General features: G+C 33.3%; 22 protein-coding genes, 1 long non-coding RNA gene, 1 other non-coding gene and 4 pseudogenes across 47 annotated transcripts; 14 read left to right on the forward strand and 14 right to left on the reverse strand.

Annotated features, from left to right (window-relative positions):
• Positions 1-2,101: 2,101 nt before the first annotated feature.
• Positions 2,102-5,007, forward strand: LOC142525672 (putative pre-mRNA-splicing factor ATP-dependent RNA helicase DEAH5). Its single transcript, XM_075630029.1, has one exon. The coding sequence runs from the start codon at positions 2,131-2,133 to the stop codon at positions 4,417-4,419; it is 2,289 nt and encodes a 762-aa protein (XP_075486144.1). The 5' UTR covers positions 2,102-2,130; the 3' UTR covers positions 4,420-5,007.
• An 8,612-nt stretch (positions 5,008-13,619) lies between these two features.
• LOC142523626 (putative pre-mRNA-splicing factor ATP-dependent RNA helicase DEAH5) lies at positions 13,620-15,973 on the forward strand. The gene has a single exon (XM_075627328.1). The coding sequence runs from the start codon at positions 13,709-13,711 to the stop codon at positions 15,383-15,385; it is 1,677 nt and encodes a 558-aa protein (XP_075483443.1). The 5' UTR covers positions 13,620-13,708; the 3' UTR covers positions 15,386-15,973.
• A 9,498-nt stretch (positions 15,974-25,471) lies between these two features.
• Positions 25,472-28,377, forward strand: LOC142525645 (putative pre-mRNA-splicing factor ATP-dependent RNA helicase DEAH5). The gene has a single exon (XM_075629987.1). It carries the CDS (start codon positions 25,501-25,503, stop codon positions 27,787-27,789), a length of 2,289 nt encoding a protein of 762 aa, XP_075486102.1. The 5' UTR covers positions 25,472-25,500; the 3' UTR covers positions 27,790-28,377.
• Positions 28,378-37,223: 8,846 nt separating this feature from the next.
• On the forward strand, positions 37,224-39,971 carry LOC142523612 (putative pre-mRNA-splicing factor ATP-dependent RNA helicase DEAH5; annotated as a pseudogene).
• A 5,698-nt stretch (positions 39,972-45,669) lies between these two features.
• LOC142524905 (uncharacterized) lies at positions 45,670-47,281 on the forward strand (annotated as a pseudogene).
• Positions 47,282-49,684: 2,403 nt separating this feature from the next.
• LOC142525519 (uncharacterized) lies at positions 49,685-51,415 on the forward strand. Its single transcript, XR_012815085.1, has 2 exons — positions 49,685-50,211; positions 50,962-51,415. It is a non-coding gene; the product is annotated as an uncharacterized LOC142525519 (long non-coding RNA).
• A 3,978-nt stretch (positions 51,416-55,393) lies between these two features.
• LOC142524716 (F-box protein 7-like) lies at positions 55,394-60,160 on the forward strand. Of its 2 annotated transcripts, none has more exons than XM_075628798.1 (11): positions 55,394-55,578; positions 55,924-56,010; positions 56,175-56,287; positions 57,015-57,131; positions 57,223-57,319; positions 57,880-57,953; positions 58,489-58,542; positions 58,640-58,741; positions 58,821-58,879; positions 59,023-59,233; positions 59,830-60,160. In XM_075628798.1, exons 1-11 carry the CDS (start codon positions 55,569-55,571, stop codon positions 59,887-59,889), a joined length of 984 nt encoding a protein of 327 aa, XP_075484913.1. In that variant the 5' UTR covers positions 55,394-55,568; the 3' UTR covers positions 59,890-60,160. The 2 variants fall into 2 exon arrangements, with proteins under 2 accessions (XP_075484913.1, XP_075484914.1); XM_075628799.1 differs by having other exon boundaries at positions 59,083-59,233.
• A 9,092-nt stretch (positions 60,161-69,252) lies between these two features.
• LOC142525154 (IAA-amino acid hydrolase ILR1-like 6) lies at positions 69,253-72,773 on the forward strand (annotated as a pseudogene).
• A 4,370-nt stretch (positions 72,774-77,143) lies between these two features.
• On the reverse strand, positions 77,144-77,276 carry LOC142525729 (small nucleolar RNA Z247). Its single transcript, XR_012815180.1, has one exon. It is a non-coding gene; the product is annotated as a small nucleolar RNA Z247 (small nucleolar RNA).
• A 16,698-nt stretch (positions 77,277-93,974) lies between these two features.
• On the reverse strand, positions 93,975-98,915 carry LOC142525345 (uncharacterized). The gene is given in 5 exon segments (XM_075629619.1): positions 93,975-95,121; positions 95,546-95,769; positions 96,325-96,539; positions 96,846-97,071; positions 97,073-98,915. Coding segments are annotated over 5 exon segments (2,958 nt in total). The 5' UTR covers positions 98,570-98,915; the 3' UTR covers positions 93,975-94,325.
• Positions 98,916-101,645: 2,730 nt separating this feature from the next.
• On the reverse strand, positions 101,646-103,912 carry LOC142524062 (uncharacterized). Of its 3 annotated transcripts, none has more exons than XM_075627796.1 (6): positions 103,669-103,912; positions 103,302-103,385; positions 102,985-103,172; positions 102,725-102,823; positions 102,451-102,602; positions 101,646-102,122 (listed from the first exon to the last, which is right to left on the reverse strand). In XM_075627796.1, exons 3-6 carry the CDS (start codon positions 103,150-103,152, stop codon positions 101,735-101,737), a joined length of 807 nt encoding a protein of 268 aa, XP_075483911.1. In that variant the 5' UTR covers positions 103,153-103,172; positions 103,302-103,385; positions 103,669-103,912; the 3' UTR covers positions 101,646-101,734. The 3 variants fall into 3 exon arrangements, with proteins under 3 accessions (XP_075483911.1, XP_075483912.1, XP_075483913.1); XM_075627797.1 differs by having other exon boundaries at positions 103,302-103,365; positions 103,645-103,912; XM_075627798.1 differs by lacking the exon at positions 103,302-103,385.
• Positions 103,913-106,466: 2,554 nt separating this feature from the next.
• Positions 106,467-109,687, forward strand: LOC142524060 (aspartic proteinase Asp1-like). The gene is given in 10 exon segments (XM_075627794.1): positions 106,467-106,809; positions 107,642-107,678; positions 107,680-107,760; positions 107,877-108,103; positions 108,309-108,536; positions 108,613-108,751; positions 108,824-109,018; positions 109,102-109,174; positions 109,277-109,364; positions 109,454-109,687. Coding segments are annotated over 10 exon segments (1,350 nt in total). The 5' UTR covers positions 106,467-106,639; the 3' UTR covers positions 109,566-109,687.
• Positions 109,688-109,836: 149 nt separating this feature from the next.
• On the reverse strand, positions 109,837-123,969 carry LOC142524057 (kinesin-like protein KIN-7C, mitochondrial). The gene is made up of 23 exons (XM_075627790.1): positions 123,686-123,969; positions 123,422-123,519; positions 123,023-123,112; positions 122,653-122,705; positions 122,228-122,293; positions 122,056-122,109; positions 121,382-121,441; positions 120,164-120,242; positions 119,824-119,891; positions 118,427-118,483; positions 118,087-118,191; positions 117,489-117,593; positions 117,259-117,366; positions 117,015-117,161; positions 116,173-116,355; positions 115,862-116,032; positions 114,952-115,185; positions 114,307-114,447; positions 113,809-113,985; positions 113,670-113,717; positions 113,311-113,598; positions 110,837-111,574; positions 109,837-110,746 (listed from the first exon to the last, which is right to left on the reverse strand). Exons 1-22 carry the CDS (start codon positions 123,889-123,891, stop codon positions 110,885-110,887), a joined length of 3,228 nt encoding a protein of 1,075 aa, XP_075483905.1. The 5' UTR covers positions 123,892-123,969; the 3' UTR covers positions 109,837-110,746; positions 110,837-110,884.
• An 841-nt stretch (positions 123,970-124,810) lies between these two features.
• On the forward strand, positions 124,811-128,975 carry LOC142524061 (replication factor C subunit 3). The gene is made up of 9 exons (XM_075627795.1): positions 124,811-125,230; positions 125,960-126,176; positions 126,382-126,461; positions 126,546-126,705; positions 126,866-126,947; positions 128,014-128,143; positions 128,221-128,284; positions 128,357-128,425; positions 128,659-128,975. Exons 1-9 carry the CDS (start codon positions 125,047-125,049, stop codon positions 128,759-128,761), a joined length of 1,089 nt encoding a protein of 362 aa, XP_075483910.1. The 5' UTR covers positions 124,811-125,046; the 3' UTR covers positions 128,762-128,975.
• A 128-nt stretch (positions 128,976-129,103) lies between these two features.
• LOC142524055 (protein CELLULOSE SYNTHASE INTERACTIVE 3) lies at positions 129,104-137,295 on the reverse strand. Of its 5 annotated transcripts, XR_012814818.1 has the most exons (9): positions 137,269-137,295; positions 136,986-137,059; positions 136,433-136,538; positions 133,287-136,338; positions 130,626-133,173; positions 130,020-130,477; positions 129,825-129,941; positions 129,420-129,678; positions 129,104-129,272 (listed from the first exon to the last, which is right to left on the reverse strand). XR_012814818.1 is itself a non-coding variant. In XM_075627786.1 (8 exons), the coding sequence occupies exons 3-8, from the start codon at positions 136,495-136,497 to the stop codon at positions 129,517-129,519; spliced, it is 6,402 nt and encodes a 2,133-aa protein (XP_075483901.1). In that variant the 5' UTR covers positions 136,498-136,538; positions 136,986-137,059; positions 137,269-137,295; the 3' UTR covers positions 129,104-129,516. The 5 variants fall into 5 exon arrangements, 4 of the variants coding, with proteins under 4 accessions (XP_075483901.1, XP_075483902.1, XP_075483903.1 ...); XM_075627786.1 differs by having other exon boundaries at positions 129,104-129,678; XM_075627787.1 differs by lacking the exon at positions 137,269-137,295 and having other exon boundaries at positions 129,104-129,678; positions 136,986-137,101.
• Positions 137,296-139,930: 2,635 nt separating this feature from the next.
• On the forward strand, positions 139,931-145,944 carry LOC142524058 (beta-galactosidase 16-like). The gene is made up of 19 exons (XM_075627792.1): positions 139,931-140,326; positions 140,525-140,620; positions 140,774-140,886; positions 141,295-141,364; positions 141,540-141,632; positions 141,887-142,030; positions 142,123-142,217; positions 142,331-142,439; positions 142,511-142,595; positions 142,704-142,825; positions 143,163-143,327; positions 143,470-143,651; positions 143,818-143,906; positions 144,008-144,117; positions 144,247-144,351; positions 144,436-144,540; positions 144,651-144,796; positions 145,160-145,318; positions 145,595-145,944. The coding sequence occupies exons 1-18, from the start codon at positions 140,162-140,164 to the stop codon at positions 145,272-145,274; spliced, it is 2,109 nt and encodes a 702-aa protein (XP_075483907.1). The 5' UTR covers positions 139,931-140,161; the 3' UTR covers positions 145,275-145,318; positions 145,595-145,944.
• A 1,688-nt stretch (positions 145,945-147,632) lies between these two features.
• On the forward strand, positions 147,633-150,325 carry LOC142523990 (SWI/SNF complex subunit SWI3C-like; annotated as a pseudogene).
• Positions 150,326-151,625: 1,300 nt separating this feature from the next.
• LOC142524059 (metal transporter Nramp7.2-like) lies at positions 151,626-157,321 on the reverse strand. The gene is made up of 13 exons (XM_075627793.1): positions 157,074-157,321; positions 156,714-156,792; positions 156,565-156,605; positions 156,374-156,452; positions 156,181-156,285; positions 155,583-155,692; positions 154,226-154,407; positions 154,072-154,141; positions 152,972-153,145; positions 152,779-152,883; positions 152,429-152,560; positions 152,216-152,311; positions 151,626-152,120 (listed from the first exon to the last, which is right to left on the reverse strand). The coding sequence occupies exons 1-13, from the start codon at positions 157,218-157,220 to the stop codon at positions 151,782-151,784; spliced, it is 1,659 nt and encodes a 552-aa protein (XP_075483908.1). The 5' UTR covers positions 157,221-157,321; the 3' UTR covers positions 151,626-151,781.
• Positions 157,322-175,243: 17,922 nt separating this feature from the next.
• On the forward strand, positions 175,244-177,712 carry LOC142524566 (amino acid permease 3-like). Its single transcript, XM_075628608.1, has 6 exons — positions 175,244-175,667; positions 175,780-176,013; positions 176,104-176,197; positions 176,291-176,505; positions 176,611-176,750; positions 176,879-177,712. Exons 1-6 carry the CDS (start codon positions 175,547-175,549, stop codon positions 177,530-177,532), a joined length of 1,458 nt encoding a protein of 485 aa, XP_075484723.1. The 5' UTR covers positions 175,244-175,546; the 3' UTR covers positions 177,533-177,712.
• Positions 177,713-179,492: 1,780 nt separating this feature from the next.
• Positions 179,493-181,543, reverse strand: LOC142525303 (MADS-box protein defh21-like). Its single transcript, XM_075629553.1, has 7 exons — positions 181,331-181,543; positions 180,646-180,736; positions 180,357-180,521; positions 180,224-180,265; positions 180,079-180,120; positions 179,734-179,961; positions 179,493-179,626 (listed from the first exon to the last, which is right to left on the reverse strand). Exons 1-7 carry the CDS (start codon positions 181,516-181,518, stop codon positions 179,606-179,608), a joined length of 777 nt encoding a protein of 258 aa, XP_075485668.1. The 5' UTR covers positions 181,519-181,543; the 3' UTR covers positions 179,493-179,605.
• A 4,732-nt stretch (positions 181,544-186,275) lies between these two features.
• Positions 186,276-200,400, reverse strand: LOC142524324 (ubinuclein-1-like). The gene is made up of 18 exons (XM_075628265.1): positions 200,034-200,400; positions 199,419-199,517; positions 199,222-199,298; positions 198,679-199,103; positions 198,470-198,579; positions 198,249-198,335; positions 194,091-194,216; positions 193,744-193,878; positions 193,605-193,652; positions 192,957-193,058; positions 191,391-192,246; positions 190,890-191,143; positions 190,777-190,810; positions 189,497-189,584; positions 189,262-189,411; positions 187,539-188,660; positions 187,068-187,193; positions 186,276-186,904 (listed from the first exon to the last, which is right to left on the reverse strand). The coding sequence occupies exons 1-11, from the start codon at positions 200,379-200,381 to the stop codon at positions 191,821-191,823; spliced, it is 1,983 nt and encodes a 660-aa protein (XP_075484380.1). The 5' UTR covers positions 200,382-200,400; the 3' UTR covers positions 186,276-186,904; positions 187,068-187,193; positions 187,539-188,660; positions 189,262-189,411; positions 189,497-189,584; positions 190,777-190,810; positions 190,890-191,143; positions 191,391-191,820.
• A 2,576-nt stretch (positions 200,401-202,976) lies between these two features.
• LOC142524643 (glutathione S-transferase TCHQD-like) lies at positions 202,977-205,744 on the reverse strand. Of its 4 annotated transcripts, XM_075628693.1 has the most exons (4): positions 205,393-205,743; positions 204,216-204,269; positions 203,937-204,011; positions 202,977-203,837 (listed from the first exon to the last, which is right to left on the reverse strand). In XM_075628693.1, the coding sequence occupies exons 3-4, from the start codon at positions 204,008-204,010 to the stop codon at positions 203,243-203,245; spliced, it is 669 nt and encodes a 222-aa protein (XP_075484808.1). In that variant the 5' UTR covers position 204,011; positions 204,216-204,269; positions 205,393-205,743; the 3' UTR covers positions 202,977-203,242. The 4 variants fall into 4 exon arrangements, with proteins under 4 accessions (XP_075484808.1, XP_075484809.1, XP_075484807.1 ...); XM_075628694.1 differs by lacking the exon at positions 204,216-204,269 and having other exon boundaries at positions 205,393-205,744; XM_075628692.1 differs by having other exon boundaries at positions 203,937-204,235.
• A 930-nt stretch (positions 205,745-206,674) lies between these two features.
• Positions 206,675-207,633, forward strand: LOC142524206 (NAD(P)H-quinone oxidoreductase subunit M, chloroplastic). The gene is made up of 2 exons (XM_075628048.1): positions 206,675-207,201; positions 207,374-207,633. The coding sequence occupies exons 1-2, from the start codon at positions 206,761-206,763 to the stop codon at positions 207,548-207,550; spliced, it is 618 nt and encodes a 205-aa protein (XP_075484163.1). The 5' UTR covers positions 206,675-206,760; the 3' UTR covers positions 207,551-207,633.
• LOC142524205 (uncharacterized) lies at positions 207,606-212,574 on the reverse strand. 6 transcript variants are annotated; one of them, XM_075628046.1, is made up of 5 exons: positions 212,457-212,574; positions 211,083-211,965; positions 210,707-210,935; positions 208,937-209,019; positions 207,606-207,893 (listed from the first exon to the last, which is right to left on the reverse strand). In XM_075628046.1, exons 2-5 carry the CDS (start codon positions 211,884-211,886, stop codon positions 207,783-207,785), a joined length of 1,227 nt encoding a protein of 408 aa, XP_075484161.1. In that variant the 5' UTR covers positions 211,887-211,965; positions 212,457-212,574; the 3' UTR covers positions 207,606-207,782. The 6 variants fall into 6 exon arrangements, with proteins under 6 accessions (XP_075484161.1, XP_075484162.1, XP_075484156.1 ...); XM_075628047.1 differs by having other exon boundaries at positions 207,606-207,881; positions 212,345-212,574; XM_075628041.1 differs by having other exon boundaries at positions 212,345-212,574.
• Positions 212,575-214,891: 2,317 nt separating this feature from the next.
• LOC142525176 (uncharacterized) lies at positions 214,892-222,290 on the reverse strand. 3 transcript variants are annotated; one of them, XM_075629357.1, is made up of 5 exons: positions 222,182-222,290; positions 216,762-219,053; positions 216,525-216,684; positions 216,168-216,250; positions 214,892-215,164 (listed from the first exon to the last, which is right to left on the reverse strand). In XM_075629357.1, the coding sequence occupies exons 2-5, from the start codon at positions 218,988-218,990 to the stop codon at positions 215,090-215,092; spliced, it is 2,547 nt and encodes an 848-aa protein (XP_075485472.1). In that variant the 5' UTR covers positions 218,991-219,053; positions 222,182-222,290; the 3' UTR covers positions 214,892-215,089. The 3 variants fall into 3 exon arrangements, with proteins under 3 accessions (XP_075485472.1, XP_075485473.1, XP_075485474.1); XM_075629358.1 differs by lacking the exon at positions 222,182-222,290 and adding an exon at positions 220,567-220,585; XM_075629359.1 differs by lacking the exon at positions 222,182-222,290 and adding an exon at positions 220,349-220,372 and having other exon boundaries at positions 216,762-219,043.
• A 4,717-nt stretch (positions 222,291-227,007) lies between these two features.
• LOC142525581 (putative calcium-binding protein CML44) lies at positions 227,008-227,607 on the reverse strand. Its single transcript, XM_075629893.1, has one exon. The coding sequence runs from the start codon at positions 227,506-227,508 to the stop codon at positions 227,011-227,013; it is 498 nt and encodes a 165-aa protein (XP_075486008.1). The 5' UTR covers positions 227,509-227,607; the 3' UTR covers positions 227,008-227,010.
• A 1,574-nt stretch (positions 227,608-229,181) lies between these two features.
• Positions 229,182-235,737, reverse strand: LOC142525317 (UDP-sugar pyrophosphorylase-like). 3 transcript variants are annotated; one of them, XM_075629576.1, is made up of 18 exons: positions 235,614-235,737; positions 235,391-235,495; positions 234,497-234,613; positions 234,006-234,146; positions 233,620-233,719; positions 233,081-233,208; positions 232,930-233,001; positions 232,739-232,803; positions 232,514-232,574; positions 232,305-232,422; positions 231,928-232,052; positions 231,615-231,691; positions 231,310-231,415; positions 231,166-231,225; positions 230,723-230,803; positions 230,161-230,403; positions 229,500-229,668; positions 229,182-229,410 (listed from the first exon to the last, which is right to left on the reverse strand). In XM_075629576.1, exons 1-17 carry the CDS (start codon positions 235,728-235,730, stop codon positions 229,534-229,536), a joined length of 1,851 nt encoding a protein of 616 aa, XP_075485691.1. In that variant the 5' UTR covers positions 235,731-235,737; the 3' UTR covers positions 229,182-229,410; positions 229,500-229,533. The 3 variants fall into 3 exon arrangements, with proteins under 3 accessions (XP_075485691.1, XP_075485692.1, XP_075485690.1); XM_075629577.1 differs by having other exon boundaries at positions 229,186-229,668; positions 233,635-233,719; XM_075629575.1 differs by having other exon boundaries at positions 229,187-229,668.
• A 6,267-nt stretch (positions 235,738-242,004) lies between these two features.
• On the reverse strand, positions 242,005-253,804 carry LOC142524684 (peroxisomal ATPase PEX1-like). 5 transcript variants are annotated; one of them, XM_075628736.1, is made up of 5 exons: positions 244,580-244,762; positions 244,303-244,497; positions 243,541-243,617; positions 243,153-243,271; positions 242,005-242,661 (listed from the first exon to the last, which is right to left on the reverse strand). In XM_075628736.1, exons 1-4 carry the CDS (start codon positions 244,760-244,762, stop codon positions 243,205-243,207), a joined length of 522 nt encoding a protein of 173 aa, XP_075484851.1. In that variant the 3' UTR covers positions 242,005-242,661; positions 243,153-243,204. The 5 variants fall into 5 exon arrangements, with proteins under 5 accessions (XP_075484851.1, XP_075484853.1, XP_075484854.1 ...); XM_075628738.1 differs by having other exon boundaries at positions 242,007-242,661; positions 244,321-244,497; XM_075628739.1 differs by lacking the exons at positions 244,303-244,497; positions 244,580-244,762 and adding exons at positions 253,493-253,589; positions 253,677-253,804 and having other exon boundaries at positions 242,008-242,656.
• Positions 253,805-274,412: the final 20,608 nt, after the last annotated feature.

The raw sequence follows: 274,412 nt of genomic DNA on the forward strand, positions 1-274,412 counted from the left end.
TGCCAATTGCATCAACTATCCAATTACTATCATTCCAAGGTAATAAAAAATATCAATACCAACCCAAGTTTTAGAGCACACTAAAAAAAAGAGACGATCACTACTTTATTTCTTTATGTTACATGTACATAATAACAATCATAATTGAAGATGAGACGACAAGAATAACATTATTTGGAAAAGTTGCAGCATCTTTTTTGGATGTTCTGTTGAAGGTTCATTCAAATTCATGACTACGTATAAAATAAAACAAACAAATGATTCTATATCTACATAAATAGAATATTTAGATTTCAATCTAACAACTAAAAATCTGGCAATGTAGAATTTTACCAAAATAACCTATATAAATATTTTGCTAAATCAAGCCAAGCTCCAAGTCCACACATTCTTGTTCAAGTTGGATAATTCAGTGGTTTGTGACAGAAGCTTTGAGATACAGTGACAATGATCCGACAACAAATGTCAATAATCAAAAAAAACGGAGATATCAGAAATTAACAAGCAAAATAAACAAAGCAAGTGTACCATTAAAGATAGAAAAATCAAATAAATTAAGCATCAACAGAAACATGAAGATCCACGAAGAGGAAGTTGAAATAGAGATTGAGATGACGAACCAATTGCCGACTACAAAAAAAAGAGCTAAGAAGCATAAAACCAATGGGTACAAAAGATTTCAGGAGGTCTTCAAATCAAACACAAGAAAATGTGATGATTTCATTGTAAGCAAATAATTAATTATTTATCTATTAAAAGTTATTCTTATTTCAAAAATATTTCAACATATTTAAATAAGGTTACTCATATACCAAATTATCTATATTTGTCTACGTGCAACGCACGTGCATGTATCTAGTGATGCGATCCTGGTGAAATTATGAGTCTAGGGTCGCATCATCTAGTTAGACATAAATATCCAAATTAGCATACCAAATCAAAAATCGAAAATTTAGTGGACCAAAAACAAAACAGAGTCAGGTCCAGTAGCTCAATGTGAGACCGGGTCACGGATCCTAATAAGTGAGACGGGTCAACCCTACCCATATTCACAATAAAAAGGAATAGTCTTAGCATAAAAAAATAATATTTTTTCATGGATGAGCCAAATAAGAGATCCGTATCACAAATATGACCCGTGAGCCGTCTCACATAAGTTTTTGCCCAAACAAAAAATAGACAAGTTAATGAAAGGAAAAATATATTTTCCTTAAATTGAATATAGCGAATACGGGAAGAGGTGAAAAAAAATATATTGTTCAAGGTTGTTACATTTACATTAAACACCGATTGATAATTAATTAATTTAATATTAATATTATTTATTAATTAATATTAATATCCATAGTCATTTCAATCATTATCCACGCCGATTTCGATCAATCAAACAAATACATATAGAATTTTTCAAGGTGTAATTAATAATAATAATTATTATGAATAATTAATCTAATTAAAACGTTATTAGGGATAATAACTAAATAATTCAACTAATTAACTTTTATCTTACATCAATCAAATTATTAAATTTAAATTACAATATCACTCTTAATAAACAATATTATTAATATTTTTTTAATTATTAAAAATACAAAATAATAATTTATTATATTATCTTAAATTTAATCCATCAAACCAAACAAACTATTATTTATCAATCAAATTAACATTATATCAACTATAATTTATTTATTTATTTTATGATTAATAGTATTATTTATCTTTAACATTATATTAACTATAATTTATTTATTTATTTATGATTAATATTATTATTTATCTTTATATGATAATCTTATCCTTTTAACATTAAAAGATATCTAAAAATAAATGTAAGACGTAACCGATCCAAAAATTTAACCATCTTTGAAAGGAGTAATAATAGATTTTATTTCATCTTTTAATGATATTGGATTTGATAAGATTGTTATAAAATCTCAATAAATCCAATAAAAGAAGAAATAAAATCTATTATTTTATAAGATTGTTTGATAAGATTGTTTGATATCCAATATATTACTCCTTTGAATATATATTTTATATATATATATATATATATATGTGAGAAAGGAAATATCTGACCAAAATTTCAACATATCAAAATTCTAAATTGAAACAAGTTTTTCGACGATGCCGATGAGTTCGCTTGTGAGGACATGGAAGAACTCGGAGGGGTCTTTGGGTCGATCGGCAGCTCTTCAATCTGCTCTCGCGAAAGAGAGGAGAGAATTCAGGGAACAACATCAAAGAAAGATGTTGGATTCCATTCCAAAGGATCTGAACAGGCAATGGGAAGATCCGATGCCCGAAACGGGTGACAGACTTCTTGCTCAGGAACTGAAGGGAGTCGGGTTGTCCGCATATGACATGCCGGAGTGGAGGAAGGATGACTATGGTAAAGCTCCGACTTTTGGGAAAAGATCCAAGCTCTCTCTTCAGGAGCAGAGGCAGAGTTTGCCAATCTACAATTTGAAAAGTGAATTGGTTCAGGCTGTCCATGATAATCAGGTTTTGGTTGTGATTGGCGAGACAGGATCTGGGAAGTCCACGCAGGTACCGCAGTATCTAGCCGACGCGGGGTATACTACCAACGGGAGAATATGTTGTACTCAACCTCGTAGGATGGCTGCAATCTCGGTAGCCAAGCGAGTCGCCGAGGAGTTTGGTTGCCGCATAGGGGAAGAAGTTGGATACGCTATTCGTTTCGAAGATTGCACAGGTCCGGAGACCTTAATCAAATACATGACTGATGGTATGCTTCTGAGGGAGATTCTGAATGATGCAGATTTGTCTCAGTACTCAGTGATTATTCTTGATGAAGCTCACGAGAGGACGATTCACACGGATGTCCTTTTTGGATTATTGAAGCAACTTCTGAGACGGAGAACGGACCTTCGCCTGATCGTCACCTCTGCAACTTTGGATGCAGACAAGTTCTCGGGATATTTCTTCGATTGTAACATCTTCACTATCCCTGGAAGAAATTTTCCGGTAGAAATTCTTTACACCAAGCAGCAAGAAAGTGACTACCTGGAGGCATCCTTGATAACAGTGATGCAAATTCACTTGAGTGAACCTGAAGGTGATATACTTCTGTTTTTGACTGGCCAAGAAGAGATTGATCATGCCTGTCAGTGTCTCTATGAAAGGATGAAGAGTTTAGGAAAAAAAGTTCCCGAGCTGATTATTTTGCCAGTATATGGCGTCCTACCTAGCGAAATGCAGTCCAGGATATTTGAACCCACTCCTCCAGGTAAGAGAAAGGTGGTCGTCGCCACCAATATAGCTGAAGCATCTTTGACTGTTGATGGCATAGTTTATGTCATTGATCCTGGCTTTGCAAAGCAAAATGTCTACAATCCTCAACAGGGGCTTGATTCACTGGTGATAACTCCGATATCACAAGCATCCGCGAAGCAAAGAGCAGGGAGAGCGGGACGGACTGGACCAGGAAAGTGCTATCGGCTCTACACACAGAGTGCATTCCACAGTGAGATGTCCCCCGTTTCGATTCCGGAGATCCAGAGGATTAACCTCGGGATGACTACTCTTACAATGAAGGCCATGGGCATTAATGATCTGCTATCCTTTGATTTCATGGACCCCCCATCACCTCAGGCCCTCATTTATGCCTTGAAACAGCTATATAGATTGGGTGCTCTGGAAGAAGAGGGACTGCTTACAAAGTTGGGAAGGAGAATGGCCGAGTTTCCTCTGGATCCTCCTCTTTCCAAGATGCTTCTTGCCAGCGTGGATCTTGGTTGCAGTGATGAAGTTCTGACCATTATTTCGATGATTCAGACGGGGAACATCTTCTACCGTCCTATGGAAAAACAATCCCAGGCAGACCAGAAAAGGGCCAAATTTTTCCAGCCTGAAGGAGATCATCTGACGTTACTCGCGGTGTATGAGGCCTGGAAAGAAAAGAATTTTTCTGGTCCCTGGTGCTTTGAAAATTTTGTTCAGTCTCGATCACTGAGGAGAGCACAGGACGTGAGAAAACAGCTTCTGTCCATCATGGATAAGCTCAAACTGGATGTTGTTAGTGCTGGAAAGAACTTCACAAAGATCCGGAAAGCCATAGCTGCAGGTTTCTTCTTCCATGCTGCTCGGAAAGATCCACAGGAAGGTTACCGGACATTGGTCGACAACCAGCCGGTTTACCTTCATCCGAGCAGCGCTGTTTTTCAAAGGCAGCCCGACTGGGTCATATATCATGAGATGGTGATGACCACAAAGGTGTACATCCACGATGTTACTGCAATAAGTCCAGAGTGGCTGGTGGAACTAGCACCAAAAATGTTCAAGGTGCCAAATTCTATGAAAATGAGCAAGCGGAAGAGACAAGAGCGAATCGAACCACTCTACGACAGACACCATGAACCTAACTCTTGGCGTTTAAGCAAAAGGCGTGCTTAGTTGTTCAAGTATGTTACCTTTTCTTTTTCCTTGTATCAAGCATGGAAGTACTGTTTCATCATTGTAGTTCCAGTGTCAACAATTAAAGGAGGATAGTCAAAGGAAAATTAAAAGCTATCGAGTCAAGATACGGCAGTTGGTTGGTTGAGAGGAGGATGGAATTTAGTCCAAGGCTTTCTGGTGATCAAGAGCGATGAGAGGGGATTCCCTCTTATCTGATCGAGATATATAATATCAAGCTGACTTAAATCAGGGGGACGAAGCATTGAAATATCAACAACTACATCTCCTCACAACGGAGACCAGGGAGTGTTCTTTTGGAAGTCATAAGAAAAGAACAAGTGTGTGTTGTAGGGGTTTTTGGCAGTGACATCTTGCTATAATATTCTTTGTACTCCGTGTCTATCAATTCTAATGAGATCGCCTCCCGTGGACGTAGATCATTTTGATCGAACCACGTAAACCTTGTGTTCTTTACATTTCTGTTTTTAAGTTCATATCGCTGTTGATTCTTGATTCTCTTTTGTGACTGCAAACAAGAAATTCATATTTTGTGGTTCTTGTGGACATCATCTTGATCATTGGGTATCTTGTAATTTCTTAGTTATCATCATATCGCCTGTTATGTTTGAGTATTGCTAACCCGGTGAAGTCTAAAACTAGATGCTTTGTACAATTACGAGTTTTTTTGGATGAATTAATTCGAAGGGGTTTTCCATCACTTGAGTATTTCAGGTTAAAGCTTTAGTTTTCAGAAATAAATCTTTCAGTGAGGTTCTGATTCTTGCTGGGCTTTATTTTCTTTTATGAATGGATATGTTATAGATTTTTGGCCTATTATGTTTGGCGGAACATGAATAAAAGCTTCTGTAAATTTCTTGATTGTGTTTGTATATAGCTAATAATGAATGATATTTAAAGCTTCTTTTTTCTCCTCAAGTGTTGTATATTTTTGTCTTTAATTAATTAATTTTCCTTTTGATTTGAAAAGGTAGTTGCCTTATTACTCCAAAAAAATATTGAGAAATACTAAAGTTCCACTGATACAGAAACCAGATGAGTTTGTCATGTGATTTTACTTGCAAAATTTCCTCAGACAACTTTCTTTCCTTCATTACAAATCAAACGCTTTAACTCATTTTTTCTACTATTTTCTTAGACATCAAAGGTAGCTAAAGTAAAAAAAACATTGTTTTATGAAATAAGAGACTCGTTTTATTGATACCAGTTCATGAATTTGAATTACATTAGCAAAGGTCAATTCATTCAAATACTTCTGTAAGCATATTAGCTCGTTAATCTTCGGACCTTACAAAGGGAAACTGAATCACTCCTTCAAGCTTTTGTTTAATCAAGCATCTGTCTATCTTAATGTGCTTCGTTCGGTCATGCTGAATAGAGGATTATGAGATATTTCAATGGCGGCCTTGTGGTCCAAAATAAATTCGCAAAACCAATCTCTGAGACCGGTCTTCTGAGCCATATAAGTCCACAAAGTCCCTCAGCCATTCCTGGAAACTCAGCTTCAGCACTTATTGACAGTGCTACTATTTTCTGTGTCTTACTTCTCCATGTCACTAAGTTACCCCCAACAAAGGTAAAGCATCCCGCTGTGGATTTTCTATCAGATAAATTGCATTGTATATCCTTCAATATCTAAATGTATGACTAAAATGTCAGACCAAAAAAGTTATTTTATTTTTGCATGGAAGCAAATACGAGTAAAGCGAGCCAGAAAAAAATATCAGAGTTGTGTAGTATAGCATTATGGCCATTGGTATGTGCATTGTTGCTGCCATATTCCAATTGTGGTATCTGAGGCGCTACTTCCAGAGGAAGAAAAACTTATTTAGAGACAACATAATTATTAATTAGTCATTTTCCTCCTTGTAGAGTGTACTCTCAATCACTTGACAATTTTGAAGAACATCTTTTTGGTCTACGAGATTTACTTGTGCATCTCAAATGGTAAAAAAAATGTAGATTTAAAAATAATTTATCGAGAACAAAGAATTGGTATTTTCACTAGCAAAACATGTTTGATGGTTTCGGTAACATAGTATATTTGAAATAAGATTTGATGTTTAAATAATTTGGTTTTGTTGTTCCAGTACGCACACAATTTAATTTATAACCATAAGCTCCTAAGTGCAACCAAACTTGAACTATTTATGAACTAAATACAGCGGCTATCTTTTTTTTTTTTTTTTTTTTGTTGTTGAAGAAGTTCGACTCCAAGGCAAAGCGACAATCCCTACTACGACAGATGCTTTGTTTATGAGATTTTCAAATTTAGAAAACAATTTAAACTAGCTTCAGTAAAACTGAATGAATACAACTCAAACAAAATGAATAAATCATGTGCAAAAATCCAACAACAGTGCCGGGTTCTTCAACTTTTTTTTTATTTGCTATTTTTTCGTTCTATTTATGGTTCGACATGATCAAAGTGTTCACATTTTAAAACCAAATATATGATGTACTTACTAAGATATCAATTTAACATTTCAGGTGTCACATCAGCATTTTCGGTGTTACGTCAATAATCTATATCTATATCCAATACTATTATTATATCTACATAAATATACAGATTGAATTGTGATTTTACTCTATTGTTCTCGTTAATTGTCCTCATTAAATTGTACCCAGGCGACACTTTCTCGTGGACCAATTACACTTTGTCTCCTCTGTATCTCTACTTTTCTCTTCGTTTGTGAGCACATGAAGCACAATCTTTTGTTGCCTCGACGGATTATCAAACAACATGGCACAATATTATACATGACCACATAATAATATCAGGAAACAAAAAAAATTGAAATTCACTCATACAAAATCAATATGTTTCGTTGTGATTATGAAATTAATAATCATTATATAACGAAATACACACACTATTAAAATGGGTCGGTTACCTTCATGATTTGTGAGTTATTCTTGTCTTCCAGAGAAAAAGCCTGCATCATTTTGGTCAATGGTTTGAAGGTTGTTCTTGTAATATATGTATGTATAGGAAGAGTAATTTGCATTAATTTATATGTGGAAGAATTAAATAGCCATAATGAAGGGGAGATGATATAGGATTTCTTGGAGATTTTATTACTTGTATGGAATGTCAGCATTGAGATTTTGAGACTGAAAAACTTTTGTTTGGCTTAATAATTAATCTTTTTTTGTTTTTGCAATTCAATAGTATGCATATCAATGTTGAGTGTATATATAAATTAGAAATTTGCTGTCTTGGAGGAGTTATACAGGCACCAGCATGATTTTGGATATTTATTCTAGAAGATATGCACGTGTGTTGCACGTGTAGAATATACAAGGATTATATGAAGAGAACAATTTTCATCATATTCTCACTGTCTTTATTTTTCAACAATTAATCCAATCAACGATATCTCGATAAAGTTCAGATTTTATTTTCGCCGAGTTCTTGAAAAATAATATAATTTAGTTGTTTTAAGATTGATATACATATAATTATATTTTTTTAATATTTTGTCTCAATATAATAATTTTTATTAATGTGATCCATAATCGGAATCATATTCTTACTATCACGTTGACACCTATTTTAAACTCACAACCTTAAAATTGTAAAAATAATATAGTCAGACTATGATTATTCAAAGTAATAAGACAAAAAACAAATATATCAATTAAATTTTTTACAACAACAATAATTTTTAAATTTCTCGTGGCATATTTTGAAATTATAAAATTCTATACGTAAATCACATTCTCGAAAAATTAGTACACATATTCATCGATGAAAATTTGACATGACATAAAGCATGAAGATAATTGTAATCACGATTTCGATAGCCATAGCACTGATTTGGAGAACATAAGTACGATCATTTAAAATTATCTTATATTACAATTTTTTCTCTCATAAACGTTGAACCACTGTTAAAAAATTAATAATTGAATCTTCATTTAATTATCTTACATATAAATTAATTTATATATGAAGCACAAAAAAGAGAAAAAAAATTAAAATTTTGATTTAGCAAAAAAATTTCTATGTGAAAAATATTTTTGGTGCAACATAGTTATTTTTTGTTTTCGTTATAAAAACCAGATATGGCATAGTTCAAAATGCATCAGCAAGTCACTGACTTTGATATATAGGTGTTAACCTTTAATGTGACTAGAAAAAACCATAAATCCAAACGGAAAAAGTTGAAAACAAATTGAACCAAAATGATACGAAAATCATTGTTTTATTCGCATATAAATATTTAAAAAGAAGTTTATATTGTTCGGGGTAGGGATATATTTGTCAAAACTAAACCAAAAAAATAAAATTTAATTAGATAATAAATAATTTCATTTTATTTTTGTAATATTATATATTTTATATGAAAATAATTAGCCTTTACATTTCTTTTTTGTTTTTGAGAATTATTAGCCTTTATATTTCTAAGTTTTACTATAACTAATATATATATATCGCAAAACGATATAAAAACATAATTCCACCATCAGAGTAATAAAAAATTATTATTTCTCAACATATGCTCATTTCTTTAACTTTGAAAAAAATTAAACAGACATATATAAGTTTACTTTTCCCTCAAGTTTAGTATTCATACTCACGTATTTTACCATCAAATTAATATTTCTTACTTTTCTTTTGCAAAACGGGGTACAATGATTCATGGATTGATTTTCTCAAATGTCAAAGAATATTTCGGCAAGTTACTGGAAACCAAGTATACGATATACAACCCTCTTATCAAATGCATAGACTCCAGATATTCAAATGTCAACCTCAAATTTGAGATGAATTTACGGAAGAGTACCATGGTTGCAGAGCTACGTCGGATGCTAAAGATGCCACACCTAACATTTAAATTCAAGGAATACGACGAACTCGCCAATATCGTGAATGCAAAAGAAATTCTGCGTAAGTTCCCTTATCACAAATAAATAAATTTTCTAGTTGAAAATAGATGTCATATTCATCTGCATAACAACAATGAAATGTGTACAGATGTGATCGATATATTAAATAAAGTCATGCCATTAAGCAATTTCACCGGACCAGATAAAACAGAAAGTCAAAGGAGACAAATTATGCTTCTCAACATGAGGTAAATTTAAATAAAAAAATGACACATATAAACATGCATATCTTAAAATTTGTAACATATAAATTATTTTGTTTAGAATGGAAACTATTTATGTCACTGTGTGGGACGACTTGGCAATACACGAAGGACAATTGATGAAGCACATTGAGTATGAACATCATATTGTTGCATTTTCCAATCTGACCATGCAAATATTTTTTAGTATGTTATAAAACAAATATTCTTTCTTCATTCCCTAAATGTTTTTTTCAGCAAAAATGACTAATGTGTGGTGTAAATCGAAATAATGAAATAGATTCACAACAGTTACAAACTACGCCGACAACTGCAATGATTCTTAACCCACTATGTGACACCGCCAAAGCAATACAAACATGGTACATATTTATGAATTTCTAACTCTTTGTATTTGCGAGTTATACATTTCATTGCATAAAACTGTACGAAACTTACTTATTTGTTCACAAAAATTATTCTACTATGAAAACTTTCTTTTTAAATATATAAAATAATATTAGAAACTACATAAAAATATGGACATTTTGTTTATTATAATATATGAATGCTTAAAGACTATTATTTATACTAAATTTGTAGGTTGGATGCAGACCAAAAATAAGATAAGTTAAATGAAATTTGGGTTACGAAGGTACTCACAGACGCCAATCAAGTGACATTAGATGATGCAAAAAAAAAAAAAAACGAGCTATGTTGACGGAGGTACTGCATTTACTATTTATGAATCTTAATGGTTTTAATTACTAAAATGATACAAAACAAAAACCAGATAATTTGCTCATGCTAAATATTAAAATTTTTAACAACAAACATTCAAAGTAAATCAAGATTCGAAATGCTTCTTATTTTTACATAGAACAACTACTATTTGATACGGAGCAACATAAAGTAAATCGAAAACAAAGCTGCTCCATGGTATGAAACATGTGATCATTGTTTCCAAGCTGCTACAAAAACAAACAACAAAGCAAGTTGTGCCAATTGCATCAACTATCCAATTACTATCATTCCAAGGTAATAAAAAAATATCAATACCAACCCAAGTTTTAGAGCACACTAAAAAAAAAGAGACGATCACTACTTTATTTCTTTATGTTACATGTACATAATAACAATCATAATTGAAGATGAGACGACAAGAATAACATTATTTGGAAAAGTTGCAGCATCTTTTTTTGGATGTTCTGTTGAAGGTTTCATTCAAATTCATGACTAGGTATAAAATAAAACAAACAAATGATTTTATATCTACATAAATAGAATATTTAGATTTTCAATCTAACAATAAAAATCTGCAATGTAGAATTTACCAAATAACCTATATAAATATTTGCTAAATCAACCAAGCTCCAAGCTCCACACATTCTTGTTCAAGTTGGATAATTCAGTGGTTTGTGACAGAAGCTATTGAGATACATGACAATGATCCAACAACAAATGTCAATATCAAAAAACGGAGATATCAGAAAATTAACAAGCAAAATAAACAAAGCAATGTACCATTAAAGATAGAAAAATCAAATAAATTAAGCATCAACAGAAACATGAAGATCCACGAAGAGGAAGTTGAAATAGAGATTTGAGATGACGAACCAATTGCTGACTACAAAAAAAGAGCTAAGAAGATAAAACCAATGGGTACAAAAAGATTTCAGGAGGTCTTCAAATCAAACACAAGAAAATGTGATGATTTCATTTGTAAGCAAATAATTAATTATTTATCTATTAAAAGTTATTCTTATTTCAAAAATAATTTCAACATATTTAAATAAGGTTATCATATACAAATTATCTATATTTGTCTACGTGCAACGCACGTGCATTTATCTAGTGATGCGATCCTGGTGAAATGAGTGAGCAGGGTCGGGTGCTCCACCGGATCTGCTATCAAAATGATGAAGGAAATAAGAGCAATGTAGATATCTGAACCAGAAGCTTCTTCCCCGGGCGGAGAGGATTTCCCGCAGTCAAGAAGGTAACCACGTGAATGGGCGCCGGAGGGGTGTCCGGCGTGGCCACTCTGATGCTTAAGTCAGTGAATGATTCAAGCCAAGAACCAATGTAACCAAGTGATGGTTGTGATATTGGTGTGAATGAATGAATGTAAATGGAAAAATAGAACCTGATATTTATAGTAGGAGAAATAATGATGACCTCGTTCTCCGTGCTATCTACTAATTATAGTAGGACGGCTGAGCACACACTATATTCTGTCATGTCAAATCATATACTAGTCACATCATGTCTGTCTGATTCCGTCAACCACTTGGATCGATGTCAGAGATGAGACAGTCGCCCACATCCTATTCTGCTAGTTATACTCGAGTGCGGTGCTCATATCGAGATGGCCCAGGTAGAAAGTTCCCGGGAGTTTGAACGAGAGCCCGGGCGTCCGGTGGCCCGGGGAGGAGACGTCCCAGGCATTCACCCGCCGGCTCCTGATGAACCCTTCCTGCCGACATGACATAATATAGGGTGTGCTCAGCCGTCCTACTATAATTAGTAGGTAGCACGGAGAACGAGGTCATCATTACTTCTCCTACAAAAAATACTGGGTTCTATCTTTACATTTACATTCATTCATTCACACCAATATCACAACCATCACTTGGTTACATTGGTTCTTGGCTTGAATCATTCACTGACTTAAGCATCGGAGTGGCCACGCCGGACACCTCTCCGGCGCCCATTCACGTGGTTACCTTCTTGAGTGCAGGAAATCCTCTCCGCCCGGGGAAGAAGCTTCTGGTTCAGATAACTACATTGATCTTCTTTCCTTCAACATTTTGATAGCAGATCTGGTGGAGCACCCGATCCTGCTCACTCATTTCACCAGGATCGCATCATCTAGTTAGACATAAATATCCAAATTAGCATACCAAAATCAAAATCGAAAATTTAGTGGACCAAAACAAACAGAGTCAGTCAGTCTCATGTGAGACCGTGTCACGGATCCTAATAAGTGAGACGGGTCAACCCTACCCATATTCACAATAAAAAGTAATAGTCTTAGCATAAAAAATAATATTTTTTCATGGATGAGCCAAATAAGAGATCCGTATCACAAATATGACCCGTGAGACCGTCTCACATAAGTTTTTGCCAAACAAAAAATAGACAAGTTAATGAAAGGAAAAATATATTTTCCTTAAATTGAATATAGCGAATACGGGAAGAGGTGAAAAAAAATATATTGTTCAAGGTTGTTACATTTACATTAAACACCGATTGATAATTAATTAATTTAATATTAATATTATTTATTAATTAATATTAATATCCATAGTCATTTCAATCATTATCCACGCCGATTTCGATCAATCAAACAAATACATATAGAATTTTTCAAGGTGTAATTAATAATAATAATTATTATGAATAATTAATCTAATTAAAACGTTATTAGGGATAATAACTAAATAATTCAACTAATTAACTTTTATCTTACATCAATCAAATTATTAAATTTAAATTACAATATCACTCTTAATAAACAATATTATTAATATTTTTTTAATTATTAAAAATACAAAATAATAATTTATTATATTATCTTAAATTTAATCCATCAAACCAAACAAACTATTATTTATCAATCAAATTTAACATTATATCAACTATAATTTATTTATTTATTTTATGATTAATAGTATTATTTATCTTTAACATTATATTAACTATAATTTATTTATTTATTTTATGATTAATATTATTATTTATCTTTATATGATAATCTTATCCTTTTAACATTAAAAGATATCTAAAAATAAATGTAAGACGTAACCGATCCAAAAATTCAACCATCTTTGAAAGGAGTAATAATAGATTTTATTTCATCTTTTAATGATATTGGATTTGATAAGATTGTTATAAAATCTCAATAAATCCAATAAAAGATGAAATAAAATCTATTATTTTATAAGATTGTTTGATAAGATTGTTTGATATCCAATATATTACTCCTTTGAATATATATTTTATATATATATATATATATATATAAAATATATATATATATATATATTTTATATATTCAACCTCGTAGGATGGCTGCAATCTCGGTAGCCAAGCGAGTCGCCGAGGAGTTTGGTTGCCGCATAGGGGAAGAAGTTGGATACGCTATTCGTTTCGAAGATTGCACAGGTCCGGAGACCTTAATCAAATACATGACTGATGGTATGCTTCTGAGGGAGATTCTGAATGATGCAGATTTGTCTCAATACTCAGTGATTATTCTTGATGAAGCTCACGAGAGGACGATTCACACGGATGTCCTTTTTGGATTATTGAAGCAACTTCTGAGACGGAGAACGGACCTTCGCCTGATCGTCACCTCTGCAACTTTGGATGCAGACAAGTTCTCGGGATATTTCTTCGATTGTAACATCTTCACTATCCCTGGAAGAAATTTTCCGGTAGAAATTCTTTACACCAAGCAGCAAGAAAGTGACTACCTGGAGGCATCCTTGATAACAGTGATGCAAATTCACTTGAGTGAACCTGAAGGTGATATACTTCTGTTTTTGACTGGCCAAGAAGAGATTGATCATGCCTGTCAGTGTCTCTATGAAAGGATGAAGAGTTTAGGAAAAAAAGTTCCCGAGCTGATTATTTTGCCAGTATATGGCGTCCTACCTAGCGAAATGCAGTCCAGGATATTTGAACCCACTCCTCCAGGTAAGAGAAAGGTGGTCGTCGCCACCAATATAGCTGAAGCATCTTTGACTGTTGATGGCATAGTTTATGTCATTGATCCTGGCTTTGCAAAGCAAAATGTCTACAATCCTCAACAGGGGCTTGATTCACTGGTGATAACTCCGATATCACAAGCATCCGCGAAGCAAAGAGCAGGGAGAGCGGGACGGACTGGACCAGGAAAGTGCTATCGGCTCTACACACAGAGTGCATTCCACAGTGAGATGTCCCCCGTTTCGATTCCGGAGATCCAGAGGATTAACCTCGGGATGACTACTCTTACAATGAAGGCCATGGGCATTAATGATCTGCTATCCTTTGATTTCATGGACCCCCCATCACCTCAGGCCCTCATTTATGCCTTGAAACAGCTATATAGATTGGGTGCTCTGGAAGAAGAGGGACTGCTTACAAAGTTGGGAAGGAGAATGGCCGAGTTTCCTCTGGATCCTCCTCTTTCCAAGATGCTTCTTGCCAGCGTGGATCTTGGTTGCAGTGATGAAGTTCTGACCATTATTTCGATGATTCAGACGGGGAACATCTTCTACCGTCCTATGGAAAAACAATCCCAGGCAGACCAGAAAAGGGCCAAATTTTTCCAGCCTGAAGGAGATCATCTGACGTTACTCGCGGTGTATGAGGCCTGGAAAGAAAAGAATTTTTCTGGTCCCTGGTGCTTTGAAAATTTTGTTCAGTCTCGATCACTGAGGAGAGCACAGGACGTGAGAAAACAGCTTCTGTCCATCATGGATAAGCTCAAACTGGATGTTGTTAGTGCTGGAAAGAACTTCACAAAGATCCGGAAAGCCATAGCTGCAGGTTTCTTCTTCCATGCTGCTCGGAAAGATCCACAGGAAGGTTACCGGACATTGGTCGACAACCAGCCGGTTTACCTTCATCCGAGCAGCGCTGTTTTTCAAAGGCAGCCCGACTGGGTCATATATCATGAGATGGTGATGACCACAAAGGTGTACATCCACGATGTTACTGCAATAAGTCCAGAGTGGCTGGTGGAACTAGCACCAAAAATGTTCAAGGTGCCAAATTCTATGAAAATGAGCAAGCGGAAGAGACAAGAGCGAATCGAACCACTCTACGACAGACACCATGAACCTAACTCTTGGCGTTTAAGCAAAAGGCGTGCTTAGTTGTTCAAGTATGTTACCTTTTCTTTTTCCTTGTATCAAGCATGGAAGTACTGTTTCATCATTGTAGTTCCAGTGTCAACAATTAAAGGAGGATAGTCAAAGGAAAATTAAAAGCTATCGAGTCAAGATACGGCAGTTGGTTGGTTGAGAGGAGGATGGAATTTAGTCCAAGGCTTTCTGGTGATCAAGAGCGATGAGAGGGGATTCCCTCTTATCTGATCGAGATATATAATATCAAGCTGACTTAAATCAGGGGGACGAAGCATTGAAATATCAACAACTACATCTCCTCACAACGGAGACCAGGGAGTGTTCTTTTGGAAGTCATAAGAAAAGAACAAGTGTGTGTTGTAGGGGTTTTTGGCAGTGACATCTTGCTATAATATTCTTTGTACTCCGTGTCTATCAATTCTAATGAGATCGCCTCCCGTGGACGTAGATCATTTTGATCGAACCACGTAAACCTTGTGTTCTTTACATTTCTGTTTTTAAGTTCATATCGCTGTTGATTCTTGATTCTCTTTTGTGACTGCAAACAAGAAATTCATATTTTGTGGTTCTTGTGGACATCATCTTGATCATTGGGTATCTTGTAATTTCTTAGTTATCATCATATCGCCTGTTATGTTTGAGTATTGCTAACCCGGTGAAGTCTAAAACTAGATGCTTTGTACAATTACGAGTTTTTTTTGGATGAATTAATTCGAAGGGGTTTTCCATCACTTGAGTATTTCAGGTTAAAGCTTTAGTTTTCAGAAATAAATCTTTCAGTGAGGTTCTGATTCTTGCTGGGCTTTATTTTCTTTTATGAATGGATATGTTTATAGATTTTTGGCCTATTATGTTTGGCGGAACATGAATAAAAGCTTCTGTAAATTTCTTGATTGTGTTTGTATATAGCTAATAATGAATGATATTTAAAGCTTCTTTTTTCTCTTCAAGTGTTGTATATTTTTGTCTTTAATTAATTAATTTTCCTTTTGATTTGAAAAGGTAGTTGCCTTATTACTCCAAAAAAATATTGAGAAATACTAAAGTTCCACTGATACAGAAACCAGATGAGTTTGTCATGTGATTTTACTTGCAAAATTTCCTCAGACAACTTTCTTTCCTTCATTACAAATCAAACGCTTTAACTCATTTTTTCTACTATTTTCTTAGACATCAAAGGTAGCTAAAGTAAAAAAAACATTGTTTTATGAAATAAGAGACTCGTTTTATTGATACCAGTTCATGAATTTGAATTACATTAACAAAGGTCAATTCATTCAAATTTCACAACCCATGTATTTTGAATAGAAGCATAATATGAAATCACAAGAAAGTGTTAAAAGTTTTTTTTTTCCTCCTATCGACTTTTCCTTTTTTACTTCATTCAATGGAATATATCTATAGAAATATATATTGATTGTTATATTTTCTAGGAGAATTCATACAAACAGGTAGTTAGTTAACAACTGCCAAAAAAACTATTTTTAGACAATTCAAACATAAAATTGTTCCTACAATGTCATTAGAAAAACATGTATAAAAGATGTACTAATGGTAGAATATTTTTCAAGCCGATTGCTTCTAGTTCTGCAGCTAGTAAGTTTAAATTGGTAAAAAAAATAAAAATACACACTCATGTATTCTCTTATACCCCATTTGTCAAGTGAGCAATGCAAGATTTTGCTAGAGACAGCGCGCTTTCGTAAGCATATTAGCTCGTTGATCTTCGGACCTTACAAAGGGAAACTGAATCACTCCTTCAAGCTTTTGTTTAATCAAGCATCTGTCTATCTTAATGTGCTTCGTTCGGTCATGCTGAATAGAGGATTATGAGATATTTCAATGGCGGCCTTGTGGTCCAAAAATAAATTCGCAAAACCAATCTCTGAGACCGGTCTTCTGAGCCATATAAGTCCACAAAGTCCCTCAGCCATTCCTGGAAACTCAGCTTCAGCACTTATTGACAGTGCTACTATTTTCTGTGTCTTACTTCTCCATGTCACTAAGTTACCCCCAACAAAGGTAAAGCATCCCGCTGTGGATTTTCTATCAGATAAATTGCATTGTATATCCTTCAATATCTAAATGTCCATTCTTAGAGAACAATGGGAGAGTCTAGTTAGGAATGGTGGGCGTGGAACGTGGAAATTCATCGAACTCCGAAGTGCAGAAACTTAAAACAATCAATCACATATCAATCAAATATCTCACAATTGGTTCTTGGAGCAAACGTAAAAAGACTTAAATTTCCAGCACTTATCGAGGCAAGTTAATTCATTTTTCTTCTGTTGATATTCGACTATCTCTCTGTCGCTTTATATTTTTGCAATTATTTTTCTTTTGTATGTCCTTTTTCTTGCAAGTCTTTTCTTTTCTAACCCTCTTAAATTCCCTCTCATAATGAAGGTATTTACTAACTTTCTAGTCAATCCATTTCTTCTCTGGTTTGGTATTTTTGTTCATGGATGCGATGTATTTTGTCCGGAATAGTATAATGACGAGGATGCTGCTTATTTAATGATCAACGCTTAGGGGAATGATGGAATGAACATATGGTCTACATGAAAGAAATACTATGATTTGTTTTTGTGTTATGTTAGACAAAAAAAGTTATTTTATTTTTGCATGGAAGCACATACGAGTAAAGCGAGCCAGAAAAAGAATATCAGAGTTGCGTGGTATAGCATTGTGGCCATTGGTATGTGCATTGTTGCTGCCATATTCCAATTGTGGTATCTGAGGCGCTACTTCCAGAGGAAGAAAAACTTATTTAGAGACAACATAATTATTAATTAGTCATTTTCCTCCTTGTAGAGTGTACTCTCAATCACTTGACAATTTTGAAGAACATCTTTTTGGTCTACGAGATTTACTTGTGCATCTCAAATGGTAAAAAAAAATGTAGATTTAAAAATAATTTATCGAGAACAAAGAATTGGTATTTTCACTAGCAAAACATGTTTGATGGTTTCGGTAACATAGTATATTTGAAATAAGATTTGATGTTTAAATAATTTGGTTTTGTTGATCCAGTACGCACACAATTTAATTTATAACCATAAGCTCCTAAGTGCAACCAAACTTGAACTATTTATGAACTAAATACAGCGGCTATCTTTTTTTTTTTTTTTTTGTTGTTGAAGAAGTTCGACTCCAAGGCAAAGCGACAATCCCTACTACGACAGATGCTTTGTTTATGAGATTTTCAAATTTAGAAAACAATTTAAACTAGCTTCAGTAAAACTGAATGAATACAACTCAAACAAAATGAATAAATCATGTGCAAAAATCCAACAACAGTGCCGGGTTCTTCAACTTTTTTTTTATTTGCTATTTTTTCGTTCTATTTATGGTTCGACATGATCAAAGTGTTCACATTTTAAAACCAAATATATGATGTACTTACTAAGATATCAATTTAACATTTCAGGTGTCACATCAGCATTTTCGGTGTTACGTCAATAATCTATATCTATATCCAATACTATTATTATATCTACATAAATATACAGATTGAATTGTGATTTTACTCTATTGTTCTCGTTAATTGTCCTCATTAAATTGTACCCAGGCGACACTTTCTCGTGGACCAATTACACTTTGTCTCCTCTGTATCTCTACTTTTCTCTTCGTTTGTGGGCACATGAAGCACAATCTTTTGTTGCCTCGACGGATTATCAAACAACATGGCACAATATTATACATGACCACATAATAATATCAGGAAACAAAAAAAAATTGAAATTCACTCATACAAAAATCAATATGTTTCGTTGTGATTATGAAATTAATAATCATTATATAACGAAATACACACACTATTAAAATGGGTCGGTTACCTTCATGATTTGTGAGTTATTCTTGTCTTCCAGAGAAAAAGCCTGCATCATTTTGGTCAATGGTTTGAAGGTTGTTCTTGTAATATATGTATGTATAGGAAGAGTAATTTGCATTAATTTATATGTGGAAGAATTAAATAGCCATAATGAAGGGGAGATGATATAGGATTTCTTGGAGATTTTATTACTTGTATGGAATGTCAGCATTGAGATTTTGAGACTGAAAAACTTTTGTTTGGCTTAATAATTAATCTTTTTTTGTTTTTGCAATTCAATAGTATGCATATCAATGTCGAGTGTATATATAAATTAGAAATTTGCTGTCTTGGAGGAGTTATACAGGCACCAGCATGATTTTGGATATTTATACTAGAAGATATGCACGTGTGTTGCACGTGTAGAATATACAAGGATTATATGAAGAGAACAATTTTCATCATATTCTCACTGTCTTTATTTTTCAACAATTAATCCAATCTACGATATCTCGATAAAGTTCAGATTTTATTTTCGCCGAGTTCTTGAAAAATAATATAATTTAGTTGTTTTAAGATTGATATACATATAATTATATTTTTTTAATATTTTGTCTCAATATAATAATTTTTATTAATGTGATCCATAAATCGGAATCATATTCTTACTATCACGTTGACACCTATTTTAAACTCACAACCTTAAAATTGTAAAAATAATATAGTCAGACTATGATTATTCAAAGTAATAAGACAAAAAACAAATATATCAATTAAATTTTTTTACAACAACCATAATTTTTAAATTTCTCGTGGCATATTTTGAAATTATAAAATTCTATACGTAAATCACATTCTCGAAATATTAGTACACATATTCATCGATGAAAATTTGACATGACATAAAGCATGAAGATAATTGTAATCACGATTTCGATAGCCATAGCACTGCTTTGGAGAACATAAGTACGATCATTTAAAATTATCTTATATTACAATTTTTTCTCTCATAAACGTTGAACCACTGTTAAAAAATTAATAATTGAATCTTCATTTAATTATCTTACATATAAATTAATTTATATATGAAGCACAAAAAAGAGAAAAAAAATTAAAATTTTGATTTAGCAAAAAAATTTCTATGTGAAAAATATTTTTGGTGCAACATAGTTATTTTTTGTTTTCGTTATAAAAACCAGATATGGCATAGTTCAAAATGCATCAGCAAGTCACTGACTTTGATATATAGGTGTTAACCTTTAATGTGACTAGAAAAAACCATAAATCCAAACGGAAAAAGTTGAAAACAAATTGACCAAAATGATACGAAAATCATTGTTTTATTCGCATATAAATATTTAAAAAGAAGTTTATATTGTTCGGGGTAGGGATATATTTGTCAAAACTAAACCAAAAAAATAAAATTTAATTAGATAATAAATAATTTCATTTTATTTTTGTAATATTATATATTTTATATGAAAATAATTAGCCTTTACATTTCTTTTTTGTTTTTGAGAATTATTAGCCTTTATATTTCTAAGTTTTACTATAACTAATATATATATATATATCGCAAAACGATATAAAAACATAATTCCACCATCAGAGTAATAAAAAATTATTATTTCTCAACATATGCTCATTTCTTTAACTTTGAAAAAAATTAAACAGACATATATAAGTTTACTTTTCCCTCAAGTTTAGTATTCATACTCACGTATTTTACCATCAAATTAATATTTCTTACTTTTCTTTTGCAAAACGGGGTACAATGATTCATGGATTGATTTTCTCAAATGTCAAAGAATATTTCGGCAAGTTACTGGAAACCAAGTATACGATATACAACCCTCTTATCAAATGCATAGACTCCAGATATTCAAATGTCAACCTCAAATTTGAGATGAATTTACGGAAGAGTACCATGGTTGCAGAGCTACGTCGGATGCTAAAGATGTCACACCTAACATTTAAATTCAAGGAATACGACGAACTCGCCAATATCGTGAATGCAAAAGAAATTCTGCGTAAGTTCCCTTATCACAAATAAATAAATTTTCTAGTTGAAAATAGATGTCATATTCATCTGCATAACAACAATGAAATGTGTACAGATGTGATCGATATATTAAATAAAGTCATGCCATTAAGCAATTTCACCGGACCAGATAAAACAGAAAGTCAAAGGAGACAAATTATGCTTCTCAACATGAGGTAAATTTAAATAAAAAAAATGACACATATAAACATGCATATCTTAAAATTTGTAACATATAAATTATTTTGTTTAGAATGGAAACTATTTATGTCACTGTGTGGGACGACTTGGCAATACACGAAGGACAATTGATGAAGCACATTGAGTATGAACATCATATTGTTGCATTTTCCAATCTGACCATGCAAATATTTTTTAGTATGTTATAAAACAAATATTCTTTCTTCATTCCCTAAATGTTTTTTTCAGCAAAAATGACTAATGTGTGGTGTAAATCGAAATAATGAAATAGATTCACAACAGTTACAAACTACGCCGACAACTGCAATGATTCTTAACCCACTATGTGACACCGCCAAAGCAATACAAACATGGTACATATTTATGAATTTCTAACTCTTTGTATTTGCGAGTTATACATTTCATTGCATAAAACTGTACGAAACTTACTTATTTGTTCACAAAAATTATTCTACTATGAAAACTTTCTTTTTAAATATATAAAATAATATTAGAAACTACATAAAAATATGGACATTTTGTTTATTATAATATATGAATGCTTAAAGACTATTATTTATACTAAATTTGTAGGTTGGATGCAGACCAAAAATAAGATAAGTTAAATGAAATTTGGGTTACGAAGGTACTCACAGACGCCAATCAAGTGACATTAGATGATGCAAAAAAAAAAAAAAAACGAGCTATGTTGACGGAGGTACTGCATTTACTATTTATGAATCTTAATGGTTTTAATTACTAAAATGATACAAAACAAAAACCAGATAATTTGCCCACGCTAAATATTAAAATTTTTAATAACAAACATTCAAAGTAAATAAAGATTCGAAATGCTTCTTATTTTTACATAGAACAACTGCTATTTGATATGGAGCAACATAAAGTAAATCGAAAACAAAGCTGCTCCATGGTATGAAACATGTGATCATTGTTTCCAAGCTGCTACAAAAACAAACAACAAAGCAAGTTGTGCCAATTGCATCAACTATCCAATTACTATCATTCCAAGGTAATAAAAAAATATCAATACCAACCCAAGTTTTAGAGCACACTAAAAAAAAATAGACGATCACTACTTTATTTCTTTATGTTACATGTACATAATAACAATCATAATTGAAGATGATACGACAAGAATAACATTATTTGAAAAAGTTGCAGCATCTTTTTTTGGATGTTCTGTTGAAGGTTTCATTCAAATTCATGACTAGGTATAAAATAAAACAAACAAATGATTTTATATCTACATAAATAGAATATTTAGATTTTCAATCTAACAATAAAAATCTGCAATGTAGAATTTACCAAATAACCTATATAAATATTTGCTAAATCAACCAAGCTCCAAGCTCCACACATTCTTGTTCAAGTTGGATAATTCAGTGGTTTGTGACAGAAGCTATTGAGATACATGACAATGATCCAACAACAAATGTCAATATCAAAAAACGGAGATATCAGAAAATTAACAAGCAAAATAAACAAAGCAATGTACCATTAAAGATAGAAAAATCAAATAAATTAAGCATCAACAGAAACATGAAGATCCACGAAGAGGAAGTTGAAATAGAGATTTGAGATGACGAACCAATTGCCGACTACAAAAAAAGAGCTAAGAAGATAAAAACCAATGGGTACAAAAAGATTTCAGGAGGTCTTCAAATCAAACACAAGAAAATGTGATGATTTCATTTGTAAGCAAATAATTAATTATTTATCTATTAAAAGTTATTCTTATTTCAAAAATAATTTCAACATATTTAAATAAGGTTATCATATACAAATTATCTATATTTGTCTACGTGCAACGCACGTGCATTTATCTAGTGATGCGATCCTGGTGAAATGAGTGAGCAGGGTCGGGTGCTCCACCGGATCTGCTATCAAAATGATGAAGGAAATAAGAGCAATGTAGATATCTGAACCAGAAGCTTCTTCCCCGGGCGGAGAGGATTTCCCGCAGTCAAGAAGGTAACCACGTGAATGGGCGCCGGAGGGGTGTCCGGCGTGGCCACTCTGATGCTTAAGTCAGTGAATGATTCAAGCCAAGAACCAATGTAACCAAGTGATGGTTGTGATATTGGTGTGAATGAATGAATGTAAATGGAAAAATAGAACCTGATATTTATAGTAGGAGAAGTAATGATGACCTCGTTCTCCGTGCTACCTACTAATTATAGTAGGACGGCTGAGCACACACTATATTCTGTCATGTCAAATCATATACTAGTCACATCATGTCTGTCTGATTCCGTCAACCACTTGGATCGATGTCAGAGATGAGACAGTCGCCCACATCCTATTCTGCTAGTTATACTCGAGTGCGGTGCTCATATCGAGATGGCCCAGGTAGAAAGTTCCCGGGAGTTTGAACGAGAGCCCGGGCGTCCGGTGGCCCGGGGAGGAGACGTCCCAGGCATTCACCCGCCGGCTCCTGATGAACCCTTCCTGCCGACATGACATAATATAGGGTGTGCTCAGCCGTCCTACTATAATTAGTAGGTAGCACGGAGAACGAGGTCATCATTACTTCTCCTACAAAAAATACTGGGTTCTATCTTTACATTTACATTCATTCATTCACACCAATATCACAACCATCACTTGGTTACATTGGTTCTTGGCTTGAATCATTCACTGACTTAAGCATCGGAGTGGCCACGCCGGACACCTCTCCGGCGCCCATTCACGTGGTTACCTTCTTGAGTGCAGGAAATCCTCTCCGCCCGGGGAAGAAGCTTCTGGTTCAGATAACTACATTGATCTTCTTTCCTTCAACATTTTGATAGCAGATCTGGTGGAGCACCCGATCCTGCTCACTCATTTCACCAGGATCGCATCATCTAGTTAGACATAAATATCCAAATTAGCATACCAAAATCAAAATCGAAAATTTAGTGGACCAAAACAAACAGAGTCAGTCAGTCTCATGTGAGACCGTGTCACGGATCCTAATAAGTGAGACGGGTCAACCCTACCCATATTCACAATAAAAAGTAATAGTCTTAGCATAAAAAATAATATTTTTTCATGGATGAGCCAAATAAGAGATCCGTATCACAAATATGACCCGTGAGACCGTCTCACATAAGTTTTTGCCAAACAAAAAATAGACAAGTTCATGAAAGGAAAAATATATTTTCCTTAAATTGAATATAGCGAATACGGGAAGAGGTGAAAAAAAATATATTGTTCAAGGTTGTTACATTTACATTAAACACCGATTGATAATTAATTAATTTAATATTAATATTATTTATTAATTAATATTAATATCCATAGTCATTTCAATCATTATCCACGCCGATTTCGATCAATCAAACAAATACATATAGAATTTTTCAAGGTGTAATTAATAATAATAATTATTATGAATAATTAATCTAATTAAAACGTTATTAGGGATAATAACTAAATAATTCAACTAATTAACTTTTATCTTACATCAATCAAATTATTAAATTTAAATTACAATATCACTCTTAATAAACAATATTATTAATATTTTTTTAATTATTAAAAATACAAAATAATAATTTATTATATTATCTTAAATTTAATCCATCAAACCAAACAAACTATTATTTATCAATCAAATTTAACATTATATCAACTATAATTTATTTATTTATTTTATGATTAATAGTATTATTTATCTTTAACATTATATTAACTATAATTTATTTATTTATTTTATGATTAATATTATTATTTATCTTTATATGATAATCTTATCCTTTTAACATTAAAAGATATCTAAAAATAAATGTAAGACGTAACCGATCCAAAAATTCAACCATCTTTGAAAGGAGTAATAATAGATTTTATTTCATCTTTTAATGATATTGGATTTGATAAGATTGTTATAAAATCTCAATAAATCCAATAAAAGAAGAAATAAAATCTATTATTTTATAAGATTGTTTGATAAGATTGTTTGATATCCAATATATTACTCCTTTGAATATATATTTTATATATATATATATATATATATATGTGAGAAAGGAAATATCTGACCAAAATTTCAACATATCAAAATTCTAAATTGAAACAAGTTTTTCGACGATGCCGATGAGTTCGCTTGTGAGGACATGGAAGAACTCGGAGGGGTCTTTGGGTCGATCGGCAGCTCTTCAATCTGCTCTCGCGAAAGAGAGGAGAGAATTCAGGGAACAACATCAAAGAAAGATGTTGGATTCCATTCCAAAGGATCTGAACAGGCAATGGGAAGATCCGATGCCCGAAACGGGTGACAGACTTCTTGCTCAGGAACTGAAGGGAGTCGGGTTGTCCGCATATGACATGCCGGAGTGGAGGAAGGATGACTATGGTAAAGCTCCGACTTTTGGGAAAAGATCCAAGCTCTCTCTTCAGGAGCAGAGGCAGAGTTTGCCAATCTACAATTTGAAAAGTGAATTGGTTCAGGCTGTCCATGATAATCAGGTTTTGGTTGTGATTGGCGAGACAGGATCTGGGAAGTCCACGCAGGTACCGCAGTATCTAGCCGACGCGGGGTATACTACCAACGGGAGAATATGTTGTACTCAACCTCGTAGGATGGCTGCAATCTCGGTAGCCAAGCGAGTCGCCGAGGAGTTTGGTTGCCGCATAGGGGAAGAAGTTGGATACGCTATTCGTTTCGAAGATTGCACAGGTCCGGAGACCTTAATCAAATACATGACTGATGGTATGCTTCTGAGGGAGATTCTGAATGATGCAGATTTGTCTCAATACTCAGTGATTATTCTTGATGAAGCTCACGAGAGGACGATTCACACGGATGTCCTTTTTGGATTATTGAAGCAACTTCTGAGACGGAGAACCGACCTTCGCCTGATCGTCACCTCTGCAACTTTGGATGCAGACAAGTTCTCGGGATATTTCTTCGATTGTAACATCTTCACTATCCCTGGAAGAAATTTTCCGGTAGAAATTCTTTACACCAAGCAGCAAGAAAGTGACTACCTGGAGGCATCCTTGATAACAGTGATGCAAATTCACTTGAGTGAACCTGAAGGTGATATACTTCTGTTTTTGACTGGCCAAGAAGAGATTGATCATGCCTGTCAGTGTCTCTATGAAAGGATGAAGAGTTTAGGAAAAAAAGTTCCCGAGCTGATTATTTTGCCAGTATATGGCGTCCTACCTAGCGAAATGCAGTCCAGGATATTTGAACCCACTCCTCCAGGTAAGAGAAAGGTGGTCGTCGCCACCAATATAGCTGAAGCATCTTTGACTGTTGATGGCATAGTTTATGTCATTGATCCTGGCTTTGCAAAGCAAAATGTCTACAATCCTCAACAGGGGCTTGATTCACTGGTGATAACTCCGATATCACAAGCATCCGCGAAGCAAAGAGCAGGGAGAGCGGGACGGACTGGACCAGGAAAGTGCTATCGGCTCTACACACAGAGTGCATTCCACAGTGAGATGTCCCCCGTTTCGATTCCGGAGATCCAGAGGATTAACCTCGGGATGACTACTCTTACAATGAAGGCCATGGGCATTAATGATCTGCTATCCTTTGATTTCATGGACCCCCCATCACCTCAGGCCCTCATTTATGCCTTGAAACAGCTATATAGATTGGGTGCTCTGGAAGAAGAGGGACTGCTTACAAAGTTGGGAAGGAGAATGGCCGAGTTTCCTCTGGATCCTCCTCTTTCCAAGATGCTTCTTGCCAGCGTGGATCTTGGTTGCAGTGATGAAGTTCTGACCATTATTTCGATGATTCAGACGGGGAACATCTTCTACCGTCCTATGGAAAAACAATCCCAGGCAGACCAGAAAAGGGCCAAATTTTTCCAGCCTGAAGGAGATCATCTGACGTTACTCGCGGTGTATGAGGCCTGGAAAGAAAAGAATTTTTCTGGTCCCTGGTGCTTTGAAAATTTTGTTCAGTCTCGATCACTGAGGAGAGCACAGGACGTGAGAAAACAGCTTCTGTCCATCATGGATAAGCTCAAACTGGATGTTGTTAGTGCTGGAAAGAACTTCACAAAGATCCGGAAAGCCATAGCTGCAGGTTTCTTCTTCCATGCTGCTCGGAAAGATCCACAGGAAGGTTACCGGACATTGGTCGACAACCAGCCGGTTTACCTTCATCCGAGCAGCGCTGTTTTTCAAAGGCAGCCCGACTGGGTCATATATCATGAGATGGTGATGACCACAAAGGTGTACATCCACGATGTTACTGCAATAAGTCCAGAGTGGCTGGTGGAACTAGCACCAAAAATGTTCAAGGTGCCAAATTCTATGAAAATGAGCAAGCGGAAGAGACAAGAGCGAATCGAACCACTCTACGACAGACACCATGAACCTAACTCTTGGCGTTTAAGCAAAAGGCGTGCTTAGTTGTTCAAGTATGTTACCTTTTCTTTTTCCTTGTATCAAGCATGGAAGTACTGTTTCATCATTGTAGTTCCAGTGTCAACAATTAAAGGAGGATAGTCAAAGGAAAATTAAAAGCTATCGAGTCAAGATACGGCAGTTGGTTGGTTGAGAGGAGGATGGAATTTAGTCCAAGGCTTTCTGGTGATCAAGAGCGATGAGAGGGGATTCCCTCTTATCTGATCGAGATATATAATATCAAGCTGACTTAAATCAGGGGGACGAAGCATTGAAATATCAACAACTACATCTCCTCACAACGGAGACCAGGGAGTGTTCTTTTGGAAGTCATAAGAAAAGAACAAGTGTGTGTTGTAGGGGTTTTTGGCAGTGACATCTTGCTATAATATTCTTTGTACTCCGTGTCTATCAATTCTAATGAGATCGCCTCCCGTGGACGTAGATCATTTTGATCGAACCACGTAAACCTTGTGTTCTTTACATTTCTGTTTTTAAGTTCATATCGCTGTTGATTCTTGATTCTCTTTTGTGACTGCAAACAAGAAATTCATATTTTGTGGTTCTTGTGGACATCATCTTGATCATTGGGTATCTTGTAATTTCTTAGTTATCATCATATCGCCTGTTATGTTTGAGTATTGCTAACCCGGTGAAGTCTAAAACTAGATGCTTTGTACAATTACGAGTTTTTTTTGGATGAATTAATTCGAAGGGGTTTTCCATCACTTGAGTATTTCAGGTTAAAGCTTTAGTTTTCAGAAATAAATCTTTCAGTGAGGTTCTGATTCTTGCTGGGCTTTATTTTCTTTTATGAATGGATATGTTTATAGATTTTTGGCCTATTATGTTTGGCGGAACATGAATAAAAGCTTCTGTAAATTTCTTGATTGTGTTTGTATATAGCTAATAATGAATGATATTTAAAGCTTCTTTTTTCTCTTCAAGTGTTGTATATTTTTGTCTTTAATTAATTAATTTTCCTTTTGATTTGAAAAGGTAGTTGCCTTATTACTCCAAAAAAATATTGAGAAATACTAAAGTTCCACTGATACAGAAACCAGATGAGTTTGTCATGTGATTTTACTTGCAAAATTTCCTCAGACAACTTTCTTTCCTTCATTACAAATCAAACGCTTTAACTCATTTTTTCTATTATTTTCTTAGACATCAAAGGTAGCTAAAGTAAAAAAAACATTGTTTTATGAAATAAGAGACTCGTTTTATTGATACCAGTTCATGAATTTGAATTACATTAGCAAAGGTCAATTCATTCAAATTTCACAACCCATGTATTTTGAATAGAAGCATAATATGAAATCACAAGAAAGTGTTAAAGTTTTTTTTTTCCTCCTATCGACTTTTCCTTTTTTACTTCATTCAATGGAATATATCTATAGAAATATATATTGATTGTTATATTTTCTAGGAGAATTCATACAAACAGGTAGTTAGTTAACAACTGCCAAAAAAACTATTTTTAGACAATTCAAACATAAAATTGTTCCTACAATGTCATTAGAAAAACATGTATAAAAGATGTACTAATGGTAGAATATTTTTCAAGTCGATTGCTTCTAGTTCTGCAGCTAGTAAGTTTAAATTGGTAAAAAAAATAAAAATACACACTCATGTGTTCTCTTATACCCCATTTGTCAAGTGAGCAATGCAAGATTTTGCTAGAGACAGCGCGCTTTCGTAAGCATATTAGCTCGTTGATCTTCGGACCTTACAAAGGGAAACTGAATCACTCCTTCAAGCTTTTGTTTAATCAAGCATCTGTCTATCTTAATGTGCTTCGTTCGGTCATGCTGAATAGAGGATTATGAGATATTTCAATGGCGGCCTTGTGGTCCAAAAATAAATTCGCGAAACCAATCTCTGAGACCGGTCTTCTGAGCCATATAAGTCCACAAAGTCCCTCAGCCATTCCTGGAAACTCAGCTTCAGCACTTATTGACAGTGCTACTATTTTCTGTGTCTTACTTCTCCATGTCACTAAGTTACCCCCAACAAAGGTAAAGCATCCCGCTGTGGATTTTCTATCAGATAAATTGCATTGTATACCCTTCAATATCTAAATGTCCATTCTTAGAGAACAATGGGAGAGTCTAGTTAGGAATGGTGGGCGTGGAACGTGGAAATTCATCGAACTCCGAAGTGCAGAAACTTAAAACAATCAATCACATATCAATCAAATATCTCACAATTGGTTCTTGGAGCAAACGTAAAAAGACTTAAATTTCCTTATCCAGCCACAAGAATGGCATATTATCGCGTATGGTGCAATACGTCGGCGAATGCAAGCAGAAACGGAAAGACGAAAAAAGTATTCAAACGGAACGATAAAGAAAAACAAGAAAGACCGATATTCATTGTTTTCGAGGAAAAAGTCCACCACTCTGACCTATAGTGAAAAATTTACTCGATCTTCTCCGCTAAGAAAAGGGGGAAAAAAAAGACTTTTCGAAGACAATCAATATTCATTGTTTTCGAGGAAAGTCCATACAAGAAAATTGGATGTTCATCTACCACTCCGACTCACTCGACCTATCGTAAAAAATGTAGTCGTTTTTCTCCGCATCTTCACCTTTGTATCCAAGTCCTCCTCCATTTGTATGGGCCCGCACAGGAGGGGGAGAGTACAATTGATGATCAGACATACCAAAACGATCCCTGAAGGCTTGCATGTTTTCGTAATTCACCTCTATTTTCATCTCTGTCGATGAATCTTTTGGCCTTCTTTCGTCCTTTTCTACATGATTCTTTTCGTTTCTTTGTTTTTTCTTGTTGTCATATTTCTCTGCAGCAGGTTCGAGCTTTCGGATTTTTTCTGCCATCTCTCTTTTTGCGCCTTTTTTAAATCTTGTAATTTTTTTTGAAAGTTTTAATGGGTTATATAAGAAAATTGCATTGACCGTTGAAAGTAACTGCCGTATTACTCAATAATAATAATAATAATAATAATAAATAACGACTCTTCTAAATTCGAAGATTCAAGTTTAAATCTTTTCCAAGCATATGAAAAAACTGCTTTGGGTTTTTTCAGATAAGTAATCCCGAGTGGGAGAGGTAACCTTGGTGGAGTGGAGTGGTAGCTTAAAATGAATCTCAAACAGGAACTAGTTGGAAGAAAAATTGAAGGAGATAGTCAGCTCGAATTATATACTTCTCTAAATAATGTTGGATTGTTTTTAGGAACAAGTAAACCATCTATTCCTGCTTTGAAGCAGCAAATCAGGGAAGGTATTTGCCAAGTGCCTGGAAAGTCAGATCTGCAATCCCTAAATTTCGTTTCAAACCGAGAAATGCTAGTTTCACATGATAGAAATAATAGTACTATTAGTGATGTTAGCAGTCTAGCATGTGTTAAACATCTAATTGGGATCTGAACATGACTATGGATGTGTGGGAGGGTTCTGTTGCTGATCAATCATATGTGCGCAAGGCTGCTGGTATTGATGGATTTACCAAGTCCAATGTTGGGCATGGTGTGAAAGCTTCTTTGAACACAACACTTGTAGTTGGTGTCAATTTGAAGAGGGGTATTCATGTTTTGGATGAACATAGCTCTAACTCTTCTAATACATCTGTACAGCATAGCCAGCTGTACAAACCTGAAGATATCCTTAATCTTAGGATTTCTATGCCTTGTAGAGAGTTGTATTTGTGTGGTGAGCATTCTTCGTTATCAAATAATATGGGCTCTGAAAGTGTTGATTCGAGGCTTAACATCGGAGGGTCGCAGCCGCCAGATATGAATTTGACGCTTACTAATGTTGGAAAATTAGTAATAGCCAGCAGTAATATGGTTTTATCAAAACTTGCTTCTGTGAAGAAATAATGTTTTGAAAACCACGGCACTGGGTCTGTTATTCCCCAGAAATCAGTGAAATCTGAACTGGTACAGGAGGGTAATAAGGAAAGCTTCAAGTCTAAAGGTTCTATGCTATCACAATCTGTTGCAAATAATGGAATGGTTAAGCAGCATCATGATATCTCAGTTTCTTCTTCCGCTTCATCAATTCCTTGGACACCTCAGAATCCATGCCCTTCAAATCTTTTAGCTTGTTTAGAGTTACCCATAGTTGGAGGTTTGCTAAATCAGTCTGAACACTGTTTACCGTCTGAAGAAGTACTTAGCCACAGGTATATAACGGATGAACAGAGTGACAGCCTGGTTTCTAAATCTGCGAGTCAGAATGACAAACGATTAAAGTTGTGCAAGATAGAGGAGTCGAGTGTTCTTGATGATGGCAGCTACCGGCTGGCTTCGGTTATTGAGAATTCTAATGAGTTGTGCGGAAACAATGAGCTAGCTGAAGATAGCGAGGAAAAGATGAATGTATCAACTAAAATGCGAGTTGATGAATGTATGACTAAAATGTCAGACCAAAAAAGTTATTTTATTTTTGCATGGAAGCAAATACGAGTAAAGCGAGCCAGAAAAAGAATATCAGAGTTGTGTAGTATAGCATTATGGCCATTGGTATGTGCATTGTTGCTGCCATATTCCAATTGTGGTATCTGAGGCGCTACTTCCAGAGGAAGAAAAACTTATTTAGAGACAACATAATTATTAATTAGTCATTTTCCTCCTTGTAGAGTGTACTCTCAATCACTTGACAATTTTGAAGAACATCTTTTTGGTCTACGAGATTTACTTGTGCATCTCAAATGGTAAAAAAAAATGTAGATTTAAAAATAATTTATCGAGAACAAAGAATTGGTATTTTCACTAGCAAAACATGTTTGATGGTTTCGGTAACATAGTATATTTGAAATAAGATTTGATGTTTAAATAATTTGGTTTTGTTGTTCCAGTACGCACACAATTTAATTTATAACCATAAGCTCCTAAGTGCAACCAAACTTGAACTATTTATGAACTAAATACAGCGGCTATCTTTTTTTTTTTTTTTTTTTTTTTTTAAGAAGAAGTTCGACTCCAAGGCAAAGCGACAATCCCTACTACGACAGATGCGTGTCTATGAGATTTTCAAATTTAGAAAACAATTTAAACTAGCTTCAGTAAAACTGAATGAATACAACTCAAACAAAATGAATAAATCATGTGCAAAAATCCAACAACAGTGCCGGGTTCTTCAACTTTTTTTTTATTTGCTATTTTTTCGTTCTATTTATGGTTCGACATGATCAAAGTGTTCACATTTTAAAACCAAATATATGATGTACTTACTAAGATATCAATTTAACATTTCAGGTGTCACATCAGCATTTTCGGTGTTACGTCAATAATCTATATCTATATCCAATGCTATTATTATATCTACATAAATATACAGATTGAATTTTGATTTTACTCTATTATCCTCGTTAATTGTCCTCATTAAATTGTACCCAGGCGACACTTTCTCGTGGACCAATTACACTTTGTCTCCTCTGTATCTCTACTTTTCTCTTCGTTTGTGGGCACATGAAGCACAATCTTTTGTTGCCTCGACGGATTATCAAACAACATGGCACAATATTATACATGACCACATAATAATATCAGGAAACAAAAAAAAAATTGAAATTCACTCATACAAAAATCAATATGTTTCGTTGTGATTATGAAATTAATAATCATTATATAACGAAATACACACACTATTAAAATGGGTCGGTTACCTTCATGATTTGTGAGTTATTCTTGTCTTCCAGAGAAAAAGCCTGCATCATTTTGGTCAATGGTTTGAAGGTTGTTCTTGTAATATATGTATGTATAGGAAGAGTAATTTGCATTAATTTATATGTGGAAGAATTAAATAGCCATAATGAAGGGGAGATGATATAGGATTTCTTGGAGATTTTATTACTTGTATGGAATGTCAGCATTGAGATTTTGAGACTGAAAAACTTTTGTTTGGCTTAATAATTAATCTTTTTTTGTTTTTGCAATTCAATAGTATGCATATCAATGTCGAGTGTATATATAAATTAGAAATTTGTTGTCTTGGAGGAGTTATACAGGCACCAGCATGATTTTGGATATTTATACTAGAAGATATGCACGTGTGTTGCACGTGTAGAATATACAAGGATTATATGAAGAGAACAATTTTCACCATATTCTCAATGTCTTTATTTTTCAACAATTAATCCAATCTACGATATCTCGATAAAGTTCAGATTTTATTTTCGCCGAGTTCTTGAAAAATAATATAATTTAGTTGTTTTAAGATTGATATACATATAATTATATATTTTTTTAATATTTTGTCTAAATATAATAATTTTTATTAATGTGATCCATAAATCGGAACCATATTCTTAATATCACGCTGACACCTATTTTAAACTCACAACCTTAAAATTGTAAAAATAATATAGTCAGACTATGATTATTCAAAGTAATACGACAAAAAACAAATATATCAATTAATTTTTTTTACAACAACCATAATTTTTAAATTTCTCGTGGCATATTTTGAAATTATAAAATTCTATATGTAAATCACATTCTCGAAAAATTAGCTACACATATTTATCGATGAAAATTTGACATGACATAAAGCATGAAGATAATTGTAATCACGATTTCGATAGCCATAGCACTGATTTGGAGAACATAAGTACGATCATTTAAAATTATCTTATATTACAATTTTTTCTCTCATAAGCGTTGAACCACTGTTAAAAAATTAATAATTGAATCTTCATTTAATTATCTTACATATAAATTAATTTATATATGAAGCACAAAAAAGAGAAAAAAAAATTAAAATTTTGATTTAGCAAAAAAATTTCTATGTGAAAAATATTTTTGGTGCAACATAGTTATTTTTTGTTTTCGTTATAAAAACCAAATATGACATAGTTCAAAATACATCAGCAACTCACTGACTTTGATATATAGGTGTCAACCTTTAATGTGACTAGAAAAAACAAAAAATGCAAACTGAAAAAGTTAAAAACAAATTGAACCAAAATGATATAAAAATCATTATTTTATTCGCATATAAATATTAAAAATAAAGTTTATATTGATCAGATAGGGATATATTTGTCAAAACTAAACCCAAAAAAAAAAATTTAATTAGATAATAAATAATTTCATTTTATTTTGTAATATTATATATTTTATATGAAAATAATTTGTCTTTATATTTTTTTTTTGTTTTTGAGAATTATTAGCCTTTGTATTTCTAAGTTTTACTATAACTAATATATATATATGTATATATATATCGTAAAACGATATAAAAACATAATTCCACCATCAGAGTAATAAAAAATTATTATTTCTCAACATATGCTCATTTCTTTAACTTTGAAAAAAATTAAATATACATATATAAGTTTACTTTCACCTTAAGTTTAGTATTCATCCTCACGTATTTTACCATCAAATTAATATTTCTTACTTTTCTTTTGCAAAACAGGGTACAATGATTCATTGATTGATTTTCTCAAATGTCAATGAATATTTCCGCAAGTTACTGTAAACCAAGTATACGATATACAACCTTCTTATCAAATGCAGAGACTCCAGATATTCAAATGTCAACCTCAAATTTGAGATGAATTTACGGAAGAGTACCATAGTTGCAGAGCTACGTCGGATGCTAAAGATGCCATATCTAACATTTAAATTCAAGGAATACGACGAACTCACCAATATCGTGAATGCAAAAAAAATTCTGCGTAAGTTCCCTTATCACAAATAAATAAATTTTTCAGTTGAAAATAGATGTCATATTCATCTGCATAACAACAATGAAATGTGTACAGATGTGATCGGTATAATAAATAAAGTCATGCCATTAAGCAATTTCACCGGACCAGATAAAACAGAAAGTCAAAGGAGACAAATTATGCTTCTCAACATGAGGTAAATTTAAATTAAAAAAAATGCCACATATAAACATGCTTATCTTAAAATTTGTAACATATAAATTATTTTGTTTAGAATGGAAACTATTTCTGTCACTATGTGAGACGGCTTGGCAATACACGAAGGACAATTGTTGAAGCACATTGAGTCTGAACATCATATTGTTGCATTTTCCAATCTGACCATGCAAATATTTTTTAGTATGTTATAAAACAAATATTCTTTCTTCATTCCCTAAATGTTTTTTTCAGCAAAAATGACTAATGTGTGGTGTAAATCGAAACAATGAAACAGATTCACAACAGTTACAAACTACGCCGACAACTGCAATGATTCTTAACCCACCGATTGATAATTAATTTATTTAATATTAATATTATTTATAAATTAATATTAATATCCATAGTCATCTCAATCACTATCCACGCCGATTTCGATCAATCAAACAAATACATATAGAATTTCAAGGTGTAATTAATAATAATAATTATTATGAATAATTAATCTAATTAAAACGTTATTAGGGATAATAACTAAATAATTCAACTAATTAACTTTTATCTTACCTCAATCAAATTATTAAATTTAAATTACAATATCACTCTTAATAAACAATATTATTAATATTTTTTTAATTATTAAAAATACAAAATAATAATTTATTATATATATTATCTCAAATTTAATCAATCAAACCAAACAAATTATTATTTATCAATCAAATTTAACATTATATATATATAAATATATATAATCCCCATGTTTTGTACTTATCTCATAAATGTTAAATAAATATTGTTTTCTTTTAATGTATTCTAAAATAAATTTTCATGATCTAACCAGGAAAGAGTTATCCCTGGATCATGTGATATTAACTATGCCTGATTGAGACTTCCTAATTCCTATCTATCTATATAATTTATTTATTTATTTTATGATTAATAGTATTATTTATCTTTAACATTATATTAACTATAATTTATTTATTTATTTATTTTATGATTAATAGTATTATATATCTTTATATGATAATCTTATCCTTTTAACATTAAAAGATACCTAAAAATAAATATAAGGCTTAACCGATCCAAAAATTCAACCATCTTTGAAAGGAGTAACAATAGATTTTATTTCATCTTGTAATGATATTGGATTTGATAAGATATATATATTGTTGATAATATATATTATATATCAAAGTTTGATATATATATATATATATATATATGGTTTGATATGTTGTACATCTATCTGCACATCTATATGAGCACCGAAATCCAATAAAAGATGAAATAAAATCTATTATTTTATAAGATTGTTTGATATCCAATATATATATATATATATATAATTTATTATTTTATAAGATTGTTTGATATCCAATATATTTATATATAAAATCTTATTTCATCTTTTATTGGATTATATATTAAACAATCAAATAAAATCTCAGCAAATCCGAAAAAAAATCTATTAATATATATTAAATAAGGAAATAAAATCTCAGCAAATCCCATAAAACATGAAATAAAATCTATTATTACTCCTTTGAATATATGTATTATATATATATGTGTGAAAGGAAATATCCTACCAAAATTTCAACATATCAAAATTCTAAATTGAAACAAGTTTTTCGACGATGCCGATGAGTTCGCTTGTGAGGACATGGAAGAATTCGGAGGGGTCTTTGGGTCGGTCGGCAGCTCTTCAATCTGCTCTCGCGAAAGAGAGGAGAGAATTCAGGGAACAACATCAAAGAAAGATGTTGGATTCCATTCCAAAGGATCTGAACAGGCAATGGGAAGATCCGATGCCCGAAACGGGTGACAGACTTCTTGCTCAGGAACTGAAGGGAGTCGGGTTGTCCGCATATGACATGCCGGAGTGGAGGAAGGATGACTATGGTAAAGCTCCGACTTTTGGGAAAAGATCCAAGCTCTCTCTTCAGGAGCAGAGGCAGAGTTTGCCAATCTACAATTTGAAAAGTGAATTGGTTCAGGCTGTCCATGATAATCAGGTTTTGGTTGTGATTGGCGAGACAGGATCTGGGAAGTCCACGCAGGTACCGCAGTATCTAGCCGACGCGGGGTATACTACCAACGGGAGAATATGTTGTACTCAACCTCGTAGGATGGCTGCAATCTCGGTAGCCAAGCGAGTCGCCGAGGAGTTTGGTTGCCGCATAGGGGAAGAAGTTGGATACGCTATTCGTTTCGAAGATTGCACAGGTCCGGAGACCTTAATCAAATACATGACTGATGGTATGCTTCTGAGGGAGATTCTGAATGATGCAGATTTGTCTCAATACTCAGTGATTATTCTTGATGAAGCTCACGAGAGGACGATTCACACGGATGTCCTTTTTGGATTATTGAAGCAACTTCTGAGACGGAGAACGGACCTTCGCCTGATCGTCACCTCTGCAACTTTGGATGCAGACAAGTTCTCGGGATATTTCTTCGATTGTAACATCTTCACTATCCCTGGAAGAAATTTTCCGGTAGAAATTCTTTACACCAAGCAGCAAGAAAGTGACTACCTGGAGGCATCCTTGATAACAGTGATGCAAATTCACTTGAGTGAACCTGAAGGTGATATACTTCTGTTTTTGACTGGCCAAGAAGAGATTGATCATGCCTGTCAGTGTCTCTATGAAAGGATGAAGAGTTTAGGAAAAAAAGTTCCCGAGCTGATTATTTTGCCAGTATATGGCGTCCTACCTAGCGAAATGCAGTCCAGGATATTTGAACCCACTCCTCCAGGTAAGAGAAAGGTGGTCGTCGCCACCAATATAGCTGAAGCATCTTTGACTGTTGATGGCATAGTTTATGTCATTGATCCTGGCTTTGCAAAGCAAAATGTCTACAATCCTCAACAGGGGCTTGATTCACTGGTGATAACTCCGATATCACAAGCATCCGCGAAGCAAAGAGCAGGGAGAGCGGGACGGACTGGACCAGGAAAGTGCTATCGGCTCTACACACAGAGTGCATTCCACAGTGAGATGTCCCCCGTTTCGATTCCGGAGATCCAGAGGATTAACCTCGGGATGACTACTCTTACAATGAAGGCCATGGGCATTAATGATCTGCTATCCTTTGATTTCATGGACCCCCCATCACCTCAGGCCCTCATTTATGCCTTGAAACAGCTATAGATTGGGTGCTCTGGAAGAAGAGGGACTGCTTACAAAGTTGGGAAGGAGAATGGCCGAGTTTCCTCTGGATCCTCCTCTTTCCAAGATGCTTCTTGCCAGCGTGGATCTTGGTTGCAGTGATGAAGTTCTGACCATTATTTCGATGATTCAGACGGGGAACATCTTCTACCGTCCTATGGAAAAACAATCCCAGGCAGACCAGAAAAGGGCCAAATTTTTCCAGCCTGAAGGAGATCATCTGACGTTACTCGCGGTGTATGAGGCCTGGAAAGAAAAGAATTTTTCTGGTCCCTGGTGCTTTGAAAATTTTGTTCAGTCTCGATCACTGAGGAGAGCACAGGACGTGAGAAAACAGCTTCTGTCCATCATGGATAAGCTCAAACTGGATGTTGTTAGTGCTGGAAAGAACTTCACAAAGATCCGGAAAGCCATAGCTGCAGGTTTCTTCTTCCATGCTGCTCGGAAAGATCCACAGGAAGGTTACCGGACATTGGTCGACAACCAGCCGGTTTACCTTCATCCGAGCAGCGCTGTTTTTCAAAGGCAGCCCGACTGGGTCATATATCATGAGATGGTGATGACCACAAAGGTGTACATCCACGATGTTACTGCAATAAGTCCAGAGTGGCTGGTGGAACTAGCACCAAAAATGTTCAAGGTGCCAAATTCTATGAAAATGAGCAAGCGGAAGAGACAAGAGCGAATCGAACCACTCTACGACAGACACCATGAACCTAACTCTTGGCGTTTAAGCAAAAGGCGTGCTTAGTTGTTCAAGTATGTTACCTTTTCTTTTTCCTTGTATCAAGCATGGAAGTACTGTTTCATCATTGTAGTTCCAGTGTCAACAATTAAAGGAGGATAGTCAAAGGAAAATTAAAAGCTATCGAGTCAAGATACGGCAGTTGGTTGGTTGAGAGGAGGATGGAATTTAGTCCAAGGCTTTCTGGTGATCAAGAGCGATGAGAGGGGATTCCCTCTTATCTGATCGAGATATATAATATCAAGCTGACTTAAATCAGGGGGACGAAGCATTGAAATATCAACAACTACATCTCCTCACAACGGAGACCAGGGAGTGTTCTTTTGGAAGTCATAAGAAAAGAACAAGTGTGTGTTGTAGGGGTTTTTGGCAGTGACATCTTGCTATAATATTCTTTGTACTCCGTGTCTATCAATTCTAATGAGATCGCCTCCCGCGTAGATCATTTTGATCGAACCACGTAAACCTTGTGTTCTTTACATTTCTGTTTTTAAGTTCATATCGCTGTTGATTCTTGATTCTCTTTTGTGACTGCAAACAAGAAATTCATATTTTGTGGTTCTTGTGGACATCATCTTGATCATTGGGTATCTTGTAATTTCTTAGTTATCATCATATCGCCTGTTATGTTTGAGTATTGCTAACCCGGTGAAGTCTAAAACTAGATGCTTTGTACAATTACGAGTTTTTTTTGGATGAATTAATTCGAAGGGGTTTTCCATCACTTGAGTATTTCAGGTTAAAGCTTTAGTTTTCAGAAATAAATCTTTCAGTGAGGTTCTGATTCTTGCTGGGCTTTATTTTCTTTTATGAATGGATATGTTTATAGATTTTTGGCCTATTATGTTTGGCGAAACATGAATAAAAGCTTCTGTAAATTTCTTGATTGTGTTTGTATATAGCTAATAATGAATGATATTTAAAGCTTCTTTTTTCTCTTCAAGTGTTGTATATTTTTGTCTTTAATTAATTAATTTTCCTTTTGATTTGAAAAAGTAGTTGCCTTGTTACTCCAAAAAAATATTGAGAAATACTAAGGCCGTCTTCAACCCAAAAATCTATTTTGGTGCAGTTTTTGCACCAAAATAGTGTAGTTTCTGCACCAAATATAACTTTCATCTCCAACCCATTTACTTTAAATCTTACACTAAAAAGTATATTTATAGAATATTTTTTTTGTTTACTATTTATTTATAAATTTAACTGTAAGGGCCCGTGGTCTTAATTAATATTTAGTTACCAAACAACAAGGATTAAATGGTGTAAACAACGAAAACGAGTTTAAAACGTTCATTAGGGCCTACAGAAATTTCGGCATGACCTCCCCGTAAGGAGGACATCCCAAAAATTTGAAAACACAACAACAACAACAACAACATACGCTCGAAAATAACAACATGTTCACAATCAACCAAACAAACATCATACAGCTGCACTGGCCAGGACTAGACACAACATAACACAAATAAGATCCAAAACAACATAAAAACATAACCATACAGCTACACAGGGCATCTCCCTGGCAATTGTATCAAACAAGCATAATATATATAAATATCTGGGAACTCTGATACAAACCGACTGACTAGTGGGTACCACTCGCTGACGCTCCACCAGACGCGTCAAAACCCCTGAAATGACCTGCTATGACATCAAAAACAACCAAATGTGAGGCCCAATAGCATAAGTAAGCCCAGCTCATTTCACTTTTTATTTAATAAAATCCAACCCATTTGATAGAAAATCAGATTGCACAAATCCAGAAACTCTTCCCCAACCTTGCCCGTCGTTCTCTTCTTCTGCAGCAAGTGTGCATCGTTCCCATCGGCCAGAAATTTAGTGCAGCAGTTTATCAACTTTCTTCCTCCTTTCTATTAGAGTATTTCTTGCCATGAATTGGAAGGTATCGAGTTCGATCGACCCTGTTTCCAGCAATTGTGCATGAGCTTCGATTCCGATTTAGGTAAGCTTTTGGCTTCGAATTTTGGTTGTTCTTGGTGTATTAGTTTATAAAAGTGAAGAATTGAGCTTTTCCCCTAATTTCCAGCTAGGTTTCCGGCGTGAACAGTATTTCCGGCGACTTGTTCCGGCGAGCCACCTTTGCGAAATTACCGTTGTGCATTCTAGCCTCGAGTATCGAGGTATTAAGCTTGAATTCCAGATTTTGAAAGGTTATATAGGCTGCCCGGGTTTCGATTTTTTAACCGCTCCGATTTAATTTGTTTTAATCGATTAGAATGCAATATATTGAAGTATGTAGTGAGTTTGCATTGTAGGTTTTATCGTTGGACGAGTTTATCAGAAAGCCCTTAAGAAATTATTGTGGTATTGTAAGCTACAGTTGAGGTACGCTCAAACCTATATCATTATGACTCGTATATTGGCGTGTAAGAATATTCGGTGAATGTTGTTTGCTATTATGTGCTTTGAATGTTTAATCTGATGCATTCATGCATTAATTGTATTGGCATAACATATTGAGCCTTGACTCCTTTGACGGCTATTTATGTTGATTCTGTTGAGATATATTGAGTCATCAGAGAAACGAGTGGGTTAGGATTAGCCACATTCCCAGATGACAGCTAGGGACGAGCGACTTAGCTACTCGCATTCCCGTTGCTACGTGCATAGACGAGCGGCGATTTGATGCTGCATTCCTGGCACGGTGGCCACTGTTACTGTTGATGATACTATTCGTTTGGACTCCATTTGGTATCCATTATTCCGTTGTCACCATTCATGCATCACATAGCATTGCATTTACTTGATATTATTACATGTCTTTTATATACGTCGTGATTTTACTGGTTTGTCGTACTGGGGTCCGACCCCTGTTTTCTTTTGATGTTGTGGTTGTTTTTGATGCCATAGCAGGTCATTCCAGGGGTTTTGACGCGTCTGGTAGAGCGTCAGCGAGTGATACCCAGTAGTCAGTCGGTTTGTATCAGAGTTCCCAGATATTTATATATATTATGCTTGTTTGATACATTTGCCAGGAAGATGCCCTGTGTAGCTGTATGGTTATGTTTTTATGTTGTTTTGGATCTTATTTGTGTTATGTTGTGTCTAGTCCTGGCCAACGCGGCTGTAGGATGTTTGTTTGGTTGATTGTGAACCTGTTGTTATTTTCGAGCGTATATTGTTGTTGTTGTTGTGTTTTGAAATTTTTGGGATGTCCTCCTTACGGGGAGGTCATGCCGAAATTTCTGTAGGCCCTAATGAACGTTTTAAACTTGTTTTCGCTGTTTACACCATTTAATCCTTGTTGTTTGGTAACTAAATATTAATTAAGAGCACGGGCCCTTACATTAACAATATAATTATAATTAATGTTAATATTAATATTATAATTATAATTTTATTTTTATTAATAGTTAAATTTATTTATTTGATTCTTATATATATTAACTCTAATATTGATAATACGAATTAATACAAATGCTTCATTATTAAAATTGACATAAAATAGTTAAATTTATTTATTTGTTGTAGGTTTTTATGATATTTTATCAATTATATATTTACGAGAGTTAAAAATGTCAAAAATAAAATAAAAAACTAGAAATATTATTGATGATTTAGTTTGTTTATCTTTTATTATATTTGCATTTAAATTATCTGAATTTGAATTCGTATTTTTATTTTAATTGTATACTTAATGTTTAAATATTATTCAATAAATTTGTGCGTTAGATGTTTAATTATAAAATTATTGTAAAATATATTTATAAATTTATAGAATTAAATATTTTAATTTTTAATTATTATAATAATACAATAAATATTATCTAATTATTAAAATAATATAATAAATATTATACTATTATTTAAATATATCTAATTATTAAATTAATATAATAATATAATATTATTATATAAATAATATTTATAATTAAACAAAACAAAAAAAAATGCTCTGCGCCAATTCCCTCTGCGCCAAATTTGGCGCAGAGGAGATGGAGTTGCGCTATTTTGCAAAATAGCGCAGCTCCATTGGAGATAAACCCTGCGCCAAAATAGTGTTTTTATTCTATTTTGACGCAGAGTTGGAGATGGCCTAAAATTCCACTGATACAGAAACCAGATGAGTTTGTCATGTGATTTTATTTGCAAAATTTCCTCAAACAACTTTCTTTCCTTCATTACAAATCAAATGCTTTAACTCATTTTTTCTACTATTTTCTTAGACATCAAAGATAGCTAAAGTAAAAAAAAACATTGTTTTATGAAATAAGAGACTCGTTTTATTGATACCAGTTCATGAATTTGAATTACATTAGCAAAGGTCAATTCATTCAATTACTTTTGTAAGCATATTAGCTCGTTGATCTTCGGACCTTACAAAGGGAAACTGAATCACTCCTTCAAGCTTTTTTTTAATCAAGCATCTGTCTATCTTAATGTGCTTCGTTCGGTCATGCTGAATAGGATTATGAGATATTTCAATGGCGGCCTTATGTCCAAAAACAAATTCGCAAAACCAATCTCTGAGACCAGTATTCTGAGCCATATAAGTCCACAAAGTCCTCAGCCACTCCTGCAAACTCAGCTTCAGCACTTGACAATGCTACTATTTTATGTTTCTTACTTCTCCACGTCACTAAGTTACCCCCAACAAAGGTAAAGCATCCCGATGTGGATTTTCTATCAGATAAATTGCATCGTATATCCTTCAATATCTAAATGTTCATTCTTAGAGAACATGATTCCCCTTCCGGGGGGTGATTTGAGGTTGTGAATAACTGCATGCATATTGTCTTTAGTCGGATGATGTATGAATTGACTTACTAAACCAAGTGCATAAGAAATGTCTAGGCGGGTGTGAGAAACCTCTCTTTGTTGGTTGGTTCTTGATCAGGAAATTCTCCCAGCTTTTGATTTTGTGCCATTAAGGTGTCAATTGGCTTGCAATATAGCATTCCCAGTTCAGAACTGATACTCACGGCAAATTTAGGGTCCGATCCACGCAAGCGTCACTAATCCAGACACGGGCTTCAAAATTACCCTGGGCCTGAAATCACAAATAAGACCGTTAGGAGGGGGCCAGGAGGGTGTCCTGGCGTAGCCCTCCGACGCTCAAGTCAGAGACTGAGGATATATGGGGAGCAGCTAAGGGCGCTGCTGAAAACAATATAGTGAATTTTTTATATCATACGCTCAAACCTGGTATTTATAGGAGGATACATGGGCTTGTTATGGGCCATTCACCTGCGGGCCTTAGATATGGGCCGTGAGTTTGGGCCGGATCTTGATGGGTTCATCCCTGGGGTATTAAGAACAATTACTTGACTTTGAAGTTTCCAATACAATTCTATCAATTAAGGCACGCTTTCTTCGTTTCGATCGAACCATTAGTTTGGGTTTACGATGTAAGTTGATGAAAAAATTTGTTAAATATGAAACTGTAATGACCAATTTAGGGATTTGATCTTCCAAAATTTTAAACAGATGGACAATGGGAGAGTCTAGTTAGGAATGGTGGGCGTGGAACGTGGAAATTCATCGAATCCCGAAGTGCAGAAACTTAAAACAATCAATCACATATCAATCAAATATCTCACAATTGGTTCTTGGAGCAAACGTAAAAAGACTTAAATTTTCTTATCCAGCCACAAGAACGGCATATTATTGCGTATGGTGCAATACGTCGGCGAATGCAAGCAGAAACGGAAAGACCGAACAAGAGACTTATTCATAAAAATAATAAAGATGTTATTGCTTCAATAGATTACACATATCATAATGCATTTAATTTCATTGTGCGTATTACAATTTGTGTGAATTAATTATTATTGCCTTTTTATTAAGTCAACCATGCTTAAATCTTGTGTGTAACATAATAAAGTCGAGCATTAAAATTTTGACCAAGTGATTAATTATTGTCTCCATAATTGTTCGACTCATTGGGCCTAATTTCAACTAAAAGAATTGACCCATTAAAGGATTTATATTACAATATTATTCAAACCTATGAAATAATTAATTTACTTGTCAACAACAAAGAACCACAAAATCCATATGCGACAGATGGGTTCCCGTATTTCTTTCTAATTTGGGAAAAAAATGATTTTTGACTTTTTAAAGGGGCGAATTTCAAAATATTGTAAATAATTCAAAACATAATATTTCACCATCCTCCTCAAATTTTGAAAATCTGTCCAAAATAATCTCACAAAATAGCCAGAGAATCTCGTGGAGCAATTTAAATATACAACACCACTCGGACTATAGCACTGATACATAGTTCAAGAAAATCAGCAGCAACCTTTTTAGTCTCAAAGTTTAGAGCAGAAAACAAAAAATGGCAAGGTCGGATTCATTTCTACGGCAGCTAAGTAGCAAAGAAGGATACTGGAAGTCGAGTTCCAAGAGATGGGTCGGGGCGGGGTACGGGGGTGGCTTGAAGCAAATGGAAGGGCAGAACAATGTGTGTGAAAATGGGATGTTTATTTTGAAGAAAAGAGTGATGGTTTTAGTGGATCAATCTTCGTATTCCAAGCAAGCAATGACTGTGGGCTCTTACTCATGTTGCCAACAAGGGAGATATACTCACTCTTCTCCAAGTTGTTCCTTCTTCTTCGACTCCTAATTCTCTTGCTCTCTCACTTGGTTCACTCTGTAAAGCGTCTAAGCCCGAGGTTAGTTTACAAACTTATGATCTTTGTGCAATTAACTAAAATGTGCGGTGGTATGTCTGCTTGATTCAGATATAGAAATGTGGTTTGTAGATTACTGTCGGATTTAAAAGATTTGAGCTTTATCATTAATTCATTATCACGGAATCGATATTGAATCAGGTTTTTATGTTTGTTTCCTATGTTGCAAGTTTCCAGAGAGCTTTTAAAATGAGATGCATTCTAATTTCTATGTATTTTGGGGGGTGGGTGGGGGTTTTTGTAGATTTTGCAGTATTTGTTTTCTTCTTTTATTGGGTGGTTTTTAGCATTTTCTTGTTCTTATTAAGGGAGATCTGCAGCTGTTATGTACCCTGGAACTGCTTTTTTTGATATTTTAATGTTTTTGGCTCTATATTTTTTATTTGCACCTATCTTTCCAGTCAAAAAGATCAGAAGAAAGTTATCGTTAACGTTACAAGTAATTTGTTTTCTATTTTTTGTTAAACACAACATGGAGGTGGGTTTTTAATAATTTTCACTTTGTTTTGTGGGATTTGATCATGTAATAAGGTCGAAGTAGAAGTACTTGTAATCGAAGGACCAAAGATGGCTACTGTGAAGAGCCAGGTGAAGAAGCTTGAAGTGTCTGTTCTGGTATTAGGTCAGAAGAGGCTCCCCCAATTACTCCACTGGTTAGCTCATTATCCATTTATCATAGCTACTTCAATTTATTGTAATCCCCAACTTTAGGATATTCTAGCTTATCGAAACAAAGTCTCACCAACCGTAATCTATGGATAAAAGACTTTAGTATATTACACAAATATATGGATTCTTAGTCGAAGTATGCTTGTGGTATTGGGCAGCCTTTGTTTGAAAAGCGAGACAGAGGAATTTGTGGAACAATGCATCAATAAAATGGAGTGCTTGACAATTGGAGTTCGAAAGCAGAGCAAAGGAGTGAGTGGGTATCTTATCAGCACCAGATGGCACAAGAACTTCTGGCTCTTGGCTTAGATATTAATGATTTCAACAAGCTTATTTGACCATAGCTTCTAAATAAATGGGATCAATCCCGAGGGAACCAAGATAACCCTAATATTTCAACAAGGGCGTGTATGGTATGGTGTAGATTTGTTGGTTTTTATTTTCATTTGTTTTTTTTTTTTTAACAGGAGTTTTCCTATTTTTTTCTTAGCTCGACCCAATACCAATAATTTTGAAATAGACTAGAATTTAACTCAAATTTGGTCCTGCAAATATAATAATTGCTTCTCTAAAAAAAAATCAAAATTATATTTTTTTATGACATGAGACTTGCAATCGCTATTTTTTTATACGCACTGAGGTGCTAGAAATCACCTCTTCTGTTTAATTGGGTGTTGGGAATCACCTAAAAATTAATATAATCATAAAATTTGTCTTACTTTTTAAAAACGTTACCACGTTTTTGGATTTGCACTTGTTGAGAAATTACACCGAAACGATAACGATCGTGATGAAAAAAATATGCGGAATAAAATCAATAAGCAAGAACACAAGGATTTACGTGGTTCACCCAAGATAGGCTACGTCTACGGAGCTACTGCAAATATATATTATAGGGAGAAAATATTACAAGTGTATACGACACTCAATCTCTCACAATCTCAAACCCTGAGTATAATCGAAAAAATATTTTCTTTAACTCACACAAGAATAACACTCAAATTTTTTATTATCACTTGAGTTGCTCTCTTGAGTTTTGGATGCTTAGAAAGCTTGTGGGATTGGATGTCTAGCAAATGAGCAAATAAGCTCTATATTTAGCAAACTTTTCAAATGTGAAAGTCAGATGTAGATTCAAACTTTGCTGTCACCATTTGGACGGTAGTGCGGACATTCGCATTGGACAACAATGTGAACATAGGCACAATTTTCTTGCCTACAATTTTGGATCAAAAAACACATGTCCAAATCTTAATATCACTGTCCATAAGTGAGACGAAAATTAGTGTATATGCATCCAACCTAACGCGATGATGTATTTCGAAAGGGGCTCATAAAAAATATGGAAATAAATGTCACCCTATTTTAGTGAAACGGATTTCGAATTTTAATGACTTTTTTTTAAAAGAAATTATATGAAATATCAAACACATTAAGTGGTTTAGTGACATAAACCTCTAGTACACTTTCGGGACAAAGTTCAAGTAAAAAAACTCCACATTCAATAAATAAAAAGAAAAATACATGTGAAATGACGGTTTCACGTCTTTTCTCTATTGATTAATTAAATATATTTCATTTATTTTTCAAAGAGATTATTTACTTGATTTCAATCAATTTTATTTTCACTAATTTAATTTTTGGAGTAATCAATTAATATCTACAATGAAAAGGACAATTAAGGTCTATTGTGAGACGGTCTCATGGATCTTTATATGTGAAACGGGTCCTAGCGATATTCACAATAAAAAGTAATATTCTTAGTATAAAAAGTAATATTTTTTTATGGATGACCCAAATAAGATATCTGTCTCACAAATACGACACGTAAGATCGTTTCACATAAGTTTTTTTCTTACATTCAATTATATAATTATTTAATTTTGTGTATTATTATTACAAGAGAACCGGATGGCGAATATCCCACTAGTATTAACAGTAGAATATTTGGAATTTCCAAAATAATCTCTTTTTTTAGGTAGGTGGACTCTTCAAAATAAAAAGGCCTTGGCATTTTTCGTTCCTTTTAACATCTTCCACACTCTTACGCAAATTATAAACTCCTACCAATACAAATTTCTACGCAAACACTTTTGCTCCTAATCATGAAAATGACTAATTCCTAATGCATCAAATTAAATAATTGGTAAACTCCAAAAGAGAGAGGTCGATTTTATGCAGTCAATGACATGGGCATGGTCCAACCTGTCAAAGTGGATGGCTATTTAAACACCAACTAAATAGTGTACATCTATATAAATTGGTGGGCCTTTCAATTACTCGGAAACCCTTCAATTTTGTCCCTCCCTTTACCTGAGTATTGTTACCGGATATTGCTCATATTCACTCAACATATTATATGTACGTTCATTTAACAACGATATATGAATGAATGATTATGATTCATCACTCATTACATGATAGATTCATCATTCATCTCACGTATCATGTGCTGAGTGGATAACAGTATTATCTTTATGAGTACCATCTACTAAGCTACTTACTTAAGAAATTGTTGTTTTTTTAAGCAATACCATAGGCTTAAAAGTTAATGTTTCTTGCGACGCTTTTCTTGAAATTACAATAGATTTTTTCCCTTACTGACTCATAAAGAATGTGATCGCGTGCGTAGAGTATAGAGATTGTAAGTTTCATCTTCATATATTTATATAATTATATTATATAAATAATTTTCATTTTCATTATTTTAGAAGGATGATCATCTATTTGATTGCGATCTTGGATATAGACGTGGAATGAAGACATGCACATGATATGAAATAATATATAAGCAATGTTATCTCTCATTCACATTGCGTATGGTATTTTTTCTCTTTGTTACTTAATTTCTTTTAGAGACACCCTATTTTCCCACTCACCTAGCTAGACATCTACACACCCTTTTCAAGCCCATTATTCTTGCCTCACAGCCAGTATCATATCGCACACACAGTGCCATCAAACTTTCTTTTGGTGCTCTCTCATTTCTATCTAACTAGTTTCTTGTCGACATCCCTTTTCGCAAAAAAATAAAAAACACGCACAAAAAGTGTAAAAATGATCGAGTACTATAGAGATGACAGGATCAAATGCTGCAATGTTCATCCCAAAATGCTGGTTGTAGGAGTATGTGCCCTGTGCTTGAATGAAAGGCTCTTAATTCTAGCTTCAAAACAAGCCCATCTTCACCAAATTAACAGAAAAGGTTCTTCAAGTGTGGCACCCAAACAGCCCTCCAAAGCCTTACCAAAGATTCTTGCTCTCACAAATTTGCTTCATCGTTTGGACATTAAACATCAGAAAACTGAGGTTTTTTGCACTTCATCTACCAGTCAAGAAGGTAAGATTTTCCTTTCATTATTATTATTATTTTGCTTCTTTAGAACCAGGGATCAAGCAAAAGATTAATCAAGAGGAAAATGAGAAAAGGATTTGAACAAAGATTTGAAAGATGTCAGTGTCTCATAATCAGATCTTATCTTTTTAAACTACTACATCATATATACACAATGTCATGGTCAAATTCTTTCGGGTGATGTATGACGATTACAGGAATGATTTTAAAGTATTTAATCAATAAAAAGTGACAAATAGTTTGTATTAGAAATAATTAATGTAATATAATGTAAACTGACCAACTTTTGTGGTGGAATTTATTAATAACTAAAGAACCTTCACTAGATATTGTAGAGAATATTGGTACGAGAAATGAACGAGATCCAAAGGGACCCTATTGTTCTACTGTTATTAAAATTTCTCGGTTTCTATTATTCGTTAACCACGATTCAAATAATATATGTATTCTAAAAATAATACAGAGCTAGAAAAACAATTCACAGAATTGACCTCAACTAATCTAAAAGTAAGCTGTGCATGTGTAACAGCTTATTATCATATATAATACAATACACACATGATGATCATAAATACTTAGGAACTTATTAATGATGTAACGCCGATATAGATTTTTTTATCATCGTCGATATAGATTTATGGGAAACTCGTTTCGCAGACCTCTTTTTCTCATTAAAATTTACCATATTAAGTAGTACACTGTGAGATTTGCATGCCTTAACTTTGGTCGTGGCAGACTCCTTCATATCAATCAAGTTTGAAGGAAATGGTGTCGCTTCGTGGACAATGGCAAAAACTCTAAAGCGCCCTTCAATACACACAAGGCCAAGGATATCAAGAGTGTGGTAGAGCATGTGAAAATACGTACGACGCTGAGGTGGCGAAGACGGATTGGTCATCTCTTTCAAGTCCTCAGATGGAAGAGGTCTAGCAAAGGTAATATGTGCCATGTTGGCACAAAGCTGGAAGGAGCAAAGGTTAAATATGGGTGGATAAGGACTCTCTCAAAGAGGACTTGAAAAATAAATAAAATAATAAATAAATAAATAAAGGGATTTGTATAGAACACGACACTTGAGCTTTTCATTCACTGCTCCATTTATACTTCTCTGCGAGAGGTTGTCTTGATATGAATTGGAAGTGATTATAGAATCTACGATATGATTGAAATGGTATAGTCACATTTTCATCTATATCATGATAATTTGAGGGTTTTTTTTGGAGCGTGACAAATTGGTTGTATATTTGAATCTTTATTTTAAAAAAAAAAAAAAGACATAACAAACTCTATGTACATTTCTAAAACAAGAGGGAAAGATTGTCCAAGTCCATATACGCAACTCTCAAAGATTTTATCTCACCAATGTGAGACAATTAACGGTTATTATAGATTATACATATTGATCTATATCTATGTTATGTGTACTATTCTGTTCGAATTTAAAACTATAACAATCCACTAAGTAAATTATATTTGGTTGATTCATATCAAGTTATCGATTCGACGCATTTCGACTCGGCCACACGATTTCTGCCATATCTTGTCTAGTCCTCAAGAAAAGTGTTCTTAATTAGATTTTCAACAAAAATAAGTTAAAATATGATCATGAACGTGCTCTTGTCCTCACAAAATTTTTTGGGTTTTTTCCCAAAATTTTTTAAATAATGAAATTTTCCCTTTTTACCCACGAGTGCAAATGGTGAAGCATGTGCAGAGAACTTGGCTGCCTTTTTTTTAAATTAATTATACCATATCGAATAGTCTAATATATTTAACAAAGATAGTAGGGCAGTGTGTCCCTTTTGTTAGGTCTAACATATCCATTGGACAATCAATGCTTTAGCGTTAAGAAAAGAGCTTTTCAGCAAATTCATTAAAATGACAACTCAAGTCAACTTAATCTCGTTGATCCATCCTAAATTCTATTCTTCCTCTAGCTTTGATCGAGCGTTGTATGCAATTAATGCATACCCTTTTAATTTAAAACCAAAATATCTCCAAACAATTTAATATCCTTACGTAAGACTGAGCCTTTGATGTTTTATAAAAAATTATATCTGATGGTAACAGTACAACTCAAAACTTTTAAATCGTACAACTGCCCAAATATCATATTTCGATTACTCTAACCAATATAGACAATTATTCCACTTTACAATCTCCATATCAATAATTGCACTCTTTGCAATCAACAGGACTTTAACTCGTGATCTTGACTCTGATATCAATTGTAGGATCGAGCGTTTACCAATTTAACCAAAAATTATAGATGTTGATAGTGATACAACTCAAATCTACGTTTCGATTGCTCTAATCAACAAATATAATTATTGCACCCAATACCTTCTAATATTATATATTTATTTTCATCATTGTCATTAATAATAATAATGATGATAATAATAATAATAATAACAACAATAATAAAAAAGAAACTTAGTGAAGAGTGGCCTTCATTTATTTTCTCATCCACCAAAAAATAAAGAAAATATGGGGTCGATACCAAAGGTAACCATCTTTATTTTGATTTCAACTCACACTAGTAAATAAGGAGCCACTTTTGTCATTTGAAGTCAAAGAACTCTTTATTACGCACATTGTTTTGTCCCGTTACGTTACTCGGTCAACATTGCCTAAAAGTACATATATTATTATACAATAATAATACTAATAAAGACCACACCGATAGGCCACTGTTACAAGATTAGGGTTTCGTTCATTTCAGTATCAATCTGTTTCTAATTCGCTCCTTTTCGCCCCCACACGCTTTGATTCTGCACCATTTATGTATAGCTCTTTTTCGAACCAGTATATGCTACATTGAGAGTTCTATTTTCTATTTGTAAGCAAGAAATGATTGACCGATCATCTCATTATAAAATAAAAAAATATTGATGGATCACGTATTTTTTGTTTTCAAATAAAATAATTAGTTGATAATCTTATTAAAAAAAAAATCAAGAGTAGATTTTTCCAATATAACAGTCTTACCACTATTTTTGAATTTGGGATTACTTCAAGCTACAAAGGAAACAAATAGCTAGTCGTTGGATTAATAATTATTAGAGAAATATCCGCATGCATCAAGACACCCTGTGGATACCAGCTAGCTACATGATCATTTATGATACAGGTTTTAAAATTACTACAAAGAAGGTAAAATTTCAAGAGCAGATCTCTTGTGAGACAGTCTCACGCATCTTTATCTGTGAGACTGGTCAACTCTACCGATATTCGCAATAAAAATAATACTCTTAGCATAAAAAGTAATATTTTTTCATGGATGACCTAAATAAGATATATGTCTCACAAAATACGACCCGTGAGATCGTCTCACACAAATTTTTTCCAAATTTTAATTGTGTGAATCTCATTTTAATTGAATATATATAGATAACACGATTAACTTCCGCTGAGAGGCACATGTTGCCCTTCCGGAGGCTAATTGCTTACATTCATTCATCACGAGGATATTTTTGGAAAATTCAAATGATTAGAGAGCTCGAACAAATATTTGGAAGAATAGAGAGTGAGAAAAAAAATTTAATCTAAGATTGAAGAGTTATTGTCAAATTGCCCTATATATAATTGGCCGATTTCCCAATAAAATTAAGGGGTTTTGCATTATTTCAATTCATTTCTTGATTACGTTTCCGTCCTTCAACTATGAGTATATAGTAGCCCAAATGAAGTTTTGGCTTGAATTTAAATTTAATAAATTATAAAGTAGCTCAATCTTAATGATTTATTGGTGAAAATTCTAAAACACATAAAACTCCTTAAAAAAATATTAATAGGCTAATATATCTTTTTTTTTTATATTAAAAATCAAATATATTGCACCTCTATGTTATAAAAACTCGGGCATATTTACCTATTCTGATAGAAAGTTTTATGTATGATTTTTAAAAACACGAATTTTAACGTGCTGTTAATTTTACATAAAGTGTTTTTTTGCTTTTGATTTTTTATAGAAGGTATTGATACAACTAACGTCAATCTGATAGCTCTTTCTTTTCTTTCTTTCTTTTTCTTCAAAAATCAAAAGCAACCCAATCTAGCTGGTCTTTTATCTTTTTCTAAAATCCAAAACGCCTAGTCTCTGATCGAAAGTTCAATCATTCATTCATCACTTTCTTTTTTGACCATCTTTTGATGACTAAACTATGTTTAGATAAGTATTTTTAAAATATTTTTAATGTTTTAAAAACTTAGAGTATGTGTTTGAATTGTAAAAAGTTTATGAATGTATTTTTTTTTTAAATGTTCTCCAATTATAGATTTTAAATAATAACTGAGATATTTTTTTGATGTTTTTTGGAATAGGCAAAAACTTGTGAGACATATATCTTATTTGGATCATCCATGTAAAGTACTATTTTTTATGCTAAGAGTATTACTTTTTATTGTGAATATCGGTAGGATTTATCCATCTCACAGATAAAGATTCGTGAGACCGTCTCACAAGAGACCTTACTCTTTAGAATAATATTGGAAAACAGCATATGAATATGAAATTGATCGTGATAAAATGGAAGATGATATTTACCAGTCCATGTCTAGTATTATTTTATCCTTTTTGACTTGATTGTTTTTGCATCATGTTTAATATATTATCCATCATAATACTTATTACATATCCTTAACACATGATTAATTTTCTTACAATTAATTTTTTCACTTGAAAATTTATGATGTGCATCTAGTTCGGAAATCTTGGTTTTGTCCAACTGTTAAGACTATTTTCTTTATCTAATTATTAATGTATGAACGAGTGCTTACCGCTTTACCAAAAGCTATAGCTAGTGGTAATGATGTAACTCAAAACAAGGACAATTATTACACTCAACAATTAATGACTACCATAATATAAATATATATTATATAGTTTTATATCTCTTACTATATTACAAAAAATCTAACTGTTACAGTAACTATCTTTAATAAGCTGGTATGTTCATTTCTTTATTAGAAAACAATCTTTATTTTTAATTAATTTATAATTTATTTCATAAATACTGTAACCTACATAAAATAAAAAAATTAGTTACAATTGATAAATAAAATATTTTTAACTAATTAGTGTCCGATATGTGATATGTATAATTTTATAAAATTACTTAAAAATGATAATTTGAACATATTTATATAAGATATGTATAACAAAATGGCTCAATAATCGAGAGGCAGAGTAGGGTTCGGCCCGTCAAGTGTGTGGCTGAGGTTTTAATACAATGACAGAGAGATCGTTGAATCTTCCTTTCCTCCATGTACATCCAAACTAGGAAAAACGAATTTCCAGCAGTGTCGGCGGAGGAGGAACACAATCGCTTCACAGAGTTATGACTTCAGGTATGAGGATTTCAATCTTCTTACCTAATTCATGCTACAAAGATCTTATATTTGTTTATCTGGGAATCTAGGTTTTATCTACGAGCGTCCAATTCTCTATTTTGTGGTCTGAATTCAGTGGGTTTCAGCTTAGAATTTGGGGTTAATCACTAAAGTTTCTTCTTTTCAGTGTAAACTTATCTGTGATTTTCAACAGTTTTCCAACTTGCATTGCTTTTATGTCGGGTGTTTATTTGATTCATCTCCTGTGATCTTTGGTAATTGTCTTGTTGTTTAGGGTGGACCATATTGGTGTTTATGCATTATTTGTTGGAAATTTCTGAAGAAGCTGTTTGTTTTTACTAGATACTGCGGCAAACCTTGCAGCTGAGCTTGAATCAGCTTCTCGGTTGAGGGCTGCTCGATTCTTCGTAACGCAAAGGCCGTGGCTTGGTAATTATAAGTTTATAACTAATCATATTTCCGGTCACTTATTTTAGATATATTAAATTTATTGAACCAATTTCAGCGGGTTGTCTACATTTTTACGCAGGACCTTTTTTACATTAAAATTGCGGAGTTAGAATGTTGTTTTTTGCATTCTTTGTGATTTCTAGATCTTTATGGGATTAATGTCAGACCTGTTGCTCCTGTTGGGAGCGTCAGTGGCAAACCATATGTTGATCCAGCACTTATACACATGCGCTTACCCGATGAGTTGCTTTTGGAGGTATGACTCTTCTGCGAAGTAAGCATATATTTTAGGCTGACAGTGTCATGATTTTTGTTCCTGCATTCGTGTTTTATTTCTGCTTACACGATAACTTCTAAAAAAAAAAAAAGAGGTACTTGGTTGTATTAGTGGGCCACCGTTTGAGTCGTGATGATTAGGCCACTGTTTTGAATTATATCCAATAATATTATGAACTTGTTCTCGAAACTAAAACTGAACATTGTGAGATAAGATTTGGCTGGATAATGCAATGTTAATTTACAGAGGCACCTTTAGGTTTATGATTCCTTTCCAGAAAGACAATGAACCGACAGAGTTACCGGGTCAATAATTCTTCTCCTTTCTTCCTCATAATGTTTCATTAATGAAATTTTGATAAATTCCAATTAAGGCTAGTCTCGGTTAGTAAAACTTAAGATACTGCATAATGTAAGCCTTGTCATATAGTGCGGTTCTAAACCCTCGATTCTACAACTCCGTGTTTTTAGGTGAAAATATATAGGATTGTGGGCTACCATGTATGGTCATGGATTGCGGTCTGGTTAGGATTGTATGTGTTCTCCAAGTCCTGTTCGTTTCTATAATTAGTTTCCAAAACTGAGATTCTTTTCTTCAAAGAAAGATAGTTCCAGTTGACTCTCGTGGTCAATCATATAATCTATTTACGGTATTACTTTAAAGTTGTGTACCCACAGAGTTCATAAATGCGGTGTATTAATTGCAGATCTTTTCAAGAATGACTCCATATACCCTAGGGAGGGCAACTTGTGTTTGTCGAAAATGGAGATATACAATACGTATCCCTGTGTTTTGGCGCAATGCTTGTTTAAAAGCTTGGCAGGTAGATGCTGACACACTGTTATTTCTGTTAATCTTTTCCTCGTAATTATATATTCCAGTTTTCATTCTGAGTTCTGCTCTTCTGTGACTAGGTCAATGGACTAACAGAAAATTATAAGATTCTTCATTCTAAGTATGATGGTTCATGGAAGAAAATGTGGCTCCTAAGGCCAAGACTTCGAACTGATGGTAAGATTTGTTAATTGTATCCTATTTTACCATCATATTCCGTTAAACATATCCCTTTGCACTCCTGATAAGTAGTTACAGAAGTGGCTCCTAAGGCCAAGACTTTGAACTGATGGTAAGATTTATTAAGTGTATCCTATTTTACCAACGTATTTCGTGAAACATTTCCCTTTGGACTCTGGATAAGTAGTTACAGAAGTATTGCAAATAGTTGATTTAAACTACTGGTAATTGGATTCTATGGTTTGATTTACTTTCCTCTGTTCGTGGTAAGCTCATATGGTACGTTTTGGAGATGGATAGAATATTGAAATATGTTGGTTACTGTTTTAATTGAGGGTATCTTGAAGATGAGAACTATTCAACTTTAACATAGTTTTTTAGCAGCGAAAATGTTTGGCTTCTATGGTTTGCTGCTAGCATTTCAGACATATAAAAATTTTAGTTTGCAGAGGTTTTACTTCTTTTTTTTATTAATATTTTGGGCTTGTACAGATGGAATTATGTATTTAAATGTCAGCCGATTTTTCTAATTCATGCACGAATGCTTGAATTTGTAGGTCTTTATGTCAGTCGGAATACCTATATTCGTGCTGGAATTGCAGAGTGGAAGATCAGTAATCCAGTTCATATTGTATGCTTTATTTATTTTCAGTTGTGATAGTCTCTGATAGATTTTTGGCGCAAGTTTCATAAAAGATGTGCCTCGAGATTCCTGGTTGATAATGTGTACTTTAATGAGAAAATAGATTGTGTTAGCTAACAGCTAGATGGAATTCATTAGATTTTATCCCTTCCTCATATTCGTTTTGTCTTGTCGATGCTTATGAATAATCCATTATGTATTCTTGCCTCATTATTGAAATAACTCCAGCAAATTTAATTCTGATTTGTCATATTTATGATGGCATTTGTAGTAATATTTTAATCTTTGGAAGCACATTGTGCTATTTGTTGCAAAGTCTTGAATGTTTTTTATCAGCTCATGATTAAGAAGAACTACCTAAAACAATTGAAGAAAAGGATTATACAGCAAAAGAAAAGATTTTATTTCATGTGTTATTATCCAAGAAAGTAAACAAAGTCTATGGGTTTACGTTCCTATTATTACTATATCTCCCTGGATGTAAGATAATTATGTAACCAGTCCCTTCTTTTTTGCATTTCAGGTGTGCTATTTTCGTTACTTGAGATTCTATCCTTCTGGAAGGTTTCTCTATAAGGTCAGAATTGTTAACTGGGTTTTGGATGCAGTCCAATTTAGGAATTGTGTTACAGCATCTGATTCTGATACCTATTCTCTTCTTGGCAATTTGATAGAATTCATCACAAAAAGTAAAAGATGTGGTGAAATGCATGAATTTTCGGGCCACAAAAGCTGATTGTGTTTTTAGCGGGCAGTACACGCTTACTGAAGACAAGGTCAGGTTTTTCTATTTTCTATCCAAAGCTGTTTAACTTTTGTGAGGTACATTATTTTAAATAATACAACAATTTGCAGGTTGAAGCTGCTCTTTTGTATCCTGGCTTGCGACCAACTGTGCTAAGAATCCGGTTGAGGTATCTATAGAGTTCACTGCATTTGGAACATTAAAAGAAGATCCTTTAACTGGGATAATTTTCTCTATTTATTAGTGAATAGCAAGATTCCGTATCTTTCTAAATATTTTGACGATACTCTACCTTTGTGCAATGTCATCTAGGTTAAGGGGTACAACAGTAGGTGCTAACAATAGATTGGATCTCCTTTCACTTGTTACCAGTGGCGTGAACGATGCGGAGGCCAGCGGGCCGGATGAGGAGATTCTTGGAGTAGTTGAAGGATGGGAAGAAGATGAAACACATAATCCTGACGTTCCAGCCATTTCACATAGAAGGGGTTTAACTCCTTTTGTCTTTGTACCGTTCGATGAAGTAAGTATTTCTTTCCTCCATTCATCTCTCAACAACACTTGATTTTGTATTTTTGGATTGTGATGGTTTGGTTAATCTATGAGATGCATTGTATTTAAATATAAAGATCTGAACTCCTGAGGTTTCTTGGATTGATCTCCATACATATGTTTTTGTGTGTTCTTGGACCCAAGGAGATTGGTTCAGGCTGAAGGTGCAAGTTAACCAAATTAAGTTGGATATTTTGTAATTTGAGGTTAAGTTAGAATTTGTTTTAGCTGGTTTGAAAGCTAAGAATTGAACTATTTCCCTCGAATTGAATTTTAATACAAAGACAATTAGTGATGTTCGATCTAAATTATTGAGTAATATCGAGCAAATATTGCAATTTTTTTTTATATTGAGCAAATGCTCAAAATATTGTTCGACCTCTAGTTTGTTTAAGCTCCTGTTGGCACAGAAGCTATTAAACAAAATAAATTTTACTCAACTTGGGTTTGTAATGTATTCGAATATGATCGAGATGGTTACATTTGATAGTGTGAAATATAAATCAAATAACATTCGTGCCGACTTGAGTGGGTTTAATTCGTATAACTGTGACCTGCATACTGTAGGTTGGAACATCAGTATTGAATCTGCCTGTGGACAAGATGGATTATTTTGTACCTGGTTGATCGAAGCACCACGTTCGAGACCTCCTCCTAACATATACATACATGTACGTGCATATATGTATGTATATCTGTAAATAGGAAACTTTATTTTGTAATACGTTTGCATTACATCCTGGTTGCTTGTGTCCTGAAATATGCTGAACTTATTGGTGCTGCTATTGCTGTGTCCCAGCTTCACATGTAAAATTTAAACGTAATATGTACATATTGATGTGTCTGTGTGTATGGAAGGTTATGATTCGAATATCTCTATTTACATGATCTTTTAATAGCTATATGACCACACAAAACAGTTTGACAGTATGTCTTTAAACTTTTCATTATACAGATCTTGAATATGAGTCACATGGGCGTATGACTATGATGTTTCAAAAGAATATAAATAAGATATCGGAGAACTATGATTTACAGGCTCCAATTTTGTGTTACAAATTCAACTATTACAGCCTGCAAGGTTTCTTTCTTCTTCTGTTTCGTGGGGGGTGCACTATAGCCTGCAAGTTTTCTTTTATATTATAATTTAGACAGTTTTTGCATTATAATTTTAATGTTTAATATAAACTTCATATATATGACAAAAGTGAGGTAAATTTTCAGTTCTATACGTGTGACTATAAAAATGCAATCTTTGCATTACATCATACATTACAATTTATCAATTTCAATGTTGTGCGTTACTTTCCACGATCAAATTTCATCCTTAAGAGTCGTAATATTATATAAATATTCAAAGAATAGGTTTTTTGTGAGATAATCTCACGAATTTTTAAATTAATATTTTTCATAGATGATCTAAATAAAAAAAATATGTCTGACAGTCTCATGAATTTTTAAATTAATATTTTTCATAGATGATCAAAATCACGAATCTTTAAATTAATATTTTTCATAGATAATGAAATATATGTCTGATAAAATTGATCATGAGATCTTGCCATATTTGGAGTAAAAGGATTTTCTATAACAAATCGATAAAATCCATATAGATAAAAGATTATAAAAATGAAAAAAAACTTGCATTTTATAACACGTGTAGAGGTTCTGCAAACAAACAGCAGCAGCTTCCACATAGAAAGGTGGTGACTCCTCAGGTGGAAGATAGATAGGTACATCACGATTCACATGTTAGACTTGGTATCTTCCTTGTACACTAGGGCTTTCCAAGATGGGTTTCGGGGAAGAAATGTATCCTGCACAGTCGAATTCAAATTTCAGATTTAAAATTATCTTGTCAATTAAATGTTACTAGTCAATTGTACTCAGCTCTATCTAATATCGAATATCAGTAGGTTTTTTGTGAAATAGTCTCACGGATTTTTATTTATGAAACAAGTCAATCATGCTCATATTTACAATAATAAGTAATAATTTTGACGTAGAAAGTAATATTTTTCACGGATGACCTAAATAAGAGATTTATCACACAAAATTGTCTTATGATATCGTATCCCAAAATTTTTTGTGATAGAATATAAGATTATGTGTTCATTTATTATTGGTAAACGACAGTGTTGGAACAAGAGCACTTATTGGAAATTGTTGATTTTCTTGGTTTTTTTTTTTTAATACTTTTGTTTGTTTTTTATTTTCTCAAAAGTTTGAGTATTGAACGACCGATGGATTCTGATATTTACAGCTAAATTTCGGTCACATATTGTAGTTTACTTGACCATGACATATCGCAAAATCATACATTGAGCAAAATATTAAATTTATGAGGCTGAATTATTTGTAAAAATAATATTAAATATAGTTTTTATAAAGATGATCCCATTTTATTTTATTTACCTGTCACAAGACTCACAACCAATCAAAATTCCACGCCGACTCTCTTCCATTCACAAGCTTAGTTCGAGGAAAATGCTTAATAATTACTTAATAATAAAACGTGTTTTTTGCCAAAATATCTATAGTCGTGTATCATAATATTCTCTTTATCTTGATTTCTGACATTACGTAGCTGTTTTAAATTTTAGAAGTTAGCTTTAATTTAATGTATAATTTGATTACTTTAGTTGTGCACTTCAATATTGTGTTCGAGGCACTATGCAATCAGTTCTTATATGGTAAAAATGCAGTTGTATTTGCGTTGGTTTGGATCTAAGGTACGACAGAACCGTTAGATTTTCGGTGTTGGTAGATCGATGGATTAAGTCGTGATGACAACGTGCTCATCCCATGTAGATAAAAAAAATGAGAGTTTAAAATTGTTAAAAATGTTTTACAACAGCCTAACTTAGGTTAATCATTTTCGTACGATATAAACATATATAAATTATTTGTTAAAAGAGCTTATTGTGCGGTCATGTTTGCAGAAGCTTTGTTTCGGGACGTGTGTATAGTCACTGATTAATTATTTATTTTTGTGCTCGTAAATATTTACACTGCTCATCAAACTTTCAATAAAAAAAAAGGATATCCAAGAGTTGGGTGATCGATCTATTGACACTTTGGTTTCAAATCACTTGATACGTTAATTAGGCTGACATTCTCATCTAAATATTTTTATTTATATTGTTAGATAAATTATAATATATGTATACACACACAAATAGAACATTAATATTACAAAATATAAAGATGAGGTCTATTGTGAGACGATATCACGAATTTTTATCTGTAACACGGGTCAACCCTACCGATATTCACAATAAAAAGTAATAGTCTTAGCATAAAAATTAATACTTTTTCATGAATGACCCAAATAAAAGATATGTCTCACAAAATACGACCCGTGAGATCGTCTCAGACAAATTGTTACCAAATATAAAATATGAAATCGAAATGATCATTAGTACTCAATTATGCTAAAAAAATAAGACAGAAAGCAACTGATGCGGAACTTTATTTTTTTGTAAACCAATGGATGAGTATCTGGATTCTGGACCAGTGTTCCAAATCACGTGCACGAAAAGGAAAAAAAAAAAAGAAAAAAGAAGAAGAAGAAAGTAGTAAATATACCTATTCAAGGCAGACAGAGACGCCAAGCACCCCATGTGCGTAAGCTGATAAGCATAGAATGAGTTGTCTACATCAATACATTTTCATATACGACCATTCACAATAATATGGATATTTTACGGCACGGTCATTAATCAAATATCTTGTTATTCAAATATCTCGTATTTCATAATTAAACATCTCACAATAAAATATGTATGAGTCTCACTTTACATTTAACTCTCTGTATTTCTTCTAAAGTATTTATGAAATTATCAGATTAAGCCCTAATTATCTATGAAAGTATCTCGTTCTTCATGATCCTCAATCGATATTGCATGATTCATGTCCTCAACAATCATGTATAGATAATTTATTTGAATTTATCCATGCAGAAATATCGCTCTGAACCTCTTATAGTTTCTCAACGATCTTGGAGCACCTCAAATCTTTTATCAACATATTTTCTTGTATTTTATTTTTTTTTTTGAATTTCATTCTTTTCGAATCTGGGAGAAGTAAAACTCTTCGCAAAAATGGTTCGTATATGCACATATCATAAGTTAAGTATCGTCCTTTGATATATATAGTGTACCGTTGACAAAAAAATTAATCTCTAGTACGTTTTTTTTCAAGATGTTAAAAACCTGTGATTTGTTTAAGCACACTGATATCATCAACGACTCCACAAAAATGCATATCATATCCATAAGTTGGCCGACGTGACCGCCTCAAGCACATTTGTTGGGTAGCCATGATCGCCTCATGTGTACTGATCTCTCCACGCGACCTGACAATTTTTCCAAGCCAGATCTATGCAATCAAGGCTTCTTATTATGCAGAAAAATCGTGTTTTTGGTCATGCATTTGAAGGAAACGAACGATGTCAATTGCACTGAGTTTTCGTAAGTATCGCACGTCCATATATTTGCATCATGCGTTGACAAGAGTTGGTGAAGCATTCGAGTGCAATAATGTCATCCATCCGCAGGTACTCGTCCAATTGGTCGGCGAGACCTCCATAAGACAATTGACGGATAAAGGTATGCATTTCTGTTGAGGCAATAAGCCTTTTCTTATCGTTGTATCTTTCCTCCATTTAAAATGTTCATCGAAATGATTTTTCAAATTAATGACTATATGGAAAACAACTATTTCTCGTTTGAATCATAGTTGGAACATATATATTTGATATAATGATATATATATATATATATATTATTTTAACGTCAACGTTCAAACTAAAAATTATCACAACGTTCAGAGAATTCACAATTCATCATAATCTGCAAATATTTATGCCGGCTATATATTAATATTAAATAATAATTTTTTTTTAAAAAAAAAAGGTTGCACAAGTGGTGGAGACATGGAGTGCTGTAATGTGAGGTTCACGGTACAGTAGGTCATCTATTTTTTTTATTTAAAAAAAAAATAATCATCATGTTACAATTTTGTAAATGGATACAATTTGAACACACCTCCCAATGCTCTAAAACGATGCATATTGACGTGACAACGCAACATCTACCAGTCGTGGGGTTTACTCGACCCTATCCTTGCTGGCAGTGTCCACAAGGATCGATCCAACGGCTTTTGCCGACATATATTAGGCATGCTTTAACTTGGGTTCTTGTTTTTTTTTAAAAAAAAAAACAAAAACAAAATTTTGTAGAAGAAATTTTGTGAACACGAGTTCTAGTTCAAACCTTAAAATTTCGACATCGGATGTATTATAAACCATTACATGCTTTAATATTTTCAATAAATTTAGGGGAAAAATATTCATAGCATATCATCAAAATTTCCACTCCCTCAATTCAGTAAAACTGACCTCTCATAGATTCTTTATATATAACTACATGATGTTACTTTTCAAAAAACAAAGGAAAAAATTGTAATATTTGTCCCAATCGTCACCTCTTCGCGTAAGATTTTGGTTGTTATATCGTAAAGTTTGGTCTCAGTTATCTTTCAATTTTCAATAATTTTAATCTATTTTTTTCCGGAATGCTAATGGTGTTACTACAGGTGTGAGTCCACATTGACAAGTAAAATTTGACGACATAGATGTTCATAATCACAAATATTCAAATATATATAATAACAAGATTATAGTTTTTTTTAAAAAATGCACATGTTTATTTGTGCAAATACCACGTTAAAACATACTTAGAAATTAATCTATCTTTCCCGTTTTGGTCATCTGATAACAAGTCTTAATCTTAATTAATTGTGTAATATTTTGGTATTATCAGGCTATTTAAAGTCAAAACAAATAAATTTTGAGTAGCAAAGTGAACCGACTTACAATTTTGGATAGCCGCATTTATAACTTGCCGTCTAGGATGAAAATTGAAAATGATGGTGATTTATTTATTTTCATGTCAATATTATTATTTTTATTATTATTATTATTATTATTATTATTATTATTATTTTTATTATTTTTATTATTATTTTATAAAATTAGGAATTAAATATTTTCTGAAAGGGATATAGCCTATAGGTCACTGAAACGACGTCGCTCGCGCATACTTTTCAGAATTAAGCCCGACAAATTTGACGAGCCAATGCAGCGTGGAATTGAATTTCTCTGAGAATGACAGTCTCCCAAGTTGAAAATTTTAAAATCAATTTTCAAATATTTTATTGAATTTTGTTTAATCCAACTATAGTTTCACACTAAATTAATATAAATGTCAAATATTAATACGTTACGATAAGACGTTGAAATATATTTGTATTTATCAGTGTTAGAAAATTCACATGCATTTAGTTGTCGAAGAATAATATTGATCACATGTCAATATATACATAATAAAATATACCTTTTAGGTGACCGATACCTTAGATTCAGCCTTTCACTTGTTGGTAATTGGGTGAACTCGTCGGTAAGGCCAATGCTGTTCAGTTGCCGATATCGAGTAATTCGGGAGATCTTCCTCGATCGGTTAATATGGGTGAAACCAAGACCGTAAATTTATATATTGGACGTAGATGCAGGGTTTAACGATGGGAAGTAAAGATATTCAGTTGGGGCTATAATTCGCGATCATTCCGGCAGTATTATTGGTGCTATGGCTGCTCAGCTTGGTTCTGTATTGTGGTAAATTTATGACAATATTGAAAGGTTTGTGGTTGTTCAAGGAACGTAGCGGTCCAAACATTGAAGAAACCAGATGAGTTATTTAATTTGGGATTGAAGATACTCTTGTTGTAAGGATTAATAATCTGTAATTATACAATAGTTTTGATTCATAGATTCATTCAGTCTGAATGCTACATAGAAGAATATAAACCAGATGATGGAACGAAAAGATACTTACATCGAGTACATTGATACCCCTATAAGAGCCCGGGTCATGGATGACCCGGGATGCTAAATGGATAGCCCAAATCTGGGTCAATCTGCAAGAAAGATTCTTCAGAAGCCGGGTAGGGAAACGTCCGGGACATTCTCAGGTCGGGCTCTCATGTAAGTGCCCGAGAACTTTCACCCGGTCTACCTCGAAAATTGCAACACACTCGAGTGTATGGATATGTCAATCTTATCTGTCAGAACAACATGTCTTTGGCATGTCGTATGTCATCAGGGAGTATGGACAGCCGACTTGACATATTTAGTAGGTAGGCACTGAAACAATGTACCTACCACATTTTCTCCTATAAATGACAGATATATTTCTCATTTAATGATTCTGAAATCTTTGAACTCTCAAGCACACATATATTCTCACATTTATAGCTTGTATTCTTTGTCTTCAACCTGTTGACTTTAGCATCGGAGTGGCCACGCTGGACACTCATCCGGTGCCCATTCACGAATTCCTTTCATTGTTTGCAGGTCACGATCGAAGTCATCTAATTTGCTCATTTTCCTGAACAATATTATCGATTTGATATAGTGGTGCGTTCGATCCGACTCATCCATTTCATCATAATCACATCATACATCATCAGTGGGAACTTAGCTTTTTGGAATTAGTTTTTACGTGGATTGACCGTGCACAAAATAATAGTCCTTCAAACATATGATACATCTTGGATGTGACAATTATATAATATTTTTTTATTGACAGGCAAAATATTAATGAACTCATGAAAATAGAATGGATATAGTGAGGTTCAAAATGATCATGGATGTATTCACACATTCTATTAATATTTTACAAATTCAAAATTTGATTTGTAATTAAGATATAATATTAAGAGATCGACCGATGAGTAATATGTACATACTATATAAATTTTGAGACCCTATACTAACTACTAGTCTTGGTCGATAATATGACACCAAGTTGTTTTTTTTTAAAAAAAAAAACATAATTGCTATAAAATCATAATTTCTTAAAAAAAATCGTGACAAAGTACAAATTCAAAAATTATTATCGAATAAAAAACCAACTCAAGCATTCATATAAAAAGGTTATTACATAGATAATTATATTTTATATTAAAATTGAATGAAGGTGGATGCATTCACGTGCTAAGATTTCACTAAAGCACTCAATACATACGTACAATAATAAAAAGAATGGATACCATATCCCGAAAATACTCGACACGATTAAAACATTAAAATCAATTTAATAAATACAAACAATACTGTATAAAAAGAATATCCAAAAAAAACTTTTACGGTTTAATCTTTTCATTGATCTCACTAGTCCAAAAAAAAAATTTATTAATATCTGATGTGATTGAGTGAAAATAGATGTGAGATGCGCGGACAATTTCATCGAGTCGGGTTGTGAAAATGATAAGGAATGAGAGCCTAGTGAGATGTATCCAAACCAGAGGCTTCTTCTTCCTAGTAAAACCAATAGTGACTTGTAAACACGAAGATAACAACGTGAATGGGTACCGGAGAGATATCCGGCGTGGCCATTCCGATGCTAAAATCAGCAGATGGGTGAGGAAAGAGCTATGTAGCAAAGAGAAAAATATGTAGAAATGGTGTGGGAAAGATATATAAGTGAATGGATGTTTAAAGTTTGAGCAAATCTGGTATTTATAGTAAGCAAGTCAATGATGACCTTGTTTCAGTGTCCACTTACTAATAATGACAATATAGTTGCCCATGTCCTACTTTCTGACAACTTCTCTGACACGTCAAATTTATGTGATCCTGACAGTAAAGATTACTTAAATAAAGTATTTCATACTTGTGCACTCGAGTTAGTGCTACTATCGAGGTAGCTCGGATAGAAAGCCATCACAGGGAGCTTGTCTGGAAGTTCGAGCTCCTAGTAGCTAGGGGTATTTGCCCGGTTGCTAGTAGCTCGGAGAGATGATGTCTCGGGTATATATTTGCCCGTCTGTCAAATTGGCTCAAAACTTATCATAACATGATCTATGACCCAAGATTATCTGATACCCATGACACTGGCCTTCCCGAGGGTATCAATATCAATCACTTAAAGATTACATTTGGATCCATGTTTGGAAATGATTGAGAATTTGAAAGTTGAAAAAAAAATCTTATGATATTGTCTCATAAGTCAATGTTGTGAGATGTACCTCATATTCGATTCGACTCATGAAAATATATTACTTTTTATTCTAAAAATATTACTTACACTTCAAATATGAATCGGGTCGACCGTCTCATAGATATAAATCCGTGAGACCACATATTCTTGAAGATAAAATTTGAAATGATATCATACTAAAATAGATTTGAAATCTGTTACAATTTTTGGAAAAAAAAAACAAAAAAAACCAGTGGTGATTTAAAATATATTGTTAAGTTTTTTTTTTACCTAAACAAGAAAAAAATTATATTTTTATTATAGATTTGAAATCTTTAATTTTAAACCCTTGAATCCAAATACAACTAAAAATATAAATTGATAGAGTTAACTTTTCATTTACCAACATCTACAAATTTGCCAAGTAAAGCCTATTTGGCTGAAATTATAATCATTTGACAGGTTTGATAAATATGTTTTAAAAGAATTTGAAAAACTATTTTAAAAATTGGATCATACTTATAGTCTAAGAAACATTTATTACATAAATAAATAAATATGATCAATTGATTACATAATTTTCAATAAAAAAAATAATGATTTTTAGACGTGAGAGTTTTTCTCCATACTATTTAAATGACGTAATCTTTTTCTTTCACGCTTCGCTATAACAAACTTTCGATTGTACGTCGCATGGTCGTCTTATTCTATCACTTGATATCAAGTCAGTATCACCACTAACATGATCTCTATAAATGCCAGCCACAAAAGCAATTTATATAATCAGCCAATCGCCGATGATTTATCGTGCATTTGACTCTAAAATTTTAAGTTCGTGGGTAAATTTTTTTGGGACCAAATAATGATATTATTTTTCGATTAAAAATAAATAAAGAGACAGGTAGACTGTAAATGATGTAACTGCCAGCAGCCCCACAATCAATTTATGAACATATTCCTACACGTGACGTTTTTGAATTCAACAGTCTCTCTTTTGAACCCACGTGTTCCATTCATTTTCGACCCTTTCTTTCTACATATTCTTCCTCCATTAAAACAGCTTCAGAAATCAAAGCATCACCATATTCGAGATAATTGATGATGAAAATTCTTCACAAGAACTCTCCCTTTATCTTCCTCCCCATTTTTCTCGTCTTCTTGAATTTCATGATCACGAGAACCTCCACAAATCCCCCTGATCATCGAGCTTTTTCCTACTTCAAATCCACACTCGAGAATTTGAAACAAGCCCGCTTTCAAATCCGACAACAAGTCCTCTTCATCGGAGCAGAGTTCTTCGTTCCCAGATTTCGACTCCGGATGCAGCGTCTGGACTGCTGCTTGTTCTGAAGAAATCCTGAGGATTTCCAAGCAACCAGAAAACGTGGAATGGATCAAATCCGTGCGGAGGGAGATTCACGAGAACCCGGAGCTGGCTTTCGAAGAGCACGAAACGGGTCGGGTCATTCGCCGGGAGCTAGACGGGCTTGACATAAGTTACCGTTTCCCGTTAGCTCAAACCGGGATCAGGGCCATGGTTGGTACCGGAAACCCGCCTTTCGTGGGTCTCAGGGCAGATATGGATGCGTTACCCATTCAGGTTTCACAATTTCCTTCTTTTATCCCTCCACTACTCTATATTTATTATTTAATAATTATGACTCAAATTCTTTTTAATTACATTTAGTTTACTAATAAAATCAATATTTCTTTGCCTAGTGCTTAAACGTGATTGGAAATTACAGATTTACTTTAATCACAAAAATTTTTGTGATACCGTACACAACTCAATTTTATAAGAAGTATTTTTTATTTAAATTATTATTTTTTATATAAAATATTATTTACTCGTCTTGTAAATAAATATTTGTGATATATCTCTAAATATGACTGCAATTATTTAATTTATGGTGCTTAAACTTACCCGTACTGTTTGTACATTACACGAAGTTGGTGTGGCATCGTACTTAACTACGTACATTTCATTTTCTCTGAATATATAATATAATTAACTAATCTCGACAATTAAATATCGAACTATTCATTGTTTCGTTTTTAAAAAATTTTTAGTTTTTTCCGAGTGCGAAGACCGTCGGTTGAAGTAATAGTTTTTTAGGAGCCAGATTTCATTAATGTCCGCAGAACTGTGTTCTAATATCATGTTACATGCGAGGTTTGCGTCTCACAAAATTCACCCGTTTTTAACCGTATGGAAGAATTTGGATCAAATAAATATTGGGTGGGTTGTGTGTTCACAGGAAGCTATTGAATGGGAGCACAAAAGCAAAAACGAGGGGAAGATGCATGCTTGTGGGCACGACGCTCATGTCGCGATGCTGCTTGGCGCGGCTAAGATCTTAAAGGAACGAGAAAAACACTTGAAGGTTCGCCATCACTTCATTATTATATATGCATATTCGTTCAGATAATACGTTTGTTGAGCCTTGGATAGCAGCATTACACTAATACCATGTATTTCCAAGAATGCATCAAATTTGGGGTTAGTTCGACTTATAAAAAATACACATATAGGCCCTTTACAGCCACCAGGTTTTTGAAAATCATTTGGGGATCATTAACTGATTAAATTTGAAAAAGATAAATTGGGTTACTGTATTTTTTTGAGGTTTCCAAGCTGGCGATTTTCATGGACCCCATGGATTCAATTATGAGCTTCGTAGGAGCCACCTCTGATACACGATCTTGATTTGTCAAGCCGGCCAAAAATATTGTGAAGTGGATAGAGATGAATACACGATGCATTAATAAATCTTTCATTTTCTGGCTGAAAAATCTCACGTGGAAACGATGCATGAATCAATATTCATTCTCTGGCTGAAAAATATCACATAAATTGACCCTGTCTTTCGAATCTCCTCCACCCACACGGCACACCCTACCACGTGACCTGATTTTAACCTATGAAAGGTCGTCATCCGTGGTGGAAATGAATGCTTCGATGGGGAAAAGAATAGGCCATAGGTGTAAATTTGATGTGCTAAATATCCTAGAAGGTAGAAATAATAGATTATAACCTCAGTGAAATTTTAAAGCATGAGAGGGGATGAAACAGGAAGCTCGTTAGTCGTTAGATACGACTCAAGCAATTGGATCAAGAGCATACGTGTGATAAAAAATGAGCTACAAACTACATGCAACACATTGTTTCCTAATATCAAACTAATATGTAACTTTTCTTGTAATAGGGGACTGTGATACTGATCTTTCAGCCAGCAGAGGAAGCCGGGAATGGGGCAAAAAGAATGATCGAAGCGGGTGCTATTGAAGGTGTTGAGGCTATATTTGCAATGCACGTATCTCATCTACTCCCGACAGGGGTACTCGGGTCAAGATTAGGTCCTTTACTTGCGGGTTGTGGCTTCTTCAAGGCTGTTGTTACTATTGAACCCGGCTTATCCTGGAATGCACAAAGCTCGGTAAACCCAATCTTGGCTGCTTCCGCTGCGGTGAACAGTTTACAGATCATTGTATCACGAGAGTCCAGCCCATTGGACTCGCAGGTTTGTGCCTAACTAGCTTAAGCTCAACAAGATCATTTTTTCGACATCAAGAACAGTATCTTATCGACTTAGGTTTTTTTCCTTTCCCAGGTCATCTCGGTAACTTACTTCAAAAGCGGAGATGATCTTGGTGTAATGCCAGATAGAGTTGAATTCGGTGGCACCTTAAGGGCTTTCTCCAAAGCAAGTTTTGACCACCTTCTCCAAAGGATAGAACAGGTTACTATTCATTTTACCATTTAAATAATTATACCCCAACGCAAGTCCTATACGGCTATACATGATGAACCAACAAGTTTTAACTCTGCAATTTTGAATATCTCCTAACAGGTGATTGTATCCCAAGTTCAAGTTTTCAGATGCTCAGCAGCCGTGGACTTCTTCAAGAACACGGACACAATTTACCCGCCTATGGTGAACGATAACTGTACTTATCGACACTTTGAGAAAGTGGCCGTTGATTTAGTGGGGCCCACAAACTTCGAGGTCATCCAACCTTTGATGGGATCTGAAGACTTTGCATTCTACTCTGAGGTGATCCCTGCAACCTTCTACTTCATTGGAATAGGTAACAAAACCTTAGGCAACGTTCACGCGGCCCACTCCCCACATTTCACGATTGACGAAGACGCCCTTCCGATTGGCGCAGCCACTCATGCTGCCATTGCCGAGAGATTTTTACATGATAACCCGTTGGATATTTATAATTAAGCTGTTCAGTTAGGAAAAGTTAGATGTTCAAATGGTTAGTTAAATCCATCCCACTTCTTAAAAGAAGCATGGTAGGAAAAGCATTAGCTTGCTCTGAAATTGTATGAGAATAGAAGGGTATACGTTAGAGATTTGATTTATTCATTCGTTTCTTTTACATGTAATTCATATTAGACAGAGCAAGTGGTCATTTTCGAGATATAGATTACATTTCTCTCAGAATATTGACTTATTCTCATTTATTAGTCGACTTTCGACGCCGTTGATGAAAAATAAGCTATTCAACTAATCATAATTCCTGATACCCCTGAGCGGAGATGGGTCCGGCCCACTCTCGGTAGCCCAGAAAATTAGGGGCCTAGCATTCAGAAAGTCCTGCGAGGTTATCTTCATGATACAGCCTCGACAAGAGGTCCTCTCAAACGTGCGAAGTTGGTAGTAGAGCATGCTGGAAGGTCATCTCGGTCGACCTCCCAGACGCCCGTAATTGTGACACAAAAATTGGTGGCCGACCTCCCATGCCGACCTCACAACATGTCCTGAGCCGACCTCCCAGATGATGGTATCTCGCCGATAAGAAAGGTTTTGGCCGAACTCCCGAGCCGACCTCCACAGGATCCAGATTGTAGACGGGCTCCGGCCCGGGGGAGGGCCTACCTAGATGTTAATGGATAGCCCACATAAATTCAGCCCAAAAAGGTAAAGTCCATGAAGGTTTAATCTAATTCCATTCGAGATTCTGAGAATCTAGACCTATCAAATCATGACTTTATTATTCTCCTATAAATATCAGGTATCATTCATTATTTATAAGAGATTTGAAATAATGACTTGTATTCTCATTGAATAATGGTGAAGAATATATACATGTACAAGAGATTGGGTTGTGGACCAAATCTCAATCAAATCAATTAAATATTCTAACTATTACTAATTACCTAATCTATGAGATATGATAATAGTATAGGCATATACAAATCATAAATAGAAGATACACGAGATAATTAAACATAAGTAATAAAATAATTCCTCTAATATGCTCCCTCAAGATGGAGCTCGGGCAGAGAGTCCAATCTTTACCTTTAAAAGTTGAAAGTGAGTGCGGGGAAGAGGCTTGGTCAGAACATCGGCTAGTTGATCTTCTGAGGACACATGAGAGACACGTAAAACTCCACTTTGTACTTGGTCTCGGGTAAAGTGATAATCTATTGCAACATGCTTCATTCGAGAGTGGAAGACAGGATTGGAGCAAAGATGGGTTGCACCAACATTGTCACAGTAGATAACTGGAGCAACAGGAAGACAGATGCCAAGCTCAGTTAGAAGAGAACAAATCCATCGTAGCTCAGCAGCTGTAGAGGCAACTGAACGATATTCGGTTTCAGTGGAGGAGCGGGCAACTGTACGTTGTTTCTTGGAGGACCACGATATGGGATTGCGACCAAGATAAACAATGTAAGCACTGGTGGAGGTATAGTCATCCTTATTACCGGCCCAGTCAGCATCGGAGAAGGCATGAAGAGAGAGAGAGATGTGTCACGATGCAAAGCAATACCAAGATCAGTTGTACCAGAAAGATAGCAAAGTAAGCGTTTGACTGCTGTCCAATGATCAGTAGTTGGTCGGTGCATGAACTGAGACAACTTATTGACAGCATACGCAATATCAAGGCGAGTGAGGCATAAGTATTGGAGACTGCCAACAATTGTTCTATATTCAGAAGGATCTGATAAAGCGGTGCCGGAAAGAGCTGTAAGTGTTGGCTCAGTGGCAATGGGAGTGGTGATGGATTTGGCTCCTATCATATTTGCGCGAGTGAGAAGGTCGATGATATATTTTCGCTGAGAGAGAAGTAAACCAGTGGAAGTAGAGACAACTTCAACACCAAGAAAGTAAGTTAAAGCACCAAGATCTTTGATGTAGAATCTTTTGCCGAGAAGATCAATAAACTGTTGAACTATAGTAGCATTGCATCCTGTAATAATTATGTCATCAACATACACAAGTAGATAGAGTAGAATGCCGTTGGTGTTGAAGACAAATAGTGATGTGTCCGCATGAGAGTTTGTAAACCCAGAGGCTAGAAGAAAGTGTCGTAGCTCATTGTACCGGGCCCGAGGTGCTTGTTTGAGACCATAGATAGCCTTGCGTAACTTGCATACATGTGTGGGATTGTCACGATCAATAAAGCCTGGTGGTTGTGACATGAAAACATCTTCAGAGAGATTACCCTGAAGGAAGGCGTTGTTGACATCAAGTTGAAGAAGAGACCACCCTTGACTAACAGCAAGACTAAGGACCAAGCGAACAGTGGTTGGTTTAATAACTGGACTAAATGTGTCATAATAATCAACACCAGGACTGTTGATGAAACCCTTTAGCAACAAGTCGTGCTTTGTACCTGTCAACCGAGCCATTAGGTAAACGTTTAATTCTGAAAATCCATTTGCAACCGACAATGTTTTGCGTTGATGCAGGGGGAACAAGTTCCCATGTTCCATTCCGCACAAGAGCATCATACTCCTCAGACATAGCATGACGCCATTTATGATCTTTAAGGGCTTGGGTTAATGTGTGCGGCTCAAGTTGATAGTTTGAGGGGAAAGTGGCGATAATATTAAGTTTTTGGAAGGGTTTATGGATTTGATTTTTAGCACGAGTGGTCATGGTATGGGTGTTGGTGATTGGGCTTGGAGTAGGAAAGTCGAGTGGCAATGGTAAGGAAGTAGATGAGAGATTAGTTGGGTCAGTGTGTGTGGAATTTTCGTGGCAATCAGGTGGTGTGGCTTGGTCTGTCAAAATGTGGCTCAGCATAGTGTCGGAGGATGTGAGATGGTCGACTAGAGGTTGGGTGTGGGATGTATCCGAGCTTGGTGGCAAAGCTATGGAGGACGTATTGAGTGGCGCAACCGTATTGGGAAGAAGTGATGCTGACGGAAACCAATTTGTGAGTGTTTGTACATTTGTACGACTAAGATGACTTTGGATGGATTTGAATGGAAAAACAGATTCCACAAATTTGACATGACGAGATGTGTAGATTTTGGAGGTGGAAGGATCAAGACAAAGATACGAACTTTGGGTGAGAGAGTACCCAACAAACACACAAGGGATGGAGCGAGATTCAAGTTTATGATGAGAATAGGGACGAAGCCATGGATAGCATAAGCATTCAAATATACGTAGTTTCGTGTAGTTTGGGGGATAACGAAAAATGGATTGATAAGGAGAGAAAAGGGAGAGTTTGGGTGTAGGCATGCGATTAATGAGATACACAGCGGTGGAAAAGGCGTAGTTCCAATATATGAGGGGAAGGGAGGCGTGAGTAAGTAGAGAAAGGCCAGTTTCAACTATATGTCGATGTCGGCGTTCAAAAAAACCGTTGTGTTCAGGTGTATGTGGGGGGGAGTGAGATGAGAAATTCCATGAATGGATAAGAATTGATTTAATGCTTGATATTCTCCACCATTGTCAGAGTAGAGAGTGACAATGGAGTGTTTGAAATTATTTTGTACTAGTGCTTTGAAACGAATAAAGGCATCACATACATGAGATTTCTTCTTTAAGGGATAATACCAAACATAACGTGTAAAATGGTCAACAAAAATAACATAATACTTAAAGTCATCCACAGAATAAACGGGGGAGGTCCAAACATCTGAAAATATGATTTGTAAAGGGTGAGAAGAAGTAAGTGTAGATGTAGAAAAAAGAAGCTTATGACTTTTATTACTTAAACATGCATTACAATGAGATTTTTGTGACATAGAGTGAGGTAAGGAAAATTCTGACATAATATGTTGTAGAATGGATGATGATGGATGACCTAATCTAGAGTGCCATGCAGAGGAAGTGGTCTTGACGCTGGAAAAGGCAACAAGTGGAGAAGATAGCGTTGGAGAGGAGGTTGGCCACTCATAGACGCCATCTTTAGTGTTTCCCATCAATAGGATTGCCCCTGTGCTTAGATCCTTAACATGAAAAACAGAGGGTAAGAACTCAATAGAAACATTATTGGTATTGCAAAATTGATAGATAGAAATAAGGTTCTTTTTCATGTTTGGCACACATAGAATATTATGTAAATTAAAAGTGCGAGCATGAGTAGGAAGAGTGGTGGAACCAGTGTGGGTAATGTTAAGACCCGAGCAGTCACCGATCATAACGTCGTCAGACCCTACATAAGGAGTGTGAATTGAAAGATTATTCAAATCTGTGGTGACATGGTGCGACACCCCACTATCAAGTAGCCATGTGGGGGGGTGTCGGTGGTCTCGAGAGATGCAAAATGTGCACGTGGTTGCCATGGAGAAGCATGACGTGGAGCCGGTGGTTGTGGTGACAATGGAGCAAAAGGAGATTGAGTGTTGACAAGTCGATAAAGGGAGCAACGTTTGGCAGTGTGTCCTTGAGCACCACATCCTTGGCAATATCCAAGATATGGACGTGGTGAATGACGGTCGTTACGCGGAGCATTTGACTGTTGTCCTTGATTATGAAGAGCGGGTGTGGAAGGACGCCAAGGTCGATTGTTGCGTTGATTGGCAGGGTTTGCGGTAGCCGGAAAGAATGATGGCAGTGTGTTGGATTGTTGGAGAGACGCCTCCTTGTTGATAAGTTTTTCATGGATTTCATCAAAGGAGATAAGCGTGTCACGGGCATTAACCGCATCGACAATACCTTTGTATTCTTCACCAAGGCCATCAAGGATTTTATCAATGAGATCTTCTTCATCAACGGGTTTACCAAAGAGAGCAAGTTCATCAGCCATGTTCTTAATAAATTGCATATAGTCAGAGATCGTTTTGGAACCTTTGACACAATTCTTTAATTGGTCCTTAATCTGTTTGATGTGACCACGACTTGGTTTCGCATAAGTATTAGCCAAGGTGGCCCACGCCTCCTGAGCGGTGTTGCAGCGGGCAAGAAGAGGTTGAATGGGTAGAGAGACTGCACCAAGGAGTGCACTGAAAAGAAGACGATCCTGGCGTTTCCATGATGTGTATGTTGGATTTGGAGCCGACTGACCACTCACGGTGATAGTTGGTGTAGGACTGGGATGAGAACCATCTAGAAAGCCAAAAAGATCATATCCTTCTAAAAGGCTTTTGATTTGGAGGCTCCACGTGATGTAGCTGCTGGTGGTCAATTTTGTGATGTTTGTAATATTGATGGTAACAAGAGGGATATTTGGGTCTTGGGTATTTTGAATAGTGGTATTGGAGGTTGCAGAGGTTTCATCAGAAGCCATTATAGTTAAGCAAAGAAGAGAATATTACGTGAAGGGAAAAGGAAAATGGAAGAGAAAATTGGCCAGAAACGTGATGCTCTGATACCATAAAGAGATTTGAAATAATGACTCTTATTCTCATTGAATACTGGTGAAGAATATATACACGTACAAGAGATTGGGTTGTGGACCAAATCTCATTCAAATCAATTAAATATTCTAACTATGGCTAATTACCTAATCTATGAGATATGATAATAGTATAGGCATATACAAATCATAAATAGAAGATACACGAGATAATTAAACATAAGTAATAAAATAATTCCTCTAATAATTTATTCATTCATATACTCACTCACTGTACACACAGTATTCTCTTTGTTTTCTATTCTCTGACTTGAGCATCGGAGAGGCTATAGTACGCTAGAACAACCTTTTGGCCCCCTTCTAACGTTCTTGTTTGTGCTTCCAGTTTTCGAAGGTTCGATCCGAGCTCTACAAGTGAAGATACGACCTCCCAGCTACCATCCCGGGGTTCAGCAGCATCAATTCCAATCAATACTGTATGTTCTAAACTTTGATGAAAAGAAGGAAAATTAATAATTATTGGATTTTAAAGCTGTCTCCACTTAAAAAATGCCAATACGTCATGAAAATGAAGGAATGAATGCAGTAGAATAGAAGTCCACGCAATCCGAGGAGCCCATCAAACTTACTCTAAAAATTAGAAATTTGGACGATCACATGACAAGGAAATGGAGGAAACAATAATGTGGCAGCATCAAAGATCACATCTTTATAGCTATAATTGAAGGATTATGATGGATAAGATCGTATTGTCTCTGTTGCCTTTGTCTTCCTTCTCATCTCTTCCCATGTGGTTAGGAAGACCACCGCATCCAATGGTCGAAGAGGTGACTCAATCCTCTTATTAACTTCGCCGTCCCCATGAAAAAGAACTCCGGAAACACTTATACCCATTGGACGAAATTTAAAACTAGCAATTCAGGATAAAAGGTTTTGATCTATCTGAGAATCATCACTGTCTCAGAAGACAGATGACAGGAGAAGGGAAAAGACAAACTGATTGAGAAAAAAACATTGCAGAAAATTGATACAAAAAACACATCAAGGCAGCGAGAATTACTTCATTGTAAAATTGCACGATGCACAATTTTTAGTTCACTAACGTGATAACGCACATGATATCAATTATATTATAAAAATTAAAAAATTGATTTTTTAAAAAATAATTTGAATCATTTTGTTATTTATCTGGGCTTAAATTTCCTATCATATTAGACGATTTATAAGAACTTATATAACTTACTTTTAAAATTGTTTCTCAAATTAAAATTCAAGCGGTCGATTTTATATTATATAATAAATTGTAATGAATATAATATATAGAACAAAATGAACTGAAATAATTTTTTTTAAAAAATTATATATTCAAACATTAGGTATAAAACATAATAACCTAAAAAACAACCAAATTATGGATTTTATCAATGTATAAATCATAATCTACAAAAGCGAAGTATACTAAAGACAAATAATTATCAATTTAAAATCACTGTGATTAACTCATAAAAACAATATTAAAATAAATGAAATAGTAATATTGATAGTAAAATATAACTCATAATATTTAATTTACCATCCCAAAATTTTTTTTAAAAAATTTTATTTTTACAATTCTATATCATGGATAATAAATTTTATATATCAATCTTTCGTAGACTAACATTGATGACTATTAATTTCTTGTTAAATAATTTTTAAAATAATAAATAAATCAACATATGTAAAGAAATGCACATTCAAATAAGATCATATGCTAAAAATCAAATAAACTCGTATAATAATTATTAAATATAGATTTTAAACTTTTGATATGATTTTTACCATTAAAATTTGAAATATAACAAAAGAAATAAACTTTCATATATCTTTTTGTGATACTATAATTTATTATTTAATTAGAAATTGCACTAAAAATATAATTACAAAATTACAATAAAGTCATTGGAAGAGAGAAAATTAAAAAGATAAAATATTTAAATATAGTATAAAGATGATTTATTTTATAAAATTAATATAGGAGTTACATTTTATTCTTGAATTGTGTATAGAAGGTTGATTTTGTCATTGCACAATTGGAAAACAATGTCTTTTATCTACATTTTTATAGGTACTAGCAAGAAGCACGTGCGATGCACGTAAATATTAATTATTTAATAAAAATTAAAATTCAATTTTTTTAAAATAATTTGAATCATTTTTTTAATTTATATTGATTTAGTATTTTGTCATATTAGATGAATAAATTAATTAAGAACTTATATACCTTACTTTCAAAATTATTTCTCAAATTAAAATTCAAGTCGTTAATTTTATGTTATATAAAAATTATAATGAGCATAGTATATAGAACGATTTGAAATGAAACAAATTTTGAAAATATTTATATCTAAGTATTACGTATCCAAATTATGGATTTTATAAATGCATAAATCTTAATTTATATAAGCGAAGCACACTAAGGAAAAATAATTATCAATTTAAAATATTTGTGATTAACTCATCAAAATATTATGAAATGAAATAATAATACCGATAATAAAATATAACATATAATATTCAATTTAAATATTATTTAACTTCCCACATAACTTTTTTACCTTTTGTACTATTGCATATATAATTATTTTTTTCTTATATCTTCTTGTGATGCTATAATTTATTACTTAATTAGAAACTACACTAAAATATAATTACAAAATTGCATTAAAATCATAAAATAACATGTAGAAAGAAAATTAAAATGATAAATATTTAAAGTTAGTGTAAAGATGGATTATTTGAGAAAATTAATATAGGAATTACATTTTATTCTTAAAGTGATATAAATTATTACAATCAATGTATATTGTAGTGATAATTCATTATCATTTGTTAGACTATTAATTATTTAATTATATATTATGTGGAATAATTAGGCTACTAACTAATTATATATTAAGTGGAATAAATAAAAAATTTTGATATTTCATTTTTACACTTACAACAATTAGAAATTTACAAATATATCTTTATTGAATCTTTGGATTTGTATTGATAAGGAGGTCATTTTTATCTTTTGACAATTGAAAAACATGGCTAATATCTACACTTTTGTAGATATATAGATAAAAAAAATATATTTTCATTATCAAACATATATTCATTTTTAATGAATAGATTTCTCATAAATTGTGTAGAAAATTTCATACAATTAATCTAACAACACACAATTTAAGGGGATAGTAGAAAATTTACAATGAAAAACTTTGTTATTAGTTTTACACTTTTATAAATATAATAGTTAAATATATATTATTTTGATATTTTTAATGATTTTTTAAAATTAAAAATATATTATTTTAATATTTTTTCTGATAATTATGTAGCAAGAAAATGTTATTTCTCTAATATATTTTTATTATCAAATATCTATTCAATTTTTATGTAACATTATTTTCAAAGTTTCTTATGTTACAATTTTTTATTAAAAAATAAAAACACTATTATGATCCTCATGTATTTAATGATTGTGTAGAAAATTTTCATGCAATTAATCTAACAACACACAATTTATGGGGATAGTAGAAAATTTACAATAAAAAACTTTGTTATTCTTTTTATGCTTTTATAAATATAATAGTTAAATATATATTCTTTTAATATTTCTAATGAAAAATATATTTTTTTATTAAAAAATCTATTCTTTTAATATTTTTTGTAAGAGATATGTACGAAGAAAATATTATTTTTTAATGTATTTTTTATTATCAAATATCTATTCAATTTTTATGTAATATTATTTTCAAAATTTCTTATTTTACAATTTTCTATTAAAAAATAAAACACTATGATCCTCATGTGTTTAATGAGTTCAAAAAAATAAATGCATCAATTAAATAAATAATCAATACATTACAAATTCAATATCCCAAATTTATCCCTAAATTTTATATAGATTTTCCATCAATGCCCATGCAATTAATACAAACAATGTATAATTTTTTAGCAATGTAGTAAAATCACAATGTAAAAACTTGGCTCATCATTTATACTTTTATAGGTTTATAGATTTATAGGTATATAGATGAAGATAAATATAGATTTTGTAGGTATATAGATACATTACAATTAGGCTCTAAAGTCAATTAATTATTAGTAATGATGAGGCATTTACGTCCTATTATTTTTATCTTTATATTACAATAATAATAAGTTTTATTTTGTTCAAGTTTGCAAAAGTCAATTAATTATTAGTAATGATGAGGCATTTATGTCCTATTATTTTTATCTTTATATTACAACAATAATAAGTTTTAATTTGTTAAAGTTTGCATGAAGGGTATTTCTGTCAATGCACAATCGGAAAACAATGTCAATTATACACACTTTTATAGGCATGAAGGGTATTTTTGTCAATGCACAATCGGAAAACAATGTTAATTATACACACTTTTATAGGTACTAGGTAAAGACACGTGCGACGCACGTGAAAATACATTTGTATTATCAATAATTGTTGTTAAAGAAATGAGATCAGAAGAGATTAATTTACAAAAAATTATATATTAATGATTTCATGCTATATTAGTCGATAGAAAATGAGTAATGCTACATGTGCAACCAAATTTGTACAATAATTCTTACAATTCAAAAAAACAATACAGAAATTTCATTTATCAAAATCTCTTGATAAATTAAATATAAAATCTCATTAGATAATAATAAAATCTCACGATATAATTGTTGTAAATATCGCAGTACGATATATTGGTTGTACCTTTAGCAAGATCCGTAGGAAATTCAATGTAATATAATTTTTACTACATGTATTATAAAATGAGTGCAAAAATATTTATTTAAAAATTTTATGTGTTATAAATCTAAGGATATTCTTGAATGGAAGGATTTCAAATCCATTGATTTCAATACATTCAAATGTATTTTTGTTATTCAGAGAAGTAACATCATAAACTTCAAATCCACTCATTTCATGTTTATATAGTAGTATTTCATGTTAATTATGATATTTTTCAAGTCCACCCAATAATAATGTTATTTGAAATTTATTCTACTTTATATAAATAATAATATGTAAATAAGTCATGTGTAGATTCAAGATTTTATATATTGTTTCATTGTTAACAATAAAATTATAATTCTAATCAATAAATTTGAAATCAATTTATCCAAGCGCAATCTAAATAAATTAATAATTGTTGAAAAACATATTAGTAATAAATATTATAATTTTGTATAAATTAGACATTGGAGAAAATATAATATAAAATTGATATCACAATAGTTATTAAAATTAAATTTGAGAGAAGAAAAAATATAATACATAACGTTGATCCACTTATTTTACCACGTGTTATTGATTTATGAAAAATAAAAATATAATATAGATAATATATTCTAAACCTTAAATTAAATTATTGCGTCAAATGTTTTCTTCTTTTATATTTTCAATTTATATTGCTTTCACGAATTTTTTTTTGTCATCAGTTTTTTCTTCTCTGTGAAAAAACAATATTCTCGTCCATCTTCATTAGCAAATCTTATGAGAAGAAATGTATATTCTTCTCTATTTGATGCATCTACAAATCTCCACACAAATTAAGTGTTTTGTAGAAAAAAAAAAGTTTGTTTCATCAAGCAAATAAAACCAAAGAATTTTGTTATTTCAGTATTCTACAAAATATTTATTTTTTGTAAAAAATATTTTAACTTAATCTACAAGAAAATAAAATCAATGAATTTTGGTTATTCTATCTTCTAGACAACTGACAAAATATGATTTAATTAATATTTTATTATATTTATCAAAAAGTGTTCAACTCTTAATGATATAACATATTTATGCAATATGTTAGGTAAATACAAAAATTCAAAATTATGATAACATATTTTTTTTATATTCCATACTATATTATTGGAAGTATTAAATTTGTATATATTAATTTTTTTCTGAGAAACTTCTTGCATATATAACTCATTCAAAAGATTATAGATTTACAAAATAAAACAAATTATATTCAATTTAATATTTTGTGAAAAATATATGTTCACTTCATCTACAAGCAAATAAAAACAAATAAATTTGACCTTTCTTATTATCAATCATAACCCATAAGGAGAAATATTGAGCAATAATGAATAATTTTTGTAAAGATTTATTAATAATAATTTTAAAAATTTACCTTCAAATATATGTCATTTCAGATTACATAAATCTATAATTGATTTACTTATATCCATCATTTATAAAACACATCTTCGTCAATTGCAAGATCATCAAATAAGTAATTGTTATAGTTTCTGATCTTTACAAAGACGAAAAATAGTTAAAATTAGTAAAACTGTATGTATTCAGTCATATATTGTTAAATTTTAATAATAAACTAAGGCTTTGAAAAATATTAGTTGGATTTTTTATAAAGAAAGATAGATAGAATAAATACTCACGAAATATTTATAAGGTCATCTTTCTTCTATATCTTATAATGCTTTGTACCATTTTTGTAAAATGTAATTAACCGTCGAACCTTCTTCGTAACACCAACCCACATGATTTAATTATTTGGATTCATTATTTTAATTCGTCGTTTTAAATTAATTATTCTCAATTAATGCAAAATAGAGGATATTTAATATCATGTCTTTACACAAATTATGTTTTTGTGGAAAAAATTCGCAATTATTTACAACCAAATAAAACAAAAGAATTTTGGTATTTCAATATTGTACAAACTAATTTTATTGGGAAAAATTTATTTTCGCTTCATCTATAAACAAATAAAACCCATGATTTTTTGTATTTCAATATTCTCAAATTAATATTTTGCGGAAAAAAATATGTTCAATTCATCTACAAGAAAATAAAAACCAAAGAATTTTGGAGTTTCAATCTTCTTGGCAACTTGATCCTTGGCCCTTGCCTAGCATAGGTAGATTGATAATCTTGACATCATCATAATAATTGATTTTACAAAAACTTCCTCACCAAATTAAAGATAAACTTCTTGCATTTATAAAAGCATTCATAAGATTATAAATCTACAAAATAAAATAAAGCACATTCAAACAAATATTTTTGTGAAAAACATTTGTTCACTTCATCTACAAGTAAATAAAAACCAAATAACTTTGACTTTGTCTATGGAGAAGTGGTGAATATTGCTAATGAATAATTTTTATAAAAATTTATTTATCGTAATTTTAAAAATTTACATTCAAAGATATATCTTTTAATGTTACAAAAACTATAACTGATTTGTCAATATATATCTCTTATAAAAATAATCATTCGTTAATTGCAAGAATCTCTCATAAAATAATTGTTATAGTTTCTAGCCTTTAAAAAGAGGAAAATATAGTTAAAATTAATACAAATATATTATTCAATCTTATATCGTTAAATTTTCATAATAAACCAAGGATTTGAACAATTGAACAATATTAGTTGACTTTCTTTTTTATAAAGAAATATAGATAAAATAAATATCAATGAAATATTTATTAGGATTATCTATATTTATATTTGATAATTCTTGTATCATTTTGTAAATGTAATTAAATATCGAACCTTCTTCATGACACCAACCTTGTTAAAACAAAAACAAAATTAGTTTAATTATTTGGTTTCATTAGTTTAATTCTTCATTTTAAAATAATTAATCTTAATGAACTTAAAATAAAAGATATTTAACATCATATCGTTATACAAATTAAGTTTTTGTGGAAAAAATATTTTCACTTTATTTACAAGAAAATAAAACAAAAGAATTTTGTTATTTTAATCTTCTACAAATTAACTTTTTTGTGAAAAAATCTACAAATTAAGTTTTTTGTAAAAAAATTCTTTTTCACTTCATCTATAAGCAAATAAAACCAATATATTTTGGTATTTCAATCTTTTCAAATTAATATTTTTTGTGAAAAAGGTTTGTTCAATTCATCTACAAGAAAATAAAAATCAAAGAATTTTAAAGTTTCAACTTTTTTGGCAACTTGATCATTATCTAACATAAATATAGTTTGACAATTTTATCCTTATCATAATAGCTGATTTGACAAAAACATCCTCACTAAATTTTTCATGTATATACAAACTAAGGACAAAGTTGACAATACACAATAGAAAAACTTTGACCTTGATTCACACTTTTATAATAACTAGTTAAAGACACGTGCGACGCACGTGAAAATACATTTCTATTATCAATAATTATTGTTAAAGAAATGAGATCAGAAGAGATTAATTTACAAAAAATTATATATTAATGATTTCATGCTATATTAGTCGATAGACAATGAGTAATGCTACATGTGCAACCAAATTTGTACAATAATTCTTACAATTCAAAAAAATCAATACAGAAATTTCATTTATTAAAATATCATTATAAATTAAATATAAAATCTCATTAGATAATAACAAAATCTCACGATATAATTTTTGTAAATATCACAGTACGATATATTGGTTGTACCTTTAGCATTATCCGTAGGAAATTCAATGTAATATAATTTGTACTACATGTATTATAAAATGAGTGCAAAAGATATTTGTTTAAAAATTTTATGTGTTATAAATATAAGGTTATTCTTGAATGAAAAGATTTCAAATCCATTGATTTCAATACATTCAAATGTATTTTTGTTATTCAGAGAAGTAACATCATAAACTTCAAATCCACTCATTTCATGTTTATATAGTAGTATTTCATGTTAATTATGATATTTTTCAAGTCCACCCAATAATAATGTTATTTGAAATTTATTCTACTTTATATAAATAATAATATGTAAATAAGTCACGTGTAGATTCAAGATTTTATATATTGTTTCATTGTTAACAATAAAATTATAATTATAATCCATAAATTTGAAATCAATTTATCCAAGCACAATCTAAATAAATTAATAATTGTTGAAAAACATAGTAGTAATAAATATTATAATTTTGAATAAATTAGACATTGGAGAAAATATAATATAAAATTGATATCACAATAGTTATTAAAATTAAATTTGAGAGAAGAAAAAGTATAATACATAATGTTGCCCACTTATTTTACCACGTATTATTGATTTATGAAAAATAAAAATATAATATAGATAATATATTCTAAACCTTAAATTAATTATTGCGTCAAATGTTTTCTTCTTTTATATTTTCAATTTATATTGCTTTTATGATTTTTTTTTTTGTCATCAGTTTTTCTACTCTGTGAAAAAACAATATTCTCGCCATCTTCATTAGCAAATCTTATGAGAAGAAATGTATATTCTTCTCTATTAGATGCCTCTGCAAATCTCCACACAAATTAAGTTTTTTGTAGGAAAAAAAAAGTTTGTTTCATCAAGCAAATAAAACCAAAGAATTTTGTTATTTCAGTATTCTACAAATTATATTTATTTTTTGTAAATATTTTAACTTAATATACAAGCAAATAAAATCAATGAATTTTGGTTATTCTATCTTCTAGACAACTGACAAAATATGATTTAATTAATAGTTTATTATATTTATCAAAAGGTGTTCAACTCTTAATGATATAACATATTTATGCAATATGTTATTTAAATACAAAAATTCAAAATTACGATAACATTTTTTTTATTTCATACTATATTATTGGAAGTATTAAATTTGTATATATTAATTTTTTTTCTGATAAACTTCTTGCATATATAACTCATTCGAAAAATTATAGATTTACAAAATAAAACAAATCATATTCAATTTAATATTTTGTGAAAAATATATGTTCACTTCATCTACAAGCAAATAAAAACAAATAAGTTTGATCTTTCTAATTATCAATCATAACAGAGAAATATTGAGTAATAATGAATAATTTTTGTAAATATTTATTCATTATAATTTTAAAAATTTACCTTCAAAGATAAGTCATTTCAGATTACATAAATCTATAATTGATTTACTTATATCAATCCTTTATAAAACACATCTTCGTCAATTGCAAGATCATCAAATAAGTAATTGTTATAGTTTCTGATCTTTACAAAGACGGAAAATAGTTAAAATTAGTAAAATGGTATGTATTCAGTCATATATTGTTAAATTTTAATAATAAACTAAGGCTTTGAAAAATATTAGTTGGATTTTTTTATAAAGAAAAATAGATAGAAGAATAAATACTCACGAAATATTTATAAGGTCATCTATCTTCTATATCCAATAATGCTTTGTATCATTTTTGTAAAATGTAATTAACCGTCGAATCTTCTTCATAACACCAACCCACATGATTTAATTATTTGGCTTCATTATTTTAATTCGTCGTTTTAAATTAATTATTCTCAATTAATGCAAAATAGAGGATATTTAATATCATGTCTTTACACAAATTATGGTTTTTGTGGAAAAAATTCGCAATATTTACAACCAAATAAAACAAAAGAATTTTGGTATTTCAATATTGTACAAACTAATTTTATTGGGAAAAAATTATTTTCGCTTCATCTATAAACAAATAAAACCCATGATTTTTTGCATTTCAATATTCTCAAATTAATATTTTGCGGAAAAAAATATGTTCAATTCATCTACAAGAAAATAAAAACCAAAGAATTTTGGAGTTTCAATCTTCTTGGCAACTTGATCCTTGGCCCTTGCCTTGCATAGGTAGATTGATAATCTTGACATCATCATAATAATTGATTTTACAAAAACTTCCTCACCAAATTAAAGATAAATTTCTTGCGCATATAAAATCATTCAAAAGAATATAAATCTACAAAATAAAATAAATCACATTCAAACAAATATTTTTGTAAAAAACATTTGTTCACTTCATCTACAAGTAAATAAAAACCAAATAACGTTGACTTTGTCTATGGAGAAGTAGTGTGTATTGCTAATGAATAAATTTTATAAAATTTATTTATCATAATTTTAAAAATTTACATTCAAATATATTTATTTTAATGTTACAAAAACTATAACTGATTTGTCAATATATATCTCTTATAAAAATAATCATTCGTTAATTGCAAGAATCTCTCATAAAATAATTGTTATAGTTTATAGCCTTTAAAAAGAGGAAAATATAGTTAAAATTAATACAAATATATTATTCAATCTTATATCGTTAAATTTTCATAATGAATCAATGCTTTGAACAATATTAGTTGACTTTCTTTTTGATAAAGAAATATAGATAAAATAAATATCAATGAAATATTTATTAGGATTATCTATATTTATATCTGATAATTCTTGTATCATTTTGTAAATGTAATTAAATATCGAACCTTCTGCATGACATCAACCTTGTTAAAACAAAAACAAAATTAGTTTAATTGTTTGGCTTCAATAGTTTAATTCTTCATTTTAAAATAATTAATCTTAAAGAAACGTAAAATAAAAGATATTTAACATCATATCGTTATACAAATTAAGTTTTTGTGGCAAAAATATTTTCACTTTATTTACAAGAAAATAAAACAAACGAATTTTGTTATTTTAATCTTCTACAAATTAACTTTTTTGTGAAAAAATCTACAAATTAAGTTTTTTGTGAAAAAATTATTTTTCACTTCATCTATAAGAAAATAAAACTAATATATTTTGGTATTTCAATCTTTTCAAATTAATATTTTTTGTGAAAAAAGTTTGTTCAATTCATCTACAAGAAAATAAAAATCAAAGAATTTTAAAGTTTCAGCTTTTTTGGCAATTTGATCATTATTTAACATAAATGTAGTTTGACAATTTTGTACCTTTCATAATAACTGATTTGACAAAAAAATCCTCAATTCCTCACTAAATTTTTCCTGTATGTACAAACTAAGGACAAAGTTGACATTACACAATAGAAAAACTTTGACCTTGATTCACACTTTTATAATAATAATAATAATAATAATAATAATAATAAATAATAATAATAATAATTGTATAGATTTGATAATAATAATAATAATAATAAATAATAATAATAATAATAATAATAATAAATGTAGTTTGTCAATTTTGTCCTTATCATAATAACTGATTTGACAAAAATATCCTCACTAAATTTTTCCTGTATATACAAACTAAGGACAACGTTGACATTACACAATAGAAAAACTTTGACATTGATTCACACTTTTACAATATGTATAGACTAGTTAAAGACACGTGCGACGCACGTGAAAATACATTTCTATTATCAATAATTGTTGTTAAATAAATGAGATCAGAAGAGATTAATTTACAAAAAATTATATATTAATGATTTCATGCTATATTAGTCGATAGACAATGAGTCATGCTACATGTGCAACCAAATTTGTACAATAATTCTTACAATTCAAAAAAATCAATATAGAAATTTCATTTATTAAAATCTCATTATAAATTAAATATAAAATTTCATTAGATAATAACAAAATCTAACGATATAATTTTTGTAAATATCGCAGTACGATATATTGATTGTACCTTTAGCATTATCCGTAGGAAATTCAATGTAATATAATTTGTACTACATGTATTATAAAATGAGTGCAAAAGATATTTGTTTAAAAATTTTATGTGTTATAAATCTAAGGTTATTCTTGAATGGAAGGATTTCAAATTCATAGATTTCAATACATTCAAATGTATTTTTGTTATTTTAGAGAAGTAACATCATAAACTTCAAATCCACTCATTTCATGTTTATATAGTAGTATTTCATGTTAATTATGATATTTTTCAAGTCCACCCAATAATAATGTTATTTGAAATTTAATTTACTTTATATAAATAATAATATGTAAATAAGTAATGTGTGGATTCAAGATTTGATATATTGTTTTATTGTTAACAATAAAATTATAATTATAATCCATAAATTTGAAATCAATTTATCCAAATGCAATCTAAATAAATTAATAATTGTTGAAAAACATAGTAGTAATAAATATTATAATTTTGAATAAATTAGACATTGGAGAAAATATAATATAAAATTGATATCACAATAGTTATTAAAATTAAATTTGAGAGAAAAAAAATATATAATACATAACGTTGCCCACTTATTTTACCACGTATTATTGATTTATGAAAAATAAAAATATAATATAGATAATATATTCTAAACCTTAAATTAATTATTGCGTCAAATGTTTTCTTCTTTTATATTTTCAATTTATATTGCTTTTACTATTTTTTTTTGTCACCAGTTTTTCTACTCTGTGAAAAAAAATATTCTCGTCATCTTCATTAGCAAATCTTATGAGAAGAAATGTATATTCTTCTCTATTTGATACCTCTACAAATTTTCACACAAATTAAGTGTTTTGTAGGAAAAAAAAGTTTGTTTCATCAAGCAAATAAAACAAAAAAATTTTGTTATTTTAGTATTCTACAAATTATATTTATTTTTTGTAAATATTTTAACTTAATATACAAGCAAATAAAATCAATGAATTTCGGTTATTCTATCTTCTAGACAATTGACAAAATATGATTTAATTAATATTTTATTATATTTATCAAAAAGTGTTCAACTCTTATTGATATAACATATTTATGCAATATGTTATTTAAATACAAAAATTCAAAATTACGATAACATTTTTTTTATATTTCATACTATATTATTGGAAGTATTAAATTTGTATATATTAATTTTTTTTCTGAGAAACTTCTTGTATATATAACTCATTCGAAAGATTATAGATTTACAAAATAAAACAAATCATATTCGATTTAATATTTTGTGAAAAATATATGTTCACTTCATCTACAAGCAAATAAAAACAAATAAATTTGATCTTTCTGGTTATCAATCATAACTCATAAGGAGAAATATTGGGCAATAATGAATAATTTTTGTAAAGATTTATTCATAATAATTTAAAAAATTACCTTCAAAGATATGTCATTTCAGATTACATAAATCTATAATTGATTTACTTATATCCATCATTTATAAAACACATCTTCGTCAATTGCAAGATCATCAAATAAGTAATTGTTATAGTTTCTGATCTTTACAAATACAGAAAATAGTTAAAATTAGTAAAACTGTATGTATTCAGTATATTGTTAAATTTTAATAATAAACTAAGGCTTTGAAAAATATAAGTTGGATTTTTTTATAAAGAAAAATAAATAGAATAAATACTCACGAAATATTTATAAGGTCATCTTTCTTCTATATCCAATAATGCTTTGTATCATTTTTGTAAAATGTAATTAACCGTCGAACCTTCCTCATAACACCAACCCACATTATTTAATCATTTGGTTTCATTATTTTAATTTGTCGTTTTAAATTAATTATTCTCAATCAATGCAAAATAGAGGATATTTAATATCATGTCTTTACACAAATTATGGTTTTTGTGGAAAAAATTCGCAATATTTACAACCAAATAAAACAAAAGAATTTTGGTATTTCAATATTGTACAAACTAATTTTATTGGGAAAAATTTATTTTCGCTTCATCTATAAACAAATAAAACCCATGATTTTTTGTATTTCAATATTCTCAAATTAATATTTTGCGGAAAAAAATATGTTCAATTCATCTACAAGAAAATATAAACCAAAGAATTTTGGAGTTTCAATCTTCTTGGCAACTTGATCCTTGCCTAGCATACCTAGATTGATAATCTTGACATCATCATAATAATTGATTTTACAAAAACTTCCTCACCAAATTAAAGATAAATTTCTTGCATATATAAAATCATTCAAAAGAATATAAATCTACAAAATAAAATAAATCACATTCAAACAAATATTTTTGTAAAAAACATTTGTTCACTTCATCTACAAGTAATAAAAACCAAATAACTTTGACTTTGTCTATGGAGAAGTAGTGTGTATTGCTAATGAATAAATTTTATAAAAATTTATTTATCATAATTTTAAAAATTTACATTCAAAGATATATATTTTAATGTTACAAAAACTATAACTGATTTGTCAATATATATCTCTTATAAAAATAATCATTCGTTAATTGCAAGAATCTCTCATAAAATAATTGTTATAGTTTATAGCCTTTAAAAAGAGGAAAATATAGTTAAAATTAATACAAATATATTATTCAATCTTATATCGTTAAATTTTCATAATGAACCAATGCTTTGAACAATATTAGTTGACTTTCTTTTTGATAAAGAAATATAGATAAAATAAATATTAATGAAATATTTATTAGGATTATCTATATTTATATCTGATAATTCTTGTATCATTTCGTAAATGTAATTAAATATCGAACCTTCTGCATGACACCAACCTTGTTAAAACAAAAACAAAATTAGTTTAATTATTTGGCTTCAATAGTTTAATTCTTCTTTTTAAAATAATTAATCTTAATGAACGTAAAATAAAAGATATTTAACATCATATCGTTATACAAATTAAGTTTTCGTGGAAAAAATATTTTCACTTTATTTACAAGAAAATAAAACAAACGAATTTTGTTATTTTAATCTTCTACAAATTAACTTTTTTGTGAAAAAATCTACAAATTAAGTATTTTGTGAAAAAATTCTTTTTCACTTCATCTATAAGCAAATAAAACCAATATATTTTGGTATTTCAATCTTTTCAAATTAATATTTTTTGTGAAAAAAGTTTGTTCAATTCATCTACAAGAAAAAAAATCAAAGAATTTTAAAGTTTCAGCTTTTTTGGCAATTTGATCATTATCTAACATAAATGTAGTTTGACAATTTTGACCCTATCATAATAACTGATTTGACAAAAACATCCTCAATTCCTCACTAAATTTTTCCTGTATGTACAAACTAAGGACAAAGTTGACATTACACAATAGAAAAACTTTGACCTTGATTCACACTTTTATAATATAAAATAATAATAATAATAATAATAATTGTATAGATTTGATCATTATCTAACATAAATGTAGTTTGACAATTTTGTCCTTATCATAATAACTGATTTGACAAAAACATCCTCACTAAATTTTTCCTGTATGTACAAACTAAGGATAAAGTTGACATTACACAATAGAAAAACTTTGACCTTGATTCACACTTTTATAATATGTATAGATAATATGTATAGATATATAGATTTGTTAAAGTTTGCCTGAAGGGTATTTTTGTCATTGCACAATTGGAAAACAATGTCTTTTATCTACATTTTATAGGTATATAGATATATAGATTTTACTTATTAAATCAAAATCAGCTCCCTACATTCCCGAAAAATAAACAAATTACATCGTTTATGAACGAATAAATGAATATATGTGCAAAACTAAACGTGTGAGTTGAATGGGGTGTACAGCAACTTATGGAACTCTGATTTGTTAGCCTTCGTAGTAGTATTTGGAAATGAACTCTCTCTTGACAAGTTCTTCGCAACCTTTGAAAATCTAACTTCGTAACCAACAAATAACCATATGTCACTGTCACGTCCCGGAGTAACTTATGTTGTCTCATTTTTAAGCTACAAAATTCTTACATCTTAGCCATTCTCACAGCTGCATGTTTTCACGCTAGCTTTTCCCGTGATGCTGTAACCTAATATGTTCATGCAATTTCAAAGCTTCCGAAGTGAAGCTCTCCAAAGCCTGAAAAATCGGAACTAGGCCACTTTGTAAACTACTAGAAACTGCATCATGCACTAAATTCACCGCATCCTCGTGCTTTATTCTCTCTTCTGACAATCTATGGCTCGTGGAATTCAAGTCCACTTTTAGATTGTCCAATGGCAACACTCCATTATCTGATGGAAATAACAACAACCCAGTCTTGATTGACATTGCATCTTGTTCGTGCTCAAGTTTTCCCCCGTCAAAATGAGGTGTTCTGAGATGTTTCTCATAATCTTTCGAAAGATATTCAGCTTTCAGCCTCTGTCGTCCTTCCTCATCTTGTTTTTCTCCTAGCTGTCTTAATATTGTTGCAAAGTTATTCATGGCACCTGCCACCCTCGCCTCGGAAATTTTTTCCATTGCTTGATGCCAATCATTACAGATAACGAAAATGGGAGGAGCTCCAAGCTGGCCTGGGGAGTAAGGAACAGGTCCATCAGAAGTCTCCTCTATTTCATACTGAAGGCAAAGCAGAAGCCACTTGTTCAAGGATTCAACATAAGATTTTTGAAAGCCAATCCAATCACTAAAATGGCCACACCACAGACTAAGCTCCCTTTCAAGCACAGTGGTAGTCCTGGAGCTCAAATCAGTTTGGAGACCAGTGTTGACTTTAAGCTTCCGCATTTTACTTTCCATGATGGCTTGAAACTGTTTTTGATGGAACTTGAGCATTGCCTTCCACATTCTGATCAACCTATAGAGCATGACACCATCGGTTGAATAAAATTCACATGAAACCTAAAAAACGAAATAACTGAAGCTATTTCTTGAGGACATAAAAAGTTTGCTGTGGCAAAATATACAGACATCGAGTAACTAAGTAGCGAAAAGATATAATAACGATTTTCAGTAACCAGTTAGGATTATATGCAGTCTTCTAGACCAATTAACAGACAAGCGCATTCACAGAACAACAAATTCTAAGAAAATGGGGGTGATCATGGAGTATATTTAATGGCAAAATATCACCTGCAGTTATATGCTATTTTCTATAGTAATGGAAACAGATCAATCCATAATTAGCTGAGTTTTCAAAATGAAACAATTGTAAGAGCATTATGCAACTAATTAAATGAAAATTGTGAAAACAAAACTACCAGGCATTGAGCCTTTCGTACCCGTGAATTAATGAGGCAACCTGGGGTTGTAATTCTTCTTCCCTCAACTCATGTATCCTGCTCGAAATACCATCAATTGCTTTAATGCTAACATCAAGCTTTGTTCGTAATCTTCTGATAGAAGCTTGAGCAGCATCAAGCTTGGTAGCCTCTGCTCCTCCCTCATCTAAAATTTTAAGCCTCTTGCACTGCTTTTCATACTTGACACGAATTCTTTCTTCATCCTAATCACAATACCACTTATTAAGACTGCATTGTGATATAAAAAATGAAAATTATTGATGTAGGGCAGGGCATTCAATGACCCTTAAAATGAGGTTTAACACATGAAGCTTTTGGATTCAGCTTAAATTTGTGAGTTACTACATGCATGGACAAAAGCCAACAGATACTAACTCACTACCTAACCCTTAAGAATCGAATTCTAATGATGTAATATCTGAATCACACTGAGCATAGAAATAATATTTTGTTAGATAACAAGTTCTGTATACAAAAGCACTGGTTTATTACTTGAGACATTCATCTAGTACTTGGACATATACCTACCAATGCAAAAGTTTTTCTCTGCTTTTAATGTTGAGCAAATATCATAAGCAGAAGTATATCTTGTTGATGAACAAATGGGAAAAGATAAAACCCAATTGACTTAAGAACCCCACAAAACCAGAGTACCAAGCAAACACCTGTGCAAGCTTGAACAAACAGCATCAAAACGAAGAAACACAGAATAGGATGGTACCAAGTATCAGAAAAGAACACAGCTTAATCAATTTTACCTTTACTTCTTTGTATAACTTTGTCTCCCAAGCAAGCAGCTTATCCAGCGTGGAAGAGTGGCTGCAAGCCTTCGTGTTTAAATCCTTGTCAACATCTTCAAAGTAAGATTTTGCCAACTTCGTCGTTCCAGAAGCTAATTTTACAGATTTAATTGATGAAGCATCCTGTGTTGACACGGACGGAGCAATATGACATATTATCCGGGATAGAGTTACTGAAATAAAAGTTTGGACAATTTAGTTTCCACAAAATTCGAAGATCATTTTGTCTCTCAATAGCAGCATCGGGCACTTTCATAATTAAGAAATCCAGCAGGTCAAATTGATGGATGGATATACATAAGGAACCATATAACATGATTCTGGATGCAAAGGAACCATTAAATGGACTAATTAAATCAAATAAATGACTAAATAATAAGAGTAAATAAAGACAACAAAATAAGCAAACTATAACACACGGAAAATTAAACCATGAATCAAAATAAATTGATGGATGAGAGAGATATAAAGAACAGCACCTTTAAGAAAGCTGGACTGATGCGGTAGCTTCCACACCTCAAGCATCATGGCTACCTCTTTTCCAAAACCAGAAGCAATCTCGAAATCATCTCTGATTTCAGCAACAACCTCCCGCAGATCCCGATTGTCATGAGGTGACAATGGAGTTACACCACTACACTTGGAAGAATCAGCATCCTGGTTTGATGCATCCTCCACCTCAAAAGTCACACCTTTCTTCTTCAGTAGATTTCTCATCCACAATCTTTGACACATAAGTTTCCGGGCTGTACTTCTCAGCCGACAAACTAATTCCAACACTCTGGGAATGACCAACCCACGAAGTCCGCTTCTGAGATGGTGGTGATGGTAATGGTTTTAAGATTTCCTTGAGATACTGCTTTTCATTCTCGCCACTATGCCTAGATGGCAATGATAATTTCTCGCTTTCATCACTACTCCATGAAGTCACTGATCTTGAACGATCCTCACTTTTATGCAGTGGGACCGATCTTGAACTACCCACAATTTCACGTGTCCGTGCTGAGTTTGAATCACTAATTTTCCTCATCGATACTGCCTTAGGATGAGGGGCGCTCGCTTTAGATCTTTTTTTCACTTCAGCTTCCGTTCTCTTTCCCTTGAGAAAATCATTAGACGCCTCATTCTCAGTATCTTCCTCCAGATCAGGAATCCCTTCCCTCTCCCTCAGCTCATTTGAATCTGGGCTGCTGGTATTTGACCCATGGCCATATCTGCCACTCGAATAATAACTTAGGTACCCATTATCTGACACATCAAAGGGGTTAAAAAAATCCCAACCCGATGCTTTAGGTGAAGGTGGAGGCGGCGCCTCTTTTTCTTTACTTTCATTTACACTACGATCATTACTCGTCGTTGCAGGTGAACCCCAACTAAAATACGCATAATTACCGCCATAACCTGAATTCCCATAACCTGCTGGAGAATTCCAATATGACTCCGAGTGGCTGTAAGTCGCCTCAGTTGGTGGCTCCTGAATCACTGTTCTTATCTCCGGCGCTGACTTGTTCATGTAATACACATTTGAATTGCTCGCATAATGCAAAGGCTGTCCCAGCGGCTGCCCTCCTGGTTGGTACCAACGATTAATTTGAGGTTCCCCAAATGAACGCGGGGGGTATGAATAAGAAAATGAGTCCACATAAGGATTATTGATCACTTCATCGCCATAGCTATGTCCATAACCATTGACAACCCCACGCGGATGATGAGGTGACGATTCAGCCTCGTCATGTAAGCTTACTTCAAAATCAAAATCGTTCTCTTTCTGCTCATGCACGTGCCGTTCATTAAGCTGATGGTCGTCATCAGAATCATGATGATGATCATGACGGTTATTATGATTATGATCTTCGGAATCTCCATCATCGTCAGAAGAAGAATCCGATAGATTCAAGTGCGACCCAACCTCATCCTCATTATCATGCAAACGCAATTCATCAACATTGTCCTTTTGTATCTTCGAAATCGCTGGCAAAATCAAAGAAGGCGAGGAAACAGAGGAAGAAAGAGCCTCGTCAACAAGCTCCTCTTCCACGAACTTCCGGAGCGCATCCCCGACATCTTTCAGCGACCGGAAGTAAGAAACATGCGCTGCGGCGAGGGCGAAGCGGTAGTTCACGGCTGCACTTATAAGTTCCCGCCGCTCACGGCAGCGAACTACAAGCGGCGAATCCTCAGCCTTAGACCCAACGCACCCCATGCGAAAACAAAATCATAGGAAGTGAATTTCTGTGTAGTAGCTTACCTCAGCTACAAACCACAGATCGATTTGGGAAACTGTTCAGCTGCACCGTGAAAGAGCGAGAGAGATCTGGTAACCGTTCATCTGCAACGCAATGTACTAGCGTTGATGCAGAGTGTACAATTGTGAATCCATGAATTGGTATTACTTTAGTGATGCGAGCGGAAAAACGCGGCAAGTTAGAACGGACTAAATTTAGCAAGAAAGGCAACTCTAAATCCGACCGTCAAAATACAAGGAGGTGAATCTTGGTCGTCCATACAAAGAATGGTTTTCTTCATTTGCAATCCACCTAGAAACTGTTATTTTATACCATTATCTGTTTAAAATAATAGTTCATTATAACATTTTGTAATACTTTCGATAATTTAAAAAGATAATATGTGAATTTTTAAATTAAAAAAATTAGATATTAAAGTTACAATTAAATTATATGAAAAGTATTACTTATAAATAAATATGATTTTTTCATAAAAAATTATGAGTGTCATAAAGTCGGATCACTAAGGACACCAATATTATTAGTCTAAACGCATATAGTATTTTCGTAAAAATATATTCACTTAAGGTTTCAACCTTTATAGATATATATATCCAATTTTATCTTAAAATAAAAGAAATTAATAATCTAAAACATTTCATAAAATATTTGGTGACATAGTTATTAATTAAATGTAAGTTTTTTTAAAAAAAAAAAATAGAGAGAAATTAGTTGAGACCGGCTTGATATCACTTTATTTGAAGTTCTTTGATGGGCCCACTGAAACTCTTCGTGGGCCCAAATCAAACGTTTGGACAATGATTTCTTTAGAAATTTCAAATATATAAAATAATTTTTCGAATTTTTTTAATATTATAGAGTTAATTGGACTCCTTAAAACATGTGTTATATTTGCATAGAAGTGATTTATATTTGTAAAAGCATTTAAGTGACGTTATATTTTGGTTGTTGAATTTTCGTTGTCTTTGCATCAAAGTAGGCAATCAAAGATTTTCCAATCGCTGTCCAATTCTAACACAAGAATTTGATGGTTAACCTAATCTTAACTCAAGGGAACTTTCAAAATCAAGAAAAAAACAAACATTTGTGTGCAACACATCTATCTACCATATCAAATAATATTAATGAGACTATAATTTTAATTATTTGCTTTCATAACTATGTATTATAAAAAAAAAGAAAAAAGTCGCCCTCGATCACTCCAAATCTTCATTTATTTGTCAAGAACATAAAATATTAAGATAAATAGAGTTTTTATGTGAGATGAGTTGATCTTTTTCATACATGTATTTAAAAATAATATTATTTTTTTAAAATAATATTTTTTTATAGTTTGGGTCGAGTCGGAGATCTGTTTCACAAAATTTACATATGAGAGCCAGGTACATAGCCAGAAAAATATTCGAGCCTGGTTTAATTGCGATAATATGGGCGTGCAAAATTTTTATATTTTTTATTAAGAAAACTATTTGTTTTATTCTTTTGCTAAAATACCAAAAAATATTATAACACAATTTTGTAATAATTTTAATGTTCGAAAAGTGGTTTGAGTGAACAAAGTTAAGAAAATAAAAATTAAAAAACTAAAATTCACGAACCATTTTTTTAGAAATAAACTAATAAAATCTTTAACAAAATCTACATTATAAGTTGAAAATCGATATTCTATAAATACTTAATATTATATTTTTCAAAAAATCGACAAAAAAGATCTGATTGTAAAACTAGTCAGAATAATTATTCAACAAAAATAATAAACAAAATAATAAAAGCTAATTGCAGTGACAGAGACATTGAATGCACCTTCTCATTTTCTTGTGCTTGAACAAATATAAGCATGAATCGGAACATATTCATAGGTAAAGTTTGATCTTTTACGCACAAGACAATAATTTAATTTAATTTGAAAAAAGGTTAGTGAGTTGAATTATTTTTAATAATTATTTTGTGGATGAAGAAAAATTTTGAACTGATCTAAAAATACATATATACTAATAAAGTTTTGGGTGGCTTTGTCCTATGTGAGGTCTCATATGAATTTTTCCCTAAGAAAAAATATAAGAGATTTCATACGATATTTTAAAAAAAAAATCGGTCTCCCATTTTATTTTATAAGATCTGTTTTTTTAAAAAAAAAATTAAAAGAACATAACTATTATATTAACAACTTATTATTTTTACTACATAAAATATTATAATTTATGAGTTCCTATAATAATGTACAACATATCGAGAAACTAATAGATCCATATTGAGAAATTTATAAAGATTTTCCGGTTGAAGTGTATTTGGTTACCTTGAACGAAAGCACCTTGATCTGCACCATAAAACATCTTCTTTCTGAATGCCTCAGTATATCATCCATTGTTGCGCAAGCCCCGACCTGCGCAGAAACAGTACGTAAAAATCAAATTTTAGCCACTGTGTCGGCCATGAATGTCCTCCTCCGTCTTCCCGTCGCGCAAAAGATACCGACCTAGCATATATACTAGGTGCTATATACTGGCACTATAAAAATTCCCTATGAAGGAATTTAAAGCTAAGACAGCAGGCTACTGCAGAAAGAACCAGAGTTCCACATTTGAATTTCATCTGAAGCAGCATTTGATACCGAGCTCTGCAGTGCTTAAGTAGCTCTTGATAAACGATTTATCCCTCGAGGGCTCGAACAAGAGACTGGATTTCGAGTTGGAGTCTAGCGAGTGAACAGATATGGATGGAATCAGGACTTTGCTGATTTGAATTGATTCCAAATTATTCTCAGTTAATGCGGCTCCAGAAATCAAAGACGAAGACAAAAAATAAAGGGAAAAAAACGTAACATGGACTAAAATAATTTGCCAACTAAAAGTTGAAAATCTTTTATTCCAAATTACTGCATCCAAATATCTAGCCAGGTTTCAGCAGTCAGATCTCTTTTTTCCTTTCCATTTTTTTTTGCCAAGCGGACTTCGTGATTAGTCTAATGAATGTCTCATAGTAAAAAATTAGTGCAAATGATCAAACAAATTCAATGAATGAAGACGAGAATCGTGACACAAACTAATAAAATTGCATTGCAAAACTGCCACCATATTAACAGAGCATGTTCCCCCGCTGCAAACATGAAGACAATACACAGTTCAAAAAAGCCAGTTAAGACTAATGTTTCCAAGCCAAATGAGTAGTGGAAATTGTGCCAAGGCAATGAAGAGCAGAAGATAATGATGCCTGCTTGAATCGTAAGTCCTCACTTCAGCAAAAAGAACCCTCTTCATAGTTTTCACCAAGAAAATTCCCATGCACAAACACGTCCATGGCAACATGAAGTAGTATGCGTATGTCCAAAAGATTTTTCCCAAGACAGCTAGAGACAGTCCAGTAAAAGTATATCCGGCATACGCCACAATATCGAGTAATGGCGCCTCACCGCTACCCAGTGAGAACAGTGTCATTTTCAGAAGGGCTACTTGAAAAGTCCAGCCTACAACTCCCTTTGCGAAAAGCCAGTTTACAGCTTCGGGGCTAAACCTGGCAAGGGATGTACAGTTATTAGGAAGAGGAGATAAGTTCTAATGACGAGTGATGCGCTAAAACAGATACAAAGTGGAATTCAAAGTACACTCGTTCACTTCAACTTATAGAAGAAAAATAAAATATTGAACAAATCACTAGTGAAGAGATGGTATACAGGGGGAGGACCACAGGGTATTTATTATACTCTAAAAAATACAATTCAAAGATTGTAAATGGTTCATAAAAACTCATCTGCATAATCATTTGATAATTATGATGAACCATGGAAAAGAAAAGAAAATTAAATCGACACGACATATATAGAAAGAAATGATGAACTTACTTTCCATGAAGACCTAATGATAAACCAGCAAGAACAACATAGGTTCCAAATGCCAACAAAGGAATATACAAGTCAGGGGCATTGATATCATAGATTGGAGGCTTATACGAGAGCCTGCCACCAACAGGCTCTGTAATTCTTGTCCAGTGGCCCTAAAGAACACCACCAAAACATAAGTGAAAACTACTTTCCAAGGAAAAAAATTCCAACAAGAAAACAGAAGTAATAAAATGCAAGTGCATTTACAAGTATCAAGAGGATAATAATATCTCACCCTGTGTAGGAATGGGAAAAGAACAACCTTCAGTTTGTTCTTCACATAATGATCATTGACTTGGAAATAGTATTGAGGGTCGGAAAAATACCTGCTAATCTGTTTGCAATAATAATTGAAAGCCAATGAAGGAAAAAAATTATATCATGAGGAATTGTACACAGTGACATCCAATATTCTTTTCAGCACAATAAGCAACCAGCATATCCAATCATGGAAGCTTAAACAAATAAATGGTCATGATCCGATATGCTACTTACATTGCTTTGCACATATTCGGAGCTAGATCCTAAAATTTTTTCTCCATAAGCACCCAATCCACCTCTAATGAATCCCGAACTTGCACCATAAAACGTATTCCCAAAAAGATTTGGCTGCGTGTTAGGTGGTCTAGGAACCCCAGGCTGTGGTCCAAGATTATCATACATCTCCGTAAATCAGGCAAACTCTGCAATTTAATACATCAGGCCATAAGGGAATCCCTAAAATGAAAAATAACTAAACAGCGTTTCCAGAAATGTTAAAAAGTATTTTTTTTCCCGAGATGGATCAAGAACACACATAAATGAACACTTACATTGGAGAAATTTTAGAACTCAATCCTTTCAATTCAGAAACTAACACTGCTACCGACACTTTCCAGGAAAATAAATCCGATCTCCTAGATCAAGAACTCAAAATATCAAACAAGATTCAAACTACCCATCCTTTTTTTGTATTGAAGTAACTTTAATAATAAATATTTTTAAAAAATAAATCACTGCATGTTATCTGCAACAAAAACTTCTGATCACAAGGCTCATATGCATAAACTTTAAATAACCCACCCACGTTTCGAAATAATAAACTCAAATCAAGGAAAAAAACCACAGCTACTCAATCTGTTTAATAAAAACAGTCTTGCATCAGCATTACGAACGCAAAACAACATCAACGGATCTTACTGCCAACAGTAACTACTACAGATCGAATCCTTGAATAATCGATACGAAGCGGAGAACCCGTGCAAAATCGGATCCGGCGGGCACGAGCAGCACAACGCTGGGATTCCAAGAACACGATTTACCAGGATATATCTAACGGAGAAACACAAGAAGCGTATCAATCGACATATGGAAGTGAATTCCCCGAATATATCTTCTCCTCGAAGGCGACTATGAAAATTGGAATTCGCAGTTCTGTTGATGGGTTCTCAATTCTCAGACGTGGTAATGGGTTGGGCTATTTATTGTTCGAATATGGGCTGGACGTAAATGGGCCAACCTCTTTTTTGAACCGTAACAACTGTAATTGGACAGACTACTCTCTATCAGAACTCTTTGAAATACTAATTCATGTTAATTATTTTTTGGAAAAATTAAAGATCCGTAAAATGTAAATTTTGGAGCAAGAAGTTCACGATAGAAATGATTGACAAAAACTTGTCTGAGACAGTCTTGAAAGTTCAGTTTCCACAAGGTGAACGTGATGAGGGTGAGTGTTGTGTGTATCAGAATGTAGGTGTTGTGCGTAGGTGTTGTAACACCCACGACAACATGCAGCGAAAATTATAGTTTAACACATTAACACACAACCGGAATGACAAACGATACGAGAGACGAGATATAAATTATGCACAAGTATAAAATACTTGCGCGGTGCCTCATGGCAAAATAATTCACTAGAAAAACTTGTAAGTTTACAACAAAAACCAATACTAGTGAAAGAATAAAACAACTCCCCAAATAAGGCGAGTAGAAACCAATTGCATCCTAAGCCTCTAACAAACCGTATAGCCAATATACAGAGGATGCAACAACTGAGAAATGAAAAGTCTTCAAAAATTAACACAGTATTAGGTGTTGTCTTCAGATGTTGTCAGTACTTCACAGCAACACTTTACCAATGGGCACGAGCTTGCTGCGATATCAAAATGATTCTCAGTAAAAATTCGTCTCTCCGGAATTGTTATACTCTATATCGTCACACCTTTTTCTTCTCCTTTGAGTCCTATTTAACATCGAGAAAAAAAAACAATTTCATTAGGAAACAAACTCTTTTTAAAACAAGGATAATATCTTAAAGATATTGTGATATCATATCTTAAAGATATTATGAGTCATATCAAATATAGTCTTATATCACATATTGAATTTATACGAGATCATATCTACAATTTCGAGATTATTCTCATGTCTAGAAAGATAAAATATTAAAGATAAAAAGGAAAATATATCAAGGAATAAAATTCCTTTCTAAGTCTCACGGGTCGTATTTTGTGTGACAAATCTCTTATTTGAGTCATCCATGAAAAAAATATTACTTTTATGCTAAGAGTATTACTTTTATTGTGAATATCGGTAGGGTTGACTCAACTCACATATAAGATTCGTGATACCGTCTCACAAGAGATCTACTCGGAATGATTTATGAGTACTTGATAAAAAAAAATTTAATCTGCGGTTTCCATGTCAAAAAAATGTAAAAATAAATTAATTTAGGCATCCTAGGAAAATTGGCAAGTGAAAAACTTCACTTCTGGCAGTATTTTATGTTTTAAACAGATTCGATTTACACTTTAATTTCGGTTTTATATAAAAAAATTTAGTAGCTTGTAAATAAAAAATACTACGTAAACAAACAATTAATTTTACATCAATTTTAAGTTCAATTTCAGTCAATATACAACCAAAATTTTAGTCTAATTAATGTATAACTGTATTTTAATACTATTTAAAGTCGAAAACAATATTTAACCAACTATTTGAGATATGACAAGGACTGTTTAATCATACACAAAAAACTCTTATGATATCACCTCGCAGTTCAATTTTGTTATACATTTCTCCAACCGACCAGATTCATAAAAAATATTATTTTTTATGTCAAATATATTACTTTCATGCTAGATACGATTTAGATTGATCTGTATCATAGATATATAAACAGTGATATAACCTCCATCATGTTGAGTTATGTGTTAGATTAATCAACGAAAAATAAATTAGATAAATTATTTGCTTATCGCATGAATGAGTTATCTATTATCGACCTATTTATATGATCCATGTAAATCTATTTATATATAGATTTTATTATAAAATGTCAATATTTATCGAAAATAAAAATGCACACACAACACAATTAGTGGGATGATTCACAACCATGCACGACATATCGTTATTGTTTTCGGCATGAAAATCGATAGGTCTCTTGTGGTTGTTCATGCAAAATTAATTGCGATACGAGAGGGCCTCATATTGGTGCAAAAACGATGATCAACGATTCAACATATACTTATATCTCCACCAATAACACAAAACATTAAAATTATATCAAGATTTTAATTTAGAGTAGGCCTTTTGTGAGACGGTCTCACGAATCTTTATCTGTGAAACGGGTAAACCCTACCGATATTCACAATAAAAAGTAATAATCTTAGCATAAAAAATAATACTTTTTCATGGATGACCAAAATAAGAGATCTGTCTCACAAAATACAATCTATGAGACCGTCTAAAACAAGTTTTTGTTTTTTAAATTAATAGATTTGGTTTTTTTTTTCAAATTGGTATTGACTAATAGTATAAATAAAATTAAAATTTAATATTTGAAAATATTAATTTTTTAGCTCAATTTTGTGAACTTATATATATATGTATATGTACAGTGCGTGTGTGTGTGAAACAATATATGTCGTAACGCGTTCGTTTAGTGTTGGAACCGCGTCTGAATATATATATATATGTGTGTGTGTGTGTGTGTGTATTCATCATAGTACACGTTAAACTTTTCCACGAAGCCATTTATTTAATCATCGTTCAGCTCAAAATCAGACTACCCAAACACTTCGTTGTTGTTCTTCGAAATTCAGACTGCCCCAAAATTGTCATTTATCAGCTGGTCAGTTTGTAAGGTCGAGCTCCTTAGCTATCGATGAATATGTGTGGAAGGGTGTACGCCAAAGCATTGGGGTTGTACCTTTTGGCTTGGACAGCTGCAGCTGTTGATCATCCTCAGACGGTTGGCAAGAGTCAACCAAAATCAGGCAAAGGCTTTGGGTCTTCTGTGATTTTCCCCGTCACCGGAAATGTTTACCCTTTAGGGTGTGACACTGATTTTTAATATGCTTTTCTTGTTGTATGTGTGATGTGTGTGCTTTTGGGCATCGAGAATGCTTAGAGTCAGTGATTGGCAATTGGTCGATACATTTTTGGTATGGGATTTTGTTTTATTTGTGTTCATGAAACTATTGCAAATGACACATTGGGACCATCTGTTTGTGATTTCTTGGAAACTGTTATCTTGGTAGTTATCTGATATAGATCGAGTGGGTTTTTTATATGTTTGTTCGATATGCTGTTTGACGGATTAAGGCTCGCAGCATGAAAGAAAATAGCTATTGTTTTTATCTCTGTCTTAATAGAACTTTTAAGGGAAGGTTGGTCTATGTATTTGAGTTGTGTTTGTTGACAATAATTATCTTCGGGTTTCTTGACCCGAGTGAGTGTTTTCTTGGAAGACCAGAACTTAATGTATTCCTGAACTGTATTGCAGAGTGGTTGGCTGTGTGTCAAAAGATTGGTATGATCTTTTATGAATTTATGGCCAATTCTCAACTGATTTTACTTTATCAACCTCATCCTTCCAATGAGTATACCGGAGAATATAGAATTCTCTGAGGCGAAATTTAGTTGTTTAAATGATATTTCTCTCATGGTTTCGTGTATATTATTGTCAATTTGAGTCGATTTGGCCGGACCATTACCAGCTATGCTGTATTTCTCCTTGCTCAGCTATTAACTTCAATGCCAGAGGGGCATTGGCTAAAGACTTGTTTTTTCTCCTTAAGTTGAATCTGTTAGACTGATTTTCTCCAGTGCGTGAACCAATTTTTAGTTTTGTACAACGTGTGATCATGTTTCATTTTTTGTGTAGGTACTATCATGTAACAATCAACATAGGCCAACCGCCGAAAACCTTACTTTCTGGATATAGATACTGGCAGTGACCTCACATGGCTCCAATGCGACGCACCTTGCACTAAATGCACACCGGTAAACCTTTTGTTTTGGATTTTTGAACGGGTTTTGTGGGTCGTATGTTGAACAATTGCCGTACTAAAATAATGGTCAGAACTATGCAGTGATTTTTTCATGATGTGTTTCTCCAGGCCCCTCACGCTCTTTACAAACCCAACCGAAACCTTATAACATGTCTGGATCCTATGTGTGTTTCCCTTCATGGGCCTGGAAACCATGATTGTCCATCACCACAGGAGCAATGTGATTATGAGATTGATTATGCTGACCATGGTTCGTCTTTAGGTGTGCTGATCAAGGACTCATTTCCTCTTAAATTTACCAACAGTAGCACAATAACACCCCATCTAGCATTTGGGTAAGCCACTAAAACGTGCCTTAAATTTGAGTTCCTTTGTTTTTCTGGTACACCTGAAGTAAAATGTAGGTCTCTGGTGTTTCCTCCTACTAATAATTTAGTTTGATGTAAAAGAATACATTATTTAAGTTGTTCTTTTCAAAAGCATGCATCATTTTTTCGGCCGATCAGTTGTAATTTATTCCTTGCAATTTATAATATCTAGCTGTGGGTACAATCAAGAGGTTCCAGATTCAAGCCATCTACCATATACCGATGGAGTCCTTGGCCTTGGCATCGGGAAATCAAGCATTCTTTCCCAGCTGCATAACATGGGTCTGATAAAAAACGTCATAGGTCACTGTTTAAGTGCACAAGGGGGAGGATTTCTTTTCTTTGGAGATGGCTTTCTTCCTGCTTCAGGCATTGTCTGGGCGCCAATATTAAGCCAATCGTGAGTTTCACTTTGTCATTTTCGGAACAAGTTAAAAGCAAAATCAGAAATTGAACATGTTCTACTTGTTATTCAGAAAATACTACTCATTGGGACTGGCAGACCTCCAATTTGGCGGCCAAGCTTCCACTATCAAAGGCCTCCAAATAGTTTTTGACAGTGGAAGTACCTATACGTACTTTAGTTCTCAATCTTACAATGCTCTAGTTTCACAGGTGGGTTCTATATTTTCATGAAATAACTGTATTTGCATTTTCCATATAATTATTATTCTTTTCTATCTCCAGATAAAGGGCGACTTAAAAGGAAAGCAACTACAGGATGCAGTTGAGGATAAAAGCCTTCCCATCTGCTGGAAAGGCACAAAACCTTTCAAATCTGTTCGAGACGCTGCTAGTTACTTCAAGCCTATAACATTGACCTTTACAAAGGCGAAAAATGTTCAGTTTCATTTGCAGCCTGAATCTTATCTCATTGTCACTGTAAGCAAAGAATTGTTCTTCCTAAGTTAAGTTACAACAAATAGAAAACCAAAAACCTTGAACTGTTAATTCGTTTGATTCAGACACATGGCAACGTGTGCTTAGGCATCTTGAACGGAGGCGAGGTTGGATTAGGAAGTCTAAATGTCATTGGAGGTTTGTATTGAAAACTGAAAATATCATACACCATTAGTGTGTATCCGTCAGCACGTGCATTTCTTTTTTGCAGTCTGACTACGGAAAACTTAATTTTTGCAGATAATTTTCTTCAAGATAAGCTTGTGATATATGATAACGAGAGACATCTAATCGGATGGACATCAGCGAACTGTAACAGGCTACCAAAGTTCTGACCAATTTAAATTGTCTTTGTTTGCTTTCGACTAGGCTCGGTTCGGGGGACTCTCACCAGAATATTTTGTTTATTATTAACAGCATGGAGCGTCATTCTGGTGAAGGTTTGTATCTGCCTTGTGCTGCCAGTTATGGTGCCTTCAAAGATACTTGTGCTGCAACTTTTGGTTCTCGGAAGAAAGGCAGAAAATAAACGATGAGATGATTTATTGTATACATAACTTTGTGTTGTGGATGTATATGTGCGGAAATGTGAACATATTCTGGATTGGATAGCAGTATGCAAATATGAACGGTTAAACGTGTCGCATGTTACCAGACTGAATCGGACTTGAGTAAACCGACGTGTAAGATAATGGAATTGGACCAATGTGATAGTATGTAGGATAAAACTGGTTTTGGATCTCCTAGATTCTGTGTATAACCCAATCATATACCCAATCTAAAGTCGGATGAGAAATGAACACGTTTGGCCGGATTAGTGACTCAGAAGTAGGACTGAATTGAGACTGGATTGAAATTAATTTTTTTTATTTTAATGAATTCTTATCTAAATGTGTTATTCACCTAACATGTTCAGGAATCAAAGTGAAAATTATCAAACCACAAACTTCTTTAAAATTTAGCAACTATCATTTATCATATTGATATGGATTAACCTAGCAGAATCTTCTTCTCTGGAATTATGTTCTTGACTTTACTGATTTTTAAGTCGTTAAATATTGGTTTATTCATAAATGTGGTGCAATAATAAATTAATACTATAAATCGATCAAGCTTATATAGTTTTTTCTCCTAAAAATGACCAAATCAAGACACGCCAGGTTCCTGGGGACGCCATCTAAGGCCACCTCTTCTGCTCGTCTCCTATTGGCCCGCCATCCACTTGGCTAGGTTGCGCGAAGACGCTATATTCCCGATAAAATCAAGCAATTCTGTGTGGTTATTTGCTCATAATAGCTATCTTGGTCTGTTTCGGAACAGAGCATGCTACAAGTAGCTACTTCTATACAGGACGTAGCAAGAGTTACAAATTAATACAGTTCAACTGCCAAAGTTAGCGGCACTTACGTAGCTTATAGTTCAAACAATTTACATAATCAACTACAAAAAGTTGTCAAAGTGATCATATGGGAGCTTCATCCTGATGTTAAATGTTGAACGCCTACACAAACATTAGCCTCGAGCCTCTCTGCAAGTGCAAAACTGGTTCGCTACTAGTACATAAATAGAAGGAATACGTCATTCGTATGGTGAATTCTTGAGTTTAGATGTAGTCAGATAATTCAAGCTGATAGGACTGCAAATCATTCCAAAGCCTTGGAAGTCAAATCAATCTGAATGTCGATATTGGCTTAAAACTTTATTTGGGACCTGCAAATTATATGCCATAGAGTATATTATTCAAACTAATTAGGACGAAAGATTGTTAAAAATTGCATTAATACAACTACAAGAACATACCTTGGACCTAAATCTTAAACTCGACCAGTTTTTTACACCTTTTTTCAGCTAATGGCGTACTTGCAGGTCATCGACCGATCTTATTTCTTCAACACTTTCCTCATTCTGGTAAAACTTGGTTAAAGGATGGCCCTCCAATGATGGGAATCCATTCATAACTTTTATCTCCGAGAAACATGATGTGACATGCCCTATGGTCGAATTATCCTTACAACTAGCAGGAGATTTGCGCATCTTTGCAACCATAACCCACATATTTGCAAGCTCGTTTTCCAACTTCTCTTCATGCTTCTTTGCATCATCAAGTGTTTTACGTAAATCAGCTTCTATTTTATCTCTCTCGGATAATGCAGCGACCAAAAAAGCTTCTCGTTGGTATCTTGCATTCAACTCCAGCTCAAACTCCTCCATAGACAATCTATCCTCAGGTTTTCTCATGCAAGCATCAGATCGACCACAAATTATTCTATTTTGCCTCGTATCAATTAGAGCGGACTTTTGACAGCATGCTTTACAACGAACCTCTTTTACCGCTGAAAGATCTGCAGCAAGTTTTGCATTTTGATAGGAAAGATGTGTCACCTCTTCCGCTAAGTTCCGGAGTTCAACTGCTGCAGCTGCAGCAAGTTCCTTAGCATAAGAAGCTTCCTCAGCTTGCTTATCGCATTGAATTTCTAGTCCATCCTTCTCTTCAATAAGTTTAATCTTGCCTTGCTTCAATGACTCTATCTCAGCAGCCTAAGCGATAAGGAAGTGACAACAATCTGATTCTAAAGAGAACTCAAAATGCAAACATCCCAGACAACTGGCTGAATATTTAAGTCATTTTGGTTAGTTGGATAAAAGATGGATTAATAACTAATGAATCATCATCATGTGTTTGGTTGGAATATTGTATGTTCTGAGTTATCCTATTGGCCCTCATTTGGGATCGCACTGTACTGACAATGTGTGTGATGATGCTTTCTCACATTCTCAAGGTGTGATTCTTTGTGCATTTTTATAATTAGGAATTAGGATAGTTTGTTATCATTATCCCTTGTGTGATTCTTTTAGTTTTTCAATTCGTTACTTTTTGAGATAAAATGTGAAATTAAAGTTGAAAAGAAGAGATGATAAATTAATTACAACAGAAAATGGGTTTTTAAAACACTAAAAATAGAGATTTTTTAAGCTTAGAAAAATAAATATTTTACTTGACAATATATAACAAAATGTACACATTTTAAAAACTATTTAACAGATTCTAATTCGTCAATGCCATTGACAAATTTACCATTCACTATTATATTTGTTAAAGTTTATTTTTTCAAATAATAATAGTGTTATTAATATGAATAATAATTAATATTAAAAGCATTAATAATAATTAGTAACAAAATAATAACAACTAAGAATTAAATTAATACGAAATAATTTAATAATATTTATGATAAGAATTTAAACTTTCTAATAAAAAAAATCATTGGAAGTAATAACAAATAAATTTATAATAAATAATAACGAGAAAAAAAAAGAATAATAATTAATAATATGAAAAGGTTTAAAATCAAATAGTAAGAAAAAATAATAACAAAATATTAAGAATTAAAATAATACTAATAAAAATAATATATACATGATAAGAATAGTAATAAATAATAATAATTTAATAACTAATAATTATAATACAAATATAAATAATGATAATAATTGTATAAAAATAAAAAATTACAATAATAATAATAAGGAATGTATTGATAATATTAATATAATTAGTCTTACTGCTTTTTTTTCATAGTATTGCTTTGTCAAAATTGTTATTTTCTTATTTAAAATTAATTTTTTTATTACTTAGCATTAATAAATTAATTATAATACATTTATCATTTTTATTGCTATTAACTTAACTATCATTATTCTCATTCATATTTTTTTGTTGTTAATTTATTTCTTATTATTTAGTATTAATATATATTATTATTTTACAAAAATTAATTTATTTCTTATTATTTAATATTTCTATTATTATGCTTATTTTACACTGTTATATATTTCATATGAACTTATTGGTATTATTTTAAAATATTTTATTTCATATCAATAAACAATTATTTGTTTCAGATCATTCTATTTCTATTTCTAATAATATTTTGAATTTATCGATTTAATTTATCTAAATTATATTACTTTATTAAGTATGTTTGTAAATATTTAATTATTATCCAATTAACGTAAAAATGTGATTAATTTGGTCTTTATAAGGCTTTAGTGATTGTTATACATTGTGGGGTTATTTTGGTAATGGTAATATAATGCATAAAATTAATTTATTATTTTAAAATCATACTAAACGCCGTATATTTTATCATCCTGCATCATTTACCATCGACTTTCTTTTTCTCATCAATATGATTGTACATCTTCACTTATCCTATCACATATTCACATGAACCAAGCGGTGGCAAAAAGTGTTGATACCAGAGGATAAGTACCTGCTCAAGAAGCTGAGTCTTTGAAATGGTGCTACCATTGCACTCATTAGCATCATCGTGGCCAAAAGTTCTACTTACGCTGACAACACTAGTTGGAGTATTTTCACCAAGTGAAATTTCGCTGCAAGAATTAATCTCAGTTCTTCCATTTATCATCTCCAAATATTCATCGGAGCAGTTCATCCAAGTTGTACAATCTGCACTTCTAGTAGCTTTATTTGATTGCAATGAATCAAGCTGCTGCCTTAGCAGAGTGATGGTTTCTTGCATCTCAGCGTTCTCTGATATCTATTAACAAAATAAATACTTTAGCACAACATACATAAGTAATATATGAACGAAAATGTTTTAACATTTACCTTCCCCTGTAGTTGCTCTTGGAGGACTCTGTTGTCTGCTGATTTAATCTTTTATCAATAGCAAAATGAAAATTGAGTCCCGATTCAGTTCATATTTTTCCACTTGTACAGATAAAAATATATTGAAAGGGCAGCACACCTCAAGTTCAAAGGTTTTTTCATTTAGTTGAGTAGCAAGTCTAGACAATGCCTGAGACATGTGAACACTGCTCAAACTATATGGAGATATCTCCCCTGATCCAATCATGCGTTGATCTAAAACACGCATCTGAAGCTTCTTCTCTCTTATCTCATTTTTCAGCTTTTGCACTTTTTCCTAAAGTAAATTAGAATAAGAACAAACGTGATTAAGGGTTTAAATAATCTATTCAATCCAGGCTTAACTTCGAACAGTTTTTAAATAAACAAATCTGTACTAATCATAAAACAATACACACTGAATCAAGGTGAATCGCCTTAAGGATGGCACATATTAAAGGCTCATGTTCACAAACATATCAAAGCCTTTGAAATGTTATTTTTTTTCCTGAGATAGATCGTGAGGAAACAAGTATTCATGAGGATATATGATTATGAAATGCCTTCTCTAAGACAATTATTTGTCGAGATATAATAACTTCAAAATCCGATCACTAACCTTAAGTAGCAAGTCTTCAGGATTCTTTGACGCTTGCTCTGATAATCTTTTCAGAGAACTCATAGACAAAGCCACGTCTCCAGATAGCATCTTTATTTGCTCGCGGAATAGATCCATTTGATCTGTGATAGTGCTTCCTGTCTAGAAAACATAAAACAGCCAAGTTCTAGAAAAACCAATCAAGACAACGTGGAAAACACTATTATAAGCTAGGAAAATGGTTCCCAACATACATTCGCAATTTTACAGATATAGATGACAGGCTTTAGGGTGTGAAACATGGATTTGGATGTTTGGGATGCTGCCTACAGATAGACAAGGAAAATCCAGATTGTGTAGCAGTATAGTGATTCAAGAACATAGTTACGTCTCTCAGGACTTCAACTAAAGGCGTTGCTTGATTTGTTCGAGTTCTTCACCCAAGAGAAATTCCAAGAAGTTATAAAAGATACCAATAATAAAGAAGATAAACTTTTGAGACTACGTAACTAATGCAATTGATATAAAAAAATTAAAAAAATAAACAAATATACTGTTTTACTCTTCTCAGAGTTCAGACACGGATAAAAATGGCACTAATACTGACAAACAAGGCTAGAAGGCCAAAATGAAAATATGCAATAAGTAACCCAAACTCCTTCTCACCGGTGGGAGACGTCGTTCACCAACATCTGCACTGAATAATTCACCGGCTTGAGTTCTTCCAGGAAAATGAATAGCTGGAGAAGCATCTTCTGTTTTTCTACTGATTGATTTCCTTTGTAAATCTTTCATATCACTAAACCTTACTCTATTGTGTGATGTTTTTGACGAGGAAGCAGGAGAATCGGAAACAGAGCTCTCATGTTCCGCACTAGATGACGACACATGCTCTGGCTTCTGTATTGAAGCGGTTAAAAAATGATTTCATTGAAAACGAAAGGAAATAAGGATCATGTTCCGACCAAGTTATATGACATATATCTCAACAGAAATTTTAAGGATCGCAAAAACAATTAACGAAGTGCAATTGATGATTTCACATAATGTGTCCATATAAAAGTTACAAGAATTGGTAAATATCTAAATTTCCGCATCTGCAACATAAGAGAAGAGAGCGCCAAACTAATTCATATCAAATTACAATGAAGAAGCAAATCAATAGTTAATAAATGCAGAAAAGACAGTAGAAGAAAGTAACATACACACTGGACCTGATGATTTTTTGCAGCTTTAACTATGTAAGCAAATGCATGTCAAATGAACTTTCTCACATGATTAGTAGCTATTAACAAGAATGATTAAACACAAATATGAGACTCAAAATCTCCGCACCATATGAATGGCAGCTAACTGTCCGCAGAAAGTTCAGATGCAAAAAAAAAGACGGATTCAACAAGGCTGATTTTAACAAATTGCTTTATTCTAGTTACAACAATCTGATTCCCTATGTAGTGGCTCTTATAAATTACTCTGTGCTCCCATTCCCAACGACAATGCTTATTCTTCAACTACCATGCTAAAGATATAGAATGCAAATCAATTCCAAGTTCGAAAGAAGCAACTTGAAAAATACTTTTAATTTAAACCAGCTAAGCATTCCTCTCCTTCGGTTGCTTCTGTAATCTCTTACTAACTCATCGAGATTTGTGACATCAGTCCTTCCATCTGAATAAAATTCAGATCCAATACTTCCAGCATCATCATCAATCATGTAATCTCGTTTCCTATCTGGCAAGTAGGCCAACTACACATTAAAAACAAAAGTAATCAGTAAGCGTACACCTTCTAATCATAAGATTTGATCTCTAAAACAATACTAAACAAGTCATCCATCCAGATAAACCTGTTATCTCATGGATACCTAAAAAGATATTATGTCAATACCTCATCTTCCCCAAATGAGTGCCTCCGCCTGTGGCTGGGATTTTCATGGATATTAGGTTGGACCGTGTTTTTTGTAGAAACCAAAATCAGCTTGGTTAATCTCTGAATTCTTCCCATTAAAGCTGCTTTTGCTTGCTCTTCCTCCTCCAATCTTGATTGCAACTTCACCTGCCCTGCCTCCAACTGTAAAATATATAGGTATATCAGAATAGAACACTATGTTATTTACTCTAGTAGCCAAGTTTTTGTCAGATATATTTTTAATATTATAGATTTTCAATGTGTTATACCGTGTTAGAATATATTTAGTAATATTATTCTTATTTTGAAAAATGAGCAAACATTTTTTTTAAAATGAAACAAACAAGGCCTCATCATTTTACTGATGAAGTACACATAATGTGTCATTTGACAGACATAATTTTTCAAGCCAATCCAAAATTACCGATGCTTTCAAATCCCAACCCCACCAAGCACAATCCGAGGAAGGATAAGGGAGTAACACATTCAAATTATATTGCAGCATGACACTTAAGTATACACAGCCAAAATACATGCCAATGATATCAATAACAAAGGAATGTTACTTTCATAATCACGATTAGATGAGAAAACAAGCGAACCTACACACTGATGCTTTGGTTACTTATACATGGACTGAATATTATATTAAGGATCTCTTCTTTTGTCTTAGTTGTATTTAAATCCTACTTTGTGATTCAACAAGACAAGTGAATTTAGGATAACATCACATCCCCACTCAAGTAAATTTGAATTATTGGACCAACAAAAAGCAGTTAACTAAATGAGCAAGTATCTGAGATGCTATCTGAGGATCAAACCTGAAGTTTCAAATTGACTAGATCTTCTTGGCTTGGTACCATCAAATTTTGTTTCTCCATCATGCCACTCTTTAAATTCTGAAGCTCTTGTTTTAAACTGGAAATTTCTCGCTGATATTTTTTAATGAGAGACTTCTCGTCCAAAATCTAAACAGAAAAAATAAAATAAAGATTGATGAGAGCTCAGACAAGTTTCAAAATTCATCTTTTATACATGAATGGTGAAGAATTACATAGATCTGACCTTATTTTGAGAGGCTTTGATTTCCACATGCTTACTACGTTGAGCAAACTTAAGAGTGTTGTAAGTTTCTTCTGAATTGCTAGAGGCTGGTGTCACTGTGCAGATGAGCTACAAAAAACTCAAAGAGTAATCATATTCTCTGGAAGCAGCACAAAAAAATAAAGTTACGCAGATAAAGTGTCGAATAGCAAGTCCATAAAGATATATTTGCACGTGTGACTAAAACTTACAGAGACTCGACCATGTCCACTAAGAGAAGACTGCAACAGTCGTGTCAGCTTTGAATCTCGATATGGTATATGAGTGGACTTACCATCTGTTAGCTTAGATATCACCTGAATCAAATGAGAAAATATTAGAAAAACATATAAAATTGCATTCACCATGGGGTGTGGTGAGAGGGCAACAACCGATTTATTACCCAACTTTATAGACAAACTCCAGAAAGAATTAGCAAACTAACTTCCTCAATCCCAAACTAAATTCTCCGACTTCCTTGTATGGTGGCCATATGTAATGTTTCATTTCTTGAAAAGAATGTTTTCTCCCTAAGAATAACTTACCTGAAACTACTAAACTGTAACAATGTGACATTTTAATGACTTTCAACTACTTTGTAGTGCATGCGGCATGCCAAAGCAAATTACTCCCAAAATTGATTGTCCGAACAAGGGAAAGAAAATGGACATCATAGAAAGCAAAGGCTTGATAGTTTTATCTCAGAGGATATGGTCATATTATAATGAGTCTTAAAACATACACTAGGAAATTTACCATCCAGAATCCCAGATGAAAGATAGGAACGAAAGACATGAACATGTATCTTACAGTGCCAAGTGTCAGCAAGCTTTTATTTATATATGAACCCTCTTTTCTCCTCAGTCCCGTGGTCTCTGTTTTGGAACTTTCAGACCCTGCCAAGTCAATTAAATGCTATAAAAGAGTTTAGTTTGATCAATACCCAAACATCAGGTCATTAAATAGTTCGGTCAGACCACTAAAAATTACAGTTGAACGTAATGAAGCTAGGAACTTGGAAGCATACATATACTGACGCAAAATTCATTTTTAATATATTGATGATGTTAGAGAGAATTAGAGCTAATAATAACGATGAAATCAGAACCACCCAGAATAACAATGGAATAACTTCTTATGCAAAACATACCAGCTGTGACAATGCCACTTCTCCTTGATTTTCCCCGTGTAAACTGCTTTCTATAGTCTGTGACCATTACAGCAAGGCGTAAAAGTTTCAATAAGTACTCAACACATTCATCGTTATGAAAGAAATGAAAAAAGTTAACATTTTATCTGGCAATAAACCTTTCAAGACAAGCAATTTTGGATCCGCTATTTAGTTTCAATTTACATAGCACGAGATAATCGTGACAGTGGAGAATAAAAAAATCAGACAGTGTTTCTAGGATTATTACGTAAGGAGAAGGAGAACCCAAAGTAGTATGAACAAACATATCTGATTGTAATATTCAAGAGTATGATTCAATCATGATGGAAGAAGGCCAAGCGGCTATATTTGTGCAGTAACAAAACTTTAAGCAAATCATTGGACAAGATTCTAAACATAACATGTAATTGAATTGATCATATCATGCTTCCCTGAACCATTATGTCAATATGACATCTGATTTGTCATAGATTTAAAAGAGTATTTAATTAAGACACATCAATTTTGTCTGTTTTAGGTATTAGAAAAATTTCAGTTCGTCATAGATTTAAAAGACAGTATTTAATTAAGACACGTCAATTTTGTCTGTTTTAGGTATTAGAAAAAATTCAGTTCATGATACGAGCTTCTTAAATGTTCAATATAAATATATGGCCAAGTCTTTTTTCTATCCAACTTGTAAGCATGGATCTGCACATTGACTTATATTGTTCTTCATGATTTACCAAGATTTGCGACAAGATAAGGAACTGATACAGAAGGTCTAGCTGTGAAGTCTTCTTTTAAATGGAACAAATTAGAGGGAAATCTCAGTGGCAAATTTTGGGGAGCAGTTCAGACATGTGTTAGCCCAAGAGTCTTATCAATGCAAATGGTACCTATAAAAAATAACAAGATAATAGAATTAAAGCCACCACGACATACGGCAGCAACTGGTTAAAATCCAGACTTCATATTAGAAGCTTGGGTCAATGATTTCAAACGTTTCAGTCTGTCTCTCAAAGAGAATGTTGAGACTGTTAAAAAACGATCGTTGGGTTTAATCCACTTAATTATCAAGGAATATACTCCTCGTACTTTGATACTAAAGAATGATATTTCACACTTGTTACTGAGAAAGGAACAGTTAGTAAACATAGATCCAGCCAAAATTTCAAATGTTTCAAACCTACACCCGACAACCTTATGCTGACACCCACCCTCCCTGTCAGCAACTAATTCCTGTACTTCTACAGCTCATTGACACTTGACAAGAAATTTAGATACATCCATCGAAATGAGATTCTTTTAAACATTAAAACAAGAACTGTAGCATGAATATCACAACCATAGATGTAAAATGCAGAATTTAAGAATAAGAACGAGAGGTGTAATACCAAAGTGAATATCGTGTGGCTTCGACTGCTGAGTAAATTGAAGTTATTAGAACCCACGTGTCTATGCTCTACATACACAATAAATTACAAGTTAAAGATTGTCCTTAATCATACATAAAAACATCACAAGAAAAATGTCCAAGTTAAAGATCAGTAAAAGTTTATATCAGCAGCATTGCATTGCTATCAAAGGATAAAATATATACGAGACAGGGTCTCATATTTATGCCTGGGGAAAGAGCAGGAACAATATACCAAATGCCATCGTTAAAAGTAATAAGCGACCTATTCAAAAAAGATAATTAAAATAAGGGACATACAACAGTGCAAGCATGCGTACCTTCGCCGGATGCTATGAGTGAAAGGGCATGGGCAGGTGACAGAACAACTTCTTCTTTTATTCCCTCAACATATGTACCCTGTCAAGTTGCAATTTCTTTTTTAATTAACATACAAATTGAATTATAGGCAACGATGGTCTAATTAAACACACCTTTGCATGTGAGAGGAACATACTGGAGTTATGACTATATAGGCAAAAATAGTCATTTGTATAAGAAATCTCTACATCTTTCCAATGTCATATGTCCAAATATTCAAATAAAAAAGGTAAAAAGGAACAAGTGCAATCCACCAGTTTTGAATTCAGTGGAATAAATAACCACACTTTCTATAATCTTTTAATATGGAGGTGTAAAGTAGAGATCTTCACTATAAAGAGGAATAGAAGAGTCCAAATCCAGGATATCAATTAAATTTAAAACAAGAACAATGCTCAATGATTCTTCCTCGGTAAAGAGAGGAGCTAAATGCAACACCATTGCCATATAAAACAACAACTTCTTTGATTTAAAATATAAAAGTACAGAACTGGCAACTTTTGTACAATACTTGGTCTAAAAACTTTTAAAATCGAATTATACATGATACTCTGCAATATCACGTCAAGGTCATAGCTCATCTGTTATGTTGCTAATGAATAGTCACTAAAAGCTTTAAAGGTATCAAATAAATCTTGGAAATAAATATCACAGGGAAACCTAAAAAGCATAGGTAATTGTATATGTTTTTTCATTTTCCATAAACTCAAACCAAACTGTTTTATGCAGTAAATGTTTTATATTTGACTTTTCATAACTCCCAAAAATAATGCTATTTTAGTACATTATATTCTAACACAATATATTATATTTCAAAGTTTTAAATAATCGCATAATCGGATATATTCTAACATGACAAATCATCTACTGCAGAAAATATCTCCTTAGAAAAACACAATATATATATTACTTTCCACAGTTCATTTCCTGAAAATATATTTGAAGGAGATACCTTTTCGGGAAATATCGAAAACAAATACCTTTAGAAATATCTTAAGTTTATTGGGCATTGATCCTCTAATATATTTTTTGGAGAATAATCTTCATGTAAACAACATAACAAAAAATACATAGAAACTATTACATTTGATTAAGATGCATCGATAATCCGAAGAAATCAAATGCTATAAGATTAAAAACATGACACATAAACCATTTTCTACATGAAACATCTATACCTGAGAATCTTCTCGTATTCTAAGATTTTGCCCTGTAGGATCCAGCAAGTCATTGATGACCTAAACATTCCACCCATAAACTCTTACTTGAGATTCAGAAAATATATTTTGACAAAGGGGACTAGAAAGCTCAATAGAAAAATAGTATCGGGAGCACATAATTTTATCACAAGTCACTAAAGCAACTACGTGAAGAGAAGCAAACAACTTCATGCAAATTACACAATACAACAACAATTAAGAGGATGCACATTGTTCTATCTTATTACAGTGAGTTCATCATTATGCTCCAAGTCCTTCACACTAACATGCAAAATATAAATGTTAACAAGCTTCAGATAAGTCTATCAAACTCCTGTCAACAAAATCATGAAGGTCAAATCTAAAATAAAAACTTAAGTCATGACTCATTCCAGCAAATTCCTAGTGACAAATAACAAACCAACAAATGGCCCCACTACTTTTATTATTCCTTTTTTACCTAAATCAAATAATAATGTGATTTCCATCAGACAAAGGCGAAAAAATGGTGAACATCAAGCAATTTTCATGTCATGTTATCCGCTTATCAGCCTATACATATCATTTTAGAATCAGTGGTTTGTAATATGTTTATACATTTTATCAAACAAAAAGCCAAAGATGACTAAAGCATGCTAAACAATGAAACTTACCTCGTTATAGATTTCTAAATATGAAACTCGAAGGAGAAACTCCCGTCCAGGTGTCTGAAAAAGCACACTTACAATTACTCAAAATTCACTGGAGAAAATAAATATTCTCTATTATTGAACTTAAGGCATCCACAGTTCTTGCTCTGTCATGCATAGAAACGACCATAATTACCTCTTGTATAATTCCAAAGACATCCTTAACAGCCAGTGGAATGACTCCCGGTGATTTCTGCTCCCCCTGGAATAAAAGAGAGAAAAAATCATGCATCGGTATATTAACATTTGGGAATAAAAATAAGAAAAAGTGCAAGACTACCTATCTACGAGGCCAAGTAATTCCAAGAGTATCGCAATATTTTCAGAATTGTAAAATAATTGCCTGTGTTTGAATACTTTGTAAAACCAGATTATTCATAGGACGGTATCCTGGGTGAATCCAATTTCTCAAAACAGATCCCGATAATCACCAGTAATCATAGGTGAAAAAGAAAATCAGAGAGCTTATAATAGCTATGCTTCACGCATCTATATTTGATATAAAATTCCATGGCGGGAGGAGGATAAATACTACATAGAGTGAGTGAAAATAACTATTACATGCATCGTATGCGTCTTCCCACTGCTGGTCACACCGTACGCAAACACTGTGCCTACAAAGAGATAAAACGCAGTCAGAAACCATGACAAACTTAGATATATGTTTGTAGGGCCAAGAAAACAATATGTAACTAAATATCAGCACAGATCAGGTCTATTAGCTTTGAGACATCCATCCATTAAATAAAATATCAAGAAAATATTACACTCAATATCGACCATAGATTGAGAAACAGCAAGGATGGCTTGAGGTTATAGCTCTTCCTTCAGGAGATAAGAAACATATTGTAATCTAAGTTGAACAGTTCTAAAAAGATCAAGTCAACCTAGAGTAAGAGAATGCAGCATATGTGATATATACGGTAATTACCATTTACTCCAGTCATAGCACCATTTACAACGTGCTGAGCTGCAACATCATAGACATGGAGAGTTGTTGTTGCAGGACCAAATACTCTGTCTGATAACAAAAGTGATGTTAATTATTCAGTGTCAAGAAAGAAAAAAGAAAAAAAATAACAATCAAAACAGAGGCATAAGGAAATGAGTCGCGTACACAACAATTTCTACAAGTAAAAATTCAGACCTTCCTCTTCTCAATCAACACCAACATCCTTTATATATAAATCTTTTCCAATATCTCTTCAAATTAAAAAAGATAATTTCGACAAACGGTGATGACTCACTAATTACTTGCACATTTACCGTTAAACATATATGAACAGTATATTCATAATACATGAACTGCGAATAGGCGTTTGATGCTAACCGAAGCCAAGGGCGATATCAGAATTGAACTCGTTGGATACAGTATAGTCTCCATCAGCAAACCAAGCTACTTCATCGCCTTTACTAATCTCTCGAACACTTCAACCAGCACAAAAACATGAAATAAAACGAATCCAAATGTAGGAATCCTCAAACTTCACCAGCTATATATAAAATAAACACTCAGGGATTTCGGTGGGCCCTGACCGTTAACCAAAGTGAAATCCAGAGATTTAATCAACAAAATACGAGGTATCAATTTTACCTGAGGGGACGAAATCGCACGGTTACTGTAACGTTTTCTTTAGTTTTGGTCGGGGGCGCTTGAGCTGGTGGCTTCGAGAAAGGGTTGGTTGAGGAGGATGAGGTGGTGGGACGGGGGGCGTGCTTGGAGGAGGCGATCGGTGGAGGATGTGTTTTCCGAGAGCGAAAGGGGGAGATGGAGGAGCGGCCGGTGGCGGAGGAAGACATGCCGGCTGAGTTAGCAGCTCTTGGGCTTTCTTCTGCCTTTTCAAGTCCCTCCAAATGTGAAATGTCCTTCGTGTTTTTGAAATTGTAGCCCGTCTTTTTCCTTGCTTTTTCCCTTTTTATCAAATTTTAATTTGTATCCTTCCCACCAAATCAGGTAATTGATTTTTTTAATTAAGTTAATTTAAATTAAATTATATCCATATTGTTAAAAATAAATTATAAATCAGATTACACATATTTAAAATAAAATAAATACTTTATTTTATATCTCATCGTATATATTTTGTATCCCCATGTTATATAAAACTGGGGGTTGACCTTTTTTCCACTTTTTCGTGCTTGAAGATTGAATTTTTAGGACCACGATAATAGAGACAAATTCAATTTATTGCAAATTCTTGTCATTCTTTGTATTTTCATGAGATAATATAATTTTGTTGTTGTTTGTCCATGAAGTGTGATGGAATGGCTTGGTTATATTTAAATAAAGCTTTCACATGTTATTTCTATTTTATATGGTGAGATTCTAACTCATTTTTTTAAAAATTCAAACAATTTAATTGAATGTCGAATAAATCTAGCATTCTTATCATTTAAAATATAAGCCAAATTATTTCTTGAAATCAAATGCTTTCTTCTATATCAACTCTAACAAAATAAAAACTATCGAGTTCACGGTGTCGTCAAGTAATTTAATCGAAAATTAATGAAAAAACAAATCTAGTTAATGACAATATAGTTTAATCTAAAACATATTTGTAAAAATTAAACTACGTTATAACTCAAACAATATATTTGATATTTCGATTATACGAATATACAACATATTAACTGGCCCATCAATTGACAAAGTTTTTTTCCTTTTATTTTTTGAACAAATGAGAGTTAAATTAAAGGGAGTTCATAAAATAAGGGCAACGTTGGCGCCAAATAACATCCCAGCGAGCCCGCCGCGGTAGTGTTCTCTCAAGTTCGTCCAATTTTGAGCAAAAATCGCATTTGTGATGAAATTCTCCACGTTCTCAGCGCTCAAAAAGTGTACACACACACATAAACCGCAGCAAGTTCTACAGTAGGAAATCAGTCTCCATTCCTAGTAGGAAAAAAAGGAAAAAAGGTCTGTGCTGCCAAACGGCGTCGTATCATCCTTGGAAAATGGCGGACACAATTTCAGTCATGGACATCGACGACGAAGGCGACAACAATCACATTCCGAAACCCGACAATGGAAAGAACGTCGTCGTATCTCCGCCGGAATCCAAGGCCATCCCCTGGGTCGAGAAGTACCGTCCTCAGTCTCTAGACGACGTCGCAGCGCACCGTGATATTGTTGAGACCAGTAAATTACTCTTCTATCACTACTTACGGATGTGTATATATCTCATTTATTTGCTGCTTTGCTTCGGACAGTTGGTGCGTTTACTGTCGGCTAATTCTGTCTCTAGAATTTTTTATTTTTTGAAGTGTTTTATGTTGACACGTGCACTTGGTTGGAATTTTTAAGCCGCTTGGGCGTGAATATAATGTTTGTATGTAGTTGGGTTCCTGTATTTTACCTCGATTAAGCCATTGTAATTTTTGTTTCAGCTTTTTTAGCAATACAATATAACATTCACAATTTTTTTGACAAAGTCCTTTCTGATTATCTGGTTATGCCTGTCTTATCCCTAGCTTAATCCTCCATCAGAGATGGTCGTTATGCATGTTATTCTCTTGTATTTGAAACCCCTCATACCACTACTAATTCTGGAAAAATTACTATGATAGTTGCCGGTACTTCCAGAACCAATAATCACAATAATCAAGGGTGCCAATGTTCTTGATGACTAGAATAAGAGATAAAGAAATTATTGGCAAGGTGTTGCGTCCAAATTGTGAAAGATAAGATTTGATGAGGTTTTGTTCATTGCTGTTTGCAAGTCTTTCTCACTGTCTTTGTGTGTCTTGGCATTTTTTCATCTCATGCAATTATGCCAGAGTGGATGTGTTTCTCCTACGGTGAATGTACCCATATATGTATAGATTTTCAGGACCACGTTCAAATTGTGTAATGGGTTTTGTGTTGCAGTTGACAGATTAGCTAGTGGGAACAGATTACCCCATTTGCTGCTTTATGGACCACCAGGAACGGGAAAAACATCCACTATACTGGCATTGGCTCGCAAGCTGTATGGGAATCAGATGCACAACATGGTTCTTGAGCTGAACGCATCAGATGATCGTGGTATCGATGTGGTCCGGCAGCAGATTCAGGACTTTGCAAGCACTCAGAGTATCTCTTTTGGGTATATTATGAATTGCTTGTGTGTAATACTTGTTTGTTTGGATGGATGAATGATAGAACTATTGAAGGATTTTAGAAGGATTCCACACATATTTTCGATGATTTTACCGGTTGAGTAACATTTATACAAATTCTGTGTTCCTGACGCATTACATGTGAGCTGACTTTATTTGGTGAACTTTGTCTGAGAAGCTTTTATTTTGCAGGGCAAAAGCTTCTGTAAAGTTAGTTCTATTGGATGAGGCAGATGCCATGACCAAGGATGCACAATTTGCTCTCCGTCGTGGCAAGAATTATTTTTGTCTTTTATTCATGTCTTTGTTTTTATTTGTAGTTTGAAAACTTGTGCTCCATTCTATTTGCTCTGCAGTCATTGAGAAATACACAAAAAGCACTAGATTTGCTTTGATTTGTAACAACGTCAACAAGCTTATTCCAGCCGTACAATCAAGGTGTACCCGGTTTCGATTTGCTCCTCTTGATGCCGTGAATATCACTGAGAGGCTTAAACATGTTATTAAAGCTGAAATGTAAGTTTAACAGCAATGCCTAATCGTAATTGTTTAAATGTTTTTCTTGTTTCAGTTATCTTATATTTTAACCGTATTACTAGAATTATTGAAAGTTTAATTTTTTACAGCTTCAGTGCGAGTAATATAAACTTGACCCAATATAATATGATTGATTCAGGCTTGACGTACCTGAAAATGGTTTGAAGGCTCTTGTAAGACTTTGTAATGGTGACATGAGAAAAGCCTTGAATATTTTACAGGTTAATATCTCTTGATTGCAGTTAATATTTGTGGTATTTGTTTGCAAATAATCACAACTTTATCTCTACAAAAATGTACTTATAAGATCAATGGGGGTTCTTCATACTTACCGTGCCCTTGATCCCACCTGCCCATTTATGACAATTGTTGGAAGCTTTCTGGCGTAAAGGATGGCACACATTTTTTCATTTAATGCTTCTACTTGGCATTTTGAGTGCTCAAAATAGCCTTGGACCTCGTTTGTCTCCTAGATCTTATTGTTTATACTTTATAATGGAGTTTTTTGTACCAAACCTCTCTATGAATATAGAAAATTCACATTTCTCCCTTGTGAAAATTAATTAGGCATCAAATTTTTACAAAAGTTGCACGAATACCCCCTGCGTCTGCTGGAAATCCGTCGAGTTAAAGTATTTTGATGATATCTCACATACCAGTTATCAAATAACCATGGGCAAAACGGTTAGAAAGAAACAGTTTGATACAAGTCATATTTCAGGCTGGCTACACTAGTTCGGATATTATCTAGGCTAACTGGACGCTACAAGATTGTGATGGATGAAACGGATGTAGCAACCGACAACGTTCAGTTAGTATAGATAACTTAAGAACTAGTCTAGCCGGCCTGCATTATGATTTGTAGCAAATTGAGTTTTCTTTCTAAAATTTTTGATCCTATAAGATATCATCAAAATGCTTCACCTCCCCAGATTTTCAGCTGGTGCAGGGGATGTTCGTCTAACTTTTATAAAACGTTAAGGTATAAGCAAATGTTAATTTTCGATATTTCACATGAGGATTTGGTGCGAAAAAACTCCTTTATAATGTCCTTGTCTCGGTCACTGGTGAAACCTGTCTTCAAATCTTGGGAAATGCCAAAGATATCATTGTCTTGGGGAATCCTCGAGTCTTGGAATTTTCAGCCATCCTGCTTAATGAATTGCCCTTCGTTTTCAAACATATGAACTGATAATGGTGTCGAAATTATATTGGTTTCTGTTGTTTTCTTTTTGTGCTCTTGTGTGAATCCATTATTTCATTGTAATTGCTTCTTGTTTTTTGCAGTCAACACATATGGCTTCTCAGCAGATAACAGAAGAAGCTATATACTTGTGCACTGGAAATCCTTTGCCTAAAGACATTGAACAGATTTCCTATTGGCTTCTGAATGAGTCATTTGCCACGAGTTACAAAAGTATCCAGCTTGAACTTCGAATTATATACATTTATCTGTAGTTTTTTGCTTAATTTGTTACTATTAACCATATGCAGAAATTTCTGAAATCAAGACAAGAAAAGGACTGGCTTTGGTGGATATTGTGAGAGAAGTAACAATGTATGTACTTGTGTTTTTGGTTGTTCACCTGGGAAAAATTTCTTTTGCTCAACCCTTGTTGCTTGACAATAGGTTTGTTTTCAAGATCAAGATGCCTGCTGATGTTCGTATTCTTCTTATAAATGAAATGGCCGATATCGAGTATGTTTCCTTTTTCTTCTTTAGTCAAACTTAATTTCACTTGGAGTTGCATTATAAAATAAATTCTTCCCTCAAGATGAATGGCTGCTTCAATTGGTGTTCCTTTTTACGTGTAATAACATGCATTTTACTCTATCTGTCAAAATTAATTGCATTCCTAATATGCTGCTGTATAGTTTTACCATTATTTTTAATGAATTTGTTCTTTCTGTAATTATATTTCTGGGATGCAGATATAGGCTGAGTTTAGCATGCAATGATAAGCTGCAGCTTGGATCACTAATTGCTGCTTTTACACGAGCCAGGGCTTCGCTTGTTGCTGCTGCTGCAAAATAGTGGCGCTACTTGTATCAAATGCATCTTTGTGCCATAAATTAGCAGCTGGAAAGTCCATTAGACAATCCTTTATAGAATAGACTCTACATGTTTTTTTTTTGAAGTAACAGTGTCTTCTATCCTCGCCTCACCTTAACAAATTTACTTTTTGATTATCTGATTCGACTCTTGAGGAATATGATAATAATAGCAATACCAATGAATTGAAGAAAAATACGTACAGTCGAGAAACGATGGTCTAGAAAAGCGAGGGCGGTTTTTTTTTTTTTTTTTGGAAAATAAAGCGAGGGCTGTTTTTCCATGTGCTTTCCGGAACCATTTTCAGACATCCCAAAATGAACCGTATTTTTGCTTTATTTTCGTTTTTTTCCTTCAAAAAATGTAATTCCGCTTCACAATGGTTTGTTACAAGATACAGAACAAGAATTGCATTTTCCTTTCCAGTTTCCTAAAAAACAGAGGAGGATTTACCTAAGAATGTTTCTACCTCTGGACTTTACTGCACCAGTCCCTGAAAAAAAAAAAGACTAGCCGTTCAGCGTGCGGAAACCACCTTCCCTTCTATGTTTCCACCATCTATGATAAAAAAAAATAAAAAAAATATATATATATATAATTGCTGTCAATTTTCACTGCAATTTACATTCAGCCCCATTACCTAAGAACTGGATCTTTCTATCAGATGTTCACATCTCGATGGAGACATATTTTCTTTGATTGATGCCAAAATTACTAATTGTGATCTTGCACTTGTTTCACACGTTTTCATTCAACGTGCTATTAGACCACGCCATCTCTAGTTCAAGGGTCCGGGATGAGCCATCTTTGTTGGTATCTTGGCCAAGGTTGAGAAGATCACTGTAAGATCCTTCATTCACCACTTTGTCTATTGGGATTGTAACTTTACCAAGAGTGGTCTGAAATAAGACATAAAAACTATGTAAACGGCACGGTTAAGCAAACCAAAAAGACCCTTTTGCTCAGGATATGTGATCAAACAATATCCTCTGTCCACCCCTCTTTTGTTGTACCATGTTTAGAGTTAAATAGAAAAGCAGTTTACCTTTCCAAAAGTATTCCTGCTTCTGCAAACAATATTTAACTTTTGGCCCTTAGGTGGTACATCAAAAGCCCATGTGAACTTTTCTTCCCATTCTGGAGACGTGTTGTGGCTCACAACCTAATAATTTGCACAACACACATGTTCAAGATTGATTTATTTTTATGTTTCACTAAATAAATGATCATTTGATGATACCTTAGTGTACCTAGCAGGGCAATGTCCTATGCTTAGTTGACAAAACGCATTAGTGCCTCCTGTCACTTGCTTCAAATTGTCTGCACGCTTTATTGCAACGGTCAAACAACCTGGTAAAGAGTGGAGTAAGCTTTCAATTCTATCAAGAAAATTCGGTGGGCAAGTTTTCATATGGATTTGTAGGAAAGGAATGGCTTCGGCTGCAACCATAGCTTGAGATTTTGACATGTCTATTGGTATGGTCGACCACGTATGTTTCAGCAAGCACAAGGTTGTCAATGCAGAATCTTGAGCAGCCTCAGTACCAGACTTTAGTGCAGTTAATAAATGGGGTATATATAGTGTCGTTGCTTCAGAAACATGGAGCTTGTGAAAATTGGAAAGGATAACATGTATTGTCTTCAAAATTTCTTCTTCTTTTACGCTGGATCTAGATGACTCTTCTTTCTCTAAAACAGCTGCACGTTGAAAACGATTTGATTAGAAGCTGAGTTCAAAGATTTGATAATTTGAAGATAGATTTATCCTATCTACTGAAAAGCAAAAGTTAAGTAGGACCTTGGAAACACATGAAGAAATGACATAGGAATATGAACGGTGAGTTACCAGTCAAAGATTTGATTAGTTCATTTGATGCGTATTCTTGAAGGGTATGATTCGAAAATAAGTATCTAACAAGCAGTGCTGTCTGATCTACAACTTCTGAATCCGAGGACAGCAGCAGTTCTTGAATCCTCAATACACCACCTGCTTCAGCGACGGTTCTCCTATTTGTTCTGCTGTGCATGACAAAGTTCTGCAATGCACAAACTGCCACGATTTGCATATCTTTCGTGGGCTGATCTTGGAGGAGTAACACCAGAGCTCGGCAAGCAGAGGCAGAATCACTAGCCCTAGCCAGACCTTCGTGTTGGGAGAGGTTACCAAGAGCAAGAGCGGCAAGAAGTCGGCCATTTTCAGATCTGGTTTGTGGGTCGAGCAAATACTGGGCGAGAGGGGCAATTGCATATTTACAAGCCTTCATTTCCCTTACCCGAGTATTATTAAATAGTTCTTCTAGTAGAGTACCCGATACTTCTTCACAGTGGTGAGACCTTACTAGATCTAGCAAAGCATCTATTGCACCAGCCTCAGCCATCAGTTCAGCACTTGAAGAATCGGCCTTTTCTTGAACAATCAGTGAATTTATGGCGACCACAACTGTGCTCTCAAGACCTGAATATAACATCTTTACAAGTACCCCTACCGGAACTCTGAAGTAGTAGTCAGCATCAAAACGCAGAAGATTTGAGAGTACTAATGCAGCAGATTCCAACAAATCATCAGAAGGTAAAGGGTCTTCCTGAACAATAACCTTGGAGAGCTCAAATATACCACCAGCATCAGAAACTTCCTTTGGCCAACTCAAGGAGATATTTTCCAATGCCTTTATTGCAGTTTGCTGTAAATTCAGAATCCCGATCCCCACAAGATGAACAAGAGGAAGAATTGCATTTTTTGTAAGCATATCTTGCGGAAAATGTTCTTGATCAAGAAGGTGAGACAATAACTCGGCACCCAGCTGCTGGATCGCCTGTGATGGGGATTCAAGAACCGAAATTAAAGGTTCAATGACTTGGTTAGGAGTAAGTTTACACCTTGAAAGACTTTGTGGCTTCTCCAAAATGTTGACAAGAACCTGTAGGGCACTGTGCTGTCCCTGAAGGTCAAAATCCGTCTTGAACAGTAGCATAAAGAAAGGCTCTACACTTCTTGCAGCAGCTAGGCTTTTTGAAATAGCACTACTGTTTGTCAAGATTCGGAAGAGCTCTGCAATAGTGGTACACAATGAGTTTGGAGCAGTCGGGAGTAACTTGAGACAGTTATCTATAATTCCAAGGTTTACCATTTCCAATTTCCTTGGAGTTCTATCTTTCCCCAGTTTAATAAGTGTGGATATGCTTGCTTCAATAAGCAGATGATTTGGTCCGGAAACCAGATAAACGAGCTTCCCAACAAGATCATGAGAAGATGTAATATCCACCTGGTTTTCATCTTCCAACAATCTCCCCAAAGCCCGCACACTAGATTCCACAGCTGTTTCTTCATCAGACTGCATCAACAATATGAGAGGTTCTATGCATTCTGAGGTGATTGGCAATTCTCGAATTCTTGAATTCCCGAAAAGAATACAGCACAATTTTGCAGCATCACTTTTTAGTTTCAAATTGGCAACAGATGAGATGATTTTATGGAGGCAGACAAGAAGATTATTGCCTTCAACTTCAGCCAGCATAGCTGCCTTTGCATAATTATCTGAAGTCAACTTAATTAAAGCACTTAAAGCAGTCTGTTGTTCGTACTCGAAAGGCGTATCCAGCATGTCTGCCAAAGGCTGAATGGCCTGGATTGATGCTTCAGAATCTCTTATTTTTTTCGAGTCAAAGAGTTCGTTTATGGCTCTAGCGGCACTCAATCTTGCACTTTTTGATCCCAGATGAAGAACAGCTACAAGTTGATTCATGCAACTGAGAGCCGATTCATATTGAACAAGATCGGGATTACTGAATATTATTCTTAGTAATTCGGATACCGTTGCCTCGGTTAAGTCTTGAGGGCTCAAAGATAGATACTTGGTCAGAGCATCCAGTGCCCCAGCTTCAGCAATGAATAATTTATTGGTATCATTTCCATGTGCAATTTTAGTCAAAAGGCGAACCGAGAAGGATGGGGCTCCTGGCCTATTTGGAATGGGTCTCAATAAATCAACAAGTAGAGGAATAGTATTTTGAGAAACAGGACCTACTCTAATTTCATCGATTTGGAATAAGCTTTCAAGAACTATCTGGTCGGGATTTTTTACCAAGGAAAATTCTTCAGACAAGGCCATCACATTCGGCATATCTGATTCAATATGTCCTATCAGGGACATCAAGCCAGAAACTGTACCTGAATTTGCTATTGCTAGATTTATTTCCTTATTTTCATGGCCAACAAGGCTAGCAAATGCCTGAGCAGCAAAGAATCTATCAATCATTTCATCTGAATTGAAGAGGACTGATAGTGATTGTATAAAACTCATGGCCGTAGAAGAGGAGACAGCATCAGTATCCTGAAACAATATAGCCGCTAGAAGGGCACTGATCCATATACCCTCCGTATCTTCGAAAACTGCCTGAGAAAAGTGTATCATTTTAGAAAGAAAATTTAGAAGAAGATAAAGAGAAAAATAGAAGAATAACAAAGATATGTAATGTGGAATGGAGATGAACTGGTTCTGAACACTACCTGATCACGATTAGCATGTCTTGCAAACTTGTCAGAAAGAATTTCCAGTGCTCCGGCTTCCATCATTGTGATTTTACTCTTTGAATGAAATGAAGAAATTATTGATAGCAACCACAAGGCAACAGTACCTCCCAAGACCGTTGCAGGATCAGGCACATCGAAATCATCTCCAACCCGAAAATCTGATCTATCTCTATAAGCTCTAGGGGTCCTAACTTCAATTTCAACAGAAGAGCAACTAGAGTTCTGCTTCATCATATCCACTAACGTGTAAATAAGAGGTTTCAAGTACCCAGATGCCTCAAGTGCATGTATTGATTGGATTTTATGTTCCTTGGCAGCACAAATTAGCAACGTTGTTCCCCCAACTCTCACTTCTTGGCTTCTGGAATTCATTATTCTATTAGCCAAATTACCAATCGACTTTGAATTTGAGACCAAGACGTCGCCTAAAGCAGCGGGTTGATCCGTAGAAAGTCTAGACAAAATTTCAATAGCTTTATCTTGTACTGAGGTAGGTCCCTCGCATAGGCAGTGCAACAGAGGGTCTAAACTTGACGAAACTTCAGCGAGTCCAGACCATGGTGAATAGGAGGAGTGGCCAAGTTTTGTCCGTGACAATAGTGAAACAACTTCTAAAGTATCAAGAAACTCGGTGCTATCAACATCCGTGGCATTCAAGGAATCAATCACCTCAAGAACAATAAATCGACACTGAGAGCTACCAGTCAGCACATCGCCTACCGGAAAATGCTTCAGTAATTGATGAAGAGCACGAGAGGCGCTTTGCTTACCTTCCAATGACCCTTCTCCCAAAACTCGTGTTATCGCAGAAACAATATCTTCTGCCAATGCTTCTGCAGCTACTTGGGGATCCGACAATTCATAAGACAATGCAGCCATTGCCCTTTCTGCAGAATCTATTTGTAATGTTTTGGCTTTTCTGATCAAAGGCTTGATGTCACCTTCTGAGATGTAAGATGTCTTACTCATTTTCTTAAACTTGATTGGGTGGGAGACATAATTCAGTGCCTGAGGGAACTTAGTTGCAATGCCTTGAGTGTTGCTGGTTAATATTTTCATACAAGGATTCACAGCTTCGTCTGTCTTGAGACCATCACATAAATCTTGCCGATTGATGAATAAATCAGCCAACACCAATGCAGCATGCTCTCGAGTCCTCTCGTTTGATGAATTGAAAAGCTGGACAAGTGCCTTCAGACCTTTATAAGCAGGGGCACCTGGGTTCACAAGATCACTTAATGATGCCACGGAAAGAACATGACCCAAAACTTTGATGACGTGTGTCTTGGAACTTGGAGAGTCCCCCAAGAGCAAAGCAAGCAATTGATTGACGGAAGATGGATTTCCATTCTTGATAAGCTTTATTAGAGTGTTAGAAGAAACTTCTTGTTCTTCTGGTCCACCATTTTTAAGGAGCCATATAAATGCCGGAACGGCTCCTGCACTTTCAAGAATTCCTCTAATGTCTTCACTGTAATGGCACAAATTCCACAAAATATGTGCTGCATCATATCTTGCCTTCTCAGATCCAACTTCTAGTAATAGGACAAGTGGAGGAACTCCACCAGCCGAAGTTAGTGCCCACTTGCTGTCATCGACTTGTTTGGTCAAGATTGAAAGCATCTTAACTGCGTATTCTTGGTGTTTTTCATTGGATAACCCGAATGATGAGATAAGCAACTGAATCCCTTCTCTCTTTCCTAATGCTTCCCATACACTTACCCCCTCAGTACATAACCGTATTAATGAAAAAATCAAACACTCCTGAGCATCACCAGACACCATGGTTATGAGCCCAACAAGCACCTTTTTAGCTTCTGATTGACTAATGGAAACTGATAGATATGCATTACCATATAGGCCGGCCATGGCCTCTAGAAGGCGCTCCTGAACTTGCTTATTATCTCTCGGTTTCAAAAGCATAATTAATATGCTCTCAATCTTTGTTGATTCGAATGGTTCTACATCACCATTCTGCTTGAAAACCATCAGACAATGAGCAAGAGCTCCAATTATATCAGCAACTGGAGCAGCTAACCTTGGGGACTGAGAAAGCTCTCCAAGATGAATAATTAATTTAAACATCCCACCACATATATTTGCTAAAGTTTGCATTGAATGCCGTTGAAGAGCCTCTGCTACCTCTCCTTGAATCCCTTCTTTGGAAGGAGCAACCACAACTCCAATAAGCAATGACATGCCCTGCGCATCAACAATAGATTCCTTGCCTTTTTTTGATGTTATAGAAAGAGCTTCTAATGCCTCGGCAGCACTGGCTCGCACAAAGACATCCTTCTTATCACTTAAGAGCCCGAGCAAGGATTTGACCGCACCTGAATCAACTATTTTCATGACACTATCTGGAAAATCTAGCATCATGTGTGCTAAGAGAGAAGCAGCATTGGATTGTGAAGTGGAATTTTCCGAAGAGAGGAGTCCCACAATAATATCCACTCCACCGACATCAAGAATTGCCTGCCAATATCCTTCTTTATCGCCACACAGATTTCTCAACGCCCCAGTGACAAATCCTTCTACATTTTTATCATTATTTTTAGCATTGAGCTGATCCCATAAAGTTTGAACCACACCTTCGGTGACAAATATTTTCATGCCTACTTGATCGTCTGAAATTCCACTGGATGACACGGCATATATGGCTTCAGCAGCTGCCTTTCGAGCCTCAGTTGCATTTGATTTCAAAAGTGAGAGTAGAGGTGGTATGCATCCACCTAGAAGCACTTTTACTCGAAAATCCTTAGTTCTACACAGAATGCTTAAAGTTGCAGCAACATTTATTTTTGCTGGCAGAGTTCCATTTCGAAGAATGGACACAAACAACGGCATTGCTTGGTCATGTGAAATGATAAAAGCTCGAGCTTCTTTTCTTGTTTTTGCAATACCTAGCAAACGAGCCGTGGTAAGTTCTTTTTCATGTGCAGAAGTCACGTTGGCGTGCAGCTGGTCGACCAGTTGAGCAACCCTCGAGATATCTGGATCATCCGCTTCTGTAGTTCCGTTTGGCACCCTGGAGATATAAAATTTTCAACAATGTTAGTACTAGACCTTAGTTCGTTAGCATGGAATGCATCATTTTTGGAGACACTAGCTGACGATCTTACTTATTTTTTCGAGACAAAGATAAAGCTTTTCGAAATGTTCGTTTCACAGGAGATGAACTTGACATTGGCACGTGGGATCCTCGTTTCAACCAAAATTCTCAGCCTCCTGCAGTTCACAAGTAGTTAAAAATCACTCCACTAGACTCCAGCACCTAATTAAATGCCAAAAAACGAAACCTTCATTCACTTCCCATTCGATTCGTGTATTCCTGCACAAATTCACAAAAAAAAAACATCCACTCGTCTATAAAAAAAATTAACTATTAATCGACTCGAAATTTAGTGTATCTTTCGTGCTCACAAGATCCAATCCTACTTTCTCCTCTCCCGAAGTTAAATTGCTCATCCAAATTACTGGACAAGCTATAGTTTTTTGTTGTCATCCAGCCCAGTGTACAAAAATAATACTAAAACGTAGAACTCGAACGGTTCCGTTGCATTAAATAAATTTAAAATCCAGGGGAATTCATAAAATCACAAGATTAACCAAAATACAGAAAAATACCAAATCGAAAACATCAAAATAAAAACGAAAGTCGTAAGTTAAATTTACCTGAGCCGGAAATTTGAAAAATGCAGACAAAATTACCAAGCAATTTCATATACAACAATGGTGCTCAAATCAACCTGCATAATAATAAGAATAGTGTTGATAAAAAGAATGTCGATCCAAGCCCAGATCATTATTTCCTCGTATTTATTTGTTCATGCACGTAAATTTGCGCATGCACAAGCATTTTCATGCAGATATCGGTAAATGAATATATGTGGAAACGGGAATTAAGTATATGAGGAATCTGATCGGACAAATTGCGAAAAAGAGTGGAAAAACTAACCTCGAAACGATATCCTTGTATCTTTTTCCCCAGCATTTATTTGTCCCCGTCGTGTTCATGTATTAATGAAGCAGATTATATTTATTCAATATTAATTATATTCATAATTATTTGCATTAATATTTCGCCTGATTTATCAAATATTTTGGTTGTTAATATTAATAATAATATTGCTGATGACTTAAAAAAAATGTTAGAAAAAGAGTTCTTTTTTGCTTAATATTTATTTTCATATTTTATAATTAAAAGAATTTGTTTCATAGTTTTTAAATACTTTATTTGTATGTTCTAAAATCATTTCCATGAAGAACCCTTACAGATCCACATTAAAAGGTGAATTATTTTCTTTTATCGTAAAAGTGTGTTTTTTTTAAAAAATGTTTTTTTTGGGGAAAAAAATCACTTTCGGTAAATGCTAGTATAAATTTTAAAAATAGTTTATAATTTTTAAAAAATTAATGGATATCTTTTTTGAGTAATTAAGGAAAAAAATGATAACTAAGTAATATTTATACTTTTATTCTGAAAATTAATATTGTAGAGTAATGAATAATTTTACTGGGAAACACCTATACTAAACTTTTTCGTTTGATATAGAAAGAATAGACCTTGTTTCAAATTTGATTAAAAAAAAAAACCCAAAAGGATGAAGGAAACAACAAGAAGAATCGAACATGCACTGGGTACTGGAAATAATTAGTGTAGATTTTGTTGAATTTGTTTATTTGGTGCACGCATAAAAAGGAAATAATCACTACTATTTGGTGTTTTTTTTTTTATTTTGAAAAATTACCATTTTAGTTTTGTAAATTGACATATTAAATTAATATATCTTAGGTTTTAGTCATGTAACTTGATTATGTTTGATTTTCGTTATAAGTCAATAAATAATCGAATATTTATTATTTGACACGAATGATCTCTGACACAACTCTCGCAGCGAAAATAAACATATATTATACACATTAAAATAAACCTAAAAAAAAGAAAAAATTAGTCAAAATGACACTCAATATTTCAAATGAGAGGAAAAAACTTAATGTTTCCTTTTATTTTTATTTAGATATATTTTAATATGTATAATATAGATTTTGTTCTCGTCACATGAGTCATGTCATTTCAAAAAAAATATGCTTAGCGACGGTTTTAGCGACGAAAATTAACCCCGTCGCTAAAGTCACCGTTGTAAACATATTGCGACGATTTCTCAAAACTCGGTTGTGGATTTAGTAGTTTTGAGTAAAAAATGACAAAAAAAAATAAAAATAAAAATTGGAAGCAAACCAAACAGAAACAAATTACAAGAATAAAATCCAAAACATGGACTTACAGAACTACAATTGCACTTTACGATGATATTGAATCAGCAAATGAGCAACTGCATTAGATGTAATGATGCCGTGGCTGGGTCTCAGTTTTGAGATTTGAAAATTAACTAAGGGTGAACTATTAGGCTGGTTGAAGTTGGGGGAAAATAAAAATCAAGGGAAAAAATAATTAAACTTAAACTAATTAACTGGACGTACATATCACGATTTCAATGGGTTAGGGCATTACTCATCAGCCAATATCGAATCAACCCACATGCATGGTTGAACGTTCTAGAATTTAATGTTGGGATACTGCTCATCTTAAGGTCTAGAAGTTGAATTTTAAAACGATTATGCATTGACTTCACATAGATGATCGAACTTCGTTACAAATTCACTGACGTCTTTTGCTATTTATCATCGAAACTTATTTTCGGTCTAAATTATTTTTGTACAGCAAAGCATGCATTTATTAGTCATGCACTTGTATAACAAACAAATTCAGCAAATTGTAAGGCATCCTATAAAATAAACAAAATCACAAAACCAATTTAGTTGCCAGCATCTTGCTTAATTGTTTCATAATTTCCATTAAATATATTTTAATTTCTATAATATTATGAATTATGATACTATTACATTAACCAAGACCTTGGAAGTTAAACCATCAACCATTTAATTATGATTATTATATGATACACTTGAAGTATTTCTGCCTTATGATGTAGTCAAATGTTAGTCATTGGATCATCAACATATATGTCAACTTTCATAAAAACGTGAGTGACTCACATGATCTAATGATATTAGAATATGAAGAGAAACAATCTAGCATGCATAGACTAACCTATTTTATTAGTAACCCAGATACACCAATATATATTGTAAAAATACCATTCAATAAAAATGGGAAAAAATAAATAAAAAAAAATAAGATCCTTAAATAGCCTATAATTAATTTTAAAAAATTTATACTTAATAATTTTTTTAGAACACTAAATTATATTTTTATGCACAAAAATAGTGTGAATTAATTTACACGGTAAGTCAATCATGCAGGTATACAACGTTTTCTTGTTTGAAATTAATAATTTTAAGCTGGCAAGATTTGTTGTGTAGCTCATCATCTGTGACATAATTACATAAAAATGACGCCTCTGAATGTAAATGAAAACAATTTCGTCACCATTAAACAAACGTCGACGCATCAATTAATTGCTCTAACAAAATTTTCAGTGCAAATTTTCTTGATGACAATTTTCTCTTGTCGTTAAAGTTATATCAACTTCTTTGCTTCCAAGTTTTTATTATTATTCTTTATTTATTTACACACAAAAACACACACGCGCTGTGTAATCTGCTTATCGAGAAAGTTTTGATTCGGTGATTGCATGAAAAAGGAATTATATAAATCTCCTTTTTTACAAAAATAAAATCCATTGTATTTAATTAAATTTCCAGAATCCAGATATGAGTTATTGATGATTAAGTAAAGAGGAAAGTGTATATGTATATATAAATCTTGCTGTCTGAACATAATTTCAGAGGTGGGGTGTTTTTTGCCCAAAAAAAAAAAAGTCAAAATGGGTCGGAGATTGTGGTGGTTCGGGTTGTTCGCGACGATAGCAGCGGTGATCCGCGACGGGAGTGGCGGTGAAGTTACATATGATGGGAGGTCTTTGATTATTGATGGGGAGAGGAAGCTTTTGTTTTCAGGCTCAATTCATTATCCAAGAAGTACTCCTGATGTATGTTTTTTTTCCCCTCTGCACGTTAATCTTTCGTTTGTGTTTTCTTGCTGATGGTGTCTTTGGAAATATCACAACAAAATATACTATGTGTGATATTTTTTCTCTCAAGTGAAAAATATAGACATTTTGCGCATTAAATTTAAATTATAATCTTAAATCTTACCTAGAGAAATATAATATAATTTGGTTGTACAGATGTGGCCAACTCTAATTTCTAAGGCCAAAGAAGGAGGACTCGATGTAATTGATACTTACGTTTTTTGGAACCTCCACGAGCCCCGACGACGAGAGGTGACAAAATTATATTTTATATAATTAAATTTATTTTGCGACTTCGTATTTTACCATGTGTGAATATAACAAGTATTTATTACAAAGTTACTAAATAATTTATCAAAAAATCAATTTACTCAATCTTGATTAGTTTTTATGTGGGATTTTCAGTATGATTTCAGTGGAAGACGCGATATAGTGAGATTTATAAAGGAAGTACATGCTCAAGGTCTCTATGTTTGCCTTCGGATTGGACCCTTCATAGAGAGTGAATGGTCTTATGGGTAACTATTTTCTTAAAAAAATAATAAAATTAGGATGATAGAACGATTTAAACTATATAAAATCTTTTATTATTATTTTTTATTTTATGATAGAGCTTGATTCAATGCATATGAAACCCAGTGTTCTGAAAGGAGGATCGTCTGATGTAATATATAGAATTTTTTTTTTTAAATGTTTTGCAATCAGTTTGTATTGTACTGAAGGAAAAAAGTATACTATTTATTTTGAATTATTGTATAAATACAAGTGAAACAAGAAAAATCAGATATTCATGTCTAAACGTCTAGTCGACAAACGGTCGGTGGTTGTCCGTCTTTCGTTTACCAATTTTCAGAACACTGGTCTCAGACTCTCAACCCTAACACTTAACTCTAAAGGGAACAATGGCATTTTGCGTTTTTTTGCAGAGGCCTGCCATTTTGGCTGCATGACGAGGTCCCTCAAATTGTATACAGATCCCATAACGAAGCCTTCGAGGTACTTCATTTTACCTCTTTTGGGCGAATTCAAGAAGTGATCGGGTTAAAATTTTAATATAATTCATCATATTTTTTAAAATTAATTTTTCATTCTGATTTTCCCATTTTTAATAATTTATTTATATAAAATAAATTCTTATGCTTCGTAATTCTCGTCCTACTGTCCATTGCAGCATCACATGGAAAGCTTCACAACAAAAATAGTGAACTTATTAAAGTCCGAAAAATTATTTGCTTCACAAGGAGGTCCAATTATATTATCTCAGGTGAAACTTTTTTCCTTCATCGCCCATTCATTTCTTTATTTTTAATATATTTATAACATAAATTAATATGTATTTTCCAGTGGAGATTTAATTTAATACAATCTATTGGAGAGGTCTGATTTTTTTAAAAATAGATTTATATATTTAATTCAAAATTAGTAAATAACTAAAATTTAAAAATATTACTTTATACTTCAAATATCATCAATGAGGAAAAATTATAATAATAATAATATTAATAAATAAATATGCAGATCGAGAATGAGTACCAAAATGTTGAGAAAGCTTTTCATGAACATGGGCCTCCGTATGTTCTATGGGCCGCCTCAATGGCTGTGGGCCTCAAAACTGGTGTGCCATGGGTTATGTGCAAACAAGATGATGCTCCTGATCCAGTGGTAAAAGCCCGATACCTTTTTACCCCTCTTTCAATTTCAAATTGGTGCTAGATTGGCTCAATTGGCCACATAAATATATATAAAATCTGCAGATTAATGCGTGCAATGGGATGAAATGCGGGGAAACGTTTGTAGGACCTAATTCACCAAACAAGCCAGCTATTTGGACAGAAAACTGGACACATTTGTAAGATTTTAATGAAAAAATATAACTTCATTTGCTCCTCCTATGATCGACCTTGATGCAACTTGACTTGTTCATCGTATTTTTTCTTGTTATTTTTGCATGTGATCGAAAAGCTACGACGTATACGGGAACATTACGAAAATAAGATCAGCAGAGGACATCGCATATCATACCACCCTGTTCATAATAAAAAAGAATGGGAGCTTCATAAACTATTACATGGTATATATAAACACATAACAATTAAAATCATATTTATACACTTGTATGTGTTACTTATGGGTATTTTTTAGTATCACGGGGGGACGAACTTCGGGAGGACGGCTGCTGCATTCATTATAACCAGATACTATGATCAAGCTCCATTGGACGAGTATGGTATGCTACACAAATATACACACACACACATATAGTCATTAAATTTTCAGCTTATGACAATGTAAGAAAAAAAATGATGAGAAAATGTTAAACAAACATCATTTTTAGGTCTCACTAGGCAGCCAAAATGGGGTCATCTGAAAGAGTTACATGCTGCCTTGAAGATGTGCTCACACAATTTGCTTTATGGATTACAATCTAATTTCACTTTAGGTGGTGAGCTACAAGAAGTAAGGATATAAAGTTCTTCTTTTATTCTTGTTTTAGCTATAAATTTAACAATTAGAGGGGATTTTAACTATGAATTAAGTGATAATTAAAGGGATTTTACATTGTTAATTTTTCATATATGATTTCAATTAAAAATAAAAACACAGAGTTTATCATTAGGTCATTAAATTATTATAGAAAATTCTAACAGTTTTAACATAAAGGCTTTGACGATTTAAAATTGTTAAATTTTAGATGGTAAAATTTAAACTTTTTTTAAAAAAATTATAAATAGGTTTTATTTAATTATGTATGTGGAATTCATTTTTATTAGCTGTCTGTTTCATTTAAATACAGGCTTATGTCTACCATCAAGATTCAGGAGAATGTGCAGCATTTCTTGTAAACAAAGATGCTTCGAAAGAAGCAAAGGTCCAGTTCCTAAATGTATCATACAAGTTGCCTCCTAAATCAATCAGCATCTTACCAGATTGCAAAACCGTAGCATTTAATACAGCGAAGGTATGCACCAAAACCTGCAGGTTACTCCGCATCTAATCTTCTAAATATTATAGCTCGTTAGCAGCTCGAATTGGGCTCTTGTTTTTTTTTTTATCACTCAAACTTGACTCGGCTCGTGTGAACCCACGATCTTATGTCACAGGTAAGCACCGCGTCTAGCACAAGATTGACGCAACCAGCAGTGAAGTTAGACTCAGCAAAGAAATGGCAAGAATCCAAAGAAGTCATTCCCGTATATGATGGAACTGCGATAAGGTCCAATACATTGTTTGAGCAAATGGAGACGACACGAGATGCATCTGATTATCTATGGTACACAGCCAGGTAAAGTTGTTTACTTTTCCGAGCCAGGGCCAGAATTGTGATATTGTGCATGGAATACATTTGATGATCTTTTTCGTACTATTAGTTAGGGTCAAAGTTAGCTTTGGTTTTTTCAGTAACCCCTGCACTTTGACTGTTTTCGTAACATGTATCCTTGCTGCCTCAGTTATTCGGTGTCCAGGAACACGACGTCCATGCTTAGCGTTACATCCCGTGGACATGTTCTGCGAGCATTCGTCAATGGAAAATTTGTGGGTAAGATACCGTTTTTAGTACTTGTACTCATGCAGTCATGCTGATGTAATAATTTATATGTTTAGAAAAATTATATGTGTAAAAATGTATATATTTTTTAGGTTCTAAACATGGGTTTTTTAGAAATCCAAGTTTTACATTACGTATCAGTGTCCCTTTAACCAGTGGAAAGAGCAACATCTCATTGCTCAGCAATATGGTTGGGCTACCGGTACTAATCTAATCTCTTACATCTATCTTTTTCTGATAGTATTATGAAGTATATTATTTCTCTCGGGCAAAGTATTTGTAATTATATATATATATATATATATATATATATTAACTTGTAACGCGATAGGATTCGGGGGCGTATATGGAGCGTCGAGCAGCTGGATTGCAAAATGTGAGCATTCAAATAAATGAAAAAGTGCAGAATATAACCAACTATAAATGGGGATATCAGGTAAATTATTTTCATCCATATTACGCAGAAGTTTTTGCTGTAAAAGAGGCTGAAATTCAGTTTCATTCAATAACATTTAAATAGATCGGATTAGTTGGAGAAAGGTCGCAGTTTTACTTGGGGGAAGATGCAAGCAGCGCAAAATGGTTCGATTTCAATCCATCGCCTCAGCCACTTACTTGGTATAAGGTAAGATCGATTTACTCGATCGTGTAAAGTTTTTGTAACTTTAACGAAGTACTAAAAAATGGTCTCTTTTTTCTTGATAAAAAAACGGTTTCTTGATTTTTTTTTTTTAGTCCAAATTCGACGCACCCAAGGGTAATGATCCAGTGGTGGTAAATCTTGGTTCAATGGGGAAAGGTGAAACATGGGTGAACGGCCAAAGTATCGGTAGGTACTGGATATCCTTTCGCACACCAGATGGCTCGCCTTCACAGATACGGTACGCCAACATGTGTTAATGAGATGTTGGTTTATATGTGATCCAATTTCACTCGGTCCACTATCTTTTTTATTATTATTATTATTATTTTTTGTTCATTTTAGTCTTTTTTTTTTCGACGCGACGTTGATTTGACATTAATATAGCAATGATGTGTCATTGACATATGTAGTTCAACAACGAAACTTTCGATAAAAAAGATTAAAATTACCAAAAATCGAAAAATACAAGATTAAAACTGAAATTTGATAAATATTTAGATGATAAAAAAAAAACAAATATACTGAACCCAAAATACATATCCTTCAATTTTAATATCAGAAAATATTTGCATTTCTTTGTGTTTTTAACTCGTGATTTCAGGTATCATATACCAAGATCCTTCCTCAAACCTACGAATAACCAAATAGTGTTGTTCGAAGAAGAAACTGGTAATCCACTTGAAGTATCAATAGAGACAGTATCGATAGCTAATTAAGATGATGGCAAGCATCGTATGACATTAAACCGATTGGGGAGAAGGTAACGTTATGTTTTCCGAGATTTGAGCCATATATATATGTGTGTGTGAGTATATATATAAAGTTTTAATATGTTGTCCACTTTCATGTTTAGTGACGTGACACTCATATATTAGACGTGATGAAATATATACAAATTGTACATCCAATAAGTTAGTGTCATCACATTCATGGACATGATAGTAGAAATATGAGTGGATAATATATCAAAATTTTGTGTGTGTGTATATATATATTGTGAACTTTATATAAAATTTATCTGATTAATCTTTCTCAGGCTTGCACTGGGAGATGCATGTATCTGTAGACTTGCTGGTTTCGGCCACAGACAACGAGTTTTCAGAGTTGTTCTAAATTTCATGAGATATGCACTGTTAACATTTAGCAACACAATCGTTCTTATACTGTTATATCCTCCTTCACATCCTCGTTATTTAAGCTCGAGTGTTTCCTTTTCAAATGCGTATGAATTTAATTATTAATAATATCTTCGATGATCAAAGTATATTCTAACAAAAAAAGGGAAGGATTTGTTGAACCATTTCAACTTCATTGAAGAGTTATATAAGTCCAAATCTCTCCTTGTGGTACTGCCATTTTCCCCCATCTTCACTTCTTTGTCCATCAACTACAGTATTGACAAATATAATTATAATTTATTAATCCATTTTTTCAATTAAAATTTAAAATATACCCATAGAGCTATATCAGACTCAACGCTTTTGGCCTCGAACATAATAAAATCACCCACTATTAACCAAGAAATTGTGAGGAAATGCACTTGACTGATAACTAGGGGTGCAATCGACTCAAAAAAAAAAATCAATTCGACTCGACTTAAATATTAATTTTCAAGCTCGAGCTCAACTCGATAATATATCGAGTTACTTGAACTCGATATCGAAAAACTCGATTTCAAAATTGTTTAAAATTTAATATATATATATATATATATAGAGTATTATTACCCTGCACCTATGGGTGCAGGGTTTTCGTGGGCGCCAGCCAAACCTGTGCAGTTTTCTTTTATTTTTTTTTAAAAAAATTAAAAACTCAAATAAAAAAAAAGGCTTTTAATTTAGAAATTAAATCGTGCAGGGTTCTCGTGGGCGCCAGCACAGCTGGCGCACACCTGTGCAGTTTTCTTTTATTTTTTTTTAAAAAAATTAAAAACTCAAATAAAAAAAGGCTTTTAATTTAGAAACGAAATCCTCCATACATTCACACATATACCGAACCCAATTTTTATTCCAACAATCTCGATTTACATTCACGCACATATTTTTATACCCGAGGTTTTCTAATACATTCACACACATATTCTACCGGAAATAAGAAATTTTCCAACATCGGTTTACCTTCTGATTTGAGGTGCCTGGAAAAAGCCTGCACGAGATCTCCAGAATCATCTTCACTTGAAGCTCACGACCGTGTGGTGTGTTTCTTTCATTTTGTTCTGGTTGGTGAAGACGGTAGGTGGAGGATTTAAGTTTTTAAATTAAAAGCCTTTTTTTTATTTGAGTTTTTAATTTTTTTTTAAAAAAATAAAAGAAAACAGCATAGGTGGAGCTGGCGCTAGGGGTGGGAAAAAATACCGAAATACCGAAATACCGAAAATACCGTACCGAAAAAAATACAAAACTTACCGAAAAAATCGGTATACCGAACATTTCGGTACGGTATCGGTATGAAATATTTTTTTTTCGGTATTTCGGTATATACCGAAATACCGAAAATAATTTTTTATTATTTTTTTTAAATTTAAGTTCGGTATACCGAAAAAATGTCGATGTCGGTATACCGACAAAATTTTCGGTGTCGGTACGGTACCGGTATGAACTTTTTTCATACCGAAAATTCGGTATACCGAATGTGCGGTATACCGAAATTTCGGTATCGATATCGGTATGAAAAAATTCCATATCGATATTTTCGGTACGGTATACGGTACCGTAGTTCGATACGGTATATCGTACCGTACCCACCCCTAGCTGGCGCCCACGAAAACCCTGCACCCAAGGGTGCAGGGTAACAACACTCTATATATATATGTATAAAAATATATATATATAAATATTATATATATATATATATTTGTCGTATACTCATAAAATACTCGAGCTCAAGCTACTCACGAGTAGTTCGACTCGTTTTCACCTCTACTAATAACAGATAAATTATCAAAATTTCAAATTTGAGACGATGTTTCTATTTAATTGTAACAAATCCTTCCACAAGCTCAAAACAAACGGGAAGATATGGACCTCATTATAGCGTGGATGGGTTAGGGAATAATTTATTGGTTTAGGGGTAAAATGAAAGCACTAATTTAAAGTGAGGGAAAATTAAATTATCAAAAGTGGAATAAAATTGCGGAGCACGTTGGCTCCAAGTCAAAAGCACAGTGCATCCTTCATTTTGTCCGTCTGCCTTTAGATGATGCACCTCTAGCAAGTATTGATGTTCTGGCACATCTGGTGTATCAAAGTTAATGAGTCACGATGGTCGTGGAAAATCAGATGCAAATTCATACAGTGGGTGCTATAAACTGAATATGATTTTCGTGCATCGAGGAAGTTCTATGAAATCACATCTGACATTTCCATTATGATGCAGGAAACAGCCTGCGAGGTGGTGATTTTGAAAGAAAATTCCCTTTTAAAAATATAGGGAATCCAGTAATGTGTCTGGTAGTTTGTTTCTCCTAGAATTCATACTTTTATATGTTTTTTGTAACATTTCTTTCTCTCATTTCCAGTAATCTTTGTCAACATTTCCATTGTTTTTATTTGCACTTTTGAAAGGTTCCTACGGTTCTTAAATTTCCTTTTGTTGAACAAATAATATTGTATTCACACCGCATTCATGCTAGCCTTCAAAACTTTCCTAACTCCCTCTGCCACTTCTATGATAGGATTAAGATGAATATACAGGGATGCTTTACTTCCCCTTGTTTCAATCATGTTTGGGCAGAACTCAACGAGATTCTCATATTATAATTAGATATTAGGTTTCGGCAGAAAATTAGTTCTATTAATTTTGATGCCACCATGATTCCATTTGAGTTCCTCTTTTTCTTATTTTTGCATTTGTCCTGATTCAAACACAGCATCTGACATTTTTAAAGTATCAATGTCTTCTTCTTCAGTACTTTTCGTGGAACTTCTCTCCACCCATTCTTATAACTTGGATCTGATGCTGTTTCCAGGTGGCCTTTTTGGCTTCTGCTCTAGGGCCAAGAGTGGCTGCTGCCTGCGCCCACGAATCCTTGGCAGCAGTGAGCAGTATCTAAGGATGGTGCCATGGAAGGGAGTCCACATGGAGATATCACAAATAGCAAAAAAAGTACCTTTTAAATTATTCAAGTAGCCTACTTTCTTCTGTTAATCTCACTAATGGCCTTCTCTGAAGGTCCTTTGAGCAGACAAGATGCTGAAGGTATTCCATTATCTGCTGAAAAAGTGCTAGCTGCTGCAAATTATGGTCTTTCTGCTTCGGCTTTGAAGGCAAAACTTTTTGCTGATCATGAAGAGTGTGAAATCCAGCTGTTATCTGCTAATATTATAAATCATCAGGTACTGGTTGGCTCAAATTGTGTAGCATTTTTAGAATTAGTTTATCCTCGTATTTCTCTACTCATATAGGTATTGAAACGATTTGATAAATTGAATTAAGTCGTTTTTTTGACAATTGAGTATTTTATTTTTTCCTTTCTTTCTTTTCTTCGCTGCGGAAAATCTTACAAACAGGATCTAAATTGAGTGGTGGTGTTGTCTCTGTGTAATGGTACTGGTTTTAAATATTTTCTTTAGTGTATTGAGACAAAAACTAAAACATGTTTTATCACGTAAATGTATTAAAGATGATTTCAGGATACTATTTAATTTTCCGAACCCAATTACAGTAATCTTTTGTTTAATTTAGAACCCTGTAACTTTAGTGTTTTCCTGTGTCAACCAAAACTCGATCAGAATTATTAAAAGCAACTTAAAACATTCTTGGATGTGAATCAGGTTACATTAGTAAACAGACCACCTAGTTCGTGAATAGGAATTAGTCCCTGATCAGTACAGTTCATAATACGATTCATGATGGCTTCTATTGGCTCATTTTGTGGCCATTGACCAATGGGTATGTGAAATGGTAAACCAAGTATTGATTTCTCCTGCACTTATTCATTACATTTACATACATGTTTCTTATGCTTGGTGCGCATAAAATGGCATCTATATATGGGATATGGCCAAGTTTATTACATTTCGAATTCTCTCTGTTCTTTCAGTTGAAGAGATTAGAGCTGAAGTTGAAGCAATTTGCGGAAGCAGAGATATTATTAATGAGAGAGTGTGAACAGATGGAAAGGACACGGCAGAGGATTGCTGCACAGCGGTCTCTGGTAATGTCAGCTCAATTTGGAGCAACAGTCATATCTCAAACTGTGGGCCTACCTGCAGTTGGTTCTGCCATCTTAAACGGAAATAGTATGCTACAAATTCGAGGAACTGAACAGCCCTTAGTTTCACGGTATCACAATAATCAACCATTATATCCACATCTTTTACCCATGCAGCTACAGGGCATTTATGGGATCGGACCAAGGGTGCCCGTTTCATGTATTCAAGCATCATCATCTGGTTCTGATACTATGTTTGATTCGTCACCGAATTCTCTGTCTTCTCCTGGTCATCAAATGCTTGGATCGTTATCTCAGACTAAATCTGGTCTATCATAAATTAAAGTGATGTATAGGCTGTGATAGGTTTGCTCACTTCGTGTGTGCGACATGAGAAGAGCGAAATCATCAACTTCCCATTGAAATAGAATCGACACAAAGAAAAGAAAAGCAATTGCCATTTGTTGGCGCTGTCGACTCCCGTACTGGCTTCCCATGAGAGTTGGCTGTAAAAATCCCTAAATATTCCATAATTATATTAATGAAAACTCCAAAAAATCGAGATATCGGTATGATTTAAAAATTCTATACTACATAATTTTGTTCTTGAAAAAATTGTGGAAATCACTTCAAAATTTATTCGTGCCAATAGTTTTTTCCATTCTTTTCAAGATTAACGTTTTTACAGCTGTTAATTGTCCCACATCTCACCTTGACCCAGGGACGTCTTTGTATACGCCTCTGGTGTTTGTTTGAGCTTCCCTCTTGTCTCTTAATTCAAATCCTCCATTTGGATCTAACAAATAAACCGAAATGAGAGAGTGCATTTCGATCCACATTGGTCAGGCCGGTATTCAGGTCGGAAATGCCTGCTGGGAGCTTTACTGCCTCGAACACGGCATCAAGCCTGATGGGCAAATGCCTGGAGATACCACAGTAGGCGGAGGTGATGATGCTTTCAACACATTCTTCAGTGAAACAGGCGCTGGAAAACATGTCCCTCGAGCTGTGTTTGTGGATCTGGAGCCGACTGTCATAGATGAGGTCCGCTCAGGTTCTTATCGCCAGCTCTTCCACCCAGAGCTAGCTTTTGGGGTTGAGTTAGGTCCAAGTGCCAATATTAACATGGTATCAGAGCCCAGGTTTTCACCGTTATGTGTTGGACTGCCTATAATTAGGCCACCCGTTCTGCTCATAATTGGGTCATTTGTAAACTCCACGCTCCAGATGTTCATTCCTGAGAGGGGTGTGTTAATTGTCCCACATCGGTTGGATAAATAACCTGGGAGTAGTATATATGGGCTTGGACAATCCTCCCCCCTTGAGCTAGCTTTTGGGGTTGAGTTAGGTCCAAGTGCCAATATTAACAACAGCGTTATCTGGTTGTCGTGATTATTCGTCCCAATAATTTTTTTCATTCTTTTGATGATTATTCGTCCCAATGTTCTTGAAATTATTGTGGAGATTTGTACATTTGACAAGATTTAATTTTTTTTCATCAACAAATGTAGCAAGTTTTAAAAAAGAAACTCTTCATAATTTAACTTAAAAACACGCACAAAGTATATATATGTTTGTCGGTAACAAAATATATACCGGAAAAATAAGTTTCTAATGTTAAAACTAAAAGAAAAGAAAAGAACTATAAATCGTTAGTATAATTATTCAAAAAAAAATTGCATTTCAAAATATTTTAAAAAGGACTTTTGAAATTTTGATTTTCAATTCCTCTACATTTATAATTCATTTAAATAATTTGATAGGAAAAAAATTATTACCTTGATGGTTTTATGATTTTTATGTAAATCATGGGATGGTTTTATCAATCAACCAGGATGATTACCTTGATTTGGTTCACTTGTTCAAATTCCACAAAAAAATCAAAATAATATTTTACTTGACATGCACATATTAATTCAAAATTGATTTTATTTTATCCAAAATAATTGCACAACATAATATATCATGGTCCACTAGGCTACTACAACTTTAAATTCTTACAAAAACAAGCACAAACTTCCTTGTAAATTTAAAAATGATCTTCATCCCCTATTTTCTTGGAAAAACAATTTTATTGGGGTAGTGGGATATCCGCAAGGTCCTCTCTAAATGGAACTTGTTGCATTTCAACTCTTCCACTTGTGCTCAAGTGCCCACCCTCCATTTGGGTTTGAGTCACTGGGTCGAACTTCGCCGGCTCGACGAACGTCACGACCTTATCTTTTCGGAACATAAGATAAATCACCGATATTACGTAGATCGCCATGAGTGGGAATACGACTATTCCGATGAACACATTCCCGATTTTGGGCAAACTATTGTGGATAATCCAATCCACAAATGATGTGCTTAGATAGTAGATGTTGATGCCTATGATTCCAAGCCCCAATATCCATGATATCACGATAATCTGTCATTTTTTCGTATATGTGATTACATCCACTAAAATCTTGGGAAAATGAATCTCATAAAAATTTAATACAAACACATTTACGATAAACTTACATAAATCGAATTCTTGTGAGGTCCCATCTTGGTGGATGTGCTGCTAAATTTAAGAAGTGGGATAAGAGCAAAAGGAAGTTCAAAAGACAATATCATCTGCAAAAAAAAAAAAAAAATACGATATGAAATATTATTTGAATTAGAAGATTATATAATTTGATATAGTACTTTTAAAACTCAGAGTAATTTGTTAAATAAATTATGAGTACGAACCGATGCAATGATGATTAATCGGCCAGCCGCATGAGATCCTCCAACGATTGAAACAATTAGACTGGGTGTTATAGCAATGCACCTCGTCACCAAATTTCTAAGCCATTTTCTCATCTTGAGATCCAAGAAACCCTGATGAAATTCCAAGTATAAAAATGAAGTTTCTTTTTGTTTCCCACTTAATCATCGATTCGTTGATCATCAGCAACTGATTTAATAGATTAATTATTTTCGTAAAAACGCGATAAAATTAATCTTGCTTGTGGTACAATCTTGTGGATTAATCATCGAGGCTTTAAGCTATACAAATTTAAAGTAACCAAAAGTTTTATCTACTTGTACGTACGTACCTGCATGATGAATTGTCCTGCATAAGTGCCAGTAATGGTAGAACTTTGTCCCGAGGCTAGCAATGCAATTGCATAAACAGTTGAACTTGATTTACCCAAAACATTCTGTTACCTCGTACAAAAAATATATATATTAAAAAGCAGTCATATATATTATATATTTATTTCAGTTTAATCAAAAAATTTGAGTGACCTTGAGCAGGAACGAAGCAGAATTGAGTGTTAAATCCTGGCAAATATCTGCATTATCATGGGAGAGATCGTCGGCTAAGCAAACCGCGGCAGATACAGAAATGATTGCAACATTGATCAGAAAGGCTACGAAGAGTGCAAATCCACTCTCGATCAAAAAGTATCGGCATGCATCCTGACATTCATAAAATCGATTGCCAAATTATTTGGGATCTACGCAAATGTTTATTTAAAATTAAAATATAAAATATCGATTTAGTATAATAGCTTAAATAATGCTTTGGTTAATACGTGTGAAATTTTAACATTCCACTTAATGATATTAAGAAAATTATTGAAAAAAGGCTAATGAATATTTTAATATGATATAAAAACTTGTCAAAAATAATTAATATATTTAATGAATAAAGATAGATTGATAAAATAATAGAGGAAATAATCACAAATATATAAACACTGAATTATATATAAAAATAAATTGTATTGCACTGTCTAAATGTTTATATCATTGTCATGTGTGACGTGTCTCTCCATTCGATTCAAGAAGAAGAAAGTTTTGACTTTTGACTATTGTTTACTTTGTTAATAAAATTAGAGTAGGACAATTAATGAATGACGATATTGTCATAGTTATCTTGAGAAGTCCACAATGGTAATAAAAAAAAACTTTAATTTATCTTTTCATGCATTTCTCATATATTTATTATATTTAATTTAATATTTATCTATTGCTGTACAAAAATTATAACATGTAAAGAAGGTAAATGTCAAATTTCATTAAGTATAGAGAAATTTAACGTAAATAACTTATACTTTAATAGATCTTCTAAAAAAAAAGTTGTTGATTACATTAATTTCATCACATCATACCATAGGTTATACTTTAATTTTCATAGGCATGTTGACAAACATGTACATGATAAAGAACCATAGATTAGGTTATAAAATATAAAAATTTATATATACTTGTTGGGTCAAATATATTTTAAAAGATTAATTCAAGTAAGAGTTACGAATTCTTTTATTTGGAATATATAGTTGTCCCCAACTCATCTCATGGAACATACTATTTGAGAGAATAATTTACAAAAATTGACTTACATTGATGCCTCGGACTGAGTTGGGTATCTTCCTCGAGAGGACAAGGGCAGAATGAAGGAAAAGATTATGCCTGCATGCGTATAAATCGATTAAATAAACTAATAAAATTATTATTTTTTCTTTTTTTTTAAATAAAGAAACTTCATCATCGTACGGCATGACTAGAGCCCCAAGCAGCGCAATAGCATCGCCAGTGGCACCTTGGCCTTTAAGATTAGGCACAAACATTCCTTTCATCACATCGGCTGCGGGAGGCTTAACATAACTCAACTCCCCGAAAAAGCAAGCCGCCATCACGAATACTAACGTTGCTATTAAAAGTTCCAGCTTTCTCACCTGTTCCAGCGTTCAATTTAGTCGAGATGTGCGGGTTAAGCCAAAGTAATATCAGATGGATTTGAAATTCATCGTAATCTACCATGACAAAACTACGATAAAAGAAGGTTATATTAAAAACATAGTAATGATTTATGTATATGAGTTAAAGATGGTGGGGGATCAAACCCTTTCTTTAAAAAATAATTTGAAAATCCAAAATATTATTTATTATAAAGAGTCATTATAATTGAAAGAGATGAAATCTTTTTAAGGCAAAAACTTGTGTGAGACGGTCTCACGGGTCGTATTTTGTGAGACGAATATCTTATTTGGGTCATCAATGAAAAAATATTACTTTTTATGCTTAAAGTGTTATTTTTTATTGTGAATATCGATAGGGTTGACACGTCTCACAGATAAAGATTCATGAGACCGTCTCACAAAAGACCTGTTATTTTTTTAAACACCATCCGGATTCTTAGCTTTAATTTTACCTGTTCCCCGTCAAGATATTATTGTTATGTGATTAATATATCGATTTGCGTGAATAGTGAATGCTATATCTCTAACTTTGTTTACATCTGTTTGTCGCAAGTGGTACATAAAAAGACAGACTCAAGCCTCTATTGTTTATTGCGGGAGTGTTTCGTATATTATATTAACTATTATTACTGTTATATTTAATTCATTTGCAGGATACCTAATTGTTAGGAAAAAATTATAAATTTAATATTTTAAATTGGTTTGCTTTAGGTTTTAGTCCTGTGACTTGTTAAAAGTATTTTTTTTTTGTTTTGATATTTTTTTTGACACCAATTCTTTCTTACATGACACATGTTACGAGAATAAAGTTCATATTACACACTTTAAAATTCATTTGATAAAAAAAATATAAAAATAAAACAAACCAGCCTCCAATACTTTAAAATAGGAGAAAAAAAGTTTGTAATTTTCTTTTATTTTTGTTAAGATATATATAAGGATAGGTTGAATTCAACCGGAGTTTAGATCCAAAAACTAATAAATTAAGCAAAGATATAGGCGTATATAACTCAGTGAAAATTAATTTTTAAATTACTCGGGAAAAAAGTTTAATTTTAAAAAGCTAAATGTTTATTAAATTAAGTTTCCATTAAAGATATTATATTTTCACTGTGTCCAAATTTCTGAATTAATCTTGACTTGCGACTTACCCCATATCTTTGGAGTCCGATCAAGAGGAGCGTGCTGCAGCCGGTGCACAGCACCCCAACCCAAACTGGTATGTGAAACAATATGTTGAGAGCAAATGCCGTCCCGATCACTGTCCAAAATTTTAATGAATTATTAATTTCTAGCATTTATCATATTGCGAAGATTCATGCATCTTTAATTTACCGTAAAAATCGCATTTCCCTAAAAGAAAATACAATAATTTAATTTAATGTCTCTGCTTCACTTGAAACGGTGAAAAATGCCCAAAAGTCCTAAACCAAGCACAACACACGTCAAACACTTTCAATTGCACACACTCACATTTTGATTATTTTAATTATTTTTCTAATCTTGTGCTGATTAGATATGTATTCTCAATGAAAAAGAACTAAAATCATAAAAAATCTGAAATGATTAACTAATGTTGATATTTGATAGTCTAGATAACCAAAATCATAAAGTGATTATAAACATATATGATCAAAAATATAATTTTTAACATGTGCGCAGAAAAATTATAATAATCTATATTGAAAGTATTCCATTTAATAATAAAAGTATATAAAAAACTGATTTACAACTTATGCAAGTACGTACCTTCGGGAATGTCTGCAGCTATGACGGCAACCTCAGCCAGCAGCCATAAACAATATCTCACCAGTGTCGGGTACTCCGCTTTGCATAACTCAGACAAGTGTTTGCCTGAATATCAAAACAAACCAAACCCAAAAACTCATTATTTTTCTGTATATATAATATCGATTTCATGCTAGAAATCCTTAAATCTGACCTGTGCTAACTCCAAGATTTGCAGCAAGGGATTGAATTATGAGAGCAAATATTAATCCGATGAGGACCACCCATAGTAACTGCAAAATTCATTAATAATATACAGACAAATAAGATCTGTCATATGTGTGTGTGTGTGTGTATTTATTTGTTAAAAAAAAATTATATGTGAGTACAGAGTTGACTAATTACTTCATATCCATGGTTTGCTCCTGCTTGTAAATCGGTTTCCACTGTCACCATGAAAGAATTCCATGCAGTATTAATTATCGTTAGCAAATAATAAATAATAAATGAATAAAAGAGTGAAATAATTGTGTTGAATAATTGGTGAGACTTACAGTTTCCAGGATCGAGGTAAGCTAAAGAAACCAAGAAACCTGGGCCAACATACGACAAGAAGTTTCTCCATCCTGGTTTCTGTATCGTAGTTTCCGAAAACATAAATCAAGATCCATTTCAACAAATATTAAATCGTTCAAATTTCTCCTAAAGATTTCCCATAAATTTTTTGAAAGGCGTAAGGTTAAATCGTTCAAATTTCTCCTAAAGATTTCCCATAAATTTTTTGAAAGGCGTAAGGAAATTTCTCATTAATGCACTAAATTATTCTTGGAATTTATTTGACGAAATCACCAAAGCAAAAAAGGAAAATTTATGAGGAGAAAATAATCTTAAATATGGAGAGAGAAGAAAGGCACCCGTTGCACATGGTATTCTTCTTCACCATCAAAACGTTTGCTGTCGGAGATCACGCCGCCGGCGGGAGGTGTCCCCGCCACTGAGACTACCCGGCCGTGGCTGTTTCTCCCACCAGTTTGCAGCTCTTCCTGTTGCAAGCTTCCCATTCTCCTCTCCCTGATATTACAGTGTTCGTATTTTTTTAATCTTTTTTTTTTCTCCTAATTATATTTAATTGATTTCCTTTGGACCTTTTTACTTGTTTCACTGGCAAGCCGTTTATTTATAGCTCATTAAATTGTAATACCGCCTGTTCAAAAACGTTCTCTCCTTCCTATTTGTTTACTTAATTTACTCTTTTTTTTGGATTAAAATAATATGATTTTTAATATATTTTTTTAAAAAAAAAACTGTTGCATTGACGGGATTTTAGATTTATATTATACAATACAAATTACGGTTCAAAACTTTAATTTAAAAAAGACAGTAAAAAAAAAAAGGAACAGGTCGGGAATATCGGTACGTTTCCTCAGCATGCAATTAAGAAAGTTTACTTTCTTGACCAAGACCACCTTATTATGAAAAACCAAGGATATATATAATTAATAAGACGAACTCAAATTATTTCAATGTAAATTTTACATCAAAATAATATTAACTTGTTTTTCATCAATATATTTAGTTTAATTAGGTTATATTAACTAAAAGTTATAGCAAATATAAAATTCATGATAAAGCTTAAGAAGTGACTATTAATTAAGTTTAATTTTTGTGAATTTTTAATCGTAAATAATAATAATGGTAAACTAATTATTTTTAATCATCTAGTAAAGAATTGATCCAGTCAAAATTTTCCTGAATATTTGTAAAATAACTCATAATTAATTACTTAAATTATTATTAAAATTGTTAAAGCAATAATAAATGTTGGGTTAAGTGTTCATGAATTAGAGTAGTACTGAGACGAGTGGTCTCCTGGAAAGTTCTCGTGCATCAAACAGCTGACGTTGCGCCATTTAATCTTGTTGGCTAGAAGAGCAGTAAAAAAAGGTATGTCAGATCTTAACGGGTTATAGTGTATCTGCTATGTACAGAGCAAGCGGCAGGAAATAAAGTTATGTCTTGATTAACAGATATATCATTTTGGTCTACATTGTGCAATTGGAAAACAATTCCTTATAAGATCAGAGAATTAGGAGAGGGGTTATATGTAGTGATGTAATCGAGTCGAGCCGAACTCTTGAATGTTTGAGCTTGTCTCGTTCATAATCGAGCCAAACTCGAGCTTTATAACGAATATATTCATGGTTCACAAGTTTATTCAAATTTTTATCAAGTCTAAACAAGCTTAATAAATATGAATTATAAATTTAAATATTTATTAAATTCATTAAAAAAGAAATTATATGTTTAAAGAAAATATATAACACTCTTATTAAAATTTATAAATAAATAAATTTAATAGATTTTTTTATATATTTTATAAGTAATGTACAAAAGCAATAAAAAAATATCAAAACTATTATTTTTCATCTAAAAGATGACTCGTGAACTTACCAACAAATACGTTCGCGGGCTAACAACCTGAATATTGTAAAGTTTGAATTTGATTCGTTTATCTTAACGAATCCCATTAAACGAGCTTCTATCAAATCTAACTTCAAATTGCTCACAATAGTTTGGTTCATTTACATTCATGTATACGAGGATCTAGAGACTACGAGGCACATACTAATTCGTACTAATTACATAAGATGATCGATGTACTACTTCATTTTCTTTCTTAAAATTCTATTTTATGCATATCTAGTTTTTTTTTCTATTTCATTATATTTTTAGAGTAGGTCTCTTGTGAGACGGTCTCACGAATCTTTATCTGTGAGACGGGTCAACTCTACTGATATTCACAATAAAAAGTAATATTCTTAGCATAAAAAATAATATTTTTTCATAGATGACCCAAATAAGAGATTTTTCTCACAAAATACGACCCGTGAGACCGTCTCATACAACTTTTTGCTATATTTTTATTATAAATTTTTGGATATATCGCATGTTTTCACACGCACTCAATTATTTGTTATACATAAGAAATATAATCTTTCATTCTTTGGTGTGTTTTCTTTTTTAAATTACAAATGGGACGGGACATTTCAAATACGAAACATGTGTCAACTATTTACACATTTGATGTCACTTTGGGCCTCGGCGTGTTTCTTTTTTATATTAAATATTTTTCTTATCCATTCTTATATTATTAATATAACATCTTACTTGCGAGTTTATTAGTAAATTTTGTATGTTTATCTATTTTTTCTGAATTTTTCTCCAATTTATATCTAATTTATCTGAAGTTCAAATTATATCAGTAAATCTTATCTAATCACTAATCTATAAGTATCATATCATAATAAAATAATATATATTTTTTACCCAAAATTATCAAATACAAATAAATTTAATGTGCAACGTATCCTGTGTCACAAAACACTAGTATTAATAAAAAAATATCAGTATATTGATGTAATATTTTTCTTTCTAACTTAACACAAAAATTCTTATGAGACAGTATCACAAGTTAATTTTATGAGACAAATCATATATCAACTTTACACATAAAAACTAAATAAAAGTATTACTTTTCATTCTAGATACGAATCAAGTCAATCATCTCACAAATATAAATCCGTGAAACCGTAATAGAAAAGACGTTGCTCCTAACATAATAAATATGAAATCTTCACTCCAGTTTATATTATATAATATTAGTATATCGCGTAATTTTTACCTTCAGTTGGGCGTAAGAACCTCAGAACTAGTTTTAAAAAGTTTTAATCACAATCGAGAGAGAGGAGAGTAATTATATGATAAATTTCTTTAGAATACAATCTGCTGTCTCATGTGATAGATACAGTTGATTATATGCTTTAAAAAAAAGTACAGTGTTTGACTAGTTAGGAGGGCTTAAAAGGAATCGGGGAATACTTTTAAAAAATTTATTATCAACCTTATTTTAAATTCGAGAGGAAATCAAATGCCCAAAAAGCGTGAAAACAGGGCCGACTTTTGGTATAATTAATAAGACTCGGTTGAATAAATACATAGAAAATATTATATATAAGTAAAAAAAAAGAAAGAATATTATGTATTTTTTTATGTGATACCTCATTCCACATCGGATTGTGAAGATGATTTGAATTAGTTATTAAAAAATGACAAAAACTTATCTGAGACGGTCTCATGGGTCGTAGTTTGTGAGATGAGTATCTTATTTGGGTCATCCATGAAAAAGTATTATTTAGGCAAAACTTGTGTGAGACGGTCTAACGGGTCTTATTTTGTGAGACCGATCTCTTATTTGGGTCATCCATTAAAAAATTATTACTTTTTATGCTAATAGTATTACTTTTTATTGTGAATATCGGTATGGTTGACCTGTCTCACAGATAAAGATTTGTGACACCGTCTCACAAGAGACCTACTCTACTTTTAATTGTGAATATAGATAGGGTTGACCTATCTTACAGATAAAGATTCGTGAGACCGTCTCACAAGAGATTTACTCTTAAAAAATTACAATGTAGCAACTCAAATTAATAATTTTCGTCGTTGAATCCGATCTTAATAAATAATCAGACAGAACCTCGCATATGAATCTTCCCAAAATATTATTCCAATAGAGAGAGAGTTCGTTTGTTCATATAGTTGGGCTCTCCTTCACGTAAGCTTTGATGACGAAATCAATAACATTAATTTGAGAAAATTAAATTGTGTGAATGGCGTGATGACATTGGAAAAAGAACAAGAATAAATAGTTTTCCAATCAAGATGGACTACAAGTTATCAAATATAAAACATAAGGCATGAATGGGGCAGCTTTAATTTTTTTTAGCTAAAGATATTGGTTTATTAGGCCAAACTTTAGGTGGCCAATCAGTTGTCAATAATGCGTTGGCAAACCAATTTTCAACTTGATGATTTCAAATAACCTCATGAGCGCATTTGATTTAATCCATTGTCGCACATCCATCATTATATATATATATATATATATATATATATATATATGAGTATCAACACATTGGTGGACATAGAAGTTGGTACAGTTGGTAAACAGTATAACAAAACCATATATATACACACACACATCAACATTGCGTGAGGGATGCAGTTAAAAACGCATGCATAATGCCACTGGACTCGACATTTTTCGTTCCATCGTGTTTCATTCAGATGCAAAACAAGAATCACCTCAATTTATATATATGGAGTAATTTAAACAATCGGAAGGTGTTACTTGACATGCATGATTCAAATCTTTCTGTCCTAGTTACAACCATTGGTACAGTGTGATGTTTGCCCGTTTCATCATTTTATCGCTGGTTTGACGACGGGTACGAAACTCTCCCCCTTTGCACATAAAATTATGTCTTTCGCATCTCTTACATGCTTTGTTAGTGGTTGAAAATAAAGAATAAGAGGTGGGTGGATGTTTAATTATATTCGTTATATATATATATATGAGGTTTAGTTAAATTTGTAATATATTTTGTTTTTTTTTTTAAAAAAAATATGAAAGACATTTATGGAAATTTAAAAAAGACTTGATCAATACACTAAAAATTATTTACTCAAAAAGTTTAACTTTAATTAATAATATAGATTTAAGTCTGATATTTTGTCAAATTTCTTTTGTATGTTTCCGACCGAAAGATATGGGAAAAAGTCCAGGTTTTCTATTTATGCATGCCATTTGGAAATGACTTCTCTAAATGTGTAAGCAGATTCTTACCATTAGAGCTTTTAGGTTATCGTAGGCTAATATTTTGTCCTTCCAATATTAATGCTGGCTACTGCCAAAAAGTAGCTTGAAGGCCAAAAATAATAAAAAAAAAGACAAAAGAAATCACGTCGAAAGATAGCTAGGTAAATTCTTGATGAAACTCGTACGTATAAAGTTTTAAGCCGTAGATAGGGAAAAAGGTAAATACAGCATGTTTGAATTAATGTATCGTTTTTGGATGACAAATGATCTGTCTTTGCATATAGCTGATAACCCGTGAGAAGCTAAAGGTTTTCTGTATTTCGATTGATATGACATGATCTTCATATCATAGGAAAGCATAGATACGTACTTTTTTTGGAATATATGGACACCAGCAGTTGGTGAGGTTCCATATATATATATATATATATAGTTAGGAACCAGATATATCAATGTTTAAGTAAAAAAAGTAAGAACTCTAAGATTTACTCTTAATACAATTTTAGCGATATTGTGTTTCATTTTATTTTATTAGACTTCTCGTCTAACTAATCTGTCGCTCAATATATGGAATATGCAAGAAATTCATTGTAAATCTTATTGCAATAACTTGCATTTTCACGTGTTCACATGCCGATAATAGAATGAATGATCGAAAAATATCTCTCCTCGAGAGAGCTATGAAGAATGAATATAACAATAACAAGAGATGAGAGTCCTTAAACCACGATGCATTGTGGGGAATAAATCGAACTTCTGGCAAAGGATTTTTTAAGAGAGTTCGAGCTTTGGAAAAACTAGATTGGGCTACTTCGTTTTTCTCTCTTAAAAAAAAAAACGGGGACTGGACATAAGATTGAGCAACTTTGTTATTTGATTTTTAAAAAGAAAGACCGGAATTCGATTGGGCCTCATACGCTATTAGCTTCTATTAGAAACAGGAACATGCATCAGTTTGTGAATACTAGAAGAAGACTGGTTTTGAGACAGGCTTGTAGCCCAGTGATCGAACCCCTTTGTACTCAAAAAGAAAAGAAAAAGAAAAAGAATACTTTTTGATAAACATATCATATCAGAAATAAAAATTTAAAACAGCTTATAATTTCTAAAAGTAATATAGTTTTTGTTCATAGATTTTAATTTAAAATTTTGAAATCTCATAGACATGTAGATTGTGGGCCAGCAGGAGAAAGAAGCCATCGGCCCATTAGTGGAAACAGTGGGCTTTGGAAGCGCGTTTCAAGCACCCAGTCTCCGCCACACGTGAAACCCAAAACTCAACACGTCAATTTCAAACGACTCAAATTTCAATTATCCAAACGTGCAATCACCAAGCCATATTATCTTCAATGAAAATAAAAAAAAATAATACCATGTTTTTAAAATTTCATCAATCTAAATAGCTTGTCATACGTCTCCATCATTCTTTTACACATAAATTGTCACCAGCATCTTCTCTTTAACAAAATTTTAATCTTCCAGACTTGCATAAAATTCAAATTTAATGTAGCATAAGAAGAACCAGATATCAGATTAGTAGTATCATAAACTGGCTCAAAAAACTTCACATTTTCTCTCCTCTTTTCCACTCATCAACTGAAGAACAATGTTTATAAATTTCGTCGTTGAACCGGAGAGAACCAAATTTTTTTATTTATTTGATGGCTCTATCAAACATTAAATATGTTGAGTTTAAACGAGCAGACACATCCAGTCGCAATCCAAATACTAGTATCGATATTAACAAGTGGTCGTACACAAGACGAGTAAATGATTGAATGAACTCCCGCAGAGGTGAGAGCGGCGACGCTGAGATTAGCCACTGGTGGGAGGTGAGGTGCCTTGTGCGCTGTGGTGCAGAGACGAGAGTTCTAGTTTTCATTTTTTTCATTTTCAACTCATGGGCCAACACGAGTCTGCCTCGCCTGGACACGCAATGAGCGTGGCCCGACTCATTTAAGCTTGTTTTTAAATGGATTGATAAAATTTCAACCAACTATATAATATTTTAAACCTGAATAATGGAATATATTGTTGTATGATTTGATGCTGAAAATTCAATATAACCTAGTAAATTTGTTGAGCTCATATTTAGAAATGGGTCTTGTTGCTTTCCGTTTTTCGGGTGGCAACTTGCAAACGTTTCATATTTTCACAGACCGCCAGAGTTGACCAAAACATCTCTTCTGGGCCCCACGAATCTGATGGTTGACCATTTTCTGACCGTTCAATATGGACGGAACCTCTCATCCCCAGATTGCAACTGATTAAGATTTAAGCGACTCTTGTCTCGTTCCTTACATTTATTTATACTCTTGATCATCGAAACAAAGAACTAAAAAGTAAAATAATAATATTTTTGATATAAAAAATATAAATTTTTTCATAAAATTTATTTTATGATCCAAACAAAGAATTCGAAACTCGAATAGACTTCTTTTTTCTCTGACAATTAATCCACATGGACTTTAGATATAATGTTCTTATTATTATATATTTTAATCATATCGACCTAAGCCATGTTTTCCGACTTAATTTCAACGTAGTAGGTATACTATTCTTTATTTACGACGTTGGGCTGTTAATACCGTGAGCTATTATTTCAATTAATTACGGTCCTGTATTACTGAACAAAGTCAAAATCAATATATAGCCATAATTACAAGTTAATTAGACACAATTGTTTGTATCTTAAAAGGAAAAAAAAAAGGAATTAATTTGTAATACTATGAATTTTTATGATTCAATCAGCGTCAATTTTTTTAAAAAAATTTCCACAAAAAACTAGTGCTCATTAAAATTTAAATTTTATCAAAATATCTTTACATCTCGTATGGCATAGAAGTTTAACAATATTGTAATATATAAGGATGCAATTGGGTTTATTGATTTGAAATCAAAATATTTGAAATTCATTATTTAAATCATTTGTATTTTTTTGTTCATAACTTTAGCTTCTCCTGATTTCAAATTCCTTTGACTATTTAAAGTGTATAGCTTCTTAATTTCAATGGTTTTTTTAATTAACCTAAAAATGAATTCATTTAAAATATTTTTTTTAAAAAAAAAAAATCATTGGATCACCAAATCCATATCAACCAAACCAAATACGACTGCAGTGAATTTCCCATTTTTGCTTTTGGTTTTGTGTGTGCACATGTAACTGTATACTTTTTACGTTTATGATGTCACTCTTCGACATTATTGCACGAAGCCTTAATTATTGGTGCCTAATAATAAAATGTGCTTTCTCGTGACTTTGACTATATGTTGTGTTATATATATATATATATTGATCAATGTTGACAACTTAAAAGTAAATTGAACAAATTAATGGATTGTATACCACCTCTAAAAAAATTATTATTAGATTATTTTGTCAATTTGCAAAGAAAAATATAAAAATATCTTTTTTAGAGGTTACAAATACCACTGACTTTTACAATTTGTGTTATCCCAATAAAATTGAGTCCATACAATCTTTTAGTTAAAAAAACAGCATTTGTAAACAGAACTTTGATTCATTATATATCATATTGAATAATTATTACGTATATTATAGGATCAAACGATTACCGCTTTATCAAACGCCATAACTACTGGTAATAATGTAACTCAAATGTTCTAAATTGTACAACAACTCAAGCAGCATGGTTTGATCGTTCTTCCAGTATAGACAATTATTGCACCTAACAATCTATCTCTCAATAATTACATTTCTTGTAGTTAATGAGAATCAAACCAATTACTTTGGCTCTGATTCCGATTGTAGGATCGAGTGTTTATCATTTTATCAAAAACTATAGTTGGTGATAACCGTGCAACTCAAATTTTTTAAACCACACAAAAGTTCAAGCACCGCGATTCGATCATTCTTTCAATATTAACAGTTATTGCACCCTACATACAATTATTGACCCTAGCATAGAAGGTATTTCATGTTGCCTCGATTTTGGAATAGTAGGAAGATTGAAGTTGCATTCACCTTAAAAATGAACAAAGAGAGTCATTTCATATAACATTTCAAATATATTTGCTCAATTGATACATAATTGTGTGGACACCACAGCATGTCTAAAAAGTGCATGTTAGGGCAAGCCACAACTTGGTTAACGTTCCCAGTGGAGTACTACTCTTTGAACGAATTCTTACAACATTATTTTCCCATATCGCATGACAATAAAAGACCACCAATATTCTTGCTTTTCGAGTAAAGTTCGAGTTCGAATTCGAGTTCTGCTAAATAGGTTTATATCCTACTTTATTAGTGCGTGGTTGATTATAACTTATTGTAATCTATCATTATTTGATGATATTATTGAAATTTTGTGATGGATTGTAATCAATTGATTGATTGTATTCGATTTAACAATGGTGAATATAACTGCTCGAAGACTCCAATTAATTGATAATGTACTTTGCCTAACACTCTCTTTATTTAATTTTTTAAAGAATTTTTTTCGTCCCAAAATAAAAAAAAATATCACAATTGGTTTTTTTTTGTTTCTTCGATAATTTATTTTTTCCTTCTCTTCACATCCGATGACACGATTATTACCTTAAGTATTTATATGAATATTTCCAAGGTAACTTTTGTATTATAACTCAAAATGTAATATATATTTTTAATTTCAAAATATTATTTTTTTTAATTTATGACATTATTTGATATTTGCAATGGAGATTTCGTTTAAAAAAATAAAATAAAATGTAAAATTAATTACACGCTTTTATATTTTCCCAAAATCTATCCCCAAAAAATCCTTAATTTATGCAAACTCAGAAGACAAAACCTGAAAACCATACTAAGTTCGCGTTATTTTTGCAATTTATGGCAAATTTGTAACGACTCTTGGAATGTCAACTGGTATATGAATAACAAGAATATATTAATAGATCATACTTGGATATCATTTAGGTATTTATATTTATATTTATATTTTGTTTATTGTAAATTCTGCTATAATTATATTTATTTAGTCCAATTATAATTATTTTATTGAAAGTATACCCAGGTGAAAAGTAAGTTGTTCATTTAAAAAATAAATAATCTGAAAATGGACTAAATAAAAACTAAATATTTTGTTTATTGAAGATCTGAATTGAAATATATAATATTTTGCTTTAAACATATTACAGAGAAAAGAACAACTTGAAATCATTTCAATTTTCTTTTTTTATATATAAAAAGAATTTTTTTTTAAAAAAAACATTCTTGACCAAACTTTTCAACCTCAAGTTATATAATAAGATATATAAAACGAAATTGTCCAAGATTAGTCAAAGTATATTATTTAATTTTAGATTTGAATTAATTTAAAATATCACGTCACAGGATTTTATAAGTAGTTAATCACTACAGTTTTCAACCTTGTGTTTTTCAAATTCAACGTCTATTCGCGTCATCAAAAGAAGAACAAATTAGCTCAAAAATTCAAGCATGGGTGAAAAATAAGTGGACAAATATTTTATTCAGATATATATATTTTTTCCCTTTACGATAGGTCTATTTAACTGTTACGAATAGAGAAAGAAGAGATAACCTACCTAACGACTTAATTTAATTTACTAATAATATTTTCTTTTTCAAGAAGAAATATTATTACAATAATCTAATCTAAGTTTAGGTTAGTTGTTTCTTAATTGTGGGCACATAGGGCAAAAGTATAACAAGTGTCTCTTAATTAATCGAAAACTTTTGCGGTTTTACAAGATCAATTTAATTATTGTATTAGTTATTTTTATTATATTTATTAGTATTTAGGCTTTTCGAAATAGTAGATATATGGAGAGAGAAATTTGTCAGACTGTCGGACTCAGGCTCGCACAAACATTACTGCATAATGAGCTCTTACAACAAATAGTTTGTACTTTGTATCTATAAGTGTTTTACGAAAACGATTAGTTCATGTCACTATAAGAGTTCATTGTAAGTCGTTATAAATCATTTTAAATTTTAATTTCAATCAAATCGAGACAAGAGTGTTACGAAAATTTGTATAAAAAGCTCTAAAATTGGTGAATTCGAACACGGATATTTTCAAGAGACCAATTAACAACAATTTCCCACAAAATTATTCGAGACAATCAATTACAATTTTGTGTGAGTGTTTAATAATTAGTAGTCCATGGATGCTTATCGTGAGAATATAAAAAGAAATAGATTAGAAAAGCACAAGATTCTAATATATCTTAAGTTGTGCTTAAAATGAAATTTTGGAGTCAAATATTTCAGCCTGCCTGTATATATCGATCGATCACTTTTTTGACTAATGTGCCATTAATGGTTATGCGGGTCCATATCATTACAGAAATGTATAAAAAAAATCGTTGTAATATTTTAAAAAAAAATCTGGTTATTAACCAAGATTATTTTATCAACAAAAATTCTGTGAAATGATCACAAGTTAATTTATGAGATATATCTTTAATTTGATTCAATTTAATAAAAATATTATTTTTTATGTTAGACGTAATACTTATCATTTTAAATATAAATCGAGTTGATCCGTTTTACTTTAATAAATACTTTATTACCTTTATATATTGCCTCTTTGAATTGAATTTTTCATTCTCAAAACAAGGACATATTAAAACTTGATTAAGTTTTTGTTATACCATTAGTATTTATGACAACTACTAAAAAAACAAATCGGGAGAACTATATCTCTATATAAAATATTTCTTTTAAAATAAGTGAAAAATTAAATAATTTATAAATTGCAATAACTAAACCTTAGTGTTGGGTTTAGAAATATTAACAATCTTGATTTTGATGATAACAAAACTTGTTATTTTGTTTTTAACATATTTATTCAATTTTGAAATGGCTAGCTCAAGTTGAAGAAAAAACTCGAATTTAGTCAAACTGAAAATCTGACGAGCGCAATTTTTCAATGATATCTCATTGCTTGATGATGCAAATGACCAGCCTCTATAACGGTTAAATAGCGAACTCAAAATTCTAAAAGTCATATTCACAAGTCGAAGTCTGAATCAAAGTCTAAGAGGAAGAAAAATTGCATTGAAGTTATGGTTCTGCACTCGAACTCAGTAGAGAAGAATCTCTTGCGCATATGAGTGTTTCGAGCATATCTCTCTTGTACAAGCTCGTAAATCGGGTGATTCTTGATTCTATGAAAAAATAATTTTTTTTGCAATTTTTATGTTCATCATTTTTCCCTGAAATCAACGAATCGATATTTATAAGCAAGAAAAGATGACTACTGGAATCAATAGTGTTGAAATCATGAGTGCTGGAAAGTAGCAGATCCCGAAATACAGCAGAGTACAAACCAATAGACATGGCTACTGAAATCAATAGCCACTACAACCAGTAGCTACTGCAACTAGTAGAGCACAAAATCAGCAGAAGACGAGAAAAGTGAACCGAAGCGCATATATGACTGTTTTAATATCAGAAAATGTCCAGAATCTTTCCCAACGATCATATTTTTGTATCTAACGTTAATATCATAGTTGGATACTATAAATACAACATCTTAAAGATGAAACAAAAGCTTTTCATATGGATTCAAAGCATGAGAAAATTAATTGAAGAAAAATAGCTAGAATGAGAGCAAACCTAAAGTGTAATAGTATATTTGAGGGATAAATACACTGTAAAAGATTAATCATTATACACAAAAATCACTCATACAAAAGATAGTTGAGCTTCAATGAATAGTTGAGTGATAGTCTTTATACAAGGACATTAAATACCGTGTTTGTAATCTTGGTATAGAAACATTAAAGGTTATGCGAATTGTAAGATTGCGATCTATAAACGAGAGTGTAGTAGAAGTTTCGATTAGGCAATTGATTAGTCTTAAGTCGAAATAGATTTGTACACAGTTTTGAATAAATCAAAGTCTTCTAATGGATCATTCTTTTGCGGAAGGAAAAAATTACGTAGGAGTTGTTAATCTCTTGACATCCATAAACAAATTTTTGCTTACTTAGTTTATTGCATTTAATTATTGTTGTTGTTTAATGATGCATTGTTAAAGCATTTATTAGTATTTCAATTACCAAAATATTTCGTACAAAATATTTAATAAATGCTTCAACCAAACCGTTTTTATACATCCAAATGGCGTATCTTTAAAAAAAATTCAAAAAGTTTAATCGGCTTTTGTAGAGATTATTTTGAATGTCTTCCTCTCGGTTTGAAAACCAAACTCGATTTAATTTCTCGATGTTCAATATTTCAAGAACCGAACTGTTGTAGTTCAATTTTTGTTCCTCGATTGCTCTTTTCAATTAGATATTAGAACCAATATCACATGTCCGATTCTCATTGATTGCAATTATTGAAATTATTGGGAGAACAATTTTTGGGGTGCAATAATTGTCTCCTGCATGTTAGAGCAATTGAAATGTGGCGTTTGAACTGTTGTATAATTTAAAAAATTTGAGTTGCACCATTTCCACCAGTTATAAATTTTGTTAAAGCGTCAAACATTCGTTCCTACAATTGTTATCAGAGCGGGTTGTTTTGAAAGAGCATTTGTAATTGATTTTATCTTTAAAATTCAAAATTTTCATATTTTTCTTACTTATATATGAATAGTTGAATTTTCAAACAGCTTGAAACAATATTGAGAAAAATGATACAACTCTTTGCTCGATTTCTTAAATGATGAACCGTTTTTTGCCTTGAAACTAGACTTGTTGATGATCGCACTGATATAAAATTTGCATCAAGTTCATGATCGAAGAAAAACAGCTTATTAATAAAAATTAGATCATTCACGCCGATGCATAAACTATGCTAAGGAGAAATATGGTTAGTCATCTATCTATTTTTACAAATTTCAAACTTTCAAAACATAGGAGGGTAACTCATTATAATTTTAAGGAGAAGACTAGATTTAAATATGTTAATTGAAATGATTTTTATCCAAGTTTTGTGACCGTCAAGACTTAATTTAAACATATGCATTTTTTTCAGAACTTATACTTGTATAAATACTCATGGACAATTTTAATAATATATAGTAGTGAGAGCTTATTAATAAAAAAATCTTTCAATATGTAGTGGACCAAAAAATTTATATGATGTATATAGCGCACGATTATTAGAGTTATCTGATTATTATTATTATTATTATTATTATTATTATTAAATTTATTTCTCTATTTTAGCACATGTTGAAATGAATCATTCAAGATATGGATAATATTACCCAAACTAAATCCTTTTTTTAAGGAAGAACTAAATCTATTTCATATGCATGTAATGTTACATATTTTAGAGTTTCTTTCATGATCGTGCTGGAAAAAAAAATCAACTAATGTCCACTAAAAGCAGTCGTGGAGCTCATTATTATACATTTCATATCAATAATTAAAGTTTCGATTACATCAAATGATAAGTATAAAAAAAGTGATGCCTATTATTTCTTTTTAACTTTTTATCGATCTTCCAATAAACGCCTTTCAAATCGAAGATTAGGGACACTGATTTAGGTAGTTATTCAGTTGATTTTGCGGTGTCACGTTTTTTCTGAGGTTTTAATTTCTTAATGCAGATTATGATTCCTTTAATGTTTCATTATGCTGAATGAATGTTTCTATTTAACATAATGGCCACTTGCTTGCGCATTACGCTGAATGAATGCTTCTATTTAATGTAATGACCATTTTGTGATAAAATTATAATTTTAGTTTTATAAGATTGGTCTATTTTGGATTTTAGTTATGTAACTTGTAAACGTTTGATTTTCATACAGTATCTGGAAATTTTTTATTTTTTAATTTTTTTGGTTTTTTTGTCTGAAACCACTTAATAATTCAAATATTATTTATTTGACAAATGATAATGTCCTATGTAACTCATGTGGTAAGAATAAAAATTATATTACACACATTAAAATATATATATATATATAACAAAAATAAATTGAAACAACAAATTTTTTCTTTCAACGTTGAAGTATTGAGAGTCGTTTTGCTCTATTTTTCTCATTATTTTTGTCAGATTAATTTTATTTGAACAATATGAGTTTAATTCTCATCATATGTCACGTAAGAAATAATCATTATCAAAGAAATCATATTCGATGGATTTAGTTGTTTCAATCATAAAAAAGACAAAAAACAAAAAAAAAAAAATCGAAAACCATATTATCACGAGTTATAATATTAAAACTCAAAACTGACTGACTACCTTACTAAAATAAAATTGTAATTTTCCCCCATGTGTGGACACATTTCACACCAGTGCATGCCAAATATTCGAAGAGAAAGAACAATGGTGGGGATGCCAAATTTCCAAAACATTACTATGAATACTTGAGCTTATTTCGAGTTCAAAAATTGCTTGTGCTAACAAGTTATATGTTAAATACTCGAAAAATGACCCTTTTTGAGGAACAAACGATCGATAAGCACAAATTAATAGCGTTAGACAACCATATCGTCGTCTTTTGGTGGGGTGTCCGAGTTGGTGGTGCAGATGAGTGTTTGTTCAATAATAATGAATTCAATTGTCTCTACCAACACTTTCTCGGGATAGTTTGTCACACAAGACTTATCAAGTGCGGTTTACTTAGTTAACATGGTTTACAGACTACTCGATTAGTCAAGGTGTTCACCAGTAGGCACTGAAAAATAATAGCTATATATTTCCTTATCATTAAAAAAAAGACTTAAATATTCACGCTTTAGCAATTTCAACTTGTCATAATTACATCGATCAAACTCAATTTACTATCACTGAACTCAAAATAATGAGAAAAATATTTTGGTATATCATAATAATATGACTCGAATTGACATTTAGCGAATTTTAAATTTATGATAACAATATCATATATATCAAAATGACTTTGATATATGTTAATTTATGGAATTCAAATTATGATTATTAGCACATCGAAATAATAATAAAAACTACAGGTAAGTGATATGCGATATCATGTAGCTAGTAATCTAATTATTTAACGTTGACATTTCAGCAATTTCAATTAATATATTAATGTATATTTAGACCAAATTGACTTAAGGAATATGATTATAATTAGTGAGCAATATATAATTTATCCTCACTGGTTCAATAATTAAATTATAGATAATATCAAGTTTCTATTCAATTTAAGTAACTTTACTCCATCCAAATGCAAAACGAGTGAAGATTTGAAAGAAATCCGATCTCCACATTCCTCGCACGTACTTGGCTTTCCTTTAAAAAAAAATAATAAAGGATACCTTTTGATATAAGGAACATTTACTCATGTCATTGCGTCTACTCTCCAATCCTCGGACTTTGGCGAGGGAACCAAGCATGAGGGAATAGGATACTGCCACTGAATGTGCCAGGAACCCTAATCTACGAATCTTGGACCATATTTTTATGTAATTAAATTACGATACGAGTTGTATAATTATTATCCTATATAGTTTTTGATAAAATATTTGATGTTATATTATACATATACCATAGTATATATATTTTACGTTAAAAGAATATGTACATGAGTCGTATACATATATTATATATACTGCAATATTATAAAATTTTTTAAATATTATTTAGGGGATCAATAACCATATTATTATATCGATGGAGAACCCTATTCCCGTTTCAAATGAAAGGATGGCGGAGAAGCCGTAACGTGTGATTTGTCTTGATTCAAAGGTTTTAAAAAAGGGACAGATAATAATATAATTTTAGTCACTTTATACTATGCATATAAATATATATCATGGAAATTTAAATATCAAATTGATGCACACGTATCATAGATATATATTTATTTAACTAACCCAATCAAGACATATAGCAGAGAGACACATTAAAGATTAGCTCCTGAATCTATATAATTTTTAATTCAATGTCTGGACAATATCTGGAAATTTGGGAAGAATAACATGAAGAAACGTGTTTTCAATTATTCGATTTGACATAAAAAAGCATATGGTGAGCAACTAAAAAATACTAATATTTTCATTTATCACCGATTTTTTTTTGGGTTTTATAAAAATTTGTAGTCGATCGGTTCGTTAATTAATGATGTAACGCCCCAGATTCGACGACTGTCATCACTGTACCAAGACGGATCTTTCCAGCGTACTTATGTCCTCACTCACACGCACCCTGAGAAACTTTTCAGGGAGTCACCCATCCTAAAATTGCTCAAAGTCAAACACGTTTAACTTTGAAGTTCTTATGTGATGAGTTACTTCTTAATATGAGTAGTAAATATCAAATCTTGTAAGTTATTCTCAACTGCACAGTCTTATACCTGAATAGTTTCGAATCCCTCTCCTTCCGGTATATGATCGGTTCATTCATGTTCCCTCCGCCTAGAAGCCTGCCAGGAGCCGCTCATTGTTTGTGCAACCTCACGGCACCGACGATCACCTTCCGCCCTCTTCGACCTCGGGTCTCACAAATGGGCCATCGTACACTAACTTTATCTTGAATTCAAGAATCTATTTGATCGGTCTTGGATAAAAACATATATGTTTTTTATGTTTTTTGATTTGTGAAATGCCTCGTAAAAAAGAAACCCGCTATTTACTAATTTGTCACTTTTTAGTTTAGGCGCACACTATCAAATGCAAATTAACCTCAACTCAGCAACTCTCAAAATCTCATGATCTTTTTTTTTTTAAAAAAATCTCCTCTCGAAATGTTATTTTAATTGGGGAAAAAAACCCTTTTCACCTTCACTTCGTTTCTTTTATTTTCTACAAAAATATATGGATGTCTTACTTCCCTCAATTATGAGTCGGTTCCCCAACATGAGGAGTCGGTTTGAAAGATGTGCTCTACATAATCTCTCCTTCTGTAAAACATTAATTTCATGATATTTATTTGAATTTGACACGATATGTATGTATATGTGTGTGTCAATATATAACTTTTCAGGGTAGGGTAGATTAGAGGTGGGGTTTAGTTATTGAAGGAAGGTGGCAACTTTGAATTTAATTAGGAGGGGCTTAAATATAAAACTTAGAAACAAAATCACATAAAAGGTGATGCTGCCCTTAGCAGAGCTCATTTAACGATGAACATTTATCAATATATACGAGGTCGGTTGGTTTTTTCAGTAAACTCTTAAATATTCATTTGTAGATATATGCTTAAAGATAGTAGCTTAAAATTTCATAGGAGAAAATTTAAAATGTTTTTACTGAGTAGGAAACTATCCTTGTCAGCATGATAGTTAACCAATGGCAAAATCAGATAATTAATACAATACATTTTATAGACTCCTCGTTAACTATTGCTTCCCTTTTGCTGAAACTTTTGAATCAAATATTTAGATAAATCTATTTCCACTCTAGAATTTGGTGGCGCAGTCTACTCGTTGACGAAACGCGTCTCTCTTTGTCCTGGTGTGATTATAATTTCACCTGTCTTCAGCCAACCCCATCCTTCTTCTCCTCTTATATATATCCCCCGCCCTCTCTCCCTCTCTATCTGCAAACGAATTCAAGAATCCACCCCATTCTTGATTTTTATTAGTCCCCATTCTTCAAAAATCTTGAAAATTGTGACAATTTCTTGGAGTGAGTTAAATTAAAGAACAGGAGAGAGAACTGGTGCCGTTTCCATTCGTTGAATTTCTGAGGAAAAACTAGAGCATTCAATACTCTGATTGATCTTCGTACTTCCTTGTCTCCCCCCCGTGGAACTATATATATATATTTATCTTCTGAAAGCAAGTTTAATATTTTCTTGGTTTTCGAAATCCCAACAAGAAGAAAATTTAAAAGATGGCTCCTGAGAATACAGGATCGATACAGAATCATCAACAAGCCTTTGATGTCTCCATCAATGTAGCTCCTCAGGCTGGCTTCAAGTGTTACGACGACGATGGTCGTCTCAAAAGAACAGGTAAATATTTTTTCTAAAATTTTATGTGGAATCTATTCAATCAATATTTCGATTTTCTTTCATGTAAATATGTATGTTGTTGAATTTTTATTTCTATGCTGTGAATGTGTAGGTAATGCCTGGACTGCAAGTGCTCATATCATAACAGCTGTGATTGGTTCTGGTGTTTTGTCCTTGGCTTGGGCCACCGCTCAATTGGGGTGGATTGCTGGTCCAACTGTCTTGTTCTTGTTCTCTTTTGTGACCTATTACACCTCTTCCCTTCTGGCGTCATGTTACCGCTCCGGCGACCCTGACACCGGGAAGAGAAACTACACTTACATGGAAGCTGTCAGAGCCAATTTGGGTATATTCTCTTGATACAGGAGCTTTTAGTCTTGTATAATGTAAAATATGAAGTTCTGAAGTTCTTTTCCGAATTTTCTTGGAATCGCAGGTGGGTTTCAGGTTAAAGTTTGTGGAGCAATTCAGTATATGAATCTTTTTGGAGTTGCCGTTGGTTACACCATTGCATCTTCTATAAGCATGATGTGAGAAAATCAAACAACATTTACAGATTTTCTTTTAAAAATATATTTTTGAGAATATTAGTGTTTTGATTTATATGAGAACTAATGGAACAGGGCAATTCAGAAGTCTAATTGCTTCCACTCAAAAGGAGATGACAGCCCTTGCAGAGTTTCGAGCAATCCTTACATGATTGCATTTGGCGTGATAGAAATAATTTTCTCACAAATCCCAGATTTTGATCAAATTTGGTGGCTTTCGATTGTTGCTGCAATTATGTCCTTCACTTATTCTACCATTGGTTTAGGCCTTGGAATTGGCAAAGTTGCAGGTGATTTACTTTTCGAAACACATTAAAATTTGTCCAGCTTGGATTTTAGAGGTGTTATTTCATGAAGAAGTATATTTTTTGATCAATACTGAATTTTCATTGCAGAAAATGGTAAAATTAAAGGAAGTCTCACCGGAGTAAGTATTGGAACAGTAACCGAAACTCAAAAGGTCTGGAGGAGTTTTCAAGCACTTGGAGCCATAGCTTTTGCCTACTCTTACTCCCTCATTCTTATTGAAATTCAGGTATATTTGATCATCTTTTGAACCAAAACCAAAGAACTTGAGTCTGTACCTCAAAAAATGAAATCAAAATTGATTCACTTCCTCTAATGGTTTTTAATAATCATGTAATATACGTACTTTCATTACAGGATACCATAAAATCTCCACCATCAGAGCAGAAAACAATGAAGAAAGCCACATTCTTGAGCGTAGCCGTGACAACTGTTTTCTACATGTTATGTGGTTGCTTTGGCTATGCAGCATTTGGAGACAGCTCCCCCGGGAACCTGCTCACCGGTTTCGGCTTCTACAATCCTTACTGGCTTCTCGACATAGCCAACTTAGCCATAGTTGTTCACCTAGTCGGCGCGTACCAAGTTTACTGCCAGCCCCTCTTCGCTTTCGTCGAGAAAACCGTGGCAGATTGGTTCCCCAACAGCCAATTCATCAAGAAGGAGATCGCGGTCCCTGTTCCAGAATTCAAATCATATAAACTGAACTTATTCAGGCTCATATGGAGGACCATTTTCGTGATCATAACGACCGTGATTTCCATGTTGATGCCTTTCTTTAATGACGTTGTGGGAATTCTTGGTGCATTCGGGTTTTGGCCGCTGACCGTTTATTTTCCCGTGGAGATGTACATTGTACAAAAGAAGATCCCTAAATGGAGCTCAAGATGGATCGGCTTGCAGATTTTGAGTGCTGCTTGTTTGATCATTTCGATTGCTGCTGCTGTGGGCTCGTTTGCTGGAGTTGTCTCTGATCTTAAGGTTTACAAGCCCTTCAAGACTACCGCTTGAAAATCGCGTTCGGTTCGGTTCGGTTCGGTTCGGTTCGATGTAAAGAATCGGGTTTTAATTATACCAGTTTATTTTTATTCAAGAATTTATTAGGGTCATGGATTTCGATGTAACAAGGGAAGAGAAGTGCCCATTTTTAAGTATTTGATGGGAGTCGAAAATCCCATATAAATTCTTCTCTCCACGTAATCGATCCCATCTTTGATTGTGACATACAACTAAAGTCCTATAAAATCTTTGGTTTCATCTAATAATTCTTATTAAGTAGGTCTCTTGTGACACGGTCTCACAAATCTTTATCTGTGAGACGGGTCAAATTTACCGATATTCACAATAAAAAGTAATACTCTTAACATAAAAAGTAATATTTTTTCATGGATAACCCAAATAAAAGATCCATCTCATAAAATACGACCTGTGACACCGTCTCACAAAAGTTTTTGTAAATTCTTATTTAGAATTCCAAAATTCAACCTGAATAATTTATTTTATAATGAAATGTATCATATATACCATAAACTTTACGGGCACGTCTTTTGTTTCTAGTGTTGTCCTTGACCAATGCCATTATTAATGAATTAATAGCCACATGGTTAGGTTCATTGCTTGCGTTTGCATGATATCATATTATTATCAAAATTAAATCATTGTTCAATTATATAATTATATCTCTTTTTTGTGAAAAATAAAAGATAAATATTTTTTCTTTTTTTAAAGAATGTACTAAGAAATCGACATTTTATGGGCCCAAAAATAAAAACAACTCGGTCGAGAGTTGATTAGAACCATGAAATGTGTGTTTTTCCCCACGCACACGACAAGGAAGATAAAACTAAACTTTTGTCTGAATTGGTACATTATTCAACTCTACTCAGTAGAGAAGTTAGTGGTCCATGTTAAACGATTAAAATCGATTAAATTCATTGCCCAATCTTTATTGAGTAGATCTCTTGTGAGGCGGTCTCACGAATCTTTATTTGTGAGACGAGTCAACCCTACCGATATTCACAATAAAAAATAACTCTTAGCATAAAAAATAATACTTTTTCATGGATGACCCAAATAAGAGATTCGTCTCACAAAATACGACCCGTGAGACCGTCTCATGTAAGTTTTTGTCATTTTTATTTTATATTTTATACACAAGTTTTTAATCTGATCCTCTTTTTTTTTTCCTTTTGCAATTATTTCAGTTTGATTTGAATATTTACGTATAAAAGTGAATTTTGACTTTGAAATATAGTGCTAGAAAATTTGTCACGCAATCACTATTCTCTGTGAATTGGATTAGAAATATTTCACATGCATCTGTATGCAGAGTTATGACATAATATGGTGAACAAAAATTTCCAATCCAGATTATTTTGAACTCTATCAGAAACTTTAATTTGAACAAATACAAACTAAATTAGTTTAAGTATGTTCGTTATTTATATGTTTGGAGAAATTTTTCTAAAATTTAAATATTGGTGATGAAAGTAGAAATGGAATATATTTAAATATTTTACAAAAAAATGACATGCAAATAACACTTCCAATTTTCAAAATTTTCCCCAAAATGCTTATGATACAAAATATTTATTTCATAAAATAAAATCACACAATTTTCACATTCTGAAATTCAAATTTAAAAATATATTTTGGAGAATAATTTACAAATTATTAACATTATTTAAGTGTGATAACTATTACGTTCTAAATAAATAAATAAATAAATAAATAAAAATAGAAATATTACATATGTGAACCCCATAAGCCCATATAAGATCAGATTACCACATTGCCTGGACCAAACCTTTTTCTGAGCCCAAAACAAGCCAACTTAAACGTTAGCAGATGTATATGAAAAAAGCTTCAAAATCATATACACATTATATAATTTATGTATATATATACATATACACACACGCATATATATATATATATATACACACATATATACATATATATATATATACTACTACAATGAATGTACTTGAAACATTCATTGTAATTTTTCTTAAACAATTAAGTCACGCCTCATAATTAAAACCACGAAGAAATCAAATGATCTCTCATAAAATCACGGGTCCCTCAAGTGGCGCCATAATCAAACTGCAAAATGATAATCAACAAAAGATATATATCAGATATATATTTCAAAAGTCATACTGCAAATTCATACAAAAAAGATGGATTAATTATGTATCTGTGTAACGTACCGACGTTCCGAAATCTTGAACATTAGGATGAGTGGGCTGCAACCTATGGGAATGTGGAGGCTGCAGAGTTGCTAACTGTAGCACAGAACTTGGCTGCTCCTGATCAACATCTTCTCCAAAGAATGGAAACTGGTTCAATAATGGCTGTTGTTCTATTAGTCTGAGCTCTTTCATGGCCTCTTGATGGTGCTCTATTTCTGCTTGTTTCTGAATCTGACTGCTCATTAACTGTAGAATTATATATATACATCTCATTAAAAGAATATTGCATGAATTTCGTCAATTTTTGAGCCGAGTCAGAAATTGATTTGAAATGTATTAAGTAAAAGATAGATTTTACAGCACCCAGTGGTACATTTCTTGATTTTCCTTCTCCAGCAGTAATTCCTGAAGCAACATTATTAGGAACAAAAGTTACTGAAATTATATATATTAACTTAATATGTATTATAGGGAAAAAAGATTGATAGTTAAAACAGAATTTAGTCACCGTCTTCTTCAGATTTTCCAGTTGCTCGTGAAGTAGCTGAAACTGCGTGCATGCAATTAATCCAACAAATGAATAAATATATATGTATAAACAAATTTTTTTCAAATGTAGTACTAGTTAGTAATATTTCTACCTTTCGGGCGCGAACCTTGTCGACCGAGTGCTCAAGCTGCTGTTCGAGTTGGCCAAGTTCCTCGAATTGAATGCTGCTCAAATCATCTCCTTTGTATCTCTGGAGTGTTGCTTGGAGATTCAAAGTTTGCCTTTGCATTTGTGTTAGTTCTTTGTACATCTGATCCTAGAACATATATAAATTTATTTATCTTTTTATTTAACTATAAAAGACACACAAGTATTATTTGTGTTAGAGATAAAATATAGACACAAGAACAATAGTTATGATACACTTAAAGTTTGTATACATTGTATGGGGCTGGTCCAGTCCGAATATTGTTTCTGTCTGGGATAGATATACCCCTGGCCTGAGCGTACCTATCTATCATTTGCTTCATGCTGTAAAAATATATTTAATCAAAATGAAGACATTAATATATATTCAGTTTGTCACACACACTATACACAAATATTTGATGAGTAAACTGGAATAAATAAATTTTTTGACATTTTGACAGACTAGTCCTTCAAATATTAAATACACAGGGAAAAAGTATAATTTTATGTTCAAATTTTGGCTACACAACTGTTTTACCTCCTGTTTAACACATTCTTTTGAGACCCATTTGGTCGTTTCGAAAGATTTTTATATCCTAATTAATCCACCATTTATGAAATTGTATGGTCCACTATCAAATAAACCTAATTCAAGAAATCCCTTGAAGATTATAGTTACTTTAGGCCTAAACAACAAAATCAATGCTTTGAATAAATATAATTCATGAGAAAAGGGAATAAACGTCAAAGGAAAAAGAATGAATATGGCTATTTCCCTTTTGTGTTTGCGTAGTAAAAATATTAGATCAAATTCAAAAGAATATATCATCTCAGTTAATGACCACATATTATATCCTCCTAATATATATTTCAAGAAACCATTTAAAAAAAACCTAAAACAAATTCATGCTGAGGGAAGACTTGAATAAAATTTACCTCAATTGAGGGGTGCAGTATTCAGTGAGCTTTCCTCTGCTAGAGAAAACAGTGAGTCCAATCTGAGCATCACACAGCACAGAAAGCTCGTGTGTTTTCTTCATCAAGCCGGCCCTTCGTTTCGAAAATGTGACTTGCCTGCTCGTGTTGTTCTCAATCCTCTTCACTTCTATCTTCCCTCTTCCCATATTTAACTTGCAAACTATATATATATTCTTAGAAAAATATCCAAAACAAACAAAGAGATTATCAAAAATCAGGTGGTGGAATAAAATTTCTGATTTAAGACAAAGATAGCAGTGATTATCATGCAAAATAACTCCGGTATTAGAATGATGACGAATAAACAAAGATCTAGTTTGGTAAAATTTACTACAAAATAATGATCTAAAGTAACCATCGCATAAGAACTGTGATTAATAAATATCATATATAAATGTATACTCAAGAGGCTAAAAATATTATCGAAACTGCGATCATCTGATGTAGAAACTCAAGATTTTTGGCAAAAAGAAGCTGAATGAAACTTACCGGAAACTGTATGAAATTCTTAAACTGGAGAATGTAGAATTTAGTTGGGGAAAAAGAAGAGGGGAATGGAAAGAGTCTTGAGGGTTTAAACTGTGTTTACCTTGTTCCTCTGTGCTCTCTAATTTGTTGCTATTTGGGATTTTGGGTAGAATATGCGCCTAGATTTATTATTGCGTGTATTATATGTAAGACAAAGCTCATGTTCCTCTTCTTTGGTTTGTAAAATCTGAAGTAAATTATATACGTGCGCAAATGACCTGGAGCTAGTTCGGTCCTATACTGTATTTAGTAAAATAAATAATTAACTAAAAAATTTAAAATAAGAAATATGTGAACATTGACTTCATGAAATACAGAACAAGAATATTTAAAATTTAATATTTTAAAAAACATAGAGATAAAACACTACTGAAGTTGTGCTTTTCGATTTTTCTTAGAATAAAACTTATTAATATTAAATTTTTATCAATTTTTTCAACCAGTTAAATCTCGTTTGATGTAGATTATCATAAAATCTCCGAAAAACTCTGCTCTCATCTTGTTACGAAGAGCTGTTTTAACAAGTTTCATTGCTGAAAATGCTCGTTCCATTGTTGCTGTAGAAACAAGGAGAGTTAAAACAAGACGAATCAACCTGTCAATTAAATAAATTTATCATATTCAATAAATAAGTAAACGACATAAATAAAAATGTATAAATCACATGTCAATCAAATCGTAGGTTCATGAGTTATTTGTCTCAATTAATCTTCGACATATTTCAGAAATAGTTGATAAAATTCTGAAATCTTTCATGACCATCAAATCAAGTTTATAGTGATCCAATTGCATTCTCAAGTAATGCAAATCTTGTAAATCGAAATCAAGATAATAGAATTTCTCAGCAAGTCAATATTAGATATTATTAACATTAAGAAGCTTAAATTTTCTTTAGGTTCCAAAGCACAACTAAGTTTAAGAAGTTCAACTGCCCCATTCTTGAATCTATTATTAAGCTCTTCAACTTGAAAGTCTATTGCAGTTGTAAATACATAAAATTGACAGTGATGCTCAACTGTGATTGAATCATTTTGTTGACAAGAACGACATGTGCCAGATTTTAAAAAATAAAATCAAAATTCCAATTAAACAAACCGATTTTTCAAATTAATTCTGCTCGATCAGTTAGTTGGGTTGAAATCGATATTTTGTTCACCCTTAGACTGATTTGATGTATGGTCTTATCTTAATTCCAAAACGGATTTTCAAATTTTTACTATTAAGAATCGTTGCGGTCAAAAGCCTAAGTCAATTCACATCATTTTTTAAAACCAACAGTAAAAAAAAATGCATCTATTTGGACATTGACAAATATCAAAGAATAATATAGACATTAATAGAAAACAAAAGGCTTGATACATCATTTAAGTCATTATGCACAAAATTCAAATAATTGATAAATCATATAATATGACATACTATGATTTACATTGAAAATTTATGCAATTTCTCAAAATCATTACTTTATTTTTCTCAAAATCAATTCTTATAAACATACACTAGTTCATACTAAAAAAATTAAGATTCTATAAAACTTTCAGTATTAATATAAATTAAATAAATATATAATAAAATATGTAGTAACTGCATCATAATTATATTATCATATTAGCTCAATTTAATATATTTGTGTGTTATTGTACATATAGTCTAAAAATATATTTGGAACTTAAATCCAATTTAAAAAATCAATTTACATTAAGTGTTTCAACCTCATGAGCAAAATGTGAGCAAAAGTCAAATTTGATCATAAGTATTTGTAGAATATCATTTTAAAAAATTCCTCATAGTTAAAAAAATTCTTTAAATTTGCATCAATAAAATAAAGTTAAAAAAACTCAAAAATACGACAGAACTAAAAAAAATACTGAAAAACCAAAAAAAAATAAATTGAAAAATTGGGTAGTGCTGGAGCCCACCCTAGCCTTATTAAGGGTGGCTCCGTTCTGTATGTGCGTGTCTTTGAGTGACATCAAGAAGATGAGATGACCATGCATGCATGTGTATCTAGGTCACATTTATATATATATATATATGTGTGTGTGTGTGTGTGTGTGTGTGTGTGTGTGGGGAATATGATTTGTGTTTTTTTTTTCATTCTTTTCCGTAGTTCTAAGAACTTTTTGTTTAACAAATCAACGTATATGGAAGACATATGGCATATTTAAATGCCCATATATATTTGAGAGGGCGACTAGCCAACACGAATTAAAAGTACAAGAATAATCAAGAAAGCGAGAGATAAATATATATATATATATATATATATATATATTAATGCATGGATATATGAGGGACATTAAGAATATCGGTGTTCCATCCCTCTCATCCAATTAAATGCAATATGAACATCTGTAATAATAATATTGTGACTTTTAGCAGTTAAAGTTTTCTTTTGCTGTAATAGTGTAATTAAATTCTTGTAAGAAATATGTCGTCCTTTGTGTTTGAGGAAATACAGCGTTGTTGACATTTAACCACCACTGCTCCTCCAAGCTACCAAATATTCCTGAGTCTTCCCCATTTTGGCTATTTTTTAAAAGCCAAAAATTCAATACGCTTCTTTTAAAGGGAAGAATTTGGCTAAAAACCCTTTGCCATGAATAGACAGGACAATTGTGATCATTTTATTTCCACCATCCTCTCATTTATGGCCAGATAGATAGTAAAGCTAGCTACTCGACCGGCCTCTAAATTCTAAAAAAAAATAATAAAACAAAATATTAGAAATATGATCACATTCAAGAATTTATGGTCGGCACGGTAAATATTGAATCCGACTCCAATGTTATACCAAGCGATGATCCGATTTATTGACAAACCCATTATACGAAAACTTGACGGGGCACAGTTCGAGGTTAACGGTTGACAAAAGGGTGTTCTCTCATGATATTAATAGTCTATCATATTGAACATCAGAAAACACATGCATGATGTTTGACTCATTTCTCAGTCATGATCATGATTTGTCTGTCATTAAGCAAAAGTTATAGATTGAGTTTCAAAGATTATAACTTTTACTTGAAACAGAACCTGATCCCATGATGGCGGCGAGGGAAGATTGAAATGTATCGAGTGTGAGCTTTCTAACACTTGATCTTTTCTCGAGCTCGAGTTCATCAGAGAGCATGGGCTAGAGATGGCCTTATGATGGCTTGTCTCATAACCGGTAACCGATAAGCCGGTTCGTCTGATTATCAATGGGATGTTTAAGATCACATGGAGTTGTATAGACACTGCATTTTTACAAAAAACGTTTTTCCGTATTCGTGTGTAGTTTTTTGAAAATTTCATACGCCCCAACTTATGTTCCGACGGTGATTAGAAGATGATTTGTTCGCTTATATGAGAAATATGTTTGTGGAAATATGAAATATTCGAAAAACCACAAAAGTGAGCAAAAGATTTCGATTGAATATACGATATATAGAATATTCTAATGTGCTTAGGCATGGTGAGGGACTTATCATCAAAAGGTAGGGTTTATTCGGTAATGAAGGCTCGCTTCTAATGTGACTTTACGTTTTTTCTTCTGCAAAGATTGTGGGATTAAAATAAAGAATCTATCCTCATCCAAATATTTTTTGTTCTCGCTTTTCCGAAGGGTCGACCATACATAGTTCTCTGGCTTCTCGATCTCCGATGTAATTTGAAACCATGAGTCATGGCAATTGAAATTGTACATGTAACAAGCTTACGAAGAGGCATAATATTTGAGCCACCCTTTAGTCCAAAAATGTAGAATTCAAACTTACGACGTGCATAAAGCTTTATGCGAGTTTATACGTACGTTGATAGTATTTCATTCTAAATACAACTTATACTTCTGAAATTTTTGAAGTTGCTCGCTTTCTTGAAATTTTTGAAGTTTTCATTTTCTAGAATACTTGTGGATAACAAAACTTTCCCCGAGTATAACTCGGACACGTTACCTCCATTGAAGAAGTCGAATTCCATCATGCAACGAATTCTGAGCCCAATCCTATGACTATAATTCTGGCACGTTGCCTCCAGTGAAGAAATCGAATTCCATCGTGCAACAGGTTCTGAGCTCAAATTTGCTGTCAGCTGACATTATTACGCTTCAAGCATTAAGCATGATCTTTGCTACAATCTAAAGGAAAAGGAAACATAAGCAACATGAATTTGATTTGAGTCATATTATGTGTGTACTGTGTAAAAGATGAGATATGTAAATTTACCTCATTCAGTCAGCATCACCTAGACTATCACTTCCATCCCCTCTCTTGGATATAGGAGCATAATGAGAATTACCCTTTTTCTTTTGAAATGCAATTTCAGCATTTTTGTTTAAGATTGCCATTGGACACGGATAAGGCTGCTGCTGAAAGAGAGGACCCTGAAATTCGAAGTTTCATGGAACAACAATGTAACAAAAGGAATCACATACTGATTATATGCTCCCCGTAAGGACTTGCGTCACATGTCACTAAAATAAGAAGCAGAAATTCAGGAACCTGTGCGAGCATAATGAGAATGACCCTTTTTCTTTTAAAACACAATTTCAGCATTTTTGTGTAAGACTGCCCCTGGAGACGGATAAGGCCGCTGCTGAAAGAGAGGGCCCTGAAATTCGAAGTTTCAGGGAACAACAATGTCAACAAAAGGAATCACTTACTGATTATATGCTCCCAGTAAGGACTTGCGTCACATACCACTAAAATAATAAGCAGAAATTCAGGAACCTGTGTTTTCCAAGGAACATGCAGTTTTAAATGTAAGACGGGGTCAGAGAAACAGAGAAACATTGAACTACGTTATGTGCTTGTACTCAGGCATCGAAAGTAACAAGGCATCACATCGAAACTCACGCTAACAAATATTTTTTGGGACTTGGCCTTTTTTTTACCGTTTCTTACAGTTTTCCTCATCGTGTTTCTTGTCGTACACTTTGAAGGAAGGTATCCATTAAAAATAATGGCTTTACATACCATGGCAGTGGTATCTGCTGCTCTTGGTTGTACTCCTTTAAGTCCAACAACCCTGTAAATTTAGCAGTATGCTAACTCAAAAGTAGGAAGTGCACCTCTTTAAGATCTCAAATAACAACTAAATTGGGCGATTTTGATGAGCATATTTTGTAGCTCTATAAAGTAAGCATCAAGGATTATTAGTAGCAATGCTTGATATGAAACCAGTATCATACCAGCCACCACGAGGAGCATCTGAATAGGAACTGGGATCCATTGGATCCAACTCATCATCCTCGGTATAGGCTCGCTTCTTCCCGTCCTTTTTATAGCCTCTACTAAGTGGTGCCTTTAGATCAGATCTGCACTCCAAAATATGGCAATTAAACTAGAGGTAAAATATATAAAATCATATCTCCCCTAAGACTACACCCATGATATTCATCTAAAAGAATGAGATGAGATTTGAGATGCAAAAAGCACCCACCCACCCGACCTTCATCTTGTTTCTACTTTATCATTACCAGTTTGCAATTTTTTGTCCTTTTAAAATTAAGAAAACAACATTTAACAAATGAACTCATAGCGTCCTCCTCAACAGAAACAAATTTTTTGCCGCTAAAGTGAAAGCTCACCATATCAAAACAGGAATGATACAAAGCAACGTGAGAGAATATATATGAATTGGACGACTTAAACGAGAATACCTGAGTTTTGAAGACTTCTTCTCCAAGTCTTCTTAACTTTTAGCAGCAGTGGTGGTTTGCTGCTGGCTGTTTATGGGGGGTGATGAATACTGGGCTAGTGGAAGATTGTGAAGTCAAGACATAAAAGGCAAATTTAAGATTTTAGGCTTACATTATAGGAAAAAGAAACAAAACGAATGCACAATTCTATCCTCCAAAATGTCGAAGATAAAAAATAACCACTCACAAGAACTTAATATGGAACTCCTAAATTATATGCCACTAAACAAACCTTGTCCAGTGATGGCAATAGCCCCAAGACTGGACAAGATCCACTCCCTAACCCACCACATCCCATGCATTTGGGAAACTTGAATAGCTGATCTCTCAAATTTCCAACCACTGCAGTAGCAGAGGGTATCCTGTCATAAGGTTGTGAGTTGAGTTGCTGTTGTCCACTTGGATGCTCCCATTGCCACAAAATAGTCTTTTGATTGTAGTAATACTTTTGGCCCGAGAATGCAGTGGTCTTACATTTGTGTATACTTCAGTTTTAAGAGAACGAAGAACAGAAAACTAATAAATATCAGATCATTTGCATGGAAGGTTGAGAACATGAGCATCATTGGCTTCTTCAAATAATGATATTGATAAAAAATAAATGGCACATATAAATTTCCAAATGAGAGTCAATATTAAGAAACAGCTAACAGATGAGATTAGAATCATATAAACACGCATATATTATGGATCAGGTGAAAAATCCCCGCAAGTAGAGAATATTGAAGATTGCTTGTCAAGCTGAACAGAAAATAAACAAAGAAATCAAATTACTTGATTTTCATCCACAGAAAATTTGATCAATACAGATAATTGGAAACGATATAATACATTTGATGAAACTATAAAATAGTACAATGGCTTCTACAATTTTACCTGCATCATTACAATATCTAGATTTTTTTTAATTATTTAAACTGATGGTACCTGCTGTTTCATCAAACGCCTCTACCCAATTTTCTGGAAGAGGAGGTGTAGCCAATAAAGAAATAGAAGCAGTATTGAGAGGTCTCTCCCACTGACTTGTCCCTGAGTTCTGATTATAATAAAATACAGCTTCACTTCGGGGTCCCTTGCCTCAATCTACAGAATAATTTGGAGAAGAAAGACTAATAAGCGATGAAATAACAGAATGATGCTACAAGGTAACTCATGCGTTTGTTACAATTCCATAAAAGACTAATATGGAAGCATCGATCAAGAAACTGATCTCTTGTTAAAATTCCATAAAAACTGAATAAGCATATTATATTCATATCAAAGGGTTCCAACAAACGGGTAAATAAAGGGAGAATCAACGGGCACGAAAGATGGATGGTCTTTTATCAAAGCAGATTTCAACTAGCTACACTACGGTTCATGTTTCAGCTATTTCATTCCAAAAAAACAATATTCATAATTTTACAATAAAATATATCAGAAGACAAGAAACAAGTGCTTATGCATCCCGGACGCAGGAAGTGACAGAGTCTCCAACCTCTAGAATCCAAAGTTCCATATCACAGTTTAATAAATAGCCACGAAGATATCATAAGGAAGCATACATGAAAATAAAAATTAAAACAGCTAGAAAATTACTATATAACCCAAAAAGATAGTCATGTAACCATGAGTTTGTTTCCTAACTAAAAACTCTAAATAAACTAAACAGGACTAAAAAATACAATAAAAAGGATAAACTAACACGGTCTGACATGGCAAAATTCGCTGCATTCCAATCATCTTTCGGGATACCCCTTGCACTAAGCTTTTGCTTGAGATTTTCAGGTAAGTCTTCAGCCATTGACTTCTGTCCTGACTCACAATCAAGCTCTGCTTTATTTTGGCTCGTTTTCTGGTCATCTCTTTCTGATGATTCAGAGAAGCTTTATGCCAACTATTTTTCAAGGAACTGATTCAGGGAAGATAGCTTTTTGTACCGTGGTTTACAATGTTGGGGATGGAAGCACCACAATAAGCACCTCCACGAGGAACTCCATATCCATTTCTAATCTCTGAATTGCGTAGCTAAAAGAAAAAAAGAAAGAAAACCTTACCAGATTTAGTCATTTATAATACTTGTTAATTTTTTAGCTAGATATCCTAGACAAACAGAATTTTTTTTCAGGATTTTTATTTATTTTTCATCATATTCCTCCGCCATATAAGGTCGGAGAAGGACAAACTGCTAACAAAAAAAATTACTGGAAGGATTTGACAAAAGCTCAAAAGTTTACTTAATGAAAGATTGTCTAGCATCCTTCATGTATAAGACAAAAGCTAAAATTCACTTTAATGTTGAAAAGTCACGACTGTATCCATTAACTTATAATTAAAATGATGATAATCTCACCATATATTTTTCAAATAATTATTCAGAGTGAAACAAGAAACAAGGAGAAAAATATAAAGGGTGACCCAAATACAGAGAAATCGTAGAGAAGATACTAAGTTTGGTCAAGGATGCCACTGTCACACAATAATGAAGCTTACAATGCACTGTCAGATTCAGTTAAAAAGAAAGCATTTTTAAACAAAAGACTAGAATACATCGGCAGTGAAATATGTGAATTTTGTGAGCAGGGTAACTTGATCAGGATGGTAACAAGTTCCACTTGGTAATGTAATAATGGTTACACACTATCCTTGCTACGATCAGGATAAATGGCAAGGCTGAGAAAGGCTTGTTTAAAAAAAAACATAAAGATACCTTGCCCAGCTATTTCGTTCAAATTGATGAGTTTATCTTTGTTACTGATTTTGAAAAAAATTCACTATACTGAACCAAGACTTAACCACAAAGTAGGTTCACCTATTATCAAGAAAATGGAATGCAGTATAAGCTAACATCCCAATCACATTTATTATCTGCGGATTAGGACAAATATTTTAAAAGTTTTCTCAAGCAATTTTTTTTCCAACTTCGTTTCCTATAAGCGTTGCAGGTCTTCCATATCTGATTATTTATGCAAAAATAAACCCGTAAAAAAATTGAACAGTATTCAACCATCCTCCGCAAAGGTAGGCTTGCCATATTTTAAAGCCATTTCTGTTCGATGATGAGTGGCCATTTTAAGTAAATGTTCCTGTGACATAAAGACCAGTTGCAGCAATTAATTCTCTGAAATCATACACGCAAAAACTCATTCTAATGCTGATTTCATTATACCGATTCCCCACCTAGGGGCTTAAACCTATAAGATGAAATCTTCGTACAAACCTCTGGCTCTGAATAATCTGTTGCGTGGAAATTCCTAAAAAGTAACAGACAATTGTAATATAATTAGAGCAACAGCAGGATACCAACACTAAAGAATAATTATTAGGACATACTTGTTCATGAAGCACAGCATGCCGAGCCGCAGTTTCAATATTACTTTTACTCTCAAATTCTGCTTGAGAACCATTGGATATGGAGATATACTGGTGTGGAAAAGTTTGAGCACTTGAGTGGGGAAGAGGAAAAAGATTACTCCTAAAGTCAGCAGCTGACAGAGAGATCACATCGTTAGATGGTGGTACTGGTAATATATTTTGCAGGGATTGGGTTCCTTGGGGAAGCAGCTGATCAGACTCGTTGCCCATAACTGAAAGTTCAAAACTTTCAGTATAATCTCGGGATAAAATTTACATTTAACATTACCAGAAGGCATTGTCATATGTTTGCACAAATACTCATCTTCGAAGTTGACGGATTCAAACATAAAAACCACAACTAGATTACACTTTGAGAATCCAATAACTAACACATTAAAAAAAGATACAACAAAGATTTATTCACACCTAGATTGCAGCAATTACAAGAAAATCAGCGACAATCAGAATGAATTGAACCTGCTTCAACTCTCTGAATACATATAAGCACTTCGATAGATCTTCAAACGGTAAACTGGGCGGGCACACCCTGAGACGAAGAGGAATTTGATGATGGGTAGGTTGGCAACTGGTAAGGAAGCTAAAGTAAGGAAATTTCAAATTACCATTTAAAATATTTTAATAATGAAGGAATTGAAAATGAATCGACTTCTACATAAATTTCAAAATTCAAAGGTTAAAAGTGCATTCATTGCAGGATCAACCTGCAATAACCACATAATTTATAAATCATAGCCCAAATTTGTGCTATTGAAGGGCAAAGTACATATATAGCATATAATATCAACTTCGCAAAAAATCCACATGTAGTTCTGTGATTCTAACGGTAAATATATGGTTTTGTAGTTCAGCAATAAATAGCACACATAGTTGCCCTTTATGGATCATGTCAACTCTGGTGCTCATCCGGAAGGTCGGAAGGTGGTGCTAGTCGAAGGAATGATTTAGGAAGAGGAACATCCGAAAACTTGCGGAGTTTCTGCAAGCCCTCCGCCGCCTGTGAAACCTGCATATTCTCAAGGCGGAACTGAGCTTCTTCCACCTCCGTGCTTGGCTTCCTTATTTCCTTCTTTTTTGGTGAAATATCCATTGGCATTGTATAAATTACACTGCTGCTGGAGCTTCCCTTAACCCTTTCTTGTTTCTGCTTGTTTGAGCAGGCAACGTGCATGGGGGAAGCAGCGTGAACCATCTTTCCTCCGTGTTTATCTCGAGTATGGAGGAGTGTCTGAGTAAGATTAATAGCTACTGCTCGACTGCTATCCTCCGGTTTTTGTGTCAACACCGTCTGCTGCTGCTTGATATTTGCTTGATCCTAATAAATGGGGAAGATTAATATATGTATTTTGAAGTTATGTTATACATTCATAAACATCAAAGATACTTCAGGCCTACACTTCAAATTTTTGAAATACACCCAAACGGTTACAGTACCAGCTTTATATGTCATAATGCACACTCATCACCAGCGGATAAGCAGACTCATCCACTGGTTAATGTGTAAAACATTGCTTACTTTTTCTTCAAAAATTTAAATAATTTTTGGATAAGCTGGTGCAACATTTTTTCGACGATAATATGCGTTCATTGAAAGAAGGATTTAAGGAAAAATACATGTGTGAGGAAGATATTCAATTATCATGATTTTCGACAAACATGCAGTACAGCATGTTGAGATGTTATATCATAAAATCTTAATAAAACCGTAATTTTTATTTTTCTTTATAAATTTACTTAGATTAGCTCAGTAATAACAAGATTCGGATTGAAAAAACTTTAAGCTAGAGTAGAAATGACCTTGCACTTGCATCTATACCAGCAATATATTTGTGCCTAAGTGAGATCTGAATTTTATCCATCATGTAACAAGAGTAAAAAATGTTCCTCGTTATTTCATAAGTTCTGAGTATGCACACATGCTATCAGTAAGGCTTTGAAAGGCATATCATGAAGTAAACGACTTCTAACTCAGAATGCCAAAACAAGACAATATGCAGCAAAGAAATAAAGAAAAGATCTTCATACCTTCATCAAATTGCACGTTAACCTCCTCCTTTCTTTCGCTCTATGTATTGCATACCTAATTCCATGGGTGTCCATGAATCCACTGGGCCACAGTGCAGCAAGCTGCATTGATAAGGGCAAACATCAACTTTTAATCTATAGCCTTTATGAAAACAACTGGCTTATTTAACGTGATGGTGTCCATTTTTCATTTTTTTTTTCATATTTTAGAAGGGATACAGCTCTCTAAGTAACCTTAAATATCAGCAAAATAAGAAAAGATATTAAAATAATGGCAGCATAAATCCGCAACACTCTGCTGCATGTTTAATTCGTGTCATTTCCCCTGTTTGCAAAAGATTACAATGATTATCATTATCAAACCACGTAAGATCTTTTATTTTACTTATCACTTGATATAATGTGAGATACATGGATAGTCCTTACTCAGTGAATTGCAATGTACTGGATGGAAGGAATAATTTCAATGTCAATGCTCATACAACAAACAGACGCAAATACTGGTTCGTGCAATTTAATCGCTCACGTTTCCGAAACTAACTCTTGAGTGAACATGTGAAAAAATCTGTACATGAGAGTGACTAACTATAAACGATATTCTGCAAACATCTAGCAGTAAAGCACGTGAGATCTTATAATAGGTCATACCTCTTCGTACAAGACTTTGACTTGCAGACCTGAATTTTCTTCTATTCTCTGGAATGAAAGAACTAAAAAGTTAGGTATACAAGATCAAAATTTACTGGTGGAAAATCCCTTGAAGGAACAAGGGAAAATTATCTATTACCTCAGCATAAAGTTCATATAGGTCACAAATTTTATCCTCCAATGCATCATCCATGCTGTGTTTTCGTATCAAATCTTCTTTTTCTGCAGGACCAGATTCTCGAAAATAACTAGAACTTGCAGTTAGCTTCTCAACCTGCAAATTGTGTGAATATTCAAAATCAAGAAACAAAAATGAATATTGACACTCAAATCTCTTCACAAGCACAAATTATACAATATTGTACAAAATTTTAAAGTTTTTGCTTGTTTTCATGTTTAGAATGAGATATCTTTATCTGATAGGTAGCAATATACCAACTAAATCTCAGCTTTTGAATCTGAACAAGCTCAAAATAAAAGGCATACTTTGTATTTCATGAATGGAATCCACAGCTTAACCATCTCTTCAACTTCTTGTCTGATCTTCCGCACTTGTTCATCTTTCTCCGGTCTGGCTGATAGGCCTGACTCATCCATGACTTTAAGGTGTTTCTGTCAAACCAAAGAAGTATGCTTGATTAATCAGTAAAGATGGAGATTATAGCAAATCAACCATGTACAACACTTATATGCAATTAGTTCCTAATATATGAGACAAATAGGATTCAATAAGTATAAAAAAAAACTCGATACAAGGTGCTTGAAGGACCTAGATATACCATTTGCAGCTGCCTCAAATCCATACCACAAACATAAAATTAAAACAAACATATAAGTGAGAAGGAGGCTAAAGCATGGAAAAATAAATCAGCATGGATTTGTTTTGAGGGGGTAGATGTCTACAAATGGGCATCTTATAATTAAACCGATGAGTAACAACCGATATTCTAGATTTCACATTCTATATTGGGTAATAAATTAACAATACAACAAACAATCAAGGCTTAAATAGAGAAAGAAGAAAATATTTCACCCTTAAATGCCATGACACAACTTGGCAAACCAAATAGGATGGTTTTGTAGATAAAGATCTACAAAACGACAACCAATTCTTACCATGTATTTTATTTCCTCCTTTAGATAACTAATATGTGACATTTCCAACTCCCATTTATAATTTAATGTTCATCACTTTTGACATCACATTTATTTATGTTATAATACAACAACACATAAGTCTTTATCCTACTAGGTGTGGTCAGCTATACGAATCCTTCTACGCCATTGTGTTTTATATCTTATTATAACCTAATTTATATTTAGATAATGCATATCATGCTTAACTGTTCGTATCCAAGCCTTTTTAGCATCCATCCCCGCCTATTAACGTGGGGATTAGTCATGGTCTCGCATCTCATAACTGGAGCTTCTATCGATCGCCTTTTTTATGTGTCTGTAACATTTTAGGCGTGTCTCTCTCAAATTTTCTTCTGCGGCATGTCTCCCTAATTTGCATTGGGTAATGGTTAACAATGCTGTTAGAATATATTATTGTTAGCTCTCAAGGGTAGATTAGTCATTTTACTCTTTTTGTCTTTACCCTAGCTATATAAACATATTTCTTTGTATTCTTTATTCAGTTTTATAACACTGTGGCTTGAGCTTTTCGCTCACTCTCTATTTCTTCATGGTATCAAAGCCTCCATCTCATGGATCTGTCAATCGTAAAGAAGAACTGTTAATCTCATCCACAGCTTTTGCGGATCGAATAACACTTTCGCTTGAGCTTTTCGCTCACTCTCTATTTCTTCAAATGCAACAAACAATCAAGGCTTAAATAAAGAGAGAAGAAAATATTTCACTTTTAAATGCCATGATACAACTTAGCAAACCAAATAGGATGGTTTTGTAAATAAAGATCTACAAAACTACAACCAATTCTTACCATGTATTCAATTTCCTCTTTTAGATAACTATTAATGTTCATCCTCTTTTGACATCTCATTTAAATTATAACAAACCAACACACAAGCCTTTATCTTACTAGGTATGGTCGGCTCTATGGATCATTTACGTCATTGTGCTTTATCTCTTATTATAACCTAATTTATGTTTTGATAATGCATATCATGCTTAATCATTTGTATCTAAGTCCTTTTAGTATCCCTACTCGTCTTTTAATATGTATGCTAGTCATGGTCTTGCATCTCCTAACTGGAGCCTCTATCGTTCGCCTTTTTATGTGTCCATACCATTTCTAGCGTGTCCTCCCTCAAATTTTATTCGGTAGCGTGTCTTCCTCATTTATATTGAATAATGGTTAACAACTGCAACTAACATTCAAGGCTTAAATATTTCACCCTTAAATGCCATGATAAAACTTGGCAAATGAAATATGATTGTTTTGTAGATAAAGATCTGCAAAATGACAACCAATTCTTACCATGTATTCAATTTCCTCCTTTAGATAACTAATACGTGACATTTTCGACTCCCACTTATAATTTAACATTCACCCATTTTTGACATCTCATTTATGTTATAATACACCAACACACAAGCCTTTATACTACTAGGTGTGGTCGGCTATATGGATCCATCTACGCCATTCTGCTCTATCTCCTATTAAAACCTCATTTATATTTAGATAATAAATATCATACTTAATCGTTTGTATCCAAGTATTTTTACTTTTTAGTATCCTTCTTCGTCTTTTAATATGGGTCTTAGTCACGGTCTTGCATCTCCTAAGTGGAGCATCTACCGGTCGCTTTTTTATGTGTCCATACCATCTCAGCCATGTCTCGTCCAATTTTTCTTCGGTAGCATGTCTCCCTCATTTATATTATAATCGGATATCAAAATGTAATTTGTTCAACATCATCCCAAGTTTGGAAATGTAGCAATAAATAGTAAATAAGCCTACTAGTTTTTCGTGTTGCTGCTAGGGGTGTAAGTAAATTGAGCCGGCTCAAAATATTCAATTAGATTTTGAATCGAATTCAAACATGTTCAAGTGTTTTTAAGTCTAAATTATTTAGTTCGATGGTACATAAGTTTTAATGTTTTATTAATATAGTATAATTATATGATAAATAAAAATATTTCGAGTTTTTTGAGTCATTATTTTCAAACAATAGTTCAAAAACATACTCGAATATTTCTACCTTAGCTCGAACTTGAGCTCTAATTCGAGCCAATATTTTTAACCATTTGACTTCAAATCGTGCTCGAAGTTGAAATATACTTATTTGAGATTGAATTCAAGTTTTAAATGTTTCTTAATATTCAGATCGATTCGATTCTTTACACCTAGTTGTTACGACTATGAGGATGGTCAATGTAGCTACTTCGCACAACCATCTTGTTTAATTAAGCATTGTGCCAAGCTAAACAGCTAGACACCCAATACTTAAGTTTCTTTACTAGTTAAGTGGTGTTCCAATTAATTGAAACGCTAACTCATTCAACTACGATAACGGAAACCCATACCGCAACTAAAACTTCTAATTAATGGAACGAACCCCTAGTAGATATTACCAAAACCATAACTATGTACTTCTTAGAGAAAGCTTTACCCAAAAAAAGAGAGGAATACAATTCGTTTTTAAGCATGGACTACAGATCGAATAACCTATACCAACTTGCACTAATGATCCAAGTTTTATGAGGGATTCATCTAACATGCGGTAGAGCCAGGACCCGAGTTTAGGGAGGAAAACATTTTTAATCAACCTTTTCATAATCTTGAGGAAGTGCAACAAGACAATATTAAATTAAAGTTGGAAGGTTTTCTTAGAAAAGTAATAAGTAACTTCCAAGCCAGTGGGGGCAGTAGCCCACCCTGGCTTACATGTTCTGTTCTAAACCAAAGGACATCATCAATTCACATTTTTCATGAAAATAAAATTTGAAAGCCTTGAGCAGGAAAAATGCCTTGACACATTATGAGGGTTCTAGATAATTCAAACACTTCAGATTGCGAAATATACACGCAATGGAAGTCAAGAGAAAGTTGAACTCTCGATAAACAGAACAGAAATTTCACTTTTCTGTGTTTCTGTGCAATGGCAGAATCAGCTTGCTTCATAGAAGATATATGAAGTATTAGATAAAAATTATAAATTTTTGGCAATCATGTAAATTTGTGTTCAACACAACAATCCATCATAAAGTTAAGACGGCATTGGTTGACGTTTCTACAAATCATGCCCAAACAAGCATCTATTTCAGAGCAATGCATTTCAGAAGAAATGTGTCATTCCGTTTTTTGGTCTTTAACATTGGATTTTCTCTCAGCCAACACATACCTGTCCCTCATGAGATATCTCTGTCATCATAAAAATGTAAGTAATTAAAACAGCAAATTTCGTGAAGATAGTAGTTAATAAAGTGGCTTGCTTCATGATTTTCTGTAACTTTCTCCAAGTTTAAATGCTTCTAGCCCGTTAATGAAGTGCTCCTCTTGAAGAAATTTGACAATAGCCACATACTGTAAGTACATTGCAATCTTTATAGCCAAGATAGCAAAATCATGGGATCGTATCATTGCTATTGATACCAATGAAGAACGGGGGGAGCAATACAATATAAAAAATGCAAGACTATAGATGCTTTATTAGTCAATTTTTACAAAAAGAATACCTTTAGCGTCCTAAGCTGCATTAAGTGGCCAACAATGTCCATCAGACGAAGAAGCACGTGCTTTGGCATCTTACCATAAATATCTTCCTGCAGCATAAGCAAAAAAGATAATTTCTCCCAAACAAAGCCTAATGGAAGCACAAATTCACAGGATTATAATGTAAGCAATTAGGTACAACAACTAATATGAACCAAGAAGACATTTGCAAGCCATTAAGTACCGTCAATCTAGCAATTTTGGCGAGCATCAGCTTTATTTCACGCGGAAGCCTCCTTTTGACTGCCTGAGAAGAATTATCAGGATCATGGACTTCTTTTGCCGGTGGTTGGACTGTTGATTTTCCAAAGCATACAAGAAAAAGTTAAATATTCTGGCCAAGTTAGGGGTCAAGGAGGAAAAAACAGAATAACAAGTGAAGTAATCAAATACATTCGTCAACTATCTTTTTCAACTCTACAATGGCCTCATCAAGCAGATCATTTTTTGCATCGAAATCAGATCCTTCTATTCCCGGTATGAAGGGTACATTCTGCAAGTCAATATTCTTGCCCTGCCTGATAGCATACAGTTCTGCAGGATCCTGTGCACTAGTTGTACTGTCAATTTTATTCTTCGATGGAAATGAAACCGCTGAAGCATTTGACGGAAAGGCCTGAACTTTTACATCTGTCACAGCCGCTTTGAGTGACTGACTTCTTGGGTTTTTATTCATTGATGATGACTCTTTTCTACCTTTGACACCCAATTTCACTTGTTTATTCCCGCCATTTCCATCATCACTTCCGCCATGACCTTTTGCCAAATCTTTGTGCCTCCTCTTTCTTGGCTGCTGGTTATGTGATATGGTGGGCTCACTACATTAAATCAAGGGTAAACAATTACTTAATCGTATAAGTGGTCTGAAACAGGGAAACTTAGAAGACCGACTTTCACATAAAGTAAAGAGTTTACAGAGTGCCTCGAAAAACTCACATGTGCTCCAATTTCCCACGATTGACGAAAAAACCATCATGTTTTGTTTCAATGGTATCGACCTTGAAATAATCATCCTGCACATATGAAACTTGTAACGACCTTAGCAAATAATGCATAAAATCTACTTTCAACTGTCCCGTAAGCTTAAGTACTGTTTCTACAGTATAACTAAAGGATTGTCGTGAAACACCTACCAACTCAGTATCATCTATGAAGGAATCGTCTGTATCATACTCATCATCATCGGGTACGTCATCTAGCATCCCATCTTCATCATCACTGCTTCCACTACCCTGTAAATTCGACAAAAGCACATGAAATGGAAACAAAAGATTACCCAGTTTACAAGGATTAATTTTTTAATTGAACATTAACATGATCAAACAAAGTATTCGTCAATTGCCAATCAAGGTTTAAATTTAGTAAATAAATTTTCACGGGCGTTACAAACATTAATTTTTTTACAGAAATCTATCTTAATGATATGAAAGAAATCATTAACCACGTAATGATTAACCACGTAAATTAAAGCAAAATAACCACGTAAATAATTAAAGCAAAATAACCCAGTTAGCAAAGACTGATTTCAATGAACTTGCATCACTGATACTGCATCCATATCAACAATGCAAGCAAGATCTTTCTTTGTTTCGAATGTGGAAAAAAAAACTTTATCTTTACCATGTACCTCGCATTAGCATAAATCGTTCAAAAAACACACATGCATCAAACAAAAGCACCGCCAAAATAAAAACCATGACGCGATGCCATTGAATTAACATGAAATCGTCCAAAATAGTTCCACATACCGCATACATGCGCTCGATTCTCTCAATCACATTGTTCAAACGGCTGGACCCAACCTGCCGCGTTGAGTCGTTCGCCTCTTGCTTCGGCTTCGGCAAAGCCGAAGCCATTGACGCCATTGATATAAGCGGAGGCTGTGGTTTCACCAGAGGACCAGTAACTGATGTGACAGCCTCACCTGAGTTGCTGGAGTTGGCCTCTTTCTGAAGCTGTTTCCAGGAAACGACCGTCGTTTCTCCAGGAACCAGCTCTACTCTGAAGCGGATGCGGTCGCCGGATGACTCAACTGTTGCAGCCGCTTTCGGGCGGCGGCCTGGTTCCGATGCAGAGCCTCCACCGCTTTGTTCCATAGGTGGAATTCGGTTAGGTGACGAAAGGGTGCAGTGAAAAGTGAGGGAGAGGGAAACGACTGCGTGCGTTTCTAATATGTAACGGCTGCAAAGGAAAAACTAAAATATTATTAGTTTTTAAAATTTTCAACCCAATTTCACCAAATAATAAAGAGGGAATCAAAAAAAGGTGTGGATTCTTGTAATCCAACAGGAATGCATCATTAATACCAACATTCAGTTGGATTCTATTCAGGCATCTTACATCTATACATACACAATATATATATATATATGATTAAGTTTTTTTAAACAAAGTTCATCCAACCAAACATTTATTCAAAAGAGTATGGTCTCTTGTGAGACAGGTCTCCCGAATCTTTATCTGTGAGATGGGTCAACCCTACCGATATTCACAATAAAAATTAATACCCTTAGCATAAAAAGTAATATTTTTTCATGGATGACTCAAGTAAGAGATTCGTCTCACAAAATACGATCCGTGAGACCGTCTCACACAAGCTTTTGTCTATTTAAAAATATAAAATACTTTTAAAAAATAAAATGAAACAAATTCTCATCAAATGAAGCATAGTATTTATTATTGAATAAATCATCATCTGACTAATGAAGAAATTACTTTTTTTGCATAAATCTCCAATCAAGATTATTTGACCAAATCTTATAATGAACAACAAAAGTGAATTTTAGCAATCTTTGTTGTTGTATATATAATCAATGTGAAAATTAGTGATTTGATGCATATAATCTAGTCTCTTCTTTCTACCTTTTTTTTAAAAAAAATATTATTTTGATTGTTTTGGATTCTTCACAAAAGTATCAAAACAGTAAGTTTTTTTCCCTCTATAATTTAATATATGCTTCGTTTTTAATTTTGCTTTTTTTTTTACTTTGCGTTTCTTTACGATTAAATTTTATAGTCAATATTTTTTTTTCTATAATCTAAAATCTAATCTCTTGACCATTTTTATTTTTTTAAAAAAAATAATAAAATTATATTCTCTAAATAATTAAGTTTTTCTTATAAATTAGTTTGAAGTTTTATCGTGCTCCTCAACTACTTCAAACACACAACGTCATATATATATCATATATGGCCAATTTGGTCACCAAAAGCATTTAATCTAACGATATTCATTTAAAGTAAATAATAAAAATAATCGAATATTCTGAATTTGTAAAAAAAAAATTACAACTTATATCTTTTAGCAATTTTTACAAATATTATTTTTGAATCATAAATATATTCTCTACACATAATTATATTTTGAAGAAAAAAATTAGCGTGTATATATATATATATATATAATATATATAAGCATTAATCTTTTTCGCTATTTTAACTTTTAATACAATAAATTTTTTATTGATTTTTAATTTATTCTGAAAACTATTATTGACATAAAAAAAATTATTGTGCGAGTACTTACTTATACATAGTTTTCTTTTGCTATTATTTTATTACTGCATAATAAGTTATATAAAAAGATAACACTGTGTGCCCTGAGTACTTGACATCACCATAGATTTCATGCATGCATACATTTGTTTGTTTTCAGTGTCCACATGGACCTTATTTGTTGTGTTTAAGGTTCTCTTTCTAAACAACGAACTGTTTACTGCATCTTTGTATTGTCAGAGTTGTCATATTAATGGAGTTAAAAAAAATATATAGAATAAATTGTGCAAAAATTCCCAGTAAAAAAATTATATTGGTAAATTTAATTATTAGTAAAGATTGAAACAATCAAATTTAACTCTTGACTCCACTTAAATGGATAGAAATACTAATTTTAGTTTGATAAAATTATTTAAACGGTGAAATTTGTCGAATCAAAGCAATTGGAAATAATGTTGTTTTGATAAAGGCACACCATTGAAATCCATATCAAACTATAAGTATCGGTGTGTGAGTTAGTGGAGCATGTGAACATTTGTTGATGGTCGGGTTTGATTCTCCATATCAACACCTTATTGTTCAAGCTTGTCACATATGTTGGTCTCAGATTATACATCTTGAGATACAAATATGAAAATAAAGTATAAAATTGAACACCAAGATTTAAGTGAAAATCACTAAAAATTATTATGGTGAAACCAGAGACAAGATAAAAATTATTCCACTATAATATTGTATGATGTACAACTACTCAATATGTCTTCAAAAAAATATATACTTTTTTAATACAAGAAAACAATCACTTCACAAATATAACTTACCTATTTTATCAGGTGAGGGAACTTAGGCAAATTTTGTATGTAATTTTGCGGGTCGGGATGGGACGGCCCACCATTTTGATGGGTTAGGAAATTATGAGCCCAAACTGCCTATTCTATATGACGAGATGCCTGGCTCATTTTGACATTTTTATTTACAACAGTTGATTTGTAAGTATTTTTACGCTCATTTGAGATTAATAAAATGAAATTTAAGATTGATGTGTTATTTGACTCGCCATTTTTATGTTGTGTGCACTTTACGTTATGAATAAAATCATTTTAAAATTATATATATAGTGGAATTTCAGTAGTAGAATTTGAACATAAATAAATTGAGTACAAATTTTAATTTTATACTGGTACTATTTCAACAAGTTGAAGAGAAAAAAGATTCATCATTTCACCTTATACAAGCAGGACACGAGAAAGGGTGTCATCCCTTGAACCTTGTTCAAATTTCATGTCTATATATTACATTGGTTCACTCAAAATTCACTAAGCTCGCCACTTTTGTCAGATTATTGGACTTTCCTTCCTAAAAATTCATACAAAATCCAGAAGCCATTATCACAAACCATGCAATTACAACTTTTAAGTATCAAACCCCCTTCGATCTTTCACTGATTTATCCCAGGAGCTTACTAATATCGTTTGAGTAAAATTCTGGTTTGCACTAAACACCAAGTTTTGAGCAAGGTCTTGTGCTTCCTCCAACCATCAAAGTACTTTCCAATCACCTTTTTATAGCTAGGCCTCTTCTGCATCACATCCCAATATTCGCATAAATTGGGCCTGCTATTTATGTATTTTTCTTCCAAATTCATCAGAACCAATCGACTGAGGATAGGAATAAACGCAACATCTGCCAATGTAAACTCTTCTCCAACCAGATACGCCGTTTCATTAAGTTTGAGCTCTGCTTCATCAAGAATTCTTTCAAGATGTTCTTCACTTGATCTCACTACTTCCGACTCTTTCAGTTTATCTTCCGTTCTGTATTCCTCTTTAAGCTTACGATGATATGCACTGGCTAATTCAGGGCACTCGGCCATCCTAGCTATGATCACGCTCCTCAGGAATCTCGAAACAGGGAGGCGATGCTTTGGGGGAAGGTGGGAGAGGGTGAAGAACTTGGGATTCCACTCTTGTAATTTATGAATCCAATCAACAACTTCTCTGCTGCTAAGAGTTGTGTCATCACCACCAGAAGAGACCATTGCTATTTTTTCGATATACCTGTAAAAAAATGGGGAAAAAAAAAAGAAACGGATAAAATGAATTTGCACCGTAAAGGGTTGATCAAGAAACTAAAGGACGAAGGTAGATGAGACATACAGGATGATCTCTACAGTATTGTACAAAATGTGTGAACCATTTTGGAAGACTGGAAGTTTGCCACTTGGGTTCATCCTGAAAAAACCGGAATCAAAATTCTTGCCCGTGATGGGATTAACATGGGACGATGTGTAGTCAATAATCTTCTCTTCTAACGCAAGCCTGACTCTTTGGCTGTTCAATGAATAAGGATGATGATACAGCTGCATGATGTGATAAATTACACTTTGTGCACTCTATTATTCAGTATTCGTGGAATGGTTCACGAAAAAGACTCGCCTCAATTTGAGATGAAGCACCTGCACTCAGTAATGGCAAGTCATTTGTGTAAAACTGCACAAGATAAAAGGCTCAAATCAATTCTTCTTTCTCATGTTAGCTACAAAGCATTATTTCTCATGGAATCTTCAACCATGGAGTGAAACTGTTCACAAATCATTATGAATCAACTTCGTATTTATCTTGGTCCTACATGAAAAGGCCGCAATAGTTCTATTTTCTAGAATTTATGGCCACATATCCTTGTTATATCAACTGGAAATTAAAGCTACAGTTAAGGTATGCAGTAAGCTTGCTGGCCGACTCAGCACACAAAGGCAAAACTAGTGTGGAAGCAGAAGGTAACATATGTTCATATGAGGCAGATCAGTACAGTGAAATAGGTCGCTGAACATATTCACAAAAACACACACGTAGGGACTCATTTATTGTATTAAAGATGAAGAAATTACAGTACCTAACTGGAAAGGAAAATGAAAAGAAAGAGAAACAACTTTTCTCGGCCCCAAAGGAAGTTATTTCCGTCTGTTCATAATGCATTTGGTTATACATAATCATCCAGATGTTTAGGATACTTCTATTACGTTCACAGGCACAAAGCCTGCTACCGCTACGTCAATACTCCTTAACGCTAGATGACCGACGTGCCATAGGTACGTAGCCTACTAAAATAAATGAGTTTTGCCACACCCAAGTCGCTCTTTCTGAGATTCTGGTCCTCCAGTTAGAGCAAAACGCATCTCCGTAACACCAATCAGTTGCATCATAATAATGCATAACCACATCAACCAAGTAACGACTTTGAAAGGAATAGGTAGCAAAACCAGACTCTATCTAAATTCTCGGTTCACTCATATATTCCTATTTAACAAGCATAATAGGATAATGAAAATAAATATAAAAAGCATAACTAATGTACTGAACAAGTCGCATCTTTAATTCGAAGCCCCCAAAACTGACGACAAATACACAAACAACAAACTATATTGCTTAACAAACCACTTAATTCACTACCAAGACAGAGGTCAGCGGTCAGCCAGGTTTCGAGTATATCCAAAGAGATAAAAATAAATGAAATGAAAGTTTCGCGGTTCAGTTAAATTATATTAGTAAGTCAAGTATAATCCACACGATTCGTAACAAAATATAAACACAACAGTAACTAACTGAAACTCACCAAAAAAACAAGATAGCTAAAAATCACACTCTGCAAGATTCCAGAGAAAAAGATAAAAACTTTGGGACAACACGAAAACTGGGATACGGATGGCCTCCAGGAAAAAAGACCCTCTTCAGAAAATTATAGGTTTATTTTGTAGATATTTGAGGTGCAAACGAAATCGGAATTAAAAAGATAGTGTTTTTACATGAACACTTGATCAATCAAAAAGCTGAAGGACTTTGCAACACGCTTAAAGGGATATAAAAAAAATTAAAAAAAGAATTGGAAAAATTATGACAACGCAGGGCGACAGTGTCTTGTGAAGAGGAAAGGTACGAGAAGTAAACTGTTACTCTTTGATTGATTCTTTATTTCTTGAACCAATAATTTTCTTAATAAAAAAAACAATAATTTCCCACCAATTTTATATTGAAGTTGAAACTTTTTTTAAGGAAATTAATCAATAAAGTTGCTTGTTATTGCATTCCCCTATAGGACAATAATAATTTTAAAAAAGCAATAAAAATTGAAATCGGGTTTAAAATATTGTAACAAGAGAACATTTGTTTATTATTATCACAAGAACTTTTATAAGATGGATCAGTTCATAAAAAATTAAATATTTAATATTAAAAATATTTTTTTCTTTATAAATATGAACGGTTGAACTGTCTCACCGAGATCGTCTCAACTCCAGTAGAATTTGCCTGCTTAATGTTAGCATTATAAGTAGCAAACCAGTAACGAACCAATTAAAAGTTGCTACATTTTGTGCACGTTCTAGTTTCTACATCCATTATTACTCGCCAATGCAGGGGTTGGGGTGTTGGTTTGGGCGATACGTGATTTGAAATATAATAATTTAAAACTAGTACATCGATACATACAATACGTATTTGTATAATTTTTCTTAACTAATTTGATTGTTTGTGTATTTTTTTAAATTAATTTGATTATACTCAAATATGAATAACATTATAATTGTAAAAATTAATGAGACATACGATAATTTAGAATAATAAAATAAAATAATTAAAATTAATGAGATCATACTACAATTAATGAGATCATACTACAATTTGAAATTATAAAAAATTTAGATAAGAACATATTATAATTTAAAATAATAAAATGAAAAAAAAAAACTAGAACAAAACATCAGATTTGTCCTATTATCGATATTCTTAATAATAGCATTAGATCAGATGAGATCTTTTAAAATAATTCATCAACTGATTAAATTTGTGCGGCGTACATCTCTCTCTCTTTTATAAAGAGAATGACAAACATGATTCCTCATCCACAAGTCACTGGTGCACATAAGAGCCCATTTGCCTCCGAACCAACATTTCAACTATACTCTACATATAATAACAAGAAGCCATGGCTGCAGCTTCAATAAACATGGTTTCCACAGGCTTCTCCATGCTTGGATGGAGTAATGGCCAAAAATACCTCAGGAAAAGAAGCTTGTTTTCAATCTCAGCTCAACAAGTAGAAGTACAAGAAGAAGAAGAAAAAGAAAAGGATCGCATGAACCAGAAACAACAGGCAGAAACAATGAAGCCACTGAGGCCGGTAGAGCGGCAATTGAATGTGAAGAGTAAGAACATGGAGAGGGAATATGGAGGGCAGTGGCTGAGCAGCACCACACGGCATGTTAGGATATATGCAGCCTATATTGATCCCGAAACGTGGGCATTCGATCAAACGCAGATCGATAAGCTTACCCTTCTTCTTGATCCAACTGATGAGTTTGTGTGGACGGATGAGACTTGTAACAAAGTTTATTCTTATTTCCAGGAGCTTATCGATCATTATGAGGTAACTCAATCCTTCTCCGTGTTTCTTTTTTTAGCCCTCAGCAATCGGTTTCCAAATAACTGAAAGCTCAAGATAAAGGAAGAAAACATGGGTGTTCTAACACAAATTGGATACAGAAACACTACATAATGCAAATACCTATTGTTAACATAGTAATGCTACAATGCAACAGGGAGCTCCATTGACAGAATACACACTACGCCTGATTGGTTCGGACATTGAGCACTACATCAGAAAAATGCTTTATAAAGGAGAAATTCAATACAACATGGATGCCAAGGTCTTGAATTTCAGTATGGGAAAACCACGGGTGGGATTCAATTACGATGGACAGCTTCAAGATGTGTAACAGTGGAAGTTTAGTACATAAAGATTCAAAGATAGAGAAATTTATATGCCACGAAAAAAGGAAATCATATCATCCAATATTTATACACTAGCGTTTTTTTTTCCAGCATTTTGTTCCTCAAAAGTAAACTTCTAAAGCTAACCAGAGCCCGCAAATTCTAATAGTTGAACTAGTAGCATGTCACGATGGATAACCTTGATTTCAAAATCTTGAGCCACAAACATCCCATGTTTTAAATTTTCCTTCTCCTTTTTGGGGAAAATCCAGGATGGCGAACTTCTGGACTTATAGCCAGGCATTCTGCATCCATCCAAGGTTCAAATGATCCTTCCTGCAGAAATTTCTGGTTTCACAAGGGCAACAAAATTTTTATCAAGAGACAGAACCTTGTAACAGATAATTAAAACATCCATAGGTCCAGTGCATGCTTGATTCTAGAATATTTTCATAAGATATTCCGCAAGTCACGCTCATAAATTCTTTCACCGTCTAGCCATGAATTTGAGATGCCATCTTGATTAACGATGTATATCCTTTCACTTTATTTATATTAATCCTTTTGTTTAACAATTAGGTTTTCTTAAAAATTGTTAAGCTGGTGAAAACAAATATCCAAAACAAGACGAGTTAAAAAGAAAAGAGGCAAGTAGATTATCGAGGTACCGGAGTGTCGGTTTCTGTAAGCCATTTTGACTTTAATACATTGTTCAAGAAAGGGTACGTGGCTTTTGACTTTTGACAAGGGCGGACTAGCTGTGGCGGAGGAATGGACAAGGCAAAAGAGGGGCATTGAAATGCAATTGGCAGGGTTTTTGAGTTGAGTAGCTGAATCAGAGGAATCATAGAATTCAAGATTAGGAAAAAGAAACTAAGGGATTGCAAGATGAAATTAAGTACCAGAATAGTTCATCGCACCTAAATGAGTATGTCAATAGATTTGGTTAACAATAAAGGAAATTGACACATAATAAACATCAGCATTTTCAAAACCAAAAAAACATTTTTTATCACAAAAATTCTATTTTATTTTGATATGCACGAGGTTTTGTTTCAAAGTTTTGACTTTTGAGTCACCTACTTACCAAACTGAGTTCAACCCAAAACTTCCATAAACACACCTCGACCTCCGGGTTCCAACATTGGAAAAAAGAGAACATAAACTACAGATGCCCACATGCTTCTTTTCAACCAAAAACCTCTGCATCTTATTTTGCATTATAATAGATAGGTGGACCAAAGAGAGAATTTGATTTACTTGATTTTATTCACCAACCACGGAAATAATTGCATTTTGTTAAAAAAACCATGTGACACGGTAGAAATAAACTCTGACAACAGCAACCATAGACAAATCTTGAAAACCATCAGATGGAACAAGACTCTGACCTGAAGCCAGAAGAAGAACCCACGTATGAGGTTCAAACATTTTGGTCCATCATCTTGGAATTTTAAGAGCTGTTTTCGCAGACCTGTATTCAATAAATGTTTCAATTTTAAGAGGCAATTTTTCCAAGAAGAACATAAGCCAATAGTGAATAAATTCATAAACAGATGGAAACAATCAAATAAAAACAACTTGAAATTGAAGCCAGCAATTTGGATCACAAACCACAAAAAGTCAATGAAATCAGCAGGACGAGATGTCTGGTGGCCACCGTAATTCACAGAATAATGATTTTATTGTGGTGTTAAACTTAATTTTTGCGGCAGTTAATAAAACTGTTAATAACTCTAACAGACATGAAGTACTACTTAATCATTTAACATGAATTGGAATGTGAATAATCTGAGATTATATCAAATTCTTGTTTCATTTTTTTGATCTTTTCATTCTGCTTTTTCAATTTGAGAACATAGTGAAACAAGAACCTTTTCTAACTTCATCTATTGTATCAGCAGGGATGTAAACAAACCATGCCGCTCGCGAGCTACTCGGAGCTCGGCTCGGTAAAAAGATCATTCAAAATTGTTCGTTAAGTTTTTCGAGCTCGGCTTGAGCTCGAACTCGAATAGTTTTATCGAACCGAGCCCGAGCTTATGGATATTTAGCTCCCGAGCTCGAACTCTGCTCATTTGCGGGGCTAGATTGTTGGGCTTTGAGTGTACAATTGTCCCACATTGGTTAAGTTAGTGAAATGGAGGATGGTTGAAAATTATATAAAGAGAAGCATATAACTCACATTCTTATATTTTAGACGGCATTTTGTCTAAGAAAATTCCACGAGCTTGAGTCAAAATTGTTAAACATGATAAACGAGCTGAACTCGAGCCTATATTTACTTTAAAAGAGCCGAACAGCCGAACTCGAGCCTGCTACTGTTCGGCTCAGCTCGACTCGTTTACATCGTGAATTAATAATATTGTTGATTTTGATGCAACACAAATGAGAAATCTCAGAAGTGCAATATAAAGCTCTATTTACACTACAGGATGAACAAGAAAATCTCTATACAAAAGTCCCCAGTCATTAAAATTCTTAACAAAAGTGAATTCCAATAAAAAGTAAAGCATAAATGCAACCCACAGAACAACGAGCAAGGGTTAAGAGTCATAAGAGAAGTTCCATCGATGACCAAAGTTTCTAATTCAATTATCATTAACAGAGTTTCTTTTATTTGTCAATTTTATGTTGTCTCTCACTGTAAATAACCAGTAATAAGTTTGGAGCTAAATATCACATAAGTAGGTGATCTGGATCAAAAGATCTTCAAATCTTTTTACTGTCCTGGTACGAATAGAATGTTTGAGACCAAAACATTGTGGTATAAAGTAAAAAGATAGGCCTGCTTAAGTGCTGACCAAGAATTTCGATTAAATTAATTATGAGAACCAGAGAATGAGGAATTGATTATATTAATTATGAGACCAGAATGGGGAAGATCATCGTAAGGAATGGCAAGATAAACTGCTTTACCTAATCCAAAGGATGGATCCAAAACTTAATCCTTCCACGAATTTTCGAGATTTTCATAAGATTACATTCTTAATTTGAAATTAATTACTCAATCAGTCGAAAATCAAATATCCTCTTCAACTTTCTTCAAACACAATAACTTCAAGACAAAACTCACATGCATAGAAATTAAAGTGATCATCAAACATGAAAAATTAAGAAGACATGGTAATGTCAACCAGAGTTAAAAATCATGAACTGACTTGGAAAGCAATCCATATAGGATTTTCCCACTTTTGCTGTTGAACATGACCTTTCCCTCCCTCCACGCAAGTCCATATGGCGATCTTCTGGTTTGCGGATTTTAATGTCTTGCAATAGCTTTTTATGCTCCTCTTTGTCGTATGGTTTTCTAAGAACAGTGACTAATTCTTCCCTAAACCTAGACTGCATGGTTTGACCATTGAAGTTCCGGAATATGTCCTTATTCATCTGCATAATAGAGATCACGACACATAAAAGTGGTACAGATAATTAAATAGAAAAAGAGGGTTGGTGGAAGTGTGCTGCACTAAAAAATCAACATACATGTTCACTAACTTTGATTGAAGCATTCACGGAAGGTTACGAATTTCTTACCTTGTCGAATGCAGCTACATCTAGGACTTCCACGTCAGAAGAGTGTTCATCATCCGAATTCTCTTTCTCCTGATTATTCTCCATATCATTCTTCTCAAACACCACCGTACCACCCCCGAAAGTGCACACAAAGTAATCATCAATAACTTTGGAACTTTGAAGGAAAGTAAGATAGTCCAAATCTGGCACCATTTCACTAGTTGAGTGTTTTTCTGTCTCTACCTTCTGGTTCTTGACCTCTTTCTTTGATTTTCTTGGGGTAAAGTTCTTGTTCGTCTCAACTGAAGTAGATCTCATTAAATGGTTGTGCTGATTTTCTATACGAGGCATCTGACTTGGAAGTTCATAATCTTGTTTTATGTCACTGCTCAATCTCCTGTTAGGTTCGGAATCACACTCCTCATCTAAACTAATTTCTCTTTCATATTTAATGACCCCTGGTGAACCAGCTCTCCCAAATTGAAATATATAAGACTTTTCATGTTCCTTCAAATTTTCTAAAAACAGTTCATATTGAGGGTCATTCTCCTCCTCAATGTAGCAATCATTTTCATTTCCAATGACATGGTTGCTCTTCTCTTTTTGCTTCTTAACTGGTCCAAACTTTTTGTCCAAGGTCAGAATGCTCAATAGAAAGGACGCGTAGTCCGTGTCCACCTCATGAGTTTCCTCCATAAGTCTTTTGAATTCAAATAATTCATTACCAAACAGTGCGCCTCCTTCCCTGGCAAGTACAACATCATGATACATATCATGGTCAACTAAATTCTCCAGTGCAACAAACTTCTCTTGTTTTCGAACCATTTGATTAAAAGTCTCTACTTTTCTCCTCCCTTTTCTAGCTGAGGCTGTTCTCTTCCCATTTAGCGCCTCAAATAATCAACTATTAATCACATGCCGCATAAATAAGGAAAGGAAAAATCCAATCTTGAAACCGGAAAAAATATAATTGCATATGAAAAACAAAAGTTGGAAAATTGGTATGAATTATTCAAGTAGCACATCTATTCTTGCCCAAATTACAGAATTGCAGAAAAAATCTTATTGTAACTGCTTTCTAACGTTCAAAACGAGACAGTAGCATGCAATTCATTTATGATCATTTAAACGTTCAGCGAGTCATAATCCCCAGCCACGCAACAGATAAAAGAAGCAAGAATCAAATCGTTTAGCGCGCCAAGAATTAACACCGTGTAACTTTAAAACATTTCTCTGCCACGAACAAACAAAACCAGATTCCAAAATCATTAATAAATTCCTACCTCAACTTCTTCATCACACTATCACTCAAAGCCCAGATTTTGCAACTCAATGGATCACAAAAAGCAAGTAAAAAGGGGAAATTATGTGAATGGTCGTTCGGATTGAACTGACGAATTAACCCCTTCGCGGTGAAGAGAATCCGTGGCGCGAATTCTCCGAGAAAACGACGGCGTTCGGTGCTGCTTGTGCCTGTAGCTGGTATATGAGAGGGCGGGTGTCAATTCGGAGTTTCGATAATTTTAATTATTTTTTTAAATAACATTTTCGTGAATTTGATATAAATTTTTTTTTATCGATTTTTACATAATCTCACAATGCAAACATATTTAAATGGATTTCTGTATATTTTTTACAATATTTTCATAAATTTTATAAAATTTATAGATTTTATATTTAATTATAATATATTATTTTTTATTAATTTTTTTGAATTAATAATTAATTTACAAAAATAATATATTTAATTTGAAATAATTTTTTAAAATTTATATTAGTAAAAAAATTTATTTATTTAAAATTAATTATTTAATCTTTAAATATATATTTATATATATGACTTTATCTGTATGTTTTTAAATTTTTTAAAATACATCAATATTTTAATTTGAAACTTGTATTTGAATTGATAATATCATGTATATATCATTTTAGGAAAATAATTTTTTTTATCAAAATATGATAATTTAATGATTAATTTAAAATTTTTTAAAATCAATTTTTAGTAAAAAAAATTTAATTTTATTTATTAAGAAAATACTTATACTTTAATTTTATTGGATTTTATGAACCAATAAAATTTTATGATTTTATTATATCGAGTATAATAATTTTATTAAAAAAAACTCATAATTATAATTTTAAACTTTGTATAATTTCAAAATTAGAAATAAAAAAATAAAGAAATAAAATATAATTATAAAAAACATCAATTATATAATAAAATTTATTTAAAAAGTATAGCTTAAAATATTAATTTTTATTTTTATTTTTTTATCATGTTTGTTGAGAAGTTATTCAATTATTAAAAATCAACCGACATTATTTTTTTATGATCTTTTATTAATATTGTTATTATATATTACATTCATTTGTATAAATCATAAAGAAAAATCATGAAATAATTTTATACTTCAAAATTTCTAATGATAATAAAATAAAAATTAATAAATAAACACTCAACCAAAAAATAAAATTTGAAAAGAAATATATATATTTATATATATATTGAAAATTAAATAATAATAGAGATAGATACAAAGAGAGAAGATGAGATGAAAGAAGATGAGAGAAGAAAACTGGTGGTATGAGTTAGAAATTTTAAAAATTAATCTAAATATTTGGGTTGAACTAAAGACAATTTTTTTAAAAAAAATTTATAGTTGTATCTTATGTTTAACTATTTGTATATTGGCAAAAACTTGTGTGAGATGGTCTCACGTGTCGTATTTTGTGAGACGTATATCTTTTTTGGGTTATCCATGAAAAAGTATTACTTTTTATGCTAAGAGTATTGTTTTTTATTATGAATATCATTAGGATTGACCATCTCACAGATAAATATTCGTGAAACCGTCTCACAAGAGACCTATTCTTGTATGTTAATGAATTCAATGAAATTATTAAAAGAATATTAAATATTTGAATATCTCTAAAGTTTTAAAAATCGATGTTGAATACACTTTATAAAGCTCAATGAAAATTTATTTTGAATAATACCAGATTTCTATAGAGTATGCAAAAGTCTTAATTGAATAATTCGAGACTTTTAAAATCTACAAAAATCATTAAATCTTCTACATTGAATATACCTCTTAAAACTCAGGGGGTTTTTTATATTACATAATACAAAAAAATAATAGAATTTACTAAAATATCAAATAATTTATCTTAAAAACAATTTAAATAAACCGGGAATATTTATAAAAATATTTATTATAAGTAACATAAAATAAAATAATATTTTTACTGTCTTACTATTTAATTAAAAATATGCACCACTAAAAAAATATTATTAATTAATTTGATGAAACAATAATGAAATTACGATAATACTCATTATTTGCCTCAAACAAACAAAAAATAAATGATGCTAATAAGTAGTTTCACACTTATTATCTTAAAAAAATTTAAAAAAATTTCAATCTTGTATTTATCTATATTTTGTTATAAATTGTTTCATAGGCTTTTCTTCGGATTCGTGATTTTGTGATAAAAAAATATATAAATACTTATAGAATAACTTATTATCCCAATTGTATCTATTATTACTGTTGTAATATTTGGGGTCCTTAAGAGTTATCATAGAGTTATGCTAATTATTTTTTACAAAAAAATCTCTCAAATTATAAAAGTATTTTTATCATTTAATAAAAAATAACGTAAAAATATAGTTTTAATAAGTTTATAATTTATCTTTCAGAAACATATCCCAAATTTCTAATATTACTAAAAATATTTATTTATCATTACCTAATATAGGATATATTATCTTTAACACTAATAATGATTAATAAAACAAATCAAAAAATTAAAAACAAATAATTCAATTGAAAACTAGCACAAATAAGATAAGTTCAATAAGTCAATAACTAGTACAGTGTTCACAAAATCATTTGTAGTTTACGAGAAAACATGAAATATGATAAAAATTTGTCTGAAACCAAAATATTCCTCACAGCAATAACAGAATTAACAAGCAGCAAACCAGCAAGGCATACTCCACAAAGGCTGCTGATCCAGATGTATCAACGTAAAGCTGGATCCACTCCAAGGCACTCACTGTCTTCCCAAGGCTTGAACGATCCTTGTTTCGTCAAATTCTGATGAAGACATACAAGGTTCTTGAGTTCGAAATTCGAGAAATAGGAAATCAAAATGGGAAAAGGCAAGATATAACATGAAATAATAAAAGAATATGCAACAGTCTGAGGAAAAATGTGAATCATAATATACACAAACATTAATTCATCTTTAAATCAAATCAAACTGCTAAAATGTGTCCTCCTTCACAAAATAGACTTTCTACAAAAGCCGCTTAATTGGTTTCTTGATATTTTGATAAGGAAGTTGTTAGGCTATAAACCCAATAAAAGTACCATCCCGAAAGATTTGTTTATTAGGTGGTGTAATTTTTCGGGTTTATAAGCTACTCTTTATTAGTTTTAATGTTCGATGTGAGACATTTGTAACATAGCCGACCTTTTGAGAAGCCCATGTCCACGCCGCCGCTCTAGACGGCTTTCACTCACTTTTCAGTATTCAGTGCATGTATCATGCACTAAGTTCAGCCTATAATTTATTTTTATCGACACTAATATGATCTGATGCTAGACCTTTTTCTAAGTCGATCTTTCAGCAACACCAACTCTCAACTAGAGCACTATGTTAATTTATAAACTCAAGAGGATATCATTCCAAAAGGATTCTCAATTGGGTTTTGTAACCTTCCTGAGTTTATAAGCTACTATTTATTAGTTTTAAAGACATTTGTAAAAGAAGGTCCTTATCAAAGGTGTTACCGCGTATTGAGAAATCTAAGGAGTTAACCCATGGAGTGTATCATGTCACCGATCTTCATTCTCTTCGAAACATAATTTTGAAAGTGTGCAAGATCATAACAAAACTCAACCAAAAATAAACAAGAAATGATTTTACAAAAACAAAAATAGCTTTTATTTTCAATGTATGTTGACAAATAAGTGATCAAGTATTATGAAAATCAAATGAAGATCCTTAAAAACCTTAATACAATGAGTTGTGGGAACATCGAGATTTGTTAACCACGGGAAGTCAAGCAAGAATGTCATTAGAAGATTCACTAACCTCAAGCCAAAAGAAAAATCCACGTAAAATGGCCAAGCATTTTCCCTTTTCGTATCGGTGTGCAGCGAGTTTTTTCACAAGGTCTTCATGCAATAAAAATATGAATGACTTGTTAGTCTCAAAAGATCCGTATAAATTGCATTTATTAAGCATTAGCACAGAAATTAAACAACAAAGGTAATAATAAACTTAGTGCTACAATAATTGAGGAACAAGTAAAACAAAAGAATCCAACATATAAAAGGATAAAATCCTTGACATCATAATTTATTGTTTTTTCGCTTCATTGGAATTTTTAAACTATATATAATTGTGTGATTATTTGCTTTGCTCTAGCATATAAGGTCGCAAACTGACCTGGATGGAACTTGACATATGATCCGGCCATGAATGCTTCCCGAAGCCTGTTGCTCTCCTGTTTGTCATATGGTTTCCGGAGAACATTCATGACCTGTCTCCTAAACTCAAATTGCGGACTTGTCCTTTCAGGTAACTTGATGTTATCATCTTCCATCACCTGATTAATCATATCAATATGGAATCAAAATTATAATTTTTTCTGCAAGATTTATCATAAAAGCAAAGACGGTATACGCTTTTGTGAAATTTCTTTGAAGTCACAAATGGGCCTGGGTTTCCAGTCCTGTAAACTGATGCACTGTCTAGGATTTCAACATCAGAATCACTGCCATCCGTGATGACTCTTTCTTTCATGAACATGCTATGGCTTTGTTTCGGACGAGGTTGATCAATACAATTTTTTGTCACCTGATTTTTACTTGAACAAAGCTTGTGAAACAGAAGTTTGTTTTCTATCCGAGCCACGTCATTTCTGCTAGCTGCATCATCTACTTTAATCTCATGACTTCCACGGACCACTTTTCTTAATTTTCTATGTTCCTGCACCTTGTGTTTCTTACCTGGTTGAGTTAGATCAGCGTCCTCATGCTGATGTTCTTCCAGATTCTTCTCTGGACTAGGCTTCGGATACAAAGGCTCATTGTCTCTGTAGTGCACGGCCTTTCTGTTGCCCACACAGTCATCCGTAACCACATTCTTCTCCTTCTTCACTTTCGGCATATTTGTTTTGCTCTGGGCCTCCTTGTCTTTCTCACTTGGTACAACTTGATTGGCACGAACAGCCTGATATTTTGTCGCCGAATTATGTTTTGGGTCAGGCTTTAGATATAAATGCTTCTCTGTATCCGGATTGTGCTCGCTTAGAACCACATTTTTGCCTTTGAGACCTTTTTCTTTCTTGATTGGTTGAGCTTGACCAACAGGCTCACTCTGATTCTTTGACTCTGAATTATTTATCGGATCAGGACTCTGATACCCATTCCCATCATAACTAACCTGTATCACAGATTCACTGTCAGGCACGTAATGTGCCTTGTCCACATCCTCTCCCTTGTCAGCTTTTGTCAACCGAGCTTGGCCATGAGGTTCACTCTGATTATCTGTTACAATATTATCTTCCTGGACAACAGTCATATTTTTCGATAATTTATAGCTTCCAAAATTGTCCATCTTGTTTGTCAGAGCTTTAGAAAATTCAACCTCTGATTCTTTGATGATTCCCTTATTCTTAATATCAGGCTTCTTCTTCGACATTTCATTTCTTCTATCGTCAGCATGGTCAGATGCATTCTGATTCACAGGTGCCTTGTCCACATCCTCTCCCTTGTCAGCTTTTCTTAACCGAGCTTGGCCATGAGGTTCACTTTGACTATGAGGTTCACTCTGATTATCTGTTACAGTATTATCTTCAACATGGTCAGATGCATGCTGATCCACAAGTGCCTTCTTCACGTCCTCTCCCTTGTCAGCTTTTCCCAACGGAGCTTGGCCATGAGGTTCACTCTGATTATCTGTTACAATATTATCTTCCTGGACAACAGCCATAATTTTCAATACTTTACAGCTTCCCATCATTTTTGATAGAACTTCAGAAAATCCAACCTCTATTTTTTCGATGATTCCCTTATTCCTAAGATCAGGCTGCTTCTTCGAAATTTCCTTTCTTCTTTCGTCAACATTGTCAGATGCATGCTGATTCACAGGTGCCTTGTCCACATCCTCTCCCTTGTCAGCTATTCTCAACCGAGCTTGGCCTTGAGTTTCACTCTGATTATCTGTTACAATATTATCTTCCTGGACAACAGTCATATTTTTCGATACATTACAGCTTCCCGAATTGGCCATCTTTTTTGATAGGGATTTAGAAAATCCAGCCTCTGATTCTTTGATGAGTCCCTTATTCCTAAGATCAGGCTTCTCCTTCGAAATTTCATTTCTTCTATCGTTAACATTGTCAGATGCATGCTGATTCACAGGTGCTTGTTCGTTTGGAAGCCTAGGACTCTGCTCAGCAGCACCGTCAACTCGTCCATCGTCTCTCCTCATCTTCCTAGCACATTTTTTTTTGTGAATCTTCCTTGCACATTTAGGTTTACGTTTTCCACCAAATTTACTGTCTCCTTCGTATTTGACACATGCAGATACATCGATAATCTTGCCCTCGAGTACATAAGACTTCTCATATTTATTGAGGCTCTCAAAGAAGAGTTCGTAATGAGGGTCACTCGCTTCATCCGAATCATCATTATCCTCAATATGTTCGCCATCCACCATCCACGTTTTACGTGGTTTGTAACTTTCTACGCCACTCAAAGTGAATAGCAGAAACTGTTGGTGATCAGGTTCTGTAGTCTCAACCTCCAATTGTTTTCTAAAATCATTCAGTTCATCACACAACCCGTCACACATACTCGCTATTTTTTCGAAATCCTGTGCTCGCACCGCAAGGCAAAGGGAAATCATCTGTGCTTTTTCAAGAATCTTTTCTCGGTCTTAATTTATCAGCATCCAAAAAGCTATGCAGTGCTTCCAAAAATTTGAAAAAGGGGAAAAATCAACCAATAAATTTCACATTAACACCGAATAAAATGCTGACAAGAAAGGAGTACAACATTTCTGCCAAGAGCATAAATTAGGTACCGAAATCACAAACCATGATCAGCTAATTTAATTCTCTTCTGTGATGAATAGACGTTCATTGGCATTCCAAACAAGATGAATAAACAGACACAAGAATTTATCAAAGGCATTTCATAAAATGTGAAGGCATGTATATCTTTTTAATGTGCACGTGAGATGATTGCAATAATATTAAAAGATACTTTGGTGGCTATAAACAACAGAAAAGCAAGCGGTCAATCAGTGCAATGCATCTGGTGGATTGTAAAGGCAAACAAAAATGTTATGTTAAACTAAAGGAACTGGTGGCATTCAGTTAAATGATGTTGAAATCACAATAGAGACATACAAATTATTGTAGTACAGCAGCCTATGGTCTCATAACTTGAGAATTTGTTAGCTGCTTTAACCATGCAACATTTTGTTCCGTATATTTTTATCTTTTGTAGAGAATTTCATGTATTTCTATAATTTGGATTACAAATGAGGTATCAACTAAAATTCCCAGCTATGTTAGATCAATCTATCTCCTCCCTTTTGCACATTTCATGAGCATATTTTCACCATTTTGTGTGACGATAAAAGGAACAAATCGACAGCAATAGAGGAGGGAATAATGGCAACGAGGTTGAATTCATTTGATCGCGACTTAAGGGCAAGATTTGGAGCATTGCAATGAAGACATAAATGAAACCATATTTGTTGATGACAAAGAATCAAAGAAAGCAATAAAAAAACCAGAAAGGTCAAGCACCAGCAGAATGTGCAAGATTCATATGAAGCTATCAAAAAAATACAAGTCAAGCACCAGTAGAATATGCAAGATTCATATGAATGTAGGATTCTTGCAAGTTGCAAGCGATTCCCCATTTGCTGACCATAATGATTAAGATAATATTACTTCACCAATATTAATATAGTCGCATCATTGAAAAGAGTTTAATAGAAGAAAGTGAGATAAGTTTCAGTATAAATGGAAGTCATTTGATCGCGGCACAAGGGGAAGATGTGGACTGTTGTAAAGGAAGGGAAACGAAACATTTTGGTTAAGGACAAAGACTTGAATGAAAGTATGAAACTAACAAAAGCACACACACACACACCAAACACAAGAGCAATTCACAGGATTTGCATGAAAGTAGTGTGATGATTACTTCCTTCTGGCATCATCCACTAGAAAAGATTCACAGGATCTTATGGACAAAAAGTATCAGACAATTCCACTCATCAATAACAAGAAAATGAAAATCGGTAAGGAGGGATTAGGAAGCTCTAAATTAAGTGTAGTTTATTTGATCACAAAGGGGGGTGGGGGGGGAGGGATATATAGAATATTCAAATGAGGACAGAAATGAAAAAGACTTTCGTTAAGGAAGAGAGTAAACTGAAGCATTCAAAAGCACCAATACACATCAAATACTGGTGAAATACGCTAGATTTGCATCAAGGTTGCATTATAATTGCTTCCTTTTGACATCATCATGCAAATGATTCACTAGATCTTCAACAAAGTAATTCGGATAATGCCACTTCCCCAATAGATAAATTGCAATCACAGAGGGGGAATCAATAGAAAATTGCAAGATCAGTTTCGATTTACATGAAAGTCATTTGATTCAGATAATATTAATCAATAGTAAGAAACGAAAATCATTTAGGAAAGATTGATGGAGGAAACTTGGTTTCAATTTAATATATAAGTTGTTCATCACTGAGTGAGGTAGATTTAGAATAATTAAAGTGGGACGAAAATGGAAAAAATATAGTTTATGAAAAGGAATTAATTGAAGTCATCAAAAGCATGACATGCGTCAAATGCTAGCAGAATGCGTAAGATTCGCAATCAAGAGATCCACGGGATCTTATCAACCGAGTGACCAAAATCTTGTTTGGTCACCGATTGAATAAATACATATGACTTGCTAGATATTGATATTTTTTCAAGCAAGCCATTATTGAATTAACTTTATGCCTATCTTTTTCTATTTTCGACAACATCAAATGAGGACAAAAATGAAAAAAGATTTCTGTTGAAGAAGAGAGTAAATTGAAGCCATCAGTAGCACCAACACACATCAAATACAAGTGAAATACACTAGATTTGCATGAAGGCTGCATCAAAATTGCTTCCTTGTGATATCATCCCGCAAATGATTCACTAGATCTTCGACCAAGTAATTCGGATGATGTCGCTTCCCCAATAGAGATAAAGTTGCAATCACAGAGGGTGGATCAATAGAAAATTGCACGATCATTTTCAATTTACATGGAAGTCATTTGATTCATATAATATCACTTGATCAATAGTAAGATGAAAATCATTTAGGATAGATTGATGGAGAAAGCTTGTTTTCAATTTAAATATGTTGTTGATCACATAGTGAGGTAGATTTAGAACATTCAATGTAGTACAAAAATGAAAAAAAATTGTTTATGAAAAGTAATTAAATGAAACCATCAAAAACATTGACAAACGTCAAACGCTGGCAGAATGCGTAAGATTCGCACTCAAGAGATCCACGGGATGTTATCAACCGAATGATCAAAATCTTGTACGGTCACCGATAGAATAAATACATAATACTTGTTAGCTATTAATATTTTTTTCCAACAAACCATCATCGAATTAACTTTAAACCTATCATTCTCGGTTTTCGACAGCATCAGACAAATCTATGAGGAAAATTTTTTTCAACTCTTTGTTCTTTCATTTCTTCTTGAATTTCTCAGCAGTCTCATTCGGATTTTTTTTCAATTAAATAACCCCAAAAAAAAAATCACTGGTCCGAGTGTCATCATATCCCATTTGAAAAAACACAAAATTTCTCATCTTTTCAAAAGCTTCTGTCTAATCATATCAATTAGTTAGCAGCCGGTGCTCCGACCACCAGTACATTTAGACAAATAAATACATAGATCGAACAGAACCCAATGAACAGAAAATCCAATAACACGAGAATTTAATGGTGACAAATTAAAGGATGAATCATGAAATAAGACGTAAAATGTTTTACAAACAAGAGTAAACTAGATACCCAAGCCACGCAGAAACCAAGAATCCGAAATCTGCAGTGAGACCGCCGCCCGGTGAATACTGAGAGTATGCTGTGTGCTAATCAGCAGTCGTGTGTGTCTATATATATATATTCTTCTTGGGAACGGAAATCATTGTCAGCAGATTCTATATATATATATATATATATATATATATATATATATTCTTCTTGGGAACGGAAATCATTGTCAGCAGATTCTGTAAACCTCGTACATCGAGCACATTCAATGTACTTGTAATTTTATTTTATTTTAAAATGTGCAGATATTAGAAATTTGTTTATAAAAGATTCTTGTAATTCCAACTAGGATTGCCTTTTCTTTTCTCTTTTTTTTAGAGAGAACTTTATTTTGAAATTTTCAAGTGAGAATTTATAATACTAAATCTGTATTTTTTTGTTGGAAAAATTGGTTTGTGTACATCGATAAATTATTCAAACGAGTTGTTTAACGAATAAAATATATTTCGTCATCAAAATAAAATTATTTATCGATTATCAAAAATGATAAAAAAAATTAATTAATATTCCGAATTTTATGAGATGGAATATATATATAATTATAAATGTATATAATTTATAGTAATATTGAGGAGCCACATCAATCCAAAAACAGAATGGCCATGTGAACAACGGTGCAATATCAAGGATTGCACTATTTTATCTTATATGAAGAAATTTGTCTTTTTCATTCAAGTTTTTTCAAAAACTATAAAATACGGCTCTCCTTTACTTGCATTTGCACATAATTTTTTTTCCTATCTACATTAATTTTACATGTGATTTTTTTAAACTTTTGCGCTTAAACCCGAATTTGCGAGATATCAACTTTTGAATTTAGATTTTTTAAGTTATACGCTTAAATTTCGAACTTCATAATTAATTCGAAAGTTGTTTCAAATTTTTAAGCAATTGTGTTTAAATCTAAGTTTGCAAAAAAAATAAATTATTGAATTTGAATATTTAAATTTTAACTCTTAAAATTCAAATTAATAGTGTTCTAAATATTTCAAAGTTTGTTTGACTTTAAATTTGTAGTGATGTTATTTTAAAGTCGAAGTCATTATATATTTGAAAACATATTATCAATAGCCATGAGCAACTGGTCAATAATAATTTAAGAAAAAAGTCAAACCTTAAGGTCGACTATTTTTCGCATAACCATTTTATCCACGACATATAGCCGCCCGTTTGTTCACAAGTCTACTGAAATTTTATCCAACATTTTTCCATTGGAAAAAATAATGAAGCAATATTAAGGTATTTTTTTCAAGGCAGCAAACTTTTCCACATTTGTTTGTATTTCTGACATTGATTGTCATTTTAAAAAAAAAAGTAAGGGATGTTGATGTTGTAACATGCATCAATTATTCAACATATATGAATTCTAATAATATAAATTATTCAACATTTATTTGTATTTCTGATATTTGCAACTATAAATGGTCTAATTGATGGTGACGTTTTACTTTAATTTTGAAATACTCTACAATCTATCATATTTTTTAAATTAATTTTTTTTAAAAAAAAAACCCATTGCATAAATAAAAAAGCTACATGATTCTTGAAATGTTTATGTGATATTAATGACCAAATTTGCGATATAATAAATAAAATATATTTAAAATTTTGTTTTATCTAATAGTGAAACAAAAATTAGGGTTTTATTTTCATTTTTATGCTGAATTTTGTTTAACTCATGGTACAGAGTAAGGATTTATTTTTTATAATTAATTTTACCTTCAAAGACAACATACTAATTTTTGAGTTAACTCACTATTTTAATTTTCAATTAATGATTATCTTAATTACAATATTAATGTGAAATTATTATTATTTAAAAGTTGTAACTCATTTTCATAAATTCCTTTCAATGTGATAATAATTTCTCCTAATTAAATTGTGAGCCTTTCATGTCACTCTTGTGTATTATATAAATCCTCCCAACCCATTTTCATTTTTCTTAAAAAATGAGTGGAGAGACAAGCCATAAACCCTATATTTTATCACCACCAAATTTACTAAGTACTATTCCAATTCATTTTATTTTGTCAATTTGTCACCGCCAATTTATTTTCTTTCATACTAGTATCTCTCATTCTTTTTATTAAATTAGAGTAGTGACATAAAGATTGAAAGACACTAAAAATAATCGTATTTTATGTGGATGCATTGGGTATTGTGTATTTGTGTATATTTAAGAATTTCTTTATCAAATATAATTCTTAAGCTATGTCATGAAGTTGATGATAGAAGATGATCAATATAATAGTTTCCTATATATAAAGCTGAGATCGAGGTAAGTGGGCTTATATATTTGTTTTAAAATAATGATGTTTCTGTTTTTGAAAACTTGATCGCACACTACTCGTTTTCATGTCTTTTGATTCCATATATGTTAGTTATGCATGATTCCGCTATTACTCAATGAAATATTGAAAATGCACTGTTATGACTCAAATTAAAAGTGGCAAGGAAATTTCTGAAACATGATAAGATAAGATAAGACCCTGATGCAGTGGGTTATAATGACCGTTCATTTGCCCTCACCACTTAGAGGAGTAACATACAGGGAACTGATCAGTAAACTATGAATAAAGAGATGAATAAAAGTGCCTTGTTTTGATATGTTTTGATGCCTTGTTTCGAGCTCTCTTTGTCTGATGTCTTGATTCATGTTGCGATATATTCTGCGACAATTCACTTTTGAACTCATATTATATGTATGTTTCGATATTCTGGTATATGGTTGGCCCCCACATGCTAAGTGTTTCCACAAACACTCACTCCCTTATTTCTCTCCTCAGATAAGAATAAAAAGGAACTTGAAGAGGAAGAGCATACATAATCTTGGGCTGATTAAAAAGGAGACATTTAGAAGTGCTACTATTATTTGATTTTTGTTGTCTCTATGATGATAAGTTTTAGCTTCCGCTGATATATTTGGTTATGTTTTGTACTTTGGGATGTAATAACAAATTTTGTCCTGAAATAATATACTGGTTTTTGGTTAATTCTATACTATGAGGCTTGTTGTTTTTGAATTTTATTTGAAAACAACGCCGATGTCGCGCTCCTAGGTTCGGGGCGTGACAGTTTCTTAGTGTAAAATAGACCGAGCAAGAGATGACTAAAAACATTAGTACAATTTATTTGGAAAAAAAAAGGAAGTTCTTTATTTGATTTGTATCCATATTGGAGTTACATGGAAGTCCATCGGGGCCAGTCAATTTCATTTGAATATAAACAATTTAATATCGCGTTAATAAATATAAGAAAAACAAGCATCTCCACCGACCTTTAACTGTGAATGCGACTTCTATCCACTAAATTGATTAGAAAATAGGAAAAAGATGGGCAATAGAAACTTCCATAAGAAATATCGTAATAATTAACCAAATGGCAAAGATAGTAATATAGAAATCGAGTACTTGGAAAATTGGTGATTGAATTTTGTATATTATGATTCTTCTACGTTCTATCCTCATTTGCTGTAAAATTTATTATCCGAAACTACTGTATAGTTAAATTATTTAACTTTTGGATCTCATTATATTGGAATTAAAGATGATTTTATGTACGTGGTTAGACATAATACGTTGACTAATCATCTTTGAATTAATCTGAATCACACAGGGACGGAGCCACCCCAAAGGCTGGGGTGGGCTCTAGCCCAGGCTTGATTTTTGGGCTTATTTAAAAATATGGATGAAGTTTTTTTTAAAAAAAATTTTAGCCCACAAATTTAAAAAATAAAATAACATTGAGTATATTACAAATTTAAGCCCACATTTTAGCCCAAATTTTAGCCCATATTTTAGTCCACAAATTTTTAGCTCAAGATCGAAACTTTGTCTGGCTACGTCACTGGAAGCACACACATTAAAGAGAAAGACATTTTCATCTAGATCGTCTGAATAATTATTACTGTCGGTGCACATACGTAAATTCAATTGATTTGGTTCTTTAGAATTATTTTATTCCTCAAAATAAAAATCTGAGCCGTCAAAATGGACTAGTCTCGTCCTGCTTCGCTCATCTAATAGACGGATTGTGTTGACAATTTTATGATCCATCCAAATGGCAAGCTGACTGTTTTATCTGTCAAATGGTGGGTTGTGGCGGATTGCAAATCGACTTGTTTAATATAACTAAAAAATTGTTGGGCTCGTCGGGTTGGTCTGCATGCCCCGTCAAATGTAGGGTTGGGTTGACAATTTCCGCCTCACAAAATGGCTGGTCGTGGGTCGACCCGTTACGTCAGTACAGTTTGAATAAAAATATTCTAGCATCTTCGAATTTGATAGTGAAAAAAACATTGAAAAACAACCTCTGAAATAGAACTTGAGAAAAAAATGACAAACATGTACTTAAAATTTGTGGAGGCCGAGGTGCAAAAATGGATGAGAAGAATAGTACGTAGTTTTTTTTTATGAAAATTAATGTAAAAATGTTATTTTTCAATGATTTATTATCATAGTTTTTGAGTTTTGTTAATGTGTTTATTCATATTGATTCACACGCATAAAAAATAAAAAGAGAACACCAAAAAAAAAAAAATTTGTCACGCAAATTTGAAGTATGTAACAACATACACACATTTCATAAAACTAGAACCGTAAATAGAATAGTAGCTAGCATGTACAAGAATGAACTACATAAATTAATGAAGAAAAGGGTGGTCAAATATGGCCAAAATAAACCAAGAAATTGGATCATTACATCAAAAGTCAGACGATAAGTTCTACAATATCGTGATCAAATCTCAGGTTTGTGTGGATTTTTCTTTTTTTTTTTAAAAAAAAATTGAATTAAATTTCAGAATCTGATGTAGGAGGACTGGACATCATAACCTTGAACTCTTCAAAATCAAGTGCCCCATCCAAATTTTGATCATAGACATGAATCATTTCCTTGCAATCTTGGCCAAGTTTCTTGTCCCACAGACCTAATCTCGAAAGCACACTTTGCAACTCCTCACTCGAAATGAATCCATCGTCATTCAAATCGAAGACTTTAAAAGCCTTTAAAAGATCATCGCTAAGATCCTTGTCATGGTCAATATGATCATTGGAAGAACTCTCTTTACTTTCTGCCATTTTGGTCTTCACTATTGCCTCATAAAAGAACAAGAAATCCATGTAACCGAGACTCGTGTCACCAACGAGCTTTTCGAGCTCTTCCAACTTCGTGTGGATGCCGATGTTTTCAAGAAGATGGAGCAACTCATGTATATTTACTTGGCCATGGTTGTTCTTGTCCAGCTTCTTGAAAATTCTGTGGAGATCTTCTATGGTAATAGCAGACATTTGCCTTTTATCTTATTATCAGGAGAAAAAGAAGAAGAGGGGGAATATAGTATGAAAATGTGATTTTACTGTGGTTTTTGTTGAGTTCATCTATGCATAGAAGGGGTATTTAAATGGTTGTATCCGCGTGTTTTAACGGTCAAATGATGTGTTTTTAAATAATACGATATTGCTTGGAAAATGAATGAATACAGGGGAGGATTCCACGTTTCTTCCATTTTTTGAAAAAAAGAAGATTCTATGGCTTGTGTTTTTAGTCTTTTCTCTTTTTCATATTTTATTTTTGGTTTCCATTCTATTTTCATGTCTTTTTCATTTTCTAGATCATTCGTCTCATCGCATATGTAACGCTTGTGCTTCGACCCTTGAGTACGTATTAAATCAAATTAATAATATACGTAGAGGTACTGTGATAGCTTTTTTGAAAAAAAATTATTGTAGAAGATAATTTTTTTAGGAAAGAAAAAAAATCTTATGCCATTTATAGGAATTAAAATATTGAAATATTTCAGTGATATTTTTTAGTATTTTTTTCAACGAAGACAAAACAATCGAAGGGTACTTATGGTATGTAATAAATTGAAAATTGTAATAATAAGTACACTAATTTTTGGGGTCGTAGTTTTAGACGAGAACTTTCTTATATCCTTCTAATTATATTTTAGGTTCCTTTGAGAATTACAGTAATTATTACATAAGTAAACAAAGAAAATGGAAAAATTAGTTTGTCCATTCGATCGGGGTTCTTAATTAGTTTACAATGAATTTGCCATCTAATTTTCATTTCACACATCTTCCACGATATGAACATGAAAGGTACCGATATAAATCATAATACTTTTGTGTACATACATTTAATTCTCCATTATTATAATTCAATTTACATCACACAAAATTATTTGTTAAACCATCAAAATCTACAGGAAACTTTAGTCAAATCTCAACTTGCACTTGGATTATGATTTATTCAATTTTATTTTGGCATGTTTACAAACAGAATTAATTAGTTATGGCTGAATTATAATTTAAATTTATTTTGTTTATATATTTTATAACTCAATATATCTAAAACAAGCATAACTAGCCAAGCTATAACAAAGGCCACCATTAATTAATAAAAAAAATAATGGTCAATCAGGGATGTAGGGTCATACGTTCGATTTCTCCTACTGGGTCGTCAAAAGTATTGTTGGAAAGATAAATTCAAAGTAAAAATATTGAGGGAGACATGAATGGTGCAAAACCAACCGTAAAATTTGGATTAAAAAGAAATTAGATAATACGATCGAAAGTTCAAGTTGTCCAGACCTTTCCACTCTATTTTTTAGGCGGTTAGATTCAGGCCCACTCTTGAGTCATTCGCATAGTGAAGTAGGAAACCAAACTACGCACTAAAAATTGGTGTTCATTTCTCCACGTACCAAGAACAAAGGACACCACTAAATAAAGTCAACTTTGTTGGAAAACATCGATTCTGATTTCATATATGTTTTCAAAACATGATAATATTGATTGTATTACGGTTCTCTTCGACTGATTTTCTGTTTTATTTATATTTTTAAATATTTTATCGCCTTTATATAAATAATATAAATGAAAGAAACAATTACCTGATTAAGAAAATAAACGAGCAAGACCTACAAACTCAAATGAATTCACCAAATGGCTGAAAAATATGCCAAGTCTGTAGCTAACTCACCTTAAAAAAATATGTAATCGATATCGAAAGGGAATACTGAACGAGTCCCCGATACTCGGTCAACAATATCGACTCAGTCTCATTTATTATTGATGATGAAATTAGTAAATAATAAAATCAATACTATAAACAAATTCATCAATCAGAGATTTCTCACTACCTATGTGAGTTGAATTTTTATTATTCTACAAAAGAATCCATTTCTCATGGTAGATTCATGGGCTGTCTCGCGTATTTGATCGTTGTGACGTAAATAAAAAAAAATGAACCAACCTTTATTGAGAAATTCAACCTTATGGCTTTAGCAAGATATGTTCAGGCTCGTCTTATGGCTTCTGCAGTTGCTCGACTTTGTTTATTCGGAAACCCCGGATTCTCACTTCTTCTGGTGCTGAAGTATCCTTAAAATCAACATCTTCAAAGATCCATCCCTTGTTTTGTACAGAACCCCCCACTTTAACCTGTCAAATTAATGCACAAAAGTATATAAATGAAAAAACATCTTTCAGTTTATAATCCGTTCATAATGCAACCAAAATCCCGCATTAAAAATACATGGGAAATGTTATGAGTTTATAAGATGAAATATATTTCCATTTGTACGAGACATTTTGGCTAAAGTTCACAAGCAAATCCACGTGGACTTAGGTCCAAAGTGGACAATATCATCCAATTGTGGATATAGGTAAATATCATTGCTATAACATAATCAATTATAATCTGCCCGGCAGAACTGGTGTCCGTTGTTCCTAGTTAATTTTCTTAAAAGCAGAAGCTCTTGAATGAGACCAATGGCTTGTTTATTATTTTGGAACACAACTAATGAATGTGTTTTGATACTATCAAACCAGGTCGCTGGGATCATTATGTGAAGATAAGATCTTATGAAGTCACGTGTTCAAAGGGTGAACCAGATCACAAAATGGCATCGCAAGGTTCATCAATTAGATTACCTCTGCACCATCATCGGTCCCATTTATAACAAGAGCTCCATCTAAGGCAAGATCTTCAAGATAGACGCTTTTGCCATTGATGACAATGGTAGATTTTGCTGTAATGGAGCAATTTCCCCCGAATTTACTTCTGATGTCTGAAAAAGTGAGCCCCCATTTGGGTTGCCACACGATACGAGGCCATACTTCCACTTCCTGCCCATTGAATACGTGATGAACTGGGTCGTCTACCTTAACATCAGCCTGTGATAATGCAAAAAGGAAATGATTTAGGTTATGTAAAATAGTAAGGAATTTGTGGTATTGGGGTTTATGAATCCACTTGAGTATTCCATGTCCTCATTTATCATCTCTACGTTCATTTCACATGAAACAGATGTTTTGTTTCTCTTTACAAGTATCGAAAATGATTCCCCATGCTTTTCAATATAGAACAAGATTGGTGCCCAATTTCTTCTCGATACAAGTTCAATCAATTTTATTAACACGTTAAAGTCGCACATAAATGCTTTATAGAAACTTTCAAGTTTCAACTTGTTAGAGTTTTAAACAAAGCAAATACCTTTCTCAAAATTAAGCTGTTCGCTTTATAAATGGCCATTTCCCCAGAAGTAGCGCTATGATATGGATTGCCTTTAGGAACCTTCAAAATAAGAAGGCAGGTAACTATGAGATCCAGAATGTATTAGAAACATTATATGCATGAAATGCGAAACGAGACATTACACAACCCCTGGCACATAAACAATGGTAGGACGAAAACAGCATACATTGCGATAAATCATTAATAAAAGCTTATATGTTAATCCACAAGCACTGCAATAGTCGTTTTTTCCAAATAAGAAATAGCCTTCGGACCTCACTTGCCTCAAGGTACCCATTCATCAACCCTTAATTTAATTCGAAGGTTTTTTTCTTTCAACAACTAATTATGTTTTTCCAAGCATAAATCAAAATTCAATGATAGTATTTACTTCATGCATTCTATAAAAATGATATCCATACCTTAGCTGCATCTTCAGGATTGTTCTTCACAGGTGCATAAGCCAACCAAGTATCCATCACCTGAGTGGTTACCCAAACGTTTTTTCCGTAACTACAAAAATATATTCAAAATATTTAAAAAATTGAGCCACAGCTTCTGCTTACGGTAAATCCAACTCCAGCAGAAGGAGGAAGAGTTTTAGGATAATCTTGCATCATGCATTCAAGTCTAGTAGATGACTTGAATGCGGTTTTGGTGGAATCTTTGTATCTGCATACAGAGAGAACTTACTAAATTTTAGCAAGCAATCGAAGTAAATAGCAAAGGAAAAACTAAACCCACGGAATTGAATTCTCGTGACTTATGATCTAGAAAGAGTGGTCATATGAGATTCCAGATAGCTAAGCCTCAATTCCAGATAGCACATGAATTTTATACAGAAATGCAGAGACAATGATAGAGAATTTACTTGGGGTTAACAAACTCCTTTATCGCACCTCCTGTTTTTGAAAGTTCATCCAAATAAGGAGCAATTTCAATAATCAGCTGCACAAAAAAACTAGAATGGTCACTTCTAAAATATCTGACATCATATGCAAACAGTTCAGTCAACAGTCAAATTGTAAATTCATTGCATGCTATCTGCTAGAAGATGTAATACATGATGTCAAAAAAAAAAAAAAAACTTTACATGGATCAGCATTTGCTGCAATAGTCTGTAGACATCACCAAAAGGGAAAATTCAAAACAAATGCATAATGACTTTGTGTAAAAGTATGTACTTGGTTTATGTTTCCAGGAAAAGGAGAAAAGCCTGTTTCATTATTGACATCACCATCTGGATACCCTGTAGCTCTCAGCAAAGGGTCAAGTTGATTGTATTCCACATTGATCACCATTGTCCTCCCTGACCAAAACATCTGCCCAGTGACAAACTAAATACAATAGCACTAACAGATCCTTAAAAAATTTAAGAAGAGCTAATACAAATCAAAACTGCTGCTGACTACCAAAAAAATTGTGGCAATCAATTTAGAAGAATATTCCAGCAATCAGAAAGTGAGACATTTTAGCAACTTCAAGACTAAGTCTGAAAAGGAGAAATTCTGTAAAGGTTCGTTACTTTATGGTGGATAGGCTTATTGTCAATAAAACATACCATCTTCATGAGTAAGCTTGGTAATTCCTCCAATAGCTTCCTTAGCTTTCCGTGGAACCGCAAGAGAATTTACATGGTAACCTTTGGTGGCGCTGACACCCAATGAAGCTGCAATTCCCTATACAAAGCATAAAAAAGGGTGATAAAATGCAATCCTGCAGAACATATATTAAATATTAGAATCCCATATGATTGAGTTTTAACAAAACCTTAAATAGAAGACCATTAGTATCTTGGAAGAACACAACCCATTTTCGACCGGCATCAAGCCTGAATGTAGAGCAGAGTATAAATCATAACACCATAATACACTAGCAGAAAGAGAAAAAGCTTCAAATAGCATGATAACTTTCAGGTTTTGAAGTACCACAAAAACCAGTTATTTTAAACAAATTAATGGCGTGAAGGCCATGAGATCCAGACATGAAACTTACCATTCGTTAAGGATGCCACTGGAATAAAGAAGTGAATGAACATCACCATGACCGTGAGGTTTTGTCTGCAGAAAAGTGGGAACAAAAAATATAAAAGCAGATAAAGTTTCTGACCACGCCAATAAGACTGTGGATCACATCAACCACTTCGTATCAAAGAGTTCATATCTCCTATTGACAACCAAAGCTACCTGAATTCTAAACTTATTTTGTTGATCCATGGCCAGCTTGGCATCATTATCATCTAAACAAGCAACCTTTTCCTGTAAAAATACAAAGACCATGTTGTAGTCAAATTAGTACCATTGAAGTAACTCCAGAAGTCGGTGATAGGTTGAATACCTGCTTTAGCAGTCTTATTTGAGTGGATTTCATCCCAAAATAAGCATTTGATTCTAATAGCTTTAGTGTATGCATATGAGTGTCATCTGATGTCATTATGACCAAAGGAATCTCTGCTGGTCCTCCACCTACATTTGTGGAGAGAGGAAAAACAAGAAATATGACCAAATCAATTGATTTTTTCTAAATAATAACTGTTTATCATCGAACTCAAGGCAAAATAAAACATTGTTCTGATCCTCCCATTGACATGATAGTACTGAAGTCTCTGATTCACCCAATTTCTGTGATACGATTGTATTACATCTCAACCAACTTCTGTAGATATGAAATACAGAAAACATAACCTATAAACTATTGAAGAAGTTGAGATCATGAAAAGAAGTACATAGAGTGACACTGATGCGTGAGGGAAAAATTGCAGGGTTAATAAAAGATGCAATTCGAGCACCAAAGATGCTTTACAAGTAATATTATATGCCTTAAAAGAAGTTCATTGACAACTTAAGTTGTCGCAATAAAAATCTCAGTAAACAAACCTGGGGATAGCCTACAGCTAGTTTCTTGCAAGGCTAGAATAGATTCAATGTAGTGCTGTAAGAAACATGTTCCAGTAGTTGATTCTAGAGGCAGAGCCACCTGCAAAGTGGAAGGACAGTGGTCAAAGAACTGTAGTTGATTCTTTTACTGCAATAAGACATTAGATAGGTTTCAACAAGGCCATATAAATTATTACACCACATAGTCTACATTCTAACAGGTCCTCGTGACCAGTTACTAATTTATTAGTTTTTTTTTCTTGACCAGTTGAATATCACAAAGTTACAATGCGTCATCAATTAAATGAACCAATTACAAAATAAATAGTCACAGATTACTTTTACAGTGAAAAATATCCTTACTCGTGCAAGAGACGGTGTTTTACCTTTATACCATTGTAGCCTAATCGTTCTCCAAGGCCCCCAGCAACAAGAACAAAGGCAGCCTTCCTTGCCTCATGGACACCAACATCTTCATATTGGATGAAACTATCATCACCGAAAGTCAAAACTTCTCCAGATGGAACCTGTTAAAAATGATGCAGAATTCCACTTGATATGATTCTGTAGGTCCAGTTAAATAAATGAGTAAATCTTATACCAATACGTTAAAGGGAAACCAGCATAAAAAATGGCACCAAATACACCTTGCAGAATAATCTGTGTAGTAGGTTATGTCACCAAAAGGATGCGGAGTAAATTAATAGCAGGAAAGCTTTCTCCAAAAGTCTAGAAGCTCGTTTCAAAAAAGATATTTTAAGTCAATAAAAACAAGGAGAGAGACAATTAAAAATCCTAATGTCAGAAACAAATAAATGGTCATCCAAGGCATTAGATAAACTTCTTAGAAAATTAGAAGCTCATTGAGACAACTTACAGAAGGTGTAAATCCATCGAATGGGTTCTTCCCAGCTTTTGAATCTGCCAAAAGTTCCCTGGCAGTTTTGATGTATGATGGTAGGCCTCCAGGATAACTTGCATCAAGTCGAGCAATCTTGAAAAAGTAAAAAAATAATTAAAGAACACATGCCAAAAAGTGTATTCACATTATTCAAAGTGGAAATCAGTTTCATCTAAAAAAATAAATTGCCAGGAAAACATAAGAATAAGCATTTCGTTTCTCGCAGAGAGAATGAAACAAAAGCCGCATTTGTCAAACTGGGTTGCTATGCCCCAAGCCACTAACCGAGTTACTGGATTTATCTGCACAAAAATTTTGCCCTTGGTAATCAAGAATCCATTATCCTAGACCGTTCTGGTGCTATCGATAACATTATTACTGAAAATATCTGACATTTCATTCTCATCTTCATATTATATATTTCGTGAATGAAATGAAGGACGAAAACATAAACAAAATCCATCAAAATAAATAAATAACACAAAAATTAAAATCGAAACTTTACATCAAAACTCATGTTCTAATTCATCTTGCCATACACAGGTCCCATTTTTCCAATGGATCTGAGGTGATACCAAAGATCTTGCATTTGATCTAAATTCCAGTTTTTGTCCTCTAATATTTAAGATTGATGATAGCGCATTCTCATGAAGAAACGTAATCAATTCTCAAAATCTTTATCAGCATTGAGGTTTCACTAGAATTAAAAACCAAAATGCAACCGAAACATAGATGCAACTGCACAGATGCTCACGAGTGAATTGTGATGTTGGGATCTTGGGTAGAGTCGCAACTAGGATAGCTTCCTCAACCCGAAGGAACCTCGCGCAATTAATTAATTAATTTTTTTTAAAAAAAGCGGAAAATCACCTGATCAAAAAAGGCAAGCTTCTCCTCATCACTGATCCCAGGCTCTGGCCAGTGTTCAAACAAATGGCTCTGATTCAATCCCAGTAGCGTCTTCGCCAACCCCACCTATCCACACGCACATTCAAAACGCTCCCAATCATAATTCTTATACAATTCAATCGTATTTACTAATCCACGTATATGATTAACATTTCAGCAGTTAATAATTAAGAAACATAAGAACCTGCGGAGGAGAGAGGAGAGAACTATTCTTCCATAGATTAGGTGCAGCGGACGCCCAGTCATCGATGTTGAGTCTGTAAAGACTACCGGCAGCTGATTCGACGGCGGAGGATTCCATGACGTCGACGTGATTTGGCGCGGATATAAATATAAGAAGATTCGTCAAATTGATTTATATAAATTATGAAAAATAATATATTTATATAAATAATATTTTTTCATAAATTAGGTGAAAAATAAAAATTCTAGCTCCATCTTTGCTGATATGATATCGAAAATACTTACATCTTTATGATATCGAAAATGCTTGCATCTTTTCCGGCGAAATGTGACCAAAAACCAATGTTGACTAGTTAAAGTACCAAAACCGAGAGGACTATTTTTGCTTATATCAGTACCAAAAACGTTATTATGATTTTTGCTTACAAGAGACCTACTCATTTTGCAGATATCTGTGTAAACTTTGTTTGGTTTCTTTTATTGATTGTGATTTAGTATTGTCGAAGGCTAAGAAGAAGGAAGATTTCGAAGTTTTTGCCATGATGTGTTGGGCTTCTAGTATGAAATTTGTAAGTTCGTACAAAGATTTTTCACAACCTGATAGTTACGAATTCGATTGTTCTTGCTCTTTGTCGGAAGCATTTCGCAAGGCTACTGTTAGGTGTCATAAGACAATAACAAGAAGTTTGATGAGAACAGAACAGTTGTGGAAGGCTCCATTATTTAATCAGTTGAGATTGAATATCGATGTGAGATACAATGTTTCCAAGAACAAATTCATTGTTGCAGTTGTGGGACGTGTGTTGGGAGCTAAGACATGCATGATAAGATATTCGAGTTTGGTGAAAGATATAAAATTAGAATTTATTCGTTTTGATATGAATTTTTGTTTGCGATGTGGGTTTATCAATATTTAAATTTTTTTATATTTTTTTAGGCAGTTCAAGTAGTAACTCAATCAAATGATTATATATGATACAAATAATTAAATATTTAGGCTTTCATGGCTTTTTTTTTTTTTTTTTGGGAAAGCTTACATGCATCTATTATGTACACGTTTAGCTAAAAAAATACCTAATCATGATACATATTTCCCAAAAAGATATATTTTATTATTAACCAACCAAGAGGTTGTTTGGTGAGTTTTTAATGAGGTGGGGTCCACGCGGAATTTAAAAATCAGAAAATGAAATCCCACATCGGGAGATTTTCTGTTTTAGCTTAAGAATTCTGGTTATAAATAGAGCTCAACTCCTTCAGTTATTGTATCCCAAAATCAAAAGCTTTTCTGCTTTGATAAAAAAAGAAAGTGCATAGAAAAAAGAGTGTATTTTTTTCTTGAGTGCGGGAATTCTCTTGTGTGAGTTAGAGAAATTATTTTCTCGGTATACTCTGGGGTTTGGGAGTGTGAGATATTTAGTGTATTGTTGTATACACTTGTTGTAATATTTCTTCCGGTTATAAAAGTTGCAGTGCTCCGTGGACGTAGCCTATTTTGGGTGAACCACGTAAATCGTTGTGTTCTTGTTGATTGATTATTTTATTCCGCAATTTGGGTACTATATTATCTTCGTGGTCGGCATCGCTTCGGGGTAATTTCCCAACAACTGGTATCAGAGCCTTGTTGTGAAAATTCTTAAAAATTCTGAGTATGCTCTGTGGTTGCAGCCTTGTCTGATCTTCCACATCAGAAAAGATTTTTTAGATTTTTTGCTAAGGCTAGAGAAGTGATGGCCGGAGATGATGGATCGGGACCGGGAATCAACAAGTTCGACGGAACAGATTTTTCGTCCTGGCGGTTACAGATAAGAGATTATCTGTACAGTAAGAAGCTGCATCAACCTCTATCAGGAAAGAAACCAGAAAAGATGGAGGATGATGATTGGGAGCTCCTTGACCGACAGGTGTTAGGTGTGATACGACTGACCCTAACGAAGAACGTGGCGCATAACGTGGCGGAGGCCAAAACCACGGAGGAAATGATGACCATTCTGTCAGACATGTACGAGAAGCCATCAGCAAACAATAAAGTACATCTCATGAAGAAGTTATTCAACTTGAAGATGGGAGAAGGTGCTTCGGTGGCAAAGCACATAAATGAATTCAACACGATTGTCTCTCAGGTGACATCGGTGGACATCAAATTTGATGATGAAATTCGGGCACTTATTCTTCTGGCGTCTTTACCAGACATTTGGGAACCGATGCGGGCAGCGGTTAGCAACTCTGTTGGAAAAGGAAAACTACAACTCAATGATGTTAGAGATCAAATCCTTGCTGAAGAAGTTCGCAGGAAAGACTCGGGTGAAGCAACATCATCGAGATCTGCTCTAAATCTTGATAACAGAGGAAGAGGCAGAAATGGTGAAAGGAGTTCAAACCGATGGCGTGGTAGATCCAAATCAAGAAATGGAAAAGACAAAAACATCCTTGAAAAGAATATGAAGTGCTGGAGCTGTGGTGAGAATGGTCACCTGAAAAAGAACTGCAGATCAACGAAGAATAATGCCAATGCTGTCACTGAGGAAGTACATGATGCTCTGCTATTATCCATGGAAAGCCCTGTTGATTCTTGGGTTATGGACTCGGGAGCTTCGTTTCATACCACTGGTGATCGCGATGTATTTGATAATTACATCGCTGGCGATTACGGAAAAGTTTTCCTGGCCGATGGAAAACCCTTGGAAATTGTTGGTATGGGTGATGTACGGATGAAGATGTCAAATGGATCTGTCTGGAAAATCAACAAAGTCAGGCATGTACCAAAATTGACACGCAATCTGATCTCAGTGGAACAGCTCGATGATGAAGGCCACAATGTGACCTTCGGTGATGGTTCCTGGAAAGTGAACAAAGGAGCCATGATCGTTGCTCGAGGAAAGAAAACTGGAACACTGTATATGACTTCCAGTTGCAGAGACACATTAGCAGCTGTGGATGCTGGAGCCAATTCAAGTCTATGGCATTATAGACTTGGACATATGAGTGAGAAGGGAATGAAGATGTTGGTGTCAAAAGGAAAGCTACCAGAATTAAAGACTGTTGAACACCAACTATGTGAAAGCTGTATCTTTGGAAAGCAGAAGAAGGTGAGCTTTTCAAAAGGTGGTAGAGAACCGAAAGCAGCAAAGTTGGAGCTGGTTCATATTGATGTATGGGGACCATCTCCTGTGACATCCCTTGGAGGCTCGAGATACTATGTCACATTCATTGACGATTCAAGTAGAAAAGTTTGGGTTTATTTTCTGAAAAATAAATCTGATGTTTACGAGACCTTTAAAAGGTGGAAAGCCATGGTGGAAAATGAGACCAACTTGAAGGTGAAGTGCTTACGATCTGATAATGGTGGAGAATATGAAGATGATGAGTTCAAGAAATATTGTGCACAGAACGGGATCAAGATGGAGAAAACCATTCCTGGTACACCTCAACAGAATGGTGTAGCTGAAAGGATGAACAGGACCTTGAATGAACGCGCAAGGAGCATGAGATTGCATTCTGGATTGCCAAAATCATTCTGGGCTGATGCTGTTAACACTGCAGCATATCTGATCAACAGAGGACCTTCGATACCGCTTGACTGCAGAATACCCGAAGAGGTATGGAGCGGCAAAGAAATAAATCTTTCTTTCTTGAAAGTGTTTGGATGTCTATCTTATGTTCATATTGATTCAGCAAGCAGAACAAAACTTGATCCGAAATCAAAGAAGTGCTTCTTTATTGGTTATGGAGATAATGAGTTTGGTTATCGTTTCTGGGATGACCAAAATCGGAATATCATTCGGAGCAGGGATGTAATATTTAATGAGAAACTTCTGTACAAGGACAAGTCAGACATTGGAGCTGGAGATGAATGTCCTAAAGTCAAGAAGACTGATGAAGTGCCATTGACATATATTCCTGTGAATGAATCGAAAACCAGTAACCAGGAAGATGAAGAAGAAACTGCACAAGATGATGACCCACAAACTCCGGTGATTGAACTCAGGAGATCTTTGAGAATCATTAGACCACCTGAGAGGTACTCCCCTGCACTTCACTATATTTTGCTGACAGACAAAGGTGAACCGGAGACCTATGAAGAGGCAATGCAAAATGATGATTCAACCAAGTGGGAGTTGGCCATGGAAGATGAGATGGATTCACTGTCATCCAATCAGACGTGGGAGTTGACAGAACTTCCGCAAGGCAAAAAGGCGTTACATAACAAGTGGGTGTACCGGTTAAAAGAAGAGCATGATGGTAGCAAGCGGTACAAGGCAAGACTTGTTGTAAAAGGCTTCCAACAACGGGAAGGAATTGATTACACCGAAATTTTTTCTCCGGTGGTTAAATTAACCACTATCAGGACAGTACTTGGACTAGTGGCGAAGGAAGACTTACATTTGGAGCAGTTGGATGTAAAGACTGCGTTTCTTCACGGTGACCTAGATGAAGAAATTTATATGAAGCAGCCACAGGGCTTTGAAGTACGGGGAAAAGAGATAATAGTGTGCAGACTTCAGAAGAGCTTGTACGGTCTCAAACAAGCTCCAAGAGAGTGGTACAAGAAGTTTGATGGATTCATGAGTGAAAATGGTTTCCTAAGGTGTCAAGCTGATCACTGCTGTTATGTGAAAAGGTTTGACGGTTCTTATATCATACTACTTCTATATGTAGATGATATGCTGATAGCTGGAGCTTGTCTGGAAGAAATTGATAAACTGAAAAAAGATTTATCAAAGGAATTTGCCATGAAGGATTTGGGTGCTGCAAAACAAATCCTTGGAATGAGGATCTTAAGAGACCGGGTGAATGGATTCTTGAAGTTGTCTTAAGAAGAGTACGTGAAAAAGGTGGTTAGCAGATTTAACATGGATGATGCTAAACATGTGAGTACTCCTTTGGCTAGTCATTTCAAACTAACCAAAGCACAATCACCATCGACGGAGCAGGAGCAGGCTTATATGAATAAAGTTCCTTATGCTTCTGCTGTCGGAAGCCTCATGTATGCAATGGTGTGTACAAGACCAGACATAGCACATGCAGTGGGAGTCGTGAGCAGGTTTATGAGTAATCCAGGAAAGCAACACTGGGAAGCAGTTAAGTGGATTCTCAGGTATTTGAAAGGTACTACTAGTTGTTCTTTATACTTCAGGAGGTCAAAATTGGGCTTACAGGGTTTTGTCAATGCCGATATGGGTGGTGACCTGGATGACAGGAAAAGTACTACTGGATATGTGTTCACATTAGGTGGTACAGTTGTAAGCTGGGTGTCTAAGCTGCAAAAGATTGTTGCACTTTCGACTACTGAGGCTGAGTATGTTGCAGTTACAGAAGCTAGCAAGGAGATGATATGGTTGAGATCTTTTCTGGAAGAATTGGGTCAGAAGCTTGAAGATAGCACGTTACACTGTGACAGTCAGAGTGCTATTCACTTAGCAAAAAATCATGTTTATCATGCTAGGACAAAGCATATACAGGTTAGGTACCATTTCATCAGATCGGTGCTGGAAGATGGAATCTTGATGCTGGAAAAGATTCCTGGAAGTAAGAATCCAGCCGATATGCTCACAAAGACAGTAACCATTGACAAACTGAAGTTGTGTTCAACTTCAGTCGGACTGCAAGTATAAATGGAGATATATGAGCTGCTGCAATGATTGTGTGAAGACATGATTGAAATCAAGTCTTCAAGTGGGAGAATTGTTAGGTGAGTTTTTAATGTGGTGGGGCCCACGCGGAATTTAAAAATCAGAAAATGAAATCCCACATCGGGAGATTTTCTGTTTTGGCTTAAGAATTCTGGTTATAAATAGAGCTCAACTCCTTCAGTTATTGTATCCCAAAATCAAAAGCTTTTCAGCTTTGATAAAAAAAGAGAGTGCATAGAAAAAAAAGTGTATTTTTTTCTTGAGTGCGGGAATTCTCTTGTGTGAGTTAGAGAAATTATTTTCTCGGTATACTCGGGGGTTTGGGAGTGTGAGATATTTAGTGTATTGTTGTATACACTTGTTGTAATATTTCTTCCTGTTATAAAAGTTGCAGTGCTCCGTGGACGTAGCCTATTTTGGGTGAACCACGTAAATCGTTGTGTTCTTGTTGATTGATTATTTTATTCCGCAATTCGGATACTATATTATCTTCGTGGTCGGCATCGCTTCGGGGTAATTTCCCAACAAAGGTCCACGTGATGAATTACATAAACAAACAGGTAATAGCACGTTGTTTGCGATTCTACATCTCACCCACTGGTTTTGGCATATTCCTTCGGAACATCCCTTCTTTCAAATTTTATGCCATCAATTTGTTAATTAATACTTTTGGGATAAAAAGTGGCTTTGTATCAAAGCGGAATTTTTACGGTTTAACAATTTCAACCTTTTGTAAAAGTAAAGGGAGTCTACTTCTAGTGACATCCACTTGTACAAGGTATTTTATTCAAATGCATACAATATTGTACAAAGTCAAGTCACCCAAACTACACATTAGCTCAAGTCAAAAATCACCCATCTAAAATCACCGAAAATAATTTACAAATGTGCGCTTCAAAAGATAAAATTACCACAACTATAGGTACAGCTCACGGCTGAGTTATACTGGATGTGGATGAAAAAAAAATTATTGGATTAAGCAAGTGTTGCTCTTTTGCCCTTTGCATCCATCGACTGCATGAAATGCGACAAATAAAAAATCATGTAAGTTGTTGCACAGTCAGCAATTGTTCCGCAAGTCACACACTTTGTGTATGCATGTGTGTGTAGGGGAAGAGGAGAGAGCATGTGCCGTGACAGTTCGTTTTGCATCAAGAAACTGGCTGTAAATATCATACAATCTCCGGTTCTCAGCATCTGCAACTGATGATTTAGTTTTGGATGCAACTGACTTTAAAAGAGCATTGGTGATCACTGGCATCTTTCCAGACGTGTTGCTACCTTGGCTGTCTAGAAGCTTGTGGACTGCTTCAAGCTGTGCATCGGAAAGAAGAGCTTGAAGGTCAGCTCCACTAAAGCCTTCGGTCATATAAGCTACAGGTTCCAAGTCGACATCACCAGCCATTGGTAACTGCACTAAAAAAATATGGAATTCAGGGATCACGAAGAATGGGGTTGTAGCGGTTTAAATGTAAGGCGATGGTCACTTAATTAACATCTAGTGAAAGCTAATGCCCAGTACAGAAAATCATATGATTCTAGCACTTGACGAAATGAGTTAATTGATTGAGCCTTCGAGAGTCTATGGTAACCTTGCAATTACTGGCAATAAGCCAGTTCCTACTGCAAGAGGTCGACATAGATAATTTCCAACGAAGAAAGATGGCTTTTGGCGAACCATGCTTTCCCTTTCCACATTTTGTCCGTGTCCTTTGATTGGCAAGAAAAGAAAGAGGAAACATCCAAATGCTTGTTCCTTATTTGCGCAAAAGCCTCAGTAATTTATATAAATTAACTCAGAATCAGATGATAAAAGTAGGCAAACGACCAGGATTGTCACGAGATTGCATTTCCAAACACAAAAACAATGAAGAAAAGTTTATCAAGTTTTAAGCATAGGTATTGACCTTTCTTGAAAGGACTGCAAGGATATCCAACCTTTCTCGTTGTGATGGAAAGTCACAAAATAAGAGGCGGTCCAGGCTCCCAGGCCGTAGAAGGGCAGGCATCAAGCAAATCTGGTCGACTGTTTGGCATTAATCAAGTGCAAAGAGTCAACGCCATTAAAAAACAAAGTAAAAAGACCTCTTAACCAGATATTGAAGCTATTATGTTAGAATTAATCACAAAACAACACAAAGAGAAGAGTTTTTAACGTTGGATTGAAGCCTGGACGTGTATTTTACATACAAGTAAATGAATAAAACAAAACTGCAAGTGATTTTCATCTGACCTGTGGAAAGTCTAAAGAAAGCTTAAAAACCATGTACTACAGTAAGTGGGTAGCAAAATCACCTCGTTGCAGCAAATGTAACAACTGTCTGCCCATGCAACCACAACGGAAATTTCATTTCTTCATGGACGATTCCTACCTGCATGCAACACAAGATTAATGTCAGCCACTCAAACTCCATAAATTCGCTATGTCTAAAAACCGCACGAAGCGTGAAATGATGAAAACAAGCAAGTAAAAATGGATACCAACCAAATCCAAGCATATTTATCCAAATGAGTTTTCTCTAAATATACTGAAACAAATCAATGGAACATAATTGTCACCAGCTATTTCTATAGCGAAAGCAAAAAATTGGCATCGAACAATATTTTACTTCAACGCATGCATGGTGTGTTATATGTGAGTTTCATCGAAGATAGTCAGATGTTGATTGTAGTAAAAAGATTAGGTTAAATTGATTTTACATAAATTTTAATTTCAACTAAATCACCTCCTCTGTTGACTGGCACAACTACTTTAGAATTCCATCCAAAATAAAATTCAGAGTTGTAGTTTTCACAAAACAAAATTCTAAGCTCTTCCAGCAGTGTATTTAATTCAAAATCGTGCTTAAAAAGACACAAAAGAATCACTTTGAAGTTCAACCAAACAAAACCAAATTCCAGTTGATTATGCCACAATACTACATTATGATTACAAACCCAAAATTACATCATATATTAACGCATCACACGCAAAACTCGACTTTCACCTTCTCCATCCCCGAGCCAAAACCCCGGCTAGACTCTACCTTGACATAATTTTAAGTCACAAAAGCTCACAAGTTCAAATAAACACACTTGCTTCAGAATAGCACTTTCAGCAAGCTCGGAATTAAGCTCCAAAATCTCCCAGTCATCCTCCGTGTATGATTCAACAGTCACGAGAGTTGCCTTCGGTAAATTACTAACTACCCTCACTCTGACAAAAGTACGATCACTCAAGCTAATGCATTCCGCTGCATACTGCCCAGCAATCTGCAAATCATCCGAAAATTCAGATACAATAATTCCCGGCAAAAAATATTAAGCCGGCGACAATAAATACTTGTAGCTGCACCTCGATTGACGAGGATGAGGTGGAAGCGGAGCCACACCATGCCACGTGCCAGTGGCGCGCGTCCGAGCGGAGTTCAAGAGCAAGAACTGGAGGAAGGTATCCGGACTGAAGAGTTTGGATGAGTGAAAGGGGAAGCGAAACGAAGCAGCTTTCTCCGCCAACGATTCTCACCTCAAACTCCATAGCTGTCTTCGCTTGGTTTGGGAAGTCCCTTGAATTTCTTAGTTTTAAGAACTGAAAGCTTTTCGGTGCGGTTCAGAATTAGTTGCACGATTTAGCATGAATAAGTAAAATATATGAGATTTCAGTTTCAAACGGAGGAATTGGAGAAAACGTAAATGGAGAGAACAGATGCCATTTATCCATGTATCTTTCGTATGAGATCGGTTGCGAGCCCATTTATGCAGAAACTATTGGGCTAATCCAATGAAATGTGCTACGGTCGTGCAAGCCCGTTAACTTTTTTTAAAAAAAAAATTTGTCGAAATTTAGTTTTACGTTAATAATTTATTTCGTAAATATGATAAAAATATGTTTAAATTGATATTAGAATATGGCGATAGAATTTGATTTAATTATTTGATGGAAATAAAATTTTATCTAAAATATTGAACCAATAAAGTCACCTCCAAGTATTTTTTATACTTCAAATTAAATTTTAACATAGAGAATTTCGTGAAAAATTCTTTTTTTTTTTCCTCATTTTGGATAAGAAAACCAAATTCTCCTAAAAATAAAACTACGAAATATTTTTTGTTTTAAATCTCTTTAGACGGAGGAGGATCACCGTTAACCAGTTTGCTGGATGCAGGTGTCAATCCATTAAACTTCACACAACAATATAGATTCAAAAATTTGCAATTGTGGTAGTTTGGATATGAGTTTTTTTTGTAATTTTGGTCATTAGATAGAGTTGTTAAAACGGGTGGTAATAAGATAAATAGATCTGTAACCTATCATTTGGTGGGTCGGATCAGAAAATTGTTAACTCGACCCACCTATTTAGCATGGTATTTTGTTATCTAACACCCATCAACCATTATTTTTTTAAAAACGATCTTTTAATGTGTATTTCAAATACAAAGATGTTATTTAAAAAAAAAATGATTTATCAAGTTCATTTTCCGTAATATCCCCTTGTTTGACTGGGTAGACCAACCCGATGGCTCAGACTTTGTTTTATTTTGTTGTAAGCCAAGAGCAAAATGAATTCCACCAATGCAGAGAGCAGCAGCAAGTCTGGAACAGAGTCCGCAGGCAAGAAAGGAAGTGTTTTTCCTAAAGAAAGGGAGCATGTTTCGACAATGTTGGGCAAGAAAATTGCTGAGATTGGGAGCAAAACCGCGAAGTCTACTTTTAATGCATTCAAGAATCAAATCAAAAATTGCAAAATTCCATTTGTCTTCAGGATGTTTTTCTTTGTATGTTGCTGTTAATACATGTAATTTTGTGTTTTACCATAATGTTTCAGTTTGATATATGAATTATGCTGCTGCGCACCTCATGCTTTCCTATTACAAAGTAAAGGTGCTTTCTGTTCGGTGAGTTTATTTAATGGGGTGGGGCCACACATTAAATAATTTAATAATTAAACCAAATCTCACATCGAAAAGTTTGCAAAAATTGTAGGAGGGAATTAGTTATAAATAAAGCTCAATTTCTTCGGTTATTGTATCCCAAAATCAAAAGCTTTTCAGCTTTGATAAAAAGAGAGTGCATAGAAAAAAAGAGTGTATTTTTTTCTTGAGTGCGGGAATTCTCTTGTGTGAGTTAGAGAAATTATTTTCTCGGTATACTCGGGTTTGGGAGTGTGAGAAATATTGAGCGTATTGGTGTATACACTTGTTGTAATATTTCTTTCGGTTATAAAAGTTGCAGTGCTCCGTGGACGTAGCCTATTTTGGGTGAACCACGTAAATCTTTGTGTTCTTGTTGATTATTTTATTCCGCAAATTTGGGTACTATTATCACCGTGGTCGGCATCGCTTCGGGGTAATTTCCCAACAACTGGTATCAGAGCCTTGTTGTGAAAATTCTTAAAAATTCTGAGTATGCTCTGTGGTTGCAGCTCTGTCTGATCTTCCACATCAGAAAAGATTTTTTAGATTTTTTGTTAAGGCTAGAGAAGTGATGGCCGGAGATGATGGATCGGGACCGGGAATCAACAAGTTCGACGGAACAGATTTTTCGTTCTGGCGGTTACAGATAATTGATTATTTGTATAGCAAGAAGTTGCATCAACCTCTATCAGGAAAGAAGCCGGAAAAGATGGAGGATGATGACTGAAAGCTTCTTGACCGACAAGTGTTAGGGGTAATACGATTGACCCTAACGAAGAACGTGGCACATAACGTGGCGGAGGCAAAAACAACGGAGGAAATGATGTCCATTTTGTCGGACATGTACGAAAAGCTATCGGAAAATAATAAATTACATCTCATGAAGAAGTTATTTAACTTGAAGATGAGAGAAGATGCATCGGTGGCTAAACACATCAATGAATTCAACACGATTGTCTCACAGCTAACATCGGTTGAAATTAAATTTGATGATGAGATTCAGGCACTTATTCTTTTGGCGTCTTTACCAGACAATTGGGAACCAATGCGGGCGGCGGTTAGCAACTCTGTTGGGAAAAGAAAGCTACAATTCAATGATGTCAGAAATCAAATTCTTGCCGAGGAAGTTCGCAAGATGGATTCTGGTGAAGGAACATCATCAAGTTCTGCTCTAAATCTCGAGAATAGAGGAAGGGACAGGAGTGGCAAAAAGAGTTTTAACAAATGGCATGGTAGATCCAAGTCAAGAAATGGAAAAGACAATAACACATTTGAAAATAATATGAAGTGCTGGAGCTGTGGTGAGACTGGTCACATGAAAAAGAATTGCAAATCAACAAAGAACGACGTTAATGTTGTTACTGAGGAGGTACATGATGCTCTATTACTATCCATGGAAAGCCAGGTTGATTCTTGGGTTATGGACTCGGGAGCTTCGTTTCATACCACTGGTAATCGTGATGTATTCGATAATTACATTGCGGGAGATTACAGAAAAGTTTTCCTGGCTGATGGAAAACCTTTGGAAATAATTGGTATGGGTGATATCCGGATGAAGATGACGAATGGATCTGTCTGGAAAATCAACAAAGTAAGGCATGTACCAAAGTTGACACACAATCTGATTTCAGTGGGACAGCTTGACGACGAAGGTTATAAGGTGACCTTTGGTGATGGTTCTTGGAAAGTGAAAAAGGGAGTCATGATTGTTGCTCGGGGAAAGAAAACTGGAACACTTTATATGACTTCCAGTTTGAGAAATAAATTAGCAGCTGTGGATGCTGGAGCTAATTCAAGTCTATGGCATAGTAGGCTTGGGGATACGAGTGAGAAGGGAATGAAAATGCTTGTTTCAAACGGAAAGCTACCAGAATTAAAGATCGTTGAACACAAGCTGTGTGAAGCTGTATTTTTTGGAAAACAGAAAAAGATGAGCTTTTCAAAAGAGGTTAGAGAACCGAAATCGGCGGATTTGGAGCTGGTACTGATGTATGTGGACCATCTCCTGTGACATCCCTTGGAGATCACTCAAGATATTATGGCACTACTGTTGACGATTCGAGCAGGAAATTTTGGGTTTATTTTGTGAAAAATAAATCGGATGTTTATGAGACCTTGAAACAGTGAGAGTTAGCCATGGAAGATGTGATGGATTCACTGTCATCCAATCACATGTGGGAGTTGTCAGAACTTCCTGAAGGTAAAAAGGTTTTACATAGCAAGTGGGAGTACCGGTTAGAACATGACGGTAGCAAGCGGTACAAAGAAATACTTGTTGTAAAAGGTGAAAAGGAAGTCATTGATTACACTGATATTTTCTCTCTGGTGGTAAAGTTAACTACTATCAGGACTGTACTTGGATTGATGGTAAAAGAAGATTTACATCTGGAACAGTTAGATGTAAAGACGACATTTCTTCATGGTGAGCTAGATGAAGAAATAAATCAATCACAGGAATTTGAAGTACGAGTGAAAGAGAAAATGGTGTGCAAACTTCAAAAGAGCTTGTATGGTCTCAAACAAGCTCCAAGACAGTTGTACAAGAAGTTTGATGGCGTAATGAATAATGATGGTTTTCTGAGGTATCAGGCTGATCAGTATTGTTATGTGAAGCTTGATGGTTATTATATCATACTACTGATATATGTAGTTGATATGTTGATAGCAGGAGCTTGTCTGGAGGAGATTGATAAACTTGAGAAAGTGTTATCAAAGGAATTTGCTTTGAAGGATTTGGGTGCTGCAAAACAAATCCTTGGAATGGAGATCCTTAGAGATCGGATTAATGGAGTCTTGAAGCTTGAGAAGATTTCTGGAAGCAAGAATCCAGCTGATATGCTCACGAAGGCTGTTATCATTGAAAAACTGAAGTTGTGTTTGACTTCAGTTGGTCTCCTGGACTAACAAAGGAGGTATGAGCTGTTGCACTGATGGTGTGAAGACATGATTGAAATCAAGTCTTCAAGTGGGAGAATTGTTAGGTGAGTTTATTTATTGGGGTGGAGCCCACACATTAAATAATTTAATAATTAAACCAAATCCCGCATCGAAAAGTTTGCAAAAGTTGTATAGGAGGGAATTAGTTATAAATAGAGCTCAATTCCTTCAGTTATTGTATCCCAAAATTAAAAGCTTTTCAGCTTTGATAAAAATAGAGTGCATATAAAAAAAAGAGTGTATTTTTTTCTTGAGTGCGAGAATTCTCTTGTGTGAGTTAGAGAAATTATTTTCTCGGTATACTCGGGTTTGGGAGTGTGAGAAATATTGAGTGTATTGGTGTATACACTTGTTGTAATATTTCTTTCGGTTATAAAAGTTGCAGTGCTCCGTGGACGTAGTCTATTTTGGGTGAACACGTAAATCTTTGTGTTCTTGTTGATTATTTTATTCCGCAAGTTTGAGTACTATTATCATCGTGGTCGGCATCGCTTCGGGGTAATTTCCCAACACTTTCATTAGTAGGAAATTCAAAGAAAAAGTAAATCTAAACCACCAACAGAGCCCAAATAATTAAGAATATGAAAAATATATGTCTTCCGACACAATACTGTCAAATTAAGAAGAAGAAAATGTTCTGCTCTATAATTACCTGTAGATTTTATGGGGAAAAAAATTGATTTTAGTTTACGGAATAATAAAATTTGATCAATGAACCAATAAAACATCACACAAAATTAAGAACTTACAATGCAATGATTAAATATCGCATGAGCGGAAAATGAGATGCTACCAAGGATGGATTTAGGATTTCGGATTTGGGGAGACCGTATACAAAAAAAAAAAGACAAAATAATAAATAAAATAACCAAAAAATAAAAAGACAAATATTGGGAGGACATCTCTCGATCATGAAAGATAAATAAAGGTTCATATAAAGGAAGGGAAATAAAGGGTGAAGGAAAAAATATGAGATAGAAAAGATTCGGACATTGGTTGTTAGAATTGCATAAAACCTTATCTATCAACTGAGATACAATTTATTTTTATTTATTTGGAGGGATCATGCAAGAATTTATAAAAAAAAACTAACATATAGTAAAAAAATTCAAAAAAATTTGGGGGGTCGTGGCCCCCTTCACCCTATACTAAATCCGCCCGTGGATGGACACTACCCAAATAGTGCATTTTTTGTGAACATTTATTGATACATGCGAGGCATTAGCAATATAGTTGTAATTTTAATATAAAATGGAGGGAATTTCTGAGTGATTATATAGAAATTTCTTCGTAATTATATCAAATTTTGTTCAAATTTACGTGATATTTCCGTCATGTTATAAATTTTCCCAGGATATATACTTTTTAGACAAAAAAAATTGCAGCTGTAAGTGGCATGAGACAATGAGAACACTTTACAAAACATCGCATTCGGCAAAATGTATAATAAGATTTCTTAATATTTGGCTACATGTACTTGAACCGTGTATTTTCACTATAAAATAATGAAAATCCATCTTATTTGACCATATTAAACATATATCTATAATTGTGGGTAAGTAGGCAATCCATTGCAAATGATATAATTTTTTTCTAGATATTTTAATGAACTTTATTATGTCCATACATAGAGATGACAATGAATCGAGTTCGAGTAAGATTCCATGCCTCCGTCCTCGTCTTCATTTATTGTATACACCCTCATATCCATCTCCATCATCGGGTATTCAACTTTCATTCTCATTATCATACTCGTCGGAAGACTGTGTATCCATACATGTTGACATTACATATATTGGAATGCTAGTGTAGAAAATACATATATACACACACGCATATTCCAGCTACTTGTGTGGATCACCAGGAGCATGCATGAAAATTCTATTCGTTAAATTGAAAAGTTACCCCTCTCCCAAAATTTACAAGTAAAATAATAAACAACAATAAAAGTATTCATATTGTACATTTACACACACCAACACACTCGATTTGTTAGGGATTTACGTTATAGTTTCATACAAATTTACGTACACACACACACAACAAGCTACCAATCCACCAAAAAGTTCGAACTTATTGTACATATATATATATATATCTAAACAATATATGATGTCACCCACAAGAGAAAATATCTGAAGAAATGCCCACACTCCTCCACACACCACACAAACACACATCCCCGTTCGCATATCAAATAAAATTAACATGAACCAACCACATTTGAAAATCTCCAGAAAATTTCTTGCGAGAAATAACAAGGAATTAGTGACAAAAACTACGCGTAATAATAACTTGAAAAGAGGGTCTCAAGAGAAGTTCAAAGCAGAGATTTCCTATAAATAGCAGAGGCAACTTTCACCAGAACATCACAATATATACACAACAAGAGAAGAAACAGTAAAGAGATCTCATACACGAAATCTCCAGATATATAAGATAAATTTATTTTCACGAGCAAAAATGAATTCCAACTATGGTGAGAGCAGCAACAAATATGGAACTCAGTCGGGCAAGAACGGAAGTGTTTTTCCTAAAGATAATAGGGAGCATGTTTCAACAATGATGGGCAAGAAAATGGCTGAGGTTGGACGCAAAGCCGCGAAGTCTGCTTTTAATGCATTCAAGGATCAAACCAAAAATGGCAAAAAGTAAGTACTCCTGGGAAGTAATCAAGTTATCCCCGTCTGTGGTTTCTTAAAATAAAACCTCTATATATAGTTTTAAAGTAATGTGTACGTGCTTTGTGATTCATAATATATAAGAGGGTAACTAATATACATATCCTCGTATAGTTCATAATTCCACTTGTATTGAGGATGTTTTTCTTTGTACGTTTCTGTTAATACATGTAATTTTGTGGTTTACCATAATGTTCCGCGTTTTTTTCAAGTTCCTCCTTTTAGTTTGATGAACTATGCTGTCGCACCTCTGGCTTTCCTATATATTAGCAAAGTATAGGTGATTTATTAATAGAAAACAAAGAAAAGGTAAATCTAAACCACCAACGGAGCCCAAATAAGAATATGTGAAAATTGCCAAAATCATCCTCTCGGTTTTCGTACTCTAACTAGTCAAAATTGGTTTTTGGTCTCATTTCGCCAGAAAAGATGCAAGCATTTTCGATATCATATCAGTAAAGACGGAGCTAGAATTTTTTGGAATGATGGGGCGATCATAAAAACTTCGTAGTTTTGAAACGATCACGGTTATAAGCATGGGAAATGGGTCGTCTAATCTCTAGAAAAGGAAAGGAAAGGAAAATCAACCATTTTCTAGCCATGCATTAATAAGGGAACATGTTACCACTTTCCAGTTTCTACTCTCAACAACGCAAAGCATAGCTGTTTGTTTGCTAATTAATTAAATATCTTGCTACAAGCCCCGTGTTGGCTCCACACACAAATGTGTACTGGTGTTTGAGTATGTACGGTATCTCACCAGTTTACCAATATTGTGCAGAGCACTCCAGATGTTCTAAAGTTCAACAAGGGAGAGAATATTAAACCCACGTACAATACCAGTGGGACAATCTCTCTAATTTATTAACCTCAAATGCCTTTCACACACTTGTGGTATTTAACCGAAAAAACTATATTTTTTGTCTTATGACTTGCATATTTTTTATTTTTTTATCATTTATAGATTAGTTAACATTATTAGTCCACTAATTTGCGCTTTATTCAATTTGAGTAATTTTTTACTGGAATGTTCTGTCATGTCATCAATTGCTGGTATCACGCCAGCAATCTCCGGTGAAATGTCTTCACTGCAGATGCCAATTCAGTATTTTTCTGCGTCAAGTCAGAACTTTGACGAGAAATGACTAAAGTTGAGAATAAAAAGTTCTATTAGTGAATTAAGATGGTGATTAAGTGATAACATGACAAAAAATTAGAAACTTACTATTACATGACCAAAAACATAAATTTTCTTGTTTAAAATGCACAAAACATATTTCTCGCTTCGACCCCAATTAATGCAGTCCTTTCCTCTATCGTCTCCTTCACTTTGTCAGCTTTCTACATGAGCACTAGTATTATGTCATATACTCGATAAGCCAACCCAAAACCAAAGAGATTGGTTTGCAAGTTGGGAACTTGGGAGAGCTTGGTCAGTCAATAATTAGTTGCCATCATAACATCTTTCCTCATCCATTCCATTTTACTTAATTGAATTAACACTATCTAGTTAGACTTCAAAATAACGTTCGCATTTTGAAAAAAAGTTGTGTCTTTCGACACAATACTGACAAAGAAGAAGAAGATGCTCTGCAGTCTGCTCCATTTAGCTGTAGATATTATGCAATAACTACACCATGCTCTCTGTTGGATCTTCAACACAAAAACCTTACTGCTATATACTCTCCCACTATTCATCGGCCACAAAAAATAAAAATGAGGCATACTAAGCGTACCTTTCTGAGGAATAGCCCCAACGACGCCTGCTTAATTGTTCTCTCCAGCTTTCCTTTTCAAGATTTTCCTTATTTTTCCATTATTCCCGCAAGCAAACTAAATTGCTCTTCAAAGATAATGAGAAATTAAAATCCCAAGATCCAAGCAAAAAACAAAAAAGGAGACAGATGCGGTAAGCCTGACCAGTTATTTCTGAAATGACGTCGGAAAATTCTGGTGGAACCCTAGTTTAAGGCCAGCAGTCGACGCAAGATTGGAGCGACAAAAGTTAAAAGTCAAACGCTGTCCGCACAAATTTTAAGAACATATAAATTCTTTAATTGGAAATATGGAATCATTCGTATTACTATTTTCTACCTACTCGGCCATTCACCATTTGTTACTCTTATAAGTCAACTAAATTATTTTTTCTACAAATAATTTTTTTAAAATTGAGATTAATGAATTTTAATTCTTTTTGGAAATTATAAGTTTAGATATATGAAATTTTACAAAAGACATGGAGAATATCCATAGCTGTCCTTCCTTAAACAAACTCGCATTTAATATTTTGAGTTTTGTTAGAAAGCTAACATACATTAATTTTGAGTCTTTGGGTGACGATAAATTTTGACATATAAATGTAACAAATGTAATATCTTACATGTTATATAGAAAAAAAAAAATACACAAAGAAATAATTGATTAACCAACTCTATTTTAATTGGACTTGGCGAAAAAATGCAAATTCCCTGATGATTTTTTTCATTACGCTCCCCCTCTTTGGCGGAAACGCTGCCTTGTTACCTGGTTCCGCGGTGATGGGTGTGGCTGCCAGATTGGGGGTTTCAGTGGTCGCTCCGCTGCTAGTGTTATAGCTACTATCACCGCTCATTTTTCAACTTATGTTGGTATTCTTTTCTTTTCTTCTTTTTACAGAGCTCCGCTACAAATAAGCAATATTTGTAGCATTCAGGGGGAAAAAAACTGTATAGATGGTGGTCTTGTTTATCTTGTCTGTTTTATAGGACATACGCCGCACAATTTCCGCAGACTAGATATTTAGAAACGATCTAGATGGTCTCGATATATTTACTTAACGAAGAAACAAGATTAATGAGACACAATTGAAATTATGGACACCTTAAACGAGAAGAAAAATTTGTGGTGAATGGTTGCCCGTAAATTTCAATTAAAGTCGTAATAGTTAATCTCAAATTTTCTAAATTTGAGAAAAGATATCAGGTTTGACAGTCAATAGTTTTCGCCCAACTCAATGAAAAATTTCAATTAAAGAAAAAAAAAACCTACCTCGTTGTTTTTCAAATATTATCCTAGGGATAGGATTAAATGTTTGTATGATCTTTTCAAATTTTAGGTTCACTTGTTGTTATATTGTAGTCTAGTCAAGGCAAATCCTAATAATTTTTTGGCTGGAGTCTAACTTTAAAAAAAACACTCCTAAATCACAATTTGCGTTCACAATATTCTTTTAGTTCCATACTAATTTTTTTGAATAAAAAAATCAAACAATATACAACAGTCAAAATATTTTAGTTATAATTAAATAATAAGATCAAACATATCCAAAATTATGATAAAAAAATATATCGTCTTACAATTTTAAAGATAAAATAATAACTCATAAATCTGTATAATCATGTTGTTCAGTGATTTTTTTATTGATACATAGTCAATCAATTCAATCTTTCTTATGACATGGTTGATCAAAGAAAAGTTTTGATGAACTTTAATTTCGAAAAACTTCGTTCTGCACTTGCTATTGTAACCAGGATAGTTAACAATTGCATATTTTGTTTACTTTCTTAAGGCAATTAATCCACTGCTTCAATTGCATATTTTGATTCTCTTGTTAATGAGCTCTTCAAAAACTATGAACTCCGAAAATAAATCATCATCGATATCATTGCAACCATTATGATTCAGAGAATAAGTTTTATATTATGTCAAATTTACTTTAATATATAATAAAATTGGGGAATAAAAAAATTTGTTTATACTTGACTCATTAAAAATAAATTTATACTGAATTTTTTTTATCAAAAGGTCCAAGATTAATAAGTTTAATAATAAAAAAATAAGTTTATATTGAGCCCCAAAAAATAAAATTTTGTGATATATAATGAAAAAAGCCAGTGAATGATAAATTTATATTATGTCAATTTACGCTATTATATAACATGTTTTTTTGATTAAAAAAAATACGGGCCCGTAAAAAATGGGTATGAGACGGATGACTCTCAGGACTCTGAATAGGAACTAGAGCTGTCAAAATGGGCTAGACCCGTCGGACTGAGTTGATGTAATATCAAACTATTTGGATGTCGGCTAAATGGGTTGAATTTGCTTGGATTGCGAGTTGGGACTAGATGGAACGAGATGGGGTGGGCTAGCCCATCACATTAGGGTTTTTTTAGATTATTTATTATTTTATATTTGAATATACGTTTTCATACACTACAAAGTAATCACACACACAAAGCGTAACATTTTTTCTTAACCGTGAAGGATCTAATGTTCTTGAAAGAATCAATGAAGATAAATATGGATGATGTTGAGCAAAAGATTATATAATTAAATAAAAATGATTGATGAATGTTGAATTATAATGATAATAAATTTGTTTAGTTTTTTTCTAATTGCGTTTTATATATATACTCTTTTATTAGTTTTTTAAAATCACTTTGTTAAAATTTATTGTTTGAAATAATACATTTTTATAATTAAATTAGATTATAAAACTAATTATATAATATTTAAACTTTAAGCAAAATTACAATAAAAAACAATTACAAAAAAAAAAAAAAAGAAAAAAAAAACGCTAATGCTACAGTGTTGCACAAACATTGCGCTGGTTGGAACAATTAACTCTGCAATTTACACCATTTTGGTGCAGGGTTGGAGTTGCTCTTGCTTTCTTATTGTAACACTATGATATTTTGTCTTGAACTATTTAATTAATATTTTTTTCTTATGTTTTCTATTTGTTTTAATATATATGTGTGTGCGTGCGGGTCTACCTGCAACCCAATGTGTGTTAGGTGATAGGTTGAACGAACCCCGAACCCCGCCCCCTAGTGTTGGGTTGTGACAGTTTTCGAGCTGATCGTCTCATTAGTCTGTTCTGACAACTTTAATAGGAACGACATTGACATTAATACCAAAATATGAAAAAATTAGTAGGGATCAATAACCAAAATATAATAATATTTAACCAAGATCTACGTAACTACGTTAGGCATTCAAATTTTTTTTAAAAAAAATTAATAAGTTTTTGCATACCTACATCTATAGACGAGTACAAATATGAAAACACCAATACATAATACATAGACTGCGTTTGGTTATAGGATAAAATAAACTAATGATTAGTATGTAAATGATAAAAAAAATTATTGTGATAGCAATTTAATATATGATGTAAAATAGTATTATGTTTGGTACGATTTTTAAGTATGAGATAATTTTGAATTTTATGATGAAATGACAAAATTGCATTTTTCTTTATTTTTTCTTCTTTACTTCGGCGACGGCCCGGCAACGGAGGTGGTCCGACGGCCGGTGGCAGGAGGCGGATCGACGGCGGTCGGCGGTCGGCGCCGGGAGGTGGTCCGACGGCCGGCGGAGGTTGGTGGCGGCCCGGCAACGGCGGTGGGCCGACGGCCGACGGCGGCCCGATGACAGTCCGGCGGTGGCTGGACGACGGTCCCACGACGGAGGTGGTCCGATGTTGGTGAAAGAGAAAGGGTAAAATTGGAAAGAGGATAGGGATAAAAGAAGGATAAATAATCATAGGGGGAAGGGGGTATTATTTAATCACACCTAATACAACCTAATCATTCATAGAATGGATTGAGTTGATTAAATAAAAATCGTACCAAATATTGGATTAGGTGGTTTAAAATAAATAAACATACCTAATCACTCCAACCAAACGCACCCTTAAAATATTTGTGATGTGATCATAATAAGGCTTGATGCTAAAATAATACTTGTCCTGTCATTTTAGTAGTAAAAGTATTAATTAGATTTGCATAATCAAAATATCAATTACTATTTTCTGAATCGATAGCAAAGCCCATAAACAAACTATTTTTATTTGTTTTGCAATAAATTTGCTAGGAGATACAAATTTATCTCGAAAAAATATATTTTTTTCTTTTGAATATATATTCTTGCAATTCAAGGTAAAATTGAATGTATAATTTCAATTTCAAATAATTAAAAGCTTGGTAGATATATTTTATATAATAAAAAATATACATTGGAAGAATCGATTCTCGTAACAAAATTTTTACTGTTACGGAAAGTTATATATGGGTTATGGACGTCAGTAGGTGAAGTCAGCACTAACTACGTCATTTCATCTTCTTTCAACTTGCAAAGCGTGACATCACGGGAGCTGCTACGAGGAGAATCTTATTGGTGCCACCTATCATTTGGTTTTATTAACTAATTTTTTCAACATTTAAGATGTTTTTCTAAATTTTATTTCACATTATTATAAGTGACTTTAAAAATTATTTTTAAAAAATAAATAACCTCATCATTAGAGTAACATCTTTATTCGAGTAAATTTTTTATGAGATGATCGTACATATTTATTTCTGTGAGACAGATCAATATGATTCATAATTAAAATGTTTTTCACGAAAGAATTGAGTCAGATTGGAGATTTGTATCACAAAATTGACATATGAGATCTTGTTATATGAGTTTTGTGTCTTCATTTTTAGTGACATAATTAGTTGTGTATACGTGGTGCTCACTAATTTGTGGATCCTATTTAATATGACAAAAACTTGCGTGAGACGGTTTCACGCGTTGTATTTGTGAGACGTATCTATTATTTGGGTTATCCATAAAAAAGTATTACTTTTTATTGTAATATCGGTAGAGTTGACCCGTCTCACAGATAAAGATCCGTGAGACCGTCTCACAAGAAACCTACTCATTTAATATATTTCGACAACTACTTATTCATATATTTACAATTTTATTTAGAGATCCGCATCAATAATTCAAAAGGAAAGACACAAATAAGCTATAGAAGACAGGCAAGCAGTTAAAAAAATGTCACTCAATAAACACGTATTCCCAATTCAAGCTGGTCTTTTGCTGTCTCCCACTATATGTAACTTACATTAACTCGTCATTTTCTATAATAAAAGTTCATCTTTTTGGAGCCCTTTACTAACATTGGTGAAAAAAGGTAATAAAAACAGGACTTTTACTAATTTATCTTGTGGTTTAGATTTAAATAGCGTTTGACAGAACTTAAAAAATAAATATATATATATATATATATAAAGCTTATAAGTATTTTAATAATTTGTTTTAGAAAAAAAAGTTGCTGACAACTTATAAGTTGTCAAAATGTTTTAAAAAAAGTTGGGATACCTGTTTTTTTTCTAAAAAAAATCTTAATTTTATATATCAATTTTGCAAAATATCCTTATATATCTTTTGGAATCTCCACTTTATCATCATTTCTTAAATCTCCACTTTATGAATTTACTTTTTATTGAGTTTAAAATAAGGTTAAGTTCTATCTTTTTATTATGATATAAAAAAACTTATAAGTTGTTTTAAATAAGTTTAGTCAAATGTCATAACCATCTATATTCTAGTCTAATGTCGTATATCATAATTGTGGAAATGATTGGATTGGATAAAAATCAACTGTTTTCCCCAAAAAAAAAAAAACCAAATTTTAACAAGAAATAAGAAAGAAAAATTACATTTATTTGTAAATCGCGGTTTATCCATGCTCACCTTTTCTATCCTAACCTTTTCTATCCTAACCAATTATCTAGAGAAGCTAAATTCTATTTCTTATACTACTGGTTGACCATTTGGCCGCTCCGAATTTTTGGTGGGACCATGGAGCATCTCCCTTTTAGATTATGTGAGAGGTTCTATTTATTTAAAAAAAAAATTTAGTGTATGATTATATTTTTTGCTTTATCAATGAAAATTTTCTAATATTGATCTTATTAAGTATTTTTAATTTTGTAATTTAATTTTTTATTTTTTGTCTTGTTACGATAATTTTCAATTTTAGTCTCGCAATCCATGTGTTTTTTTTTTCAAGTTTAATCTTGTTACTTATAGTTTTCGGTTTTTATCTTTTTTTTACAGACACAAAATATAGATTCGGTAAATAAGAACAGAAACTGAAATAAAAAACTTAAAAGTTACAAAACTATAAATGATCATTCATCATATAAAGACCAAAAATGGAAAAGAAATGAAAATTATATCACTAAAAATACAATTTCGTTGTTAACACAACCAAAAATGAAACACGAGGCGAACTAGTAACGCGTAAGGAGATATTAGTACAAGAAGCCGAAGATAGGTGTATATTATTGTTGTCTGTTTCTCACTCTACTTTGTAAGATGAGTCTAATTCAATAAGTTGATAATAAAATCCATGATCATTCCAAAAGTTTATGATAAAATCTATGGTTCTGACAAAAAAGGCCTTACTCCTCACAAAGGTACGAGATCTCCATACTTTTTTTATTCATTTTTATAATATTACGTGACAAAATATGTAATTTGACCATTTTTAAAATATGTGTGATGATCTTTTCTTAAACAATTTATAATTTTTAATTGAAAAGATCCGAGCTAGCAAATAAGAACTCATTCCACGTCGAGCAACAAATCAAATGCTGATATTTATGAAATATAAGGAAAATAAATTATATAACAATTATTGGTAAACAATAATCATCATGAATAAAAACAATGACAATAAGATACTTGAGTAATGGCATTTAAATACGAGTTAAATCGAAAGTTTCAAAAAAAAAATCCAAATTCATAACCATAACATGAATTATTTATATATAAGATGCAATGAAATTTTCAAGAATTTGGAAACACAGCAGTACTCTTATCCTTGCTGCCAGCTCCATTATTTTTCTCCAAATCATGCAAGGTTCTGTTCTTGCTTTTGCTGCTGCTGCTGCTCTGTTTTGAAACACGAAAATATAGAGTCAAGCATCATCTTCTTCACCGAAGTCCTCTTCACCGGAAATACGCTCCCTTTCTTGGGTCTAAATCTGGGTACGCCAGCTCCGGCGACTTGCTCCTCCTCCGCCACCATTCTGCTGGTTTTTTTTTTTGTTTTTATGGTAAAGGATAGTTAAACTGGTTGTACTATGTGCGGTTCACTGAAATAAATAAAGCAGGGAAACTTGGGAGTTGGGGATCGACAGGATTACACTTGTCGTTCGATTACATGTCAACTCCTTCTTTATTTGGAATTATAAACTTGTCTGTATTGGGTCATGAATAAAGAATAATGCTTTGAGAAATAAGATGGTAGATGTCATGATTTAGGGATAATAATATAGTTTGTGTGCACATGTTTTCCACTAATCGGAATATATTAAGATTTCTTTGTACTGTATTTTTTATTAAAATTACTAATGATTTTCTCTCTCGTGTAGACTGCAGTGTTGCCATACAGGTATGAATGAGCTGTTGCAAGCTGAAAAAAGGGTCACTGTATGTCTGTATGTCTGTATCTTTGTCGCCCGAGTGTGAACGAGGAATGACCAGTGTGAACTGAATCATGTTTCCGTTGCTAAGCAAATAATTAAGTAATACCGTTTTTTTAGTGAATTGTTTTACGTTTCGTCGCATTTTAAATGTATTTGAACATTAACGTACATTGAATTCATCGATTTATCAAGAATTTTTCTTTATTGTTACTAAAATTGATTTATAAAATGAGTGGAATTTTTTATTTTATGACTGATATTGACTATTGAATATTTATATTTTATATAATCTTTTTTTTACGTATAAATACATCTCTTTTACTTTTTAGTTTTCTATTTAAATTAACAAGCTGTTGATAAAAGTCTCTCAACCAGATGATTGCTTTTAATGCTTCATTTTCTTTTTATTTTCTAAATTTTATGCACAAATAGTTATTTAATTACAAGTTATCTTTAACAATTTATTGTGTATTATTGCTATGATTGCAACTTAATGGAGCGTATGTGATGACATAGTGTCGCAACCCCAACAATAATTATTTATATTTAAATTATTATTAATTAAAATTGCTTTGTGTTTGATGTAATTATTTAATTAATGAAAATATATTTGATTTATATAAATGATTTATGGAATGTTAAATAACATTCATATCGGATTCGCTAAGTGTAATAATTGTTTATGTTATGTAAAACAATAGAAACGTGGTGTTTGAATTGCTTTACTGTTTAAAAGATTTTAATTAACGTTACATACTTACCATCGGCTATAAATTTTTATATAATGACAAACATATGGTCCTACAATTGGTATATATTGGAGCCAAAGTCATGAGTTCGATTCTCATATATTACAAGAAGTGTAACTATTAGGAGTTAGATTGTTGGAGAGCAATATTGTTCATGCTGGATACGTCGATCGAACCATGATGATTGAGTTATTATACCGCTTAAAATATTTGAGTTTCACTGTTACCATCTGTTATAACTTTTGGTATGATAAATGTTCGGTCCTACAATTAGTATAAGAGCCAAGGTCAGATGTTTGATTTTCATTGATTGTAAAGAGTGCAATTGTTGAGAGAAAGATTGATGGGGTGCAATAATTGTCCCTTCTGAATAGAGCAATCAAAACATGACATTTGAGCTACGTACGGTACAATTTTAAAAGATTTGAGTTAATGTTTAAGCACTATTACCACAATCAATAATTTTTGGTAAATCGACACACATCATGTCCTATGAAATTCATTATATCACGAGTCAATTAGTATTATATTAATTTAACTAAATTAATTAAATTTGAATTCGAAATTGAAATTTTCTTTAAATAAATTAAGTCAAATAATTGATTGAAATTATTTAAGAAAACTTTCTCTCTTGAAAATTTTCATTAACAAAATATTTAGTAGACAAAATAATTTTTTTTATTTTTTTTTTGAATTATGAATCATAAATTCTAACTTATAAATGAAAAATTCAAAATTTATCTTCAATTTCCTCTATCGATTCTTAATTATTTTTTGTAATATTTGACGTTATTCTTTATTTTAAAAGTGTTTTTATTTTTCTTCGGGTAATTTTAACTATTATGTGGACTTTTAAATGCAACAAAATTAATAAAAATATAGTGACCATAGCTCAATTGTTTTTTGTAATATTTGGTATTATCAAAATATTTTTTTTACAAAATATTATTTTTAATGATTACATATATCTTGTGTGTAAATTAGTTTTTGAATTCTATAAATATATCCATATTTTCATGTTTTTACCATGTTATAAGTATAAATATATAGACATATATATGTATAAAAATTATTAAATTTCGAAATATTTATATTTGTACCTAAAGATTATGATGTGTCATAACAATTTTTTAAAAAAATAAGAAAAAACATTATTATTTCGGATTTTTTCGATGACAAAGTATTTTTTACCTACCCTAATAAAATACATATTTACACCTCTTACTTCAAGTGAGGTTTTTTTAATCTATTATATGCTCTCAAATTTTCATATTTTAGTTTTTTTTCCATAAATAATTTGTTGTCTCCGAATCAAATATTTCATCTTAAGTCAGAAATTTAAGTCAACTTATCTCAGATAGATATAATCACAATAATATAGGTTAATAATGATTGTTTCTTTAATAAAATTCAATAAAAACCCGACAAGTACTACAAAAAACGCGTTGAACGAGATTTTTCGAGAAAATTCTCAAAAATAGAAATTTTAGATAAAAGCATATGGATTGAAAGAATGCGTCGAGAGGATTCCAGAACAGTTTATAGAATCGAATTTGTAACTTTCTACGAAAAGTTAATGCGAAACTTTCTTAAAATGGAAAAACGCGATTTCGGAGGCCTAAACAAAGATATTTCGTGTTTTCGGACCATGCCTCACAACTTTGTTGTGAATATTACTCGTTGGGTCGTTTCGGAGGAAACTGCATCGGCTCTTTGTCATATTCTTGCCGATTATTTTTTCTTTTTTAATAAAATTTTTCCCAACTGAGTTATGAACCTGATGACTTTGATACCACTTAAATGTCACGTCCCGTTATCGGAGTTAGTCAACACCGATGTTGCTCAACAATCACATAATCGTCAAACAACAAGCCTTATAATACAATATATACCAAAACCAGTTTATTTTCTCATAATCAACAAAAGAATCGTCTTTACAACTTGAATACCAAAATGAACTGATTAAAAATGTTTTAATAGCGGGGAAGCGATAAACATAAACTAAACTTTAAATATTCTAGGATAACTCGAGATCTTCCGTCATCCCTAAAATTTCTCTTGCTCATCTTCTTCCATTTGCTCTTCGTTCTTATCTGGAGGAGATGAAGTAAGATGTGAGTATTTTGAGAAATACTCAGCAAGTAGGGGTCGTTCGAGACATGTAGCAACATATGTCACTCCCCGAGCCCGAGCCCACGTCTGCATGACTATACAATGGGACCCTATAGCAACTACTTCGTATTCATCATCGCTTTACGAAAATGATTAACTGATATTACTATAAAATTCCATTGTAAGAACATTATAAACTCATTTTAAATCTTTAATTTTTAAGATGTGGGGCAACATGTATCACAATCACCCCTCATTCATAACGCGATGTCCTTGTCGCAGCCTGACCCCTCGATCCACCAGCGCCAAGAATCGAGAGGTGGCTCCTACAGGTTCAAGAGGTGTCTCCCTTTATGTAGCACTTGTCCCGCAAGTTCAAGAGATGGCTCTCATGCACGTAAAACTTTGCCCCATATAGCACTTATTTCCCAATATTCCTTGCTGGTGACCGGCTCTGATACCATTCTATCACGTCCCGAGCCCAGGCCTGCGTCTGCGTGACTGCACAATGAGCCCCTATAGCAATTACTTCGTATTTGTCTTCACTTTACGAAGATGATTAACTCAAGTTACTATAGAAGTGCATTGTAAACCCATTATAAAATCATTTTAAATCTTTAGTTTTTAAGGTGTGAGACAAAATGTATCACAACATATATATATATATTTGAATTCAAATTTAACATAACATATCATAACTTGAATAATAAAGAATATTCATACTTCATAATCATAACATGTCATCACATATCATACTCATATAGCATACTTGTTTAGCACTGAAAGTCATCTCAGTTCCATGGTTTCCTGATATCAGTTTCTTATATGTTAATCCTCAAAGGACTGATGCTATATCCAATATGTTAATCCTCTATGGAATGAGGTCGTACAACAATTATCATCCCACCGTATTAAGGGTCATAGTTCGGAAATCCTTTCTCATATCCAATCGAATCCTAACATTGCTTTGAACACGTAATTTGAAAAATATTGAAGAAAATATATCGTGAACAAGGAATTATACTCGAACGAACTTTCGAAAAAATTAACTGAAGAGAGATTCGTACACGAATTATAATATAGTAAAAACCTAATTACAAAGAATATATACATAAAAAGCACACTTACGACGGATAAGTGTGCAAATTATAGTATAGCAAAAAATCCCCTTACCTTATAACTAGAAGAAAACATGAAGAATTCCGAAACCATAGAAGAATCATGCAACCGACAGTTCGAAAACGCAGCAGCACATTTACCGAAAAATCAGCCGCCTTATAAAATTCCTTGTACCTTATTGAACCGTTGGAATGTGCTTAAAATTTTACAGTACATTCAAAAGTACGTCAAATAAATCATGAACAGTGGAGATCGGGCTTGGAAGAGAAATTTCGAAATTTTGAGGATAATACGAGGTGTAAACTTTGAACTTCACGGGTTTTACAATAACTTTTTATGTTCTATCGGTCTGAATTTATAACAAGTTAGTGTTTTTAGAAAACTCCTTATGAAAATTTAGCTTTACTCATTGAATTCAGTTCAGTTAAGTTCTGTAATTATCATTTGGATCACAACTTTATTAAATGACCAAAACTTAAAATGTTCCAATAATTTTCCCATTTTTTGGTGTTTGAAAAAAATTATGCCAAAAGAGGGAAAATTGTTGAAATATTTTAAGTTTTGGTGATTGAATAAAGTTGATGATTCAATTGATAATCACAGAGCCTAACTGAATTCATTTATTCTCAATAGTATATACAATTAAACTATCTAACTGACTATATATGCACTGTTCTTCTTGTATTATCTTCTACACCGGCCATAATATTTTTCAGTAGACTTCTTCTGTACATCGGTAAATCTAGGTTGACTGGAGCCAATTGACCTCTTCTCTTACTCGTTAACAATCAATTCATACACTTAATTCCTAATACAACAAAAATAATATATATATCTCTCATTACATCAAAATAATTCCTAATACACTTAATTCCTGATGCAACATAAATAAATAAATTTTTCATTACATCAAAATTATTTAAGAAGAGGAATGAAAAGTGTGTCTTTTGATAAGTGAGTATATTTGGCTTATGATCACGATGATTTTATCTCTTGTGGGTTTCATAAATACTCTAAATATTTTGTTATTTCAAAAATTTTTTAATATTATCTACATTTTGTAACCATATTTTTATATATTAGTCACCAACGTGTAATGTACATGTACATGTACTTTCCTAGTATATAAAAATATGTGTGTAAGTACATAATTTCTCTCCGAATGGACTGAATCCATCTTTCATTAATTAAGCAAGCTTCCTAAAAATGACTCCCTCCACCTATTTGTTATTACGGGTAATATCTCAACTCTTGATCAAAAGATCATAATTTTTTTTGTTTTTTTCACGTGATGCAATAAGTGGACCAATTAATCCTATTGGTTTTGAAAATTTGCTTACCAACCAAACCACAGGTTTCGGTTTAGTCTGGTTCAACTTCGTTTGGATGATAATTTTTTATTTTTTCAAATAATATTTTTGGATATTTTAACATAAATTCAAAATTTTGAGCTAATCATTATAAATACATAAATATTAATAAACATACATATATTAAATTATTTAAATTACAATTATAAATTCTTAAAATGAAGTAGACCAACTTTAAAAAAGAAATTCGTCATCATCCGCTAGACAAAAACTTGCGTGAGACGGTCTCATGGGTCGTATTTTGTGAGACAAATCTTTTATTTGGGCCATTCATAAAAAAATATTAATTTTTATGCTAAGAATAATATTTTTTTATTGTGAATATCGGTAGAGTTTACCCGTCTCACATATAAAAATTCATGAGAGCGTATCACAAGAGACCTACTCCATCCACTATCACACTTAAAAAAAAGAGAGATATTTATCTTGTAACCTCTATCTACATTTTGTACAACAGTAGTTACCAAAACTTGAATACTATATTTCCAGCCAATTTCCACGAAGGTGCTAACGAGAAATTTCTCCATGTAAGAACTTTCGTATAATTTTCCGATGGTTAAATACTAAAGAGAAAAAAAAAAGTGAAAATCCAAAATTTCTCGATTAAATAAAATAGTCGAATGGAATTTTCTATCTAGCCACTAATTCATGTACAAAATCATGAACATGAACGCCAAAATTAAAATTTATTTTAGCTACAATTAATAAATTAATGTTATAAATAATAATCTAGCCCAACTAATTAGTTAAATAAAAGGTATTATACATTGCTATCCAATTACTAAATTTCATCAAAAAAATTAAACAACACAAATTGGATTTGTTATTTTTTTTAATTTACATATGGTAATTGTGAATTAATAAGGCAATTGAAATATAGTGGTACTACCGACCGACGTGAAGAATAAAGAAGCGAAATAAACATAAAAACGTCAAATGTTTCTCCTCCTAAAATTTAGGATTTATGTTTCCAGCCAATTTCCACGAAAGGCTACCTAGGAAATTTTTTCCCACGCGAACTTTAATTTCCTACGATTTTCTGATGTTTAAATCAAGCTAACCCATCCTTGATAAACCCATTGGCTGCGACACATACGCGTTTTTTGAAGGGTCCGAGGATTTGAAGGTGAAGCAGACAAGTGCAGGATGTGTATCCTTGTGTGATAGCATGAATGGTGTAGTGGATGGGACATGCTCAGGCAGAGGCCGCTGCCAGACTTCAATTCTTCAAGGTGTAAAGGATTTTTGGGTGGATGTTCGAAGTTTTAGAAATCACTCGAAAGCCAGGAATTTCAATCCATGTGGCTATGCATTTGTTGCCGAAGCCGAGAGGCTTTTGAGTTCTCGTCATTAGACCTAAAGAATATGAGGAACAGAACCATTTATGCAGTCCACTTTACTTGACTTGTACTTTATGACATGCCTAGAAGAGTTTAGAACTTAAGATGAAGTGATGGTGCAAAAGTGAGGAAAAATATATGATCATAACTCTGTATGATTTACCAAGGGTGCCTCAAATTTTCAAACAGGTTTGATGATTCCTGGAGTCGGAAGTTTTTGGCTATTTCGGAGACGCGAGGTAAAGAAACTCGCCAAACTAAGACGCAATGTATTTTAAAGCAACGGTGGCTTGATGCTAGAGTCTCTGTTAGCAAACAGAGGACAGCTACGCTTAGAGTTTTTACAGCAGAAGAGCTAAAAAATGCTACAGATAATTATACTGAGAGTAGAATCCTCAGCAGAAGTTTTGTTTTTGGAACCGTATATAGGGGGGAATTGGATGATCCAGGAGAAAACAAGCTTGTAAAAATAACGAATTATCATTTACGGGAATAAGAGATGAAGGTTTTCTTTCATCGGGAAACTAGTCTCTTTTTTCCCAGATAAACCACAAGAATGTGGCGAAGCTGATCGGCTGTTGTCTAGATACACAAGTGACTTTTTGTCCATGAATTCATTGTTGGACTATTGTTGGACTTTTGTTGGATTAGGCTTGGTCCATTTGAATGAGAAATTGGACTAGCTTGTGGATGGTAGGTGGGAAGTGTCCCACATAGGAAAAAGAACAAGGCATTGTTGAGCTTATATTGATTTACACTTTGTAGAGGTGTAAGTAAGATTGGTCAAGAGGCTCTCTCTCGCGTCCGCCGACGCAGGGGGGTGCAAATCATGGGCCCGATTACTTATTACGAGCTTTGTTTCAGACATGGCTACTGAAACTAACGTGCAAAGGAAAACTGTTCAAGTTGTCCCTCATGGTTACCCCACGTGCTGCTGCGGTTTCTGTTTCAGCCAGCCACGGAGAAAAACCTGAGAAGTTCACTGGTGTCGACTTCAAAAGATGGCAGCAGAAGATGCTGTTTTACTTGACGATGCTGAACTTGGCCAGATTCCTTACCGAGGATGCTCCTAAACTCAACGAGGGTGAGTGAGATGTTGAATCTGTTAGTGCGATTGAGGCATGGAATCATTCTGATTTCTTATGCCGAAACTATGTACTAAACGGATTGGCCGATTCGCTCTACAATGTATTTTGCGAAAAGAAAACGGCTAAAAAGTTGTGGGAATCCCTTGACAGAAAGTACAAAACCGAGGATGCCGGGGCCAAGAAGTTTCTTGTTGGTCGCTTTCTGGACTTTAAAATGGTGGATTCAAAGCCGGTTATCAGTCAAGTTCAAGAACTACAAGTGATTCTACACGAGATTCACGGTGAGGGGATGACTTTGAGCGAATCATTCCAAGTGGCTGCTATTGTTGAGAAACTACCACCAGCTTGGAAGGATTTCAAGAATTACTTGAAGCACAAACGAAAGAAGATGAATGTTGAAGAGCTCATTGTTCGACTTCGTATGGAGGAAGACAACAAGAGTTCGGAAAGAAGATTGTTATCTCCTGTTGCTGCTAAGGCAAATGTTGTCGAGCATGGTCAAAGCTCGAAAAAGAGAACCTTTTCCTCCTCCAACAGAAAGTTGAACATGGGACCCAAAGGAGGCGTTTCAAAGAAGAAGTTCTCGGGAAAATGCTATAACTGTGATGGCATGGGTCACAAGGCATCTGAATGTAAGAAGCCAATGAGAAACAGAGAGGCGAATGTGGTAGAGAACATTTGTCAGGAGGTTTCAAACATGAATCTCTGTGCTGTAATATCAGAGGTTAATCTGGTGGGTTCGAATCCAAGGGAGTGGTGGATCGACACGGGTGCCACTCGCCATGTTTGCTCGGATAAGGAGATGTTTGCAACTCTTGAGGAATCTGAGAATGGGGAAAAGCTGTTCATGGGAAATTCCGCCACTTCTGTAATCAAGGGTCAAGGAAAAGTTGTCCTAAAGATGACATCGGGAAAAGAACTGACTTTGAACAATGTGTTGTATGTACCTGACATCCGCAAGAACTTGGTGTCCGGGTCGCTTCTTAACAAGCATGGTTTCCGCATTGTGTTTGAGTCAGATAAGGTGGTTTTGTCTAAGAGTGGAATGTTTGTTGGCAAATGTTATGTTTGTAATGGTTTGTTCAAACTAAATGTAATGGCTATTAAGCCCGTGATGAATAAAGTTAATACTTTTGCTTATTTGCTTGAGTCTTCTTGTTTATGGCATGATAGACTTGGACACGTTAATTACGATACAATTCGTAGACTAATTAACATGAAAAGCATTCCTGCATTCCAAATTGATAAACAACACAAATGTGAAACTTGTGTTGAGGCAAAACTAACAAGATCATCTTTTCGAACTATTGAAACAAATAGTGAACCACTTGATCTAATTCACAGTGATATATGTGATCTAAAAAGTGTACAAACTCGTGGTGGAAACAAATATTTCATCACTTTTGTTGACGATAACACAAAATTTTGTTATGTGTATCTCCTTAAAAGTAAGGATGAAGCGATTGACAAATTTGTCCAATACAAGAGTGAAATTGAAAATCAACTTAGCAAGAAAATTAAGGTGCTAAGAAGTGATCGTGGAGGTGAATATTAATCACCATTTGCTGAGTTTTGTGCTCAACACGGTATCAAACACGAAAGAACTGCACCTTATTCTCCACAGCAAAATGGCATTGCAGAGAGAAAGAATCGCACATTGAAGGAAATGATGAATGCGTTGTTATTAAGTTCTGGTTTACCACAGAACTTGTGGGGGGAAGCTGTTCTAACAGCTAATTACCTTTTAAATAAGGTACCCCGAAAAAAGTTAGATAAAAGTCCATACGAGTTATGGAAAGGTAGAAGTCATTCTTACCAATACTTGCGAGTGTGGGGGTGTCTTGCCAAGGTAGCAGTACCCACTCCAAAGAAAGTAAAGATAGGACCAAAAACTGTTGATTGCATTTTCATTGGATATGCTCAAAACAGTACCGCGTATCGTTTCCTTGTACATGAATCTCAAATACCTGATATTCATAAAAATACGATAATGAAATCAAGAAATGTTTCGTTCTTCGGACACATGTTTCCATACAGATCTAATGAAGAACCAAGTTCATCCAAAAGATTGTATGAGACAATTGATCAAGGACAAGAGCTTGATCAAGATATTGAACCTAGACGTAGTAAGAAAGCTAGGACTGAGAAATCATTTGGTCCGGATTTCATCACTTTCATGATGGAAAGTGAACCTCAAAGCTTCAAGGAAGCAATCAGTTCATCTGAGGGACCTCTATGGAAAGAAGCTATCAATTCCGAAATGGAATCCATTTTACAAAATCATACGTGGGAATTAGTAAATCTTCCTCCGGGAAGTAAACCACTAGGCTGTAAATGGGTTTTCAAAAGGAAAATGAAATCAGATGGAACCATAGATAAGTATAAAGCCAGATTGGTAATTAAAGGTTACCATCAACGTGAAGGGCTTGATTACTTTGACACATATTCTCCTGTATCGAGAATACCTTTATTCGTGTGATACTTGCGATTGCCGCATTGCGGAATCTTGAAGTACACCAAATGGACGTAAAGACGGCTTTTCTAAATGGAGATTTAGAAGAGGAAATTTACATGGAACAACCTGAGGGATTTTCTGCGATTGGGCAAGAAAATAAAGTTTGTAAACTGGTGAAGTCTCTATATGGCTTAAAACAAGCACCAAAGAATGTCACGAAAAATTTGATAAAGCAATGATGGAAAGTGGATTTAAATTCAGTGAATGTGACAAATGTGTATACATAAAAAACACTGAAAATAGATATGGCATTTTATGTCTTTACGTAGATGACATACTTAACATTGGTAGTAATGATAAGATGATTAAATCCACAAAGAAATTATTGAACTCAAGATTTGACATGAAAGATTTGGGCTTAGCCGATGTGATCCTTGGAATTAAAATCCATAGAACATCAGAAGGGATAGTCCTAAGTCAATCACATTATGTTGACAAAATACTTGAGAAATTCAATAATGATGACTCTGCATTGGCTAGAATCCCGATTGACACCAGTCAGCATCAATCAAAGAATCGAGGTGAGAGTATGTCTCAATTAGAATACTCTCGAGTCATTGGAAGTCTGATGTACTTAATGAGTTGTACAAGACCAGACATAGCCTATGCAGTAAGCAAATTGAGTAGATTCACGAGTAATCCAGGAGTTGAACACTGGAAAGCAATTATCAGATTGCTAAGATACTTAAGGTACACTCGTGATCATGGGCTGCACTATACCAGATATCCTGCTGTTATCGAAGGATACAGTGATGCAAATTGGATATCTGATATGAAAGACTCAAAATCTACAAGTGGATTTGTATTCACTTTAAGAGGTGCAGCAATTGCGTGGAAATCTTCTAAACAAACTGTAATAGCCAGATCCACGATGGAATCTGAGTTTATAGCTCTTGACAAGTGTGGTGAAGAGACTGAATGGCTGCGTCACTTTTTAGAAGATTTTCCAGGATGGGAAAAACCAGTGCCGGCTATATGCATACATTGTGATAGCCAATCTGCAATAGGAAGGGCACAAAATACAATGTATAATGGTAAGTCTAGGCATATACGTCGTAGACACAATACCATTAGACAACTACTCTCAACTGGAGTTATCTATGTTGACTATGTAAAGTCAAAGGATAATATAGCGGATCCACTAACCAAAGGATTAAACAGAGAGTTAGTTGCGAAATCGTCAAGGGGAATGGGGCTCAAGCCTATAGAATAAATTGGTGCGAAGGAAAACCCAACCTACGCTGACTGGAGATCCCAAGAACTAGGTTCAATGGGACAACCTAATCGCATTAATTTGGAGAATCACTGTGGGGGTTATCCCTAGTCCATTCCTATTATGAAACAGTGAATGTTGAGGATAAGCTTACGGCTTTTAATGATTCTGATGAGAAGCAATATAGACTCACCTATGTGAGAGAGAAGTGGAGCCGCTTCAAAGGAATTGCAAGGCTCAATTCTAGACCCTCTTGCAGAACCAGGCGTGTGTTCATGGCCAAAACGAACACAATCATGAGAACTGAATAGTATTAGTAAGAGTCCTGTGTGAAGTATATCTTAATTCACACAAACGGCTGTACAGTTCAAAGACATCATGTCTACTTTCAACCAGTGAATTGTTATGCTTTCACAAGGGAAGGTTCAAAGGGTAATACCTACCTATTCTATGCAAGATTCAACTGTTGAACTTTATCACGAAAAATCGTCGAATATCTTTCAATTTCCATTCATGTGGGGGATTGTTGGACTATTGTTGGAATTTTGTAGTATTGGGCTTGGTCCATTTGAATGAGAAATTGGACTAGCTTGTGGATGGTAAGTGGGAAGTGTCCCACATAGGAAAAAGAACAAGGCATTGGTGAGCTTATATTGATTTACACTTTGTAGAGGTGTAAGTAAGATTGGTCAAGAGGCTCTCTCTCGCGCCCGCCGGCGCAGGGGAGGTGCAAATCATGGGCCCGATTTGCAGTGGAAAAAGGCTTGACTTGTGTGCAAGCGTACGAGCGCGATCTGGGTGCGTCGAATGTCGGACCGATCAAGGCAAAATTTCCCACCAAGATTCACCTGGCTTTTGCTAATTTTCTTTTTCGAAATTTCAGTTATGAATGACCTTCCAGCTGCCTGACTCTTCATATGGCTTGGGTGAATGTTGGTGCTCCAGCTGGGTGACGGTTGGTGCTCCAGCTGGGCTGGCCTTTGGCCTTTCGGATGACCAACAGTTACAGTCATATGGAACCGGAGTGCCTATAAACAGAGGCAGCCTCAACTCCATCAGGGATAATCCAACACACTCTCCTGCACTCTCAAATTTTCGAAGCTTTCTTCTACTTTCCTATCTCGGCTGCTGCTGCTGCCAACGGCTGCTGTTCCTCTGTCATTCCTCTGCCCTCGTGATAAAGTTCAGGTATTTTTTTCAGTTCGCCGTGGTGGTGCCTTGTGCTACGGTACTACTGGTTTTCCGTTGTATCCTGGGAAACAGACGTCCACGTTCATCCTCAAGCACGCAACGGAGGGGACGAATCTGTTTTAAGGACACTGTATTTCATACAGGCCTCGGTTTGCTTTATTTTTTGCACTGTCCTGTTGTTTTGTTTATCGCACTGCTTCGCTTGTTTTGCACATTGCTTTCTGCTCTGTACCATTCCATATATTTTGGATAACATTCATATCTGTTAACACCCTTTCAGGTTACATTATAGATGATGATCTCGCATCCTCTCTTTCATGGGATTTTCGTATGAGAATAGCTGCTGAAACTGCTGGAGCCCTTGCATATTGATATCATTTGAAATATATCGTGATATATATAATTATATTGTAAATAAGTACACGATAAATTTGAATTTCCTTTAATTAACTTATTTAACAACGAAAATAAATTTGAAATCTTGTATTTGAAATGAATCAATCCAAATACAACATTATGGTAAGTTGAACTAAACAATAAAATAGACCTGTTTGATTGATAATTTTATCAGCTGCCAAAACGACAGTCAGTCATGGTTCGTCGGAACGGCCGCGACGCCGCCGGAACTGGAACGGTGACCGTCGTTCCAAAATTCCAGGGCAAATCGGTGATTGTTTTGTAGCGCTGTTCTTCGAATTTTTAGCG

The sequence above is a fragment of the Primulina tabacum genome, chromosome 14 (genome assembly GCF_025594145.1).
Source record: "Primulina tabacum isolate GXHZ01 chromosome 14, ASM2559414v2, whole genome shotgun sequence".
NCBI classification, from domain to species: domain Eukaryota; kingdom Viridiplantae; phylum Streptophyta; class Magnoliopsida; order Lamiales; family Gesneriaceae; genus Primulina; species Primulina tabacum.

What these genes read in the sequence shown, in the direction of transcription:
- LOC142525672 (XM_075630029.1), top strand. Translation starts at nt 2,131, where the DNA reads ATGCCGATGAGTTCGCTTGTGAGGACATGGAAGAACTCGGAGGGGTCT.
- LOC142523626 (XM_075627328.1), top strand. Translation starts at nt 13,709, where the DNA reads ATGACTGATGGTATGCTTCTGAGGGAGATTCTGAATGATGCAGATTTG.
- LOC142525645 (XM_075629987.1), top strand. Translation starts at nt 25,501, where the DNA reads ATGCCGATGAGTTCGCTTGTGAGGACATGGAAGAACTCGGAGGGGTCT.
- LOC142524716 (XM_075628798.1), top strand. An exon ending in AACGCAAAGGCCGTGGCTTG is followed by an intron (nt 56,011 to 56,174) that starts GTAATTATAAGT and finishes TGTGATTTCTAG; the next exon opens with ATCTTTATGGGATTAATGTC. An exon ending in GTGCTAAGAATCCGGTTGAG is followed by an intron (nt 58,880 to 59,022) that starts GTATCTATAGAG and finishes AATGTCATCTAG; the next exon opens with GTTAAGGGGTACAACAGTAG.
- LOC142524062 (XM_075627798.1), bottom strand. Translation starts at nt 103,152, where the DNA reads ATGTATGATAATCTTGGACCACAGCCTGGGGTTCCTAGACCACCTAAC. An exon ending in CCGAATATGTGCAAAGCAAT is followed by an intron (nt 102,824 to 102,984) that starts GTAAGTAGCATA and finishes TATTGCAAACAG; the next exon opens with ATTAGCAGGTATTTTTCCGA. An exon ending in TTTTCCCATTCCTACACAGG is followed by an intron (nt 102,603 to 102,724) that starts GTGAGATATTAT and finishes GGTGTTCTTTAG; the next exon opens with GGCCACTGGACAAGAATTAC.
- LOC142524057 (XM_075627790.1), bottom strand. Translation starts at nt 123,891, where the DNA reads ATGTCTTCCTCCGCCACCGGCCGCTCCTCCATCTCCCCCTTTCGCTCT. An exon ending in TAGTCAATTTGAAACTTCAG is followed by an intron (nt 116,356 to 117,014) that starts GTTTGATCCTCA and finishes TATATTTTACAG; the next exon opens with TTGGAGGCAGGGCAGGTGAA. An exon ending in AGACTCAGCTTCTTGAGCAG is followed by an intron (nt 111,575 to 113,310) that starts GTACTTATCCTC and finishes CTTATCGCTTAG; the next exon opens with GCTGCTGAGATAGAGTCATT.
- LOC142524061 (XM_075627795.1), top strand. Translation starts at nt 125,047, where the DNA reads ATGGCGGACACAATTTCAGTCATGGACATCGACGACGAAGGCGACAAC. An exon ending in CCGTGATATTGTTGAGACCA is followed by an intron (nt 125,231 to 125,959) that starts GTAAATTACTCT and finishes TTTGTGTTGCAG; the next exon opens with TTGACAGATTAGCTAGTGGG. An exon ending in ACAATTTGCTCTCCGTCGTG is followed by an intron (nt 126,462 to 126,545) that starts GCAAGAATTATT and finishes TTTGCTCTGCAG; the next exon opens with TCATTGAGAAATACACAAAA.
- LOC142524055 (XM_075627786.1), bottom strand. Translation starts at nt 136,497, where the DNA reads ATGTCAAGTTCATCTCCTGTGAAACGAACATTTCGAAAAGCTTTATCT. An exon ending in GACATGCTAATCGTGATCAG is followed by an intron (nt 133,174 to 133,286) that starts GTAGTGTTCAGA and finishes CACTTTTCTCAG; the next exon opens with GCAGTTTTCGAAGATACGGA. An exon ending in GCCCTGCTAGGTACACTAAG is followed by an intron (nt 129,942 to 130,019) that starts GTATCATCAAAT and finishes GCAAATTATTAG; the next exon opens with GTTGTGAGCCACAACACGTC.
- LOC142524058 (XM_075627792.1), top strand. Translation starts at nt 140,162, where the DNA reads ATGGGTCGGAGATTGTGGTGGTTCGGGTTGTTCGCGACGATAGCAGCG. An exon ending in ATGATGCTCCTGATCCAGTG is followed by an intron (nt 142,031 to 142,122) that starts GTAAAAGCCCGA and finishes TAAAATCTGCAG; the next exon opens with ATTAATGCGTGCAATGGGAT. An exon ending in GGCTCGCCTTCACAGATACG is followed by an intron (nt 144,797 to 145,159) that starts GTACGCCAACAT and finishes TCGTGATTTCAG; the next exon opens with GTATCATATACCAAGATCCT.
- LOC142524059 (XM_075627793.1), bottom strand. Translation starts at nt 157,220, where the DNA reads ATGGGAAGCTTGCAACAGGAAGAGCTGCAAACTGGTGGGAGAAACAGC. An exon ending in CTGCTTCGTTCCTGCTCAAG is followed by an intron (nt 152,884 to 152,971) that starts GTCACTCAAATT and finishes ACGAGGTAACAG; the next exon opens with AATGTTTTGGGTAAATCAAG. An exon ending in CTCACAAGAATTCGATTTAT is followed by an intron (nt 152,121 to 152,215) that starts GTAAGTTTATCG and finishes AAAAAATGACAG; the next exon opens with ATTATCGTGATATCATGGAT.
- LOC142524566 (XM_075628608.1), top strand. Translation starts at nt 175,547, where the DNA reads ATGGCTCCTGAGAATACAGGATCGATACAGAATCATCAACAAGCCTTT. An exon ending in AGCTGTCAGAGCCAATTTGG is followed by an intron (nt 176,014 to 176,103) that starts GTATATTCTCTT and finishes TTGGAATCGCAG; the next exon opens with GTGGGTTTCAGGTTAAAGTT. An exon ending in TGGAATTGGCAAAGTTGCAG is followed by an intron (nt 176,506 to 176,610) that starts GTGATTTACTTT and finishes TTTTCATTGCAG; the next exon opens with AAAATGGTAAAATTAAAGGA.
- LOC142525303 (XM_075629553.1), bottom strand. Translation starts at nt 181,518, where the DNA reads ATGGGAAGAGGGAAGATAGAAGTGAAGAGGATTGAGAACAACACGAGC. An exon ending in TACTGCACCCCTCAATTGAG is followed by an intron (nt 180,737 to 181,330) that starts GTAAATTTTATT and finishes ATATTTTTACAG; the next exon opens with CATGAAGCAAATGATAGATA. An exon ending in CTGGACCAGCCCCATACAAT is followed by an intron (nt 180,522 to 180,645) that starts GTATACAAACTT and finishes TATATGTTCTAG; the next exon opens with GATCAGATGTACAAAGAACT.
- LOC142524324 (XM_075628265.1), bottom strand. Translation starts at nt 200,381, where the DNA reads ATGGAACAAAGCGGTGGAGGCTCTGCATCGGAACCAGGCCGCCGCCCG. An exon ending in GAAAAAGATAGTTGACGAAT is followed by an intron (nt 198,580 to 198,678) that starts GTATTTGATTAC and finishes GAAAATCAACAG; the next exon opens with TCCAACCACCGGCAAAAGAA. An exon ending in CCAAAATTGCTAGATTGACG is followed by an intron (nt 198,336 to 198,469) that starts GTACTTAATGGC and finishes CTTATGCTGCAG; the next exon opens with GAAGATATTTATGGTAAGAT.
- LOC142524643 (XM_075628692.1), bottom strand. Translation starts at nt 204,145, where the DNA reads ATGCAGCTGTATCATCATCCTTATTCATTGAACAGCCAAAGAGTCAGG. An exon ending in AATACTGTAGAGATCATCCT is followed by an intron (nt 203,838 to 203,936) that starts GTATGTCTCATC and finishes ATTTTTTTACAG; the next exon opens with GTATATCGAAAAAATAGCAA.
- LOC142524206 (XM_075628048.1), top strand. Translation starts at nt 206,761, where the DNA reads ATGGCTGCAGCTTCAATAAACATGGTTTCCACAGGCTTCTCCATGCTT. An exon ending in AGCTTATCGATCATTATGAG is followed by an intron (nt 207,202 to 207,373) that starts GTAACTCAATCC and finishes ACAATGCAACAG; the next exon opens with GGAGCTCCATTGACAGAATA.
- LOC142524205 (XM_075628046.1), bottom strand. Translation starts at nt 211,886, where the DNA reads ATGGTTCGAAAACAAGAGAAGTTTGTTGCACTGGAGAATTTAGTTGAC. An exon ending in CTATATGGATTGCTTTCCAA is followed by an intron (nt 209,020 to 210,706) that starts GTCAGTTCATGA and finishes TATTGAATACAG; the next exon opens with GTCTGCGAAAACAGCTCTTA. An exon ending in GGTTCTTCTTCTGGCTTCAG is followed by an intron (nt 207,894 to 208,936) that starts GTCAGAGTCTTG and finishes TTGTGAAACCAG; the next exon opens with AAATTTCTGCAGGAAGGATC.
- LOC142525176 (XM_075629357.1), bottom strand. Translation starts at nt 218,990, where the DNA reads ATGATTTCCCTTTGCCTTGCGGTGCGAGCACAGGATTTCGAAAAAATA. An exon ending in CAAAGAAATTTCACAAAAGC is followed by an intron (nt 216,685 to 216,761) that starts GTATACCGTCTT and finishes ATGATTAATCAG; the next exon opens with GTGATGGAAGATGATAACAT. An exon ending in GATTTTTCTTTTGGCTTGAG is followed by an intron (nt 215,165 to 216,167) that starts GTTAGTGAATCT and finishes TGTCTTCATCAG; the next exon opens with AATTTGACGAAACAAGGATC.
- LOC142525581 (XM_075629893.1), bottom strand. Translation starts at nt 227,508, where the DNA reads ATGTCTGCTATTACCATAGAAGATCTCCACAGAATTTTCAAGAAGCTG.
- LOC142525317 (XM_075629576.1), bottom strand. Translation starts at nt 235,730, where the DNA reads ATGGAATCCTCCGCCGTCGAATCAGCTGCCGGTAGTCTTTACAGACTC. An exon ending in AAAATAAGTTTAGAATTCAG is followed by an intron (nt 232,804 to 232,929) that starts GTAGCTTTGGTT and finishes ACTTTTCTGCAG; the next exon opens with ACAAAACCTCACGGTCATGG. An exon ending in CAAGCTTACTCATGAAGATG is followed by an intron (nt 232,053 to 232,304) that starts GTATGTTTTATT and finishes TGTTTTGGTCAG; the next exon opens with GGAGGACAATGGTGATCAAT.
- LOC142524684 (XM_075628736.1), bottom strand. Translation starts at nt 244,762, where the DNA reads ATGGAGTTTGAGGTGAGAATCGTTGGCGGAGAAAGCTGCTTCGTTTCG. An exon ending in AAGTGTGTTTATTTGAACTT is followed by an intron (nt 243,618 to 244,302) that starts GTGAGCTTTTGT and finishes TGTTGCATGCAG; the next exon opens with GTAGGAATCGTCCATGAAGA. An exon ending in GTTACATTTGCTGCAACGAG is followed by an intron (nt 243,272 to 243,540) that starts GTGATTTTGCTA and finishes AATGCCAAACAG; the next exon opens with TCGACCAGATTTGCTTGATG.